General features: G+C 34.4%; 41 protein-coding genes, 2 long non-coding RNA genes, 2 other non-coding genes and 5 pseudogenes across 71 annotated transcripts in view; 27 read left to right on the plus strand and 23 right to left on the minus strand.

Moving 5' to 3' along the window:
* LOC103846165 (protein DOWN-REGULATED IN DIF1 11-like) overlaps positions 1-2,621 on the minus strand; it is a 3,415-nt gene extending 794 nt beyond the window's left edge. Inside the window, exon 1 of the mRNA XM_033292543.1 lies at positions 1-2,621. This exon is cut by the window's left edge and continues 794 nt beyond it. Within this exon, the coding sequence (XP_033148434.1) occupies positions 2,087-2,569 (483 nt within the window). The 5' untranslated portion in view covers positions 2,570-2,621 and the 3' untranslated portion in view covers positions 1-2,086.
* Positions 2,622-4,010: 1,389 nt separating this feature from the next.
* LOC103845566 lies at positions 4,011-8,678 on the plus strand. The gene is made up of 2 exons (XM_033292526.1): positions 4,011-4,240; positions 4,914-8,678. The coding sequence occupies exon 2, from the start codon at positions 7,794-7,796 to the stop codon at positions 8,466-8,468; it is 675 nt and encodes a 224-aa protein (XP_033148417.1). The 5' UTR covers positions 4,011-4,240; positions 4,914-7,793; the 3' UTR covers positions 8,469-8,678.
* Positions 8,679-8,928: 250 nt separating this feature from the next.
* Positions 8,929-10,346, minus strand: LOC103845577 (nascent polypeptide-associated complex subunit alpha-like protein 1). Its single transcript, XM_009122446.2, has 4 exons — positions 10,127-10,346; positions 9,847-9,922; positions 9,525-9,655; positions 8,929-9,450 (listed from the first exon to the last, which is right to left on the minus strand). Exons 1-4 carry the CDS (start codon positions 10,181-10,183, stop codon positions 9,106-9,108), a joined length of 609 nt encoding a protein of 202 aa, XP_009120694.1. The 5' UTR covers positions 10,184-10,346; the 3' UTR covers positions 8,929-9,105.
* Positions 10,347-10,585: 239 nt separating this feature from the next.
* LOC103845588 lies at positions 10,586-11,780 on the plus strand (annotated as a pseudogene).
* A 334-nt stretch (positions 11,781-12,114) lies between these two features.
* LOC103845597 (ankyrin repeat-containing protein ITN1) lies at positions 12,115-17,229 on the minus strand. Of its 2 annotated transcripts, XM_009122483.3 has the most exons (5): positions 15,537-17,227; positions 14,894-14,933; positions 14,010-14,513; positions 13,534-13,943; positions 12,115-13,090 (listed from the first exon to the last, which is right to left on the minus strand). In XM_009122483.3, the coding sequence occupies exons 2-5, from the start codon at positions 14,916-14,918 to the stop codon at positions 12,260-12,262; spliced, it is 1,770 nt and encodes a 589-aa protein (XP_009120731.1). In that variant the 5' UTR covers positions 14,919-14,933; positions 15,537-17,227; the 3' UTR covers positions 12,115-12,259. The 2 variants fall into 2 exon arrangements, with proteins under 2 accessions (XP_009120731.1, XP_009120714.1); XM_009122466.3 differs by lacking the exon at positions 14,894-14,933 and having other exon boundaries at positions 15,537-17,229.
* Positions 17,230-34,686: 17,457 nt separating this feature from the next.
* LOC103249150 (retinoblastoma-related protein 1) lies at positions 34,687-40,284 on the plus strand. Of its 5 annotated transcripts, none has more exons than XM_033272114.1 (18): positions 34,687-34,969; positions 35,439-35,539; positions 35,639-35,743; positions 35,827-35,969; positions 36,042-36,138; positions 36,223-36,269; positions 36,442-36,634; positions 36,716-36,782; positions 36,874-37,053; positions 37,134-38,180; positions 38,261-38,423; positions 38,542-38,614; positions 38,708-38,884; positions 38,972-39,091; positions 39,222-39,354; positions 39,431-39,543; positions 39,625-39,740; positions 39,838-40,284. In XM_033272114.1, exons 2-18 carry the CDS (start codon positions 35,456-35,458, stop codon positions 40,025-40,027), a joined length of 3,048 nt encoding a protein of 1,015 aa, XP_033128005.1. In that variant the 5' UTR covers positions 34,687-34,969; positions 35,439-35,455; the 3' UTR covers positions 40,028-40,284.
* An 805-nt stretch (positions 40,285-41,089) lies between these two features.
* On the plus strand, positions 41,090-42,345 carry LOC103845648 (NADH dehydrogenase [ubiquinone] 1 alpha subcomplex subunit 6). The gene is made up of 2 exons (XM_009122531.3): positions 41,090-41,375; positions 41,940-42,345. The coding sequence occupies exons 1-2, from the start codon at positions 41,157-41,159 to the stop codon at positions 42,120-42,122; spliced, it is 402 nt and encodes a 133-aa protein (XP_009120779.1). The 5' UTR covers positions 41,090-41,156; the 3' UTR covers positions 42,123-42,345.
* Positions 42,324-45,228, minus strand: LOC103845632 (transcription factor TGA6). Of its 2 annotated transcripts, none has more exons than XM_009122519.3 (8): positions 45,045-45,228; positions 44,494-44,656; positions 44,339-44,410; positions 44,181-44,240; positions 44,007-44,084; positions 43,701-43,752; positions 43,150-43,421; positions 42,324-43,076 (listed from the first exon to the last, which is right to left on the minus strand). In XM_009122519.3, exons 3-8 carry the CDS (start codon positions 44,390-44,392, stop codon positions 42,684-42,686), a joined length of 909 nt encoding a protein of 302 aa, XP_009120767.1. In that variant the 5' UTR covers positions 44,393-44,410; positions 44,494-44,656; positions 45,045-45,228; the 3' UTR covers positions 42,324-42,683. The 2 variants fall into 2 exon arrangements, with proteins under 2 accessions (XP_009120767.1, XP_009120759.1); XM_009122511.3 differs by having other exon boundaries at positions 44,502-44,656; positions 45,045-45,227.
* A 485-nt stretch (positions 45,229-45,713) lies between these two features.
* LOC117125623 (serine carboxypeptidase-like 15) lies at positions 45,714-48,876 on the plus strand. Its single transcript, XM_009122543.2, has 13 exons — positions 45,714-46,263; positions 46,351-46,496; positions 46,573-46,649; positions 46,716-46,838; positions 47,168-47,270; positions 47,343-47,380; positions 47,491-47,592; positions 47,668-47,754; positions 47,843-47,911; positions 47,989-48,069; positions 48,156-48,274; positions 48,349-48,508; positions 48,596-48,876. Exons 1-13 carry the CDS (start codon positions 46,130-46,132, stop codon positions 48,674-48,676), a joined length of 1,320 nt encoding a protein of 439 aa, XP_009120791.1. The 5' UTR covers positions 45,714-46,129; the 3' UTR covers positions 48,677-48,876.
* A 185-nt stretch (positions 48,877-49,061) lies between these two features.
* On the plus strand, positions 49,062-51,816 carry LOC103845655 (serine carboxypeptidase-like 15). The gene is made up of 13 exons (XM_009122592.3): positions 49,062-49,212; positions 49,284-49,429; positions 49,516-49,592; positions 49,677-49,799; positions 49,878-49,980; positions 50,061-50,098; positions 50,208-50,309; positions 50,386-50,472; positions 50,553-50,621; positions 50,698-50,769; positions 50,853-50,971; positions 51,030-51,189; positions 51,272-51,816. Exons 1-13 carry the CDS (start codon positions 49,079-49,081, stop codon positions 51,350-51,352), a joined length of 1,311 nt encoding a protein of 436 aa, XP_009120840.1. The 5' UTR covers positions 49,062-49,078; the 3' UTR covers positions 51,353-51,816.
* On the plus strand, positions 51,568-58,632 carry LOC103845689 (serine carboxypeptidase-like 15). Of its 6 annotated transcripts, none has more exons than XM_009122574.3 (13): positions 51,568-51,949; positions 52,041-52,186; positions 52,260-52,336; positions 52,423-52,545; positions 52,645-52,747; positions 52,841-52,878; positions 52,949-53,050; positions 53,180-53,266; positions 53,369-53,524; positions 53,614-53,732; positions 53,830-53,943; positions 54,043-54,088; positions 54,183-54,768. In XM_009122574.3, exons 1-13 carry the CDS (start codon positions 51,816-51,818, stop codon positions 54,261-54,263), a joined length of 1,326 nt encoding a protein of 441 aa, XP_009120822.1. In that variant the 5' UTR covers positions 51,568-51,815; the 3' UTR covers positions 54,264-54,768. The 6 variants fall into 6 exon arrangements, 5 of the variants coding, with proteins under 5 accessions (XP_009120822.1, XP_009120828.1, XP_018515016.1 ...); XR_004451446.1 differs by lacking the exons at positions 53,830-53,943; positions 54,043-54,088; positions 54,183-54,768 and adding exons at positions 57,462-57,578; positions 57,675-57,714; positions 57,801-58,632 and having other exon boundaries at positions 51,719-51,949; XM_009122580.3 differs by having other exon boundaries at positions 51,719-51,949; positions 53,471-53,524.
* Positions 58,633-63,947: 5,315 nt separating this feature from the next.
* Positions 63,948-67,284, plus strand: LOC103845712 (serine/threonine-protein kinase Nek7). The gene is made up of 13 exons (XM_009122603.3): positions 63,948-64,302; positions 64,513-64,579; positions 64,773-64,838; positions 64,938-64,984; positions 65,091-65,136; positions 65,223-65,303; positions 65,385-65,427; positions 65,505-65,554; positions 65,659-65,740; positions 65,830-65,879; positions 65,968-66,041; positions 66,122-66,173; positions 66,242-67,284. Exons 1-13 carry the CDS (start codon positions 64,172-64,174, stop codon positions 67,103-67,105), a joined length of 1,653 nt encoding a protein of 550 aa, XP_009120851.1. The 5' UTR covers positions 63,948-64,171; the 3' UTR covers positions 67,106-67,284.
* Positions 67,285-67,401: 117 nt separating this feature from the next.
* On the minus strand, positions 67,402-68,922 carry LOC103845723 (protein cornichon homolog 1). Its single transcript, XM_009122612.3, has 4 exons — positions 68,626-68,922; positions 67,979-68,160; positions 67,771-67,893; positions 67,402-67,678 (listed from the first exon to the last, which is right to left on the minus strand). The coding sequence occupies exons 1-4, from the start codon at positions 68,698-68,700 to the stop codon at positions 67,618-67,620; spliced, it is 441 nt and encodes a 146-aa protein (XP_009120860.1). The 5' UTR covers positions 68,701-68,922; the 3' UTR covers positions 67,402-67,617.
* A 47-nt stretch (positions 68,923-68,969) lies between these two features.
* On the minus strand, positions 68,970-70,943 carry LOC103845735 (chaperone protein dnaJ 6). Its single transcript, XM_009122623.3, has 8 exons — positions 70,724-70,943; positions 70,415-70,513; positions 70,215-70,316; positions 69,937-69,996; positions 69,753-69,859; positions 69,589-69,671; positions 69,410-69,500; positions 68,970-69,335 (listed from the first exon to the last, which is right to left on the minus strand). Exons 1-8 carry the CDS (start codon positions 70,766-70,768, stop codon positions 69,128-69,130), a joined length of 795 nt encoding a protein of 264 aa, XP_009120871.1. The 5' UTR covers positions 70,769-70,943; the 3' UTR covers positions 68,970-69,127.
* Positions 70,944-71,600: 657 nt separating this feature from the next.
* LOC103845744 (ras-related protein RABA4d) lies at positions 71,601-74,235 on the plus strand. Its single transcript, XM_009122633.3, has 2 exons — positions 71,601-71,886; positions 72,615-74,235. The coding sequence occupies exons 1-2, from the start codon at positions 71,660-71,662 to the stop codon at positions 73,054-73,056; spliced, it is 669 nt and encodes a 222-aa protein (XP_009120881.1). The 5' UTR covers positions 71,601-71,659; the 3' UTR covers positions 73,057-74,235.
* Positions 74,236-74,466: 231 nt separating this feature from the next.
* LOC103845755 (leucine-rich repeat protein FLOR 1) lies at positions 74,467-75,791 on the plus strand. The gene is made up of 2 exons (XM_009122644.2): positions 74,467-75,115; positions 75,274-75,791. The coding sequence occupies exons 1-2, from the start codon at positions 74,512-74,514 to the stop codon at positions 75,645-75,647; spliced, it is 978 nt and encodes a 325-aa protein (XP_009120892.1). The 5' UTR covers positions 74,467-74,511; the 3' UTR covers positions 75,648-75,791.
* Positions 75,792-75,939: 148 nt separating this feature from the next.
* Positions 75,940-81,110, minus strand: LOC103846195 (protein DOWN-REGULATED IN DIF1 11-like). Its single transcript, XM_033280237.1, has one exon. It carries the CDS (start codon positions 77,721-77,723, stop codon positions 77,235-77,237), a length of 489 nt encoding a protein of 162 aa, XP_033136128.1. The 5' UTR covers positions 77,724-81,110; the 3' UTR covers positions 75,940-77,234.
* A 4,561-nt stretch (positions 81,111-85,671) lies between these two features.
* On the plus strand, positions 85,672-88,849 carry LOC103845777 (protein EMSY-LIKE 1). Of its 4 annotated transcripts, none has more exons than XM_033280186.1 (10): positions 85,672-85,839; positions 86,526-86,679; positions 86,783-86,892; positions 86,978-87,098; positions 87,204-87,374; positions 87,512-87,580; positions 87,706-87,954; positions 88,030-88,098; positions 88,175-88,238; positions 88,507-88,842. In XM_033280186.1, exons 2-10 carry the CDS (start codon positions 86,593-86,595, stop codon positions 88,551-88,553), a joined length of 987 nt encoding a protein of 328 aa, XP_033136077.1. In that variant the 5' UTR covers positions 85,672-85,839; positions 86,526-86,592; the 3' UTR covers positions 88,554-88,842. The 4 variants fall into 4 exon arrangements, with proteins under 4 accessions (XP_033136077.1, XP_033136084.1, XP_033136080.1 ...); XM_033280193.1 differs by having other exon boundaries at positions 85,697-85,840; positions 88,175-88,229; positions 88,507-88,849; XM_033280189.1 differs by lacking the exon at positions 85,672-85,839 and adding an exon at positions 85,943-85,963 and having other exon boundaries at positions 88,507-88,849.
* LOC103845764 lies at positions 88,247-90,678 on the minus strand. Of its 5 annotated transcripts, none has more exons than XR_004451486.1 (3): positions 89,291-90,678; positions 89,006-89,163; positions 88,247-88,918 (listed from the first exon to the last, which is right to left on the minus strand). It is a non-coding gene; the product is annotated as an uncharacterized LOC103845764 (long non-coding RNA). The 5 variants fall into 5 exon arrangements; XR_004451485.1 differs by having other exon boundaries at positions 89,006-89,207; XR_004451484.1 differs by having other exon boundaries at positions 89,006-89,213.
* Positions 90,679-90,909: 231 nt separating this feature from the next.
* On the plus strand, positions 90,910-93,280 carry LOC103845792 (zinc finger CCCH domain-containing protein 36). The gene is made up of 4 exons (XM_009122690.3): positions 90,910-91,012; positions 91,097-91,212; positions 91,851-91,911; positions 92,392-93,280. The coding sequence occupies exons 2-4, from the start codon at positions 91,140-91,142 to the stop codon at positions 93,011-93,013; spliced, it is 756 nt and encodes a 251-aa protein (XP_009120938.1). The 5' UTR covers positions 90,910-91,012; positions 91,097-91,139; the 3' UTR covers positions 93,014-93,280.
* Positions 93,281-95,078: 1,798 nt separating this feature from the next.
* Positions 95,079-96,404, plus strand: LOC103845809 (annotated as a pseudogene).
* On the minus strand, positions 96,338-102,961 carry LOC103846202 (annotated as a pseudogene).
* Positions 102,962-103,130: 169 nt separating this feature from the next.
* On the plus strand, positions 103,131-105,867 carry LOC103845830 (annotated as a pseudogene).
* An 8,602-nt stretch (positions 105,868-114,469) lies between these two features.
* LOC103845838 (protein trichome birefringence-like 1) lies at positions 114,470-117,730 on the minus strand. The gene is made up of 4 exons (XM_009122733.3): positions 116,026-117,730; positions 115,392-115,585; positions 115,148-115,306; positions 114,470-115,068 (listed from the first exon to the last, which is right to left on the minus strand). Exons 1-4 carry the CDS (start codon positions 116,890-116,892, stop codon positions 114,699-114,701), a joined length of 1,590 nt encoding a protein of 529 aa, XP_009120981.1. The 5' UTR covers positions 116,893-117,730; the 3' UTR covers positions 114,470-114,698.
* Positions 117,731-117,740: 10 nt separating this feature from the next.
* Positions 117,741-120,611, plus strand: LOC117128238. The gene is made up of 2 exons (XR_004451489.1): positions 117,741-119,417; positions 119,506-120,611. It is a non-coding gene; the product is annotated as an uncharacterized LOC117128238 (long non-coding RNA).
* A 2,607-nt stretch (positions 120,612-123,218) lies between these two features.
* LOC103845847 (calcium load-activated calcium channel) lies at positions 123,219-124,052 on the plus strand. The gene has a single exon (XM_009122744.3). It carries the CDS (start codon positions 123,297-123,299, stop codon positions 123,882-123,884), a length of 588 nt encoding a protein of 195 aa, XP_009120992.1. The 5' UTR covers positions 123,219-123,296; the 3' UTR covers positions 123,885-124,052.
* Positions 123,922-129,059, minus strand: LOC103846216 (annotated as a pseudogene).
* An 873-nt stretch (positions 129,060-129,932) lies between these two features.
* On the minus strand, positions 129,933-133,836 carry LOC117126250. The gene has a single exon (XM_033274043.1). It carries the CDS (start codon positions 133,393-133,395, stop codon positions 132,487-132,489), a length of 909 nt encoding a protein of 302 aa, XP_033129934.1. The 5' UTR covers positions 133,396-133,836; the 3' UTR covers positions 129,933-132,486.
* A 1,542-nt stretch (positions 133,837-135,378) lies between these two features.
* On the minus strand, positions 135,379-138,397 carry LOC117128967 (protein DOWN-REGULATED IN DIF1 11-like). Its single transcript, XM_033282110.1, has one exon. The coding sequence runs from the start codon at positions 138,198-138,200 to the stop codon at positions 137,673-137,675; it is 528 nt and encodes a 175-aa protein (XP_033138001.1). The 5' UTR covers positions 138,201-138,397; the 3' UTR covers positions 135,379-137,672.
* Positions 138,398-138,744: 347 nt separating this feature from the next.
* LOC103846247 lies at positions 138,745-142,057 on the minus strand. The gene is made up of 2 exons (XM_009123142.2): positions 141,689-142,057; positions 138,745-141,317 (listed from the first exon to the last, which is right to left on the minus strand). Exon 2 carries the CDS (start codon positions 141,305-141,307, stop codon positions 139,727-139,729), a length of 1,581 nt encoding a protein of 526 aa, XP_009121390.2. The 5' UTR covers positions 141,308-141,317; positions 141,689-142,057; the 3' UTR covers positions 138,745-139,726.
* MIR9563A (microRNA MIR9563a) lies at positions 141,969-142,135 on the minus strand. Its single transcript, NR_128623.1, is given in 1 exon segment — positions 141,969-142,135. It is a non-coding gene; the product is annotated as a microRNA MIR9563a (primary transcript).
* A 171-nt stretch (positions 142,136-142,306) lies between these two features.
* Positions 142,307-145,262, minus strand: LOC103845856 (fatty acyl-CoA reductase 2). Its single transcript, XM_009122756.3, has 9 exons — positions 145,154-145,262; positions 144,572-145,010; positions 144,235-144,338; positions 143,942-144,141; positions 143,751-143,851; positions 143,474-143,675; positions 143,238-143,399; positions 142,667-143,158; positions 142,307-142,580 (listed from the first exon to the last, which is right to left on the minus strand). Exons 2-9 carry the CDS (start codon positions 145,002-145,004, stop codon positions 142,424-142,426), a joined length of 1,851 nt encoding a protein of 616 aa, XP_009121004.1. The 5' UTR covers positions 145,005-145,010; positions 145,154-145,262; the 3' UTR covers positions 142,307-142,423.
* A 738-nt stretch (positions 145,263-146,000) lies between these two features.
* LOC103845866 (rRNA biogenesis protein RRP5) lies at positions 146,001-158,810 on the plus strand. The gene is made up of 40 exons (XM_033282073.1): positions 146,001-146,285; positions 146,368-146,579; positions 147,218-147,355; positions 147,465-147,638; positions 147,946-148,042; positions 148,302-148,414; positions 148,495-148,617; positions 148,734-148,805; positions 149,369-149,461; positions 149,788-149,898; positions 149,980-150,102; positions 150,350-150,535; positions 150,614-150,688; positions 151,125-151,261; positions 151,424-151,558; positions 151,662-151,807; positions 151,890-151,955; positions 152,190-152,296; positions 152,380-152,460; positions 152,550-152,624; positions 152,709-152,810; positions 152,993-153,161; positions 153,243-153,388; positions 153,527-153,610; positions 153,679-153,779; positions 153,960-154,110; positions 154,320-154,394; positions 154,495-154,642; positions 155,016-155,661; positions 155,801-155,855; positions 155,938-156,083; positions 156,146-156,329; positions 156,459-156,557; positions 156,720-157,087; positions 157,174-157,350; positions 157,520-157,616; positions 157,698-157,853; positions 157,945-158,175; positions 158,263-158,346; positions 158,447-158,810. Exons 1-40 carry the CDS (start codon positions 146,123-146,125, stop codon positions 158,552-158,554), a joined length of 5,754 nt encoding a protein of 1,917 aa, XP_033137964.1. The 5' UTR covers positions 146,001-146,122; the 3' UTR covers positions 158,555-158,810.
* Positions 158,811-159,120: 310 nt separating this feature from the next.
* On the plus strand, positions 159,121-161,054 carry LOC103845892 (40S ribosomal protein S5-1). Its single transcript, XM_009122798.3, has 5 exons — positions 159,121-159,230; positions 159,307-159,401; positions 160,177-160,448; positions 160,533-160,736; positions 160,813-161,054. Exons 2-5 carry the CDS (start codon positions 159,309-159,311, stop codon positions 160,865-160,867), a joined length of 624 nt encoding a protein of 207 aa, XP_009121046.1. The 5' UTR covers positions 159,121-159,230; positions 159,307-159,308; the 3' UTR covers positions 160,868-161,054.
* Positions 161,044-162,502, minus strand: LOC103845875 (universal stress protein YxiE). Of its 2 annotated transcripts, none has more exons than XM_009122787.3 (4): positions 162,148-162,502; positions 161,802-161,902; positions 161,503-161,621; positions 161,044-161,387 (listed from the first exon to the last, which is right to left on the minus strand). In XM_009122787.3, the coding sequence occupies exons 1-4, from the start codon at positions 162,434-162,436 to the stop codon at positions 161,297-161,299; spliced, it is 600 nt and encodes a 199-aa protein (XP_009121035.1). In that variant the 5' UTR covers positions 162,437-162,502; the 3' UTR covers positions 161,044-161,296. The 2 variants fall into 2 exon arrangements, with proteins under 2 accessions (XP_009121035.1, XP_009121027.1); XM_009122779.3 differs by having other exon boundaries at positions 161,114-161,387; positions 161,802-161,905; positions 162,148-162,490.
* Positions 162,503-166,831: 4,329 nt separating this feature from the next.
* LOC103845912 lies at positions 166,832-174,495 on the minus strand. 2 transcript variants are annotated; one of them, XM_009122829.3, is made up of 12 exons: positions 173,816-174,495; positions 172,315-173,162; positions 171,128-171,183; positions 170,789-171,019; positions 170,239-170,533; positions 169,940-170,136; positions 168,499-169,863; positions 168,029-168,309; positions 167,723-167,932; positions 167,462-167,622; positions 167,300-167,374; positions 166,832-167,219 (listed from the first exon to the last, which is right to left on the minus strand). In XM_009122829.3, exons 2-7 carry the CDS (start codon positions 173,098-173,100, stop codon positions 169,704-169,706), a joined length of 1,725 nt encoding a protein of 574 aa, XP_009121077.1. In that variant the 5' UTR covers positions 173,101-173,162; positions 173,816-174,495; the 3' UTR covers positions 166,832-167,219; positions 167,300-167,374; positions 167,462-167,622; positions 167,723-167,932; positions 168,029-168,309; positions 168,499-169,703. The 2 variants fall into 2 exon arrangements, with proteins under 2 accessions (XP_009121077.1, XP_018513906.1); XM_018658390.2 differs by having other exon boundaries at positions 173,730-174,495.
* A 240-nt stretch (positions 174,496-174,735) lies between these two features.
* Positions 174,736-183,155, plus strand: LOC103845922 (ubiquitin carboxyl-terminal hydrolase 13). 4 transcript variants are annotated; one of them, XM_009122846.3, is made up of 32 exons: positions 174,736-174,957; positions 175,185-175,251; positions 175,340-175,493; positions 175,564-175,721; positions 175,798-176,063; positions 176,150-176,368; positions 176,439-176,547; positions 176,651-176,766; positions 177,028-177,126; positions 177,207-177,316; positions 177,545-177,619; positions 177,994-178,072; positions 178,159-178,305; positions 178,380-178,460; positions 178,570-178,689; positions 178,878-179,000; positions 179,389-179,466; positions 179,549-179,637; positions 179,852-179,960; positions 180,050-180,118; positions 180,204-180,311; positions 180,559-180,614; positions 180,686-180,860; positions 180,942-181,043; positions 181,131-181,202; positions 181,334-181,399; positions 181,552-181,617; positions 182,046-182,129; positions 182,233-182,349; positions 182,470-182,544; positions 182,645-182,737; positions 182,815-183,155. In XM_009122846.3, exons 1-32 carry the CDS (start codon positions 174,928-174,930, stop codon positions 182,854-182,856), a joined length of 3,354 nt encoding a protein of 1,117 aa, XP_009121094.2. In that variant the 5' UTR covers positions 174,736-174,927; the 3' UTR covers positions 182,857-183,155. The 4 variants fall into 4 exon arrangements, with proteins under 4 accessions (XP_009121094.2, XP_009121086.2, XP_009121102.2 ...); XM_009122838.3 differs by having other exon boundaries at positions 174,744-174,957; positions 175,182-175,251; XM_009122854.3 differs by having other exon boundaries at positions 174,928-174,957; positions 175,182-175,251; positions 182,651-182,737; positions 182,815-183,119.
* Positions 183,156-183,317: 162 nt separating this feature from the next.
* On the plus strand, positions 183,318-183,390 carry TRNAR-CCU. The gene has a single exon. It is a non-coding gene; the product is annotated as a tRNA-Arg (tRNA).
* A 2-nt stretch (positions 183,391-183,392) lies between these two features.
* On the plus strand, positions 183,393-186,040 carry LOC103845951 (myosin-binding protein 7). Its single transcript, XM_009122869.3, has 5 exons — positions 183,393-183,564; positions 183,815-183,872; positions 183,976-185,257; positions 185,371-185,417; positions 185,602-186,040. The coding sequence occupies exons 3-5, from the start codon at positions 184,160-184,162 to the stop codon at positions 185,702-185,704; spliced, it is 1,248 nt and encodes a 415-aa protein (XP_009121117.1). The 5' UTR covers positions 183,393-183,564; positions 183,815-183,872; positions 183,976-184,159; the 3' UTR covers positions 185,705-186,040.
* A 1,840-nt stretch (positions 186,041-187,880) lies between these two features.
* Positions 187,881-191,675, plus strand: LOC103845959 (E3 ubiquitin-protein ligase PUB24). Its single transcript, XM_009122878.2, has 2 exons — positions 187,881-190,227; positions 190,579-191,675. The coding sequence occupies exons 1-2, from the start codon at positions 189,888-189,890 to the stop codon at positions 191,580-191,582; spliced, it is 1,344 nt and encodes a 447-aa protein (XP_009121126.1). The 5' UTR covers positions 187,881-189,887; the 3' UTR covers positions 191,583-191,675.
* Positions 191,651-195,903, minus strand: LOC103845970 (T-complex protein 1 subunit eta). 2 transcript variants are annotated; one of them, XM_018655767.2, is made up of 14 exons: positions 195,734-195,903; positions 195,393-195,653; positions 195,146-195,271; positions 194,858-195,061; positions 194,237-194,406; positions 194,020-194,155; positions 193,630-193,746; positions 193,401-193,520; positions 193,224-193,322; positions 193,043-193,132; positions 192,854-192,941; positions 192,667-192,755; positions 192,498-192,572; positions 191,651-191,883 (listed from the first exon to the last, which is right to left on the minus strand). In XM_018655767.2, exons 1-14 carry the CDS (start codon positions 195,746-195,748, stop codon positions 191,803-191,805), a joined length of 1,671 nt encoding a protein of 556 aa, XP_018511283.2. In that variant the 5' UTR covers positions 195,749-195,903; the 3' UTR covers positions 191,651-191,802. The 2 variants fall into 2 exon arrangements, with proteins under 2 accessions (XP_018511283.2, XP_009121137.2); XM_009122889.3 differs by lacking the exon at positions 191,651-191,883 and adding an exon at positions 192,084-192,417.
* A 1,126-nt stretch (positions 195,904-197,029) lies between these two features.
* Positions 197,030-198,536, plus strand: LOC103845979 (putative phosphatidylglycerol/phosphatidylinositol transfer protein DDB_G0282179). Its single transcript, XM_009122899.3, has 4 exons — positions 197,030-197,330; positions 197,562-197,663; positions 197,950-198,110; positions 198,318-198,536. The coding sequence occupies exons 1-4, from the start codon at positions 197,252-197,254 to the stop codon at positions 198,426-198,428; spliced, it is 453 nt and encodes a 150-aa protein (XP_009121147.1). The 5' UTR covers positions 197,030-197,251; the 3' UTR covers positions 198,429-198,536.
* Positions 198,537-198,598: 62 nt separating this feature from the next.
* On the plus strand, positions 198,599-199,800 carry LOC103845999 (protein RISC-INTERACTING CLEARING 3'-5' EXORIBONUCLEASE 1). The gene is made up of 2 exons (XM_009122922.3): positions 198,599-198,846; positions 199,065-199,800. Exon 2 carries the CDS (start codon positions 199,071-199,073, stop codon positions 199,671-199,673), a length of 603 nt encoding a protein of 200 aa, XP_009121170.1. The 5' UTR covers positions 198,599-198,846; positions 199,065-199,070; the 3' UTR covers positions 199,674-199,800.
* Positions 199,758-205,974, minus strand: LOC103845990. Its single transcript, XM_009122911.2, has 4 exons — positions 202,954-205,974; positions 202,201-202,359; positions 201,474-202,136; positions 199,758-200,812 (listed from the first exon to the last, which is right to left on the minus strand). Exons 1-4 carry the CDS (start codon positions 203,290-203,292, stop codon positions 199,883-199,885), a joined length of 2,091 nt encoding a protein of 696 aa, XP_009121159.2. The 5' UTR covers positions 203,293-205,974; the 3' UTR covers positions 199,758-199,882.
* Positions 205,975-206,210: 236 nt separating this feature from the next.
* Positions 206,211-207,505, plus strand: LOC103846016 (dihydroneopterin aldolase 1). Its single transcript, XM_009122944.3, has 3 exons — positions 206,211-206,385; positions 206,872-207,088; positions 207,170-207,505. The coding sequence occupies exons 1-3, from the start codon at positions 206,337-206,339 to the stop codon at positions 207,363-207,365; spliced, it is 462 nt and encodes a 153-aa protein (XP_009121192.1). The 5' UTR covers positions 206,211-206,336; the 3' UTR covers positions 207,366-207,505.
* On the minus strand, positions 207,427-209,012 carry LOC103846007 (protein LURP-one-related 10). The gene is made up of 3 exons (XM_009122934.3): positions 208,721-209,012; positions 207,806-208,036; positions 207,427-207,700 (listed from the first exon to the last, which is right to left on the minus strand). The coding sequence occupies exons 1-3, from the start codon at positions 208,928-208,930 to the stop codon at positions 207,557-207,559; spliced, it is 585 nt and encodes a 194-aa protein (XP_009121182.1). The 5' UTR covers positions 208,931-209,012; the 3' UTR covers positions 207,427-207,556.
* A 217-nt stretch (positions 209,013-209,229) lies between these two features.
* LOC103846024 (ras-related protein RABD1) lies at positions 209,230-213,151 on the plus strand. 2 transcript variants are annotated; one of them, XM_033273363.1, is made up of 9 exons: positions 209,230-210,956; positions 210,993-211,006; positions 211,097-211,169; positions 211,240-211,287; positions 211,560-211,607; positions 211,706-211,777; positions 211,917-212,072; positions 212,381-212,484; positions 212,852-213,151. In XM_033273363.1, exons 2-9 carry the CDS (start codon positions 210,993-210,995, stop codon positions 212,955-212,957), a joined length of 621 nt encoding a protein of 206 aa, XP_033129254.1. In that variant the 5' UTR covers positions 209,230-210,956; the 3' UTR covers positions 212,958-213,151. The 2 variants fall into 2 exon arrangements, with proteins under 2 accessions (XP_033129254.1, XP_009121203.1); XM_009122955.3 differs by having other exon boundaries at positions 209,230-211,006.
* Positions 213,152-213,578: 427 nt separating this feature from the next.
* LOC103846034 (lysine--tRNA ligase, cytoplasmic) lies at positions 213,579-216,987 on the plus strand. Its single transcript, XM_009122965.2, has 15 exons — positions 213,579-213,824; positions 213,912-213,987; positions 214,060-214,119; positions 214,192-214,357; positions 214,430-214,523; positions 214,620-214,705; positions 214,795-214,898; positions 214,982-215,044; positions 215,175-215,300; positions 215,410-215,789; positions 215,875-216,031; positions 216,120-216,263; positions 216,334-216,546; positions 216,626-216,680; positions 216,755-216,987. Exons 1-15 carry the CDS (start codon positions 213,724-213,726, stop codon positions 216,784-216,786), a joined length of 1,857 nt encoding a protein of 618 aa, XP_009121213.1. The 5' UTR covers positions 213,579-213,723; the 3' UTR covers positions 216,787-216,987.
* A 2,550-nt stretch (positions 216,988-219,537) lies between these two features.
* On the minus strand, positions 219,538-222,114 carry LOC103846045 (fasciclin-like arabinogalactan protein 18). 2 transcript variants are annotated; one of them, XM_033273259.1, is made up of 3 exons: positions 220,509-222,114; positions 219,910-220,051; positions 219,538-219,810 (listed from the first exon to the last, which is right to left on the minus strand). In XM_033273259.1, the coding sequence occupies exons 1-2, from the start codon at positions 221,830-221,832 to the stop codon at positions 219,981-219,983; spliced, it is 1,395 nt and encodes a 464-aa protein (XP_033129150.1). In that variant the 5' UTR covers positions 221,833-222,114; the 3' UTR covers positions 219,538-219,810; positions 219,910-219,980. The 2 variants fall into 2 exon arrangements, with proteins under 2 accessions (XP_033129150.1, XP_033129115.1); XM_033273224.1 differs by having other exon boundaries at positions 219,538-219,813.
* A 2,209-nt stretch (positions 222,115-224,323) lies between these two features.
* Positions 224,324-228,374, minus strand: LOC103846060. Its single transcript, XM_009122984.3, has one exon. The coding sequence runs from the start codon at positions 225,262-225,264 to the stop codon at positions 224,542-224,544; it is 723 nt and encodes a 240-aa protein (XP_009121232.1). The 5' UTR covers positions 225,265-228,374; the 3' UTR covers positions 224,324-224,541.
* Positions 228,375-244,010: the final 15,636 nt, after the last annotated feature.

Genomic DNA, 244,010 nt, shown 5'->3' on the forward strand with positions numbered 1-244,010 from the left:
TTTGTCTCTTGGTTCGTTGATCCCTCTGAGTTTATGTTTATCTGATTTCTTACTGGTTATAGTTGAATGAAAGATTCTAAACTGTTGAAATATGATGCTTTTTCCCATATAGAGTATTGTCCCATCAAGCATAAGCATATTATTCCTTTGATCAAGTAAATATCCCACTGATCAGTCTCCTCATGAGAATCTATATTTTGATCTTATGAAGACAAAGATTATTTCATTCTGTAGTGGATTATTACAAAAGAAGAGATGATATAAACCTTGAAAAACAGAGAAGTTATATATTTGGTGAAAACATTGTAAAAGAGTTTTAGATAATTAACTCACAACCCGTGATCAGGAATTTTCATATTAGGTCCTTAATAGGATGATAAAAATGAGATGAACGTTTTTATTTCATGAGAAATTAAAGTTACCTATTGGTTTTCCCAATATCATTCTCTCTCTTTTTATTTGTTTTCATAAATTTAATTGAATTTCAAATCACTTAATTTATTTGAGTTATAAAGAAAGAAATATACGATTTTTTTAGCAAGATTCATGTGAAATTATGTTTTATATTTGATAAAATAAAAAACTATGCTAAGCAAATACTAGTTAGAAAAACCAATACATCGCACTAAAGTTTTCTTCTACCACATTAGAGATAGAAAAACGAATAAGCTGATGAATGTTTTATTTTAATTTTATATAGTTAGAATAATATAACAAACCATTATTTGATAATACATCATATAATATAACAAAAAGATTCAATCAAGATAACTAAATCGCGTAGTCGTGAGATGATGAAAGACTTTCAACTTCAGCAGAACATCTGTTCCAAACCTCATTAGTTTTGAAAGAAACTTGAGAAGCAAAGCGTTTGAGTTGATACAATCGAAACATGAACTTTCTAATCTCCATGTAGCATTCTTTTCCAGCTCTTACTACCATCAAACAACACTCTCTTGAAACAGGTTTGTTCGTAAGAATCTCTCTAAGAACATCTTCATTACATTCCGAAATACCACTGGGCCCCATCTTATCAGCGCAGGTTCCGAGATACGTTTTATATTTTGGTGGGAGGTTCTCTAACATATAAATATTATACTCCTGCGAAGCCGGTGATAATGCATCCAATGTATCAAACTCACCGGGATTGACCAGAGCTTTATCGTCAATATCTTCTTGGCCCAAACATGGATACGCACATGACACTAAAGTGTTGATTATGAAAAATGCCATAAAAATTGACTTAGTGTCCATTTTGTAAGATTAATTTTTTATTTATTCTTTGATTTTTTTCTCCACTTACCATGATATATAAATGTATATATATAGTAATCAAATGGTTTTGAATGTTATTGATTGTGAATGTATTAATTAATAAAATAACATTTTTAGTTGTTTTGAAATAACATAATTTCTTTATTACTTTAGTTAGCTCTAAGAATAACATTTTTAAATTGATTTCTATGTTTCAGGCATTGATAGTTAATTAAATACTCACTATGTTTCATGTGTCTTTAAATTCTTTGTATAAGAGCTTTGTCTTGTCTTATCTAATAGATCTTTATGATTAAGTACTACATAAATTTTTAACAAGCAAGCAAGAAGAAGAAGAAGCAAAAACATGAACAAGGATGACTGTGGATATATAACTTTAAACGCCGTTTGAGATAAATACCAAGAACATAGACAATCATGAATTTTTTCTCTTGGTTCGTTGATCCCTCTAAGTTTATGTTAATCTGAGTTCTTACTGGTTATACTTGAATAAAAGTTTCTGAACTGTTGAAATATGATGCTTTTTTTCATATAGAGTATTGGCGCATCAAGCATAAGCATATTGTTCATTTGATCAAGTAAATTTTCCTCTGATCAGTCTCCTAATGAGAATCTATATTTTGATCCTATGAAGACAAAGATTATTTCATTCTGTAAGTGGATTATTACAAAAGAAGAGAGGATATAAACCTTGAAAAACAAAGAAGTTATATGTTTTGTGGAAAACATTGTAAAAGAGTTTTAGATAATTAACGAACAACCCGTTAAGAATTTTCATATTCGGCCCTAACAAAAGATTCAATCAAGATAACTAAATCATGTGGTCGTGAGAAGATGAAGGACTTTCAACTTCAGCAGAACATCTATTCCAAACCTCATTAGTTTTGAAAGAAACTTGAGAAGCAAAGCGTTTTAGTTGATACAATTGAAACATGAACTTTCTAATCTTCATGTAGCATTCTTTTCCAGCTCTTACTACCATCAAACAACAATCTCTTGAAACAGGTTTGTTTGTAAGAATCTCTCTAAGAACATCTTCATTACATTCCGAAATGCCACTGGGCCCCATCTTATCAGCGCAGGTTCCGAGATACGTTTTGTATTTTGGTGGGAGGTTCTCTAACATATAGATATTGTACTCTTGCGAAGCCGGCGATAACACATCCAATGTATCAAACTCACCGGGATTGATCAGTGGTTTATCGTCAACATCTTCTTGGCCTAAACATGGATACACACATGACACTAAAGTGTTGATTATGAAAAATGCCATAAAAATTGTCTTAGTGTCCATTCTGTATAATTAATTTTTTACTTATTCTTTGATTTTTTTTCTCCTCTTACCATGATATCTAAATGTATATATATAGTAATCAAATGGTTTTGAAAGTTATTGATGGTGAGTGTATTAATTAATAAAATAACATTTTTAGTTGTTTTGAAATAACATATTTCTTTTATTACTTTAGTTAGCTCTGTGTTTCAGGCATTGATAGTTAGTTAAATACTCACTATGTTTCATGCGTTTAAATTTTTTGCATAACGACATTTATAATTACTAGGGGGGGGGGTGTTTTAGGTAATTTATGTCAAAATGACAAATCTACTCTCATTGAAACATGAATTTTAAAAACTCATTTAAAATCTAGTGTTATTGAACTTGACATTTTATAAAGTACTATGAACTCTACTGTTATTGAAAATATTTTAAGTTGTGGAGTTTAAAGTTTTTCAAGTGATTTTAGAGTGTTTGGGTGAAGTTTATAAGTTAAAAAAAAAATAAAAGTCAAATCCCATGGTTTATGTGATATTCTATAGTGGTTTAACAAAAATTATTTTATTCTCTACAATTCCTTAAAATCATCTAAAACCTCATTAAAAATCAAATCACCTCAAATTTTACATTGAATACACCCTCTAAATATTTTTTAAAAATAAAATGACACCAATATAAAACGTATAGAGTAGTGTTTCATGACTTAAGTATGATTATTGTGATTGAGTGAATCATGTGATTAATACTCTTTCCTTGATATTAGGCGTTGTTCATTTGAGGTGATTGTCGAGAATTGTACGGGGTTTCATGGAGTTTGGCTAGATAAGAAGATAAGCAAGAGTAATTGGTGTGTCGGTTACCTTAGCAAAGAACAGATAATTCAGGTGTCAGTAGATGCTTAGGATGCTTAAATATCTTATTTAAGAGCCGGTTCTTATATTTTTTAGTTAAAAATTAAAAGATGGGATCTTATATTACGCTAAGAACCTCATCCTAAGAACCTACCATTAAAATGTTTCCTTATGCTCGTCTATGGCAAGTTTGAAGACATATTTATCAAGAGGAATCAAATGTTCCGTATCTTTCTTTCTTTGGTAAGTTTTTTTGAAAACAAAAATTTATAGGCAAAATTGCCAAAACAGAACAAAAATTCAACATAGTTGTCTTTTGGTATAATAACATCAATAAGTTTTCCCTTTAGTATAATTTTTTTCATAATCCCAAAACTAACCCTTGATTAATTAAATGAAGTAAATATATACAAAAGTATTTAAATATTAAAAATTGAATAAAAATAAAAATTTAAGTTAAAAAAAATTATATAATTTTAATTCATCATTTTAGAATGTATTAATAAAAATAATATATTTAACAAAATTGATATACACAATTGAATTCAAAAAAAAAATATATATATATATATATATAAATACATTAATAAAAAGAAATTAATATATTAATAAAAATTTAATTAACATAAAGAGCACAAAAAATTAATATTTACATTTTTTATAAATTGTACATTTAAATTTACAATGAGATATTTCCAAAATATCGACTAGAAGTTTTTAGTCGATATTTAACAATTTTTAGTGCATGTTAACTATTTCATAAATTAGTTAGATATCTTAAACTTTTATTAAATAAATGTGTTAATCATATGTGATAAGTAATTTTATACTTTAAACAGTTATAATCTATGTTACATGGAAACGGAAGCGAGTACGTGGAAGCGGAAGCGTAAGGAAGCGCAGAAGCGAGATTTTTTAAAATATTAGGAAGCGGGTACGTATTAGAAGCGTATATCCATATATAAATATATATATATATATATGTAAATTTTTTTAATAATTAGGACTAAAATTATATGATTTAAATTTGAAATAAAACATTTATTCATTTATAATAATTTTGAAATGATTTTATATTAAAACTGTAAAAATACACATAAATTATGTTTACAAAAAATATTATATTAATTATTTTTAATACTTCATAAATAATTGACACAATATGTTTCAATATGTGCTATATCTTTAATAAAACTCTCAATGCATAAAGATAATTTATAGTATTATTTTTGATATTTATATATATTTATAATTCAATATTCATTACTATTATTTTTTTTATTTTATATAGATTAAAACTATGGTTTTATATTTTATTGATATACATTGTATTTTTAGAGAAAATGGAAGCGTGATTCCAAAACGGAATCATAAGCTTCCAACAGGTTTTTAAAGAGAATATTTTAGAAACGTTTTGGAAGCGAGATTCCGCAAATTTCCACAAGGTTCCGATTCCGATTCCGGTTCCGAAGTGGGAAGCGGACGTCCGATGAAGCTTCCGTGCAACGTAGGTTATAATAAGCAACAGTTATATACTAACATTTTTACGATGCTTATATACTTCAATTTAATTATTACTTTTAATATATAATGTTAATTAAAAATAAAATATAATCATGCATAGCATGGACAATAAAATTTATATATTCTCTGTGATATACACAATTGAATTTCAAATAATTCTATAAATAAATATTAATAAAAATAAAAATAAATATACATATATAATTTTTAGTCTATATATGTTTGCAAATATATCAAAAAAACGTTGAATATATATATATATATATATATATATATATATATATATATATATATATATATATATATATATATATATATGTTTGTAAACATATAAAAAAATCAAAATATATGTTTGTAACGTTTTAGGCAAGCACATAGACTATAAATATTTGTAGAATATTTTTGTGACCAAATATACATGTTTTACGAAGTTAGAGTATTTTAAATATTTTTTAACTGAAATTTCCTAAATTTTCGCAAAAATCAAGTTTTCTTATCGGTAGAAACTAGAAAGCACTTTTTACACTGCGTAGAACGATGAAAAAAATCTAATAAGCAAATTCTACCTCATGTAACATCAAATTAATGTCTAGATTTCAATACGTAATAAAAGTAGAAGTTGCATTCGACAAAAATGTAGTTATCTTTACAATTAGTATAATTCACATTCTCCCTATTTAGAATTTTAAGTAATAGTAGATTATTCGTTCTAAAAAAAATAGACGAACTTGTTTAATCTGGAATTCACTTTCAATTTATAATTTTATATAGTTTAAGAATTTTGAAATCTTTCCTCAAATAGTATAAATATGAAAAATTATAATTATATTTTACTATTTTTAAAATGTTAAATTTCCAAAAGTGATTATTTCAATATAAAATAGAATTCAGCATCAAATAAGGCAAACTAATAAATAAATCATTAAAACGAAAATGACTCAATATATATATATATATATACTAAATACTTGGAAATTTAACAAAAAAGTAACTTAAATAAAATAAAATATACAGAATACAGGATTTTTAACTTGCAAAAACACAAAATAAAATATACTATTCAAAATAAAATTTCAAAAAGTGTATTTTCAAAATAAATTAGAAATTAAAATCAAATGTATATTCTTTTATAATATCCAAATCAAAGAAATATAGGGTTAGAAGTGAATGAAGAATAACAATGAATGAAAACGAAAAACATCCGCGATGGAAATTAAATCATACAAGTTGAAGACAAAATCCGATAGAAAAAAAATGTATCACACCAGAAAATACCAAATATACTAGAAAATAATTCCAAACTACATGATCAGTTATTCTAATCATTAGTCTGATTCACCTAATATAACATATAAAATTTAAGAAGTTCTTTGTTGAGTTTTGTCGAAGAAAATATTTAGAGAACAATGTTTATAACATAAATTAAAAATAAAGAGCCTAAGAAAGCATGTCATATAAGTTAGTTAAGATTTTAAATAAAATTTATAACAAAGACTAACAATAATTAGCATGAAAGATAACATAAAAGAATAATAGAAGAAACAATCAATATGAATTATCAATATAAATATACTATCTAAGTATTATAATCAACAAACTAAAAACATAAAAAATTACAAATTTTGAACATTTAGAAAAAAGTCTCATGATTACAATTAATACGCTATCTAACACTTTTGTTATCTTATCGTCAGCATTTAGCAACTAGAAAAAAATTATCAAAATTATGTAATAGATTTCAAAAGATCTTAAAAATATTCATGTAAACTCCAAAACAAATAAATATTAACTATTATGCCAAAAAATAAATTATAATATCATGTAATACATTATAAAATCATACAATTTTAACTACAATACAAATAATTTACTGAATCAAGTAGAAGATAAATCTAATGCTTTAGATTCTCAATATTATTAATTCAATAAATAAAAATGTTATATAACATTATTTAAATTCATTATATTTACTTTACTTTTTATATTATCTTAGAAATTCTATTTAATATTAACTAAAGTTCATCAAAATATTTATAGTGATTAAATTTTAAATCTAAATATTATATTATCACACATATATATAACAATTACACATTAATTGTAAAGTTTTTCTGATTATAAAGCAAAATTAGATACTATGCAGAGGGGGTCCTTATGCAGATAACTCAATCGTTTATGTTATTCAAATTAAATATATGTAAAAAATGTATGATAAAATATTATAATGTATTAACAGTTTACATGCATCAAGCAATTTATATAATATTTAAAAAAAAAACAAGTTAGTTTAAAAAAATTAGGAATATGTTTATAAACATAATTATTACATTTATAAATACAAATAACTAAATAGTTGATAAGATGGTATAGTTATACATAAACATAAATAATAAAATCCGCAAATCATATTTCAAAAAAAAGAAATTATATAAATAAATTAAATAATTAGTTTAAAAGTTATTATAAAACTAGTCGCGGATAAAATCCAGTAATTACCAAAACTGGACTGGATTTAACTACTTTCCAAATCATGTAAGGGCTTAGTTGAGTTTTTAAATCTAAGCTCTATTTAGGAAAGTATCGATCCTAACAAATTAATACATTAACAAATGTAATCTAGTAAAATATACGAAAATATTCATCTATTTCTTATATTTTGAAATATTTCCTGAAATCGTATAATAAAGGCCTGATGACGTGACAGCACACGCATCTAGATTATTAACCGTCCGATTATAAATATACGATCGATACATCCAAAGCTCAAACAGTGAAAGCGTTTAGGGCACGACGGGTACATGATATAAACATACACACTCGAGGACGATAACAAGAAAAAGATTCTCTCTCTCGCAACAAGAAGCTCAATGGCTCCGACGATAAGAACCGTCGCAACTTACAACACTCACCAAGAACACACCGTTGATTTCTTCGGAAACGAGTTCACCGTCACCGTAACTCGCTCTTCCTCCGTCATCACCCGATGGATCAACAACGTCCAATACTACAACCGCTACTCCTCTCACCCTCTCGTCATCGGAGTCGGCGTTCAGTGGACACCGATTTATCTATGTGATAACTGTTACTACGCCGATCCTTACTACAACGCAGACCCGGAGGCAGACACTCTCCAGCTATGCGTGGGCACACGGTGCCTCGTCATCCAGCTGTCTCACTGCGACGATGTCCCCGACGAGCTACGCAGTTTTCTCACGGATCCGCGAACGTTTTACGTCGGTTTCTGGAACGGTCAAGACGCGGGGAAGCTGGCGAGGTCGAGACATGGGCTTGAGATCGAGGAGCTTCTTGATTTGAGGAACTATGTTCAAGATTCGGTAGGGTTTGGGATGAGTCGGTGTTCGTTTGAGGAGATGGTTGAGGAGTGTATGGGGTATCGAGGGGTGAGGCTTGATCGTGGGATTAGCATGAGTGATTGGAGTGCGTATGAGCTTGACCATGAGCAGATTCTTCAGGCTTCGGTGGATGCTTATGTTTGCTTTAAGCTTGGTGTCTTGGTTCGTCTATGGGAGTACTATGACTAGATGTTTATGTTTTCTTTCAGCTTGGTGTTGTTTTGGTTTTGTCTATGGTTTCATATAACAATGTTTGCAATGATCCTTGTGGATGCTAAATTGCTAACGCAATGTGATTTATTAGAGATTGTTTTAAAAATGGTTTTGTCAACTAACTTCAAATATAATATGGTAGATAGAATGTGTTAATATTATTAACGAAGAAATCGTTTTTGAGTATTATAATCTCGTTTTAGTTTTGTACAACTCAAATGTTCTTCTTATGTTCGTGCTGATTACCTAACCAAACAGACTTGAGCATAAGGAATTTTCTTTTCTTATGTAAATCCTGTTATACGATTACTAACAGCTTCTCAAAATAACTGATTTATTTATAAATATTAATTTAAAGCTGGAAAAAATTTCGGTGTATTCATTCGTGAGTATATTTAGTTGTCATATATCAGCTTTCAACTCAGTTAGGTAGCGGTAAGTGTAAATAGTCGATAATACTCAATATCAAACCAAACTGTATACTTGAATCACTGATACAACACTGAAAACACTTCAAGAACACATGGAAAACAAAAACTTGCGAAACCTTTTGAAAATCTCAGGGGACATATAACTCCAAGTTAAACCACATCTAAGTTGAAAAGATTTTGGTTTAGGTGGTAAGCTCCATGATAGCAGTGACAATATCTCCATCAGCAGACTTGAGAGCCTTCACAGCCTTTGGCCTAGTCACTCCTGCTTGCGTCATCACCAACTCAATGTCCTTTGGCTCAACACCATCCTCGTCAACATCCTCATCATCATCCTGCACCACTGCGGCAGCGCTCGACGACGATTCACCCTTGATCACGTTGCTGAGATCCGGAGCCTTGAACTGCTCTGCGGCCTGCGACTGCATCTGCGAGCTCAAATCCTCTATCTTGGCCTCTCCAAAGATGACGTAGGTGTCTGATGCTGGGCTCTTGAAAACATCGGGTTTAGAGATGACGAACATTATCTGTATCACATATCAAAGTCCATCGTCAATACAGTATAAGGATTGAATGGGCAAAAAAGAAGAAAAAGACTAACGTTCTTGCTCTTTTTGACGGTGACTCGGCTGACACCAGTGATGGGCTTCATCCCGAGCTTGAGCATGGCTTTACGACTCTTCTTCTCACTTCTGCTTTGCTTCGACTTGCCTCCTGCCTCTCCTTCTTGTCCTGTTTTCACCAATCACAACTCAATATAATGAATCAACTAGAACACGAAGCTTCGCCAACAAGAAGTCTCGATGCATATGATTCTTCACACACTACAGTTAGCTTTTTTTTTTTTTTTACCAATTATAAATCAATCTTCCCCAAATCTAAAAACTAACATAGGAGCTGTATTTTGTTAACATAGAGCTTACCCTCCGCATCATCATCGTCATCATCGGAGTCATCCTCATCGTTGTCATCAGCGTCCTCAACTTCAGGCTTATCAAGCTACACCACATCAGTCCAAAAAATCAAACAAATCAGACATTTGCAATGCTAAAGTGATTTGAAAACCGATTATTTAACAAATAGGATTCAGATCTAAAGCTGCATAGCTCTAATATTTACATATACGAAGCAAAACACTTAAGATCTGAGGTGAGTCTAGTTACAGATAGTAGAAAGAGAGAGTGAGAAGATAAGAAAAATTACATCGATCTTCTGTTCTTCCAATTTGGCGGCGAGGATCTCTTTCTCTTCGGTAGTCATGGTGATCTGTGTATCGAAGTTTAGAGAGAGAGAGAGATGAAGATTCGTGAAACTGTGCCGAAACCTTAAAACCCTAGAAGAAGAAGAGACCACGTCCAACTTTTAATTTGAATTTGGGCTTTGGGCTTTGGGCTTTGGGCCTAATTGTATCTTCTTCTCTCCTCACCAGGATTGATAGATTCCATTGCTCTATGTTCGTTACATTATGTTAGGCATGGGCATAAAATCCATGATCCGAAATCCGAACCGAACCGAAAAATCCGATCTATACCCAGTTCGAAATATAAAAAATATCTGAATAGATCCCGTAAAGTAGTACAAAGTATATCCAAACCTGAAGTGTTATTAACCGAACTTGAATGGGTAATTCGAAAAAACCAAAAAATCCAAAAAAATATCCGAAAAAAACGTTTTGAATGTTCAAACTAATATACAATATAATTATATAAAACATGAATATATACTTCAAATATTCAATTTCATATTTATATCAAGTATCTAACAATAAGTATTTAAAATTTAAATAACTACTTTAAATACTTAATTATATATACATAAGTATATATTTCTTATGTTTTGCTTTTAAATTTTAGATTTTATTTCAGGAATATCGGAACTCATCCGATATAACCCGAATCCGAATGATATATGGTTATTTTATGGGTTCTATGATGTGATACAAAACCGATCCGAACCCGATCCGTACTTACAAATTTACTAGAATGGAACCTACGAAGTGTTATAAAAAAGAACTGAAATCCGAAAATCCGACCTGAAGATCCATTCTGTTATCTTTTCGGATTTAAATTTACATTCTGTTATGCTCTTCATAGATTGGTTTTACAATGACTAAACCAAAGATTTAAATTTACATTCTAAACCACGATTAAACCGATACGACCACTGGGTAAAACCTCTTAGAGAAGGAACCCTATAGCTGAATCTCATTTCGAATCTCGATCGCAACCTTTCTAGCAATGTCCAGCCTTCGAAGAGCTCTCCTCGTGGCGGGGAAAACGAAGATCAACCTCCAGAACTGCCATTTCATCACCGGAATCAACTACAACGGCCTCACCGTGAAGCAGCTACAAGAGCTCCGAGGGATCCTCCGCGAAAACAGCAACACGAAGCTCCTCGTCGCGAAGAACACTCTCGTCTTCAAGGCCCTGGAAGGAACCAAGTGGGAGTCTCTGAAGCCGTGTATGAAAGGTATGAACGCGTGGATCTTCGTGCAGACCGAAGACGTCCCCCCGGCTTACGTTCGTCCGTTTCCAGAAGGAGAAGAAGTTGTTCGATAATAACTTGGGAGGTGCTGTGTTCGAGGAGAAGCTGTATGGTCCGAAGGATTATAAGGTTATTGAAACGATGTCGTTTCGGGAAGATGTGTATGGTGTGATGTTTGGTGCGTTGCATTGGCCGGGGTTGGATCTCGTTAACACGTTGCAAGCACCATCTGCGTTGGAGAATGAGAGTGCCGCTGCATAGAGTAGTTTTCTCAATTTGTTATATCGAAATGTTTTAAATTTATCGTTTGTGTTTGTTCTTCCGGATTAAAGATATGATATTTTTATGAAAATAAATTCAAACTTCAGTTTCAGACCATGTTTTGTTACAATTGGATTGAGTTTTTTTAGACCATCTCCAATGGCTTACTCTATTTTTTTACTCTAAAATAGAGTAACTTTATAGTAGAATTTGAGTTTGTTCAAATGGTTTTTTATTTTAGAGTAGAAAATAGAGTGATGAACAAAAAAAACAAATTACTCTATATTAATATTGAGTAAACCTATTTTTCACTCTATTATAGAGTGAGAAATAAAATACCATTAGAGCATTTTTTACTTTTAACTCTATTTTAGAGTAAAAAATAGTCTGGGGGTTGGAGATGCTCTTACGAGTAATAAAAGTACACCAATGCTGATGCTCCTCAGTTTCTAAATAATACAATGGTTAACTTAGTTTTTGAATATAATGAGTTGACCAGTGTTACAGAGTTGTGACAGTTGTGTTTGCCTATTGTCACAAGATTCTCTAGTCTAGCTCTCTTCACCAAATATATTTACATGATTATTGATCTTAGATTGCGAAAATTGGATCGACTTCAGAGTTTGAGTGATCTGAATGATGCCAAGAGTTGGAACCGCTCCTACGCGCACTCTTGATCCTCTTCCTCATTGACCTCACCCTCTTCGACTTCACCACATAATAAGTCATGGTCCCAAGAACACCAGCCATTATCACACCACCAACCACAGTCACAAGCTCTGCCGCCCACTCGTTCTTACGCCCAACCACTATATAAGACGATGCAAGAAACGCCACAGATGTACACATAGATGCCAACCACATCAGTTTGTTGATCACCTCCACTACCCTCTTCTCAGCTTTTGTCTCCCCCCTCACCAACGTGATCTGTACCACCACGACGGCCAGAGAAGTAAACAAGGCTATTGCGTTGAAGATAAAGAAGATCTTGAACGATGCTCGTCCCACCACCACTGCTGACCCGTCGTTGTTGTCTCCTCCCGGCACTGTGAAGATAGCGGCAAAAGCTACGGTTGCAAAGAGCACAGCCACAACGGTTACTGAGTTGGTTGCATTGTTGATCCCTTCTCTGTGGAGTTTCCTGAGCTCTTTTGAAATGTTGTGAACGTTTTTGTTAGTCCTTTTGGTCTGTTCCAGCTGGATATGAACATCGTTCTTGATTTGTGTGACGGTGCTTCTCAGCTCGTCTCTTGGCTGGTTCAGCTCATTTGCCCTGAGAGCTCCACAGCGAGCAAGAGACTCTTTTATGTATGAAGATTCTTCTGAGAGTGGAAGCCCCTCTGCAATGTCAAGTGCTGTCTTGCGTTCTCGGGTTAAAGCATTGGCGTTGGTATCAGGGAGTGACAATAACAGTTCCACAATCTGCAAGAATATGCCAATACGTGAAACATTCAAAGAAAGATATTGAAATGAAATCACACTCTCTAGATTTTGAACCGAACCAAAATTTTTAGTTTGGCTAGTTTGTTTAGGAGTTCGGTTCGATTCAGTAGGTTTTTATAACAAGTTTGGTTTTCAGTTCGCCAATCGGTTATCTCGGTTTTCGTTTAAAAATAAATTATAACCAAACCAACCGTACCAAAATCCCAAACCGAAATAACCAAACTAACCGAATTCACCTAAAACTAACTGAACTTATCCAAAATTTTAACAAAATAAAACCAAAATCTAACTGAAATTAAAAATTTTGGTAGAATTTTCAAAAACCGAACTAACAGAATACCGAACTGAACTATATTTCGGGTTGATTTAGTAAGAGTTATGTTGAACCGAATAACCTGAACTAACCGAACCCACATGCATACCTCTGCTCGTTTTTTCCTTGTGGCAACATGTAACGCCGTGTTACAAGACTTGTCTGGAAGCATAACAATGGCAGGATCTGCATCCAACAGCAGTTTCACCACCTCTGAGCTCTGTCCTTTTACAGCCATGTGAAGCGCAGTTTGTCCTTTTTTATCAACCCTTCTCGCTAGGTGAGAATCTTTAGCTAGCAAAGCTTTTATAACATCAACATGCCCTTGCCTTGCAGCTAGATGCAACGCATTCTTATGGTTAGACCGAGAAATTTCAAGCAAGTTCCCAGCTTTTGATAAAAGCTGGTTCACAACTTCCGTATGTCCTCTCATAGCCGCAGACACAAGCGGAGTTGCATTCGACGGACCAAACGTATGGCTAAGCGTCGAATCATGATCTAGTAAAACCTCAACAATAGCTGCAAGAAACAAACCATACATCAATCACAAGAAGAAACAAAGAGTAAAGCTTTGTGATGCCTTACCATGATGACCTTGTATGGCAGCAATGTGAAGAGGATCATAACCAGAACGGTTCTTCTTAGCAATACTCTCTCTACTCGAATACTTCAACAGCTCTTTCACAACATCAAGATGTCCTTTATCAGCAGCAGTGAAGAGCGCGGTCTCGCCTAACTCATTCACCTCATTCACAATCGAAGCCCTGATCTCAGCAACTTCAGCGTCGAACTCTTCCCCGCTCAGAGTCCCTTCCATCTGAGAGTTAATATCCTTGAGAATCTGCTGCACAGCCGACAAATCGCCACGCTGAGCAGCTAAGTGAAGCTCAGTGTCGTTGTGGCGACCTGTGACTTGCTTCACGTACTTTTTCTTCCCAGCTTGGTCCATCCTCTTGCCTGAGTTAGACAGAACCAAAGCTGGTGCAGTTGCTGTTGCGGACGGTGAAGGTGTTGGTGAAGGATCTAACATAGCGGTTTGAGACTCACTAGACTGTAGAATCATTCCACCTTTCACCATATCTTTTTCTCCTGAAAAATTCAAACATCAATTCAACTACATAGATCTGGAATATTACACACATGTGTATGTAACTATGTGAATTTATGATATAATCATTTTGGATTAAATAAAAATAGTACGAATTTTGATAAGTGAAGAAGCATATGGGTGGTTCGGTAATTAACAGACAAGACAAGGGACCATGAAGATCAACATGTCTAAAAAACGGTTGTGTTATTCTTTTCCGACAATCACGCAAAATAATCAATCAACTACTAAAGTTGTAGGAGAATAATCTTTGATGCTGCCTAAAACTCTTTCGAGCTAAAAAAAAATCAAATGCAATAACAAAAAATCTAGATCGTATTGGAAAAGTCGTCCAGAGATGTGTAAAGTCAAAGTTGGTTACCATCTGCAAAGGATGAGGCAGCCATGGGTGAAGCTCAGAGCTACAAGAGAGACAAGAGAGGAAGATGATTTATGTTAGCTGGTGTTTTGTGTTGAGATGGGTAATTGGGGAGAGAAAGAGAAAGAGAAAGAGAGAGAGAGAGCCTAAAATATTTAGATGGTAAAGTGAGACTCATCCCCCATTTACTAAAATATTTGCTTCTTTTTTAATAGTAAACATGTTTTATTTTATAGTATTTAATTTTCATATTTGTGTTTTTTAATTCTATAACATAATCATGACTATTGATCTATTCTAACATGTCCTTTCAAAGGATGGGATTAAAATTTGATTAAAAATTAAAATTTGGTTTAATTGAGTGGACGGACCTGATCATTGACTTATTTACAATGCTAAATCAATGTTCGGTACAATTTTCAAAACATTGATTATTTATTTTATTAATAGATCATGAAAAGTAACCGACAAATCACCTTCTCTAATCTGGAATAAATCTTTACAAATATTTGGATCTGAGTTTTAATATGATGTTAGTGTTTTTAAAATGTTTGAATTCGAATTGATCATTCGACATAAAATTTAAATTCTCAAAAACTTTTGAAATTCTAAAAAAAGGAACTTAAAAAAAATGAAGAGAATGTACCCTCAAGACGAAATATAACGCAAGAATCCATTAATGTAGATCGGAAGTAAACAAAGAATAAAAGCTTAAAGGGAGAAGCTTTCCGGCATCTGATAAACTCCTTCGGTGGTGCTGTATTGCTCGACCTTCAAGTCAGCAAGGAGTCGTAGGAGTTTGCCATTATGATATTTGGATTAATATGAGTGCAAGGAAATGATATGATATAATGAAATATATGGATACAAACTCACCTCTTTATAGATGCAAAGTCAGAGAACGGAAGATAGTGAATGAAGGATGCATTGAATGAAGAATCATGGAAAAAGGAGTTAAGAAGGCTGTTAATGACACCGATTGAATGGAGTCCGTAACGGTTCCAATTTCCCTTTGACGGCGAGAAGAAAGCCAAACGAATCGAAGCGAACGGCAGCTCGCACCAGAGATTGGATGTGAATATTCATCTCCCATAACTCTTTCGAAACTTCGTGGTCGGTGAAAAAATTCAGAAACTGAAGAACATCATGAACCCTAAAAATCGATTATAGAAGATGAAGACGTTTCGAGCACACTTAGTTATTTTCGTGATGGGCTTTATAAATTAAAACACAGATACATAATATAAAAGAGAAGCCCAAACGAATTGCAAACCAAAGTTAATGAAACGATGAGTTTCATATACGGGACACGTGTTACATAGGTATAAACAGACTTATCTAGGTGGCATCCTATGTGGAGGAAGGAGAAGAGAGTAAACTGTGTTTTATAGTAATAGATTTTCTAATTTTTTTTTAATTTATTAGAATGGAAACTTGTGGTTAATTAAGTTAGAGATGGGCTTTTAGTAAATTTGCTTCTATCCCATTTTAGTCTAGTAATTAAAATTTATTATGAGTCATTCTAGTCATTCTTAGATCAATTAGAGTCATTCCAAGTAATTTTTCTTTATGATATTTGCTTCTTTTCGGTAATTAACTAAAATATTTGTTTCTTTTCTTAACTTTTCTATTTTATTATATTACACAAATCTCAAGCTTTGTATATTTTCATGGAATTGCCCTTTACCATTAGACAATGAGAGTATACTTGCTCAACCGCCATCATGCTATGATTATAGTATGATAAGTTTTTGCAAACTTTCCATGTATTTTATTCTATTAGAAAAATAGAAAACTGATTTACAACTTGTTTGTATTTATAATTGCCATGATCCATGATCATAGCGTTCCACTTTTATTTCTTATATTTTTTTTTGAACATTTGATGTACTAAAGTTACCAACTGATTAGTAGTCAACTGATTAAAATATCCCCTCTTAAGTTTTTGAGCTAATTTGATAAAAAAACAAAGGAAGAATGTGAAATTAAATAAATGCCAAGAACAGTAAAACTTAAAAAAAAATAGTGGTTAGTCTAAAGAAAATTGACCTTACTATCCATTTTGTCATGAACATCCCCTAAACTATATTTGCGAAGTGATTTTGTCACATGTCTTTTCTACAATCAATTTCAGAAAATAAATATGACATGGTTACTGAAATTGATGATATGTCTTATAGCTTAATATGACATGGACAATTGCATTTAATGTTAATTTATATTTTTGGTACTTTTAAAAATATGGTAATAACTCATATATTACATTTAATGTCAATTTATATTTTTGGAATTTTTTTTAGAATATGGGAATAACTCATAAATCATCATTAAAATAAATATATTCAAATATGTTATTATAAATTTCGAAATATAATTTAATTATATATTTTAAATTACAGAATTTTATTACTAAAATTTTCAAAAATGTATACAATTGTTTTAGAAAATTATAAAAATTTAATCATAAAATCATTATTTTCTTATATATCTACAAATTTTATAAAAATTGTTTAATTTTAATTTTGGGTAATTATGCAACTTTTACAAATTTATTTAATATATTTAATTAAAATAAATAGATAGAAAAATCTATCTAAGATTATAATTTCAAATATATACATGCATATTCTTAAATATAACTTTTATGTTTAATTAAATCAAATTTATATTAAAATATTGATACGAAAAAGAAAATTTACAATATTAATAAAATTTATTTTAAAATATAATTTATATTTATCTGTTAAAAAATATTTTAAATTTTTTTACTGCACATGGTGCAGGAAGACACCTAGTGTGTCTAATGCTACGAGTAGGTTTGCAGCAGTAGGATTTTGTAAATATATTTAAGATTTGGCAGGTTATATATTTACAATATTTAGAACATTATGTAGACATTTTGATTAAAAAAAAATTATGTAGACGTACATAAAAACATAAAACTAAATAAAAATTCTATTTTTTCTTTCATCATTGTCGTCTTATTCATTTTCTTTTTTCTTCCTCTGCCCTTTTTACAATTCTTGTAATGAATTCAAACAAATTAACCAAATATGAGTGGTCTTCACATGCTAAATCTTTTCAATGTGTGATTTGTCTGTTTTGGCCAAACTGTTCCAAATTTAAAACATTCAAAAGTTGAATCAGATATTGTACAGATTTTGATTCATGGGGTTGTTCACTTCACTAGCCCTTGCATGATTCTTCCTAAGTTCGAAGAGTGCATAGCCCAACGATCATTTGTAGCCAAAAAGTAATTATTTTGTTATTTAGATATGTGAATATGTTACAAAAAAAAGATATGTAAATATAATATTAGCCAGCCAACAATTTTGTTATCCACACTACAATATATATTAGCCGTGTATGTGATTGTTATTTATTTAGCTAGCTATGCAAAATGTCACATTTTTCAGTCGCATGTGCATCAAGAAGCTTGTGAAAAGCAATATCGCCAATGCAGACTTTAAATTTAGGTTGTGGTAATTTTGAAGAAATGCGAAATACTTTCACTGCCGAAGAAGATGAGTGATGGTGATGTTCGTCATGAGAGATAGTGATGATGTCATTTCTCCACGAATATCATGGATCTCTTTTTAAAGAATACACATGTATTCACTTGATTTTGTTGACGATGTTTAATCTTAGAACTGAGCTTTCTCTTCGTAACATTGTCAACTCTAATATTTATTTGGGCTTATTGTCAAGTTATGACAAAACCATAAAATATTAGCCGCCAATATTCATAAAATATTAGCCGCCAATATTTTTTTTTGTTCTAGGTACAATATATATTAACCGGATATACTATTTAGTATACTAGTCTTGAATATGTGTAAAACATTCAGAAATTTAATGAGATAGATAGATTGTCATAAGTTATTAAATATGCTAGCCATTTGAAAATGAATCTCAAAACCTAATTAAATGATACATGCAAACATATATATGATCAAGTTGTTATATGTTTTAAATACATTAGAAGGCTAACACTAAGTTGTTATATGGTATTAAATATGTTAGCGGGCTAACATCGGATATCACAAACTAATTCATAGATATATCCCACGGGAAATTGACCAATTCCTACATCAACAAGGACCAACGGTCCCGATCAATATATAAACATGTTATATGTGCAAAAACATACATCAACTAGTACAAAATTTAATTTTCATATATGAACTTTCAAAATTTGGTATTATCATACATTGAACTAATTTCTGTTAGTCAAACGTTGAGTTGTCGTTAACCAATAATAGAAAATCAGCTAATTCATACATCAACATGGACCAGTAGTTCAGATCAATACATAAACATTTCACCTGTATAAAAACATACATCAACTAATGTAAAATTTAAATTCAATACATGAATTTTTGAAATCTAGTTTTAATATACAATAAAACTTGACATTTACCTATTTCCACTAGTCAAACAATATAGAAGATAAATTGTCTGTCACGTGTTGATTAAGTAAGGTTTTTATTATATTATGTGGTAATTAAACTGTATTACGTGGTAACTAAACTGAATTACGTGGTAATTGAATGAGAAAAATAAATCATGTAGGTCAAATGATTTCTTTCTTGTGTAATTCCTTAGTTAGTTTTTCACTTTAATTTTTTTCTTCAACTTTTTCGACAAGAAAAAACACTAACACCGAGAAAACAAAAGAAGACAAAATTGAACAAAGAGAAAAGAGAATGTATTCGATAAGCTAAACATTCTCGTTTCTCTCTGTCAATTCCTACCTACTACGGTTTAATTATTACATAATACAATAAAAACTTCACTTAATCAACACGTGACAAACAATTTATTTTCGGTATTATTTGACTAGTGAAATTAGGTAAATCTATTTTATTAAATTTAAGTACAAAATAAAACTAACATTATTTTTAACAGATTTATTAAATCATTTCTTTCCTTATTTTCACTCAACTTAAATACTTTATTAATTGCATTTTTTCCAAATAATTTGACAGCATGTCTTATAGAAATATAAAACATAACTTACCCATATTTAAGTGTGTTATTATATTTTTTATATTCTTTTTTCATACTTCTTAAATACTTCATTAATTATATTTATCATAATTATTTGACAACTTTTATTTTACGTGTTAACCAAAATAATTCGATATGTTTGAATGAATTTTCTCCATCCGCGACAAGAATTCAAACCAGTTAACAAAAAAAACTTTTTATTTCTTAACATAATCAGTTATATATGGATATCAGGTATACAGTTGGGTATGGATTGGTTCTTTTGGATATCGATTTTTTTGGGTTTTGACATTATGCTTTGTTCGGATATTATAAATTTTCGGGTGTGATTTGAATATGATCTTTCCAGATCCGGGTGGGTTCGGTTTTAATGTGTAGGAACAAAACAATGAACAAAAAATTATATATTTAAAAATGTCATTAACAATTTTATAAAAAAGTAACAACAAATATCCACATGGACGCGCATGTCAAGCTTTAGTGTATGTTCAAACCATATTTCGAAAGTTCATGTATTGAATTTAAATTTTGTATTAGTTGATGTGTGTTTTTATAAAAGTGAAATGTTTATGTATTGATCCGAACCATTGGTCCCTGTTGATGTATGAATTAGACATTTTCTGTTATTGACTAACGACAACTCAACGTTTGACTAATGAAAATTAGGTCTGTGTATGATAAAACCAAATTTTGAACGTTCAAGTTTGAAAATTAAATTTTGTATTAGTTGATGTATGTTTTTGCACAGGTAACATGTTATGTACTGATCAGGACCGCTGGCCCTTGTTGATGTAGGATCTTAAAAATGAGATTAACATTTTTGTTTCACCAAAAAATGAAAGTTCCATATTGTATTTTTTCCTTATAGCGTTCTCTCACTATTTATTTGTTTTTATAAATTTACTTGATTTTCAAACAACATAAGTTGTTCGATTTACAAAGAAAAAAATATACGATTTTGTTTAACAAGATTCATGTGCAATTAAATTTTATGTTAAATAGACTAAAAACTATGCTTGACAAACACTAGTTAGAACAACCCAAGATATCACATTAGATTTTTTTATATACAATATTAGAGTTAGGAAAACGAATAAGTAATGAAAAGTTGATTTTATTTATATAGTTAGAATATTATAACAAACCATTTTTTTCATATTACATCATATAATAAAACAAAATATTCAATCAAGATAACTAAATCGTGAAATCATCAGATGATGAAGGACTTTCAACTTCTGCAGAACATCTGTTCCAAACCTCATTAATTTTAAACGAAACTTGAGAAGCAAAGCGTTTGAGTTGATAAAATTGAAACATCAATTTATTAGTCTCGATGAAGCATTGTTTTCCAGCTCTTACTACCTTCAGACAACACTCTCTTGAAACAGGTTCATTTGTAAGAATCTCTTTAATAACATAAAGACCACATTTCCCGATGGGTTCCATCTTGTCCATGCAGGTTTCGACATACATTTTGTATTTTGGTGGGATGATCTCTAGCATATAAATATTGTAATCTTGCGAAGCCGGTGATATCACATCCAATGTATCAAACTCGCGACCTTGATTGACCAGTGGTTCAACGTCAACATCTTCTTGACCAGAACTTGGGTACGCATATGATACTAAAATGGTCATTATGAAAAATGCCATGAAAATTTTCTTACTCTCCATTCTTTATAATTACTTTTTAACTTCTTCTTTGAATTGTTTTGTTTTTCCAACTACCATGATTTATAAGTGTATATATATAGTAGTCAGGTGGTTTTGAATGTTATTGATGATGTTTTGTATTAATTAATAAAATAACATTTTTAGTTGTTTTGCAAAACTATAATTTCTTTATTAATTTAGTTAGCTCTGAGAGTAACATTTTTAAATTTATTTTTATGTTTCAGGCATTGATTGTTAATTAAATACTCACTACGTTTGTCATTAAAGTTTTTTCATACAAATTAAGAAAATGAATAATTTTGGTTTTATCCTTATTAAATACTCCTATAATATTTTGTTTGAATTTATTAACTAATGAACTAAAAATAAGAGCAAAATGAAAATTATGTTTAAATATGTATGAAAATCGTATAAAGACATATAAAAAAAAATTACATTTAATATGAAACATAGGAAGTAATTTTCACTTAAGTAAAAAACTGAACCTAATTGAAATTTGGATCTATGTTTCTTGAAATAATTACATGGTCTAAATATAGTGATGACTTTGCTAAACCAAAAAAGATTTATAGATGAAGTATATATGCTTTTTGCAAGGAATTATAAAGAGCTATATCTAGTCTTGTCACATATACATTTATGATTAAGTATAAAATCTTTTGAATTGTTCAAACATGATGCTCTTTTCATATAGAATATTAGGGCATTAAGCATAAGCGTATTGTCCCTTTGATCAAGTAATTGTTCCTCTGATCAGTCTTCTCATGAGAATCTATATTTTTATCCTGTGAACACAAAGATGATTTCATTCTATATGTGGATTATTACAAAATAAGAGATGATATATACCTTGAAAAATCAAAGAATTTATATATTTTGTGGAAATCATTGTAAAAGTGATATAGATAATTAATTCACAAATCTCTATAAAGAATTTTCATATTAGGTCATTGCTAGGATCTCATTTTTGTTTCACGAAAAATGAAAGTTACATATTGTATTTTTTTCCTTATAGCGTTCTCTCACTATTTATTTGTTTTTATAAATTTACTTGATATTCAAACAACATAATTTATTCAATTTACAAAGAAAGATATATACGATTTTGTTTAACAAGATTCATGTGCAATTATTATGTTAAATAGACTAAAAACTATGCTTGACAAACACTAGTTAGAACAACCCAAGATATCACATTAGATTTTTTTATATACAATATTAGAGTTAGGAAAATGAATAAGTAATGAAAAGTTGATTTTATTTATATAGTTAGAATATTATAACAAACCATTATTTCATATTACATCATATAATAAAACAAAATATTCAATCAAGATAACTAAATCGTGAAATCATCAGATGATGAAGGACTTTCAACTTTTGCAGAACATCTGTTCCAAACCTCATTAATTTTGAAAGAAACTTGAGAAGCAAAGCGTTTGAGTTGATAAAATTGAAACATCAACTTATTAGTCTCGATGAAGCATTGTTTTCCAGCTCTTACTACCTTCAGACAACACTCTCTTGAAACATGTTCATTTGTAAGAATCTCTTTAATAACATAGAGACCACATTTTCCAATGGGTTCCATCTTGTCCATGCAGGTTTCGACATACATTTTGTATTTTGGTGGGATGATCTCTAGCATATAAATATTGTAATCTTGCGAAGCCGGTGATATCACATCCAATGTATCAAACTCGCGACCTGGATTGACCAGTGGTTCAACGGCAACATCTTCTTGACCAGAACTTGGGTACGCATATGATACTAAAGTGGTCATTATGAAAAATGCCATGAAAATTGTCTTAATCTCCATTCTTTATAATTACTTTGTAACTTCTTCTTTGAATTGTTCTGTTTTTCCAACTACCATGATTTATAAGTGTATATATATAGTAGTCAGGTGGTTTTGAATGTCATTGATGATGTTTTGTATTAATTAATAAAATAACATTTTTAGTTGTTTTGCAAAACCATAATTTCTTTATTAATTTAGTTAGCTCTAAGAGTAACATATTTAAATTGATTTCTATGTTTCAAGCATTGATTGTTAATTAAATACTCACTACTTTTGTCATTAAAGTTTTTGCATACAAATTAAGAAAATTGGTCATTTTGGTTTTATCCTTATTAAATACTCCTATAATATTTTGTTTGAATTTATTAACTAATGAACTAAAAATAAGAGCAAAATGAAAATTATGTTTAAATATGTATGAAAATCGTATAAAGACATATAAAAAAACAAAATTACATTAAATATGAAACATAGGAAGTAATTTTCACTTAAGTAAAAAACTGAACCTAATTGAAATTTGGATCTATGTTTCTTCAAATAATTACATGGTCTAAATATAGTGATGACTTTGCTAAACCAAAGAAGATTTATAGATGAAGTATATATGCTTTTTGCAAGGAATTGTAAAGAGCTATATCTAGTCTTGTCACATATACCTTTATGATTAAGTATAAAAGCTTTTGAATTGTTCAAACATGATGCTCTTTTCATATAGAATATTAGGCTATTAAGCATAAGCGTATTGTCCCTTTGATCAAGTAATTGTCCCTCTGATCAGTCTTCTCATGAGAATCTATATTTTGATCCCGTGAACACAAAGATGATTTCATTCTATATGTGGATTATTACAAAATAAGAGATGATATATACCTTTAAAAATCAAAGAATTTATATATTTTGTGGAAATCATTGTAAAAGTGATATTGATAATTAATTCACAAATCTCTATAAAGAATTTTCATATTAGGTCATAGCTAGGATCTTAAAAATGAGATTTAACATTTTTGTTTCACGTAAAATGAAAGTTACATATTGTATTTTTTCCTTATAGCGTTCTCTCACTATTTATTTATTTTTATAAATTTACTTGATTTTCAAACAACATAATTTGTTCGATTTACAAAGAAAGAAATATACGATTTTGTTTAACAAGATTCATGTGCAATTAAATTTTATGTTAAATAGACTAAAAACTATGTTTGACAAACACTAGTTAGAACAACCCAAGATATCGCATTAGATTTTTTTATATACAATATTAGAGTTCGGAAAATGAATAAATAATAAAAGGTTATTTTATTTATATAGTTAGAATATTATAACAAACCATTATTTCATAATACATCATATAATAAAACAAAATATTAAATCAAGATAACTAAATCGTCAAATCATCAGATGATGAAGGACTTTCAACTTCTGCAGAACATCTGTTCCAAACCTCATTAATTTTGAAAAAAACTTGAGAAGCAAAGCGTTTGAGTTGATAAAATTGAAACATCAACTTATTAGTCTCGATGAAGCATTGTTTTCCAGCTCTTACTACCTTCAGACAACACTCTCTTGAAACATGTTCATTTGTAAGAATCTCTTTAATAACGTAGAGACCACATTTTCCAATGGGTTCCATCTTGTCCATGCAGGTTTCGACATACATTTTGTATTTTGGTGGGATGATCTCTAGCATATAAATATTGTAATCTTGTGAAGCTGGTGATATCACATCCAATGTATCAAACTCATGACCTGGATTGACCAGTGGTTCAACGTCAACATCTTCTTGACCAGAACTTGGATACGCAGATGATACTAAAGTGGTCATTATGAAAAATGCCATGAAAATTGTCTTAGTCTCCATTCTTTATAATTACTCTTTAACTTCTTCTTTGAATTGTTTTGTTTTTCCAACTACCATGATTTATAAGTGTATATATATAGTAGTCAGGTGGTTTTGAATGTTATTGATGATTTTTTGTATTAATAAATAAAATAAAATTTTTAGTTGTTTTGCAAAACCATAATTTCTTTATTAATTTAGTTAGCTCTAAAAGTAACATTTTTAAATTGATTTCTATGTTTCAAGCATTGATTGTTAATTAAATACTCACTACGTTTGTCATTAAAGTTCTTGCATACAAATTAAGAAAATTAGTCATTTTGGTTTTATCCTTATTAAATACTCCTATAATATTTTGTTTAAATTTATTAAGTAATGAACTAAAAATAAGAGCAAAATGAAAATTATTTTTAAATATGTATGAAAATTGTATAAATACATTTAAAAAAAAATTACATTTAATATGAAACCTGGGAAGTAATATTTCACTTAAGTAAAAAGTTGTAACTAATTGAAAGTTGAATCTATGTTTTTTGAAATAATTTCATGGTCTAAATATTGTGTTCGCTAAACCAAAGAAGAGTTGTAGATGAAGTATATATGCGTTTTTGCAAAGAATTGTAAAGAGCTATATCTAGTGAAGAAGAAAGATGACTCTGGATATATAACTTAAAACGTTGTTTGAGATAAATATCAAGAACATAGACAATCATGATTTTTTTTCTCTTGGTTCGTTGATCCCTCTCAAGTGTATGTTTATCTGATTTTTTACTGGTTATAGTTGAATAAAAGCTTTTGAATTGTTCAAACATGATGCTTTTTTTCATATAGAGTATTAGGCCATTAAGCATAAGCATATTGTCCCTTTGATCAAGTAATTGTCTCTCTGATCAGTCTCTTCATGATAATCTATATTTCGATCCTGTGAACACAAAGATGATTTCATATTACAAAATAAGAGATGATATATACCTTGAAAAACTAAAGACGTTATATTTTTTGTGGAAAACATTGTAAAAGTTAAATAAATAATTAATTCACAAATCTCTATAACGAATTTTCATATTAGGTCATAGCTAGTATCATAAAAATGAGATTAGCGTTTTTTTTTCACAAAAATGAAAGTTACATATATTTTTTTCCTTATAGCGTTTCTCACTATTTATTTGTTTTTATAAATTTACTTGATTTTCAAACAACATAATTTGTTCAAGTTACAAAGAAAGAAATATATGATTTTGTTTAACAAGATTTGTGTGCAATTGTGTTTTATATTTGATAAATTAAAAAACTATGCTAAACAAACACTAGTTAGAACAAACCAAGATATTGCATTAGAGTTTTTTCTATACAATATTAGATTTAGGAAAACGAATAAGTAATGAATATTTGATTTGATATATATATTTAGAATATTATAACGAACCATTATTTCATAATATATCATATAATATAACAAAAGAATCAGTCAAGATAACTAAATCGCAAAATCAGCAGATGATGAAGGACTTTCAACTTCTGCAGAACATCTATTCCAAACCTCATTAATTTCTAAAGAAACTTGAGAAGCAAAGCGTTTGAGTTGATACAATCGAAACATCAACTTACTAATCTCCAAGTAGCATTCTTTTCCAGCGCTTACTACCTTCATACAACACTCTCTTGAAACAGGCTCATTCGTAAGGATCTCTTTAATAACATCTTCAAAACCACATTTCCCAATGGGCTTCATCTTGTCCATGCAGGTTTCAAGATACATTTTGTACTTTGGTGGGAGGTTCTCTAGCATATAAATATTGTAATCTTGCGAAGCCGGTGATATCGTATCCAATGAATCAAACTCGCGACCCGGATGGACCAGTGGTTCATCGTCAACGTCTTCTTGACCAGAACTTGGATACACATATGATACTAAAGTGGTCATTACGAAAAATACCATGAAAATTGTCTTAGTATCCATTCTTTATGATTAATTTTTAATTTCTTCTTTGAATTGTTTTGTTTTTTTTTTCACAATTACCATGATTTATAAGTGTATATATATAGTAGTCAAGTGGTTTTGAATGTTATTGATGGTATTTTGTATTAATTAATGAAATAACATTTTTAGTTGTTTTGCGAAAACATAATTTCTTTATTAATTTAGTTAGCTCTAAGAGTAACATTTTTAAAGTGATTTCTATGTTTCAGGAATTGATTGTTAATTAAATACTCACTATGTTTCATGTGTGTTTAAATTTTTTTGCATACAAACTAAGAAAATTAGTAATTTTTGGTTTTATTCTTACAAAATAGCATACTTTGTTTGAATTTATTGACTAATGAACCAAAAATGAGAGCAAATTAAAATTTTATTTTAAATATGTATGAAAATGTATAACGACATTTATAATGAAAAAAAAAAACAAAATTACATTATATCTGATAACATAGGGAGTAATATTTCACTAAATTAAAAAAAAATTAACTAATGGAAACTTGGATATATGTTTATTGAAATAATTACATGGTCAAATAGTTTTCACAAAATCGAGTTTTTCCGCCAAAACTGTAAAAACGAGTATTTCCCCAAAATTCACAGAACCAATTTTTTCTACCAAAACTGCAAAACCGAGTTTTTCCTCCAAAACCGCAAAATCGAGTTTTCCGCCAAAACCGCAAAACTTGACTTTCGGTTTTAACGGAAAACTCAATTTTTTTGCGATTTTAGCTGAAAAACTCAATTTACGGTTTTGACAAAAAAAACTCGATTTTGCAATTTTTGTGAAAAAACTAGATTTTTGCATTTTTGGCAAAAAAACTCTATTTTTTTAGTTTTGGCGAAAAAACTTTTTTTTTCTTTTGAGGGAAAACTCAATTTTCTTGATTTGGACAATAAACTCAAATTTGTGATTTTTTGCGAAAAAAACAATTTTCAGGTTTTGAAAAAAAAACTTAGTTTTGATGATCAACGAATTGGAGAACATACGATGGCATCAAAATAGTGATCATCTCATCTAAGATGACCTAAAAATACAAAGAGGTTATATGTTTTGTGGAAAAACATTGTAAAAGATCTTACATAATTAGTTCACAAATCGTTATCAAGACTTTTCAAATTAGATCCTAGCTAGGATCATAAAAATGAGATTAGCTTTTGTTTTGAAGAAAAATGAGAGTTACCTATTGGTTTTTTTTCTATATCGTTCTCTCACTTATTATTTGTTCTTATAAATCTACTTGATTCTCAAACAACATAATTTATTTGAGGAACAAAGAAAGAAATATATATTCTTGTTTAACAAGATTCATGTGCAATTAGATTTTATATTTGATAAACTCAAAACTATGCTAAACAAACACTTGCTAGGATGACCCATGATTAAAATTAGGAGAACGAATATTCTGATGAAACTTTGATTTCAATTTATATAGATAAAACAGTATAACAAACCATTATTTCAAAATACATCATATAATATAACAAATGTTCAATCAAGATAACTCATTCGTGTCATCATGAGATGATGGAGGACTTTCAACTTCAGCAGAACATCTATTCCAAACCTTGTTGATTTTGAAAGAAACTTTAGAAGCAAAGTGTTTGAGTTGATACAATCGAAACATAAGCTTTCTAATCTCCATGTAGCATTCTTTTCCAGCTTTTACTACCTTTTGGCAACATTCTCTGGAAATGGGTTTATTCGTAAGAATCTCTTTAAGAACATCTACATTACATTTCACAGTACCACTAGGCCCCATATTTTTCCCGCAAGTTTCGAGATACGTTATGTATTTTGATGGGAGGTTCTCTAGCATATAATTATTGTAATCTTGTGAAGCCGGCGATATCGCATCTAATGTATCAAACTCGCGACCGGGATTGACCAGTGGTTCATTGTCAATATCTTCTTGGCCTAAATTTGGATACGCAGATGATACCAAAGTGATGATAAAGAAAAATGCCATGAAAATTGTCTTAGTCTCCATTCTGTATGATTACTTTTTAACTTCTTCTTTGAATTGTTTTGTTTTTTTTTCCTATTACCATGATTTATAAGTGTATCTATAATTCTATATATAGCAATCAAGTGGTTTTGAATGTTATTGATTTGTATTAATTAAAAATAACATTTTTAGTTGTTTTGCAACAACATAATGTTTTTTATCAATTTAGATAGCTCTAAGAGTAACATTTTTAAATTGATTTTTATGTTTCAGGCATTGATTGTTAATTAAATAATCACTATGTTTCATGTGTGTTTAAAATTTTTGCATACAAATTAAGAAACTTAGTAATTTTTGGTTTTGCTCTTACAAAATAGTATACTTTGTTTGAATTTATTGACTAATGAACCAAAAATGAGAGCAAATTAAAAATTTATTTTAAATATGTATGAAAATGTATAACGACATTTATAATGGAAACATTAAAAAAAACAAAATTACATTTAATATGAAACATATGGAGTAATATTTCACTAAATAAAAAAATTGTAACTAATAGAAACTTGGATCTATGTTTATTGAAATAATTATATGGTCAAATAGTTTTCATAAAATCGAGTTTTTCCGCCAAAACTGTAAAACGAGTTTTTCCCCAAAAACCACAAAACCGCAAAACCGAGTTTTTCCGCCAAAATTGTAAAATCGAATTTTCCACCAGAACCGCAAAACTTGACTTTCGGTTTTAGCGGAAAACTTGATTTTGTGGTTTTCGCGGGAAAACACTAATTTTGCGGTTTTTGTGGAAAATTTTGATTTTGCTTTTTTGGCGGAAAACTCAATATTTTTTTTTGCGATTTTGGCGGGAAAACTCAATTTATTGTTTTGGCAAAAAAAAACTCGATTTTGCAATTTTTGTGGAAAAACTAGATTTTTGCATTGTGGCAAAAAAACTCTATTTTTTAGTTTTGGCTAAAAACTCAATTTTTTTTTTATTTTTGAGGGAAAACTCAATTTTCTTGATTTTGAAAATAAATCAAATTTGTGATTTTTTGCGAAAAAATCAATTTTCGGTTTTTGAGAAAAAACTTGATTTTGATGATCAACGAATTGAAGAAGATAATCATATCACATCTTCGATTTGCTAATTTGATGCTTAGAACTTAAAAGACAAAAATGAATAAAATAATTTTTTTATTTAAATGAGATAACCATGGTACAAGCTCTAACCTTTAATTAAAATAGGATTAAAATAGGGATGGCTTAAAATAAGACTGGGCTTATATTTAACAAATGAGGATTTAACATCCCTACAGAAAAAAATGGCATCTGATATCTTAATGGGCTTAGGTCTTAGTATTCTCTCAACTCAAAGGGTAACACATGTGTTAATGGGCCGAGGCCCAAGACTTAAAACGATCAATTCAGTAGCACCGTCTCTAATAGCGCATTAAGAGCATCTCCAAGGGAATTCTATTTTCTCCTCTATAATTTACACTAAAATAGAGTAAGACCACCTCCAATAGTTTACACTATTTTTTACTCTAAAATAGAGTGACTCTATAATAGAGTTTAAGTTTTCTCCAATGGTACTCTATTTTATAGTAGAAAATAGAGTGATGAACAAAAAAAAAATAAGTTACTTTATATTTGGAGTAAACCTATTTTTCACTCTATTATAGAGTGAGAAATAGAGTACCATTGGAGCAATTTTACTCTAAAACTCTATTTTAGAGTGAAAAATAGAGTGGGGTTGGAGATGCCCTAACTCTATTAGAGCATCTCCAACCCCACTCTATTTTTCACTCTAAAATAGAGTTTAGAGTAAAAATACTCCAATGGTACTCTATTTTCCACTCTATAATAGAGTAAAAAATGGGTTTACTCTATATATAGAGTAAGTTGTTTTTTGTTTGTTCATCACTCTATTTTCCACTCTAAAATAGAGTACCATTGGAGTATATCACAACTCTATTATAGAGTTACTCTATTTTAGAGTAAAAAATAGAGTGAACCATTGGAGATGGTCTTATAGAGTTGGATTTGCTCCAATGGTGCACTCTATAATAGAGTTACTCTATATTATATAGAGTAACTCTATTATAGAGTGAACCATCAGAGCAAATTTAACTCTATAATAGAGTTACTCTGTTTTAGAGTGAAATATAGAGAAAATTATAGTGTAGCATTGGAGATGGTCTAAGAATTCTATTTCAACGATGCTTCTTCTTTCTGGGAATTGAAGCAGGAAGAGATGTTCAAGAACACGTTTCAGTCTGGGTTTCTCTCTATTCTGTACAGTCTAAGGTGCGTTTTAGTGTGATTCATTATTTGGTTGATAAATAATTTAGTTAACCAAAAGTATAATTTATGTATATAATTATTTATTTCAAATATATATAACTATGTTTAATATAACACATAGTATCAAAACTATTTTCAAAATAATATTATGTTTTAAAATAAGTAGATTTTGTTCTAAAACACAATTCTTGTTTTAAAGTATCGATATAATGTTAATAAATAACAAAGTGTTTTCAAAGTTTTAGAAGTTATCACTAACTGATTTATAATTGGTTAGACTAAATATCTAACAGAACCGAAGATAAATAGTCATTTTCTGAAAATATAGCAGAAGGAAAGATTGAACCGGTTTTATGTAGACCATAATTATATCTATGAATTTTTATAGGAACTGGTTTGGTATTAAAATAATACAACCAACTTGGAATATTAAGTTGTGACAAACATAGTTTAGTTTATGAATGATAATTTTGAAGTGTTCATATATATAACATGGTTAATGAAATCAGTTTAGTTAATAAGGTTAGTATAAAATAATGATTCATCTCTGTAAAAAATGTATTTTTTACAATGGATATTATGTTTTGTTTATAGTCTTTGAAGCTATTATCTATTAAATAAATCACAAGTAACCATATACTATATAAATATAGGGTGGACATTATTTAATATTAGCTCAAAATATTTATGATGGAATAATGCGTATATAGTAAACGTATAAGTAGATAATTAGGTTAGTACTATTTTTTATGACTAATTTGCTTTTAATGAAGAATAATTAAGTTAGTAGTATGAGAAATAATAGGAATTCTAGTTAAATGAAATGGTTCAACTATGACTTGTTTTAAGTAGATTTTTTAGGACTCCTTCCCTTTTAATAGTATTGATTTAGATTGTTTTTATTTCTTCTATTCCCATTATTTATCAGTGTGTACATATAGTAATCGATTGGTTTAACTGATATTACTGGTGTTTGTATTAATAAAGTAACGGTTTCTAGTAGTTTTGCAACAACATAGTTCTTTATTACTTCAATTACCTCTAAATGTAACATTTTTAAATTGACCTATGTTTCATGCATTGTTTGTTAAATAAATATTAATAATGTTTCATGTGTATTGCACCCAAATTAAAAACATTAGTAGTTTTTTTTTTGTTTTATCCTTGTTATTTATATTATTTTGTTTAAAATTATTATTTAATAAACTAAAAATTAGAGTAAAAACTGAAAGTTTATTTAATATGTATCAAAAATTTAAAATCCATCTATAATATTAAAACAGAAAGCCATTTGTGAAGTCCCCTTCTATTTTGTGGAAATTACCGAGTTTTTAAATAATATATTTTTTCTAAAATCCAAACTGAATTATATACCGGGTCTACTGGTTCGACCGTGGATCTAGGTAGGGTTTCAAAACAGTGGTTTTGACATTCAATAGGTTGGTTAGAAAGTTTTATAAACTACGTTTAGTTTACTTTTATAATACTAGCAAATTCTAGATTTCTAGCATTTTAATAAAATAATTAAATTCCACCTGTACTATACAGTTGTTGTTATTAGTATTGATGTCTTGTGTTGAACTATTATCTTCTTTTTTGTGGTAGTCTGTGACTAGAGTGAAGCCATATATATGCACAATGCCATTGAAGATGGATGAGGGGTGGAATCAGATCCAGCTGAACTTACCTGATCTTACTAGCAGAGCTTATGGGACTAATTACGCTGAGACTTTGCGAGTTCAGGTTCATGCTAACTGCCGTCTTAGAAGGATATACTTTGCTCACCGTCTTTACTCAGATGAAGAGCTCCCTCCGGAGTTCAAGCTCTATCTCTCTGTGCAGGTTTGAATCTCAGAGTTTACTTACTACTATTGTTTTCTTGCATGATTCGTTATACTTACCTATACTCTTTTTGTTCAACTGCAGAAAGCATGAAAAGTTATTCCGAGTGTTTATGTCTTGTCAGATAGACCTAGAGCATTTACATTAGGTGAGAGTTTCAAGATGGCTTGTAGCATCCATGCCATGGTATGTGGAATTTGTCATACCTTGAGCAGCTTGTGACTTGATAACTTAAGTTTTGTTAAGTCTTTATGAAAAAGGATCATGTATGCTTTAAGATTTTCAATGTATGATTAAAATGATGTGAATACCTCATGTTGTGTACAACTTTGCGGGAATTAAACATTCAAAGGGAGTGCTAATTTCAATTTATTAAACATTAAACATTCAAAGGGATTGCTAATTTCATGGTACTTTCCATTGATAACCAGATGTTGTAACTGAGACATACAAAATCAACCATTATTTACAACAAAAGCTAATTAACCATGGACATCAGGGTCTGAAGTGAGTTTCATGAACCTTGCTTATAAGATGAGCTTCACGACACAAACATCTACTGGTAGGTCCACATCAGATGACCTTCCTCTTCATATTCACATAGGTCTGTGAATCTTTCCGTACCCCCCCCCCCCCCAACTATAACTACCGCTAGTCCTGCGACCTGCTCCAAGGTAAAATCAGACTCGAACATCAAAGCATAAGAACAAAACAAATTCGACCGTCTGTTACATTCTCTCTTCCTTTCTACTTTGTTTACAGTAATCAACTTATCACACCATCAGTTTGATACTCAAGACAGATAGTATGCTACTTGATGTAATGCAGGGTGGTCATGATCCAGCAAACAAAGATAATACTAGAGAACAGATTCAACATAAACGTAACGTTTTAATGAGCCTAAACTGAAATGGAACTTTACATTTCAGCTTTTTCAGCTATTTTCAACAGAAGAAATGTGATCATCTTATGATAATTACAAGAGAACGGAGAATTACACAGATGCACATATCAATATCAAGACACTGAGCTTTTAAGAACACAAGATGGTTTCTTTGTGTCCGAAACAGAAACTGACTGTAACTGTAACAATGCCCTCGGCGAACACAATATCCTCGCCGCGTGATCAGATGGTGACTTCATAAGCTTGTCGGAAAAATATCTGATTATCTGTCTACTAGGACATTTGCGAATAGGACATTCCTACCCCTGCAACCAAACGACAAATTATTAAAACGGTGTCGCATAATGTGGGCCCCGTCGTAACTTACACGAGGCTTTGTCGCGGTCACGGAAACCCAGACGCCGTTTATGACAAATTCCGTTAGTTTTTAACACCGCCGTAACGTAGAATCTTTTTCCCTCTCAACGTTTCACGCAACAGTAAGAACGTTTTGGCGGTAAATTAAGGTCATAAAGGGGTACGTGTCGAGACATGAATGGTCGATAGTGATCGTATATAATTTGTATACGCAAGTGTATGTACACTCGATGCTGTTTTTCCCGCGCTAGATAGATTCCTTTTTTAGGGTTTGCCGCTTAATCAGACTCCCCCAAATCTAGAGAGAGAGAGTGAGTCACTGCTTCTTCGTTTAATTCGTCGATTTTTTTTTAAGAGGAGTTCTTAAAGTTTGGATCTTTCTGTTCAGCTCGAACCGGCGACGTTTCGATTTTGGGAACAAATGTAAGATCTTTACCCTTTTGCATATCTATGGATTTTGAATTTTATTTTTAGGGATTTTTTTGTGTTTAATTTGATGTTTCGCTATTCAATTGCAACTTGTAGAAATTTCTCCTGAAAAAAAAAATTCAATTTTTATCGATAGGGTTTGGGTAATTTTTGCTAGAATTTAAGACAAGAAGTGTTGTGTTGGAATCGTTTGGTCGGTGTTTTCGTTCCCCTATATGTCTTTTCATATTGCCCTGAAAAAAGTACTGTTTTTTTTTTGGGAAGAACAATTAATCAGCTTGATTCTCCTGAAAAAAAAAATTCAATTTTTATCGATAGGGTTTGGGTAATTTTTGCTAGAATTTAAGACAGGAAGTGTTGTGTCGGAATCGTTCGGTCGGTGTCTGTTCATATTACCCTGAAAAGTACTGTTTTTTTTTTAATTGGGAAAAACAATTAATCAGTTTTTTTTTCATGTGTTCAGCTTTGTTGTTGGAGACGATGGAAGAAGTTCAGCCACCAGTGACTCCACCCATTGACCCTAATGGGAAAAGAAGTGAAGCAACTCTCTTAGACTTATGCGAGGTTTTTCACTCTTTATTCTTTACCAATCTCATTGCATGTATCATGGATTGATGCCACTGAGCTCTAATCCCTAGACTTTACTTTTTTTTTTAATTGCAGAAAGTTCTTTCTCTTGAAGGGAGCGTTTGCGATGAAGCTTTGAAGTTGTTTACTGAAACCAAACGGATCTTGTCTGCAAACATGGCCAACATTGGAAGTGGAACTGTGAGAATGCAATTTTTTTATTCTCCTTTGTCAGTTAAGAGTATGGTTCACTAAGACTGATTCTTTGTTATTCTGTTTGTTAGCGAGAGGAAGTAGAGAGGTTCTGGTTTGCGTTCATTCTCTATTCAGTGAAGATGCTTACTGTGAGAAAACAAGTGGACGGACAGTCAGTGTCTGGTGATAATGGGTTTAATCTATGTCAGATACTGAGGGCTCTAAAGCTGAAGTAAGTCATACCCAACTCGTCTTTCCTTCTAATGCATTTTTCTATAGATAACATTCTTTTATTCTTTTTCAGTATTGTGGATTTTTTTAAAGAGTTACCTCAGTTTGTGGTGAAGGCTGGTCCTGTGCTTTGTGAACTTTATGGTGCTGACTGGGAGAACAGACTTCAGGTTCTGCCTAAGCTCTTTTAATATAGTTTTGTCTTAGTGCATCACTGCTTCTTCTCTTAACCTGTGTTATCTTTTGCTTACTAGGCAAAGGAGCTGCAGGCTAACTTTGTGCATCTTAGCCTTCTTAGCAAGTGAGTTTAGCTTCCCCTCCTGTGTTTCACTCTTAACTCATTTTTATTGTTCTGTGGCATGATAGTGGGTGTCATATATACTGTTTTATTACCTGAATCTGAGATGCAAACTTTCTCACTATGCAATAATCAGAAAAAAGAGCTTGAATTTCCATATTATTTTTGGTAACAGATACTACAAACGTGGGTACCGTGAGTTCTTCTTGACATACGATGCAAACGCTGAAAAGACCTCAGCAAACTCTGCTAGTTACTTGCCGGATAGTTACCGTTTTGGATGGCTACTCTTCTTGGCACTCCGAAACCATGCTTTTAGTCGGTTTAAAGACCTTGTGACATGCACTAATGGCCTAGTTTCTGTATTGGTTAGTGACTAGCTTTGTACCACTCCCTAGTCTGTATTACTTGATAAGTTTAGACTTATTTTTTCTTCTTGGTATCATCAGGCTATTTTGATCGTACACGTTCCTTGCCGGTTTAGAAACTTCAGCATCCAAGACTCTTCACGCTTTGGTAAGTGTTTATTTATTTTTATTCTAGCCAGGTTAAGCATTGCTGCATTGAATATTTATTCACTAATTCTCGTTTCTATGATGAATTACAGTTAAGAAAGGTGACAAAGAGGTGGACTTGGTTGCATCACTTTGCAAGATATATGACGCCTCAGAAGATGAGTTGAGGAAAATAATGAACAAAGCAAATAGTTTGATAGAAACAATACTGAAGAAGAAGCCATCTGCAGCATCTGCATGCAAAACTGACACGCTAGATAATATTAACACAGGTTGGTCTAAATGAACATTTTCCTCTTCACAAAGTCATATAAGTTGATTAAACCGTTACCTGATTGTTCTTCATTTTCAGATGGATTGACCTACTTTGAGGATTTACTGGATGAATCATCCATCTCAACCAGCTTGACCACACTAGAAAAAGACTACGATGAAACAGTCTGTAACAAAGGCGAGCTTGATGAGAGGGTATTCATCAACGAAGAGGATAGCTTACTCGGATCCGGAAGCTTATCTGCAGGAGCTGTGAATCTCACCGGCGCTAAAAGGAAAATTGATTCTTTGAGCTCACCCGCGAGGACTTTTATAAGCCCACTCTCTCCTCATAAGTCACCTGCAGCTAAGACAACTGTTACAGCAACACCAGTGAGCACAGCGATGACAACTGCCAAATGGCTCAGAACCGTTATATGTCCGCTTCCGCCAAAGCCTTCTCCTGGTTTGGAGCTTTTCTTGAAATCTTGCGATAGGGATATAACAAACGATGTCACAAGAAGAGCGCATGTGATACTGGAAGCTATTTTTCCGAATAGCTCGCTTGGGGACCAATGCGCAGGCGGGAGCTTGCAGCCTGTGAACCTCATGGACGACATATGGGCGCAGCAGAGAAGATTAGAAGCTGTGAAGTTATACTACAGAGTCCTCGAGGCGATGTGTAAAGCAGAAGCTCAGATTCTGCACGTGAACAACTTGAACTCTTTGCTGACGAACGAGAGGTTCCACAGATGCATGCTGGCGTGTTCGGCTGAGCTGGTTCTGGCTACTCACAAGAGCATAACGATGTTGTTTCCTGCTGTTCTGGAGAGGACTGGGATCACGGCCTTTGATCTCAGCAAGGTGATTGAGAGTTTTATCAGGCATGAGGATTCTCTGCCGAGAGAGCTGAGACGGCATCTGAACTCGCTTGAGGAGCGGCTTCTGGAGAGTATGGTGTGGGAGAGAGGCTCCTCCATGTACAACTCTCTGATTGTCGCCAAGGCACCGCTTGCGTTGGAGATTAATAGGCTCGGATTGTTAGCTGAACCGATGCCGTCTCTTGATGCTATTGCAGCTCTTATTAACTTCTCTGAAGGATCATCAAATCATGCATCATCTGTCCAAAAGGCTGAAGCATGTCCAGGTAATTTAATTTACTATTTTGAGTCAAAGCCATTGAAACGCCTTTCTTACTGAAAACTTCAAATTTTACTGCCGTAACAGGACAAAATGGAGATATTAAATCGCCCAAAAGACTGTGTACTGACTACCGCAGCATTCTAGTTGAACGGAGCTCCTTTGCATCACCAGTGAAGGAGCGTCTGTTGGCATTAGGCAACGTTAAATCCAAGACGCTGCCACCTCCGTTGCAGTCTGCATTTGCTACGTACGTCCTGTGTAATTGTGTGTATAAATGGCGAATTAGTCAGCCAAGTTAGTTTGATTTTCCTGAATTTTATGTCTCTGTACTTGCTAAGTTTACCTTTTCGGATAATTGTGTACAGTCCCACACGGCCTAACCCAGGAGGCGGAGGAGAAACTTGTGCAGAAACTGGTATCAATATATTCTTCACCAAGGTAGGTCAATGCAATCATCATTGGTGCTAAACATCCTTTACAACTTATAACAAACGTGATACTGATTATATGTCTTACCTGTCATACCCACAGATCAATAAATTAGCTGCGGTTAGAATCAACGGAATGGTGGAAAGGCTACAACTTTCGCAGCAAATAAGAGAGAGTGTATACTGTCTCTTCCAACGTGTGCTTGCTCAGAGGACTTCTCTTTTGTTTAATCGCCATATTGACCAGATCATTCTCTGTTGCTTTTACGGTGTGGCCAAGGTGAGTTCAACGCTTATACTTAAAGTTGTCTTGTTTATATGTTCTTCTATTCGGCTAACATTTTTTTCATGAATCTTCTTCCTCTAGATATCCCAAATGAGCCTGACGTTCAGGGAAATCATATACAACTATAGGAAGCAACCACAGTGTAAACCACTAGTTTTCCGCAGCGTTTTTGTGGATTCGTCACAGGGTCGTCGTCAAGGGGTATTATATACATACACTCTCTTTTTTTTAATATATATATACATACACTCTTAACCTTTAAATAGTTGAACAAATCTAGTGACTCGATGAAGCAAGACTAAAAACTTCTGATAATGACTTTGTGTAACAGAGAGTAGGACCAGATCATGTTGACATCATCACATTCTACAACGATGTTTTTATCCCAGCGGTAAAGCCGTTGCTGGTGGAGATAGTTCCTGTGAAGAAGGGCCAGGCCGTGGAGGCCAATAATAATCCTGAAGGTAGTTAAGAAAATGCTAGGTTATTGTTAGACGTGAGCTTTATAGTTAATTGATTGTCTTGTATTGGATTCTGCAGGTCATTGTCCTGGATCGCCAAAGGTGTCGGTGTTTCCTAGTGTTCCAGACATGTCTCCTAAAAAAGTATCTGCTGTGCACAATGTGTACGTTTCTCCCCTAAGAGGATCCAAGGTAAAGAGATCCTAGTACTTGAACTCTTTTTATCATGATATTAGTTTTGGCTAACCGTTTATGTGTTTGGTGTGTTTGTAGATGGATGCTCTTATCTCACACAGCTCAAAGAGTTACTACGCTTGTGTTGGAGAGAGCACACATGCTTACCAGAGCCCTTCAAAAGACTTATCTGCCATCAACAACCGCTTGAACAAGTAAGTTTTTTTTGTAAACATCTCTCTCATCAGCTTCTTCTTCCCATATATGCATAAGACCAACAACCCATCTCATTTTTAGCAGCAACAACAGCAGCAACCGCAAGAGGACGCTTAAGTTTGACGTAGAAGCAGGACTGGTAAGCGATTCCATGGTGGGAAACAGTCTTTACCAACAAAACCAAAACCAAAACCAAAATGAGACCGATGCTTCAAATCAAAACCAAAATGGAAGCGATGCATCCTCTTCAGGTGGTGCTCCCTTTAAAACCGAGCCACAAGATTGATAAGAGTGTCAAACAAACGCCAGCTTCTCTTCACTTGATTGTACATTATTTTCATATAGAGTTTGCTTTTTCTACGTTTAGCTTTCTGGTGATCACCTCAGGGCCTCAGGCTATGAGCGGATGGATCTTTTTTTATATTGTTTTTCTCTTTCTCATTAATCAACATTAAGTCTGTTTTAATAAGCGTTAATAAATATGTTATCAACAGTGGACACTTTACATATTATTACTGCCAACGGCTAGTCTTATTAAGACAATTTCTAATGAATTACTTTTTTGAAAGTAGAATAATTTTATAATGAAGTTGATTTTTTATTCTAAAGGTATTTTATTTTAACTCCTAGAGTTAAATGGGGGTTATTGGTTGGTGTATTTTGATGGATTTGAAAATCTAAACTAAATTTAGTGTTATTGGTTCTATGATTTTAAAATATGTATAATGTATTGAAATCATGTGTTATTCGTTTAATGATTCATAAATTCTAATTCAAATCAAGTGTTATTCAATCGTATGGATTACTAATAGATTTGATTTTATAATGTATTTGAATGAATTTGCATGGATTTCTTTGTGAAAAATACAAATGCCCAAATCCGAAGGAAAACTTCCAGATTTGTAAATATTAATCCGAGAAAATTTGAAAATTTGTATATTTTACTTGGATTTATAAATATTATTTGAATTTTTAAATCAATAAAAATATATAAACCAATAACACCTCTTTACAAATAAAATGTTGAACAAAAAAATAAATGAATTAATATATGTATGACGCAAACCTATTTTTTATTGTATAATATAGTGAGAAAATAAATAGAATAAGAACATTTTTACTCCAAAAATATTTATGTTAGTGAAAGTAGAATGGAAAGAAATGCTCTAAACCGTCTAGTATTTTCTTGCTTTCGTTATCTGAGGAAGAGAATAATTACCGATTTAGCGATTAAACCGAAATCCATTTGGCTCAATCAAAATCTGACTTTAACCAGAGATTAAACCAAAAATTGAGATCATTACGAGTGGTTCAATGGGTGAAACGACGTCGTTACGTCGTCTACCATTTCAGATGTTTGTTTCCTCTGTTTCTCCTCTCATAATCGATTAAGCAGCAGCGAGTAGAGATCAGAGATGGCGGCACCATTCACGTTGAGGAAGATCGGAGTTCCGCCGAACTCAGCGAACCTGACGGAAGCTCGCCGCCGCGTGTTCGATTTCTTCAGAGCTGCGTGTAGATCCATCCCCACCATCATGGACATTTACAATCTCCAAGACGTCGTCGCGCCTTCTCAGCTCCGTTTCTCAATCTCTGCTCAGATTCGGAACAACGCTCACGTCACCGACCCTAAGGTACTTTCCCCTAATCTCACTCTGATCAATCCAATACCTTTTTTTTTTTAAATTGGAATCATTTCTTGTTAATTTGATTATTTATTTGGTGTTTAGGAGATTGACTTTGCCTTCTATTGCACTGTTGACTTTGTTTAATTGTCAGTTGTGTTTGAAAGTTGAAAGCTTTACATTAGAGACTTAAATCTTCTTGGGTAGTGGATAATGAAGTGTTGTGTGGATTGGTTGCTGGGTAGAGAGGTTTCTCTGAGCAAAAAGGTGGGAGCTTTACTCGTTACTCCCTGCTAAAAGCTTTGTTACTATTTGGTTGCTTCTGTATGTGAAGTCCATATGCAGTAGAACCTGCTATGACGATATAGTTACTTCGAAGCATAAATGTTTTCTTTCTATTTGGTCCCCTATGTTAAGATTTGCTTGTGTGGCGGTTTGTTTGAATTGTGAACCTTCAGTTGAAAGCATTATCTTTGTGTTTGGGTGCATTGATCTTGTGGCTCTCTTTGTTAAGTGCTTTTAGAATGCTATCTGTAGTATTTCCTGAAGAAAACGTGTTGATTGCTTGTGCAGGTGATTGATCTTCTTCTATTCAAGGGAATGGAAGAGCTGACTGACATAGTTGATCACGCAAAGCAGCGTCACCACATCATCGGTCAGTACGTGGTGGGCGAAGGGCTTGTGCAGAACACGGGAAGCAAGGATCAAGGGAAGTCTGATTTTCTCAAGAATTTCTACACCAGCAACTACTTTTGAACTGGTGATTGTTTTCTCTACTTGTTTTGTCATGCTACCAATGTCTATGGTTCCAGTATTGTGTTTCCAAACCTTAGGAAGAAGTCTTCTTCCTAAAAATAATAATTAGACCTTTTCATTTGTATGAATCTTCTGTGACAGTGTTTGCTGTGCAAATAGATACATAATCTTCTCTCTTCTTTTCTTGTAACTTGCAGTTTGAATTGAATTTGTCTGTTTGACTTATGATCATCATACAATCAAGTTCCTGAAAGTATCCCATCTTCTGTCATGTTGGTTACTACCACCTTACACTGATAAATCTATTGGCTCTCAATATTCAAACACTATGAACAATCACTCTCTCTAGAAACTACACAACCTTATTGACTAAAGATTACAACACACAACACAATCTCAGGAAACCATTTTTCAAACTCTGCAGTCTTCTTTCCCAAAATATTGCCCTTTGGTAAGAATCTGAGAAGAAGGCCTTTTGCTTTGTGATCTCTTGGAAGGAGTATCCTTTACCGAATTGAGTTTGCAAGATTATGTATAGAGCTGCGCAAAATGCTTGTGTGTTCACTCTCTTGGCCGGGCAAGCCACAAGGAGCTAAGAGCACGTAGTCGAGACGTATAATCATGTATAGCAAGAAGAGCACGAGCTGACTGGCGCGTTGTCAACACTCTAATCATCTGTTGCAGTGTTTGCAGCCTCAAGTTATCAGCCTGTCGGATGAATCCTTCCAATGTACCTAACTGCCCCATCGCCATTGCCATCTGACCCATATAGCTCGCAACATTATCAGATGAACTTGAACCAAGAGTTCCACTAGATAAAGTATCAGCTAACGACTGCTGTAAACTCTCCATCCCTTGAGACAACGCATCCTCAGCCTGCTGAGACGTCTGCTGCAAGCTATTTAAGCCCATTACCTGTCGCTCCGTCATTGGCTCCAGCTGATTCGCAAGAAGCTGCCGTCAAAAGTTTTGAAACCCATTATTAGAGTTTGTTTTATTGCATCAAAGATTCTCTGAGAGCTCAAACCTTGAGAAGTTCGGATGAACGAAACCCGCCAAGCCACAAGAAACATCTCTCGGCTGGTGTTTTCCACATTCCGGAGAGTAAGTGGAAGACATCATTCTTGGCTGCGTTGCTCTTGATCCTGAAAAGCTCCTCGTAGTGAGTCATCACTCCGTCCACAATTATCAGGAGCTCAGCATCGCCTGCGTGAGCGTTCAGAGCAGATCTCAGCTCGTTCATTTGCCTGTTCTTTTCTTCAAGCCATCTTGAATGTTCGGCGTCAAATGCCAAAGCCCCTGCAACAAAAGATAAGTGGACCTTTCAGACCTAAGCCTACACCAACTCTAACTATATGGAGAATCAGTAACTTTAGTTTCCCACTCAGATGTTCACTGACTCTTTAAACCTTTGAATCTAAATAAGCCTTAGAATGTTGCCTTTATATGACTTATGAAACCACCAATTCATAAAATCAAATCAAGACACTAGAGAATGGAGTATATGCAACTATCTTTCCTATAAATTACAAGCCAAAAGATTAATATTGAAACTAACTGAGGAAGAATAGAAAATACCATTTCCACCAGTAGAATGGGCTTGGTCTCCTGAGCTTGAGATGAAAACCCCCTAAGAACGTTAAACTCTTTCATCACTTGTGCATGCAAAAGTTACACATATAAAGTCATGACACAGAATCTTATAAGAAGCAGAAAAGCCTAGGGATTAGTACGAGAGACCTTTACCAACCAAAACTATCAGCTAAACCAAGACTCTACTAACTGATTAACCGTCTGTGTGGCATTAGGCCTTAGTCTCTTCTATATTCCTCATTAAGATTTACTTATCAGAGTCTAACTTCATCTAATCCAAGACTCTAATACCTGTTGCCTTGCTCGTTGCAGCTCCTGTTCAAGTTGAGTCAGCTTCAACCGGCTGTTCTCCAGCTGCTGAACATAAGCCTATAGAAGAAACAGTAACATGTTTCAAGGTAATGGCAAACAAGTATTTTTTCTAGAGAAGTTGCAAAAGGAAGTAGCAAAAGCAAAGATATATACCTTCTTCCTCAGTCTGCTTTTCCTTGCTGCCTCTCGATTTTGAGCAAGCCTACGCAGAGTCTATGGAACATAATAAGAAAAAGGAAACAAAATAGATTATGCATATATGCACAATATAGACAGACACATGTTGATTTACAGAGATGAATATATATCACCTTCTGATCTAACTTATCCTTTGATCCACTGGAATCAGAAGCAACCGCAAGCATCGTTTGCCCTCTATCAGACTGCATGTAATTAAACATCAGGAATTAGCATGACATTATAAAGAAAATAATAAAATAATGAAACGATTATAGAGCCAGATTACGAGCTAACCCCCAGATCTCTAGGATCTGTGTCGCCATCAGTTGAGACATCAGTCCTTGAACTTGTATCAGCCATCAGTTGAGACATCTGTCTTTGAACTTATACTTGATGCAGTTACTCTCCACTTGTGCAGGCACTACTCTTAGCTTGGGATTCAAAGTACACTAACAAGAGATCAAGATACCGGTTCAGTAAAACCGGTTTAACTCACACTGCAGTAGCTTAACTACAGACTTGAGTCTCTTAATTAGGAATCAAACCTTAATTAGGAAATAGATTGGGCGGTTTATGTACTTAAATCTATCACAAAAGCGAGAATTCAAAAAATCTATTCTTTTCTAACATAATTCAGCAGAGGCATGAAATTTCAAAAATCATATTTAAATTCAAAACAAAAGCTTGAAACTTTTTTTGATCTTCTCTGAAAAAGTCAACTTCGTCTCAAGTCCCAAGGCAAAGCAAAAGTGAAAAGGGTAAAGCTTTCTAATGACTAAAGCAAAGAAACGAAGAAACTCAAAGACGTGAGCTAAAGAGTTTGAGGAAGAAGCTGACCTTTAAAAAGTTGAAATCTTGTGTCGGAGTAAAAACAGGTTGTCTGAAATCGGATTTTGAAGGAAGAGAGCAGAGAGACACGATCTGTAATTTCAATCTCCGAGACGTCGTTTTGTCTACTAACCCACCACCATCGTCAAATGAACATCGATCACATTTTACAAAATAAACCCTGTACTATTCTCATTAGCCGCAAAAGAACTCTATGTTTTCAAATTACAAAACCACCCCCTAGAGCTGATAAAAACAAATTAATTTTGGCTTTAATCGCCGGCTTTTTTGCTCTCACGTGCAAACTGCAAAGGCACTTTACACGCGACTTTGTCCCTTCTACGTGCATCATCACGTGCCCAAGTAGAGATGAGCAACTGAAAGATAAGATTACCGTAAACCCCCTTACCAACTCGGTTTAATTTTCGGTACGATCGGTTTGTATTGTTAAACTGATACCAACTGGAAAAGATTCCATCTTTTCTTCTTTTGTCAACGCCTCTGTTTTAAAAAAACGGTTTGTAACACTCAAAAAAAAAACTCAACACAAAAAGGGATTCTTGTATACTAAGGTTCTTCCTGGTTTTGAAAGCTCTCTTCCTTGCTTTTGAGCTTGAAACCGGATCATGTTCTCTCTTCATCTTACTCTTTATATTTTGCATGCATCTTTGTTCGTAGTTTTGGAGTTTAGTCATTAGGGTTCATAGGAGTTGGTGAGGCTAGATGAAGATCAACTGTTCTAATACTACTTTATTAACAACAAGTTATTAAGTTATATATGCCCAACGTTACTAGTGGTTTTTTTTAAATAATACTATTGTATAAAAGAGTGAACCCCTGACACTGACATACTAAAGTCTAATGGTCATTGTTTAAAATTAAAACTCATGCACAGATGCTAACCTTTTCCACACAAAATATGTTTTAAACAGATAAGATCTTTATCTAGAGAAGGAAAGATTAAACCGGAGCCATAATCGGTTTAGAGACTGATCGAACTGAAAAGCTTCCACATCTTTGTATGGGTCAACGACCATGTTTTTTTTAATATATATAGATGTTTGTCTAACACTCAAAATGCTCAAAGAAAAAGAATGGGTTCTTGGATACTCAAGTCGCTGCTCCTGCAACTTCTATTTGTGTTGATTCAGCATCATGCTGATGCAAGTTCAATCATCAGATATCTTCCAGGTTTTGAAGGCCCTCTTCCTTTTGAGCTTGAAACTGGGTATATCCTTCTTCATCTTATTATTTATAATTATATTATAGTCTTATAGACTGTATGACTCTAGAGGTTGTGAGTTAAATGATTCAGGTACATAGGAGTTAGTGAAGCAGAGGAAGATCAGTTGTTCTACTACTTCATTAAATCCGAGAACAATCCAAAAACAGACCCTCTTCTTGTCTGGTTAACTGGAGGACCTGGCTGCTCTTCTTTCTCTGGACTTGTTTATGAGAATGGTAAAAATCTTTAAGTCTTCCTTCTTCTTTTGTCTCCACAGAATAAGTTATTGACTTGTTTGTAATGAAAAATCAGGACCGCTTGCTTTTAAGGTGGAGACATACAACGGAAGTGTCCCGTCTTTGGTCTCTACTACATATTCATGGACTAAGGTAACAACAGTAAGTTGTATTTCTATCTTCCATCTTCAAGTTTTAATATCATTTCTTGATTTTCAGGTGGCGAATATAATATATTTGGATCAACCTGTTGGAGCTGGCTTCTCCTACTCAAGAAACCCATATGCTGATATACCAAGTGACACTGGATCAGTTAAGCGGGTCGATGAGTTTGTCCGTAAGGTAAACAGTCTGTCTTTATGCTTAGACTTTTAGATATTTTTTTGTTATTTATTTATAATGATTCTTGTCAGTTCAAAAAAAATATTAACAGTACATTTAGAGAAATAATGATATAATTTAAAATTAGTAGTTATATATATATAGTTAATTTTTCTTCTGCAATTTAGATCTTAAATTCAGAAATATAATTATTTTTTAAGTTTTATACCATAATTTATATATTTCTCTATTTATTAAACAAAATTTAAGAATTTTTTTTTAAAATGGGGGTTCTGTTCAACTGGTCCACTTGAACATGCTAATTAATAGATGACCTTATTCTTTTGTAGTGGCTAGCCAAGCATCCTGAGTATTCCTCCAACTCTTTCTATGTCACCGGAAACTCTTATTCCGGTAAGGTGATTCCGGCCATCGTTCAAGAAATGTCAAAGGGTAAGTGTTTTGTTATTTCAATCCCCTATGCAAACCCTTTTGCTTTGACTCTTGTTTCTTGATCAATCACAGGAAATTGTTTATGCTGCAAACCTCAAATAAATCTTCAGGTTCATCACTATTTGCTTGCTTGCTGCCTACGTTATTTCCATCTATAACCTTATCAAGCACTAAGGATTTAAAGAGTTTTTGTTTTGTTTTTCTCCTCCAACAACAACAGGGCTATGTGCTCGGAAACCCGGTAACGGACTTTGATCTTGACAATAACACTCGCGTTCCATTTGCTCATGGAATGGCACTCATCTCTGATGAACTCTATGAGGTACCAATTACAAAATATTTTGTCTCTCTTTTTGCCACAAATAAAATAATTAACGAACCAAATCTTACTTTGTAGTCGATGAAGATAAGCTGTGGAGAAAAGTATGTTAATGTCGACCCTCTTAACACAGAATGCTTAAAACTCATTGAAGAGTTCAAGCAGGTATGCACATTTTGAATGAAGTTTTTGTGAAATTGCGTAATAACGGTAAACAAGTTCACTAACTTAGAAGTTACGGTTTTATCTACAGAGTGTTTCTAGAATATATGACGAGCTTGTCCTAGATACTAATTGTGACACTACATCTCCTGATTGCTATGTACGTAACTTCTAAATCAAATGCAAACCACAAGTAACCACTAGAGAAAAGAATATTGACAAAGTTGCTTGTTGCAGACGTATAGGTATTTATTATCAGAATATTGGGCTAATAACGAGAGCGTACGCAGAGCACTTGGAGTGGTGAAGGACCTGAAGGTATGTGACAAAGTTTATATTATCATACATCATTGGTACCACAATTTGATTATCAAACTCTAAAGATGATTTTTTAAAAAATTTAGGGGACTACAGAGAAATGGGAACGTTGTAATTATAACGTGCAGTGCAAGCAAGACATTAAAAGCAGCATACCACACCATCTTAGTAACAGCATTGCAGGCTATAGATCTCTCATATTCAGGTACACAACTCCTTTTTACAAGCATGTGATTCATTAAATATTTGATTTGTAACAATGGTGTTTCTGGTGAACAGCGGCGATCACGATATGTCAATCCCGTTCGTTTCAACTCGAGCATGGATAAAGTCTCTCAACTATTCCGTTATTGATAAATGGAGGCCATGGATGATACTCGATAAAGTCGCTGGATACACCACTACTTACGCTAATAAGATGACATTTGCTACTGTGAAGGTTACCACCTCTTTGTTACACATTTTTATTAACGTACATGCGGAGTTTTTTTTTCTTGATTTGGTTTGTGGGGTTTGGTTTAAATAGGGAGGTGGGCACACGTTAGAGTATAAACCAGAGGAAAATACAATCATGTTCAAGAGGTGGATAAGTGGTCAACCTCTCTAAACACACAGAAGCAATTATCTTGGAGACTCGGACTGATATGATTAACGTTTTAAGCAGAAAGTCTTTGGTTTTGGTTTGATGATTTATCATAAATAAAATGTTACATGTTACTTCTACGGACTCGTGGGTTTCCTTTACTACTTCCACTTTATTTGTTAGCCTTTCCTACCAACAAGTGATTAAGTATTTGCTTCTTATTATTACAAGTGTTGTTGGATCCAGCAACGCACTTCACACGCGACTTTGTCCCTTCTCACGTGGCCAACTTTTTCATTACAGAGTGACTCTTTCAAAGTCTACTCAACCGAAAAGCTATTTAGTCTTTCTTTATTTGAGTCAACTACTATGTTTTCTTTAGTTTAAAGATGTTTTGTCATAACACTCAAAAACTCAAGAAAAAGAATGGGTTCTTGGATACTCAAGTCTCTGCTGCTAAAACTTCTAGTAGTGTTGATTCAGAATCATGCTGATGGAGGTTCCATCGTCAGATATCTTCCTGGTTTCGAAGGCCCTCTTCCTTTTCAGCTTGAAACCGGGTCTGTCCCTCTTCATCTTCATATTAGCCTTATAAACCGTATGACTCTGAGTTTGGAGTTTGATCATTTAGGTACATAGGTGTTGGTGAGGGAGAGAAAGATCAGTTGTTCTACTACTTCATTAAATCAGAGAGGAACCCAGAAGAAGATCCTCTTCTTGTCTGGCTAGCTGGAGGACCTGGCTGCTCTTCTTTCTCTGGCCTTGTTTATGAGAATGGTAAAATCTTAAGTCTTGCTTCTTCTTTTGTCTCCACAGAACATAATAGTCAATGACTTGTTTGAATGGAACAAAAAAAAAATCAGGACCACTTGCTTTTAAGGTGGAGACATACAATGGAAGTGTCCCATCCTTGGTCTCTACTACATATTCATGGACTAAGGTAACATCAACTATTAATCATAACAAACCAAATTAAACTCTTCTTCATCTTCAAGTTTTAAAATCATCGCTTCTTTTGATTCAGGTGGCGAATATAATATATTTGGACCAGCCTGTTGGGACTGGCTTCTCATACTCAAGAAATCAACTATCTGATACACCAAGTGACACTGAAGTAGCTAAACGGGTTAATGAGTTTCTTCGTAAGGTAAAGTGCAAACTCACATCTACCTTTTGATGCATACACACATTTAAGAGTGTGTTTCTTTTTGTGTTTGTTGTGCAGTGGCTAGCCAAGCATCCTGAATATCTCTCCAATCCTCTCTATGTCGCCGGAAACTCTTATTCTGGTATAGTCATTCCAGCCATCGTTCAAGAAATCTCAAATGGTAACTTTTTTTTTATCTTGTATCACTCCAACCCTTATGCAAGTTGTTTCTTGATCAGTTGTTTCGCCATCTTATCACAGGAAATGACATATGCTGCGAACCTCAGATAAATCTCAAGGTTCATCAGTATTTGCTTGCTCCTTACTCTACTTCCATAGACCTTATCAAGCATTAAGAATTAAATATATCATTTGTGTTCTCCCCTTCTCTATGATCTCCAACAACAGGGCTACTTGCTTGGAAACCCGTTAACAGACGGTGTACTTGATAGGAACGCTCGCATTCCATTTGCTCATGGAAAGGCACTCATCTCTGATGAGCTCTATGATGTATAGTTACACAACCTAGGATCTTCTGTCTCCATAATGAAGTAGTTAACGACCATTTCAAAACTTTACCTTGTAGTCAATGAAGAGAAGCTGTGGAGGAAATTATTTCGACGTGTTTCCTCTTAACACAGAATGCTTGAAACTCGTTGAAGAGTTCAAGCAGGTGTGTACACATTCTGGAAACTAGTTGCAGCTTCAATGGTTAAGTCACTAACTTGGCATATGCATGTGGTTTATTTTCAGAGTGTTTTTAGAATATATGAAGAACTTATCCTAGCATCAAACTGTGATCCAATATCTCCTGATTGCTACGTGAGCTTCTTTGTATCTTTTGATCAATAGCTAGTCACTTAAAAATCCTCTAGAAAAAAAATGTTGCGTGTTGCAGACGTATCGGTATTCGTTATCAGAATATTGGGCTAATAACGAGAGTGTACGCAAAGCACTTAAAGTGGTGAAGGTATGTGACAAAGTTTATATTAGCATACATCATTGGTAATAACTGGTGATATGATTAAACTTTCTTGAGGGTTTTGAGTGCAGGGGACTACAGGGAAATGGAAACGATGTGACTATAATATGCGGTGCCCTCATGACATTATAAGCAGCATACCATACCATCTGAATAACAGCATCAAAGGCTATCGATCTCTCATCTTTAGGTACACAAATTTTAAACAACTTCTTTAATTACAAGCTTCTGCTTATTCAAATATTGTTTGTAAATTTTTCTTTGTCAATCCCTTATGTTGCAACGCAAGCATGGATAAGGTCACTCAACTATTCCATTACTGAGAAGTGGAGGCCATGGATGATACTTGATAAAGTCGCTGGATACACCAAGACTTATGCTAATAAGATGACATTTGCTACTGTGAAGGTTACCTCTTTGTTACACATCTTTACTTACGTAAATGCAGAGTTTTGTTTCTTGATTTGGTATGTGGGTTTGGTTTATATAGGGAGGTGGGCACACGTTGGAGTATAAACCAGAGGAAAATTCAATCATGTTCAAGAGGTGGATAAGTGGTCAACTTCTCTAACAGACTGAAACATTAACTGAATTGATCTAAACTAATGATTGGTTTATGGATTTACCATAAATAAATGTTACATGTTATTTGAAGAGTTTTCGTTTTCAGGAAAAGGGACAATTTTTTTTTTAGTTATAAATGTAAAACGTGACAACTTGAAGAAGTTATAGGTGGGGGACTATTACCATTACACCAAAAATAATTTCTGAGGATTTGTCTCATCTGTTTTAATTTAGAACGTAAAGCACATGTTTATTGGACTTTAGCTTGCTGAATTTTAGCCATGGCTGGCCCTGATTCCACCCTCTGAGATTGAATGGGGACTTGGATGGTCTGACAGAATAATTATTTCGTAATAATATTAAAACATTTAAAAATAAACAATTTCATTTCATAACTATTCTATGCGTAGCCTCTCGTCCTAAATGTGGCATTAACTCAGAAACTCAAAAAAAACAAAAAAAAAAAACAAATGGAGATCAAGTTGCTGCTGCTTCTTGTTCTTGAGCTTCTTCCTCTTGCGTTCATTAAGCATGCTTGTTCAAGATCTACCGTCAGATATCTCCCTGGTTTCCAAGGCCCTCTTCCTTTCGAGCTTGAAACCGGGTTATGTTCCTCTTCTCATCTCATTTCAAGATTAACAGTCTTTAAGAATGAATGACTATGTGATCTGAATTTCTGGAGTTAAGTCGTTTAGGTACATAGGTGTTGGTGAGGCAGAGGAAGACCAGTTGTTCTACTACTTCATCAAATCTGAGAGAAACCCAGAAGAGGACCCTCTTCTTATCTGGTTAAGTGGAGGACCTGGCTGCTCTTCTCTCTCTGGCCTTCTTTTTGAGAATGGTAACATCTAAAACTCTTTTCTTCTCTAGAGAAATTTTTGATGCTTTTGTTTTCAAATTTGAGATAAATGCAGGGCCTCTGTCTTTCAACATTGAGTCTGACAATGGAGATATCCCATCATTGGTCTCTACTACATATTCATGGACTAAGGTTAACACAAAATGCTTATTTAATAGGACATAGAAACTCTTTAACGTCATCTTCAAGTTTTTGGATGACTGCTTCTATTGATTCAGGTGGCCAATATAATCTATTTGGATCAGCCTGCTGGGACTGGCTTCTCTTACTCAAGAAACCCACTTGCTGATATACCAAGTGACTTAAGATCAGCAAAGCTGGTCAATGAGTTTGTTCATAATGTAAAGAGAAAACTCAAATTGTTTCAAGTATTTTTTTTTATGTTTTTGTGCATAGACCTTTGGAGATTTTTTTTGTCCTCATTGGTGGTTGTTGTGCAGTGGCTAGCTAAGCATCCTGAGTATTATTCAAATCCTTTCTATGTCACCGGAAACTCTTACTCCGGTATAGTGGTTCCGGCCATCGTTCAAGAAATCTCAAATGGTAAGTTTCTTATACCACACTTCAATCTCTATGCAAACCCCTTCCCTTTGACACTTGTTTCTTGATAGGTTATTTCTCTTACTTTTATTGCAGAATATGGTTTATGTTGTAAACCTCTAGTAAATCTTCAGGTTATCTTGCTCTTGTTTTTTATTACACATTACCTTGTCGAGATCATCTAGAATTAACAAAAAAAGACAGGGTTACGTGCTGGGAAATCCTGTAACAGATTTTGATAATAATGATAACTGGCGCATTCCATTTGCTCATGGAATGGCTCTGATCTCTGATGAAAACTACCAGGTACAAGCACTGTGTGTATGTTTTTCTTGTCACCACCATAATGAAGCTGCTGAGAAACTAACTCATGATTTTTTCTTGTCACCACCATAAGTTAGTTCAAAAAAACTAACTCATGATTTTTCTTTGCAGCTTCTGAGGAGAAGTTGTAGAGGAAACTATATTATAGTGGATCCTCTTAACACAGATTGCTTGAAATCAGTTAAAGAGTTTGAGAATGTAAATATACACACACTGAAATATTTAAACACTAAGTTTCAAAATAAATAAATAATATATATATGAAATATCACTAACTTCAGGCTTTGTGCTTATCTACAGTGTGTTTCTGGATTAGATGTAACATATATTCTAGGACTAAAGTATGTAAACGCATCTGATCCGTATGTAAGCAATCCCTCTGAGCATCGCATGTCTGTGCAGTCTAACTGTTGGGCCAATGATGAGAGTGTGCGCAGAGCTCTTCATGTGGAGAAGGTAATCTACCTATGATGAAAAAGTTTAATATTAGATGGCTTTTGTAAAGGCTTTGATTGATGGTTATTAATGAAACCGTGAGTTTGCAGGGGAGTATAGGAGAATGGTTAAGATGTTATCGTGAAATACCTTACAAATTTGACATTAGAAGCAGCGTACCATACCATAAAAACAACAGCATCCAAGGATACCGATCTCTCATCTTCAGGTCCACAACAACTCTTCTTTAATCTTCTGTTAAGATTTACAAGGTCATAATAAACTCTTTTTTTTTTTTCTTTGGCATGATCTTTCTGGTGAAACAGTGGTGATCACGATATGTACGTACCTTTTCTTGCAACTCAAGACTGGATAAGATCACTCAACTATTCCATTATTGACGACTGGAGGCCGTGGATGATTCACAATCAAGTCGCTGGGTACAATTCAAACAGTTTTTCTTTTATATATTTTGATTATTTCTCTAACAAAAGGACACACACACATCTTTAAGATCAAACAATTTTTTTTGGTTGCAGATACACAAGGACTTATGCTAATAATATGACATTTGTCACTGTGAAAGCAAGTCTTACATGTTCTTATTACGTTAATGAAAAAAATAATTTTTTTATACTTGAGAGTTTCTCAGTTTTTGTGGGTTTGGTTTGGTTTATAGGGAGGCGGGCACACGATGGTGTATAAACCTGAGGAGTGCTCTGTCATGTTCGAGAGATGGATCAATGGCCAGCCTCTGTAACATTCTCCTATCAGCGACTTGGTTGAGAACGCCAACTTTTCAATGCCCCCATATGCCATAAAGCAATTTCCTATGGGCCTTTTGAATCTCCTATGCTCCGATTGATTTAATGAACATGAATATTCGATTTTGCTTTTTTGTATTTTCGATTATTTAAAAAAAAAATTCGAATTTCAAAAATTTAAAATTTCAAATTTCGGATACTACATCATACAAGATATAGTTTTACTGAGTTATACCGAATTGTACTTCTGAATTGAATTATACGGGTTGTACTGAATTATACTGGTTATACTAAGTTATACTGCGTTATACTGAATTATATTGCGTACTACTAGTGAGTTAGCTATACCTAGTTATATTAGTTATACAACGTTATACTAGTTATATTGAGTAATGAGTACTATTGAATTCAGATCTGAAGATGAAAATGAATAGAGATACGAATTATACTCTGAAAAAAAGGAGAACAATAAGAACCATGAATCATACAAACAACTCGGATCTATAGAGAACAACAAGAACCCCAATCATACAAAACCCATAATCTTCTTTTACAACCTTAAATCAAAATCTCAAGACAAACACTCTATATAAAAAAACGCAGATCTAAAGCGCGAGAAAAAGGAGATCTGAAGCGCATAAGTTAAGCCGTCACCATTTTAAACAGTTCTAAAGCGCAAGAAGAAGAAGAATCACCATTGATGTTGTTTCCATCACCTTCAACAGCTGTTTTTCATCACTTATAACAGATCAAATTTGTTATTTTGCAGTAAAAAAGAGAAAGAATAAGAAGGGAGAGATGAAAAATGAGATAAATCTCAGAGAAAAAAGAGTGAGAAGAAGGAAGAAACGAGGAAAATAAGAAAATAAAAGAAAAACTGTCACGGTTGTATTTTATTAGATTATGTTAAAAATTATAAGGGTGTAGTGATAAATGTCTTAATTTACGAGTTAAAAATAAATGAATTATAAATAAAATTAGACTGGATTCAGTGTAGACATATAGGGGCTAGGCCTGGGCATTCGGGGTCCCAATCGGGTTTCGGTTTTATCCAATCGGGTTTTGGTTTTTCGGGTTTATCAAAATCAGCCCCATTCGGATTATATGAAAGTTCGGTTCGGGACCGGTTCGGGTTCTATCGGGTTCGGGTCGGGGTTAGTAAATTTTCAAAGAACCGGTACAACCTAATATACTTTCGGGTTCGGGTCCCAATCGGTTTTTCGGTTTAAAAGTACCTGATTTTTACCTATTTTATAACCAAAACATGAGTAAAATCGGTTCTTCGGTTTTAAAATACCTGATTTGTACCTATTTTGTAACCAAAACTTAAGTAAAATTGATTCAAAAATAAGGAACATCAACCGTGATCATTCAAAATCAAACGAAAAGTAAACATATTTACTGATAAAAAGAAAACCAAATAAATAAAAGCATAAAAAGAAAACCAAGTTCTCATGAAATGAGAAACATTGTTTAACGAGAACAAAATCTAAATCTAAATACTTCAAGATTCAACAGCCATCTTTAACCATCAACCTTCATGTAATAGAACCACCAACCTTCATGTAATAGATAAGTATTTTAGATGTTCAATATTTCTTAGTGTATTTTGGATATATATTAAGAATTGAGATCATGTTTGGTACAAGATCTTTTCGAGGGTTTGAATGTTTCGGGTTCTATTGGATATCCATTTAGATTCGGGTTCGGTTCGGATAATACCCATAACCCAAAATACCACAAAACAAGACCCATTCGGTATTTACGTCGGGTTCTGATCGGTTCGGATTCATTTTTATCGGATCGGATTCGGTTCGGATTTTCGGGTTCGGTTTATTTGCCCAGCCCTAATAGGGGCTATAGAGGAGATGTTTCTCAAAGATGAATGCATATTTGCATGAGGAACTATAAATACACCTATTCATCAATATCTCTGGTCTCTACTTACAGGGCCGGTCTCGAGCATAAGCGAGGTAACCGACCGCTTAGGGCATCATATTTTAAGCGAAAAATTTAGTTTTATATAGGGCATAATTTTTTTTATATATGAATAACAAAGGCATAAAATTTTAAACGAGCTTAGGGCATCAAGAAAAAAATGAAAATGTTGGACCGGCACTGTCTACTTATAATCACTTTCTAATGTCAAAAAAAAAAAAAATCACTTTCTAATGAATCGGTCATTTGAACAAGTCATACCTTTATTTTGAAGATTAGCTTTGTAACTAAAAAATAGAAATCAATATATGTATTCTCCCTTATCTTTAGGATTCAATTCCCACCTTCAATATTTCCACTTCATTCTCATTCCAGTTTGCTATTTAAAACCTCAAAACATAACATTTTTCCACAACTAAATTGTTTCAAATTTCTCAATAAATATTTATTCAAGGCTAAGTAATTATCAATACCTACTAATTAATCCAAAAATGAAGACCATTCCATTAACGTGCATGGCCTTCGTCATACTCTTGACATCATTCCCGGCTATGATCAAGAGTAACAAGTTCGCAGACGCTTGCTCTGCAAGTCTTGATTTCTGCTTGCGCGAAATTCCAAAAAATAACCACCACAAAGCCAGATGTTGTGAACAACATACAGGGAAACAATCACCGCCGTCAAGATCATGTAAATGTATATTTATAAAAGATACAGCTAAATTTATGCTTCTTGCCAAACTTTACAATTTATGTGGATCAGCTGTTTTGAATGAACACATCCCGTGTTAATGATGCGAGCGTAAGATAGCCAACCAACCAAACCCCAAGAATCGTCAAACCAAATTGGAGATATTTTATCGTCAGTTATTTCCTAATTTTGTTTAAAATAAGTTATTGTTTAATAGGAGAGATTATTGGTCTTGTTTATGTTCACGAACCATCTCTCTCCCATTTTTTCTTCCTCGTTTGAATGACAGTTCCATGTTCTCTATTTGTTTTTTTTAACGTATTTTCTTAAATAAAACTGAAAAGGTATAGTCTACTCTAAAATTACTACCATTAAGAAATATTTGTTCTTAATCTTGGTGCTTTGGAACTTCTAACACCAACTTTATTCATAATGTAAAGGGAAAAGGCGATAGTTCTAGGGATTCAGAGAGCGAAGCTTGCTTAGCGAAGGGACTCTTCTGTTTTTTGAATCAGAAAGTCTTAATAAACTTTTTTTTTCTTGGCATGATTTCTCTGGTGAAACAGTGGTGATCACGACATGTACGTACCTTTTCTTTCAACTCAAAGACTGGATAAGATCACTCAACTATTCTATCATTGATGGCTGGTGGCCGTGGATGATTCACACAACCAATTCTCTGGGTACAAATTAACCAGTTTTTGTTTTACATTTTTGGATTAATTTTCTAACAAATGGACACACACCTTTAAGATCAAACAATTTATTTTGTATTGCAGATACACAAGGAATTATAAGATGACATTTGCCACTGTGAAAGCAAGTCTTACATGTTCTTATTACATTAATGAAAAGAGCTTTTTTATATTTGAGAGTTTCTCAGTTTTTGTGGGTTTTGTTTATAGGGATGGTGTATAAACCAGAGGAGTGCTCTGTCATGTTCGAGAGATGGATTAATGGCCAGCCTCTGTAACATTCTATCTATCAGCGATTTGGTTGAAAACCTTTTGCAAAATCTTGATATGGTCATGTCTACATAGTTTATCTCTGGCTTAGATATAGCAACACTTACTGTTGTTCAATTAAAAAAACCTGGTTAATCTTAACATTGATAAGAATGTCAATCAGATAGAAAAAAAGTAACCAAGTGGTCTTGGCCTAGTGGTAAAGGAGTTCCAGCTGGAGCTTCCGCCATGGATTCGATTCCTCTTGGCCACCCATGAACGTCTTAAGTGGCAAGAAAACCTAAATTTTTGTGGGTTTCTTGGTGATTAGTCCTTGGACCTAGAAAGCTTTTGGGATCACCAAGATTATCAAAAAATATATAGAAAAAAGTTACCACGCTAGAGTGATAAATCTGGATAGTCTTGATTATGTAAGACCTACACAAATCATACAAAGGTGTGTTTAGTGTCTCACCTTACCGTTTTCTTTTCTTCCCCAAAGAGTTCTTCTCCGGCTGGCTGTGGCTTAGAACGCACAACAACTCCATAGAGCTCTCTCAGTATCTATGTCAAATATATACAAGAACAAAAAAAAAAACTAATGCATGTTATGAGTGTACACACATGACACATGCATCATGCAAAATCTACATGCACACATGCACGATTTAAACAATGATAATAAACATTATCTGATTCCTACGTAAACAAATCTCTTTGGGCATACTTGCTTTCTTGAGTTTTATCAGCGTGTACTATATAATTTCACCTTTGTGTTAGAGCCTAAATAAAAAAGGACAACTTATATGATGCATGCATATTTGTTGGAGGTGGCACTAAATACACCTATTCATCAAGAACTGATCTATTTATAATCACTTCCTATGTATTGAATCGGTCATTAATTAAAAAGTCATACTTTTATTTTGACTTTTTGGGAGAACAAGAGGAATAAATAAATAAAAAACATATAGGAATAAATGAAAATTTAATGCTTTGTAAATAAAAAATAGAAACCAGTGAACTATCCTCCCTTGTTTTAGGATTTGATTTCCCATCTTCAATATATCCACTTCTTTCTCGTTCCAGTTTGCTATTTAAAGACTTCAAGACATACAACTTTTTTCCATAACTAATTAAATTGTTTCAAATTTCTCAACAAATAAATATTAGAGGTTGCTTAATTATCAAGAGCTACTAATTAATCCAAAAAAATGAAGATCATTCCACTACTGTGCATCGCCTTTCGTCATACTCTTGACTTCATTCCCGGCTACGATCAAGAGTGATTGCAGTAAAGTTGATTCCTACCTGCGCGAGATGCCTAAATTTAGCCAGTGGAAGGCCAAATGTTGTACACCTTGGAGCGCGCCTGTAACACCGAAGTTAACAACATGTGCATGTAATTAATGAAACAAAGGTATAAGCCTCCAATTCCTGGTCCGGATGTCAGACCCTACGGTAGTGGTGGTCGTTCGAATCCTATTACCCAACTTTTAAGAGCTTGTGAAATAGCCCGTACGGATGTCACGCGTGAAGCCTCTGATGACGATTCAAGTATTAACGATGCGAGCATAAAATAGTCAAGCCACTGATGATCGTCAAACCAAACTGGAGATAATAAGATATAGCAACTAATTGATTATTTCCCAACTTCCTTTTTATCATGTTTTTTTTTCTGTTTCTATGTATTTTCTTATATTTTATGTAAATAAAACAGAAAAAGGTATAGTCTACTCTAGTCAGGCCTGGCTCTAGATTAGCCAAGATTTGTAATACAGAATTTTCATTCTATCTACTTATGCTCTTCTTCCTCAGATCCCTCTTGTTCCAAATCATTTCTTCCTCTTAATTATCAACTTTCATCTTCTAGAACTTTGAGAACAGATCCCAACGGGTTCATACAAACAAATATATCTTCTAGATTTAATATCTTCATTTCATCTAGAAACTGTTCATCAAACTATGTCAAAAAGAAGAAAAATATAAAATGACTGTTCAGGGTGAGAATGCAGAATTTGCCAAGGCTTAATTAAAGAAGATTAAAAAGATTACTTCTACAAGACTACAACCACAAATCTAAAACAGTCATGTGATTTATGTTCCTAACTAGTGTTTTCCTGCACTATGTGTAGCGAAATTTTTTAAATTTAAATTATATTTTTAAATATTTTTTTCTTAGTATTTTAGATTTTATTATTTTACATCAATATTTTAATATAAATATTCATTAATTTAAACAAGATTATGATAAAATGAATAATTTAATTTATTTAAAAGTTTATTTTAGATAGATTTTCATTTATTTTTTGGTTAAGATATATTAAATTAATTTGTATAAATTTTTAAAAAATTATCAAAAATAAAACTAAACAGAATTTCTAAAATTGGTAGATATGAAAAAAGAAAAAAATGATATTACGATTAAAAATTTAAATTTTTTAAAAAAGATTGTATAAAATTTGGAAAATCTTGTTTAATAATAAAAATTATATGAGTATAAAATATATTTAAATAATATTTCGAAATTTGTAAAATATTTATATTATATTAATATATTATTTAATGACATATTTGAATATATTTGTTTTAATAATGTTATTACCAGATTTTAAAAAATTTACCAAAAATATAAACCTAATTAAATATAATTGTCATGTCATATTATCATAAGTCATGTCATCAATTTTACCATTTTGTGTCATTTTTTATAGTGAAAATCATTATATAATATTATAAATGACATGTGTCTAATCAATTCTCAAATATTTTCTAGAGAATTTTTTTTTTTTTTTTGACAACAAGAATTTTTTTTTAATCACTTCATAATTAATCGGGTATTTCCTAAGATCGTGCTAAATTTATGCTTCTTGGCAAACTTTGAATCAACCTATCCCGTGTTAATGGTGCGAGCGTAAGATAGCCAACCAACGAAACCGCCAAGGATCGTCAAACCGAATTGGAGATGTTTTATCGTCAGTTATTTCCTAATTTCTTTTCTAATCATTTTAATTAAGTTATTACAATAAGGGATATAATTGGTCTTGTTTATGTTCATGAACCATCTCTCTCCCATTTTTATCTTGTTCGTTTGAATTACGATTCCATGTTCTTTTGTTTTTACATTTTATGTATTTTTTTGACCAGAGGCGGCCTTTGATGGAAGCCAAGGAAGCTTGTGCTTCCGGCCGCCAGAGAATATGTTGTTTAGCGGCCTTATATTGACAGAAGGTTCTCAGATAGCATTGTTGGTTTTGTTTTATATTACAAGGGTATAGGCTTACAAGTTCGATTCCCCTTAGCAGCACTGGCCACATTTTTAATTAGCTTCTAGCCATATATTTACTAGGACCGGCTCTGTTTTTGACCAATATGTATTTTTCCTCACACAGACTGATTTGTACATGATTTTTTTTTTTTTAATATGCGTGACTCATGATCCCAAATAAAGGGACAAGTTTTATGACTACTGAAAGTTAAACAACAGTTTATGCGACCTGCCGACGATTACGGTTGGTCATTAAAAAATGCATATATAAGGCGGGGTTAGGTACAAGCCTTGACTACACCTAATCAAATGATAATCCCTTAATAATAGTTGACTACCATCGAAGAAATATACACAAGATATTATAAATAAATTTTCTGTAAAGATATTATAAATAAACTAGGTGTCTTGCCCGATATGCGGGCTTAATCGTTTTACAAATATTTATTAAATTTATTTTTTATTAATTCAAAACCAGCATAATTACTTATTATTTATGTTTTCAAAAAAAATTAAATCAATCATATATATATGACAAAAATATAATTAAATTTATATGTTTAATTAAAATTTATTAAATATAACATTGACTTTAACCACTGAATTTATTATAATTTTTTTATATTTTATTTTTTCATTTTATAATTGAAAAATATGTTTTAAGATAAGGAAACTATTTATAAGAATTTTTTTAAGTTAATTTTATTAATAAAAATTCGTTTTTGATAATTAATTATAAATTTACTAAAGATAACATTGACATTAACCACTGAATTTATTATAACTGTTTTATATTTTATTTTAAAATTTTATAGTTGAAAATTATGTTTTAAGATAACAACACAATATATAAGAACTATCTTCTATTTTTTAAATTTAATTTTATTAATAAAAATTCATTTTTTGATAATTAATTATATATAACAATTATTAAAGGTATTATAGATATTAACCGCTCTAACTTTCAACGTAAGAGCTCGATTCCAAAAATTTACTTCGCAAATAATAGTATAGATTTTGGGAATATATGATAAACAATATTCTTATAAAGGTATTATAATAATTTTGGGAATTTAATTGAAAAGAAAAAATAAACTTTTTTATATATTATAGACAAGGAATCCTAAAATAATCACATACGAATCTAAACATTAAGGCCTACCGAAAAACAATTTTTATTATTTAAAAAATTAAAATGGTAACCATATAATTTAAATTTGACATTGGAAAGATAACTGTTATATAAAAGATTTAGTAAGGAAAGATTCTCTTCATTTCAATTTAGTTGTCTTGCAAAATATTTTTTTGTTTCAAAATAAATGTGGTTGTAGAGTTTTATTTACAAAATTTATAAACAATATTCTACAATTTATTTTTTATTGGTTGAAATATTGTTAAGTGTATGGATAATGATGTTTTTATTTTGAAAACATGTAAAATTAAGTATTTTCTTAATCAGTGTGCATAAACCTAAAACGATAACTAAAATGAAACGGATGAAGTAAGTTTTATTAGTTTACCATTTCTACCTTAATAGTATTACATTCACAAGTTAGTTAAGTTTAATCAAATATCTTTTTTTTTTTTTAAACTTAGGTGAAAACGCAGCTATTTTAATTAAAACCACTCAGATGTTATGATAGCATTTAAAAATAATAAATACTTGAGCATAATAAAACTTAAATCTCAATAGAATATAACTCACGGGACTTTTCATGTTGTCAATAAATAGAATACAGCTCTTTAATTCGTTAATAACCTTTATTTGAATTCAATTTAGCTCACGGAATAAATACATAAATAAAGAATGTTTTTGCATTTATAATTCTTTTCTGGAGTATGCGCGTTATCATTTTCAAATCGGATTGCCGACACTCCACTAAAAGAAAGAATAAAGAAATCGTCAAAACACTCACTCATTTGACAACAAATAATATTTTTAAAACAAAACGTATAATATTAAATATTAGGGAAAATTGTTTTTTTAGAGCAAAAAATGGTAACTATGTCCTTTTATACTAATCTATACTACTTTATGTCCCGTTAGAGTAATTTTTTTCAAAATGGCAGTAATGCCCTTAAAATTGTAATTTTTTATTTCTTTTTCGTTTTTTTTTTTATTTTTTTGTTCCTTTTTCGTTTTTTTATTTTTTTTTTTTAAAAATCGATTTTTTTTTTCAAAATATAAAAGTGAATATTCTCAAATATTTTGTTTCCATATTTTTAGGAACTGATTTCTTATCCGTAGAATACAACTAATATGTAGAAATCGGTTTCTACAGTTTTTTAGAATTATATTAATGTTTAGATTTTGATTTCTACATGTTTTAGATTTATAGTAAATCTGTAAAAATCGGTTTCTACGTGTTTTAGATTTATATTAATGTGTAGATTTTGATTTCTAAAGATTTTAGAATGATAGGTTGAGCGCGGAATGTGTATTCTGAATATTTTTAGAATACTCCTATTTACGTAGATCATGTATTCTACACATTGTAGATTCAATGAAAAAAGTGGATTTCGTTTTCTACTTCGTAGAATGTCATTTCTACTTTATTTAGAACATAATATGAAATTTATAATTTTAACTTTTTTATAACTGGAAAAAAATATCACTAAGTTCATATAGGTATTTTATCAAAAGTTACAATTTTTCCAAAAATTTTTTGTTTGTAAAACTATTTATTAAATTTATTTACAAAAATATTAAAAAGAATTATAGGAAAATATGACACAAAATATAGATTAGTGACATAGTTACCTTTTTTTTGCTCTAAAAAACAGTTTTTCCATATATTGAATAGTAAATAAAAGGTATATTAGGAAGAAGAAAAAAAAAACTGAAAAAGTAAATAATGGTAGACTACTACTATACAATGGAATGTCCAATGAGATTAGAGTCTTGAGAGAGAGAGAGAGAGAGAAAGTAAAGACGATTTCAACCTCCCTCCGTCGTCGCCGTCCTTGGACCGTACTTACCGCAACTTCCTCATCTCCTCGTGAAAGCCGAGAGCTTTTTCTCTTTACAACTCGTCGTCCTCGGGTGGGGTTGTTGTAAGATTTCATGCAAATGGACTTTGAAGAAGAAGAAGAAGCTCACAAGTTCACTCCCGACAACTATCTTGTCGTGGAGCAGGTTAGAAGAGGCAAGTCTACTTCCGATTTCGTGGTTCTTCACAGAATCGATGACAAAAAGTAAGTCCTTAACTTGGTTTCCTTTTTCAGACAAATGGGGTTTTGTAGTGATTTGAGTTTTGAACCCCAAAATTGCCGACAAAGGTTTTGTTTTTTCTTGTCTGAAATTTCCATGGAAATACAAAAAAAATTGGATTTTTTTTTTTTTTACAATTGTGTGTGTTGTGATAATGTTGGTCTAGCTACCTTAAGTTTCTTGTCTCCGTTTAGGTATGCAATGAAGAAGGTTTCCCTGGCTAAACACACTGAGAAGTTAAAGCAAATCGCTTGCCAAGAGGTAACTTTGAATCTATCACTGGCTATTTTGTTAACTATGGTTTCTAATTGACAAGGCATTTTACACATACGGTGATCATCAGATTTGTATAAGATTTGTTTATGGACCAAAGTTTGATTTATTGGGATATGATTTTCCACTTCTTATATTTATATTTTCCCCATAATATCTTCTTGATATGTTTGCGTTGCAGTTGAAATCTCTCTCAAAATTAAACAATCCTTATATTGTTGAATGTGAAGATTCTTGGATTGATGAGGTAAAGTATTTAAACGTTTGTTGTGTATTAACAAGTTTACTAAGATTATATCATCAATCAGCATTCACATGTTTTTTTTTAACTTTCTCTTTAAAACAGGAGAATAACGCCTGCATTTTTACTGCTTACTGTGAGGGAGGGAACATGTGAGTTATTCTTTCCTTCAACTCTCTGTTTGTGGGCTCAGCCTTAAATGAAATTTACATATGATATGAATATGATTACTGAATCAAAAATAAATTACCAAATCAGGGCTAATGCTATCAAGAAAGCCAGAGGAAAGTTATTTCCAGAGGAGGTAACTCTTCTACACTTCAGTTTCTTCTTTTGTTTCCCTTATACTTGTTACTTTTGGTCATAACATATTCACATGTGATTCTGCAGAGGATCTTTAAATGGTTGGCACAATTGTTACTGGCAGTTAACTATTTGCATTCAAACCGTGTACTCCACATGGACCTTACGGTACATCTTTCATCATTACTTTTTCTGGTATGTCTCTTTTTGGTAAAGAATAACACTCTGAATGAGGAATAATCTCTGCAGTGCTCAAACATCTTCCTTCCAAAACATGATCACGTCCAGCTTGGTATGATGATAAATGAGAAGAATAATTTTACTCTTTCCCACTATAAACTTAGCTTTAGATTACTACTCACGGTGCAGGCAACTATGGTTTGGCGAAACTCATCAATCCAGAAAAGCCTGCTTCCTTGGTATGTTTTCTAAACACCTTTCTGTATTTTTTTTGCTTTATGCAATCTCTCTGGACCACCCATTTGTATATTTACTATCTCAAAAACAAATCATTTCTTCTCAGGTTCCGGGAATTGCTAACAGCATGTGCCCTGAGGTTTTAGAAGATGAACCATATGGATATAAATCTGACATATGGTCGCTAGGTAAGTTAAGAGAATCAAAATCCCAATATGTTAAAGACTGTAAAGTTACTGATAAGAATCACACTTTTAATGCTTAATGCTTTCTTCAGGTTGCTGTATGTATGAAATAACATCACACCAGCCTGCTTTTAAAGCTCCGGTGAGCATGTCTTAGCTTTTATCTCTCTTAACTTAGTGTTCCCATGTGAGTATATGAAACTAAGTTGTGAGGGAAAAAAATTTTACAGGATAAGGCTGGACTCATCAACAAGATAAACAGATCTCTGATGTCTCCTCTTCCCATTGTCTACTCCTCTACCTTGTAAGTTTCTTCTTCTTCTTCCTCTTTCCATCCGCTTCATTCCAATGCCACAAACGTGTCACAACTATTTCATATTACAGGAAGCAGATGATAAAGCTTATGCTTAGGAAGAAGCCTGAACATCGGCCAACAGTAAGTTATCAACATATAGTGACTGTTTGATATAACAACACTAATACTATTAACTAACTATTCTGCAGGCCTGCGAGTTGCTAAGGAACCCTTGTCTACAACCATACCTCCTTAAATGCCAAAACCTGTCTCCTATGTATCTTCCTGTTTTCCCTATCAACAGCCCCAAGGACAAGGCAAGAAGAAGTTCACTGCCAGGCAAGTTTGTGAAGGAGAGAGAAGAGAGGGAGAAGAGCGAGGTGTCTCGCAGCTTGGAGAACCTATATCCCTTTTGGACTAAAGCTGAGACTGGTTCTAGCAGCTCATCACAACCAGCATCATCCACAAATGAAACAGATGACAAACCTGAGACAAAAAGAATCGATCCAAGCTGCGATGCATTGAAGGTTTCTGAGCCTACTACAGAGAAGCAGAAGGAAGAGAATGATGTGCCAAAAGAATGGGAAAATATGATCTCAGAGGAAGCTCAGTTACTTGATGTTGATGTGGAGATTGTGAGTGCACAAGAAGGTTTATGTTTCATTCAAGAAGCTGAGGCTATTCCGGAACCAAATGATCAGAGAAAGGTGGCTGAAGTTGTAGCAGAAAGTGAGTGTGTGGTGGAGGAAGCAAATGATCAGAGAAAGCTGTCTGAAGTTGTAGCAGAAAGTGAGCGTGTGGTGGATGAAGCAAAGACGGTGAAGCTAACAGCGAGTGAAATGTCTTCTGTACTGAGTAAGCTCACAAATTTAGGTCCACCACAGAGCAAAGAAAGAGCAGATGCATTGGAGTGTTTGCTGGAGAAATGTGCAGGGCTTGTGAAGCAGGAGAAGTATGAAGAACTTGCTGGTTTGCTTACACCGTTTGGAGAAGACGGTGTCTCGGCTAGGGACACTGCTATTTGGTTTGCAAAGACACTCTTGTCTTCTGATAAACTCAACCAGGGAACCTGATTTGAACTTTGAGTTTGAGAAAAACCCCATTTTCTTTATTTGTCAAATATGTAGAAATCTCTTCCTTTTTTTTTTGCCCACTGCTTTTTCCAATTTAGTTTGTGAACACTCTGCTCTTTTCGATGTAATATCTATTGCAACTAAGTTATATATTTGAATGTGAGCTAGTTTTCTCTTACTGTTAAATGTTTCCTCTCGTTGAGCTTCTTTCATCTCCACTGTCAACTGATTTTGCACTGTTCTAAAAATCGGTTTAGACGGCGTTTATGTATCTGACTAATCAGCAAAAAACAATATCGTTCAAAAAATCGGTTTAGACATTTGCCTAATTAATGATCTCATATAAAGCACCTAACAAGTATCCATCTCTTGAACAGTGGATTTTTCTGATTAATTGTCAATAATCATACAGTAAGACTACATCATATAAGACAATTAGAATCATATGAGTAAATCCCTAATTGACTAATTCTAAAGCAGCAGCGTCACAACTTTCTATAACAACACACTAATCAAAACAGATGAAGTAGATCATCGTCCTCCGTTAAGCTATAGACCACCGAGAGAGTAAGCCTGTAAGAAAAAAAATGTGTTGTGGACTCATTAACTTCATTGTAGAAGAACCAAACAGAGAGATGTAATTGTTTTTTTTTTCTTTAATTTACCTGAAGACAACCAGGATGAAGAGAGAGATGTAGAACCCAAGCTTGGTAAACCGGAGCTTCTTTTCAAAGTCAATACCACGGAACACTTCAGTGACATCAATAAGATGTCGTCTCTTATTGTATCTGTAAAGGTAAACCGTGTGATTAGATTCCATACATGTCAATCAACAAAACAATAATATGGATAGAGAGAGAAGGAGAGACTTACAACATAGCGTGGTAGCATGTAACAGGGAGAGACACGAGGAAAAAGAACCAATGCCAAGTGAGGAGGAAGAGAAGGCAGAGTGAGCCTTGGAGGATAAACTCAGGCAGCACCAATCGGTTGATACACATTGATGTTTCAAAAGGGTTCATGTGATCAGCTTCTAAATCCGTTAAACATATAACCTATACATTATCAGAAAACACTCAACACTTCAGCAAGAGGTGATAATAGTGTAGTGTGTGAATAAACAATATTGTTTTATCCCATTCCATCACTTTCTTCACCCTATAACTCTCAGCTCATCAACTTTACACTAAAGAAGAATCATCTAACAGACCAACAGGTGCTAAACTAGTCTTTAAGATTAACCAAAAGCAAAATAATCAACAGAGAAACCTCTTTAGAGATAGATTCTCTTGCAGAATTTCTCAATTGGTGAGAGGTTTATTAGTACAAAATTTTGAACACCAAAATTTCTGAACAAAAGCTATAAGAATCTAAGAATGTTTTTTTCACAGCTACAAAGGCGTATGCTAGCTAGGATTCAGGTAATAAATTGTGAACAGTTGTTACTACACACGCACGAATGGAACAGTAAAAAAATCCTTAGGACAGATCTCGAATTGAGAATTTGAGGGGGGATGGACCTGATAGAAGACGGAAGCGACGAGGGCTAAGCTGATAACGAAGGAGATAATCCATAATAATAAATCCCATGCCATTGTTGTTTCTTTGAGGAAGGATTCGAGACCAACAACTATATTACTACTACTAAATCTCTCTTGCTGCTTCCTTCTTCTTTTTTTAGGTTTAGGTCGTTGCTATTAAAAACTCGATTTTTTATAATAATAATATACCGAAATATGTATGTACTTTTAACTTATGACTCAGTGAGTTATGTCGGAAACTTTACTTTTTCTTGTCGGCATTTTTTTCTTTTTTTTTTTTTTGGCGTCTATTCCGTTTATACGTTTTGGCAAGGTTACAAGGAGAGAGTAGACATTAGCATTACAATAAGAGATTCACAAACACCGTCTGTCACAGAAATTATTTTAACCTTAGGAAACAAACGTTTGATATATAAATTCTACAGACTTTCTTGTCCATCACACACTAACATAGTGAGTGATACTACTCCCCCCAAAAGCTTTACTTTCTTCTTGACTTCTTGGATGAAACCCGGCGGCTTTCGACTTTTCTCTTGGCAGCTTCGAACTCTTCTTCGTTTGGCTCTGCGTCAGCACTGCTACCATACCTGGAGGCAAGTGAGGAGAACATTGTATCGAACTTCTCTTTCCTCGAATCTCTTCGCTGTGATATTAGAGCGTGGAGATCTGTCTCTGCGCCCTTTTTAGCCCTACAAGTATGGATATTTGAAACATGTTACAACAAAGTTATTGGAAAAGGAAGGAAGGACATGGAGAAGCTTACTTGTGTCTCATCTTTTGGGGACTAGTGGGAGGTTTTATCTCTGAGATTTCCTTTGCCCATTTCTTGTAAGCTTTTGTTGACTTCACTTCTCCTGCATACGCGAAACAATGGTTTTATAGCACACAAACAAATGCGTTTTTTTTTTACACAGAACTACTGCAACAGAGAGAGAAGCGTACCTGCTGCAATGGCTTCATCGATGATATCTTTGAAACGGTGTGAATCAAGCTTGGGGTCGGAGCAAAGCATTGAGCAGAAAAGCCTGGAAGAGATATAGTACCAACAATAAATGTTCATATAAATTTTAAAATAATGAATGAAAACAAGGAGGATAATAAGTTACCTGCTCATTTTACCCTTAAACTTGGTGTAGAGCTCAATCAAATCTTTCTTCTCAGACTCAGAACCTCTGTAGTTTGCCTCAAACTCTTCAATATCTTCCTCGGTGACCTATTTACACAAACGCCACAAGAATCAGTAAATGCAAGGAAACAGGAGAATCAATTGTCGAAGGTGGTGTTTGTTACCTTCTTGTACATTGCCTTGAAGAAGTCCCTCAAGTTGTCAACCACATCTCCCGAGAGATCCTAATGTGACAGGGAACAAACAAGTTTGTAAGAAAAGAAATCTTGTAGTTTTCTTACAGAGATGGCTTTCACCAATGCGTTTGAACAGAAACTGGAAACAGTAAAAGAGACTAATACACACATGTGCAGTGTGAATCTCAGGTAAAAGAATCTACAAATACACAGCATGGATAGTAACTAAGCAACTGAAAATAAAAATCATAAAGAATCCAACTTACAGCATCGTCGACGGAGCCAGTTTGATCATAGACAGCCCTTTTCTCTTCATCACCGAGAATCGAAATCACCTTTTGCAGCTGCTGAAATTTCTCTTTAGCTTCCTGTTTAAAACCAAAAAGAATAAAAAAAAACAAACATCCATGTAAATGCAAATGGACCAATAGAACAAAGGCACCCAAGAGCAGAGTGTTGATTGAACCTGGTCGTCCTTGTTTTTGTCAGGATGAAGCCTCAAAGCCAACTTATGGTAAGCTTTCCTTATCTCCTGCTGAGTTGCTGTTGCTCCCACTCCAAGTACCTTCAACCAAATTCGTTTCTATCGAATTAATCTTCTTAACCATACAATTAACCAACCAACAAAAACAATGGATCATAACAATGAAATTTTGACAAAACAATCCAAAACTAAACCGGATCCCAAAATCTAAAAGAATCTTTTAATCTCTAAACCCTAATGGCGGATCAATTCGCAGATTGATAAAAGACGAAAAGGAGAGATTAGAGATACCTCGTAAAGACTTCTCTCGCTACTACATCCCCCATCGTTCTCCATTCTCAACCTTCTCGTTTTACTCTTTCGTCGAAACAACAATACATCAGATCAGAGAAGCCGTACGAGTTAAAAAGAAGAAATGCTTCTTTGCCGCCAATTTTTTCCAACCTTTTTTTTGTGTTGCCGCCTATTTTATTTTGTGAAAGGTATCTGATCCTTTCTTAACGTTAGGGGTAGACACTTCACACGATATCCGAAGTGGTACTCGAACCCAATTCAAAAAACCCGAACCAAAATTTGAATCGATGTAGTAAAATATCCGAACCTGAACCGATAATATCCGAACCTGAATGGATATCCGAATATATGTATAATTAACCTTATATTTCTAATTTACATCTTTCATTTTACAATATTTCTAGTTTATATTGTAAACCTAGGGGGTTATTTTGTAAATTTCCTAAATTTAACCAAAATTGGTTTGATGTGACCAAATAAATAAACCGAGGTTGATTTGGTATTTGATTTCATGATGTGGAAACTAGTCTCTTTACAAATTAACGGTTCATTCATTGGTTTTGCTTTCGCTTTTTTTTTTTTTGGTTAATTTGAATTGAATACTTCTAATAATCGGTTCAGATAAAGACCACCGGTTAGGGGATTCAACGGTGACCAAGAGGCTATATGTAAAATAAACGGCCGAGATGAATGTAGTCTAGGGTAAGATCTGTGATCCACGGCACATAGGAACAAGAGTAACTGGGTCCCGCATGGGCCGTTAATCCTCTGTTTCTCTCATTCTCATATCTCTCTCTCTCTCGCGATTCCATTATTGATCTGAGTTTCTTCTCTGTTCATGCTACATTCCGTTGATTACACGAATCCGAGACTCTTTCAGACGATCGTGATCTGGAATATTATCTCGTGTCCGTTTTTTTTTTGGTTTTAAAGATGTCTAATTTGTATGGAGATTACAACCAAAAGATCGATTACGTGTTTAAAGTCGTCTTGATCGGTGACTCCGCGGTCGGAAAAACACAGCTGCTTGCTCGGTTCGCTAGGAATGAGTTTAGTGTCGATTCTAAAGCCACCATCGGTGTTGAGTTCCAGACTAAAACGCTCGTTATCGATAACAAAACCGTCAAAGCTCAGATTTGGGATACTGCTGGCCAAGAAAGGTTTGCTCATCTTCCACTTCACGCTACTTAATGTCTCAAATCTTCATTCGCTTAGACAGTGACATGCATGCATGGTTATTATTACGTGGTAATAACATGTGTTTTCATTCTCTCAAAATTAACAACGTACCCATCAGAAACATTCACAACTCATCCTTATTATTGATTAATGTTGGTAGAGACTGATGTTTTCGAATATTAGGCAAATAATTTAAGTAGATATATATATGGTTACAGGATCGATGTTCTAATGTAAATCGTTACTCTATTAAGAAAAGACTAGTATGTTACCACTAAAGGGTTGACATAGTGGCTAAAATTCTTGGATCACCTAGCAGGGGTATATAAGGAGTCGCATGTTTGATTCTCGTTAGGAAAGACGTCCTGTTAATTTAACATGATTTAAACCTCGGTCTTAGTACAAGCCTTCGGGGTCCAAAGCTTTTTAATCATTAAAAAAAAAAACTAGTATGTTACACATGAAGAAAGTGGCAACAATATTCAGAGAGTGAATTGTTTTGTAAGATACGTGATAGTACGAAAACTACCGAACAACACCACAGTGCCTTTCGTACTCTATGCTTCTTTGTCATAACTCATAACAATTCACGAGTACCCATTTCAGAAACTAAGTTTCCCATTGGCTTCTATAGTTTTGTACAATTAATTACCCTGTTTGTCATATATACATCTGGTTTTTACTGTTTTTTTTTTGTTTTTGTTTTCAGGTACCGGGCGGTGACAAGCGCATACTACCGTGGAGCTGTTGGGGCAATGTTGGTCTACGACATGACCAAACGTCAATCATTTGATCACATGGCTAAATGGCTAGAAGAGTTAAGAGGGCACGCGGACAAAAACATAGTGATTATGCTAATCGGAAACAAATGTGATCTCGGAAGCCTTAGAGCAGTGCCAACAGAAGACGCACAAGAGTTTGCACAAAGAGAAAATTTGTTCTTCATGGAAACCTCCGCTCTCGAAGCTACCAATGTTGAAACTGCGTTTTTGACCATCTTAACAGAGATTTATCGTATAATCAGCAAGAAATCACTGACGGCTGATGATGATGACGCCGATGGGAACTCGAGTCTCTTGAAGGGGACTAGGATTATTATTCCGAGCGAGGAAGAGAGTGGGAAGAGAGGTGGATGTTGCGGCAAAACGTAACAAAACGTAACTCCAAAAGCAAAGGACAAAAGATTGTATTCTTTTTTTGTTTGGTTTTTGTTGTGTCTTTTCGTTGTTTTTTGTTCATGTTAGGCCATTTGTTCTTGAAACGAAACAATAAGCCAAGGTTTACTAGAGAAAGAAGAGTTATGACTTATGAGGGTGAAACCAAGAGCCCCACTTTCTTACATACCACTATGATCAAGGAGACCAACATTTTGATATTGTGATTGTGTTTTAACTTTTAGAAAAAAATGAGACTATGTGAATATTTTCTTGTTTCATTATCTATGGGGTTGTTATTAGGCACAAACTAGTGAAACATTAGTTTTTATATAATTTTCAAAATTAATATACACTAGACGTTAAGTTAATGCCATCCAAGCCAACATTAGATATGGTACATTATGAGCCAACTTTTCATTTTTCAAGTGTTCGATCATAACTTTAGTTGTGCATCTAGGATGAATGCATTATTGTGACTCTGATTATTATACTGGGTATGTTACAAATTAGGTTGACGCAGTGGGCCAGTGCCCAATGTACGGGGTCAAACTATTAAATAGAGAATCAAAAGTAGTTCTGACATAGTTTCCTGTACAACCTCTCTTCTTCTTTTATTGCCCTCGAATTTGCAGCGCAGAATATTACAAATGACTCTTGATGAAGCCACAGAGCGGATGAGAACTGTTCTTTTCACCACATTTCTGCTGCACGATGATGAGTTTCACAGGAGTGGAAAGAGTTAAACGAGAACACAACTTCTTTGTAACATAAAGGGACGTGGTATTTGTGTAAATGATTTACTCGTGTTGTATCATTTGTTTTGATTTTAGGAATAAGATTCGTTTGGCTATCGAAAGTGGTGGGCTCTACTAATACTTATTTGTCTGCCCATTGTATTACTTGTATTATTGTTTTTGTCTCGATTCACAACAAAGACTGTCGCACACTCATTGGATTCCGTTGTCATGTCATAATCATTAGATGTTTAACACGTTTTTCTCGTTCTTTGCGAATAATGTCATGTAATTTGTATTAATCTTGGGGTAAAGATACATTCTTATAGGTTATATACTGTTTTTTGACCCAAAAAAAGAGAGGCTATATACTGTTTAAATACTTATCGTTTGCATTGCATGTACATGAAATGATTGCAGCATGGCAATTCACATGATTGTACTCACTATGCCACATATTGTGTTCGTGGAGTGACTGCAGCCACATGCAAACTTTCAAAATTTCAAATAAAAAATTGAATATGTATTTACCGCGCTTTATGAATTACAAAACTTTAAGAAAATAATATTGTACGTTGGGAGTTGTGTAAAACCCTAGTTTGTAGTTTGTACAAATGCAGTAACATAACACAGCTGTGTTCCACTGAAATTCTCTGTTATATATCAGAAGTAGTAGCATCCTCTCACTACTCAGAAGCAACCACTCAAAATCACAATGAAGCTCCTTCTTCACCTCTCTATCTTCTTCACCATACTCTTCATCTCTCTCCCATCTTCTCACAGCTCCTCCTCAAATGACAAGAATGCCCTCCTCCAAATCAAGAAAGCCTTAAACAACCCTCCACTCCTCTCCTCCTGGAACCCCCAAACCGACTTCTGCACCACCTGGACCGGCGTCGAGTGCACCAACGGCCGCGTCACCGCTCTCACCATCTCCTCCGGTGAAATATCCGGCCAGATCCCGGCCCAGGTCGGCGACCTTCTTGAGCTCCGTACGCTTGATTTCAGTTACCTGACTCACCTCACTGGGAACATTCCACACACCATCACCAAGCTCAAGTACCTGGACCTCCTCCGGTTAAAGCAGACCAATCTCTCCGGTTATATTCCTGATTTCATCAGCGAGCTCAAGAGCGTTACGTTTTTAGACCTTTCGTTTAACCAGTTCACCGGTCCAATTCCCGGTTCGCTTTCTCAGATGCCGAAGCTAGATGCCATTCAGATCAACGACAATAAGTTAACCGGTTCTATACCGAACTCTTTCGGTTCTTTTGTTGGCAAGGTTCCTAATCTCTACTTGTTTAACAATAAGCTCTCAGGTAAGCAACATCGGTTTAATTTTATTAGTTTATAAAATTCTAGTCATGTCGTATTATTGTATACTAGTCTCGTAGTTTAAATGTTTTGTGACCATTACATATTGTTATTTTCAAATTTAAAAACCGGTTTAAAGCGTTTTAATACAATTGTCCTGCAGGAAAAGTACCAGAATCGTTGTCAAAGTACGACTTTAACGCAGTGGATCTGTCGGGAAACAGTTTCACCGGAGATGGTTCGATGTTCTTCGGACGTAACAAAACAACAATACGTGTTGATCTGTCGAGAAACATGTTTGAGTTCGATCTCTCCAAGGTTAAGTTCGCTAGGAGCATAGTGTCGTTGGATCTGAGCCATAACAAAATCTTCGGGAAGTTTCCTAGAGAGCTAAACAAGCTGCGTCTCGAGCATTTCAACGTTAGTTACAATCATCTCTGCGGAAAAATCCCAAGTGGTGGTCTCCTTCAGACATTTGAACCATCTGCTTTCTCTCACAATCTCTGTCTCTGTGGGACCCCGCTTAAGGCTTGTTGATTTGGTTTAATGGCGTAAGAAGAAATAAGTAGTATGTCTTTATCTGTATGATGATGATGTGTTAATTATCACGCCGCGTATCAAGTGAATTGTTCTATTTAATAAAATTAATGCTAAGAGTTTGGTAAGAATGTTGTTGAGATATTCAAAGTGTACTCTCTAAACTATGCATCACGTGTTAATTACCGACATAAACAATGATAAATTATGTTCTAACCTGTGGCTGAAGTTGAGACCACCACACACGTGAAGAAGATGTTGTAAGTAGATTTGTAAACTATTTATCTTAAAAAAAACTGATTTATTAGGATATTACGATTACGATATCAGAAAAATTACATAGACGATTCGACGACCGACAATGCTACCTGGCTTATGAGAACTTACGCCTAACTGCATTACCTGAGCCGTCCTATGAAGATCTACGCCTGGCCAGATTTACTTGCACCATGTTGAAGATTTCTTGTAAGTCTTTCTTCTGTAATCGGCATAATTGTTTAATAATTCGTTTTCTCCGGGACTTGAAACTTGAATTTCTTATAATCCGCAAGAAATTGCATAGTCTAGGATTCGAACCTTAGATATGGATGTAAAAACCTTTAAACCTTAACCAGTAGGATACAATGCTTCTACAAACTATTTATCTTTAGTTTGGTATTAAATATCACTAATTGATCAAATAGCTGTGGTAATATAGCTATTCTTAGACCATCTCTAATAGTACTCAAATTTTTTTTCTATATTTCATTCTAAAATAAAGTAACTCTACTACAAAGTTGAATTTGTTTTAATGGTTTACTATATAATAGAATTACTCTAAAATAAAGTGAAATATAGAGAAATTTTTTGTGTACCATTAGAGATGTCTTTAGCTAATTATATCTCTTTTAGTAAGTTGAGAGAGAGAGAGAGAGAGAGAGAGAGAGAGAGAGAGAGAGAGAGAGAGAGAGAGAGAATTCTGGTAGTATTGTATCGTTGGATTCAAGTTGCTTTGTTACAAATTTATTTATTTATTTTCTAAAATTTTAGAGATCACAGGCCAATAATTCACTCATATTTATGTCCATTACCGGCCATGCTTGTTAGAAAGGTAAATGATGAGATTGGTGGCGTACAATTGTACGTCATAGAACAATATTGCTATTATAATCCCAGAGTTTTTTTTTTTTTTTTTTGGTAAAAATGTTAAGATAATCCCAGAGTTATACATATAATACACTGCCTAGATGTAAAAAGGGATACATACCAAAGAAAAAAAATGAGAGAGTTACCTATATTGTTTTCTTTTCTTATGCCGTTTTCTCACTTTTTATACTTGATTTCTAAACAACATAATTTATTCGAGTTACAAAGAAAAAATATACAAATATATTTTTAACAAGATTCATGTGCAATCAAATCTTATATTTGATAATCTAAAAACTGTACTAAACAAACACTTGATAAAACAACCCATGATTAAAATTAGGGGAACAAATATTCAGACGAAACTTTGATTTCATTTTATATAGATAGAATAGTATAATAAACCATTATTTTATAATACATCATATAATATAATGAAAGTTCAACCAATCAAGATAACATCTATGAAGGACTTTTCTGAGATGATGAAGGACTTTCAACTTCAATAGAACATCTATTCCAAACCTTATTGGTTTTGAAAGAAACTTGAGAAGCAAAACGTTTGAGTTGATACAATCGAAATATAAACTTTATAGTTTCCATGTAACATTTTTTACCGGCTTTTACTACTTTCAGACAACATTCTCTGGAAACGGGTTTATTCGTAAGAATCTCTTCAAGAACATCATCATTACATTTCGCACCACCACTGGGCCCCATCTTGTCATGACATGTTTTGACATATGTTATGTATTTTGGTGACATGTTCTTGAGCATATGAATATTATAATCTTCGGAAGCCGGCGATATCGTATCCAATGTATCAAATTCGAGACCGGAATTGACCAGTGGTTCATCGTCAACATCTTTTTGACCCAAACTTGGATACACATATGATACTAAAGTGGCAATAAAGAAAAATGCCATGAAAATTGTCTTCATCTCTATCATTTATGATTAATTTTTAACTTTCTTAGTTGAATTTTTTTTTCTTCTTTCATTCCCATGATCTATAAGTTTGTATATATATAGTAATCGACTCGCTTTGAATGTTATAGCTGGTGATTTGCATTAACTATAAAATAACGTTTTTAGTTGTTTTGCAACAACATAATTCTTGTGTACTTCAGTTAGCTATAGGGGTAACATTTTTATATTTACTTATATGTTTCAAGCATTTAATATTGTTAATTAAATATTCATTTTGTTTGATGTGGTTTTGCACGCAAATTAAAAACATTAATGATTTTGTGGTTTATCTCCATTATTTTTATTTTTTGTTTGAATTTATTAATTATTAAACTACAAATAAGAGTAAAATCAAAAATTTATTTAATATATGTATCGAAAATCTATAATAACACTTATTGTGAAAGAAATTTTAATTTAATATAAAACTTAAGGTGTAATATTTCATTTAAGACAAAGATTAAGGGAATCTTGGATCAATTCATTACGTGGTCTAAACATAGTGATGATTTCACAAAGCCGAAGAAGAATTACAAAAGAAGCATAAATGCTTTGTGCAAAGAATTGTAAAGAGTTTGTCTATTCCTGTCTAGTGATAAGGACTAGAGATAAATTTCAGGTTGTTTTTTGTTTGTATATGAAGTAAAATTTGGCTATATTAGCCGAAGTTGCTCTTCTTGTTGGACCCTAAAACTCATGAACTGTTTTCTGCTGATCGATTTTCCTATCCTACGGTTTCGTATCTGAATCAGTGGAGAACAGATACCTTATACATACAATGATAAATGCCTAGATGTAAGAGGGATACATACCAGAAAAAAATGAGTGTTATCTATTGTTTTTTTAGAAAATTGTCAAAACGGAACAAAAAATTCAAAGTTACCTATTGTTTATATGTCGTTCTCTCACTTTTTATTAACACTTGTAATCAAAGTATTCTTACAACCTCAGCCAAACCGGCCAGCAATAAAAACTCAAATAAAAAGACACCAATAGGCATCTATAATTAATCTCAAACAAATGTGCGAGCCATACATACAAGGCAAGAACAACATAGTTGCTTTTTTACTTCTCTCACGGTGAGTAATCGGCAGCTGATGCCCACAACAAGCCACATGATGCATCTTCCTCCTCCCAAATAATGAGAGACTACCTTCCCATCACCATGAATCTGTGGCTCATAATCCGGAAAGTTAAGACCTATTGATCTTCATCACACCTCTGAATGCGGCGAAGTCGGACAACAACAAATGACACGACCAGTAAACGCCTAGATAGAAACGACCATAAAATAGGGAACAAGGACTAATTCCTCTAACAAGAATCAAGGACAAACTGAATCCGAAGGACAAGCAAGCCACGAAGCGTAACCAGTGAACTCCAAACTTTAGAACCAAAAAACTAACCATAGACAGTTCCATTGCCAAAGAGAGAGCAAGAACAAAAACAGACGATCACCAACTACCTAGAAAATAACAAGACTCAAATCTTAGAACCAAGCAAGACTCCCACCCAAAATACTTCATTGATGGGAGTCGAATGATGCACCACTCACAACCGGGATAGAAAAACAAGATCTGGAAAAACCAGCCACAGATCTGGCCGGACAAACGCCACCACAGACGAACCAATTATCAAAATCTCCATGAGAACGAGATCAAAGGTTGAAACCACCAACTTGAGACTAGACCAATGAAGAGAACCAAAACACCTTCCTTTCTCTCAAAAAAACTTTCTTTCTCTAGCCTGAACGAAGAACACCAAAAAGTTGTATCGTCGAGACCATCAATGTCCTAATCCAAAGAAAAAACACCGTAGGACATAAAATACGAGAAAATGACGACACTGGAAAAGAGAGAATAAGTCACATGAGAGGAAATAGGACGAGGAGGAAGATGCTCCCTGGCTGTGACGAAGCCAAACCAGAGGGGAAGTTATTGATCTAAGAGCATCTCCAAAAAGGAACTGTTTCCAAAACTTTATATTTGAAGTTTAAAGGTGTTTTTATCCAAAATCAAAACTTCAAACTTAATTTCAGAACTATTTCTATTTTATAATATGGTCATTATATTTGTCATAACTAATTTGAATTCATAAAACTTTTGTAAATAACTAGCACATATATAAACATATTACAACAATATTAATTAATAAAATATTATATTAAAATATAAATATTATAAATATTAAAACAATATTAATTAATAAAATATTATATTAAAATATAAAATTTTAAACAAAATAACTTAATTAATATTAAACTTCAAGCAAAATACTATATTATTCTATAAATTGATTTTTGTAATGCATATATGATATACTAGTGCATTTCAAAGTAAAAATAGTTCTCCTCATTTTTAATTAGTAGATTAGAGATAAAAATTGTTGAAATTCGGGAGATATTAATACTTGTAAATACATTATATCAGAACAAAAAAATAAAAGAGAAACATAAAATATTGCTAAAAGACTAACTTTTATCGATGATAGTAATACTCGTGAATATATTCAATATGAACAAAAAAGAATTGTACGAAAAGACATCATCATCAACAACAACAACCATCTTCAATTACACAACAAAAATTGGACAATATTTGAAAATTTTGAAAGGTCCGGATCAAATTTACCTAACTATTAGTGTTGTTGTAATATTTAAATTTGTGTAATAGTTATGTCTTCATGTAATATATTTAAAGATTTTTGTTAAGTTTCTTTTGTATATTTTTTTTATCTAAATCTATTTTTAAATATTTTAAATCTTCTTTTAAAGTTTTATTTAATTTTATGTGTAAACTTAATTTTTTTAAATAAAACTTAAAATATTTATGAGATATAATTTTTATAAGGATTAAAATAATAAACAAGAAAATATTTATAAATTATAATTGTGATGTGTTATTGCAGGGACTAAAATACAAATAAAAATATAAAACTTCAAATTTGAAGATTTGAGAAGTGAAACTTCAAATATAGAGTTTCATTCCTCAAAACTTCAAATTCAAATTTGAAGTTTTGAAGTTCATTTTTGGAGAGCAAAAAACTTCATATTTGAAGTTATTGAGTGCCTTTTGGAGATGCTATAAAGACAAAGGTTTTGGCAGTTGGGGACACTTCGGGAGAAAAAGTAGGTTTTTTATTTGTCATTTTGATGACAAAATATACACATATTTTTAACAAGATCCATGTGCAATCAGATCTTATATTTGATAAACTAAAAACTGTACTAAACAAACACCTGGTAGAGCAACCCATGATTAAAATTAGGAGAACACATATTATGATGAAACTTTGATTTCATTTTATATAGATAGAATATATAACAAACCATTATTTTATAATATATCACACAATATAACAAAAGTTCAATTAAGATAACTCATTTTCATCATCATGAGATGATGAAGGACTTTCAACGTTAGCAGAACATCTATTCCAGACTTTATTGGTTTTGAAAGAAACTTGAGAAGCAAAACGTTTGAGTTGATACAATCGAAACACAAGCTTTACAGTTTCCATGTAGCATTTTTTACCGGCTTTTACTACCGTCAGACAACATTTTCTGGAAACGGGTTTGTTCGTAAGAATTTCTTCAAGAACATCATCATAACATTTCGCACCACCATTGGGCCCCATCCCCACCTTGTCCAGACATGTTTTGAGATATGTTACATATTTTGGTGACAGGTTCTTGAGCATATAACTATTATAATCTTCGGAAGCCGGTGATATCGTATCCAATGTATCAAACTCGCGACCGGAATTGACTAGTGGTTCATCGTCAACATCTTTTTGACCCAAACTTGGATGTGCATATGATACTAAAGTAGCAATAAGGAAAAATGCCATGAAAATTATCTTCATCTCCATCATCTATGATTAATTTTTAACTTTCTTATTTGATTTATTTTTTCTTCTTTCATTCCCATGATCTATACGGGTGTATATATAGTAATCGACTCGCTTTGAATGTTATAGCTGGTGATTTGCATTAACTAAAAAATAACGTTTTTTAGTTGTTTGCAACAAGATAATTTTTTGTCACTTCAGTTAGCTATAGGGGTAACATTTTTATATGCACTTATATGTTTCAAGCATTTATTGTTAATTAAATATTCATTCTGTTTGATGTGTTTTTGCACACAAATTAAAAACATTAGTGATTTTTTGGTTTATCTTCATTACTTATATTTTTTTGTTTTAATTTATTAACTATTGAACTACAAATAAGATTAAAATCAAAAATTTATTTAATATATGTATCGAAAATGTAAAATAACACTTATTGTGAAATAAATTTTAATTTAATATATAAAACTTAAGGAGTAATATTACAAAGAGTAATGGAATCTTGGATCAATTTATTACATGGTCTAAACATAGTGATGATTTCACAAAGCTAAAGAAGAATTATAGAAGAAGTATAAACGCTTTGTGCAAAGAATTCTAAAGAGTTTCTCTATTCTTGTTTAGTGATAAATTTCAGCTTGTTTTTTTGTTTGTATATGAAGTAATATTTGGATATATATTAGCCGGAGTTGCTCTTCTTGTTGGGCCTTATAAGTTGAACCTTAAACCTCATGAATTGTTTTTAGCGGATCGAGTTTCCTATCCTAGGGTTTCGTATCTGAATCAATGGAGAACAAATACGCTCTTTGTGGGTTTTCTATTGTTGATTCGAGCAGTGACTTAACTTTTTTTTAGTTTAAGAAAAATTCCTAGAGTGGAAAGCAAATCAAGTTTTTAATTAAGGAATATATAAATACGGGTTTGGTAGTTATAAGTTTTATTCATATAAAAACAAGTATATTCATACTAGTTTTAACCTTCTCCAAGTTTAAAGTTTATCAACAGGCTTTGAAAACATAGGTATGTATAATGTTTTAGCTTAAGGCGTTTGATGATGAACCTTCTCTTAGCTTAGCTAATCTGCTCGTACAAATAATTTAGTCTTTTTACATATTGTGTTATAGCTTACGTTAGAAATTCACTACTAAGAACTTGCAAGTTTGTGTTTCTTAGTACAATGGTTATTGGGAGTCTTGTATCTATATTATTAAAACGAAATATGTCTTAGTATTGTTTAGAAACTTGACTAACATTATAAACTATGTGTTTTGTCCGCACATGCGGGCATAATCATCTTACGATTACTTATTATTTTATGTCTTATTAATCCAAAAATCAGCATTATAAAACTCTAATTGGTGAACATATTGAAAGAAAAATTTTATGGTGAATTCTTTGTTCCTCAAAATTTATATCAGTTATGTCGAAATTTTAGTCAAATTATTGAAAGGTAGATCCCACTTTTTTCTTCTTAATTCTCCATGGAGAAATGAATTTATAAGAAAATTTTTTCCTATGCAATTTTGATAAGGAACAAATTGAACAAAAATTCATTTTTTTTTATTTTTTTCAGTTCCACAAATGAAATTTTATTTTTTATTTTGATCATCTTTTTTCATTCTTCTAGTGGTCACCAACTGAAGCTATAGTGTTTCACGGATTAAACGTAAACTGGTTTAAAGTAAAAGCAAGAAAATTTGTTTTGAACTCAGTCACAAGTTAAGTTATTATTTATGATTTTAAATAGTTAAATCAAACATCAAATTATTTATATATGTTAAAAAACGTTCATCAAACTATGTACTTATTATTGTGTTAAAAGTTTTAAAACACTTATATATTAGAAATAGTTCAGAAAATATCTTTATATAATTATTTTTGTTTGACTAATATTTAATTATAAACTGTTTCATATCTTAGTGTTTTAGCTTTATAATAAAAAATATTGTTTTGAGATAGCAACACAACATATATAAGAATTCTCTTAAATTTTAAATATATTTTCACAATTCTATTATATTAGTTTATAATTAATTATTTAATATAACATATAAATTTAGTATTATTAAAATAAAACACGTGTTTTATTTTATATAAAATTCATTACGGGTTTTTTGAAAATTAATAAATACTCAGTTAAAAACTAATAATAAATCATTGACCTATATAAAAGATTAAAAACCTAATAAAATATGACAAATAAGAAAATAAGAATTTAAATATAACATATAAATTTAAATATTATTAAACCAAAATTCATTTTTAATTATATATAAAATTTATTACAGATATTTTTAAATTAATAAATTAGTGATTTAGCTAAAAATTATTAATAAATCAATGACTAAGCTAAAATTTAATAAAAACATGAAAAATAGGAAAAATTGACTAAAATTATGGAAAACATGACAAAAAAAGCAAAAAAAAATAATTATATATCTAATTACATATTTTCTAGTTATATTATTTAAATTAATAAATTATGGACTCAACTAAAAACTATTAATAAATTAATGAGTCACCTTACACCTAATTAAAACATGACAAATAAGCAAAATTACCTAAAATCATGGAAATCATGACAAATAAGGTAAATCACTTCATAAATAATAGTATAGATGATAATCATTTGAAAACATGGATAGTACTATAAAAAAGTACAGTATCTTTTTACTAATTTCATTAATATAATTACATTAATTATTTTTCCATATTTTATTATGTTTAACAATTTTATTAATTATATTAGGTTAACAACACACCACATCATTAATTATATTACCATAATTATAATATTGCTAGTTAAACTGGTAGTACTAACTTTTCTTTATATCCACCATGTAGCACTAAAAGCTGGAGGTATACGTGTTGAACACATTACTGAATGGTATAAGGACTGCTGGTAGGTTGTGTTCTGTTGTATTTTTACGAGTCCATTATCATAGTCGTGAAAGAATTGTGATAGAATTATACCATTCTTTTAACCAACACAGTTTTCTAGCTTTCAATTAAGACCGTTAATGCCTTAGGTGATAAGTTAATAATTCTTGTCTCTGTAGATAACCTGGAGGCGCACAACTTCATCAACTTGAGAAAGAAGCAAATGCCGCTGTTTTAAGGGCTTTTAAAGCGCAGTCTGATGCAAATACTTGGGTACTCTTCATTCCCCCTTTGTATAATTGCACTGATTAGGTTATTACTAGTACTATGTAGCTCTGTCAGTCTCATGGTGACTACCTCTATAGGTTCTATTGGCTGTACCATTTTGACAACTTAGGAGAAAGAAGTCTTGGTATTAGACTTGAGTAAAGAGTTGAAAATATCCGACGACGAACATCGATAGCTTCTGAGCAAGTTCAATAATGACGATACTATCCAACTGAACATCGATAGATTTTTTGCAGTCGTTTTGTATTGCTGGTTATTTTAATTTATGTACTAGATTTTAATCCGTTCGGTTGATTTTCATTTTTATACATATAAAATATTTGTTTATATGATTAGTGGAATGTATTTCTAACATTTGTTGTATTACTAATTGTTTAATATGACATTTTACAACACAACAATTTTAAAAATTAAATTTAGTAATTTAATTTATTTAAAATTAAATTTTAGAAATAAATAAATAAATATATAAATAATCGTCTAACAATGATTTTTTGTAATTATATGTTTTTATTACTTTTGCTTTAAAATATTAGATAGATAGATAGATAACAATTTAAATTTTATAGTTTTCATATAGTACTGAATATTTTTTATTAATAAAACTTTGAATTCTTGATTTTATGAGTAATTTGTATATTCTTACAATTAAATAAAATTCCGAATAAAACTATTTAAGATATTTTGTTTATTTAATGAAATGAATGTACTTTACCAAAATCAAATGTTCAAATTTTTTTATTCTTTTCGTTAGAAAGTAACGAATGTTTACCATTTGACATTGATTTAAAACCTGACGATTTTGTAATTGGTTGAAGCTGAGTTGAGTTATCTAACTCTGACACCACCTTTAGCAAAATCTAAAATTAATAAAATAGTGGGCTACATGGGCCAGAGTTGGTCTCTTAAGTGGGCTTTATAAGTACATATTTACCAAAACGCGTCGTTTCGTCTTTAAAACGATTGCTCGGCGATTCCGACGCCATCGCATCCGAGTCCTCCCGGAGAAATCGATCGTAGCTCTCTCTCTCTGTGCCCTCTTCGCTTCCATAAGATCACATCCCTCGAGAAAGAATCCAAAGTTCGTTTCTTTTTTTTCAATTTCTCGTTTCAATTCCGTTATTTTACCGTTTCAATTTCTCCAAACCCTAAAATCCAAAGCTCGCTCCCTGTTCGAGCAATTATTAGCCTTAGGCCGTTCGATGATGAACCTCTCCCTGCTTAATTGAATACTGTTCCGGCTAGTTTTAGGCATGGAATTTTGCTTAGGGAATGGTTAACGGAGGATAGGGTTTAGGGTTTGGAGAAAAGTGTTCAGCTTTCGTGATTTTTTTTTGAATTAGGGGAAATTGTGATATCTTGTTTGTATTGCTGTATCCTTTTTTTCTTGTTAATTCAATTCTCTCTGATTGTTATTGAGTTGTTGGCTGATCAAAAACTGTATGTTAGTGCTCTTTCGTTGTTGGGAGTTATCTTGCCTATTGAGATGCCTTCCTGCTGTTACGTGTTCTCTAGGATCTTTCGTACCTTCTAGCTTGCGCTTGTTAGGACATGGGTTCTTTTGAGGCCTGTAATAAGGTGTTGTTTTTGGATCTGGTTGCTTATTTGTCTCAGCATCTTGGGACTAATGGTATGATGTGTTTAGTTGGATTATTATTATTATTCCATTATCATACTGGTGAAATAACTATGATAGGATACTATTCTTTTAAAACATTTAGCGAGTAGCGTTCTAGACTATTGATGCCTTGATGTTCTACATGACAGTAAAGCTTTTAAAAAGGACTGCTTTCATTTGGATGGGAAGTCTCTGTGGTTAAACTACATTAGTGATATGGAGGCACAAATTCATCTACTTGAGCAGGAAGCATACACCGCTGTTTTAAGGGCTTTTAAAGCGCAGTCTGATGCTATTTCTTGGGTACTCTCTCTCTTCCTTTTTTTGATTGATTGATTATAAGTTACTATGTGTTCTGTCAGTCTCAATGACTAAGTTTATGGACTCTATTTGCTCCACAATTTAGGACAAAGAAAGTCTGATAACAGATTTGCGTAGAGAACTAAGGGTATCTGATGACGAACATCGAGAGCTTCTGAGCAGGGTCAATAAGGATGATACCATTCAACGGATAAGGTCAGAATGTTTATTTGCACTGACAAATACAAATCACTAATTTATCTTCAATGAACGTTTGTATTAATATATTGTACGTTACCAGAGATTGGAGACAGGGAGGCGGAAGCCAAGTCCCTTCTAGACATGCAACTAATCAGGGTTTTGATGTTGTTCCTAGTCCAACTTTCTCAGCTTCCCGGAAGAAACAGAAGCCATTTCAATCTGTAAGTCTTTCTGTTTGAGTCACAAGTGTGCTTGCTTTCTTCTGTTTATCTCCACTCTGTTGTTTTATGTTTTTTCTTGATCAATTATTGGTGTTATGCATGTAGTATCCATCATTTGGTGCGGCTGGGAATAGGTCATTCAATAGTCGTGTTGTATCCGGTGGCATTTCAGCAAATGAATCTGCCGAAGCACTTATCGGAAGAAAAGTGTGGACAAAATGGCCTGAAGACAACAACTTTTATGAAGCAATTATAACCCAGTACAACGCAGCTGAGGTACTCTTGTTGATCATTTAGTTTAGAACGCCAATTGGGTAGAGAGATTGTTTGTTGGGACTTCCAATTGCATATCTTAGATGCTCAACAATGACTCAAGTTTTGTGCAGTTTATTGACTTGTTGTATTCTTCACAGGGTCGGCATGCTTTGGTGTATGATATACACGCAGCAAATGAGACGTGGGAATGGGTTGATCTCAAGGAGGTAGGCTTTACGTGAATATGTATACTCGTAGTCTTTTTTTATGCTCGCGTCTGTTTCAGTAAGCGATATGGTGTCTTTACATGATGATGGTCTTGATGAGACCCGGCATTGTTATTATTGTCTAGATTCCTCCGGAAGATATAAGGTGGGATGGAGAGGAGAGTGGGGTAGCTTTAAACGCTGGACTTGGAAGTGGATCAATCCGTGGCAACAGAAGGAACTACCAAAGCAATATTGGTAGAGGGAGAGGACCAAGAATTCATCAACCGAGAAGAGAATTTTTACCAACACAACAGAATGGTGGTGGTGGTGGTGACCGGATAACTTCATCTGATGATATTGAATTGTTCAACACTGATTCGCTTGTGAAGGAGGTTCGATATTTCTATCTGTTATGCCCTCTATTAAACTCAACGGCCGACCGTTGTAATATCACAGCTTTGTTTTAGGTGGAGAGAGTTTTCGATACTGCTCATCCTGATCCTTTTGAGCTTGACAAGGCCAAGAAAATGCTCAAGGTATGAGATTAATGTACTTTATTGGCTATTGTGTTGTGATTCTGAGGAAAATAACACAAGTTGTGTTGTGATGCAGGAACATGAACAGGCGCTTATTGCTGCCATTGCAAGGCTTGCGGATACTTCTGATGGTGAGCTCGGTAATAATAAGAAAACTATACTTCGTTTTGTTTGCAATCTCAGAATAATCTTTTATTTACCGTTCAATTCTGTGCTCTGATGATAATATGGAAGGCCATTACAAACATAAACCTACAATATCAGGAAAAAATGTTGACAAACACTTTGCTCAGAGTGTAGCTAGTCTCTTAACTTGTAAAATCATGAACAATGGTCTTCTATCTTGAACTTTTGGATTGTGTGCTTCTTTATTGCAACTATGAATTGAGTGTTTTTTCTGGTTAACAGATGGAGATCCACCAGATTCGCATGACCATCCAATGGCACAGGGATGATGGAAAAGCTGTCTGTAATATTAATGGTGTTTGGTTGTCATCTCTGGATTTAGAAATAAACAATGTTGGTAACCTGACAAAGAAGATGGGAGATTAGTCAAGTGTTGTTTCAAAGTGTGATGAGCAAAATGTAAGAAAGAATTGTTAGGAATGGGGGATTAAGTAGGATTGAGGCTGGTGTATGCACATGATTTGTCTGAAGGAAAAAATGTAACCTGTGAGACTACTATTGACCCATGTAAATTTCCCTGTAGACATGCCATAAAAAATGCACAGAGCTTTTTGTGTTCTAAAAAGCAAACCTTGGATCAAACATGCACAAGTAACAAAATCAAATCAAAGCAACATTCTTCAATGTTTAGCACCTGTGTTTATATTAAGGTAAGCTCTGCCTTTAGGAGTTTTCTTCGCTTTCTAATAAACGAAGGATGAGATTTTCAGAAAACACATACCTCATATGTTTTTTGCATTCAACTTCGATCTGGAATGGTGATAACGATCGGTGTTGTTGATTCCCTCCATGGTGCTTACTGAATGGAAATCATCTAAAAACTTGGGAATATGACCAGTTTGCTGTCGGAGATTTGAAGGTAATCCAGGTTCCGGAATACTTGACAATAATAACAAGTGGACACGAAATTGAAGTCCGGAAATCTAAAGCTAGAGGGCATGAAACATGGTAAACGGAACATATGTGATGAAGGTAATATAGATTAAACAATGGAATTTTATCATACCTGGAGAATGGAGAAGCAGCTTAGAGATTGAGGGGATTGGGAGAGAGGAGGATGGATGTCAAATATTAACCAAGGAAAGAAACATTCTTGAGATCATTGCTTTTTGACCCTTTTCTCTTCTTTTTTTCATTGCTGTGACAGACAACAATGGAAATAGTTTTCCATTCTCGTCGACATTCCATATTATTCTTAAAGCCCATTAATGTTATGGACCCCAAAATAAGAAAGATTTAATCAGAAAGCCCAATATTTTTAAATAGTTAAACCCATCACAGTTGGTGTGGGATAAGATCAGCGTTTTGAAAACCAGACCGGTCGATCAAACCGGTCAAAACCATAGCTCGTTGAAGAAACCGAATCTTATTTGGTTTAAAACCCGAATTTGAGAAAACCTAGTGAAGCTGGCTAAAAAGCGGTAAAAATGATGACCCAAATTAACTTCAAAACCCGGTTTTTAAAAAATCAATATATAATTAATGTTTTTCAGTTATTATTAAAATTTAATGTTTCATAATCAATGTTTAACTTTCAGCATTTAATTTATTTTCTTTTTAATTATATTTTGTTAAAGAAAAAAAATATTTTTAACTCTCATATTCTATTCTCATTTTGCAATATTCGTAAAATTTAAAATTTTTAGTTGTGAAAATAAATAAATACATAACGTAAACAGTCAATTATATATTGATTTTTTTAAAACTGGGTTTTGAAGTTAATTTGGGTCATCATTTTTAAAATTTAATGTTTCATAATCAATGTTTAACTTTCAGCATTTAATTTGTTTTCTTTTTAATTATATTTTGTTAAAGAAAAAAAATATGTTTAACTCTTATATTCTATTCTCATTTTGCCATATTCATAAAATTTAAAACTTTTAGTTGTGAAAGTAAATAAATACATAACGTAAACAGTCAATCATTTGTTTTTTTTTTTCAATTTCAGTTCATATAGTATTCATTGTTAACTGTATATATAACTAAACTTATGGTTATTGTTTATTATCTAATTGATAAAAGAGAACATATAACATATTATATGTAAATATACATTTTAAGTCTATATATTATAAATATATAATTATTTATAATTATTTATTTTCAAATAAAAAACTCAGTTTGACCGATTGAACCGGGCTAACCAATCAACCAATAGATATACCGAATCTGTATCCAGTCCGATTTTAAAAACATCGGATAAGATTGAAACTTGAAAGTTGAAACTTAAAAAGTTCTCTTGAACAATAAACGTTCATTGACGGCTAAATTATTCCATTTAGTAGCTCAATAACAGTTCTAACATTCTTTTTTTTTTGCTTATAAACTAATTCATACAATATCATCTTTAAAACTGAAGAACAAGTTTAAGGAAACACCAAAGCAAGTATTATGGCCAGCCAAATCATTTTTATTGATTTTTCTTAGTTCGGTTTATGGTTTTCTTTTCTTTTATTAAATCACTACTTACAAAACACTTACCGGAATCGGATATGAACATGTACTTTAACGTAAAGACGTGTGAATGTCCAAGAAAAATGTAAAAAGACAATTCATGTGTGTTGTGGGCTTCTTAGAAGCCGAACTTACTAGACCAATAGCCTCAACTTGCAATCCCGGTTTGTTATTGGCCTCTCCGGTTTAAGTTTCGAATTAAAAAAAAAAAGGAAACTTAAAAGAAAAATAGAAGGAAAAATCTCATCTTTCTCGACGACACAACCACCTCAGGGTTAGGTTTTTTTATTTTATCTTTTATTATTCTTTCTCCTCTTTTCCGATTCCGATCTGTCCTTTTCTCCAATCCGCTCTTCAGACACAACACAAAAGGGTTTCCAAATCGGATCTGTACTTTAGCCATGGATACTCGTAAGAGAGCTGGCTCATTCAACTCCAATGGCGGCGGCGGCGGATTCAAGAAGTCTAAGCAAGGTTACCTCTTTCACTCTTTCTCAATATCTTCCGTTTTGTTTGAGAAACTGTTTAGCTTATATTATAAACTCTGTTTTAATTATTATTATACCCAATCCTTACAGTTAAATTTGAGATCTTTATTTGGCTAGTGATGATTTGTTCAATTTGAGTTCCGTACTACTATTATTGAGCAAAAAAGTAGCTTTTTTTTTTTTTTGTAAAGCTAGTAATGAGATTTACTAAGACGCAAGTTTAAGTCTTTTTTTTCTTTTCCTTACTGCTTTGTCTTTTTCTTTGGTTCTCAGTTATGTGGCTAATTAGCTAGATTTTACATCTTAAACTGCTTGCCGTTTTTCTGTCTGATGCACAATTTAAATTTATTGTTCAGTTGAGTAACACCCCCCAAGCTTATGTTTTTTTCGAAGTTACTTTAGTTCCAGTTTTGCTTTTAGTAAACCATGTTCAGTTGAGTAAGACAGCCCATGTCTTTTCCTTTGTCGGATTGATGTGTCCTGAAAATTTACAGAATTTATCATACAGCTTTAATTTTTAAGTCTCAAGTTTCATATGGATGAAAAGTATGAATGGTGTCATATTATTGAACTTGAGAAAACTCTTAACTAAAGAATAAAAAAACACTTAAATGTTTGGAACAGAGATGGAATCATATTCAACTGGTTTAGGCAGCAAATCCAAGCCTTGCACTAAATTTTTCAGGTTATAAATTTATAATCCTTTTTTTTTCTTAACTGGATTAATATTTAAAATTGTTAATTGTCAAATTAACAAGTAAAACTGTATGCTAATGAAGTGGTTAATTGTTATTACAGGTACGTATAAATCATTCATCCTAAACAAGTTTATAAAAAAAGTTTCAATAAGAGATAAGTGCATCTGGATTATAATTTTAGAAACGTTCAACTCAATTTGGTGATCATAACGTTCAAAATCAAACTGTAACTTGTTTAGAAAATTGCTATAATTTTCTGTTTGGTGGTAAGGTGTTAGTGATGTTGTGTTTGTAACATGGTCATACATCGTCAGGTAAGTTTATTACATTACTGGTGGTGACTAATTGGTTCCTTGTGTATAACAATTGATACTTCCTCTGTATTTTAACCGTTTGTTCTCTTGTGTCATCTCAAGGTGATTGGTTTTTTAACTCTCTGATGTATATTTATTATGCCTTTATTGCAGCACTTCTGGCTGTCCTTTTGGAGATAACTGCCACTTCTTGCACTATGTACCTGGAGGATACAATGCTGTAGCACAACTGACAAACATGGCACTACCCATGCCTCAAGCTTCCAGAAACATGCAAGGACCTGGTGGTGGTGGAGGAGGGAGATTCTCAGGGAGAGGAGGAGAGTCTGGACCTGGCCATGTGTCTAGCTTTGGCGCCTCAGCCACTGCGAAGATCAGCGTGGATGCTTCGTTGGCCGGGGCCATCATTGGGAAAGGAGGAGTCAGTTCGAAGCAGATATGTCGTCAGACGGGGGCGAAGCTGTCGATTCAAGATCACGAGAGGGACCCGAACCTGAAGAACATTGAGCTTGAAGGGACGTTTGAACAGATAAACGAAGCGAGTGTGATGGTTAGGGAGCTTATTGGGAGGCTTAACTCTGCAGCTAGTAGGAGACCACCTGGTGGTGGTGGTGGTGGGATTGGTGGTGGGGTTGGTTCGGAAGGGAAACCGCATCCAGGGAGCAACTTCAAGACGAAGATGTGTGAGAGGTTTGCGAAAGGGAACTGTACGTTTGGGGATAGATGTCACTTTGCGCACGGGGAAGCAGAGCTGCGCAGGTCAGGAGTTGCCTAAGTTGCTGTTGGTGGAGTTTGATGTCTTTTCTTTTGTGTGTGGTGGTGATCTCTAATATCATCCATCTTCTTCATCTGTTTTGCTTTTGTTTTATGAAAATACAATGTTAGTTTCATTGTCTTTGTAAGTTTTCTTTCTCTCTGTATGGTGTGATTCTTAGAATATAGTTTTTTTTTTCTGTTAAATTGAGTTTGAATTGATGAGAGGCCTGGTGGATGATGATTGACAAACGGTGGTTAGGATTTGTACGGTGCCTTTATTTTTTTACAGTCATGCTTGCTCTGGTTTGTCTGTTGTGCGTGAGTCAGACACATCATCTTTGATACCGAAAAACATTTTATAAAACCCGTCACTGATAGTAACAACCAGCTGAATAAATATAACATTCCTAATGGTGGGTGTGTGATCTTAAATAAAAAAAATTTGAAAGAAAAGTGTGTTGTTGTTAGAGGTAATGCTTAGACAAATCAAACTCTAAGTCTAGTATAATACAAGAGATCTCAATCTAATCAATTACTAGTTTCTTTTCGTCTGCCAACAAATTTGATTATTATAGTATCAAAGATGATTACACATACATAACAAATTGTAATAAGAAAAAGAAAAGAGAGAGAAATCCTCACGTGAGCATCACCACAATTTGTCTGTTAGATATTTTTGTAAGTTCTTGTTTGTTCACATGGGCTAAAGGGAGAAGAAGCCAAACACGATACTCCATTTTCCACTTTCAGCAAACTTTTTTCTTTCCCGACACCAGTATTTTTGTGACTTGTGGAGTTGCCACGCCAAGGACGTTGCTTCATTAAATGAAAGGCATCATCAACTACCATCTACTTCTACTTCTTCTGCTTATTCTTGATTATTACGACCGACGAATTATTAATCAATATATGAATAGTTGGGCGTCTTAATTATGACCACTTTATCAAGTTGTTTCTAATCTCATATTAAGAAATTATACATGATTGACTTACGTAGAGAAAAACTGGTTCAAACAAGTACCGCATGTGTTTTTGCGTTCCAAAGTGAATAAGTAAATAACATGGTACGACCTTTTTTATTACATTACATAGGTAACCAAGATAACGTGGACGAGAAAAAGAGAGAATGTCGTAGTAATATCACCTTTTCATCACTCTTTTAACTTTTACATTTTGGTAAATTCTAAATTAATGGTCGTTCGTTGGCCCAGTTGAAAATAAGAGAAAAGAGGGGCCCAGTTGAAAAAAGAAGAGATGTCATTCAAATGCCTTCCTCTCTCATCAATTTAAAAACGGCCCTGCCTATTGCCACTCCCATCTGACCAGACAAACTACAACAGATTGAGAAAGTGCCGAGACAAGAGAGAGAAAGAGAAGAAAGATAGATTCTTTGGAGGAGCTTCATTGTAGGGTTCATCGTTATTAACGTAAAATCTCTCCCCCCACCCTACGTCAGCAGCTTTCAAGGTCCCCTTCTTCTTCTTCTCATTTTCCTCTTATTTTTATGAATTTCTGGTCTGTGTTTATCTCGTCGCGTCCATCTCTCTAGTATTTGGAATTTCAATCGATAAATCTACTAATCTTATTGCATTCAACTATAAATCTGCTTCTCTGTTTCCATTTGACAAATCTTATCATGTTCCTTTCATCTCACACATTAATAATGATTACTGTCTATCGTCTCGCATATGCACCCATGTTTCTTCTCAATTATGATTAGTGCCTTCTTCACTATCTATTTAGAACTCTCTTTATTCCATAGGTTGGTTAGAAAAATCACCTATTGTTGAATCTTTTGATTGACTTGACCGATTCCTATTGGTTCTTGGTACTGTATATAAATACTTAATAAATGGAAGAACGTTTCATTGACTTATAATAAGCTCATCAACTTTGTACAAATAAAACGGATGATTTAAATTAGGTAGGTACTTCAGGGTTCAGATGCTCTTTCATAGATTCAAATGCATAAAGAGTTTGCATGTACAAATTTGATTAAAGATAAAAAAAAAAAAAAAAAAGTCTCCCTGTCTCCATAACATTAACTTTCTTTTCCTTTTTTTTTTTTTTGGTTTTCTCTACAGAAACAAACATGGGCGCAGGTGGAAGAATGCAAGTCTCTCCTCCCTCCAGCTCCCCCGGAACCAACACCCTCAAACGCGTCCCCTGCGAGACACCACCATTCACTCTCGGAGACCTCAAGAAAGCAATCCCACCTCACTGCTTCAAACGCTCCATCCCACGCTCCTTCTCCTCTTCGACATCATCATCTCCTCCTCGGCTCCTCCCTCTACCACCTCTCCACAGCCTACTTCCCTCTCCCTTACCTCGCCTGACCCCTCTACTGGGCCTGCCAAGGCTGCGTCCTAACGGGCCTCTGGGTCATAGCCCACGAGTGCGGCCACCACGCCTTCAGCGACCACCAGTGGCTGGACGACGCCGTCGGCCTCGTCTTCCACTCCTTCCTCCTCGTCCCGTACTTCTCCTGGAAGTACATCCATGACGCCACCATTCCAACACCGGATCCCTCGATAGGGACGAAGTGTTCGTCCCCAAGAAGAAATCCGACATCAAGTGGTACGGCAAGTACCTCAACAACCCGCTAGGACGCACGGTGATGCTAACCGTCCAGTTCAAGCTCGGCTGGCCGTTGTACTTAGCCTTCAACGTCTCGGGAAGACCTTACAGCGACGGTTTCGCTTGCCATTTCCACCCGAACGCTCCCATCTACAACGACCGCGAGCGTCTCCAGATATACATCTCTGACGCTGGCGTCCTCTCCGTATGTTACGGTCTCTACCGTTACGCTGCTTCGCGAGGAGTAGCCTCTGTGGTCTGTGTCTACGGAGTTCCGCTTCTAATTGTCAACTGTTTCCTCGTCTTGATCACTTACTTGCAGCACACGCACCCTTCGCTGCCTCACTATGATTCTTCCGAGTGGGATTGGTTGAGAGGAGCTTTGGCTACTGTGGATAGAGACTATGGAATCTTGAACAAGGTGTTCCATAACATCACGGACACGCACGTGGCGCATCATCTGTTCTCGACGATGCCGCATTATAACGCGATGGAAGCGACCAAGGCGATAAAGCCGATACTTTGGAGAGTATTACCAGTTTGATGGAACGCCGGCGGTTAAGGCGATGTGGAGGGAGGCGAAGGAGTGTATCTATGTTGAACCGGATAGGCAAGGTGAGAAGAAAGGTGTGTTCTGGTACAACAATAAGTTATGAGGATGATGATGATGATGATGATAGTGGAAGGACAGAGTTAAAAGTTGTTGTCGACTTTTCTCTTGGTCTGGTTTAGTCTTTGTTCTAATTAGAAACTATGTATTTTTTTTGGTAGGCTGCAGGCCTACTTTTTATTCAAATCAAAAACAAAACAACTACAGGCAAATTTGTCGAGTTCTGGACACTCCGTTACAATCTTCTAACAAAACTGAAGCAACATGCTCTGGAGCCGACTCAAAATAATGTAAACCAAACGGTAAAGAAAACGCATAGTTAGCTAATCCATCTGCTAGACAATTAGCCTCCCTATACACGTGAGAAATTTTGACTATCCAGTCTCTTGAAATGAAGTCATAGCACAAACGTACTAGGAAGGATATGGGATGAGAATCATGAATCCCTGTCTGAAGAAAACCCGCCACACTCTCTGAATCAACTTCCACCTCTAGCCTCCGAATACCACAATCTCATGCTATGCACAGTCCATAGTAAACACCCCACAGTTCTGCCAACGGAGCCAAACAAATACCTATATTAATCGCAAAACCTCCTTTCCACATTCCAAATTCGTCTCGCACAGCTCCTCCCGCTGTGGCCAGTCCAGGGTTACCCCTAGATGCTCCATCAATGTTCAATTTAAGCCAGCCATTAACGGGTCGCTGCCATGCGATTTGCTTCTCCACCCGGCCCCTAGCACAAGAACGATCTCGCAAATGCTTATTTGCTTCCAACACTTCTCTGGACTTTTCTTTAACAAACTGCACTCTGTCTCGACATGTCCTTGTTTCACCAAATACATAGCCACATCACCATTTCCAGCACCACCACACAGTGAAGGCAAAAAGTGTTGGCCATTGGTCTCCATTACCCGGCTTGTCCCTCCCCAGATTCTCGTAGAGCCATTGCAATAGAGGTAAGCTAAAGAAATGCTGTTGTCTACTCGGAATCATGATTTTCACCCATATTCCAACTGCTGCCTGACAGTCTCGAAGAACATGGAGAATGGTTTCGTCTCCATCTCTACACAACGGGCACACAACATTATCACTCAAATGTCTACGCTTCCGTTCCATGTTCGTCATGATAACCTGATGTGTTACCAACCATAAGAAGACTCGGACTCGTTCTGGAGCAACTAGACACCACACCAGGCTGTATAGGGATTCCATGTTTGGTCTCAGTACTTCATCTCTAGTCAGTAAGGCATACGCATATTTAACAGAAAACAATCCATCTTTGCTCTCTTCCCACGACATTCTATCTCGGACTCCAGTAACATCATCAATCACTACTTCAGCTAGTCTTAACTGATTCTATACTGACATATACGGCTCAATAGCTTGAAGTAGCCAACTGGTTCCATTCTGCCATAAGTCTCGGGCCCTTGCTTCTAAGATCGGCTCTGGGATATGCACCATACTTGATTCGTATAGGGGCTCGTTCAACAACCAATTGTCTTTCCAGAAACGAACCCGGCGGCCGTCCCCCAAGATCCAACACGTTCCCAGAATAACAACTTCTCTGATACCCACCACTAGGCTTCTCCAAGTCGGTGACCAGGTCCCCTGGACTATCAACCATGTTGGGTCATATAGCTCCCCACTCGGAACTTTTTCCGCAGCACCTTGACCCATAGAGTATCATATGTATTCAGCAATCTCCATCTAAGTTTTGCTAATAAAGCAACATTCATTTCCTTTTCCAACCTTATACCAAGCCCCCCTTCTCTTTTAGGTTTGCAAATTTTATCCCAAGAAACCAAATGCTGCTTTCTGTTACCTTCGCTACTGCCCCAGATAAAAGCTCGAGCAATCTTATCCAGTTGGTTTAGAGTTGACGCCGGCAGAGCTATAGTACTCATCGTGTGGACTGGGATAGATGAGAGAACAGATTTGGTGAGAGTGATTCTTCCCGCCAAACTCAAGAATCTCTTCTTCCATCCAGCAAGTTTTGAGGAAACCTTCTCAATCACTTCTCCAAAAGTCTCCTTATTAATCCTCTTTTGCAGGATCGGCATACCCAGGTATTTTCCCAACTCCTTAGTTCCTTTAATGCCACTCTCATTGCTTATTAAGTTCACTAGGTCCCGATGAACATTCTCAGAGAAGAAGATAACAGATTTCTCCAGATTAACTTTCTGCCGAGAAGCTCCACAAAACCACTCAAGTACCCTGCGTATTACACGAATTTGCGATAGTGAGGCCTCAACAAACAAAATTAGATCATCCATGAAACAAACATGTGATAGAGCCGGTCCACCTCTAGATAATCTGATCGGCTTCCACTCCTTGTTTGCCACCGAAAATTCAATTTGGTGACATAGTCTCTCCATGCATAGCACAAATAGGTACGGGGACAGAGGATCACCCTGTCGAAGTCCACGTTGAGGCGTAAACGCCTATGTTCTCTCTCCATTCCAATAGACTCATTCCCGGATTTGTGACACATTCCATAATCCATTTAATCCAACTCCGTGGTAGCTTTGCTGCATAGAGTGTATCCTCTAAGAAGTCCCACCTGATTCTATCATAAGCTTTCTCGAGGTCTAGTTTAAGGAGCATCCGTCCTCTTCGTCCTTTCTTCCTTCTCATTGAGTGAACCGCTTCTTGAACAATAACAATATTATCAGAATTGAGTCGACCAAGGATAAAACTTGCTTGCGCTGGGCCTATGAGCTTCAGCATTAGTTTCTTCAGTCTCAACACCATGGCCTTTGTTATGATCTTGAAAAGAACATTACATAGACTTATAGGCCGGAACTGCATTATTCTTTCAGGTTTAAGAACCTTCGGTATGAGGACTAACATTGCATCATTCGTGCCTTCCGGTAGAACTCCCGATTCAAAGAACTCCAACCCGAACCTAGTTACCGACTCCCCCACCACATCCCATGAATCTTGATAGAAAACAGGTTGAAAGCCATCTGGCCCAGGGGACTTATATTTCCACATAGATCGAACAGAAGTCTCGATATCTAGTTTCGAGAAAGGTTCATTCAAAATCTCCAGCTCGGTAAAGCCTTGCGGGGGGAGCTTTTCCGTGTCTAGGTTGAGGTCCTCGGTTGAATACAGTCTCTTGTAATAGTTTATTGCTAGCTTCTCCAGCTCTTCCGACTGATCTATCCAACGGCCATCGTCGTCTTTCAGCATCTCAATCCTATTTCTCTTCCGCCTCACTATAGTACTCGTATGATAATAGTTCGTATTCCTGTCTCCAAGAACTATCCATTTTTCCCGAGACTTCTGATACCATAATACTTCCTCTTGTTCTAGGACCACATCAAGCTCCTTCTGAAGCACCCCCTCCCTCGACAGTAGATCATCATTCGGATTCCTTTCCAACTGCTCCTGAATACCCTTGATCTCACCGAGAAGTTTTTCTTTACGTTGAATCACATTTCCAAAAATCTCTTTATTCCATTTTTTAAGTTTCAGTTGTAGAGATACCAATGCATCAGGAGTACGCATTTGACCATTCCAGGAAGCCAATAACAGCTCTTTAAATCCTTCATGCTTCAGCCACGCTGCCTCAAATCTAAACGGTCTCCTCCTTGGGTTACTTCTCTGCTCAGGTTTTAGTTGCATATAGAGTGGTGCATGATCAGACGCTAGGAACGGAAGGTGGGACACCACCGCCTCCTGCCATCTAACCCGCGCCTGTGCATTACATAAAACCCTGTCCAAATGCTTCGCCACAAAGTTCCGCGTCTCTTTTCCTCGTTTCCATGTAAATGTATTGCCTTTAAAACCCATATCCACCAAGGCAATCTCATTAATCCATTCCCCAAAGTCCAGAGAGTCTGATGAAAGCCTCCCATTCCCCCATGTCCTCTCATCCAACCTCAAGATAGTATTAAAGTCTCCACCAACCAGCACCGGTTCATCTATATACTCCAATATCCTTTTTAGCTGCCCCCAAAGTCTACTTCTACGACTAACTGTAGGTGCTGCGTATACGGCGATGAGATGGATAGTCTCTGTCCCATTAACCACCCTAGCATGAACAAACTGCTCTGACGATTCCAAAACCGTAATCACGCCCGCTTGGTCTCTCCACAAGAGCCAAATTCCACCACTTTGACCAACGGCATCTACCCGAAAGGAGTACTCAAACCCCAAATTCTGGCAAATCCTTCTCGTTTTTTCTCCACCCGCATGAGTCTCAAAAAGTGCAAGAACATCAGTATTAAACTTCTTCAATATGTATCGAATAGAGCGTCTGAAATTGAGTTTTTTTGCCCCCCGGCAATTCCAGAATAAGCAATTCATCATAATTAATCTGTTAAGGTCTATACGAATTACCGGGGCACGCTGTCATGCAAGGGGCACGATCCTACCATCTCCTTGTGAGCTCGTCTGTATATCAGCCACTCTCTGATCCACCTCGCTGATAGTACTCTCCATCAGGTTGTCCAACGCTTCATCTCGTAGTAGCAGAGGTTTAGACATACTTCTGACTTCCTCCACACCATCACTAAACACACCCCTGGATCTCCCTGCATCAATGTTATCCACTCTCAGTCTTTTACCGGACTGATTTCACCCTTCGTCGGACTAAACACCAAGCCCCTAATGGGCCTGTTATTTACCCTTTTGGGCTTTCCTCTACCTCCCTCCATTATTCTCTTGTTCGCAGCCCACTTCTCCTTAGTCATCCCTTTCAAGCTAGTCGACGTACTTGTTTTCCCACTAAAGATTAAAGCTTCTTTTCCTTGCGGGAGACCCTTTCCCTTACTGTTCTGGATATTCATATCATGATTCTCCTTATTCTCTTCACCAGCAACCACATCCTCCTTTGATCCATCCACATTCGTAGCCATCTCCAGACTTCCATACTTATTCGATAGTGCAATCTCATTAGCCTCTTTAAAATTAAGAATCTCTTGGAGCTTCCGATTAGTCACCCCATTTGATTCTCCGGTCACAACATTCACCGATCGCGGGGCTTGCGTTCCTCTTCTTGATCCCTTTGCTTGAGTAAAACCATCTTCCTGCCTTGGTGGGACTTGTTTAGGCACTGGATTGGTAAGTGTCGGCGTCTCCGTCTGTATTGCCAAGTTAGCCACCTTCTCCGCAATCGTTTTTGGGCATCCATGAACCAAATGCCCGTAAATTCTACACCTTGAACAGATTTCAGATAACCCTTCATAAGCTACGAAGTATCTCTCACCATTAATTAGCACTGTCCCTTTCAACGGCTTTGCTAGATTAACCTCCACACAGATTCTTGCAAACCTCGCTCTTTCAAACTTCAGTGTGGTCATGTCTACTCGAACTGGCTGCCCCAATCCCTTGGCGATTCCCATAAGGATCGATCGATGATAGAGATTCACTGGTATATTTGTTAATCTAACCCACCAAACCGGTGTTGTGACAATGTCATCTCTTAAAGGATCAAACTCCGGCGACCAAGCCCTCACCATGAGGTAACTGCCAAAGACTCTCCATGGGCCTCCTGTCAGTGCCCCTAAGTATTCATCCTCTTTCTCGAAACAGACCATGAAAAACTGCCTGGGCAGGTCCATCACATACATTGCTCCCTTCGGATCCCATAACTCTCGTAACTTCTTGCTCAAGGCAGAGATCGCAACACTCCTTCCCAACACCCTAACGATCATGCACTGCTTCCACATCCCGTTCATCGCTTCCAAAACCTCTGTCTCGATCGTGATACACGGTTCACCATCCTCTCCATTCGGGAACTCGACTCGGAGCCTTTCCGACACGAAAGCATCATCAATCAAGCTCTCTGGTACCGACATACCCCCTTCACTCGTACCCGCTACCTTGGCTACCCATGAAAGCCCTATGTCCGGAGGGTCTCCGGGTGGTCTCGCTCTCTCCCCCACATCCATCATGGTCACATCCTGATCTCCCGACTTTTGAACCCTATTCTCACCATTCGCCAAAACCTTAGAGTTGCCACTCATGTTTTTTTTATTTTGATTCGATCTAGCTTTCGGTATTAAAAACTATGTATTTGTTGCAGTAATGTTATTATTGTCTTATTTTGTTGTTTTATGACATTTTGGCTTAAATTAAGTATGTTTTAGCATTTTTCTTGCTTAAAAAATAGTGAATGTGGGAATCAAACATCATATTGTGCTCTACCTACAGAACCTAATATGCCAAGTTATGGGGCCAGTAAAAGCATCTTAAAAAGAAAATTCACCATCCGTCCTCTATATTATTCTTTGCTTACCTTTCATTGATCATTGTGAATTTATCTGATTCTATATACAATATAGTTTAATTTTATGTACATATTTTATTCAAGGCACTACTTGTGGTCTGGTTTAAACGACATAAGCGTATAAAATACTATTAAACAAGAAACAATTGTCCAAAAAGACGCTTTTATTTGAAAAAAAATACAATTTTAATGTTGTTGTTTAGTTGATTCAAATCAAGAAACGACCTCTTGACAAAAATAAAAATAAATCAAGAAACGACAAGAGAATATGAGCATGAATCATTAAACAATTAACTCTTAACTTTTTCCCTTAATTAAAACTAGGTGTCTTCCTGCACCATGTGCAGTAAAAAAAATTAAAATATTTTTTAACAGATAAATATAAATTATATTTTAAAATAAGTTTTTTTAATATTGTAAATTTTCTTTTTCGTATCAATATTTTAATATAAATTTGATTTAATTAAACATAAAAATTATATTTAAAAATATGCATGTTTATATTTGAAATTATAATCTTAGATAGATTTTTCTATCTATTTATTTTAATTAAATATATTAAATACATTTGTAAAAGTTGCATAATCACCAACAATTAAAATTAAACAATATTTATAAAATTTGTAGATATATAAGAAAATAATGATTTTACGATTAAATTTTTATAATTTTCTAAAAAAATTATATACATTTTTGAAAATTTTAGTAATAAAATTATATAATTTAAAAATATATAATTATATTATATTTCGAAATTTATAATGTCATATTTGAATATATTTATTTTAATGATGATTTATGAGTTATTTTCATATTCTAAAAAAATTTCTAAAATATAAATTGACATTAAATGTATTATATGAGTTATTACCATATTTTAAAAAGTTTACCAAAAATATAAATTAACATTAAATGCAATTGTCCATGTCATATTAAGCTATAAGACATATCATCAATTTCAGTAGCAATGTCATACTTGTTTTGTGAAATTGATTGTAGAAATGACTTGTGGCAAAATCACTTCGCAAATATAGTCCAGGGGATTCCTAATTGATAAGAGAGAATCTGATTAGAGAAGAGAAACACTGCAAAGTTCTCTGGTTTCTTCTTGATAACAATCCTACTATGTACAGGTTCAGCAACACAGTGATTGGGGTCATAAACCTTCTCAGCTTACTAGCTTCAATACCAATCAAAGGAACTGCTCTATGGAAGGCAAGAAGCAGTAAAACTTGCGAGAACTTCCTCCAGACACCGCTTCTCGTGATAGGATTCATCATACTGTTAGTATCCCTTGCTGGTTTCATAGGAGCTTGTTTCAACGTGGCATGGGCTCTGTGGGTGTACTTAGTTGTCATGATCTTCCTCATAGCGACTCTCATGGGTCTAACGCTCTTTGGTCTTGTGGTGACTAGCCAAGGAGGTGGTGTGGGTTTACAAAGAGTATAGACTTGGAGATTATCATCCGTGGCTGAGATCAAGAGTTAGAGATCAAGAGTATTGGAACTCCATTAGAAGCTGTATCTTGACTTCAAAGACTTGTTCTAAGATTGAATCTTGGACCACACTTGATTATTTCCAAAGGGATATGACTTCTGTTCAGGTATCATCATCCTTATCTTTCGATAATATCTAAATTACCTTAAATATGTAAAAGTTTAACAAATTTAGCTAATTTCAGATATTATTTCGGAATCCAAAAATATCTAATGATTTTAGGTCCGTTCGGGTATTTTTGTATAACTGTTCATATCGGATTTTGTTTTTTTTTTCCGGTTTGGTTATAAACTCCGCTTGTGTCCTATGATATGAACTAGCATCTTCATCAGTTTGTTTAGTAACTAACCTGTCTTTGATTGTAGTCGGGATGTTGTAAGCCACCAACGGCGTGCACGTACGAGACTGGAGTAATAGTCGGAGGAGAAGATTGCTATAGATGGAACAATGGTATTGAAACGTTATGCTACGAGTGTGATGCTTGTAAAGCTGGTGTTCTTGAAGAGATCCGTCTTGACTGGAGAAAGTTATCGGTTGTCAACATCCGTCTACGCTGCAGGTTGCTGCGCTTTCCACAACACTCACCACGCTGCTCATCCTTATCACCCATCTGATGATAACCGCATGACCAAAGTCCGTCCTCGTTGGGAATATTACTGGTACGTATACTACATTGACTTGATGATCTCAGAATGCAAGATTTGGCACAAAATTATATTAAAATTCATTTTTTAAAATAATTTTTTATATATTTTTTATATTATATAAAATTATATAAAAGTTCACTAATGTTTCTAGCAATTTTGTGTTTACAGGTGGAGATGGTGGCATGAAAAGAAAGAACAGCTTTACTGAGAGCCTCGTAGTAATTTGTTTTTCTTCTTCTTTTCATCATTTTTTTCTATTTACCAACTTGAGATTAAGAAAACACAAAGATAAGAAGTGTTGATGTACTTCTGTTTTTTTTAAATCATCAAAGAAACATACATGGAAGATGAATATAGACTATGAAATGTGCTTTTCATATATCTAAAACATCTTTGATGATCTCACGAGTAAACAAAAGAAAAAAAAAATTTAGTGTAAATACTATACCCAGCAACTTGATTGTGAATCATCCAGTCATCAACAATGAAATAGTTGATTTATTATATTCATGCGTGAGTTGCAAGGAAAGGTACTACCTGGCTACCTGCTCACCTTTGTTTCACTAAAAATGTATAAACGATTTGACGCTTGTAAGAAACAAAGATGTGCAATACATGTCTGAGACGCGCACAAGCAAAGATCAAAACAGAAGATCTGAGTTTTCCCTTTATATTACCAACAAAGTTACGGACCCGCTTAGCTGCTCTTGTGTCACTGAGCAAGTGGATTTCTTGAATAAGAGAAACTAGTCCAACAGGCTAATTCAAAATAGATTATACTCAACCACCTGATAAAAAGAAGCAGTCATCTAAAAACTTGCGAGGATGAGTAATGATTAGCTCACATGGAAGCTAACCATTCAGCAGTTGACTGGTACAAAGGGATTTGGTTTCCTTATCACACCCCAATGCTCCTTCACAGTATGGATGACTATCCAAAAAAGACTCCCAAGAGGCCATAGGATATGAACCCATTGAGGTCTGTTGTTGATAGTCAAGAGGAAGAAATTGTAATATTGGAAAAAGAGGGATTTGAGGAATTAAGAAGGGCCTAAGTAGGTAGAATTTTTTTTCTTTTTTTTTTTGTCAACTGTTTCTTTCCTTTAGAAAGGCCCAATGAATAGGGCTGGGCAAATAAACCGAACCCGAAAATCCGAACCGAACCCGATCCGATAAAAATGAATCCGAACCGATCCGAACCCGACATAAATACCGAATGGATCCTGTTTTTTGGTATTTTGGGTTATGGGTATTATCCGAACCGAACCCGGACCTAAATGGATATCCGATAGAACCCGAAACATTTAAAATCACAAAAAGAACTTCTACCAAATATGATCTTAATTCTTAATATGTATCCAAAATACTTTAAGATATTATTGAACTTCTAAAATAATTATCTGTTACATGAAGGTTGATGGTGGAATGTGGCGGTTGATGCCTGGAGTTTTTAGATTTTGGTTTTGTTTTTATTGAATAATGTTTCTCATTTCATGAGAACTTATATTTTGTTTTATGATTTCATTTATAAGGTTTTTTTTATATCACTAACTATGTTTATCTTTCGTTTGATTTTGAATGATCACGTTTGATGTTTTTTCTTATTTTTGAATCGATTTTACTTATGTTTTGGCTATTAAAATATGTACAAATCATGTATTTTAAATCCGAAGAACCGATTTTATTTATGTTTTAGTTACAAAATAGGTACAAATCATGTATTTTTAAACTGAAGAACCGATTGGGACCCGAACCCGAAAGTACAATGGGTTATACCGGTTCTTTGAAGATTTACTAACCCCGACCCGAACCCGATAGAACCCGAACCGGTCACGAACCGAACTTTTATATAACCCGAATGGGGTTGATTTTGATAAACCCGAAAAACCGAAACCCGAATGGATAAAATCGAAACCCGATTGGGACCCCGAATGTCCATGCCTACCAATGAACATTACAAGAGAAGCAACAAGCTTGAAACTCATCATCATAAAATAAATTTTATTAGGCCTAATTCGTGGTCCATTAGGCTCTTCGAGTTCCATGCACGGGAAAGACGTGACACGCGCCCTCATCCTCCTTTGCATGAGTCTTTAAACTTCTGGATCTGACATGGGATGAGACTGCGATCTGCTATCTTTCATCCGGCTGTCGCTTCAATGAGAGCCACCATCAACTTCATTGGGTAATAACTCTGGGATTACTCAATCAATCCAATAAAATTAAAGATCTTTATCGGACCATCTCCGAGAGGATGCCGATTCATCTAAATCTTCATCGAGATTACTCTAACATCACCTCCACCTAAGAGCCTATTCATCGGCTTCATCTTTTAAAGAGTGAAAATTGACTCCCTTAAGAAAAGAGTACATGCGAATCCAATAGAGAAGAAGAAAACTCCATTAAAGCGAACGGGATTTAAAGAGCAACTGTGAAAGAGGAGAAGCATACATAAAAGATCAATCTCAATCGAAGAATAACACAACACAATCATCAAGTTTTGCTTCAATTAAGATTTTGAATACACAACAAAAATTTGCCACGGTTTATCGCCACCGCGAAGAGAAGAAATATAATACAAAGCAAAAACAAAAACAAAAAGATTATGGGTGACCGGCAGCAAAGAGCCCACTGGCCACATGAGCAAATCTATTTGGTCGGAAGCTTTTTTAGAAAGAAGTTAGAGAAAATACTAGAGAGAGGCTTTTTTGGTAGAATGAAAATTATTATATTACAAAACTTGGTGAATAAGAAGAATTCTTCATTTGCTTCTTCTCCCCATGCTTATTACGCATAAAGTTGGTGTTACAAGTCCAAAGCACTAAGATTAAGAACAAATATTTATTTATGGTACTTAATCCAGACTAGATTATACCTTTTCATTTTTTTACTAAATATATAAGAAAATACATGGAAACAAAAAAACATGGAATCGTAATTCACACGAGCATGAACAAAAACAAACCATTTCTCTCTCCTTATTGAACAGTAACATTATTAAAATGATTAGAAAGAAATAAAGAAATACCCAATTGATTACTTTATCTTATTATCTCCAGTTTGGTTTTCACGATTCTGGTTAGTTAACTATTTTATGTTTCCACCTCCGAACATTTGAATTGTTCGATACCACCTAATTTACACTTAGCTAAAATAAGGGGAAGAACACCATTGCCAAATAAAGAATGTTTCAGTACATAACATGCACATTGTCTTGTTTCTGGAAGTACATTCCCGCTCCAAATTTTACAACATTCGGGTCTCCACCGCCGGCCCTTTACAGCAACTAGGGGGCCGCAGGTATCATGATTTTTAATGCAAGCAGGGTTGAACGTAATAGCCGTAGCCGGGAATGATGTCAAGAGTATGACAAAGGCGATGCACATCAATGAAATTAACTTCATTTTTGGAATTAATTTGTAGTTCTCGTGATAATTAGCTTCGAATTAAATATCTTTTGAGAAATTTGAAACAATCTAGTTTTGGATAATTGTTGTATGTTTTGAAACCCTTTAAATAACAAACTGAAATGAGAAAAAAGTGGAATGTTGAAGGTGGGAATCGAATCCTAAAGATAAGGGAGGATACTACGTACACTGATATCTGTTTTTATTTATGAAACATTTTTTTTTTTGCTAACCGAGTATCCTGGCTCCACCGAGGTGGTCCAGACTAGAGACCGAAGTGAGCATGGACGCTGCCAGGGCGTCACCATGTGGCTCACCGTGTAACGGTTTTCGGTCTCGGATGCTGCAGCCCATATGTTAAATTCCGCAGTGGCCAAGGCTCGAACCCAGGGGCGGGCACTCCAGCTGGAGCTCCTATACCACTAGACCAAAGCAACTTGGTTATGAAACATTAATCTCCAAAATAAAAGTATGACCGATTCATTAGGAAGTGATTTTTTTTTTGTTCAAATGACCGATTCATAAGGACGTGATTATAAATAGAGTTCTTGTTGAATGGGTGTCTTTGTATCTATTTTAAAAATAAAAGTATGACCGATTCATTAGGAAGTGTTTTTTTTTTTGTTCAAATGACCGATTCATTAGGACGTGATTATAAATAGAGTTCTTGTTGAATGGGTGTCTATGTAGTTCCCCACGCAAATATGCATGCATCTTTGATTTGTGAAGTAGCTTGAATTTCATGAAAAGAAAGAAGCTGAAATTAAACTAAAAACATCACTGAATCGTATAAAGCGGTCCCTTTTATTTACGCTCAACACACAAACGTGAATTATAAAACCCTTTAACAAAAAAAAAAAAACAAAGAATTACATTATTTCTCAAGAAATACATAACTAAACGAAACTTATATAGTCTCAGTTTATTATGCCCCCCCTTTGGTTGCAAGATTTCTCTCACGTGAAAGACTTGACATTGTTCCTTCACCAGCAACATTTTTTTTTCAATACAAACTAAGAATAATAGTTTTAGTGCTAAAAAACTATGTACCTCCTCCATTCTTGTCGATCTTTTAAGGGCTGAGCCAAAGAAGACGAATAGGAGTGTGAGAATATGAGCTTTTTTACTTGCTGGAAACTGAAGAATGTGAAGAACAAAAGAGAGAAGAAGAGAATAATTTCATATCACTTGGTTTAAATGCAACAGCTAATTCTCTTATCACTTGGTTTAATATGGCTGTACAAAGTCTTCTTGATCTCTCCTTTTGAACAGTCGCAGCAGCAACCACAATACTACATGTATAAATGTTCATATATAACATCAAATAGAATAAGTTAAAACAAAACTGTAAAGGTAAGGAAACGTACTTGTCAACGCCATGACCAGTTTATCGCAGATGAATAAACAATAGGTGTCCATTTGAGGGAACGGAGCTTCTCTCTACAAACACAAAACATTATTCCAATTGTTCTTACTATAAGATTTGTATTGTGGAAAGCTTAAGTTTATTGATGTCTGCAGCTCTCTATTTATACAAGTCGAGATCATGTGATAGAGTCAAGTTGATCTTATCACATGCTCATAGTTATCTATAAGATAAATACAACAGTTATCTTAAACTATGATTATCTCTATAATGATACGTCATTATCCTAACATCCCCCCTCAAGACGGAGCACGGTTAGTGAGGCCGATCTTGGTAAAGAGGAGTTGAAACCGGTTCCTTGGTAGCGGTTTGGTTAAACCATCAGCAAGCTGATCCTTTGATGAGACGTGTCTCCATTCTGCACTTGTTCACGTATGAAATGAAAGTCAAGTGCTAGATGTTTCATGCGTGAATGAAACACAGGGTTGGCACTAAGGTAGGTAGCTCCAACGTTGTCGCAGTAGATCGTCGGGGTGGAGATGATTGGAATGTGTAGTTCTCGCAGTAACGAGTAGAGCCAACGTACCTCAGCAGCAGCAGCTGAGACAGCTCGATATTCAGCCTCAGTTGACGATCGTGCTATTCCCGTTTGTTTCTTAGCAGACCATGATATAGGGTGTTGACCAAAGAAGACGACATACGCACCAGTGGAGGTATAATCATCCTTGTTGCCAGCCCAATCCGCATCAGAATAGGCATGGAGGGAGAGAGAACACTGACGAGAGAGGAAGATGCCAGAGGTATACGTGCCAGCCAAGTAACGTAGCACTCTCTTAGCCGCCATCCAATGAGTATCTGAGGGCTTGTGCATGAATTGTGAGAGTTTGTTGACAGCAAGTGCAATATCAGGTCGCGTGAGAAGAAGATATTGTAGGCTGCCGACAACATTTCTGTACTCTGAAGGATTATCCAAGGTAGTACCATCTCGTATAGAGAGCGACGTGGAGGCGCACATGGGAGTTGGTACTGGCTTGGCGTGTGTCATGTTGGTCCGATGAAGTAGGTCAGCAATGTACTTTCTCTGAGAGAGATCAATACCCTGAGACGAGCGCATGACCTCAATGCCTAAGAAGTATCCCAAGTCATCGAGGTCTTTAAGAGAGAATCGCCTAGACAAGTTGTTGATGATGTCACGGATCCGAGAAAGAGAGTTACCAGTAACCACAATGTCATCGACATAAATTAGCATGAAGATGACGATCCCTCGATCATGTAAAAAGAACAGAGATGCATCTGCAACAGAATTTTTGAATCCAAGGCTGAGAAGATATGTTTTTAACTCCGTGTACCAAGCACGTGGCGCCTGTTTCAAGCCATAGAGGGCTTTGTTGAGTTTGCACACATGATTTGGTTTGTCCTTGTCGATGAAGCCTGCTGGTTGGACCATGTAGACATCTTCATTGAGAGTCCCTTGGAGGAAGGCATTGTTGATGTCTAGTTGCTTAAGAGGCCAGTCATATTTTGCTGCGAGCCCAAGTAGAAGTCGGATTGTTGGAGACTTGATAACTGGACTGAATGTTTCATGATAATCTATTCCTGGACGTTGATGATATCCCTTTGCTACCAGTCTGGATTTCAGTGATTTCTCAGTCCCATCAGGGTTGTATTTGTACCGGAAGATCCACCTGTTGCCAACTAGGTTTGTCGCTTCTTCAGCTGGAACTAGATCCCATGTGTTGTTGACAACCTGAGCATTGAACTCTGCAGTTGCAGACTTCCGCCAGCGCTCATCAGCCAGAGCTTGTGTGATTGTATGTGGCTCAACGTACGGGGCAAGTGCTGTTGTCAAGCCATACTTTGGGTTGGGTTTGACAATGTTGTTGCGTGATCGTGTTGTCATGGCATGTTGTGTTGGCTGAGAGCTTGTAGCAGGAGGGGCAGCTGTGGACTGAGCAAGCGCTGTTGGTGAAGCAGGTGCTGTTGGTGAAGCAGGTGCTGTTGGTGTTGGAGATGCCGTTGTTGGTGCAGGTCCAGTTTCCGGTGAGGGCTCCTCCACGAGTACCTGTTGCTGACCTAAAGGTTCCACCGTAGGAACCCACGCTAGCTCCTCTGTTGCTGGAGTGGAAGAGACATTGGCACTTAAAGAAACAAAGGAAAACTTATGTTCAACAAAAGTTACATGTCGTGAGACAAAGACTCGAGAAGTGGAGGGATCAAAACAGAAATAAGCACTTTGAGTAAGAGAATAACCAAGAAAGACACATGGAGTGGAGCGTGGTTCCAACTTATTGGATGTGTACGGTCGCAGCCACGGGTAGCAGAGACACCCAAAGATCTTCAGTTTGGAGTAGTTGGGAGCAGTTCCAAAGAGCCGATTGTAAGGGGTGTCCATTGAAAGTACTTTCGTTGGCATCCTATTGATCAGGTATACAGCTGCAGCAAAGGCATATGTCCAATATTCAGTAGGGATGGAAGCGTGAGTGAGAAGCGAAAGACCTGTCTCTACAATGTGTCGATGTCGTCTCTCGGATAGGCCATTGTGTTCAGGTGTGTGTGGTGGTGTTGTGAGGTGAGAGATGCCGTGCTGCGCAAGGAATGGTCGGAGTGCAATGTATTCACCGCCAGTGTCGCTATAGAGTGTTGTGATCTTTGTTTGGAACTGTGTTTCGACGAGCTCCTTAAATCTGGTGAATGTGGCTGCGACCTGTGACTTTAGTTTCAAAGGAAAGAACCACATATATCTTGTATAGTGGTCAACTATGAGTAAATAGTATTTGTAACCATCAAAAGAAAAGATGGGAGAGGACCAAACATCTGAGAAAAGAATTTGTAACGGACGAGAGGAAGTAATAGATGTTTTATGGAATGGCAATTTGTGACTCTTATTAATAGAACAAGCATTGCAATGAAGAGAGTTTGGAGAACGACAAGAAAAACCAGGAGAAAAACAAGAAGAAATATGCTGTAAAATCGGAAAAGCCGGATGTCCTAGTCTGTGATGCCAGTCTAAGGACGATGATGATACAGCAGAGAAAGCAAGAGGAGTGCGTGAGTCATTGGTAGGCCATTCATAGAGGTTGCCATTAACTGGCGCGGTCAGCACCGGTGTCCCCGTTGGAAGATCCTTCACCTGAAACATAGTTGGAAAGAATTCCACAGAGGCATTGTTAGTTTTACAGAACCGGTTAACAGAGATCAAATTCTTTTGCATAGATGGAGCATAAAGAACATCATTAAGATTGAAACTTTTAGATGAAGTTGGAAGAGAAAGTGAACCGGTGTGTGTGATGGGAAGATTGGCTCCATTCCCAATCACTATGCCATCTGGTCCTGCATATGGCATGTGTGCAGCCATGTTGTTGAGATCACTCGTGACATGGTGAGAGGCTGCACTGTCCATAAGCCAAGCATCAGGGTGTTGGTTTGTCATGTACGTTGCATTGGCATGTGGTCGCCACTGAGCGTGTTGGGTGTTTTGCTGCATTGAGTTGGTTGCAATGACTTTGAATGATGGACACCGTTGGGCGCTATGTCCTTGAATTCCGCAGGCCTGACATCTTCCAAGGTAGGGACGAGATGGGCGAGGCGAGTTGTTGCCTTGTCGTGGGACAAAGGATGGACGCCAGTTGTTGTTGTTATTGCGGTTATTGTTGTTGGTGTTGCTTCTTGTGGTGTTGTTAGCTGTAACTGGAAACGTCGGTGTTGCTGGTTGATCGCAGACAATCATGGCTTCTCGGTTAAGAAGTTTCTCTGTAAGTTCAGAGAAGGAGATCAGATGATCTCGGCCGTTGATTGCATCAACTTCGGCTTTGTATTCCTCAGAGAGACCCGCTAGAATCTGCTCTATCAGATCTTCAGGGTCAATGGGCTTGCCAAGGAGTGCTAGTTCATCTGCTTTGGTCTTGATAAGACGCAGATACTCACTGATGGTTTTTGTTCCTTTGGTGCAGCTCTTGACTTGGAACTTCAATTGTTTGATGTGTCCGCGAGTTGGTGTGCCAAAGATGAGATTGAGTGTGCTCCAGACTTCATGAGTGGTTGTAGCACTTGCAACGAGTGGTTGAACTGGAAGGGATATAGCACCAATGATGGCACTGTATAGGAGCCTGTCCTGACGTCTCCACGGTAGATACGCCGGGTTAGGTTCTGCGAGGCCATTGTTGATGAGGACCGCCTCTGGAGTGGATTCTGTTTTCTCAAGAAAAGTGTGGAGTTCATGACCTTCAAGGAGGGCTTGAATTTTTCTGCTCCACATGAGGTAATTGGTGTTTGTCAAACGTGTAACGTTCGACATGTTAACCGCAAGAAGCGAGTTTGCAGGGTTTGCGGGATCATAGACTGCGGTGCGTGTAGCAGTGGCAGTTGTGAGAGAGCTGTTTTGATCAGACATGTTAACGATGTTTGTGTTTGCGTGAAGAGAAAAGAAAAATTTAAACGATTTGGATCGAGAATTGCTCTGATACCATATAAGATTTGTATTGTGGAAAGCTTAAGTTTATTGATGTCTGCAGCTCTCTATTTATACAAGTCGAGATCATGTGATAGAGTCAAGTTGATCTTATCACATGCTCATAGTTATCTATAAGATAAATACAACAGTTATCTTAAACTATGATTATCTCTATAATGATACGTCATTATCCTAACACTTACCACACTGATTGTTCTTGCTTAATTATCACCAGGTTTGCCACTCTTGGTGGGTTTTATCGAGTTTTATCATGACCAACAGAGTCCATTGGATTGACAAATCAAAGCTTGTAAAGTTCATCTTGGACTGTCAGGTTTTTCTCAAACATTGGTTGATAAAACTCACATCTCTTTAGAGCCTTCCCTGAGTTTCAGGTGTAATTTGAATAAGATATGGAGAATGGACCTGACGATGCTGTTGATATCTTTCACACTTACTTTGGAGTTGCAGGTGACTAAAATTTGCGTCTCATTAGTACATACTGTTAAGGTCTTCAAAGCTAAAGAGAACTTAATGATCCAAAACTGGTGCAGGGCTGGAGTATCCTGGAGTCAAACCAAATTGATCCTGCCTATGCTTTGCCAGTCGATGTCATCAACCGGATTCTTTTAACCAAATGATTGCTTCCATTTCCGGTTCAGTTATGATTTGACAAACCTTACTATTAAATTGAGTAAAATAAAAATTAACCATTTACAATCTCAAACCTCTCCCATGAACATAGTTTACAACCAAGAAAAGTGATGAGCAAGGCAGTAATATGATTCTCATCTCTTACTTTCTCTATGCCTTTGAAAACATATAATTGCTTCTAAGTGTTTCTTTTCTTTTCATCCATTGAAAATATATATTGTGTATTTCATCTAAAACAAGAATATGATTCAACTCCTCCTATAGTAGCCCTTCAGGTTTCCGCCGTCTGTTGCCACGGAGCTGGTCGAGCTTTACCAGCATCTCGGCATAGAGAATCTCGTTCCAAGAATCAGGTACACCTGGGAGGCACCAGTGACTGCAGTCTTGGTACAACAACGGTGATTTGCTTTCTTCTGCAGTAAATTTCTGTTTCCTATAAACAGACGGGTGAGCATCCTTCCTGTAATCTGTTAACCTCGTGATGTTGAGATACGTGACCGGTGTCTTCATTCCCCTTAGAACTCTTTCAAGAATCTCCATCTTGGAAGGGTAAGGCATTAGGTATGCCTCGTTCTTGATCGGTTCTGTTTCATCATCGCACGCCCCTCCCGCATTCCATCGCCCACCACTGCATGCAACCAGACCAAACCCATTTATTTATTTTTTTAAACAGAATCTTAAGACTACCATGAAAGAACTGTACATACCTGAAATGTGACAGGGAGAATCCGCGGAAGAAGACAAGAGACTTCTTTGGATTCACATACTTATCAACCCATCGACCCCAAGTAGTCAATGCTTTTCTAAAAGCTTCATCAACGTTGAGTTTCGGGTAAACAGTGCTTCTTTCTTGAAAATAGTCCTCACTAATCAAAACCATCCAAACACCAAAAAGCCAATGAGACAAATCCTCCATATAAAAAAAATAAAAAATAGCTGACAGAACTCTACCCTTTGGATGTTATGTCATCAGTCCACCAAGCTCCGGTATTGAACACAAGTACATCCGCTCCTATGTACTGCTTTGATGAGCTTCCCATCATATCTAGACGCAAAGTTTCCTTCTTCGTCCCGTTCTTGTCCGTAACTTCCCATTCTCGAACCAAGAAAGGAGACGCAAAGAACTCCACAGTGCAATTATATTCCTATCATATCAACCACACAAATCAAGTCTCCAATAACAACTAGGTAGTCAAACTAGGCCTCGTTGATAACCGAACCGAACGAAAATTTTTGGTTAGTTTGGTTCAATTCGGCAAGCTTATAAAATACTTCGGTTTTCACTTCAGTAATTGGTTAGCTCGGGTTTTCCAAAAAAAAGCTAACTAAACTAATCAAAAATTCGAATCAAAATAACCGACAAACCGAATTAACCAAATTACCCCGAATTTAAAGAAATTTTAAACCAACATATAATTGAAACCAAAAACTTTGATTAGTTTCGGTAAAAGAAGTTGAAAAACCGAACTACCTAAACCGAACCAAACTCTGTTCGGTTCAGTTGGGCGATATTTTGGTCGAACCGAACGACCCAGCCCAAACTAGCCAAACCCGCAGGCCTCACCGAAACAGATTGCAAACTTACTTTGAAGACCAAAGTGTACTCAGCTTCCCGACGAAACTGATGCCTTCCATGAGCTTCAAAGACTTGTCTCTCATCTTTAACTGATCCTTTAAGAATACAAACCAAAGACTCCCACATGTTTCTATTCAGCGAGTCTCCAACGAACACGAGCCTTCTTCCTCTAATCATCTCCAGCAACTTGCCTCCGTTCAGCCTTGGTAAAGTGCATTCTTTAGGTTTCCACTTCAGTTTGTAAAACTCAACGTCTGGTCTTCCGTTGGTTAAACAGCTAAACTGTTCGTCGATGAGATTACACGTGCCGGGTTTGTAAAGCGGGTAGGATTCGTCTTTGACCCATTCTCCTTGGAAAAAATCGCAGTCCTTCAGAGACTTGATCTCTCGTTTAGCCCCTGACTTCCTACTTTGTTTTCTCATCGGAGAAGAAGCACTTGAATTCACGGACAGAGGTGCTTGTTTGTCCGAATTTCGAGCAGTGTTGTTGTTAGGACATAAGTGTACACTTGCATGAGACCGTGAAGCGTTGTTTCTAGAATGTGGGTTTGTTTCATTACCTAGGGGAGGCTCAAAGGTTGTGTTTATAACAGCCGGAGTGAGACTTTCCGGCGTGGTTGCTTGTAATGTGATGTTACTGGACGCTGAAGTCACGGCACTGACATTAGGGAGGATATAGGAAGAAACTGAATTAGAGATAGTGATGAGGGAAGGGGCGAAGGCTAAGTAAACAGTGAAGGCAACAAAGGTTATGACGAAGGCGTAGACAAAAGTTATGATCGTTTTTCTTGGTTTCATGGCGGAGAAGAAGCTTTTCATTTCAGAGATGGCTGCGCCGCCGAATGTAGGCACGTGCTTGACGGAGTCCGTGGCCATGGGCGAGAGGAAGGTGCTCAGTTTTTTTTTTGTTTGGCACGTGAAGAGTCTCTCTGTTGTCAGAGAGAGAGAGAGAGAGAGAGAGAGACAGAGAGAGATTATGAAGATTGAACTTTAAGGAGTTAGGAGAGAAGGCAACGTGTGTGTTCGGTAAAGTGTTGAGTGTTTCTGTTGTTATATTACACCCTTTGTATTTGGAGTAAACTACGAGAAGGCAATTGTTTTTTGTTAGGTGGACGCAGGTTTAGAATGTTGAGATTGTGCCTTTTCTACATTTGGAATGTTGTGATTGTTATCTTTAAAAGCATTTTCTGGAATGGAATGGTGACCAAAAAACAGATAGGAACAAAGGGGGCTTATGATTTAAGAGAATTCTAGTTTTTGTTCAAATCTCCTCTTAGTATTTATAAAAGTTCTATCAAATCCACTCTTATTGAATTAATCATTTATTAAAACTCTTTCGAATCTCTCCTTACTGGAAAACAAAGATTTCACTCATAATCTACTAATAATAGCAATCCTCATTAATTCCAAAGGTTGTGAATCTCACTTATATTGAAAGGTTGTATCTTTTGAAAAAGATGTGTAAAGGGTTGTGTCTTTTCTAAAAGTTCTATGTTGTAAGGTTGTGTCTTTTCTAAAAATTGTTTAAAAGTTGTGACTATTCATAAGTATTTTTTAAAAAGTGAAAAGTTGTGAGTATTAGAAGAATGCAACTATTCAGATTGAAGGGATGTGACTATTCAAATAGATTTTAAAAATCTATAAATAGTCTCCGCCATGCATTTTTCAATTATAAGTCTCTTCCACTGATTTTAATGGTAGTAAACCGAGATCTAAATGTATTAAAAACAAAAGTAAATAAAAAGAGAAAACAACCAGTGCTAGGATCAATGTCAGCCGGAAATCAAAAAAATTGTTTAACAATTGGCTGAAAATAGCCAGTTGAGAGCGAAGAGATGCGTATTAGTGAGAGTGATATATGATGATTTGATGGTGCAAAAAGAATTGTGAAAAAACACAATTATAAAGAATTCAACACAATTATTATTTTCTTCAGATATACAGGATTTGTGGAAAGATGCTCGGTGAATTTTTTTGTTAAATTTTTGGTACAATTAATTTTCCTAGGATGGATTATATTCTCATAAGGCCTGGAAACAGTGGAGGGAGAATCATCGGAATTCTCTCGCTAAAGCTTTTCTCGCTAATTTGTAAGTTAAATTGATTATGATTGTCAGTTCCTTCTTGAAACATGAAATCATATTTCCCTTTTATAAATTTCAGTCTCTTGAATCTCCCGGTTAAAATATCATCAAATGGTTTCATGAGGACAACACATGTTCTAATATTTCAACGGTTATGAGTAAATTAATATAGTAGTGGGTTGGGGAGACAGAAAATGAGGATGGAGATTAACATAACAAACAGAAAAGAGGATGGCGGTGGTGGTGAAAACAGACATGAAAATTCTTAGAGAGAGACGGTTATTTCCAGAACAAAAGAAATCCATGGTAAGTGAAGGAGAAAAAAGAACAATGATGACGGGAAGTAGGGAAGTCATAAAGAATGAATATATAAATTTGTTAAGATTTAAGAACTATTATTTTGAGAGGGTCGTATCTTTTCAAAAATGCAACGTTTCAAAAATGCAACGTTTCAAAAACAAGACACCGTTAGATATAAGAATTATTATTTTGAGAGGGTCGTGTCTCTTCAGAAGCAATGTTTCAAAAATGCAACGTTTCAAAAAGAAAAAGACATCGTTTAGATATAATAACGGATGACATCATATACTAAATGAAACTTAAATAATATCCACTAGATTACATAACCGCAATAATCTCAACCGTCCGATTTCAATTTTATTTTGCTATAAAAAATGTTGATGTCATCAAACACAGAATGTGGAGTTTGCTATTATGTATAGATATCTTTTAAAAAGTGAAAAGTTGTGACTATTATTATAAGTATAATTTTAAAATAACTACTGTTATAAATTTTTAACCTTCTTTCTTTACCGTTAAACCATTCAGGAAACAAAGCATATATAAGGTTGCTTTTGCAGATTTATAGGTATTTGCTAGCTACCTACTGGGCAAATGACGAAAGCGAAAGCGTACGCAAAGCTCTTCAAATCAAGAAGGTATATAAGACTGTTCATTTCAAAGAGTTTAGTAAAGAAGCGCTGTCAAGTTTTTTAAGAAGATCTATAATTGTAGTAGAGCATAGGGAGATGGATACGATGTAATTTGGATATTCCTTACAGTAACGACATTATAAGTAATGTACCTTACCATATGGATAATAGCATCAATGGCTATCGTTCTCTCATCTTCAGGTCAGAGTTTTTTTCTCCCACCAAGATTCAAAATCTTTATGTAAATATTTGTGTGGTTTTGTGTGAACATTGGTGATCACGATATGACAGTACCTTACATTGGGACTCAAGCTTGGATAAGATCTCTCAACTATTCGGTTATTGATAACTGGAGACCATGGATGATCAATAATCAACTCGCTGGGTATTAAACTGATTTTTTGTTTTTGGTTCGTGTTTATTTGTTTTTATTAGAGAGTCACCTTGAAACCAACCTTGCTTCTTCTTGGCAGATATACAAGAAGTTATGCAAATAAAATGACATTTGCTACTATCAAAGCAAGTTTTTCTTACTTCTTTTTTAAATTTTCTATACATAATAGGAAACCTGTTTTTTTGTTAACTGATAATATCATCATTTTTTATAGGAAAAAAAAGATATATCTAACTGTTAGATTTGCTTTATTTTATAATAATCTAATGGTTAAAAATTAGATTTCCTTTAAATAGATGACATCATCATTTATTAAACCAAAGAACGCTTTTGCCTTTCTCGAATCAATGCATTCCTTCAAATCAAAACGGCTTAAACCTCTTCCAAAGACACCTCTTTGAAAACATTTATACATCGAAGATTCCAACTTTTACATCTGATATTTTATTTCTTCTAAATAGTCTATTAATTTATTTATTTTTGTGAAGAGAGATCTGTTAAGCTACTATTAATCATCGGTCATCCCATTTTACAAATACTTTTTCAAAGAATAATCTATCTACCATATTAGTAACTTTGACATCACATCTGATACAAGGTTTAATGATATGTCAAATTATATACGTACAACGCATATATGATCCTATTTTTTTATAAAAATATATGATCCATTTTGTTATCTATCAAATAAATAGACATTTATGATGTTTTTCGAATTGATGTTACGTACATTTTTATTCGTGCATGAGTTTGATACGAGTGATATTTATTTTGTGAATCTCTGATAATAATTAAATAAGAAATAATTGTTAGAGATTTAAGTGAATCTTTGAGACTGTTTAAGTGGAGTATGTTGTCTTAGTGAATAGTTACAATTGGTTAGATGATGCAACTGTTAGTGTTGAACCATTACATTCTTTGATGATAAAAAAATTACAATTATTAGTGATTATTGTTTTTAGTTGTGAACTGTTGCAACTTTTGGTGTTAACCAGTGTAACCCTTAGTTAAACCTTTGCAAAGGTTGATTGTCAACTATTGCAATCCTTAGTCATATATATAAATAGTTGTCGAAAATGACAAATAACAACCACAATAAACACCAAATAAAATTAGAAAATCACAACAATCACAAATAAACTAAAAAAGAAAGAGATTCATTATTTAGATCATCAAAGATCACTACATGAAATTGCCTTTGTTTTTAAATTTTTTATCAAAATATATGAAATTGGCTTTTCATTTATTTTCATATATATATATATACACTCTTATAAAGAATTTAAAAAAAATTATCTTCAAAAATTATTGTAATTTTATTTGTATTGTATTTTTTACAAAATGAGTTACCGTGCGATATCGCACGGGTTCTTTTCCTAGTATTTATCAAGAGTTATTGGAAATTATTAGATAATCTTCTATATATTAAAAGATAAGCATTACAACATTTTAACTATAACACGTGTCATCACTATAATGTTTCTTAAAGTCTCTAAAGAAATATTTTGGTCTATTAAACATGTATTATATACTTCTACTTAGAATAACCATGAAATTAATTAACAATATATAATTATTGTTTTTTTTTTCTTAAATAAAATTTACGGAATTACCAAACGTGACTAAAATATATATTTGACAATTAATAATTTTAATAATAAAGACTTGACAACAATTCACATATCTTCATTATTTTTTAATGTTATAGTATTAAAATAAATTAAACAATCATATTAACCATATAATAAAAAATAGATTTTTCGTATATATTATATTTTGAATGTTTAAAAACGACTATAAATAATGAAAATTGTTAAAACTCTCACACTGAAAATTTTATGATCTATAGTTTAAATTTTTTATTATAATAAAATATAAATGATCATAAAAACCATACGAGTAAACTAACATTTAATAGATATTCAAATTAATACATATATAGGCTTATGAATAATATAATTATGGTTATACGGACAAAGTTCATATTCAACAATTATTAGAATATATACATTTTACTCCACACATGTGAGTGGATAATCACCTAGTTGATTTTACATACAAAATCCACTAGAAACAAATACCATCTAATGAGATGGTACTTCAAAATAAATAAATCATCGAATTCGCTCTACTTGCATTATAATGAACTAACGCAAAACGAAGCCTCTAGAATTTTTTTTTTCTTCTTGAAACGCTTTGTCTGTTAAGTTTTTCCATTCCTTCTCATATTTCCATTTCTAAATTTTAGATTTGTCTGTTAAGTTTTTTTTTTAGTTGTAACTATGATAACACTATTGTTCTATTGGGTTGAATTCAATTATCAGGATTTCAATCCGGATTTAGGTTCATTGATTAAAAGAAGGAAAAAAATATTTGCTAACTACCTGAAGTATTAGTCATTCACATGGTTAACCATGCAAACTAAACTAATGTATACCTAGCTACGCGAATTATATATTATGCATGATAACATATCTCATTAACATCATAAGTTTAATTTCGTTCATCCAAAAATTGATGTAAATGTTAGAAACCGTTTAAATATCTCGTTTCATCAATTAAAATATGACCGACCCGGCCGTAATTTAACTAAATGAGATTTTGACCCACATTTTAAAAGTGTAAGAATATTTTTAACATAATTGATTTTACAAAATCAATATGTTTTAACATTTTTTTATAAGTAGTGTTTTAACATTTTTATTTTTGTGTATATGAAAATATATTATTATATTATTTTTATTTATATTAAATATGAAAATTCTATAAGATATTATGTAATTTTGTTTTTAAATTATTTTAATCCATTTTCTTATGAAATTTTAATAAAAAATATGTAATTCATTTGATTAATTGTCTGATATATACTTATTTGATACATTTTAAAATGTATGCAATTTTTTTTTATGAATATATAAATAAAATAATTCATTAGTTATTTAATTTTATATCAAACAAATAAAATGTTAGAGTCAGTAATTTGACATGAAATAAGTTTTATAATAAAAAAATGATCAAATAAGTATATTCCACACAATTAATCAAATAAATTACAAAAATTTTATTAAGAGTTAATAAGAAAACATATTAAAATAATTGAAAACCAAAATTAAATAATATCTTATGTAACTTTCATATTTAGTTAAATTACCGCCATGTACATCATATTTTAATTAATAAAAACATAAGATTTAAACGGTTTCTAAAATCTACATCAATTTTTAGATGAATGAAAATAAATTCGTGATGTTAACTATGTAGCATCATTAAGTTGAGGGATGAAATTAAAAAAAAAACACTCACATATTTATTTTGGGATTTATAAGTGAAACGAGTTTTATTCTAATTTTTTGTTCTCTTTTCATTTCAATTTCCAAAGTTTTCTCCATTTTCCACTTTATTATTTACTCTCTTTTACTCCACATTTTTCTAATCAAAACCCAAATAAACTCTGATTCAAATCAAACCTAGAAAAAATAATCTAGTACATAAAACCCATACAACTAATGAGTTTGGTACAAACTTACCAATCTTTTTTTCCCTTGCTTCTTCTTTTCTGTGAGTAAAAACATACATCTGCATGATTACAAGTTTACACTATTTGATGTGCACCACAGTGTTTATGCTAATGTTAAAAATTGTAATTTGGGTTTTGCATAGCAAGGAATAAAAAAAACAGCTGGGGTAAATTCTAATAATTCGAAAGGTATTGGTTACAAGTAAAATTAAAAAGTATTTCTAGAAGTCCCCCAAACTTTTCCTTATTTACTTATTGTACCCTCTATTGACTTTTATTTTACCCAATTCCTAATCAGATCTCCACAGTGAGAGAGAGAGAACAGAAGCGAAAGCAGAAGAAACTAAATCCCAATGGCGACGACGATCCCACTCTTCGCCTCCTTCAAGTACGCCGACAGCTTAACCGTCGTCGGCATCTCCTTCTGCACGGCGCTAGTCTGCGAAGCCATCTCGTGGATCCTAATCTACCGCACCACCTCCTACAAATCCCTAAAATACTCAATCGACAAAGCCGCCAAGAAGCTCGAGACGATGAAGACCGAGAACCCTTCCTCCAAGCTCACCGTCAAGAAATCGAAGACCAAGAAGATGGACCGCGTCGAGACGAGCCTCAAGGAGTCGAGCCGAGATCTGTCCCTCTTCAAGTTCAAATCCGGCGCCGTCGTGGCCCTCGTCCTCTTCGTCGTCTTCGGGCTGTTGAACTCGCTCTTCGAAGGTAAGGTCGTCGCGAAGCTCCCGTTCCATCCGATCGCGATCGTGAAGAAGATGAGTCACAGGGGGTTGAAGGGAGATGATGCGACGGATTGTTCCATGGCGTTTTTGTATTTGTTGTGTTCGATTAGTATAAGGACGAATCTTCAGAAGTTTCTAGGGTTTTCTCCGCCGCGTGGCGCTGCTGGTGCTGGTTTGTTCCCCATGCCTGATCCCAAGACTAACTGACTGATCTGTTAGTATTGATCATTGTTCTATCCTTTTGTTTTTTTTTAATTCTTCGGAATAAGAAACAATTTAAAGTTGTGATGATTATGTATTTGTTTGGATTCGTCTTTGTTAAATTTGTGGCGTCGTCTGTCTCTGATACAGTAACAGAATGAGCTTCTTGTGATCTTCTCAGCTTAGAAACAAGAATACACATGCTAGCGAGCTCGTTCTCTAGATATGTTTCTCTATGTTTTGAGTCTTTTTCAAGCTCGGCTTCTCTTTGATCTTTATCAACGAATGCGGCTTCGTATGTTAGTTCACGGTCTTTGCTCATTCTTAGTTCTCTCTTCAGCTCCGTCGTTGACGAGTTGTCTTGTTCTTGTTTCTTTAGAAGGCTCTATCTTCTTCCGTTGTTCCTGTTTTATTATTAGGTTGGGGGATTGGGTACTGTGGGTTGATAGCTCAGCTGATAGTTTCCTGTTGTGATTCATTAGCTTTGCAACTTCTTCGGATAATGCCTTGAGCTCGACTGCGGCTGCTGATGCAAGGCTTTTTGCGTATGAGCTCTCTTCTGCGAGTTTCCTGTTACGGTGTTCTAGTTGCTCCTTAGATTCGTTTAGTTCCTTAGTTTTCAGTTTCAGCTCTTCGATTTTCGTTTCCTTTCAAGTCGGAATGCACAGAGACTTTAGTTTGAGAATCGTGTAGCTATTAAGCTTGAAAATTGGTGAAAGACGTGAAATAAAATGTATATAGAGAGACCTGTGCTAGTTCCAGGGAATTAGAGAGGTGCTGCTTTAGGTTCGCAACTTCTTCTTGCAGTACTTGACAGTCACTTGTCTGCAGAAAATACTTAACCAGCTAATCAATTCTACTGCACATTACAAAGCTAGTTTGAAGCTTTCCCAAAGACATACAAAACAGAGGAGATAGATTAAGACAAAGCCTATGACCTTTTGATTGAGTTGTTCATGAATGATGCGACTATCTGCAGTTTCAACCTGCAATCAAGATGAATGGATGAGACAAAACGTAGAGCATATGATTTGGCTTCATCGTTGATATAGTTTGGCCTTTGACCACTCTAATATTTGCAGATAAACAAACTTCATAGGGTGTGAACAGAGATTATATTGAGCTAAGAGGAATTATATCATCCAATCAATAGCACAACTATCTCTAGGCATAAACATAAACAATTCGATCACCTCGAGTTCAAAAGATTCCTCATTAAGTTGATCCCTCAGCTCAGCAACTGCCTGAAGAGACGATAATAATCACTTGAGAAATGAACAAAAAAGAAAAAGAAGCCATTGCATGATACATGGCAGAGGGAAGCCTACCTGCAGGATGTCAGATTTATCCAATGCCTCATGTGATGTCATAACATAATCCAAGATTTGTTTCTCCAAGGTGGCAATCTGGTCATTCTTTGCCTTGATGTCATCATGTAGGGCATTAATCTCCTCCTAAAGTAACAAGAGAACCAAGAAGGTGAATACTTGGTAGATTTAAAACACAGGTAGATAAATATCATCAACAGAGTGATTATATTACTTTAGTCTCTTCATTTTGAGGGGACTTCGCAACTTCATCTGACAACCTTTTCAACGAACTTGACTGCAACGCCGCCTCCTCCAATAAAATCTTTTTATGTTCCCTCATAAGATCCAACTCATCGATATTGCTAGTCTGGGAACAAGAGCACATAGGAATGATTTAGTTACTTTGGCGCCATTACAGCTGTGAAAGTATCTCTTATGTACCTCCAGAGTCTCCATGTCTTCAGGAGCTTCTCTGTCTTCTCTAGACTCTGAGAGTTGTTCCTTCCATCAAAGGCCATCCTTCTGAAAGTCTTGATTCTGTATAAAGATAACTTCCTCCCCCTTGAGGAGTCGATGGCGTGCTGTTGGATTTTACCACACTCGACTGCTCGCTAGCACTTGAACTGTTATCCCTTTTCTGATAGGTAAAAGTAAGTTCGGATCAACAAAGGGGACCAGAGAATAATCAAAAGAAGAAACTGCACCTAAGAGGAGACAAGGCTGTGTGCTGATTTCTACTATTACTCATACCATTATTCTTTAAACAAAAAGTCAGACATTTGTATACCTTTAACAACCCATGCTTCCGAGTCTTCTTTTCTTCTCTACATGGAACATCTCTAATCTCAGCACTTCCCTCCACAGGAACATATATATCAATGTCCTCATCGTCCATTAAGTCCTTCCTCTTGTATGGTAGGTAAGCAAGCTACACACAAACATTATCAACAAAGATTAACCAAAAAAAACTAGAAATTTCGTGTACTTGCTCCAGGGAACCATCCTAAGAGGAGACCGTGTAAACAATTTATACTATTCAAGCTATATCAGTGATTCTACCTCTTCTTCCTCAAATGAATGTCTCCTCCGAGGATTAAAGCGATGAGCTAAGCGATATGTTTAGTAGACACCAAAATAAATTTTGTCAACTGTTGGATTCGACTCAAGAGAGCTGCTTTAGCTTCTTCTTCCTCTTCTTCGAGCTGGATTGCGGCTTGACCTGACCATCTTCTAGCTTCTATTATCACGTTATATAGCCAAAAAAAGGAAACAACAAAATTACTACAGATTCTCTCAAATGCGTGATTGTAACTAAAACACAATGACACAAAATGTCCCCCTACTTGTCTAATCCAACGTATAAGTGAGTTTTCAACAATTATCAGTTCATATTAAACTTTTATCACTGACAGGAAAATGCATGAATGACAATTAAAAAGAAGATTTTAAGTTTTCAAGATTGGAACTCTATTCAGAAAAAAAAAACATCCCTTAATCACTACAAAAGTATAAATGGGGATGGAAGGTATCTTTCGAGCATACCTTCTGGTTCAGGAGAATAGTATCATGTGCACCCATATCCTTCAGTGGGGGAACTGGTACAATGTCCTGTTTAAGCTGTTCCAACTCCTCCCTCAGTCGCCGAATCTCATGTTGGTACTTCTTGATTAGTGATTTCTCATCAGTTATCTGCAGTTTTGTAGTGTTAGTACCAAAAAAATAAAGGCAGGTAGAAGATATGCGAGTAAAGCCTTGTTTTGTTCGGGTTGAATCTCAATATGCTTTGCACGATGAGCAAATTTCAATGTGTTGTGTGTTTCTTCCGAACTTCTTGATGCAGGAGTTACTGTACAAATGAGCTACCATATCCACAAAGGGACAACTAATCAGTAAAGTACATAACTAGCAAAGTATGTGCTTAAGGTTATCAAGATGTTTTTAATCATGTTGTGGATTTCATAAGAAAGGGGATTGAGAACAGATCTAAAAGGACTTACAGATACTCGGCCATGACCACTCAGTGAGGAGTGAAGGATCCTAGTTAGCTTAGAGTCTCTGTATGGTACATGCGAAGCCTTCACATCCCTGAGCTTTCATATCACCTACAACATCACAAAAGTACTATCTGAATTGACTCCAAAACCTATTGTTGACTAAGAGAAAAATGTGTGGTAAGAAAAAACTCACAGTTTCTAAAGTCAGCAAACTTTTATTTATATATGATCCTTCCTTGCGTCTTAAGCCACTAGTTTCAACCTTTGAACTCTCGGAACCTGCCAGATCAACGAGGTTCTGCAAATATGAGAGAAATTATGGGTAGTTAGTTCTCCAGCTGCTATAAGTGAAAGCGCATGAGCAGGGGATAAAATAACTTCCTCTTTAATCCCTTCTACAAAAGTTCCCTGGAATCAACAAAAATGGGTTCCATTAAAAAAAAATTGAATAAAAAGCCATGAGAAGCTCATTATACAATTCTCATTTCAAATGATAATTAGGAGGACGAGGATCAACCTCAAATGTGCTTGAAAGCAATGTGACATAGAGCATTGCAATGAAACAAAGGGCCACATATGAACATTCTAATAGCAGAGTCCTCATAATGGAACCAATATATATTTTCAGGTACCAAATAGCCTAACCATGGTTCCCAATAAAAAATTCTATGATAAGCGATGTAATCACAACAAATATATTACGAGTCAACAAGAGAAGTAGTTGCATGTATCAAAAGGTGATCTGAAAGTGAGTCACATACCTGTTTGTCTTCTCTGATCCTCAAATTGTGTCCTGCTGGATTCAATAAATCATTGACAACCTGAAATAAGGTGGACCTTAAAGATAGTAATCTCAAAGGAAAATTATTTCTATCACTCTCTGCTACTATTGAAAATGAATATAAAGCAGACAAGACAATAGGTAAATAACAGCAACTCATTTTAAAGTTCCAAGTAGGAGATACGCAGGAGAAACTCTCGATTTGGTGTCTGTAAAAGATTAATATGTCAGGCTGCTAGTACTTAAGCCAAGGAATCTGGACGAACCAATATCCTACAAAAGTACCTCTTGGATAATGCTGAAAGCATCTTTCACTGCTAACGGTATAATACCAGGAGATCTCTGGTCACCCTGACATTTGAACCCAAAAATCAACCAAAACTATCAGATAATATTAATCGTAAGTCATGGACATTCTAAAGTTAAATGCAAACATGGTTTCAAGTTTTCAACAGTAGGGTGTGTTGTAATCAAACGGTATTAGGGAATCTTACATGCATCGTGTGAGTCTTTCCACTGCTTGTCACTCCATATGCAAAAATTGTCCCTGTAGTGGATTAACATTGATGTCATTATATTCAAATCAACTGTTCTGAAGAATAACACACTAAGAACAGTCTTTCAACAAATAATCTGTGACAAAAAAAAATACAAAATAGACTTATCATTAAAACTGGTCACTTCATACCGTTAATCCCCTCCATAGCTCCATTAACAACTTGGTGTGCATTAACATCGTAGACATTGCGTGTTGTGGTCGTAGGTCCAAAGAAACGATCTGCCAGAAAGAGAATCAATCATTAACAGATTGAAAGACAACTTCAAGAAAACAACATGGGAAATCCAAATATCAAAAAAAAAAAAAGAATATCCAATTTAATCTTAGTCCTCCTATTTTAAGACATGATTACAAGTGAAAATGAATATCACATAAGAACAATACTATTTGTGCTTAGTTTTGTTGTTTTTGAGTGATGTGTTCACCATGCCACTAATTAAATTGTTAAAGACTAACCATAGGCATAAGCTATTGTCGGAATATTCTCATTTCTTACGATTGTTTCCCCATCTGCATACCATGCAACCTCCTCCCCATTGCGGATTTCCCTTGGACTACGTCAAGGAAAAAATATATGTCAAATTCACAGAACAAACATCAACCTTATATTTGCAAGCATATACAAGTATTTCACTCTTCAAAGGTCTTGCCATTACTGAATGAATTCCCGGATTGGAAGACTCAATTCCACTCTTATCATAACATTAAAGGAGCAAAACTTATTGCAAAAAGTGTGATCCAGGAGGATTTTTTTCAATCTTATATTGCTAGAGGATATCCATGTTGGCTTAGTTACCTATTTTGTTAGGTCAATATTTCTACCTCTCTTTGTCTCTTTTGATTGAAGATGATCCTTGTAGAACCTTTGTTCTGTTATCCTTCTATAAAATTCTAGCGTTTAAAAAAAAATTATTTTCTAACATCGACTTTGGCAGTTGATGGCAAGGATTTTGTTTTATTTTATTGCAACCAATCAAGATTCACGAGAATGCGAATATTCATGAAGTGAAAATTGTATTACAAAGATAGCTAAAACTTGGTTGATTACAAAATTTTAAAGAGATATATAAGTACAGATTTGAAGTGTCTCGGTCACATCTTGGACCAACAAAAAATGAAAAGTTAACAACCAGTTTTGTAAATGATTAGTGTTTAAGAAATTGTATTGTAAAGATCCATATCAAAACAAACAAATTAATCGAAAAACATTTGGATTCTAAACTTTGAGTCTCTCACATTACATGTGGTAGTTCTTATATTGCGGTTTAACTCTGTAGTAAAAAAGTTGATCTACATTTTCTCAATGTGACTATTGTTCTCCAAATCAGGACATAGTGACATTAATTTACGTAAAACAAATTTATAAATTATGAAATATCATCACTGTAATTATCAAAAAAATTCACGGAATCAACGATAATAAAATAGTTTAGCTTTAACATTATTGTATAATACATCAAGGATGCAAGATAAATACATTATATTCAAGAGTTGCATTTCCAGATTTCACATCTAATGAATAAGTCTTTCCCTCAGCATATCCTCTAGCGAATCGAAACAGGCCACTGCCTCCAACAACAGGCATCTCCCTAACATTCTCAAACACAAGGTTACGTCCAAGAATGCTAATCGTGCTTCCATTATATTCTCTTTCCGTAAACACAAAATGGAGAATCATCAACAATCCCAATTCGGTTTGAGATGCAGATGCTGTCATACCCTGTGCATACCCTATTATATTGGAGCTTATATTAGGAAGTGTAGTTAGAGGACAATCCATTACGAACATGGAACCAAAATATGTTTTAGATGTGTTTGTTTGTGCGGCTTTTGCTACTTTCACTGATGTTGGGTTGTGACCATACATGTCGTGGAAGTAAAAGTGAAGATGTGTTAGTTTCTCTTGGTTTAGACCTAAGGTAGATGGATATGAGACTTTTGAGAAGGCTTGATTTTTCACAAAGTATAACGACAAGAAGCAAAATGTAGTAAGCAATAAGATTGAAACTGGTTTTTGTTTAGTGTTGGCCATTGAAAGATGAAACATAATGTAGCACAAAGTTTTGGAAAGCCGACTGTAAATGTGAGTGGGACTAAGTATGATTATATATACTAATATATGAATATTGATTTGAAAGTTATTGTATTTTAATTTTTGTTAAGGTTATTTTAGGTTAATATCTATATGTCATCTATGTATGAAACGTGTTCATTGTAAATATCAATATTCAATGAACCACATACTTTTGAATAAATTTTCTATACACACTCGAAGGAAAACAATCTAAACAACTTAAATATAAATTGGTAAAATTAGCCATTTGTAGGAAACAAAATCGTGCATATCTGATTTGTTTCCTCATAAACAGTCACCTTTAAAATTTATGTACATTATCCAATAACATGATTATATTAACTTATTGGAGTTTTCTTTCACAAAATTCAAAGTTTCATCGTACGAGTTATATGGATATCTATATGTAACTTAAAATCTACGGTTAAAAATGTATTATGGTTTTTTATTATTTTAAAATCTAAACTTTAACGTTGCATATGCTGGTGTGCACCGTTGTGCTTTGTATTCTATCTACATATAATTTATGAAAACATATATCAAATAAATAGTGTTGTTCTTTATTGACTTATTGTTGGGTTCACCCTGAACTTTTAGGTTCACCAATCTATTAACTTCTAGGTTCACCAACTAATAGGATTGTGTTATTTTAAATTTGATATCTTTTATAAAAAGAAACAAAATATTGTCAAGTTATATTATGTTTTTAAAATAAAAAAATAAAAATAATAATAATTACAAAAAAAATATTATAAATAATACTTAGTCCCACTCAGAGAACCATACAGAAAAGAAAAGTACAGCAACTTCAAGGTTTTGATTCTTCCGCGAGAGATCGCATTGCAATTTGAAGATTTAGGTTCATCATCTTTTTGTTTTTATGTGATGAGCTCTATATTCGCCAAAGATATGCAGAAGCATATAGCAGTGTCTCGTGTACCTGTAGGGACCTTCAGTGAAGAGACTATTGGGAGATATTTCTGAATGGGCTTATTAAGACCAGTAAGAAAAAAATTAAAACTGTTGTTTCTTTTACTGTAAGCATCCTAGGAGGTGATAATATCATTAGAATTCATAATGTTAGAGATAACTCAGAAGCAACAATGGTGTTGTTTAAATGTATTTTCAAACCTTCACCAAAATCGTTCAAACAACTTCCAAATTCTACCCAAATTAAAAAAAACTCCAATTTTTAATCTCTCTTAAAAATCAGCACTAAAATTGTGATTGTTTTTGTGAGATCAATTATATAAATAAAATATAATTTACATGTAGTTTTTGCTGTAATTGTAAGATATTATAGTCAGCTAAAGATTATGAAAAAACATTTCAATAATAATAATTATAAACTATTTTTAGTCAATTACAAATATATTTATGTAATCATCTAAGAAAATAGATAGATAAAAAGAAAATATTTCTATTACTTTGAAAATATATTTATTTTATATTAAGAGATATAAAGAATGTATTTTTATTACTTTGAATGTATATTTTTGTTATGTAAAATATGTTTTAAACGAAATATTACTATTTTGTGAACTTTCTTTTTTAATGAAACCATATTAAATGTACAAATATTTTCGTTTTTAAGCTTTATATTTTTTTTCCTTTTTACTATATGTGTTATTTAGAAAAAGGAAAAATAAAACTAAAAAAATGAATAATAGTATTTAAATTCAATCTTTTTAGTTCATTAAGGATTTTGAAACTGACTTTTCAAATAATATTTATATATATATATATATATATTTGCATGGGCATGCCATATATATTTAAGAGTACATCAAACATATAATGTATTTTCCAGTAGAGGGATAATTGTTTAATATAATAAAACAATCATAAAATTTTAAAACGCATATAATATCTGATGAAATATTAGTTTAGTTATTCCAAAGAGATCGGAGCACCAATATGGCTCTCAACTCTGCGGACACAATCCTTCCATGTATATTTGCTTTTTGGGACTGCGTTAGATGCACTAGGATCAAAATAAGCAAACTGGGGTATAGTTTCGTATTTAGCTACTACTAGATGACAATCTCTGCCAATCTTTAATAGATAACGACAACATTCAATCGGCAACGGCGTCGTAGTCTCATCCAACATGTCCGTCAAAATTTTAGCTCCACAATATCCTGTCTCCACCTTATCAAGGCAACCCTGAAGAATACTAAACTCTTTGTCCGTGTAATAACTCAACCTTCGGTGGTCCAATGACGGTGAATCGGCGGATGGAGGATCATGAGCATCATGGATATCAAAATCCGGCGTAGGAGATATGTTCACATCTTCTGGTACCTCTGGTACCTCTGGTGAATATCGATCAAATTCTTGGGATTGCTCGGGAGCACCAATGTAGCTCTCAATTCTGCGGACACAATCCTTCCATGTATATTTGCTTTTTGCGACTGCATTAGCTGCACTAGGATCTATAAAAGCATTCTGGGGTACAGATTCGAATTTAGCTACTACTAGATGACAATCTCTGCCAATCTTTAATAGATTACGACAACATCCAATCGTCAACGGCGTCGTAGTCTCATCCAACATGTCCTTAAAAATTTTAGCTGCACAATAATCCGTCTCCACCTTTTTAAGGCAATCCTGAAGAAAAGCAAACTCTTCGTTCGTGTAATAACTCACTTGTGGTTGTGATGGAGCTTCGATATAATCTGGTATAGGAGGTATGCTCACATCTTCTAGTGAATAATCATATTCTTGGGAAAATATTGTGGGAGACATGAAAGATACTACTGTGAATACAAACATTAACATGGAAAGAGACTTTGCCATATTTTCCTTTGGTTTAGGATGTTAGATTGGTGAAAATGAATTAGAGATGTTATAGGGAAGTGCGTACGTTTTATTTGTGGAAGACTAATTAATTGATGATAAATTTATTCGTTGATAGTTTTATGTTATTCATTATTTAACAGTTTTTGGGTAAAATCATCATTTAATATTTTTGTTTCAAAATAACGTACGTTTTATTTGGAAGAGTAATCAATTGATGATAAATTTATTCATGGGCAATTGTCAATAATAGCACCTTTTGAAGTTTATGTCTCAAAAAAAGCACTAGAAGGAGAAAGTCACAAAAATGACATTCATTAAAAGGTAAAATGTCCCTAATATCCTTGGTTTAAATTAAATAAACAAACAAAAATAAATAAAAAAATAAAAAAAAATAAAAAAAAATAAAAAAAAATAAAAAAAAATAAAAAAATAAAAAAAAATAAATTTTTTTTTTTTATAGTTTCAGATTATATGTTTTCAGATTCGAAATTTTTATAATTTTTTTTAAAAAAAAAATTTGAATTTTTTTATTTTTTTTAAATTTTCTTTTTATAGTTTAAAAATAATTTTTGAAACTGTTTTATAAATTTTTATTTTTTATTTTAGTATTTATTTTTTATAAAATTTTAAACCCTAATTCCAAAACCCCACCCCCCTTAACTCTAAACCCTAAGGTTTGGATTAATTAACCCAAGGGGTATAAGTGTATATTTACCTCTTTAATGAAACCTATTTTTGTGACTTTGAACCTTGAGTGCTACTTTGGGAACAAAAACTTGGTTTGGTGCTATACTAGTCTTTTTCTCTTTATTCATTGATAGTTTTATGTTATTCATTATTTAACAGTTTTTGGGTAAAATCATCATTTAATATTTTTGTTTCAAAATAACGTTTACACTAAACTAAGACTAAGGTCCATACGTTTGAAATGAAACACACCAGAGTTCAAGAAAAAAATGTTTTAGCCGGTGACAATGAGGATCTCACAGCTATGCGGAATTGCGGACCTAGGTTGCCGGAGGTTAAGATTTTTATGTCAGACTCAAACTAGCAGCTGCTAGCTTTTTTATCTAATCGAATATTCCATAATTTCATGTAATCCTAATTTTTTTATATTTTTATTCACTAAAAGTATTACAAATTTATTCACCAAAAGTTTTAAAAAGAAGTAGCATGAAATTTGGACTATTAGTATTCATATTGAATATGTAGATAGTTGGGGCATGAGTGTCTTAAGTTTTATTTTAGATGAATGTATCAAATTATTTTTCAATGACATATATTTTACTGCCTCATGCATTAACATACTTTTGAAAATGATTTAATACTTGTAAAAATTGAAAATTGTGTCAAACGTATGTATTTCATGTATCATTAATATTTCACACATTTGAAACAAAAAAAAATTGTTTATTCCAGAGTAGCATATATCTGTTTTTCCATGCATTTTTAGTATGTTTTTCTTTTTCTGAGAAAGGATCATTCTTGGTAATCCAACACTATATTAAGATACCAACATAATTATTTTATGGTTTGAGTTTCTTGATTACCAAAAGTGTAATGATAATTGATTAATATTCTCTCTTTTAAAAAAAATATTTAACACTTCAAAAAGTTTGTCTTACTTCAAATTTTTATAATATTTTCAAAATTAAATATAAAATTATGTAAATTCTTATATAATATGGCTCGTTATATTCTGTAATTTATTTTTTGATTAGTTGAACTATAGTTATATAGATATTTAATGAGTTTGCTGACAAAAAAAATATTAATGACTTTTTGTTTAGAAAATAAAAGTATTTTTTTCAATTAAAAAACGAGGGAGTATGAATATCTATACTATTATTTGAGAAGTGAATTTGCTTATGCGTCATGTTTTCCATGATTTTAGACAATTTTACTTATTTTTATAAGTTTTATCTAAGTCATTGATTTATTATTAGTTTTTAGCTGAATCACTAATTTATTAATTTAAAAAATAGAATTTTATATATAATTAAAAATGAATTTTTATTTAATAATATTAAATTTATATGTTATATTAAATATTAAATATGTAGTTAATTTTCTTATTTTTCATATTTTATTAGGTTTTAAGTTTTAAATAGGTAGATTTATTATTATTTTTTAACCGAATATTTACTAATTTACACAAAACCCGTAATGAATTTATAATGAAACACAAATTTTATTTTATTTTAAATAATTAATAATTAATTATAAACTAATATAATAAAATTGTGAAAATATATTTTAAAAATTAAGAGAATTCTTATATATATATATTTATTTGTCATATTTTATTAGGTTTTAAGTCTTAAATAGGTAATTGATTTATTATTATTTTTTAACCGAGTATTTATTAATTTGCACAAAACCCGTAATGAATTTATAATGAAACACGAGTTTTATTTTATTTTATTTTAAATAATTAATAATTAATTATAAACTAATATAATAAAATAGTGAAAATATATTTTAAAAATTAAGAGAATTATTATATATATATATATATATTTATATATTATGTTACTATCTGAAAACAATATTTTTTATTATAAATTTAAAAAATTAAGATATAAAACAATTTATAATTAAATATTAGTCAAAGAACAATATTCATATAAAGATATTTTCTAACTATTTTTAATATATGAGTGTTTTAAAACCTTTTAACACAATAATAAATATATACTTTGATAAACATTTTTTGACATATATTAATAATTGGATGTTTGATTTAACTATTTGAAATCATAATTAAAAACTAAGTTTAAAACAAATTTTCTTTTAATTGCTTTTACTTAAAACTAGTTTAAGTTTAATATGGGAAACACTATGGCTTCAGTTGGTGATCACTAGAATAATGGAAAAAATGAAAAATAAATTTTCATTTGACAAATTGAAAAACCAAAATAAAATATGAATTTTGTTCAATTTGTTCCTTATCAAAATTGCATAGGGGAAATTTTTCCTTATAAATTCATTCCTCCATAGGGAATTTAGAGGAAAAAAATGGAATCCACCTTTCAATAATTTGACTAAAATTCAATATAACTGGATAAATTTTGAGGGACAAAGAATTCACCATAATTTTTTTCCTTCAACATGGTCACCAATTAGAGTTTTATTATGCCATTTTTGAATTAATAAAACATAAATTAATAAGTATTTATAAGATGATTATGACCGTATGTGCAGACAAAACACTTGGTATAATGGTAACAATCATAACACTGAAAACACATATAACATCATAATGAGGTGCTATTGTTTAAATCATCCGAAGAGACAGGAGCACCAATTTGGCTCCGGGCTCCCAACTTCCCAAACACAATTGTTTCATCTCTGTTGATTTTCGAAATTGTGTTAGAAGCAATATCTTTATACTCATAAATCGGAATAATAATTTGGGTCAGTCCTAAATGTCCGTCTTTAATAAATACAACAACATTCATCTGTCAATATTTGTGTCGTCATCTCATCCAACATGTTCTTAAAAATGTCGTTTCCACATTTCGAATTCTAATTTTGTAGGCAAACATGAAGAAAATCGAGAATGTTCATGCGAGTAATGATGCATAAGCTCCATCTCATATTTAATTTCTAGTAAATTGGCGGGAGCTTCAATAGGAGACATGTTCACATTTTCTTATACCTTTTGTGACTATTGATCAATTTCTCGAAAAAAGTTGGCTGAGACGTCGAACCTACTACTATGGATACAAGTATCACCATGAGAAGAGACTTTGGCTTATTTGTTTTTGATTTTGGATTTTAGATTGGTGACAACAGACGATATAACTTATAGGGAAATGAGTATTTGTTGAAAAGTTATATGGGTCATAATATAACTTAAGATCTACAATTGCGTTTGGCGGTATGCGCTGTTGTGATTCGCATTCTTTCTACATATAACTTATGAAAACATATATCAAATATATTTTACATTGTTTTGCCGTTAAGTAAATGATTTTTTGACAGTATTTTGCAAACCAACCCAAGTTGGAACAGTTTATTCTCTATCAAACGAGAACGATACCATCATTGAGTATTTTTCATTGGATCCGAGAACCTTGATTAGAAAATATGTATATTTGCATGGGCATGGCCATATAATCTTAATAGTACATCAAACGTATAATGCATTTTTCAGTGGTGTGATAGGAATCATAAAATTCAAAACGCATATAATATCAAGATGATGAAATATTAGTTTAGTTTTTCCAAAAAAAATCTCAAAATGCATATAATATCAAGACGATGAAATATTAGTTTAGTTCTTCTAAAAAAATTGGAGAACCAATATGGCTCCCAACTCTGCGGACACAATCTTTCCATGTATGTTTGCTTTTTGGAATAGCCTTAGAAGCAATATTATTATATTCAGTGTTTGAAGAAATGATATGTGCCACTCCTAGTTGACAATCTTTGCCAATCTTTAATAGAATAAGACAACATTCATTCGTCAATTGCGTCGTAGTTTTATCCAACATGTTCTTGACAATGTTATCTCCACAATCCGAATTCAGCTTTTGAAGGCAAATCTGAAGAAAATTGAATTGTTTGTCCGAGTACTGTCTCCCAAGTTTCATGTTATATTCCATTGTCGGTGAATCAGCTTCGAATGGAGATTCATCGGGAGTTTCGACGTAGATATCAAAATCTGGCATGGGAGATATGTTCACATCTTCTGGTACCTCTAGTGAATATCGATCAAATTGTTGGGAAAAAGTTGTGTGAGCCATGATAAATACTACGGTGAATACAAGAGTTAACATGGAAAGAGACATTGCCATATTTACTTTTGGTTTAGGATGTTAGATTGGTGACAAGGAACTACAGATGTTATAGGGCAATGCGTAGACGTTTTATTTGTGAAAGAGTAATTAATTGATACGTTTATGTTAATTCATTATTTAACAGTTCTTTGGGAAAATCACCATTTAACGGTTTGGTTTCAAAATAACGTTTACACTAAACTACAAATATGTTTTAGTACCATTGATGATAACGTTGGATTGAATACTAGCTGAAAAGTCTCATCCTTGTGCTATATGAATTATACCTTTGTGTTACTACTGGATCTTTTTTGTTCTCCCATCTACGTTGATGGGTTTCATGTTGCCTACTCTAATTAGAGCATGATTAATGAGAGATTCTTAGAGCACTTGCAATGGTCATCCCCACATTGGGATCCTTGGGAATTGTTTATTATATAATTTTTTGCTTTTTTTTTTGTTTGAACAGTGAAGGATTCGAGTCCTAAAAGCTCGTCCAATGGTGATCCCGAAAACGGAGTCCTTAACATTAAAATATTATTTTTTTTAACAAAAAAAATTAAAATTGAAAATTTATTAATTGCATAATTAAAATAAAAGGTACAAAGATTCAATTTAAAGATACAAGGATTAAAAGATACAAGGATTAAAATATACAAGGTTTAAATATAAAGATACTAATTATTAATCTTCATCGCCAAATTTATTCCAAATGTTTTCGATCAAATCATTCTTCAATCGTTCATGAGTTTGCCTATCACGAAGATCATTTCTTATTTTTTTCTTATAAGTTAAAAATATTTTGATTTTTTCTACTTTTAAATCTTTTCTATTTTTTTCTTATAAGTTAAAAATATTTTGATTTTTTCTACTTTTAAATCTTTTCTTATTTTTTGGTAGTTTGGGATTCTAGTTTTTATAAATGAAGAAAATTCTAGAAACAAAGTGAGAATAAATATAGCCGTTCTTATAACTGATACAACTAGTTAAAAGTTAAAACATATATTAACAAGCATGTAAAACTGAAACAAAATGCATGTAAGCCATATTAACAAGCATGTAAAACCTAAGATGCCAAAGACGATAGCGACCAAAATGCATGTAAAACTGAAACAAAATGCATGTAAGCCATATGAAACAACAACCGAAACCTGATTATGGTTATGGTACAGAGAAGCAAGTTGATGAGATGGATACAAAGGATTGAGAGAAGCAAGTAGCAGACAAATATTACAATGGTTTTGGTTCCAAAATATTACAAAGGTTTTGATGATAAGGTTTTTGATGTTGAGGAGAAAGAGATACATATCCGAGTACTTATACTACAAGAAGGGAAAACCCGTGACTTATGAGCAGGAGCTACATGCCAAAATGCTCTCAGTACTCTAAATCCACCCGTGACAACTCCCGTGACCTCAAAGAACTACCTGCAACAACACGTTTAAAAAATGGTTAGTATAGCTGTAACAACTAAGCAAGTACACACATCACACAACAAGTACTAACTTTTCCTACAAGTGACCTCAAAGAACACACAGTACACATCATAACACTTCAGACATAAGCTTCATTTTTAGTGTTGTTTCGATCTCAGACAATGGCTCTTTCTTGGCCAGCAAGCGATCAAGGACTTTATTTCTAGACAGTTTTTCCTTAAGTTCCAAAACGCCTTGTAGCTTAGACAACTCCTCATTTCGACCACTCTTCTTCTTCTTACTGGCACCTTTCGCAGCCTTTACCCCGACGGGTCTATCCTCATCTTCTCCAACAACATTTTCTTCTGGTCCGTCAAGATCCACCACCGGCCTCCGCTTTTCCTTTCCACCATCCTTAGCCATATATGTGGAGGCCCATTTCTGCTCATGCCTGAGCTCTCTCCAGCAGTGATCGAGTGTGAACTTGGTATCGTACTTGGTGAAGAATATGTCGTAAGCAGCTTTGATCACATCATCATCATTTTGGCCGCTTCTCTGCTCCCTCAGCGCCTGGTTGTAGCAACCAGTGAATCTGGATACTTCATGATTGATCCTAGACCACCTCTGCTTACAAGAAGTAACCTCCCGCGGTACTTCCCCAACGAGCTGAGGGCTGGCGTTGTAGTAGTCTACAATACGCTTCCAGAAAGCAACAGCTCTCTGCTCGTTGCCTACGAGAGGGTCCTTACTGGTGTTAAGCCAAGCACCAATAAGGATCCTATCCTCTTTGGGTGTATATTTCCTTCTATCTGGAAAGGTCTTAACATACTCCTCAGGGACTTGCCTACGAGACTGACCAGGGACTTGACTAGGACACTCAGGAGGGATTTGGCTAGGACATTCAGGAGAGATTTCGCTAGGAGAATCATCAGGAGCTTGAGACCCGAGCCAAAAAGGCTCGGGTGATTCAAGATCTACTGGGATTTGACTGTACAGAAGGTGTCTATAACCCGACAATTGGAATTTTTTTTTTACGGAATATACATTGTCAAGTGATAGAAAAGAAAAGCAGAGTACCTTTACTTTTTTCGCCATTGGACAGGTGATAGAACACTCCCCATTGAAGCCTTTGAAGCTACTCCTGCAAACAAGTAACATTAGGCAGTCAAATGTTTTAATACAAACGCATAAACTGAAAATGAAATCCAAATAAGTCGAGAACTTACCATGTAGAACCAAGATTACCAAACCTATGACCACTAGCAGGCACACCATTAGCTTAACTCGTGTGGTATCCTTTCCTGCGTCGTACACAGTCTTCTCTAGCAGCAGCAGCTTCTGCTCTCTCTCTGCAACTGCTTCCTTAAGCCGTCTTATCTCCGTCTGAAAGTCCCTCATCTCCTCCATGACCGCGTCATCCCACCACTTCCAGATGTGAGTGGCTCCATCAACGACATTGTTGCAGCTGAAATACCTACGGCCTGGATCTTTTTCCGTGTAGGCTGTAGCAACAACCGGCTCACTCCCACAGTAGCAGATCGTCGGGATGCCATCATCCCCCTCAGGTTGAGGTTGGTTCTGAAACGGCTCTCCATTATCGAAGCTACTCTGAGCTTCATCGGCGTAACCCTGAGCTTCAGCTTCGAGAAGTGAGGTGATGTCGACAGACGCTGATGATGAGGACGGCTGGCTATAGCTATACCTTCCCATTTTCGTTAACCTGCAAAGAAAGAGACAAGCAAAACACAAAAATTAGCATTAATTTTGAAAAACAATAAGAAAGACGAACATATCAACACTAAATAGAGTCGCAACCCTAAATCGAATGGAAAAATGCACAATTTTTAAATCCCTAAATCGATCGAGACCCGAAAAGGGTTTTCAAATCCCTAAATCGATCGAGACCCAAAAGGGTTTTCAAATCCCAAAAGCGATCGAGACCCAAAAGGGTTTTCAAACCCTAATATAAAAAATCCTCAAATCGCAGATTTTTTTCGAACCCTAATTTTGATACGAAACGATCCCAAATCTATTGAATATGAATGGAAACAACCACAGGAGATCGATATAGAAGAAAACGCTTCTACTTACCTTGAGGATCAGACGAAGTTGAATCGCGACGGTGGGATCCGACAAATCGCCCTGGAGAGTTGAGAGGTTTTTTTTTTCTTTGCTTTCGTCGAAAGGAGGTTTTTTTTTCGCCAATACCAAACACAAACGCTCCTCCGTCCAATCTCTTTCCGCCACGTCGCCCACGGACCGGGTCCGTCAAGATGCTATTTACGGATCAATCCGTCAAATGGGCTGGGTTTATATTAATTAAAAAATCCAAAATCTGCAACGGACCGGGCTTAAGGACTCTATGTCATCCCCCGTTGCAAGTGCTCTTAAGATGAGGCACTTAAGAAATATAATAACTTGTCTCTTAACTTTTAACTAAAAAAAAGTTAAGAATCCGGTTCTTAATTTTTTTAGTTAAAAATTAAGAGACGGGTTCTTATATTCCGCTAAGAACTTCCCATTAATCTTGCTAACTTCTGTACTATGTTTACTGGGAATTCTGAGTTTTCCCTCTCATACTTCTGAAATATTATATAGACTTTTCATAAAAGTCTTGCATGTAACAGTTTTGTTTATAAAATAACGTTTACACTAAACTTAGAAGACACGTTTTAGGTTCGTTTTGGATCCCTTCGAGTTCGATCGTGATTAGACTTTGGTAAACTTGAGATAAATTATTACTTTCAAATTATTACAATTTAAAATCATATATTAGATAACATAACACGATTAGACATAGAAAAACGATCAAAGAAAAGATTTGACCTAAGCCCTTCCTTTCAAAACATGTCTTCTTAAACCGGGAATGTGAACATTTGTAATGTAGTCATTCCAGTTAATGCTTCCAACATCAAACCCAAACTCAAGCTTCTCTTCTTCAGACATATTCTCCATTAATCTATGTGTATTGCTGTTATCAAATCTTCAGCAAAAAAAAAAAGAAAACAAACAAAAAGATTCAAAGTTTTTCGTTTTGGTCATATAATCATTAAAGTTCTTAGTTCTTACCTTCCACCATAGAAAGTGTATGGCTCATAAATAGTGGCAAGGTGTTTGGCTTGCTCAATAGATTTCTTGCAAATGAATTTAAGCTTCTGTAGTATCTTACTATCCGATGAGTCCATACCATTCATTAATCCACTCCGTTCTTGAGCATCTCTCCACAAATGATCCGAGAAATCATCAACGGAGTCGAAAAGCTTCATCAAAGGCACCCTAATAGGAACACCTTTCGAGTCCATGCACGGGGTAGATTTGTAATGGTTATAAAGAAGCTCAGCTAAGTCCTCGAAAACAAGAGGATTTATCGCTGAAGAAGCGATCTGATACACGTTTATCTCAGGTTCTGTATCTGCCTTAGCCATTCCATGCTTTGCTATAGCAGCTAATGTCGCATTAACGACCATATCAGCCGGAACCACATCAAGAACTCCTTTTGGATCAACCAAGAACCCTGTGAGCTGTCCTTTTCCATAACACAGCACTATAGGATCCATCATCCTGTTTTGTAGATTAAGAATTAGTTATGTTATGTATACATTCACATCTATACATCATGTGACATATAAATACAAGTTACCTGTTTCCTTCCATCCATCCAGGGAAAGGGTCTTTGTAAGTGCTTTCGATGACGCTAGGCCTTATAATAACCACAGGTACGTCCCCTCTAGTGCTATTGATCATCATTTCTCCCATTGCTTTGGTGAAAACATAAGTGTCTTGCCATCCATATGATCTTGCCCTGTTTCATTTTTTTTTGTGTGTTTAAGAGTGTAGCAATAGTCAAAGGTGAATATTTATTATTTAGATTACTACCTCTCTAGACCGAGATCCTTCATCTTCTGCGCCTCATCTTGATCTTGAGTCCCTTTTCTTGCAGCATCAAGAGCTAGCTTCATCTCTTTATCGATATCTAATGCTTTCCTGTTACCTTCCATGAAGTTCTCTGTAGCTATACAATCTCCCATCGAGAAGGGCTTCTCCATGATCCTTCCTTGTCTTTGTCCGTTCACATAAGCTGCATAATAATTTTTTTAAATAAAAAAAAAACCCAAAACATTACAAAACATTTATGTGTTTGGCATTCACGTACCTGTAGATACTTGCAAGAAAAGCTTGAGTTTCTTGCACTTCTTGGCGAATCCCATGAGATTACCAGGCCCTCGTGTGTTTATGTCCAAAGCAACATCATATCTGCAATCTCCTCCAAAATTAGTAAGATAAGATGCATAGATATTATCTAGATAACAAAACAAGAGAACTAGAAACACATAATCTAATAACCTTTCATTGAAGGTTGTATTGGCAGCTGAGTTGATAATCACATCAACTTCTTTTGCAATCTCCTCTGCTGAATCTGTTTGCAACCCAATGTTTGAATCGCAAATGTTTCCTGTCACAGGGACAAGCTTGTCCAACATGAAAGACTGGTAAGATGCTCCATGAGTCTCTCTTAGATTTTTAAAAAGCTCTGCATCTAACACCTGAAAAAAGCAGCAACCCCATGGACTATCATCATGCACATAACCTGAAACAAAAATTAGACTAAGCAAGAATCAAAAAGAAGATGAACTTACCTCGTTCTTTAACCGCTGGATCGCTGCTTCTTTGTTTTTAGCTTTAATCAAGAGATATATTTTCCCAACATCAGGAGCCATTCTCAAAACCTTCTCAATCAGTACTGGACATATCACATGGGTAATGGAATATTATAAATTTTGTATGTAAGTTCAGGGCCGGTCTTGAACATATGCTGGTGAAACATGTCTCTTATGATCCCCAAAATTTTAGAAAAAAAAACATATATATATATGGACCTCAAAATTATAATAAAAGAAGTATATAAACCTTTATTAAATTGTTTGTAGTCTCCCCAAAATCTAAAAACCGGCCATGTATAAGTTTGTTACGTACCTTTAGCTAAGAAGCCAGTGGAGCCAGTGATTAGAAACGTCTTCCCTTGGAGATAACTAACGATGCCAAGTCCTTGTTTGATCCCCACCATAGCAGCACCATTGAAAGGCATCAGAGTTTTCACTCCATTCATCTCAATGGCTGTTCCATTCACATTAGGTGACAGAACCAATGTCTCAGCGTCCATAGCAGGCGAACTCTGTTCCCTAATCAATACTTGACCTCTGTCTTTCAAAAGCGAAGAGACCCTAATAGGCCTCTCTGGTTTGATGTTTCTCCCATCACCTCCACCACCACCTACGCGGCACCAGGTGGGTCCTACCCTTTTCTTGTCCCTTAACAAAGTGCACCAGTCACGACGGTCGTGTAATCTTGAAAGTTTGATTGACGCAGCAATGGAGGAGGAAGAAGAACTCAAGAAGAGAGCTTCCATCACAAACTAAGAAATAAGAAATAGAGAAAGGTTCATTTTTAGACTAAGACAGTAAACTGTCCGTTCCATTACTATGTTCTTTTGAGAAAACAGAAACTTGTTGGGTAAGAAACTGGTGACTTGTAATGTACTTAACCTAGAAAACATACCTTTGGTAATGAGCAACAAGAATATACTTAAATAGAAAGAGATTAAGTAAACGAAGAAAGATTTTTATATTTGCTTATTAGTTTATCGTTAGGAGACAAGTATGTGAGTTTTGTTTTTATAAGAGGAATGAAAGATTGGTTAGTTTTAAGGACAAAAGATGATGATAGATTTTTCTGTTTTGTAGGGGAATATATAACTAAAAAATTAAGTAAAACAAAAGATTACCTTATACGATCTTTCTCCTCCAACATTTGATCAGTTTCCTACACGTGATGTAGATTTCAGATTATAGAAACGAAATGAAATGAAATAAGATAATGCATCAGTTGATTCAGTTCTTAATACATCTTTGCAAACTCAAAGCAAAACAACACATAAGGAATATGAATTTTAGCTGAACTGAAAATTCATATAAAATTTGCAAATCTTTATAAAATTTAAAATTTCTCAATCTAACAACTGTAGTTTTATTATTTCAGTTTCTTTATAAAACTTGTTTGGAATTCATATTTTTAACAAAAAAATCTATATGAATCAAATTCACTAGAAAATCAAAATCCATAAGTAAATCCGTAAAACTAAATAACATCAGATTTTTATAAATGTTTTAAAATTATTAATATAATAATATATGATTTTTTTTGGACATGAATTCACTAAAATATAACAACCAGACTAACCCCCACTAAATTTCTGATTCAAATTTACTAAAATTTTCCTTCTGAAATCAACTCACATGACAAAAGGAAACGTTCAGAATATTCTACAATGGGCCTTCATTAATTTATCTAAAACAAGGCCCATATAGGCCCATACTTCTCATTACAAATCAACTTTTTTTTTTAAGTTCTGGTTAAAACTCCCGACCCGGCGGTACTCGAAAAACCCTAAAAACTTCTTCTCCTTAGCTTAACACTAAACCCCTTACAGCAAAACTCCCCAAATCTTTCGCCTCCGCCATTAGAGATATGGTGGCTCCATCGAGAAAAGTTCCAAGCGGAAAACGCAACGATTCAACAAAGGCATTCAAATCATCGAGGAAACCGTTCAAAAGGACGAAGAAGGACGATGTCGCCGCAAGGCCTGAAGCCATGGCTCTGCAGCTCGAAGAGGTTCCCGACTTCCCTCGAGGTATTTTTTCTTTCTATAGTATTGAATCCGTTTCTTCAATTTGTTTCTCGTGAAATCACATTTCGTTGAATCGATTGGTCAGGTGGAGGCTCTTCTCTGAGCAAGAAAGAGCGTGAGAAGATTCACGAAGAAGTCGACGCTGAGTTTGACGCTGGTGATGAGCGTGTTGCTAAGAGGAGTAAAGGAGGGAAACCTAAGAAGAGAAACACTAGCGATGTAGATGAATTGGGATCTCTTTTTGACGGTGGTTTAACTGGGAAACGGCCAAGATATGCTAATAAGATTACCATTAAGGTATTGAACTATGAACCTGTAAAGATCTTTAGTTAGAGTTGGAGAATATAAGGGCTGTTCGTTTGGTTGCTGCAGCTTCCTGCGGCTGCTTCAATAGATTAAGTTTTTTTTTTGTAAATAATGAATTAAGTTAAGGGTAAAATTGTAAATAGTCTAAGTAGACGCGTAACGTACGTGGCAACCGCATGATTTTATGGTGTCAGACGCGGACGCAGCATCCGGGCGCGGCGTCAAACGCAACAAAACGAACATGATTTTTTTAAAAAGTTGCCGCAGCTGCAGACGCAGGTAGCTGCGGCAACCAAACGAACAGCACTATAGCTACTCTTGTAACATTTACATTGTAATCAAGTCGGATTCATTAGTTCTCTGTATCATGGAATTTCATATAACAGATTGTTCGTGTACATTGTACTAAACCTCAGAGTTTGATCACGATGCTGTTCAGTTGATGTACCATCAGATTACAGTGATCAGTTTCTGAGTCAATGTTCTCTGAAGTTGTAGCTAGGTAGATAGTTCTTAAGTTTGTTTCTTTTATACCATTGGTTACATGATGCTACTTTCCTAGAAGATTTTCTTAAGCAGATTACCTCTCTACCTTTTCTGTTCTGACGTTTAATTGGGTTTATGTTCAGAATATTTCCGCCGGAATGAAGCTTTTGGGGGTTGTTACTGAAGTCAACCAGAAAGATATTGTAATTAGTCTTCCAGGGGGCTTACGTGGTTTAGTTCGCGCAAGCGAGGCGTTGGATTTTACAGATTTCGGAACTGAGGTATTAGCTGTGGTTTATAAATGGTTGTCTATACTCCCTTTCATTTGGTCATTTTGACTTTTTTTACGTTTTGTTTTCTGCAATCTGAATTGAGTTTTTTGTCAACCAGGACGATGAAAATGAACTTCTTCGAGACATCTTTTCTGTGGGTCAGCTTGTTCCTTGCATTGTGTTGCAGTTAGATGATGATAAGAAGGAGGCGGGCAAAAGAAAAATATGGCTTTCATTGCGACTTTCCTTATTGCACAAGGGATTCAGTTTGGATTCCTTTCAACCTGGGATGGTATGTCAATGCCTGCTTCATTTTCCTTTTATTTTGTAATGTTTACTTCTTGGGAGCTCTGCCTTGCTGTAAGACTCTCAAATGTATTTGTGGATACTGGTATTCAAGTATGTTTGCGTAGCCAAAGCTATCCAAAGATCCGAAACGAGCTGTACGAGTTCATGGCTAATAGAGCAAAGAGGTTATTTATTACGCTAGCAGAGGCTAGCAGTTTTCAGATGAAAATTAAGCTATAGTGATCCAACTCAGTTTTTATTGCTGTTGAAAAATAATCGTCCTTTATTTCTTTTCCATAATGCTTATTCAGGTAGTAACTGCAAATGTGAAAAGCGTGGAAGATCATGGTTATATCCTTCAATTTGGAATGCCTTCTATCACAGGATTTATCAAGAAAAGCCATGAAGGTACTATATCTCATTGACCTACTGGTCTGTTTGCTTTCTTATTCACACAGAACTTTTTCTTTTGATTTCATCTGGCGAATGATATTCAATGTACCCTCTAACGTACATCATGAATTGTCTATGTCCAACTAAAATAAATACATCTCCGAAAAAAACTTTGTCGACGCCTTTGATTTTTCTTTGCAACTTCCTGGCTCTCTGGTTATTCTGATTCGGGTCATCTTAAAAATCTTTATGTACCATTTTCTGAATTTTCCAGGAACTCGGGAGTTAAAGACTGGGCAGCTTATTCAGGGCGTGGTTACAAATATTGATAAAGAACGTAAAATTGTTAGTCTTAGTTCTGACCCAGATTCAGTGGCAAAGTGTGTGGTACGCCTCGTACTTCCTAAATTATGCAGTTATATTTCCTTGATTTAAACAAACTTAACCTCGTGATTACCATTTTGCAGACCAAGGATTTGAGTGGGATGTCGTTCGATCTTCTCATCCCAGGCATGATGGTTAATGCCCGTGTTCAATCTGCCCTTGAGAATGGATTACTATTAGGATTTCTTATGTACTTTACTGGAACGGTGAGTTACCAATGATTTTGGTAGTGTGCGTTATTGATTAAGCTGGAACTATGTTTGTCGTAGTTAACATAAAGTCTTTGTGACGTTTCTGAGGAACATTTCTCACTTATGTGCAGGTTGATCTTTTTCATCTACAAAATCCATTATGTAACAAGAGCTGGAAGGATGAATATAATCCGTCTAAGATGGTATTTATTTCTTTTTGTTGTGCTTTTATTATGAATCTCATTGTAGTTTGCTGATCTTGTAGTCCCACTGTCGTGTTAGTTTGGGCCACCCCTAAATCTGTGACTTCCCTACCTTGATCGAATTTAGTAATGGCATACAGAAACATATGATTACATTTCTGTGAAGTCTCAGGTTTGCGTCTTTGTCTAAAAATGAATAGGAAAAATCTTGGTTGTCAGAGCATGTACAGAGCAGTTGTCTAAGAACAAACTATGTTCTGTATTTTTAAGCTGGAAACTCCCTTTCAATCTTTAAAACTTGTGGGTACAAAGTTACTTCAGAATGATATCTCGTTGCTCAGAATCGTAGGTGTTTGTATCTAATGGTTACGTTTCTTTTTATCTTATTTTTAAGTCAACTTGAATTCTTTGATTAACGTAGTTTTGGAAGTGTTTAATTTCTATTTCTTGGCAGTTATTTATTTGTTTGATTGTTTTGACTTTCTGGTCTATTTTCTTTGGTGAAAGATATTTTTTCTCTTTTCGGTCTATAACTTGCACCAAATGCTCCTACTGTTTTTCAGGTTAATGCTAGAATATTGTTTATCGATCCATCAACTAGAGCTGTTGGTTTGACGTTAAACCCACATCTTGTTGGCAACAAGGCTCCTCCTCTGGTAAGCATCTACTGTCCCTTCGCTTCCACTAAAATATAATGGTGACATGATAGTAACAGACCTTGATTGTCGCCTACTTTTTTGGTTTAAATTAGGTTCATTTATTTTAACACCAGTATTTCTTACACCTGCTGATTTCAAACTTATATTTGTATGCTTAAACTTGACCCGAATGCTGAATCACTATCTCACAATTTTGGTTCGTCACTTTGATACCTTAATACAGCATTGTTCTCTGTGTGTGGTCTTCGTGGACCTACCTGCATTTGCTTATCTTTGTTCTTGTATAAAATTATTTTGTAAAACTTGTGTTTGGTTCTTTCCAGCATGTCTCCAGCGGAGACATATTCGACGAAGCAAACGTTGTCCGTGTTGATAAATCAGGCCTTCTTCTTGAGCTCCCTTCTAAGCCTGTTTCAACGCCAGCATATGTTAGCGTATGTCCAATTGGCCCTTGTTCTTTTAAATGATTTAATGTTCTCATATCCTTCTTAACTATAGATATACCGTAATTGCAGACATATGACGCTGCTGAAGATGAAGTTAAGAAACTTGAAAAGAAGTTTAAGGAAGGAAGCCGCATCCGTGTTCGAGTCCTCGGCCTTAAGCAGATAGAGGGGTTGGCCATAGGGACTTTAAAGGTAGTGTACTGCCAGACGTGCTAACAGATTTCATTTTCTTTAACAATCGTTGGCATGAGAAGCATCTTCCTTTCTTTTATTACTGATTCTTTGCATCGTACGAGCATCTTAATCTAAATGCCAATTAAGTGATAGTTTGATGTACAATCATATATTTGTTTCCCTTTCTAGGACATGTATGTTTCTTTTAGCTTTGTGGATTTTCGGTGTAACTTTTTCTTTCTTTTTGTGTTCTTTGTTTGAGCAGGAAAGCGCCTTTGAAGGTCCAGCGTTCACCCACTCAGATGTCAAGCCTGGCATGGTGACGAAGGGTAAAGTCATATCTGTTGATACATTCGGTGCCATTGTGCAATTTCCGGGTGGTCTGAAAGCAATGTGCCCACTTCAGCATATGTCTGAGTTTGAAGTTAGGAAGCCCAGGAAGAAGTTCAAGGTCGGCTCCTTAGATTGACCCTACACCATTTGGTTTGCAATGTTGCTGGGCATGCATAAATTGTGATTCTTCTTTCAGGTTGGAGCTGAATTAATATTTCGTGTGCTGGGCTGCAAATCAAAGAGAATAACTGTTACCTGCAAGAAAACACTTGTAAGTTTTTTTCTGATAGTGGAGCTGACTTTGTTTCATTGTTTGCATATTCCTTGATCTTGATGTGTTTAGTTACTGAATTCGCTTTGTTTGTTAATATCTAATCATTTCCCTCTTGTAAAATAGGTGATGAATGCATCTTGTTTCTATTATCATTACTTGTTTTATTTCCTTCTGCTTATTTTAGATATCATTTGCTACACTTCAGTTTTAAATAGAAACTAAGTTCCTTCTTTATTTAGCCTTTCAAGTTAGCTATAAAATCATTTGTAGGAACTTTTATTCCGAACTTGTATCTTATTTGGAGGTTAGGAGTGGAGAATTGCTATTTAACTAGTCAATTCGTACAAAACATATTAGTTAATATTACGTCTCTGGTTGTTACCGATTCGAGCCTCTTCTCACTTAGTGGAGGTAATATGTATATTCTTTGCAGGTTAAGTCTAAACTTCCGATTTTGTGTTCTTACGCTGATGCAACTGAAGGACTAGTGACACATGGCTGGATAACAAAGATTGAAAAGAATGGATGCTTTGTTCGCTTCTATAATGGAGTGCAAGGATTTGTTGCCAGGTAATTGCTGCATTCGTTGTTGCATTTCATGTGCCGTTGCCTTACTGTTCTGGTTTCTTTTTTTAGTGATGATTTTTTCTTTCTCCATCATAAAGGCATTGGTTTATCTTCTATATTTTGATGATCTTAGTCTAATATGTTATACGTACTTTGATTAAGCAGATTTGAACTTGGTTTAGAGCCTGGAAGTGATCCCGCTTCAGTGTTTCATATTGGGGAGGTTGTGAAATGTAGAGTTACCAGTGCGGTTCATGGTACTCGAAGGATCAACCTCAGTTTTATGATGAAGCCAACAAGGTTTTTCCCTTTTAATCTGTTATGTGATAATCGTGTTGCGTTCAAGGCTGCTGTGATATCATTAAATGCTGTATCTTACATTTGTGCACATAATTTCTGACAGCGTTTCTGAAGACGATTCAATCAAGTTAGGTAGTATTGTATCTGGGGTAATTGATAGTATAACTCCTCAGGCAGTCACTGTCCATGTTAAATCCAAAGGTCTTCTGAAGGGTACAATTTTTGCAGAACATTTAGCTGATCATCATGGTATGTGTTTTCTCCTAAATGAGCGTATCTTTTGAGTTTTAGTTTTATTCATTTGTCTCTGAGTTTTCTTTTTGTGATGTAGACCAAGCAAAATTAATGATATCACTTTTAAGACCTGGATTTGAGCTTGATAAGCTGCTGGTAATAGGTACGTTTTCCATAATCCTTGCTAAATTTTAGACTTGTTTTCTTTGCCTATATCCTTAACACATCTAAAGGACGTCTATGGTTTAAGGCTTTCTTAGTGCCGATGGTCGTTGAATGAGAAACGTTTTTATGATCCATCTAGTTACAGGATAGCAGTGCTAGTGTTACAGTTTTAACTATTTTAGTGGTTGAAGAAACGTAATAGTGACAGGGAATAATTTTTGTTTATCTTAAGACATTGAAGGCAATAACCTGGCTCTCTCCTCAAAATATTCTCTCATCAAGTTTGCTGAAGAGCTCCCTTCGGATTTAAGTCAGCTCCAGCCAAACTCAGTGGTTCATGTGAGTAGTTGTGTCTTTGAAATGTACAGTCGAATTTTATTTGTTTGTTCAGTCACATTTATTTTTATGAATTTTGTACACAGGGTTATGTTTGTAACCTGATTGAGAATGGCTGTTTCGTCCGTTTCCTGGGTCGGTTGACTGGTTTCGCCCCGAGAAGCAAGGTGGAGTGTTTTTTACTATGCGTTTTCTTTATCAAATTTTTGTTCGCATACTGTGTTTCTTGAAGTTTTTTCCATTTTATTTTTTAAAGGCAATTGACGAACCCAGGGCAGATCTCTCAGAATCCTTCTTTGTTGGACAATCGGTTCGGGCTAATATAGTTGATGTATGTGAACTCTGGACTCAGGGCCCTACATTTATTTTGTTGAAGATATAATGAAATCTTGATCATTTGCAATATTTTTTGTAGGTCAATCAAGAAAAAAGCAGGGTGACTCTTTCATTGAAACAGTCATCTTGTGCTTCTGTAGATGCTTCTTTTGTTCAAGAGTATTTCCTTACAGATGAGAAGGTAGTGATCTTGGGACATACTTTCTCTTCTTATTGGGACTTTATGTAACCCGTTGTGTATTGCACTGTAAATTGAGCTTGGTTAGGAATTTTTGGATCTGTCTGCATAACTCTGAGTAGCACTGTACATCAAGTGTTCTAAAGAAGGATTGATTTCTAACTTACTTTGTTTCATGTGTCTAGATCTCGAACCTGCAATCATCTGATATTACTGAAAGCGAGTGTAGCTGGGTTGAGAAATTCTCTATTGGGAGTTTGATCATGGGAACCGTACAGGATAAAAATGACCTTGGTTTGGTGGTGAATTTTGACAATATTAATAATGTCCTTGGTTTTATACCTAAGTATCATTGTAAGTCATTATGGGTTGCATTACATTATTAACACATCTGTACCTTGCCTCTGTCTTACACATTGTGTTTCTTATTTGTAGTGGGTGGAACTAGTTTGGAAAACGGCTCTGTTGTCCAAGCAGTTGTTCTTGATATTTCTAGGGCAGAGAGACTAGTTGATTTGTCTTTGAGGCCTGAGCTCATAAACAGCTCAGCCAAAGAGGTGTCCAACCGTCAGTCAAAAAAGGTTTCTTTCAATAAGATTTATTCTGGCCAAGTTTTGCTTTATTCGTGTTTTCTTTCAGCCCATCTTTGTTAGCTTGAGTTCAAATTGAGCTAATGTGGATGGATCTTATGACACATTGTATCTTTTCTTTTGTTTCAGAAACGTAAAAGAGGTATTTCCAAGGAACTTGAAGTCCACCAGAGGGTCAGCGCTGTTGTAGAGATTGTGAAGGAGCAATACTTGGTAAGCGCTTTATTGCATAAGTTAATGATTATTGCATGTTACTCACTCAGAGTTGGCACTTTTTCCAGATTTTGTCGATTCCAGAACATAATTACACTATTGGATATGCGGCAGTATCAGACTATAACACACAGAAGTTACCAGTGAAACAGTTTACCACTGGACAAAGGTGATCATTCATCCATTTGTTATATAATCTTTTATTTGTTATTTTTGCTCCTCTTTTTCATGAATTTTATACCCCATGCTTTCTTGAAAAATGTGGAGTTGATTAGCAATATTCGTACTGTCCTTATTGGTGTAGCTACTAGATCATAGCTAAGTTCTTTTATTGATTTTCTCCGTGCAGTGTTGTTGCGTCTGTTGAGGCTCTGCAAAACCCTTTGACGTCCGGGAGGTTGCTTTTACTTCTTGACTCTGTTTCCGGTAGTTCTGAGACATCGTCTAAGAGGGCAAAGAAGAAAGCCAATTGTGAAGTTGGTTCTGTTGTCCAAGCCGAGGTACTAATGTCCTACTTTCATATGTCTTTCTATACGTAATGTATTTAAAGGTGTAAACAAAACAATCCGGGAATCAAAGGGGAATAATCATGAACTTGAAAGCGAACAAAGAAAGAATAGGAATAGAAAATGTAGGTTGACGGGACTTTTCAAGTACCTATGCCACCATAACTTCTACTGTGTCAGACTAACATCTTTTGCTTTCTCAGATTACTGAAATTAAGCCTTTTGAAGTAAGAGTAAACTTTGGCCAAAGTTTCCGAGGAAGAATCCACATAACGGAGGTGATTTTTCTTACATTACATCATTTTAGATATTAATGTTCATTCTTCAATGTTGGGTGGACGAAAATTTACGTATACGACTCAACTCTTGGTTGGATAGGTGAATGATGTTGGTACAAATGAAGAACCTTTTGCCAAATTCAGAGTTGGGCAATCAGTGTCTGCAAGGGTTGTTGCAAAGCCCTGTCATACGGATAATAAAAAGAGTCAACTCTGGGAGCTTTCTGTAAAGCCTGCAATACTTAGAGGTAATCCAAGAGAATTGATTTTTTTTCATCAACCTATGGCCTATTGACTCACATTTGGAATATATATATATCACAGAACAGTCACATGCTTATAGGTTTTAAACTTTAAAGAGTTCTTTCCCCCTAGTCTAAATCTTCCAGGAAATTTTGAGAAAGTGTAATTCGTGTAAATGTTTAGATCCATCTATTAATAATGTTATTTGATGCCCTCATCTAGCTGTTATGTTTGCAAAATTATTTTCAATTAGTTCAATAATTATAGACTAAGATCAAAAGTGATGAAATCCGTATGCTTTTGTGTGTATGTGTCAGAAGTATGCTTGTGTGTATCTTACATAGTCTCCATATCTTTTTATGTTGCAATATCAATTAGACTCTGGTGAGCTGACTGAAGTGAGGGAACAACTTGAGTTTGTTTCTGGAGAGCCTGTCTGCGGATATGTCTACAAAGTGGATAAAGAATGGGTTTGGTTGGCAATATCTCGCAATGTGACTGCACGCATATTCATTTTAGACACTGCATGCGAAGCTCGTGAACTTGAGGAGTTCGAGGGGCGTTTTCCCATTGGTAAAGCTGTATCAGGCTATGTTTTGACGTACAATAAAGAGAAGAAAACTGTACGGTTGGTTCAGCGTCCACTACTGAATATCCAGAAAAGCATTGGCAATGATGGAGGGCCTAAAAAGGATAAACTAGACAGTAGCATTCCCGGTGATGATGCTACTCTATTCATTCATGAAGGAGACATTTTGGGTGGAAGAATTTCTAAGATACTTCCTGGTGTTGGTGGACTTCGTGTGCAAATAGGTCCTTATGTGTTTGGGAGAGTTCACTTTACTGAAATCAATGATTCATGGCTCTCCAATCCATTAGATGGTCTTCATGAAGGCCAATTTGTCAAATGCAAGGTCTTAGAAATCAGCAATTCTAGTAAAGGGACTTTGCAAATTGAACTGTCATTACGGACATCACTAGATGGCATGAGTTCGGACCATATCTCAGAAGCTTCCAGTAATAAGTAAGTTTTTCTTCTGCCTATAACAAGCATTACTGTCTGCGTTGCTTTTAAGAGTTAAATCAAATGCTAGTAAGCTCATCATCAGCCTTTCTCTCAGCCTTGACTCTGGTATTAACCTGATGATGATTTGCCGTGTCAGTGTTTTCAAGCGTTTTGAAAGGATTGAAGATCTTTCTCCTGATATGGGAATCGAGGTACTTTTGCCTTACTAATCATGATTCAGCAACTCAATTGCTTTCCTTATGGTAGAACTTATGTTAATTCAAACTTTTACAGGGTTATGTCAAGAATACGATGTCAAAAGGTTGTTTTATCATGCTTTCAAGAACACTCGACGCAAAAGTTCTACTGTCAAATTTATCTGACACTTTTGTCAAGGATCCCGAAAATGAATTTCCAGTAGGAAAACTTGTCACTGGCAGGTAACGCAGATTTCCTGTCAAACAGATATTAGTATATTCTGCTCTAACAAATTTGAATTTAGGGTGTTAAATGTGGAGCCGTTATCGAAGCGGGTAGAAGTCACTTTGAAGAAAGTAAATGCTGGTGGGCCATCAAAATCTGAATCTTATGACCTGAAGCAGTTCCATGTTGGAGACATGATTTCTGGGAGAATCAAACGTGTGGAGCCCTATGGCTTGTTCATTGAAATAGACCAAACGGGCATGGTAAAGATTTTGTTTTGTGTTATGTTAAAATTTGTTAATATTTCAAACAGTATGCTGCTTGCCAAATCGTTCTTAGGGAGTAACTGGACTTGCCAGATTTTAATTGTTATCTTTCTTATTTTGTGGTAGGTTGGATTATGTCATAAATCACAACTTTCTGATAATCATATCGAGGATATACATGCCAGATATGAAGCTGGGGAAAGCGTCACCGCAAAGATTTTAAAGGTATGTGATGCAGCTTAACTTGTGATCACCAAGGATCACAACTTCCTTTTCGTATAAGGAATTTCCCTTTTCTTTGTTTTGGCTTCTTTTTTTCCTTTTAAAAGCTATTATGTTATCCATGGAATATAACTGTTGTTCTTTTCATTTTTGTGTTTGCCTTAGCTGGACGAGGAAAGGCGACGTATATCGCTTGGGATGAAGAGTTCGTATTTTGTGAACGGCGATGATGACACGGCACAGCCACGTTCTGAAGAAAACGCTGATGAAGCCAGCATGGAGTGTGATCCAATCAATGATTCGAAGTCGGGAGTTCTTGCAGCAGTTGGTGATTTTGGGTTCCAGGAAACAAACAGTGGCACTTCTCTGGCTATTGCCCAAGTAGAGTCAAGGGCTTCTATCCTTCCGCTTGAAGTTGACCTTGACGACATTGAGGAGGCGGACCTTGACAAGAATCAAAATCAGAAACTACAGGGAGCCGATAAAGATGAAAAGAGCAAGAGAAAGGAAAAACAAAAAGACAAGGAGGAAAGGTTGGCTATTTCTTTAGTTCCTGATTCGAAAGCTATGATGCTATGTATTTGTTTTCAACCTGTGCTGAAAACATTTTCTTTTGTAGAGAGAAAAAGATACAAGCTGCTGAAGGAAGATTGCTGGAGAATCACGCTCCTGAGAGTGCTGATGAATTTGAGAAAATGGTTAGAAGCTCTCCAAATAGCAGCTTTGTCTGGATTAAGTATATGGCGTTCATGCTCAGCTTGGCTGATATTGAGAAAGCCAGGTCCATTGCTGAGAGGTAACTTTCCCATACTTCTATGTGCATCATTCAAGAAAAAGGGAAACGCAATGCAAGAGAGGGACACTACCGATTATATTTGCTGGGATCTATATTATATTAAATGATACAACACCTAGATCAATATCTGCTTAGTAATTCATTTTGTTTATCCTGTCTAATCGTGAAGGGCTTTGAGAACTATAAATATTCGTGAAGAAGAAGAGAAGCTAAACATATGGGTTGCATACTTCAATTTGGAAAATGAACATGGAAGTCCTCCAGAGGTCAGCGAAAGCTTTTTGATCTTACCGATAACAGGCTATACATACTCTTATCTTACTCTGGTGTTTGTTTGTCGAATCCAGGAAGCTGTAAAGAAAGTTTTTGAAAGAGCGCGTCAATACTGTGACCCGAAGAAAGTTTACAATGCCCTCTTGGGCGTGTACGAGAGAACAGAGCAATATAAATTGGCTGATAAGCTGCTTGATGAGATGATCAAGAAGTTCAAGCAATCCTGCAAGGTACATGCTGTTTTGATCTTTTATTTTCTTTAAGTGAGGGCTCGTTCTTCACTCTTTTAACGACCTTTTATCCGGATGTGTGCTTTGTTAGGTTTGGTTACGGAAGATACAAAGTTATCTAAAGCAAGACGAGGAAAACATTCAGTCGGTGGTGAACCGTGCCTTGTTATGTCTTCCGCGCCATAAGCACATTAAATTCATATCGCAAACGGCTATTCTTGAGTTTAAATGCGGAGTTGCAGACAGAGGGAGATCACTGTTTGAAGGCGTTCTTAGGGAGTACCCGAAAAGAACAGACTTGTGGAGTGTTTATCTTGACCAGGTTAGTTATATTCCACTTCTTCATAACTTCTGTTTCATTTGCCATCTTTTAGTGTTTTTTAACGCAAGTTTTGTTTGGTTGTTACAGGAGATCCGGTTGGGAGAAGTTGATGTGATTAGGTCTTTGTTCGAGAGAGCCATTAGCTTGAGTTTGCCTCCTAAGAAGATGAAGGTGCGTGCCATACATAGACTCCGATTACCTCTCGAGAGAGCCATTAGCTTGGGATTACTGAAGATTTTTTTTAACCCTGTTGTGCTTTTTGTGTTCACAGTTTTTATTTAAGAAGTTTTTGGAATATGAGAAGGCTGCTGGTGACGAAGAGAGAGTCGAGTACGTGAAGCAAAGAGCAATGGAGTATGCAGACAGTACCTTGGCCTGAGATATTTGTTTGTAACGGACGCACCAAGTGTTGTAAAATACTATAATTTTGATAATCAGCATGTACGAGGGTGCAAGAGATCGACATGTTGAGATCCTGTTAAGTTTTCTTTTTTCTTTTTAATACGATAAGATAAGAAACAAAGTTTTTTTTTTTGAACACCAGAAACGAAATGATTTCAAAAGAAGGTGATGCTGTAAATGATCAATGGAGTGTGTATACAATGGACAATATAAACTTTGCAGTTTTCTTCGTAGCTTGGGAGTAAAAATCAAGAAATATTGTACCGATTCCAATGCAATCACAAGCTTGTTTAGTTTGTAGTCGCTGATTAATTTTCATGAACCGGAAAGAAATAATAAACCTTAAATCAAAATCAAAATAAACCTTAGTCCACTCTACAAATTTTCATGAACTTTTTTTTTCTGTTTAACATTTTAATATTACTACATCGAATTTTTTTAGGCACCATTTTTTTAAATTTTAAAAGAATAGTCCTGCAAGTTAACCAGCTAACCAGAAACAAACCGTGGAAGACATTAATTAAACCGGTCCATTACTGGATAAACAAAACCCTAATTTCCAGCTATATATAAACCGCTGCTAAAGATTTTTGTTCTCATTCTCCGCCGGCTCTCTCTCTCTCCCTCTCCCGCGCGACGCTTAACGATCTCAGGTGACCTCTTATTGACCAACTTCTCTCTCTCTTTCTCGTATATGTTGATTCGCCTCACACTCTGTTTCTCTCACAGCTATGGCCGCCGCCGTGGAAATCGACGCTGAGATTCAGCAGCAGCTTACCAACGAGGTCAAGCTCTTCAACCGCTGGACCTACGACGACGTCTCGGTAACTTCCGATTCACTCTCCTCTTTGATTGCTCGCCTCTGTTAGATTCAGTCATTGCTTCCTTCATGCTAATGTATCAGTGGAATCTAGCCTTTTGAAATGCAACTCTCTCTTTAGGTTAGTGTGAAATCACAATCACATTAGCTTAGGTTATGACCATATCAAACTAATCACATTAGCATGAACAGTTGCAGCAGGATCATAATACTATCTTCATACCTTAGAGTTCTATCTTTAGTGGAATCGCTCTGGTTTTAGTGGAATCGCTTTGGTTTGGGTGAAGAGACTCTTCTCATTGAGCCCAGTGACTTAGTTCGAGTTTCATTAATTTCTGATTGGTTCATTTTGTTTTTTGTTTTTTTTCTTTGTATTCAAAAGAGAAGGTTCAATTTTGCTGATAAAACAACACATGACATTATACTTGATTTATAACTCTTTAATGGATACGTAACGTGAATCACCTATAATGCTATGATATCAAATTAGGTATGGAATCTAAGTAGTATGCAGAATTAAATGTGTGTATGTTTTTTTTTTAATCACGGTGCTAGTTTTGTCTAGGTGATTATGCAACCACGATCGTTAATTAAGTGGCTAAGACAATCGGTTACATGAATTAACTGATCGATCAGACATGTATATTCTGATAAAACAACACATGACATCATTTTTTGTTTTAATGTGTTGTTCTTTATATGCAGTGAGAGGTCATTTTGAGTCATGAAGTCTTAAGTGTTGTGAAGTAACGATTTTTGTAATTTTTAATATTTTATAGGTCACAGATATCAGTCTTGTTGACTACATTGGAGTACAGGCAGCTAAACACGCTACCTTCGTCCCCCACACAGCCGGAAGATACTCTGTGAAGAGATTCAGGAAGGCTCAGTGCCCCATTGTTGAGAGGCTCACAAACTCTCTCATGATGCACGGGAGAAACAACGGAAAGAAGTTGATGGCGGTGAGGATCATCAAGCACGCCATGGAAATCATCCACCTCTTGACTGACGCCAACCCGATCCAGGTCATCATTGACGCCATTGTTAACAGGTACCAAAGTCTTTGTGATTGATTACAAAGCTTAACGTTTTTATTCATTTCCTCATGATTGTTTTGTTTTGTTGCTTGAGACAGTGGTCCTCGTGAAGATGCTACCAGAATTGGGTCTGCTGGTGTTGTTAGGAGACAAGCCGTTGATATCTCGCCTCTAAGACGTGTCAACCAAGCTATCTTCTTGCTTACAACCGGTGCTCGTGAGGCTGCTTTCAGAAACATTAAGACTATTGCTGAGTGCCTTGCTGATGAATTGATCAACGCAGCTAAGGGCTCTTCCAACAGGTAAAGACAATTTCTTTGAAATGGTTTGTTATGTTTGTATCTGTGAAGCTCTAATAATCATTTCAAACTCTTGCAGCTATGCCATCAAAAAGAAGGATGAGATTGAGAGAGTCGCCAAGGCTAATCGTTAAGGAGTTTCCTTTTGCGCTGAGGGTTATAATTTTATCAAATCAATTTTATGCTCTGTTTTGAACTAGATTGGAATGTGTTTCAGTTCAGATGTTTTGTTCTTTGAAGTTGCTTTGTCTGAACTACTTTGAATAGATACATTTTATTGATTTCCATATGATTACAAGGAAGAGAACGATACTTTGGTAATCACAAAGCTTTTCAATATGATTACAAGGAATAATACAATAACAGGTGAACACCGAACATATTACAAGTTACATAGCTGCATTTCTTTGACCTGATTCATGTCACTGACGTCACTCTTCGACACATTCACTCTATCATGATATCACATTTGACATCCATTCATGTTAAAACATTATTAAGCACACACGTACTTCACACAACTCACAAAGATATGATCACACCAAACATGTAGAACTTGTTACTTAAGTAGTTATCTCCTTTGGTGGCTTCACAATAAGGATGGGACAGTTGGCGTGATGAGCACAGTAGTCGCTAACGCTCCCAATAAACGCTCTGCCAAAACGCATAAAAGCAAACAAATTGAAAAATGGGTTTCAAATTTAAATTTTGTTAGCGGTTTTGAAATAAAGTGACAGAAAAAAAAGAAGTCAAAATATAGGTATCGTACCTTTTGATCTTGCCAAGGCCACGACTACCCACAACGAGAAGATCAACGTGCATTTGCTCCACCGCCTGGCAAATCATGTCCTTTGCCTCGCCTTCAAGTACCAGAGTTTCAGTACGTATCTGAATACATGACACAAGTTTTGTATGTGAAATCCTTTAGCTATACTCATGATGTTTCACATATCGATATGGATAACACAGAGACCCGTTTGAATCTCTACCATAGTTATATAGGCTTTAGCATTATAAGATACAAGCATATTAATAGAATTATATGTGTGAAAAAGTGATGTGTGTAACCTGCTTGGCTCGGCACATTTGGAGTGCACGCGAGAGAAGGGCTGCAGAGGCCTCCTGTTGTGCTTTTTTCACTGACTCTATCATCGACGAAGATGCGTAGACTGCTGCTTTAACATCCGTTCACAGAACCAAGTTGTTCATCATAACATAAAAAATAAAATGTGAAATAATGTTGTTTTCTCTATACGAAATTATTTTATTCAATTTTTCGACTAACGTAAGAAATTAAAATCGAATAGGCTATTCATTTACGTGTAGATATATACTTATATCAGCATAACTTAATTAATTTAATGTTGGTGGAGCAATTTTTAATTGTTAGATGATAGAGATCAATGGACCGGACCTGTTGCGCCGCCGGGTCCAGCTGGAAAAGCAGCAAAGTGATGGGACGGAGACTGCACATGAACCACCGTGAGCAAGCCACCTTCCGCTTCAGCCGCCTCAGTGGTCATTAAAAGGTTAGAGAAATGGTCAATGACCCATTGCAGAGCATAGAAGCTCGAATCACTCTCGTCGATAGCAACCATCATCCTTTTTGTTATTGTCACTGTCGGTGCTTCAGCTCCTGTCGTCTCCGGCTGCTTCTCCACGGCCGATGTTTCCTTCACCGCCGCTGCTTGATCCTCCGACATTGGTCTCGAGTTTTTTTTTGTATCTAATTCAATAATGATGTGAGCAAGCTCTGTTTCATTTGCGATGCTTTATATATTGCATGTAAAGAATGATACGTCGTAGCACGCAACTGACTCGTGGCATGCATGGTTGAGACTGTAACGTGCAATAAGATATACATATATACCTTTCTTTTTTTTTGTTTATTTGCTCAAAGGAAGGTTACGTTAGTAAAAAGGAATAGAAAAGTTGCAATGCTAAATGTTTTAGTGGTTTGTAATTGTTTGTTTGCGTATGATTTTCCTTTTATTGTGGCTATCTTTATCTTCATCCGTTTTTTCACTTTTATTTTAGAGGCCACTCAACGTAAAGAAGAAGAAAAATGAAAAGAGAAGCAGAAAGAAAGAAAGAAAATTCAAGTTTAATTTGAAGAGATCGAAAAGAAACGTTAGCTTTTCGTAAGCTAATTTATTGTTTAATCAAAATAAATATTGTTTGATCATAATTTATTTACTTTTATGAAAACGTCACATAATTGAATTAGAACTCACCCTGATAAATTCATTCACATGATACTTGATTCATAACTAAAATATATATATTATTTTTGTTAAATGGATATGCAACTGAATCACTTACAATGCTTTGATATCAAATTAGATATGAAATCTAAGTAGTATGCAGTATAAAATATATTTATGTTTTCCTTTCTACCAGGGTACTAGTTTTGTCTAGGTGGTTATGCAATCACGATCGTTAATTAAATGGCTAACACAATCGGTTACATGAATTAACTGACCGATTAGACATGTATAATTTATAGTTGAGATTATGTTTTATAATAAAAAGGGCATGATTAAAAATGATTATGATAGAAATTAGTAATGTATTTTTTTATAATTTAGATTATTTTGTTTAATAAATTGAAGTGGTAGGGGAATATATTATGGAACACTTAGAAAGTACACATGAGGATCGTGTTCCAAGTTAGATAGTTTCGTAACTCTATTTGTGACGGTTAAACATCAAGTCCTAGTGGAAACATGTGAGCTCAAATCATGTTTCTCAATAATTATCCGATTAATATTTACTAATTGCATCTTTTTTTTTTTTTTTTTTTGAATGAGAACATGATATCTTAACCACTAGACCAAATTACTTTCTCTTAATTGCATCTAAAACCCTCTTCACCGCTTATTTATAAAACTTGAGTAAAAATAATAATTAGAATCACACTGTTTATTTTAATTGTTTAAAAAGTTGATTTAACAGCCTCAATTCTCGACCTAGCTTAAAGGGAATACTTTAATACCAAAGATAGTAAAAGGTGAGCAAATGCAAGAAAAGATAGAGGATGTTGATATGATAAGAAAGCCTCTAGACATTTTTCTAATTCAGAAAAAGAAGCTGCTTTTACTCCAGCCATATAAAAAGTGGCAAATTATTCCATAGGTGATGACCGATGATAATTGATATATAGGACGTTATCAACGTATCATCTACTTAATATAATATTTGATCGTGAAAGTCTAAAGAGCTAAAGTGATTTGAACAAAATTGTGTACATTGTGAAATGAACTGAATGATGATGACGACGATGATGATGGTCCTCATGAAGATGTACTTGTTCAGATCTTTGACTTGGAAGATGGATATTGGAAGTTTGTTGTGATGCTGATTCTATTACGAACTGGACCGTGTATGTAGATTGCAGGGATGGTGTAGCTGCCGATGAAAACATGCATTAGGTTGCATTTCACAGTGTCAAGAAACTCATCTTCTTACATAGTTTCAATTTCTTCATGGAAAAGTTCAGACCCCTATGCGATCTTTCCTAAGAGACTAACTATATGCATGTCAGTTTCTAATTGATACACCTATCTCTTTAAAGATTAAATTTTAATTACAAAACTAAATTACTAGAAATACGATATAATAATATCTAAATATTATTTGTGAGAGACTAATCACTAATGATATGCTCTAAGACCATCTCCAATGTTAATTATATTTTTTACTCTAAAATAGAGTAACTCTATTTTAGAGTTGTGATATACTCCAATGGTGTTCTATTTTAAAGTGGAAAATAGAATGATAAACAAAAAAAACAACTTACTCTATATATAGAGTAATAGAGTACTATTGAAACATTTTTACTCTAAATTTTATTTTAAAGTGAAAAATAAAGTGGGATTAGAAATGCCTTAAACAATTTGCAAGTATTAGTAGCAGTAGAGATACTTTCGTAATGCCTAGCTAACATAAGGCGAATGGTTTTACTTTGGAGATTTTTGTGGGTTTTCAATACTGAATTACACGATGCTTTAACATAATAATAATAACACAGTACCGAGGATAAAGTACTTTATTACAAAAACATTTCCAAACAGTTAACCACTAGGACACGTCTTGCGTAGAATGAAATTATATGAAAATTATTAAAAAAATATCGTATAGAAAATAAAATATTTTTGATCTAATTAATATTTTTATCCTTTAAACAATTTTTTTTTAAAAAATTTGATAATTACATAATTTGTTTACTGATGAGTTGATCCCATTTTTAAAAATATTTTAAGTCAAAAAATCACTTATCGCATAAAAACCTAACGTTTAGGCCGAATAATCCGAGGCATACTATTTGGTTATAATGAAACTATGTAAACTCGGTTTTATATCATGGTTTAACAATTTAAAAGTTAATTATGGTTCTGAGAAGTTTACGTTTACGTGTCAATCCTATCTATCTTCAATATTTTTGTTTTGACCTGAGATTTAGAAATGTTTAATATTTAAAATTATTAATGAGATACATACTTAGGTTAAGATCTGCGTCTTGTGCATAAATATTTTATATCTATAACTTATTTTATGTTTTTCTACATATTATGAAATAATAAAATAATAATTATATATTAAATAACTAAGAAATTAGTTACTATTATGTAATAAATTGACGTGCAAATATGAATCAAACGAGCGCTCTTGTTTATTCACAATCATTTTAGGGTAAATAAATCAAAACAATCAATCTTATCTATTGTATATGATATAATTAAATTTAAAAGATATTAACATAGATATATAGTATACATTTAATATGGATATTTATTAAATGAGGTTTCTGCTCATATAATTTTATGATTATTTGCATATTTGTGTAACAAAATTTTACACCAACGATTTTTTTTAATGTGGAATGTTTAGTGGTTTCAATCATTTAAAAACAATGAAGATTCCAAAATTAAAATATTAACTTTTCAATATATGTTCAACGCAGATATCAAAATATAAGTATGTATTTTCATATGATGTATAGTTTAATTTAAACGATATGATATATATATATATATATGTATATTTATATATTTATTTATATATATACTAGCATAAACACCTATTAAAATAAAATTATTTATTTATATAATTTTATAATCATTGTATCTGGTTATAAAAAAATTAAACCTTGATCCCAAAAGTTTATGTAAGACTTTTAACAATTTTAATTTATACTTGTTTTGAAAAATTCAAAATACAACATATACAAAAAAAATCTAAATTTTTATTATATGATTAATGTAATTGTGTAATGTATTTTAATAATAAATAATTAAACAAAAATGATAGAAAATATACAGATTGTTAGCAAATCTTTATTATTTAAAATCATTAATTATCATATACTCCCTCTGTTTTATAATACTTGATGTTTTGCCTTAGTGCACAAAGATTAAGAAAACCACATTTTTCTGAAAAAATATTTGAAAGATATAATTTTAAAATCAGTTAACCAATTATAAAAAAGACTGTAAAATCTAATTGGTTGAATAGTTTCCAATAAAATTAAAATTATCCTTAAACTCTCAAAACTTCATGTAAATTGAAACAAAATAATCCTTCTAAAACATTTTCTATACTGAAACGGGGGAGTATATCTTAATCATATTAGGTAATTTTGTAGGTTTTATTTAAGGAAAATATATATAATAATTTCAATTTGATAAATGAATGGTCCATAATGGACATACTATATAATATAACATTCTCTAGCAATTTAATTTTGGACTAATATAATTCTCAATTGATTTTCAAGCCGTCACGTAAGCAAAATTAACATTTTAATTATGTGACAACATGACATTTTTTTAATTAATACAAACTACAGATTATAACTTTTTAAATGTTTCTCAATTAATATATATGAGATATGAAATCGTCTCTTTTTTTTTTTTTTTTTGGTAAAAAAATCGTCCATTCTTCTCCAGCTTGGCTTGTACTGACTCCTCCTCGTGAGAGTACGGTTAGAATTGTTTCTCTAATACTAGCTAGGCTGTTCTGTTTTTATAGTTTTTTTTTTATTTCTCTGCCTCACTGCGTCTACAAGTCAGCTTGTATTTAGTGTATATCACAAAGAACTTGAGATATTTCTCTCCATTTTAAAGAAAAAGTTTGATTTATTTCTCTGCATCTGGCTATTGCAAAGTTCTTTTAATTTAATTTTACCATGCATATATAAGACCATATATATCTTTTTTTTATTACATAAATATTTAATAAGGTAGATTTTTTTTGAATTTTTTTAATAAGATAGATAACCATATGAAATGGCTTCCTATGGGCCCTCTTCTCCTATTCTCCAGCTTCTTCTTCTTCTTCAGAATTTGAATTGAAGAATTTGAATGGTTACTTAAATGTTGTAGCATCAACCCACATCTTTGATCTCTTTGGAGGAGCAAAAGCGCCACGCAGCTTTCGAATTGCAGAACGATACAACATACTTTCTTTAGCCAGCAAGTCCCACTCCTGCAAAGAAATCAGTCTTAGAGGCATAAAAAAAAGCAACTTCTTGTTATGACTAGATGAGATAGCTGATCTAAACATACCGGTGAGCGACCAAGCTGCAAGTTAGCAGGGTTAGTACGATCCACGTTGTTCTTACTAGCATACCTGTCCCACTCCTGCTTGACAACCAGAGTGGTAAAATATAAAGACAATGAAAAATGTATTGATAAAAGCAGCAGAGAGAGAGAGAGAGAGATGCTTACAAAATATGCATGTGTTTCGCACTTGAGATGCTTGGTGAAATCTTCAAAGGTTGGGGCATCATAATGGCATACTGAGCAAGACCAGGGTAATTCGCCCGTTCCATGATCCAACCTGTAAGGAAAAACAAGTCTTGTTGTTGTCTCCAGATTATTATCGGTATCTGCGAAAAAAGAGTTTTAAAGTAATTCAGAAATTTTTTTGGTGGTTATTAAAAAACAAAGAAAATCAAAAAATTTGGTGGTTATTGAGAGAGAGAACACCTGACAGTAAAGTTTCCCAGAAACAGTGTTTAGGCAGAGAGGCTAAAACTGGGTCTCGCTGAGGATATGTAAGAAGAATTCTGTATCCTTTATTTTTAAGACCAGAAAATGTAGAAGCTAAACATTCCAGTTCAACATGACCGGATATGACCATGATAGTAGCCGGAGGAGGATTCCTACGGGCCCACTGATACATATCCGTACTAACTCCTGCTTCAGAAAATGGAAAGCAATGCTGAATCCAAACCCTAATCTCAAAAAATCTTAAAAAGTAAAATAGAGAGAGAGAGAAGAAAGAAGATTAACCGTGAGCATGTTTAAGAGAGATTCCAGCGGAAGAAAGCTTCCTCATGACGTCTTCGCCAGGGATCTCTGTTAGGTTGTTGCTGATGGCAGTGATGGAGAGAGGACCATAGGGGCGGCCGCGTCTTGACTTTTCCAGCGCCGTTTGTATTCTCGGAACCACAAGACAAGGATCAAGGCCATCGGGTATCGGACAGTTGATGATGCTCCATATCACCAACGCTTTCTCCTCATCCTCTTGCTGCGTAGCCATGTTCTCGTATTTGTTTGTTTCTTCTTCAACCCTACAAAATCAAATCTTATTATTTAACTAGAGTCTTCTCTTTTCACTTAGGAAGAGAATCACTTAAAAGTTTAAAACAACTAAAAACACTAACATTATATTTGTTATAAACAAGAAGAGAAAAAAGAACGAATTAGTGTGTCTTATTCCATGAATAATGAATCATTTATATAAGAATACAATTACTTACATGTTAAGTCTAACTTAGATATTAAGTAAAACTTGGGGAACAATATCTAGGATTTTCTATAACTGACATCACAATATTAATAACAAAATTTGTTTAAAACAATTATCTAATACATGGATATATATATATATATATACTATTACATTGAACAAATATGGGATAATATAATTATAATAAAATACAAAATCTTTAAAAAATAAAGATAACAATAGTAAAGCTTTGGAGAGAAAAACTTACAGCATGTTGTAATTTTATTCATTAATAATATTGAGCAATAACATCAAGTAATTTATTGGTAACAGTCAAATCCTTAGTTTTCAACCAAAATGGTAGATGAAAATGGCTAATTAAAATGTTAATTATTTATAGAACACATGGAAAGTACACAGGAAAATGTTTATAACGGGAAGTCCATAGTTGTCGAAACATGTGAGCTACAAATCTTGTTTTGTCTGATTGTCACTTATAAACAATTTAACATTTAAATTTTTTTTTTTGAACATTAACATTTAAATATATGTGGTAACACGAGAATCATCAAGTGGTAACAATCAAACATTTGGTTCATCAACATTTGTGACAGTTAGAAACTAATTGTCTGATTAATATTTTACTAATTGCATCTACAACCCTCTTCACCGTTTATTTATAAAATTTGAGTAAAACCACGCCGGTGAAGAGAAATAATAATCAGAAGCACACTATTTATTTGATTATTTCAATTTGTTTCTTTTAAAACTGATTATAACATTCTCATCAGTTCTCAAACTAGCTTTAAGGGAAGACTTTTATTACTAAAGAGAGTAAAAGGTGAGCAAAGGCAAGAAAAGGAGAAAGGCAAGAGGAACCTCTACTCATTTTCTGGTTCAGAAAAAGAAGCTGCTTCAAGTCTACTCCAACCACAAAAAAAAAAGTTGCCAAGTAGTCCATTGGTGATGATAATTCACAAGACGTTATCTGAATGGTTTTTTCTTTTAAATATAGAATTCCCTGTGATTGTTGTAGCATCAATGCATCATCTATATAGTGTTGGATCGTCAAAGTCTAATATTCGTCAAAGTCTAATAAACTAAACTGATTTGTACATAATATTCAAATAGTACATTGCTAGTGAACCATGCATGAACAGAGTCAAAACAGATTTAATACAAAGTATCAAGGGATCCCAAGTATCAATGATATAGATCATTAGTTAGATACTAGTTTCAACTGTTGATAGACCAATCATAGTCTTGGTAGACGATGTGAACAGAACCTCCTCCATCCTCACCGAGAAGATGGGTTAAAAGACCTGCTTTGTTTGCATCTACATAACTCATTATCCACTTCAACAATTTCTTCTCTTCACTGAAATCCTCCTTATACCTATACATTTACGACAACAAAGCATGTTAAATAGACAATCATTTTAAAAAAATTGTGTTGACAGTTAATTAGTTACCACTTGATGATTCTTGATAGATGAACGACTCTCTTGTCCAAGACAACGTCAATTCCACCGTTTCGGAAAAAATCTCTGGCTGCTTGTTTGAGCTCAGCTTCAACTCCTTGCGGTGTGAAAAACCTCACTACTGGAGTGGATTTGGTCCCATCACAAAGCCCAAAATGTACTAGTGGATTAAGTTTTGGATGACCAAGCTGCCATTATATAAAGACGAGATAATATCAAGCCAAAAACAAACTATATATATATATATACAATCACATAATCATACAACTCGAAGCATGGACCACCATTACCTTATGATGTGTGTTACCGCCTCTCATAAACGGTTTGATAAATGCATAAGACTGTCTATGACCGCCTCGAATGATGTTGTTTCTTATGGAGTTAAGGGAATAAGAGTAGCCTCCTACGACGTACTGAAAGTCCGTGAAGAAGGATCTTCTTGCAATCATTCCATCGGAACGTCCGATTCTGATCAAAGCATGGATCACCATTGCGTTGTACAAATTCAAGAAAAATGCCAATTTCTCGTTTGTTGAGAGTTCAAGAAGATTCAACCGTTGAAGATCTTGAGCCAAATTCAAGTACCTTCACCCATTTAGAAGTCATTAACCAAAAGAATCAGTTAATACAAACTATATTGTATAATCAAACCATACTTTTTAATACATAATGTTAGTTTTGTTTTTAATCCGAAATACCAACAAAAAATCAAAAATAACAAACTAGAGAAGTTGTGCTACAAAAAACATGGATAGAAGAACTATAATTTATTCCTGGAAAAGCAAGAATATATTTTGATAGAAAAAATGAAATTTGAAATAACAAAATAAAGTTATGTACCTTCGAAATTCTTCACTTTGACTGATTCTCATGTAATCAACACGAGAATGGTCATCAGACGAATAAGACTCGAGAATAGCAGTCATGATTTTGAATAGCTTCTGACCAACCATTACTGCATCTTGGGGCTCCATGTCATTTGTAGAGCCTCTAAAATTGTAACAGTTTGAAATAAATGGCTCGTGCTCAAGGAGACGGTAGTAATGGGTTCCGTCTTCAAAGTCATTTTCTCTAGATTTAAAAAAAAAAAACAAAGAAAAGTTCAATAAATGAAGCAGAATAATATTAATGTGAAATCCTTTTCAAATGAGAAAATGAAGCAAATTCATTTATATGTACCCAAAGACATGGTGGATAAAGTGTTTCTTGGCTAGTTTCTTGCCAATTTCGACGGCCTGCATAAGAAATCAAACAATCAAGCTTTGAGAAAACAAAATCATAAATAACTATGCAGACGTGCAATATATTATTACTTAAGTAAAACAATCAAAGTTTTATACAAGGATACCACCATTTTAGGTAGTATTATCACAGTCTCTATTAGTTTATTTATATGATCAGGAATCAATATTCTGGGTAATTGTAGGTATGGTTTATTAAGATAATTTTAACAGTCTTTAGGTGATTTGGATAATTCATATCAGATTAGGACAAACCCAAATACTTGTTCCAGAATAAACATCCCTGGTTAAACATTTGTCTAAAAATAATACTTAATAATACTAATATTTTTCAGTCGTAACTAATAATGAAAACCCTTTAACAAAAAAAAAGAAGTCCTAACTAATATTTAAGCAAAAAAAAAAGTCGTAACTAATAATACCACTCTAATACCAATAAGTAATCTACCTATCTTGTGTTCAAAGTTTATGTGACTATTTTATTATCTCGTAAATACAATGCATGGTATAACTCGCAATGTTATACTTCACGAGTTCACATGTTTGTACTGATGCACAAGCAGTGTATGACCACGGGTTACATACGTGGTAATAAATTTTCTCGCGTTAAAAAAAAAAAAAAACGAATTCAATCGTTCTAATTAAAAACGTACAATCTATTCTATTAAAACAGTAACATGACCTATTGATATAAGTGTGGTTCAATGATTTTAATACAATTATTAAAATATTTTATTAATTATTTAAAAAAATATTAAACAAAAATACAAATACGACTAAAAGACACAAATATAAAAATTAAATTTAAAAAAGAAATGTAAAACAAAAAATATAGCCGGACAGGTCAAAATCTAGCGAAAAATTAATTGACATGTTGATTAGATTCGGTTTTCATAATGTGACATATTGTCATGTTGTTTGAATTTTAGTGCCGAAATAGAATATCTAAGCTTACCTAAAACTAAATAAATCATATATATTAATATTTGGTTGACCTTTTCTAAATTTTGAGATTATTAATTTGAATTGACCCTAATGTTGATCTCAACCGAAAGTAACTGGTAGTGTCTACGTAAAGATACGATACGTGCGTAACACACGATTATAATTTGAAAATCATCGTACCTGCTTCCTCCCGCAATCCAAGTGATGAATCAATATCTCCACCACCTCGGCGCCGGAGAAACAGTTTTTGACGATCTTCATCTTCATCAACCGATCCTTAATCGGCAGCTTCTGCCTCAAAACCCTAACGAAGCTCATCATCTCATCCACCCCACCGCCCTCTCCCTCCTCGTCGAAACCGTACATCACCGGCGCCGGCGCATCGCCGCAGCACTTCTCCGCCAGCAACTCCTTGATCCTCCGATCGAACTCTCCGCTGTTTCTCAGCCAATTCAACGCCATCAATCCGCCGAAGTGTTTCTCGTTGAAGAAGATCTGAGGGACCTGAGAGCTCCCTGTTCTCTCGACAAGCTCGCGCTCTCTGTGCGCGTAGACGTCGATGTTGATCTCCGAGAAATCGAAGCCTCGTTCCCGGAGAAACGATCGGACGGCGGTGGAGTCTCGGCAGTTAGATCTCGAGAAGAAGGCGACTCGGCCTCTGATCTCCTCTTCGCTTTTCAGCTTCACGAGGACCTTGACTCCGGAGATTTCGAACTCCGCCACGTCGGATTCGTTGAGATCCTTCTTCGAAACGGCGCCGTTTTCGTGCAGAATCGAGATGCGTTTGGAGATCGCGTTCCCGCTTTGGCGGATGAGTTTCATCATATCGACGGTGAATGATGACTGATGCGTCGCTTCTTCTGACGAGACGCGAGTGCCACGTGGCGGCTCGAGTTTCGGTAGGTGAGGATGAGGCGGGAGAGTCTTCTCGAGACTATATTGACCGTTGTTCGAGGTTTCCTTCATTGGAAGAGATGGCGGTGCAACTTTTGAATTCTTTGTTTCCGAGAAAATCTACTTTTCCAAATCTGAAAAATGAAGAAGTATAAATAGATTCCAAGAATTAAAAGTTAGTTTCATGCATATCTCCATAGTCAACAAGTGCATTAACTCACTTCATGAACTAGTCAAGGTTTTATGTTTACTTAGTCCAAAATCATAATGTAATTACTTAATTATGATGATGGTTTTACTATAGAATAAACCAAAACCAAATGAAATCATCCAAGCCAAGAGTGAGTTATTATAAATGGAGAAAACTCAGAACCAAACAAATTAACCACATAAAGGAGAAAACTCTAGCAATTAAATTCAACACTACATCAAAAGATTTTTTTTAACAATTTTGTTTGCAACACACAAGTTATACCAAGATTTTTGTTTTGGCTGTTTTTTTCTTGGTCAAGTTATAAACATAAATTATATCATATCCGTTTCATATTAAATGTCGTTGTAGAAAAAAACTTGTTGCAAAATAAGTGTTGTTTTAGCATTTCAATGCAAAATTAAATATTTTTTTTAATCTGTGTATACAAATTTAAAATGACATGTAATATGAAACAGAGAGAATATAACATTTGTATATCCATGATCACGTGTGTAAGTGGTTGTGTTTAAAAGGGAATGTTCAGGAAGAGCCATAATAAATATGTTGGAGGAATCTGCTTATCAAGCTGTATACCTTCGGCTTCCTTCCTTTATATAGTACCCATCACCTTGAAATAACAGGCTTGTCTTTCTCAGACACGATCATGAAATAAAACACACACGATATGTTGATCAGTCGATGAAGTAAAAAATAATTACGGAGACGTTTGTGCTCCATGTACATTGGAATCATCGATGGAGTTAAAGTAGTACTCTATGCCAATAATAGTTCAATTCAAAACAACGGACTGGAAACAAAAGTCCATCATCCATGACCAGCATAATTGTCGAATATTTCATCATAATCATCACACCATTTTTAAGAAAATGAAATATCAAAGGATGATTGAAGGACATGAAAAATAAGATAAATAATAACAATCTTGTAGATCAACTAGAGAAAGACGAGTGCAAAGAACATTTTGAGATGCTCTTGGTGCGTAGAAACCATAGAGAGAGACAGAGCAACATTGATGACATCTTCAAAATTTTATTTACATGCATGGGCTCATGTGACATAATATTGGGATCATCATGTGTAATGTACCTTAATAAATCCAAATGAAAATTTTAACTAGCAGTTTTAGATTCAGTTCAAATTTAGCTTTTTAGTATAATGAAATTCAATTTGAAAATCTTAAGCAATGGATACTATATTACTTTTCAGCAAATGTAATATTGTGACAAATAAAATTTGGATATTTTGTAAAAAATGTACAAACCTAATAAATGAAGGTATATTTGTGACATGAATATATACAAAATCTAAATTATTAAATATTGTATTTATTCACCTAATTTTAACCCTTTCGAATAATGTTAATCAAAATTCAAAACAATGCTTGGACACTTTCAAGCAGTGTCACGTGACGGATACGGTGACAGTCAAGACACGTGGAGAGTTCTTATTAGCCTGTCACGTAAGACAGAGGAATATATAAATCTGAACAAAGAGAGGATTTCAAAATTACAAAACTAATCCTCAACTCTGTGAAAATATCGTAATCACCCCTCGTAAAAGCGAGAAACAGTAAGAAAATAGAGATTGATCTCCTCCCTCACTCCTTCCTCTTCTCCCTCTGATTATTTCTCTAGTCTGCGCTCGTTTTCACTTCTCGATCCCACCGTCAAATCGCCCTCAGAGGAATGACTCTGATGACTACGCCGCCGATAGATGTAATCTCCGATTAACCCTGTATTCGTCTTCGCGTATTTCACCTTAACCTGCTTAGCTTTCGTCGTTCTCTTCGCTTAGATGATCAATTAGGGTTTCGTTTTGCCTTCTGTGTTTGTTTTACGAAGCGGTGGAATCATATCGTTCTGATCACGGAGTCGTGAGATTAGGGTTTATACGAGTTTAGAAGTCTGATTTTTCATTATCGCAATTTTTTTTTTGACAGCAGCAAGAGGACGAGGAGATGCTCGTTCCGCACTCTGATTTGGTCGAAGAAGGACCTCAGCCTATGGAAGGTAAGGTCTCGGGTTCGATCTGCTTCTCGTAATCTCGCCGCGTTTCTGATCTGTCATTTTTTTTTTTTGGTTTGTGGCTTTCTTGTAGTTGCTCAGCCTGAGGCGGCTGCTGCTACCACTGTGGAGAATCCACCAGCCGAGGAGATTCCCACTCTGAAATTCACGTGGAGCACCCAGGGTTTCACCAGGCTTAACGTTAGGAAGCTTTACTCTGATGTATTTGTTGTTGGAGGTTATAAATGGTAAATAGCTTATACACTTGTTTGATTTCCTGATGTGCGTTTTGTGTAAACTGATGTTTTCTCTTTTCAGGAGAATATTGATTTTTCCGAAAGGAAACAATGTTGACCATTTGTCCATGTACTTGGACGTTGCTGACGCTGCGAGTTTGCCTTACGGGTGGAGCAGATACTCTCAGTTCAGCCTGGCTGTAGTGAATCAAATGAACAGCAAATATTCCATCAGAAAAGGTATTTTAATTGATTAATTTTGTTCTTATGTGTAGCTCTCTTACTGTATGCGTTAAATGAGCACGTATGGCTGCAGAGACCCAACATCAATTCAATGCAAGAGAAAGCGATTGGGGGTTTACATCATTCATGCCTCTCAGCGAGCTCTATGATCCAACTCGTGGATATTTGGTGAATGATACTCTTCAGATTGAAGCTGAAGTTGCTGTGCGGAAGGTTCTTGATTACTGGTCATATGACTCCAAAAAAGAGACTGGTTTTGTTGGACTTAAGAACCAAGGTGCTACCTGTTACATGAATTCTCTCCTGCAGACGTTATACCACATTCCTTACTTCAGAAAGGTGGGTGGATGCATGTTTTGCTATGCTAAATCACGATTTCACCAAATTCTGGAGTAAGACATCTGAATAATGCATTGTTCTTGCAGGCTGTTTACCACATGCCAACAACTGAGAATGATGCACCCACGGCTAGTATCCCATTGGCGCTCCAGAGCTTGTTTTACAAGCTTCAGTATAATGACACCCGTGTAGGGACAAAGGAGCTGACAAAGTCTTTTGGTTGGGATACAAATGATTCATTCATGCAACATGATGTTCAAGAACTCAACCGAATTCTCTCTGAAAAGCTCGAGGACAAAATGAAGGTAAGCCTTCTTCTGCGTGGCCTTTGTTTCATTTTCAGTTACTGATTTGTGTGTGTTTTGCTTTTTGAAGGGAACTGTTGTGGAGGGAACAATACAGAAGCTATTTGAGGGCCACCACATGAATTACATTGAGTGCATTAATGTAGATTACAAATCTACACGTAAAGAATCATTCTATGGTATGTAGTTTTGAACAGTAACCTATATCCTAGCTTATTATTTATCAGAAGCTACTCTTATTTATCAAACTAACTTTACAGCGTGTGATTTGTCTTTTGGCAGACCTCCAGCTTGATGTTAAAGGCTGCAAAGATGTATATGCTTCTTTTGACAAGTATGTTGAAGTTGAACGCCTTGAAGGAGACAACAAATACCAGGCAGAAGGACATGGTTTGCAGGTTGGCTGCCTTATTTCCTTTTATTTATATGTTGCCATAGCTGTATGTTGTGTAGTTGTCAAAGTTCTTATTTGGGTAACCATTGTTGTCTGTATATTATATGTTATAGTATCTGTAACGTGTCTGAATGCTATCAAGCAGTATATTAGGAATTTACAGAGAGCAGTATAAACTAGTATTGTTCGAACTTATTAAAATTTATTTGATTCATAGTTACTTAGTCGCTTATAATCATATATCTGAATAATGTTATGTTTTCAGGATGCGAAAAAAGGTGTTCTATTCATTGACTTTCCACCCGTACTTCAACTTCAGCTCAAGAGGTTTGAATATGATTTTATGCGAGACACAATGGTGAAGGTTAGTATTTTAAATTCCACTGACCCGACAAAGTCAGCACTAATATCAGCCTGTGAGTGCTGACGAAGCTTTATTTGTAGATAAACGATCGATATGAGTTTCCTCTTCAACTGGACCTCGACAGAGAGAATGGAAAATACCTATCTCCTGATGCTGACAAGAGTGTTCGTAATCTCTACACACTCCATAGGTATATATTTCCTTTGTATCTTGCGGTTTGTAACTTGAGTTATAGAAATTCAAACCAGACTATTCATAAACATGGTTGGCTGCTTTCAAGTATCAAATTCGTTCTGCTAGGTTCCCTTTCTCATGGTATCTGGTTGCTGTAGCTTAGATTTCCTTAATATGTGGACAGTTAAATATCCTTTTCTGTTGCCTGATGTGCTTGCTTGATCTGTTTTCTCATTCCGTGCAGTGTCTTAGTCCATAGTGGAGGAGTGCATGGAGGGCACTATTATGCCTTTATTAGGCCAACACTCTCAGATCAATGGTATGTCTCTGCTTTTCCGTCTCTATTATGCTTAATTAAGTGTTGTACATTGTAACCTATGAAGTAATTTTATGGAAAACTAGTTTGCTCATCCTTTAAGCTAGCAAGATTGAAGTCATGTCTTGTGATATTTGATATGTTATTGGATTTCTTTTAATCTTTTATCCACATCTCTAATGCATGTAGTGATAATTGTTTTTACTTGGGATTCACTGTATAAATAATCTTTTTAGTTTCTTCGTGTCCCTTTTCTCCCACTTTATCGTTGAAATAACTAAATGTTGCGTTTTTCTGTGGTTTCCAGTGTGAGTTTTTTATCAACATATTTGCTTCAAGCTTTACTTGCATGTTACCTAAACTTCTAATTCTTGTAGGTATAAATTTGATGATGAACGAGTAACGAAGGAAGTTGTGAACAGGGCACTGGAAGAGCAATATGGGGGTGAAGAAGAGGTACTGCTCTTTTTCTAGGTTTTTAATGTTTGCTATGTGTCTTATTTTTCTCAGTTCATGTACTGTCAAATTTGGTGTCTCTGCAGTTGCCGCAAAATAATCCTGGTGTCAATAATCCACCTATTAAATTCACAAAGTATTCCAACGCATACATGCTTGTTTATATCCGTGAATGCGACAAGGATAAAATAATATGCAACGTTGATGAAAAAGACATTGCAGAACATTTACAGGTAAGAAATTCAGTTACACGCTTTTTTCTTTCTCTGCATCTGTGTCCTGAATGTGTTTAACATGCTCTTGACAGGTGAGGCTGAAAAAAGAACAAGAAGAAAAGGAAGATAAAAAAAATTATAAGGCTCAAGCTCACCTTTTCACGACAATCAAGGTTTTCTACTTTTCATAAATTGGGTCTAAAAATGTATTCTTATCATCTAGCTCTGGTATATATTTAATACTGATGTTAATAATGCAATTTATGCTTTTTTTTGTAAAAGGTCGCAAGAGATGAAGACATCACCGAGCAAATTGGAAAGAGTATGTATTTTGATCTTGTTGATCATGAAAAAGTTCGGAGTTTTCGAATCCAGAAACAGACTCCCTTCCAACAATTTAAGGTAGATGCCTCTATCTTTCTATCCGAAATTTCTTTTTGATACCTTGAATCTACCTTGGAAGAGGATAGTGATCCAGTTTTGTATAAGTTTTTATAAGATGCTGTCTTTGAGTGGAGGTTTCCAGTGTTGCTGGTTCTCTAGTTTCTTATGGACATATAGCCTAGCTTTAAAAATTTGTCCTCATGTAGGAAGAGATGGCCAAAGAATTTGGTGTCCCGGTTCAGCTTCAGCGGTACTGGATTTGGGCAAAGCGGCAAAACCATACTTATCGTCCCAACCGTCCCTTATTACCTCATGAAGAACAACAGACGGTAGTTATCCTTTTTATATAAATATTTCTTTTCATGCATTCAGGAGTTGCCTCTTTCATATGGGATTATTTACGTACTGGACATTTTGGGTATACCACACATTAAAACCGTCACTGCTCTAGGACATAACTAGTTGTGATTATTCTTGTATTAGGTGTGGGCCCTTTTGGGTTTCTTCTTAAACTCCCATGCCTAGGTACTCTTTTACTTCTCACGAACTGAAAGTGTCTTGTTCCTCATGGGCTCATATGTTTTACTAGTTTCATAGCCATCATTAGTGGACTAAGCCAAATTCCCTTCCCAGTAACTGTATTACGTTTAAGGCAGCTTGTATTTTGTAACAGTGTCTTTGTTTTTAAAAATCTTAATTCTGAAGCCATTATTGTAGGTTGGACAAATAAGAGAGGCATCTAACAAGGCAAACAATGCTGAACTAAAGCTGTTTTTGGAAATAGAGCGTGGATCGGTAATACTTCCATGTTGCCTAGTTTATTTGTTAAGTCTAATTCCTTGAATGAAATTCTGAAAATAATTCGTGAACTATTTAGGATGAGCGTCCGATTCCTCCCCCAGACAAGTCACCTGAAGACATTCTCCTTTTCTTTAAGCTCTATGACCCTGAGAATGAAGAACTAAGGTAATTCTCGTATCCACCAATTTTCACGTTGATATCTGTTCAAACAAAGGTGGTAGACTACTCCTATAATATTTACTCTAAAAGTACTCTCTTCCTTTCGTTTTCCTCTTGAATGAAGAGGCTGTCATCCTTAGCCTATTGTTTTCAATGGTTTTTTTTAATCCGTGGAATTAGCATCTTCCATCGTTGTTACAAATTTGTCCATATGGTGCAGATATGTTGGAAGGCTCATGGTGAAAAGTTCCAGTAAGCCCATGGATATAGTAGGGCAACTGAATCAAATGGCTGGCTTTGCTCCTGACGAGGAAATAGAACTTTATGAGGTAGGGGCTGGTGCCTTTTAATTCTACATTTTCATCACGTTAAAGGCCATGCAACATTCCACTGAATTACTTTTCGTGCCCATTTTCAGGAAATAAAGTTTGAACCTTGTGTACTGTGCGAACATCTAGATAAGAAGACTTCTTTCAGACTATCTCAGGTAATGTTGCTCTCGTTGTATGAACTGTAATGATTTTTATGGTTTGGTGTCTTTTTTCTTTCTGAAATGGCTTTCTCGTGTTCAGATTGAAAATGGAGATATCATTTGCTATCAGAAACCTATTTCTATCCAGGAGAATGAATGTCCATACCCGGATGTGCCATCGTTTTTGGAGTACGTACATAATCGAGAGGTATAATTATACTGCTCACTTTTGGAAATAGTGAACTGGGCTAGAGTGTCTTGTTAGAGCTGTACTAACTACTAACGGTTGAGCACGAGTGTTATAGTTTTGTCAAGTTGCGAATAAGCTTTTTTTTTTGTTATAGTATTATTTTCTGTGTACAGCTGGAAAATATTCCAGTATTACCCTGCAAGGTGTGATGATCTGTGTCTTAATGTGGCGGTAAATTACTTATGTTGTTTGTTGTTTCTTGTAGGTGGTGCGTTTTCGTGCTCTGGAAAAACCAAAAGAAGATGAGTTTACTATGGAGTTGTAAGGAGGCTCTATGTACAACATTGAATCTTTGATTCCAGTTTTGTAATTCATAATGCTTCTACTTTCAGGTCAAAGCTGCATACGTATGATGATGTTGTGGAAAGATTGGCTGAGAAACTTGGCCTTTCTGATTCATCGAAAATTAGGCTTACTTCTCACAATTGCTACTCCCAGCAACCCAAGCCTCAGCCTATCAAATACCGTGGCGCAGACCTTTCAGATATGTTAGCTCATTATAATCAGGTGATTTACTTGGGTTTGATTTAGCTTATATATTCTTATTGTCTATCTCAATGCGGATTTGCTTTTCGTTTTTTTTTTCAGGCGTCTGACATTTTGTATTATGAAGTTCTGGACATTCCTCTTCCAGAACTTCAACGTCTTAAGATTCTAAAAGTTGCTTTCCATCATGCCACAAAGGACGAAGTACGTGTTGAACTTATACTTGTGCAACTTAGCTCTCTTCAGTACACGTTATTAATCTTTCAAGCCTTATAACTATTTAATTTGCAGGTGGTAATCCACAATATCAGACTGCCTAAGCAGAGTACTGTCGGAGATGTTATTAACGAACTTAAAACAAAGGTGGTTCAAGATACGTGGAATCTTGTTTGTTCTATTATTGCATGCATTTGTGTTAGCCACATAAAGGGCTTTTCTCTTACGGATTCTGTTCCGTATGATTGCTTGCTTAAAGCTCTGCACGTGTGCATCAGGTGGAGCTTTCACATCCAGATGCAGAACTGAGGTTGCTCGAGGTGTTTTACCACAAGATCTACAAGGTAACAGGCTTTATTCTTGTCTTTTAAGTAGTTAATTATCTTTATTTACCACTGTAACATGATGTCTTGTAAACTGTTCCACGTTTCGTGGGCTGAGCAATCTTCTGAAACTTGGCAAATTTTGATCCAATGTGCTTGGATACGCTTTGCAGATCTTTCCACCTACCGAAAGAATTGAGAATATCAATGACCAGTACTGGACTTTACGAGCAGAGGAGGTATGTCACCAGGCCTCGCCTTCTTTTATCTCTAGTTCTGTCACTGTCCACACTTTCTCTGTATTTTCTGTCTCTTGTTTTGGCCTTTTGGGTTTGATTTTTTACTTGTTTCCCTGTGGATGTGTTTATTCGAATTTGACAAAGTTAAAATGAGGTGATAGTCTTGCTATGGTTCAAATATATTTGTAATTGAAGGATATCACTACTTTGCTGTTGGCCATGTAGTGGATCCTTTTCTGAGGTGTAGATCACATAGATTGATTTAGAAAAGCAGATACCGCACCATACATAGTTCTCTACGCTCTATGAATGCTTGAGATGAATCGTTGTGTTTGATCTACACTAAATAATATGGTTGCAAGTTTTTACGCAGGGTGATGACTTCAAACCTACTGACTTTCTTCTTTTACTATCTTGTGGAATCACAGATACCTGAGGAAGAGAAGAATATCGGCCCCAATGATCGACTAATTCACGTGTACCATTTTACGAAAGAGGCCGCACAGAATCAGGTGGCAGTCCCGGTCAAGCTTACTTTTACTTCTAAAGTTATTTGAGGGTCCAGTGTCTTGGATGTGTTGAATACCACCTATGAACCATTGTTTCTTTTTGCAGCAAGTGCAAAATTTCGGAGATCCATTCTTTTTGGTAATACACGAAGGTGAAACTTTAGAAGAAATCAAGACCCGTATCCAAAAGAAACTCCGTGTCCCTGATGAGGACTTTGCCAAGGTATGCATATGTCTTTGTCTGATTTTGATAATAGCTACTGAAATGTTAATAATTTTGTTGTTATTATTGGTGGCTGAATTGGATTATTGTTAAATAGCTTTTATTACTTGTGATATCCAGTGGAAGTTTGCTTCATTTTCGATGGGACGACCTGACTACTTGCAGGACACAGATGTTGTTTATGATCGCTTTCAGGTAAAAATCGACTACCTGCAATCCTTTGCTAATCCCCCCCTCCCAAAAAAAATCTGAGATGTAATCCTCTTTTATTATTTTGGAAAACTAAAATGTAAAGAAACAGAGAAAGGATGTATATGGTGCATGGGAGCAGTATCTTGGGTTGGAGCACGTTGATAATACTCCTAAAAGGGCTTATGCTGCAAATCAGGTAAAAAGAAGCTATTCACTCTCTCTCTCTCTCTCTTGGAAGTTTGTCAATAATATGTTTGAATGCTCTGGTTGTAGAATCGGCACGCATATGAGAAGCCGATGAAAATATACAATTAGGAGGAGCAAGAGAGGAGACGTTGCTATCCTTTGGTGTGTGAGGGAGGGAGTAGAGGATGTAGAGAGTCGCAATTTAGATTTTCATGATAACCAGAAATGGAATATATAATATCTTTCAGGAAAAAAAAACTAAGGGTTTTGATTATGGTCCCTGACGTTAGTATAAGTGTGGTGGGTCTATTTTGGTTCCAAAACCTCTACTCACTTGGTGTTAATATTTGGTATCGTCTGAGGCTCTCTAATTTTATCCTCTGCCAACAGAATTATCATTTTGAAAATTGAAACCTCGTCTGGCTTTTCTCTTGGGTTCCCAATTAAGATTTGTATTTTCATTGTTTTTAAAATATTTATGAAATTTTGGGCGCTTGTCTTGGTTGATTTCTGGCTATTGCATATCTTCTTGGTTTTTTAATGGAATATCAAATATGAGAATGATATGACTACAACATTAGTCATTAATAGCGCCTGTAGCTCAGTGGATAGAGCGTCTGTTTCCTAAGCAGAAGGCCGTAGGTTCGACCCCTACCTGGCGCGTAGTTACTTGTGCATCACTTTCTTTTTTAACGACTTTTCACTTAAATCTGAAGCGAAAAGGAGCCTCGTCGAGTAAGCAAAACGAATCATGCCGCCATGTAACTGAGAGGGGTATATATATTCCTTTGTAAAATCCAGATCATGCCGCCATGTACTCTCTCTTTCTTTTTCCAGGTAAATTACACCTCACATAACTAAATCTTTAGCCGTTCATGTCAACGCAATCACTACCATCTCCTCAAAAAAAAAAAACAAACAAAACTCAAAACTTCCTGCGCCAAAAAATCAAAAACAATATTCTGAAGAAGAACAAAAAAAGAAAGAGATTTCTTAGGGTTCTTTCAAAAACCAGAATATTTTATTTTATCTTTACCTATTTTGTTAATTTCAAACCTTCTAATTACGACATTTTCTCCATTTTTAGTTTAATTGATTTTGGCTTTCTGGAGGAAAAAAAAAAACGTTTTCTGGGTCGTCGAGAGGTAAAGGCTTCAACCTCCGTTCTCATATTCCTCTGAATCTCTCTATTACGATTAGAGAATTGAGATTCTAGTTAATCTAATTGAAGTTTCGTGTTTCCCGCAGAATCGGCTTCACCTGGAAACTATTTTCCCGAGAAAAAAATCATCATTCCCGGAAAACAACTGCAGCATCAATCATTTTCGATTTTCTTCTAATCATGTCTCGCATTCGGTTCAGGTCTTCTCCTACTCTGTAATTTCGATTAGTTCGTGATAATCCTCGGATTAGCTTTTAGATTGAATCGAGAATGGAATCGAGAGATCTAATCCAATGCTGCGACTGTGGATGCCACCATTCCTCTCCACGCTCTAACAACAACCAATTCTCTAACAATCCCAAAGTCCACATCGAGAACGAATGCGAATTGCTTCGCCAAACAGTCACATCTCAACAACAATCGATCCAAGACCTCTACGACGAGCTCGAAAAGGAGCGCAACGCCGCCTCCTCGGCCGCGGACGAGTCCATGAACGTGATGCAGAGGCTGCAGCACGACAAGGCCGAGCTCCAGATGGAGCTCAGGCAGTACAAGGTTTACGCCGGGGAGAAGATGGAGCACGATCTCCAAGAGATTTTGGCCTTGGAGGAGGTGGTTAGTCAAAGAGAGCAGACGATCTTGGCTCTTGAGTGCGAAGCTCAGGGCTATAAGCATAGGATGATGAGTTATGGGATCACTGAGGGAGAAGCTAATGGTGACATGAGCTTGGTTGATGCTTATGATTATGATTATGAGTATCCTTCTTTGAAGTGTAATATAAATGAGAATCAAGATTCTTTAGGTGCTGATGTTTATGTTGCTGATGATGAGAACTATCCACCGGCGGATTCGCCACGTGGGAGAGTTCATTTGAGGAGTTTGGATCAAAGAATCAGCCAGATCGAGACGAATCCTAGCCTGGATGGTGGTTTCAGGGTTGCTTCAGAGAAGGATGATGTTTTTGTTGAATCTGAAAACTACAAACATGTCTCGTATACAGAGAATGATGATAATGCTAAAGGAGGTGGTGACTCGTTGGATATAGGAGATGAGATGAGTGATAGAGTTTATACTATTGACTCTGGCCATCACGGCGGCGTAACTGAGCAGAAGGTAGAGGTTGGGAATGTGGAACAAGTGGAGCACGGTGATCCTGATATAACGAAACTCTACATGAGGCTTCAGGCGCTGGAGGCTGACAGGGAGTCTATGAAAGAAGCGCTTCTTTCTATGAGGACTGAGAAGGCTCAGATGGTGCTGTTGAAAGAACTCGCTCAGCATTTGTCGAAGGAAGTTGTGCCTCAACGGAGGTTGCCTTTAAGGAAAACATCCGCTGATGGGACATTGGCTTTTACGCCTGTCTTTAAGGTGGTTCTTGAGTTGTCCTGTTTTCGTTATTTAAGCATCCACTGATAGGAAGCTTCTTCAAAATCTGTGTCTCACATTCTTAACTTGATCTTTTGATTGTTATTGGTATGCAGTGGATCACATCGTTTGTTTCCTGGAGAAGAAAGGCTCGTCAAAGCAAGTAAGTAGTCCTGTAAACAAACCTTTGGATAGTTTCTGTTTAGCATATATTATTGCTACATGAAGTTTTGTTTGTGAAAAATACTTGAAAAACATTTAGTTTGATAGTTAGAAGTTACTGTTGTTTTATAAGGAGGTGATTTTGAAACTTGCATTCGTCTCTGTTCCAAATGAAAATGGTGTAGGTACATGTATGGGATGTCAACAAACAGCATGGGTCTGCAAATGGTTCTAGAAAAGGTCCCTCGATCACGGAATTGGCGATGTCTCAGGAGCACACAAGTGTGAAACATATCTAATCCATTCAAGCAAACAAAACCACTCTCCTGACTTCTAGAACGCCAAGTCAATTACTGTTGAACTTAATTTCGAAAAGTGTTACGGAGAGGTAAAATTTGTGTCTTTCTCCTGCTCGAACTGCGAATCTTGTTCCCAGGTTGTGGAGAAAATGTTTGTCCTGTGCGGTTTGTTTTATTTTTTCATTCTGGTCCCCAACATTTTAACTGTTTGTATAAAGAATGGGGTTGAAGAGAAGAGTGATTTATTACTGAGAGGCTATACAATCTTTGTATGGTTTTGTTTTCTTGTTCTATTCACGAACACATGCTGCATGTGTTAAGACCTTCCAGACTGACAACTCATTGTTCAAACCAACGTATTGCATATTACTGACAAAGAAATTTTCTTATTAGATATTTACAATCAAAATTCTATATCTGTAAAACTTAAATTTTGAGTATTTGTAATGGACTGATCTTAGGAACTGCTAGACTTTGGATGGGTCTTTCTACCACAAGGTTCTCGACCTTTACACGCACGCTTTATAGCCCAAGTTCGACTAAAAGTCCCATGTAAATGTGGAATAAATATATCCCTAGGTGCGCCAGTGAAGACTCCTAAGTCTCGGTATCTGTCGTGAAGCTAGAAGAAAAAGTGATTCAATTGCATGCATCTTCAGAATGTTCTACTTGTACATTATACAAGTCAGTCATATATGATGCGTGCGTATACCAGACAACCGATTATTCTAATGGACACATGTTTCTTGTCACGACTCACGAGTCTTCGTAGGATACGGTTCAACACCACGTGATTTCTTGATGTGACTGACATTTTGATGTAAGTTGTAAAAATATACATATCACATGATTCTTCCGTTCTCGTGCATATAAATAAAAATATTATATTAGTTAAACATCTAATTTTTGATATATAATATCTTGTCGGTTTGATTATTATTTAGACTAGAGATTTTTTCCGTGTTTCGCGCGGATTGTGTCTTATAAATTTATTTTATAATATTATTTGTCGGTTTATTTCTTTTACATTAATTTTTTTTTCCAATGTTAGTTTTTCTTAATTTAAATTTATATGTTTATAATTTTTCATTTTTCTGGTTGTAGATGGAGAATTATATTTTTTATTGATGGTTTTTGTATGTGACATAAATTTTTTGAAATTTTAAAATAATGTTATATATAGTAGGATTAACACATTAAAGAAGAGAAACATATTTAGGCACATTTTACACAGGTTTTATATACATAATTTTAAACATTATATATGTATATATTATAAGTTTGAAACATGTAAATGCTTTCTAAAGTTAAATACTTGTTCTGAGTTTACAAAACTTATCGAAAGTTTTATCTTTTTTTTTTAATTTAAATCACAAAAAAAGTCAACACTGAAAATTTACATGAATCAGATAACAACAGTTTTATAAACAACTCGATAAAATTTGACCGAGCCAAAGATTTTCACACAATATGTTCTTTCTTCTTCAAATTGCGAAGAGCCTATAGGCACAAGAAAAAAAAACATAATTTTTGTTTTCACTTATATAACACTTTTTCCCTTTACACACGGAATTTATTACACTGCTATAAGCAATTGAGAACTCTATTCATATAAGATTCACATCTATGCATTTTGACAAAGAAGAATTTTAGCCATCTTTAGTTTCATAATGGATCAACTTCAGTCATATACACTATATTTTCTCTATGATTCAAATCTTACAATTTTAATATATGTGCAGATTTCCATGTAAAAAAACACGTACGCCATCTATCGTTCAACCTATTACTTTTTCCAAAGTAAACACTATAATCCTCGTTTGGTTAGCTCCACAAACTAATCTCATTGGATCAGTGTAACCTTTCAGAAAATGATAATCTTAACATCTTACCAAAAAAAAACAACAAATATTGACTTATTTATATGAATATATATTATTTTAAATCATTATAGTGGACGAAGAAAGCACCATAATTTGTACAACAAATTTTCTTAGATTCACCTCATCATACTCACCATTTTACCATTTTAATTACATAATTTTATATGAGTTTCTTCACCTTTCCCGGTTATTCTCTTTATTTATAACTACAATATAAAGTTATAAACTAAATATATTATAAATTAATAATTTATTTACTCTTAAAGTCTAACGATTACAAATAGAACATAATTCAATATAGATATATGATTCTATTAATAAATTAACAGTTACAAATTTGAAATTTCTAGAAATATCAAAAGTTTTATGTTAGTTAATTATCTTCTAAATGATATTTATTTTTAATTTTTTTTGGATGAGAATATTTTAGTTGAGGTGGATAGTCTCAAAAGCCTTGAATTTAGTCCCTTTTATATAGTAGGATATATATGTTATAAATTGATCATCAATACGAAGTTGTATAAACGAACAAAGTCGATATAATTTTGAAAGTTTATGAACGGATATTAATATTTACAAAATAATTAAAATATTTTGTATATTCTAAGTAATTTAATCTTTTCATGTATAAAACATAAACTAAAAAGCTTAATAATCTTCAAAATAAGAATTCAGATTAATTTTGATATTCTTATTATGGATATATTATGTGGTACATATATAAAGAAAATAAATTAAAATCAAATTAAAGAGATTAAGAATTTATTTTGTAATTATTAGATAAAAATAGAATTATAGTAAACATTATTTTTGATTTCCTTTTCTATTATATGTTATCTTGATTAAGATAATTTTTAAAAAAATTATTCAATATTAAAATTAATACCAGAAAAATATTGTTATGATATATACTTTTATATAATAAAAATAATTTAAAAATTAGAATATCAAAAACAAATATACTTACAAATTTTCTTGGGGAAATTTTCTTGTGAATTGTTGTTGAGAAATCATGTTTTATAAGTAAAATAGTAAGCTACTTTAGAAAATTATAGATATTTTTAGTTATGTACAGTAGTTTGATAAAAATATATAAAATTTAATATTTTTATTTCATTAAAAGTATTTGTGTAATTAACTTAGTAAGAATTAATGTGAGATCAATCCATACTTATTTTTGTGAATATTATTTTATGAAACCATATTATATTATGTATAATATATATTTTCATTTTCATTTTCCTTATTAAATTTTATAATTGTTTCTTTAATTAAAAATTTCATTTTATTATATATGTTATTTGGAAGAAATATTAAAAACTAAAATTAAGAGAAAAATATTAATCACTACAATTAATTGAAATATTTTTAATTAACTGTCTTAAAAAATAACGTAAGAATGGAACTTAGAAAAAACTTTTTTGAACAAAAAAGGTATAGAGATGTGACTCAGTATAGTACCCTATGCAAAAACGGTCGATTTATTGGTGTGTTATATTGAAGCCAATCTCATTTATCTTGGCCCTAATCTTTGTTTTTAACACTTTAGAATCAATTTTTAATCAAAGCCAACATCATATTTTATCAGTTAATTACTGGATTTATAAGATTCAACAAAATAGTTTGTAGAACTACAGAGTTTAAAAATTATTATTAGGAAAGTTGATTCTAAAAATATAAAAGGAATTTATTAAAAGCAAAAATTTAATAAAATGTTTTTTCGAATGTAGAAATCAGAAGAATTGGCTTCTGTCTACATAAAAGAATTTTCTTTTGTAAAACATAAAAACTAATTAATTAATTTTATAATATAATTGATTCTAAATAATTAAGATGATATGAAAAATATCAAAAATCTCAAAGAATATGACATGCGGAGGTAGTGATATAACTCATCTTTTCAACTGTTAAATTTTTTTATTCAACACATATTGTAGCTAATTGTAATATAAAATAAACATAAAATCTTTGGAACGCAATATGTGGCGCTAATTAATGGTTCCAACTCACACTTATTTAACATGTTAAACTTTTTATACTATGAAATAATAGCAACCAAATCTAATTTAATTTAACTTAAACCATAAGATGCATGATCATTGACTTGATTGAAATACAAAATTGAACATGTGTCTGTGTTTTATATTGGAATTCAACGCGAAGACCATTCGACAAAGTCCTCCCAAGTAATTGCAGTTGCCACCACTTACCTGGTCGGCTGGTCCCTCCACCACTTATTATATATCACACAACTTTACTACAAAACCATACGTATTTTTTCTTTTTCAAATGGATCGTGTAGATGAAGAGATCGAGATCCCTAACTACTTTCTCTGCCCTATTTCACTAGAGATTATGAAAGATCCAGTCACGGCCGTTTCTGGCATCACATACGACCGTCAAAGTATCGTCCAATGGCTAGAGAAGGTCCCATCTTGTCCCGTGACGAAGCAGCATCTTCCTTTAGACTCTGATCTTACGCCTAACCATACGCTTCGCCGTCTGATACAACACTGGTGCGTCGAGAACGCTACACGTGGCGTTGCTAGAATCCCTACGCCTAGAGCTCCTCCAGGGAAGCTTAACATCGTCGAGGAGATCAAGAATCTCAAAAAGTTTGTAGTAGAAGGTAATGTGTCAAGTTTGCGGACAAGTCAGTTCGGTCCGGTTTAATGTGGCAAACTTTTAGCTTTTGGATTAAAATCACTAAAAATATTTATAAATAGAAATGTTACCTTTGTTTCTAATATAAATTGCTTAATAAATATTCTTTGTTTCAAAATGTATTTTTCATATTTTAAGCAACTTTTGCATTGATTTTTTTTTATGTTTAACTAAAACAATTTATATTATCAAACGGCTGGAGTAATTGTTTAAATAAACCGGTTGGGTTGGACCAAATTTGAGTTTGATTCGGTTTGCTGAGCTTGAATTTTCTTATAGGGATCGTTTACTATTAACATTTATTCAAATTGAACAGCCTCAGGAAGAGAAGAAACGTTGAAGAAGCTTGAAGTTTTGGCTATGGAGGGAGAGACAAATAGGAGAATGATGTGTGAAGCAGGCGTACATAGGTCTTTGATCTTGTTCGTAGTCAAGTGTACTCGTGAAGAAGAAGAGGAGGGACAACATCTCAAAGGACACCTAGATGAATCTCTACGTCTTCTTCACTTGATCGGTGTTCCATTAAACGACGCAAGAGCACTCTTGATCGAAAACGATCAAATGTTGGAATCATTGACTCTGATCTTACACCAACAAGACTTCATCAACAAGGCTTACACAATCGTTCTCTTGAGGAATCTAACGGGAAATGCTTCCTCTCATATCGTCGAGAGGTTCGGTGCCGAGATTTTGAAAGGGATCATAGGCTTTCTCAAGGATGTAGTAATAAGTAGTTTCAATCTCACTAGCCCTAGCGTGAGTGCTACGTTACAACCATCAAGTTCTAGCGTGAGGTCAAAACTTGATCGTAGCCTTGTTATCAAACGTGGTGTGACTGCAGCGCTAATGATTCTTCTAGAGACCTCTTCTTGGAGCCGGAACCGAACCATCCTTGTGGATCTCGGCGCGGTTTCTGAACTCATCGAACTCGAAATAAGCTACAGCGGCGAGAAGAGAACCACTGAACTTGTGTTGGGAATTTTGTCTCATTTATGTTGCTACGCAGATGGTAGAGCTGAGATTCTTGCTCATGGAGGCGGAATCGCGATTGTGACAAAACGGGTATTGTGGGTTTCGACTGCAGCAGACGATAGAGCTCTCTCTATCCTAAGCACGTTGTCCAAATTCTCGCCGGAGAACGAAGTGGTGGAAGAGATGGTTTGTGTCGGGACGGTTGAGAAGCTTTGTTCGGTCCTGAGAGTGGACTGTGGTTTGAGCTTGAAGGAGAAAGCGAAAGAGATACTTAGAGATCATTTTGATGAGTGGAAGAGGTTCCCATGCATCAATGTACATCTGCATACTAAGCTCTTAGAGCAATAATTATAGGTAGAGATACATTCCGATCCTAACTGAATTTGATACAATGATTCATCCTTGTCTTGAATTAATTAAGCAAATATTGTTTCTCGAGTATCATATTGTATAAACATAAGTCAAACAAACACAAACACCATACTAGCTTTTTGTTTTGAAGATCAAAATTCAATAAAACTAAAATCAGGGAAGACAGCAAGTTTTGCCATAAGATAGATAAAACTTATCACCTTCTCATGCCACGGCCACGACCACCACCGCGTCCTCTCCTCATAGCACCTGCTGCATCTCCCTGTGCGCTCTCAGACTGTAATTTTGTTATACTTGATCGTAGCTTGGTTATCAAACGTGGTGTGGCTGCACTGATGATTCTTCTAGAGCTCTCTCTATCCTAAGCACGTTGTCCAAATTCTCGCCAGAGAAGGCAGTGGTGGAAGAGATGGTGCTACTTAGAGAACATTTTGATGATTGGAAGAAATTTCCATGCATTGATGTACCTCGACTTACTAAGCTTCTAAGCTCTTAGAGCAATAATTAATAGGTAGAGAGATACATCACTAACTGAATTTAATACAATGATTCATCCTTGTCTTGGTCTAATTAAGCAAATATAGTTTCCAGTGTCAATAATTGTATGAACATACGTCAAATAAACACAAACACCATACTAGCTTTTTGATTTCAAGATCAAAATTCAACAAAATTAAAGTTCAGAGAAGAAGACCCCCAAGTTTTGCCATAAGATAGAGAAAACTTATCGTCTCCTCATACCACGGCCACGACCTCCACCGCGTCCTCTTCCCATAGCACCTGCGGCAGCATCTCCCTGTGCGCTCTCAGACTGCATTATGTTATCAAATTATCAACACAGTAGATACACACATTCTCAAAACATACAAAAGAAGAAAATGAGAGCATTACTTTAGGGTTCTTCACAGTTTCGTCCACACTAAGGATAAGGCAAGCTGCTTCAGTCGCAGCGTTTATAGCATTAATCTGCCACAACCAAAGGGAAACAACCGATCATTAATCTGCCCAAGTATACATTTTCATAACTGCCCAAGTAGACGTTTATAGAATACTGCAATACCTTCACAACTGCTGGTTCCCAGACGAAGTTAGCAAATGAATCAGCTATTCCACCAGTGTTAATGTCCACTCCATATGAAGCTCCTTCACCTGTTATAACACAGATATGATAGCATCATCAAATGAGATTACACTGCCTATCAAAATAATTTATACATCAAAGCTTGTGACCGTGAAAGAATTCTCACCGCTTTGCATGGCGTGTTTTTGTCTTAATTTATTCAGCACATCAGTTGCATCAAATCCAGCATTGTCACATAATTGTCGTGGAATAACCTGTGATTATATACCAGAGTTTCGATATGAGCATAGCAGTTATGGATTTTCAGAAATAAAAAGGGACAAAGCAAAAACATCCAAGTCAACCAGAAGTGTACCTCCAGGGCCTTTGCATACGAGTTAATGAAAAGCTGAGACTTCCCGGCAATAGTTCGTGAATGCTGCCTCAGGTACTTGCTTATCTCCATCTACAACAAGTTGAAGTCTCTTTCGTTGTCAATGTTATTAACCTATGTGCAAAATTTTAAAATCAAACCATGGTAGATGAAGGACACTCACATCTATAGCTCCACCTCCAGGAACAACAGTTGAGTTCTTCACAGCTCTCCTCACAATCATAATAGCATCATGTAAACTCCGCTCAGCTTCTTCGATGAACTGCAATTAACGTTACGAAGGAAGTCATATTAATGCTGTTTTTTTGTTTCATTAAGCCTTTTTCAATATTATGTATACCTGATCAGCTCCACCACGAAGGACAATAGTTGCTGTACGTCCTGAAGGGCAACCACTGAATATGTTAAACCTCTCCCCACCAACTTGTTTTTCCTCAAATATCTCACAAGTTCCGAGAACCTGCACAAAATTAAAACCAATCTCTGATTCAAAGGAACATAATCAACAAGTCGCTGAAAACTTGTAAGCATATCTAGATAGCAAGCAATGAAATTCATTTTCCACTGACCTCGGGTATTATATTGTTAACACTCGTCTGAACTGTTCCTCCAGCGGCGGCAGCCACGCGGTTAAGATCTTCTTCTGCTACACGGCCAGCGCAGAAAATATCACGATCTGCAAAATACTGCCAAAAATGCCAACCGTTTTCAGTTAAATGAGTAAAACGGTAAAGAACTCTCTTGATTAATACGAAAATGAAACTTAAGATGCAACGTCTTGCTCTGAGCAAACTGACTGACAGGAGTAACGAATATGATAGTTTCTGACAAGAAACATCTACAGATGCTAGAACATGGTACCTATAACAACCATTGTAACTGTGCCTCAAAGATGCCCATCTCTCAAAAAATAAAGAAAGACTGTCAACAGCCAATCGAGAGATTAGAAAGCGGCAAACCTGAGTAGCTAGATCACCAATAGCCAATCGAGAAAGAACAACTTTTGCTCCACTTTCGACACATTTGTCTAGCTTGTCATAAATGATATTCCATTCTGCATCGACTATTGACTGGTACTGTGATGGATCCGATAGCCTGGAGAACAAATGACAGGAATTGAGTCAAAATATGCTCAACTGAAGGAAACATTTAACAAAAGAGTCAGATATATCCAACCTAATCTCAGCGTTTTCCTTCTCAGATTTCAACTCCAGCTCGATGTTAAGAAGAAGGATTTTCGGATTAAGAAACTTCTTTGGCTGTTGTTCAAAACCCGCATATGAGAATGTCTTTTTGAAAGCCACACCGTCAACTAGGAAAGAGTCTCTCATGTTACCACCAGGAACCTGCAGAACAAACCATAACACTTTCGAAGCATCACTAACCTGGCTTGAAAAGCATAAGCACAAATGCAAGTTTCATTTATAAGACTTGGATCTTGAAAATTCCCAAGTTAAGACAAGCCGTTATAAATGTCAATAATTTGTACCATATAGCAAGCACTATGCCCATTCCCACTTCGCAAAATCTAACTGAAACTTGGAAATGAATACAAGGGGAATGAAGCAGATATGCTAGTTGTTGTCCATGGGTACAAATAGAAAACTGATAGAAATAAAATAATGTACGTGCTACCCTATTGGAATTTGACAAAGCCACGTAAGAATCATTAACAGAAGATAACACAAGTTCGGGCGTAGATACATAGTGAATAAAAAAAAATCTAGTAACATAAACTTAACTCCCAATGCAAAGCCAAATTAAAAAGCTTCAAAAAGAAAAAAAAAAGTCTTTTACCTTTTTGATCCCAATCAAATTAAGCCTGTCGTCATCCCCAATAGCCATAACAGCATCAACAACCATAGTAGCAAAAAACTCCTTCTCTCCACCAATAAGCTTCGACGAAAGAGTAGTAGCAGCACACTTAGCCAACAGACCTTTCTTCTCCTCCACACTCTTCCCCTCAATGCTAACAGCGAGTTCTTTCACCTTCTCAATCGCCTATATGGTTTAAACTTATTATTAAGGTAGTAACAAAAGATCTAATAATTGCAAAATGTGACTTAAAGAGAAGTAAACACAAACCAAAGTGCTCGCAGTGCGATAACTCCTAATGAGATTCTGAGAGTGAACACCATCCTCAACAAACGGCTTAGCCTCCTTCAAAAACTCAGCTGCAAGAAGCACAACTGTAGTCGTCCCATCACCTACCTAAACCAGCAACACAATAATCACAGATCATTAAAACTCAATCACCATTCTAAGATCTGCATAACTGAATCACACACAATCCATAGATCCAGGATCCAGCTAATCCAAGGCAAATCCTCACCTCTGAGTCTTGAGATTTGGCGATGTCGACGAGGATCTTAGCGGCGGGGTGAACGATGTCGAGGAGCTTCATGATGGTGGCGCCGTCGTTGGAAATGGTGACGGATCCCTTATCGTCGTGGATGAGCTTGTCCATCCCACGCGGCCCGAGCGTGGTTCGAACCACGTCGCCGACCGCCGTAACGGAGTTGATGTTGCTGAGCAGCTGCGCTTTCCCCTGAGAAGTGTCTGTGCCTTCCTTCAGCAGAATGATTTGCGGTTGCTGCTCACAACAAAGTAGATTCACATCAGTCAGTATCCGAAGATATATGTGTATTCACAGAGAGTGTGGATGAAACTTACCATCATCGACGCCATTGTAGATGCGTGATTGAGCTACGGAGAAACGAGAGAGAGAGAGAGAGAGAGAGAGAGAGAGAGAGAGAGAGAGAGAGAGATTTAGGGTTTATTTTGGGTCTTGTGTTTTGTATACGAATAAATGACCAATGATTTTAGATCTAAACCGGCCGGTCGAACCGATAAATCTGGAACTTAGCGGATTATCTGATTCGGAAACATTTCTCTTTTTGAACCCAGCAAAATTTGACCCGGTCAAACCTAATTTAGCCTATATTTGGGCCCAACTATGACAATTGATTTCTTTGATCTGGATATTTATTGGGCAGTTCTCGTCTCTATTGAGGTTCTTTATTTTAAGTCCGATTAAATTGGTTGGATAAGAGTCATAAGACTATCTCCTATAGTTTTCATTTTGAAGAAAAACATTAAAAAAGAAGAGAGAGAAATCACTTTTTAATATTTTGAGGGAAAAAATGAGTTTGTGAATACTATCATTTTGATTTTAGAGTTTTTTATTTATAAATTGACCCTACTTTTATATAGTTTTGTTTTGTAGATTCAATCTTTGTGTTTTATGTTGTAACAAAACTATTAATATTATCATAATATAAAATTATAAGTTTATATAAATAATTTATATTCTTTTAGAAAATAAATTTATGTATATAATAAAGATATAGTTGAAATAAAATTCTTTTTTGTGTAATTTTGTAAGTTTTTAAAATAAAATAGATTTTAAATATTTTTTGAAGAAAAAGATGAAAATAAAATACAAACTTAGAGGCGGAGTGCAGATGACGCATCTTATGAAACAATAAATGGGATAAAGAAAATTGTGAGAAATATTTTTAAATTGATTTCTATAAAATTAAGTTTATACTCTTTCAGAAGATCCACAAAAAAATTGTTTAGAAATATATTATTATATTTTTAATACATTATTTAATAGTAATTTTTTTTAAAAAAATAAAATTTGTGTTAACTGGAATTATATTGGTTAAAAGCTGTAGAACTAGTTAATCCAAAAGAACGTATTAACAATTAATATTTAACATACTTTTAATATGTGTAAAATTCTAAAATTTATCTTCTGAAACAGATGGCTATTAAGAAAAAAAATATCTTTGTGGTAGAATGTGGGAACAGAGAACATAAAATAATTATTTCATTTGTTTCCAAAATATTAATTATTAGTTGTGTGCTGTAATATTTTTAAAAGGGTCAAATCTGAGCTGGCAATTTCCAACTATTTTTGGAGCCAAGTGGTAACCAAAATAAAAATCCTACGTAAAGGTTTATTCACTGCTAAATCCTAAAGATTTACTAGAAAATCTAAGCCGTTTGCTTGCAGGAATCAAGGAACCAACACAAAATGAACGGTTAAAGATCTATCCGACATTCCTCGTGAAATGATTCCGCATTTCTGTTCTGTCTCTTTTGCTTGTTCCTCTCCTCGTCCTTCAATCATCATCATCTGAAACTCCAGAGTTCCCTTCTTTTTACTTGGAGAATCTATCGATCATGTCGAGATTTTCTCTAGTTATCTTTTGCTTTCTCTTTGTCTCAACGATTGTCAGAGCCACCGATGTCGAGTACTGCGGTATGTCTGGTCTCTTAAAAGCCTAAATGTGTTCTTCGTTGGTTCTTGATTACCAAACATTTGCTTACAGTGTGTTTTGATCGAGTTTTCTATAACGGTTTTGATATAATTGAGATACTGGGTAGCCAAGGATCGAATTCTTGAAAAAAACTTGATGACTTTTGATTTTGAAATAATCTTATTAAAGATGATTTTGATTCTTGATCTGATTTGTTATGTGTTTGATTGCAGATGATAACAAAGAGTATGAAGTAAAGGTCCAAGTAGTTAATATATTGCCTTATCCTATAGTTAGAGGCGAGCCAGCCACTTTCAGCATTTCTGCTAACACAGGTACACTCTTTTATAATGATTTCTAATTCTAACATTTCGTTGAAGATTTGTTTGCTCAATTTTTTTAATGTTTTGATTATATAAGGGTGTATATAACTATTTTCAATGTTACAACTTGAACTTGTTATGTTGTCAGAATCATATTTTCTTTCATTGTAGTTGTTCTTGTGCTTTCAAGTTTTTTCAAGAAAAATAGATTTTCGTTGTTTTGTTATGTTTTTCTTGTTTTGATAGTTTTTTATTTGTTTGTTTCTATAATTTGAGTTTGCTTTTCGTATATATGAAGACAATGTGATCTCAAGAGGAAAGCTGGTGATCGAAGTCTCATACTTTGGATGGCATATTCATTCTGAGACACATGATCTTTGTGATGAAACAAAATGTCCAGTGGCAGTTGGAGATTTCTTGGTAGCGCACTCGCAAGTTCTACCCGGTTATACTCCTCATGTAAGTTTCTTGATCTTTTTTATTGCTTCGATCTCTTGATAAGTTTGTGGATATAACGACCTGCTGATTCATTAGGCTCATTTGAATTCTAGGTCATCCTTATAGCAAACAGAACAAACATGGTCTTATATTTGTCAATATAGCTTAATTATGATCACCAGTTTATAATTATATTTCTCATATCAATCTAATCCTTCATTTTCATAGGGTTCATACTCACTTAAAATGAAGATGGTTGATGGGCACAAGAAGGAGTTAACATGCATCAAATTCTCATTTGAGATTGGACTTGTTTCATCCTTGGCCGCCTACATTTAGAGCTACAATCTTGCTTGCTGGAATCACTCCATTTTTACTTTGTATAAAAAAAAAAACATTCTCTCTTCTTCAAAATTGTTTATCAAAAAAAAAAAACATTTGAAAATTCTCAATCTTGTTCTCACGGTGGACCATTTAGAAAAAATCAAAGTTAAATAAGTTCCTGACATCATTCAATCAAATTAAATGTTCACCAAATTGCTAGACTGTGGAGTAGGTATTTTGAAGCATAAAGAAAAAATTGTTCCTAAGATGAATTTTAAAACTTCCGCACGCGCGAGCTACTCTTGACACGTGTACTCTGCTGGACAGGCCTTTATTTTCAGTCGCGCAGTAATGTCCTAATACTTTTTCTTCTCTCTTTCCCGACAGAAACACAAAAGCAGTTTCTCTCCTTCTCGCAGCGAATCTCTCAAAGGTTTGGTCTTCCTCTTCTCTCTCTTTTGTGTGCTTAACACAATCTTCTATGTTTGTTCTCTCTCTGATTAATACTTTTGTAAAGTTCTTACCTTTTTTTTTTCTTATCCACATAATAAACAATTAGTTCAAACATCAGAACAGAACCATGATCTGTTTCTCGAACCTAACGGATCCATAATGCTGTCTTAATATGCACTTTTGATCATATCTTTTCAGAACCACATGGCCAACTTCGATGGACCAGGATTCTCAATGGTTGACAAATCTTGGATCCAGACCAAAGCCATCGACATAGAACCCTCAACCGACATCTCTCCTTACCTCTCCCGTATCCTAGAAGACTGCGTCTGGAACGGGAACAGAGCCATCGTCTTCGACGTCTACTGGGACGTTGAATCAGTGAACACAAAGTCCGAGCAGCGTCTCTCCTCAGTGAAGCTAAGCACCAAGAACCTCTGTCTCTTCCTCCGTCTACCAAACCAGTTCACCGACAACCTCAAGGACCTCTACCGCTTCTTTGCTTCCAAGTTCGTCACGTTCGTCGGCGTCCAGATCGGTGAGGATCTTGTTCTGCTTAAAGAGAATCACGGGATTGTGATCAGAAGCTCTCTGGAGATTGGGAAGTTGGCTGCTGTGGCTAGAGGAACTCCTATTGTGGAGTTTCTTGGAGCTAGAGAGTTGGCTCATAAGATACTTTCGTGTGATATGAGTAGACTTGATTCGATTCAGTCTAAGTGGGATGAAGCTGGGGGCGATGATCGTCTAGAAGCTGCAGCTATTGAAGGTTGGCTTATTTACAATGTATATGATCAGTTGCAGCAGTGAGGAGATGTTGTGATATGTCACAACCTAACATTTTATTTCTTGATCAAATGGATGTGTGACATTGTGCATTTTGATCTTGCTATGAGTGAACAAGATCATGTCTGAATAAAAGATATACTAAAGTCAACTCTTACATTCACAAGTTAGTTAAAAGCTTACAAAACTAACAAGAGCCCTCAAAAACGTTAGCATACTCTCTGCCGAACTGTTCAGACAGCGACGACATCTGTGCTTGTACTCATCTTCGTGTAATGAAACTCGATCTGTAAGCGTTGATGAACAGGAGCAGTCGAAGCTAGTCCTTTCTTGATATCCTCTTGCAACTCTCTTATCGGTATCGCCGCCAAGAAGCTCTTAATATACTCTTTACATGACTCCTTCCCACTGCACACAACCTCAGGTTCAGACACAGACTCTGATTCCTCTTCTTGAAGATTCTTGTGGATGACTGTCTTATCATCGAACTTCAAAATGTAAGCTTGATCACAACCCTCGTATAGCCTCTCTCCAAGCGTGTCAATGATGTAGTAAGCTTCGTTTTCAACTTTGAGTACAAAGAAGTGATCGTTCCAGCTCACAATGTACACACGCGGAGGCGAGTCATTACCACCATCATCATCATCAATCTCGTCCCATATACTATCGAAAGACATTGCACCTTGCAGAAACTCGAAGCTTCCCTCGTTTACCATCCCTTCTGGATGGAAAAAACCGACAAAAGACTTCCCTGGGACAACAGTTAACGACCTGATCTTTGCTTGTAACACAGTGTCGAGATCAAAATGCTTGTCGGGGAACTGCTGCATGTAGGTCTCGTTCTCGCAGAGGTTTCTCCACTCTAACGAGCCTTCTCTGATCAAACTATCGAACTGAGACTTGATAGGCATGAGGTTACCGTTCTTCTGGAACCAGTCTGCGATAACAGCTACGAGAGCGGTGCATGCACTCTCGCCAGCAGCACGCTCGCTTCTCTGGTCGATGGAAGCAAGAAAGACGCTTGTCTGAAGCTTCATGTGTCCGTCTCTGCTCACCACTTCTTTCTCTTCCCAGCTTCCAATAGCGAAACTGTCGTCTCCAAACTCCAAGAAAGAGGACTGTTGAGGATTAGCTGATGAAGAATCTTCATCTGTTTTGCTCCTCTGAAAATATAACACATGCCACAAGTTGAGAGACACAAACACTAACAAGAACCAATGTTCTAAAACTCTATCTAGGTGGCAAATCAATTATAGCCTTTAAAGTTTAAAATATTCTAAACCGGTTAAAATAGATTTAAATTTATCTAAATTAGTCGACATATGCTAAATCAAGCAATAATGTTGTATAAATTCACAAAAAAAAAATTTGTCTCTAATATTTTTTAATTAAACCTACAAATTAATATATATAACTAAATATAAATATATAAAAACAAATTATTAATCTATTAACGCCTAGTAGCCAATCTTATATAAAACGACTTCCTTAAAATCCAATTTATGCACTTCATATCGGTTTTAAACTATTTTAAACCAGTTAAAATTGATTTAAATCGATCTAAATTGGTCTAAATATATCAAATTAAGCAATAATGTTAGTGTAAATTCACAAATTTATCTAATTTCTTTTTTTTTTTGTATGTCTAATTGTATAATTTATCAAAATAACTTTATAGCTTAACCCAAAATTAAAATATCTAATATCAATATAAAATATATAAAAATAAATCAATAATTCATTAACACTATACAAATCGCCTAGTACCATTTTTTTTTAAACTCACAAGAACTATATAGCATAGGAGTTGATGAGAGATCTTACCACAAGAGCTTCATCTGAGCTAAGTTGCCTCCGGTCATAATCAATGTCATCTCCACCTTCTTCACCGTTATCTTTCTTCAACAAAGGCTCTCCTTTGGCCTTCGGAGACCTAAAGCTCAGCTTCCTCTTCCTCCACGGCAATATGCTACGACGCTGAAGAAGCGATGATGATGATGTCTCATACACCAAACCAGCAGACGCATCTTCAACGTCCGAGCAGCAACCTCCTCCTCCTCCTCCTCCTCCCACGTCAGACTTCCTGTGGCTGTAATAAACCCAATCTTCGTCTTCTTCGCTCACTTTCTTGCCGCGGTTAAACGAGCTTCCAACACCGTTTGCGTAAGACAATGGTCCGTATGAGAAAGACTTTCTCACACTCATCAGATCCTCTTTGCATTCATCGGAAGCTTCCTCGGAGAGGTCAAGGGATTCGGAGGATTCGAAGCTCGAGAATCTGCCTTCTTCTGCCTCCTCGCGGTGGCAAGCCTTCTTGGCTTTCCTTGTGGAAACGAAGATCTTGACTTTTCTTAGACCGGCTTTGATTGCGGACACGTCTTCCTTCTCGGTTTGGTGAGGTGGAGGTGGAGATGGGACAGGGACAACAGCTGTTTGTGAGTCTGAGGTTTCTGGTGTGGTTCTGAGCTCAAACAGGCTCAGTGATACCTAAAGAACAAAGAGAGTTTCAAGAACTAGCTGATGAAGTAATGTAAGAGAGAAGGGAACGTACACAGAGTAAAGGATGCGGCTCGGAGGCTATACAAGCAGAGAGGGTGAGAGGGATGTTTATTTCAAACTCTCTTTGATCGGTTACACGTGCGTATTCAGAAAGATTCAGAGATGCAGTTCCAACGAGAGGAGCTTTGTTCTTTTGCCCTTGCTTCATTCCCTGAGAATCAAATTCAACTCTTACATACAGAACCAACAATGAAGAATCTATAGCAACTAATGTAAACCATTTGAATTTAAGCAAAAAAAAAAAAACTAATAAACCATTTGAATGTAAAACATCACTAGGTAATAATATCTAAGACCATTGTGTACCAAATCAAAATATATCACAAAATCAAATTCAATCAGACATGTCTCTCTTACATACAGAACCAACAATGAAGAATCTAGCAACTAATAAACCATTTGAATTTAAGCAAAAAAATAATTAAAAAAACTAATAAACCATTTGGTCTAAGACCATTGTGTACCAAATCAAAATATATATCACAAAGTCTCTAGCTTTGAATCTAAGACCAATCAAATTCAATCAGACATGTCTCTCTTACATACATAACCAACAATGAAGAATCTATAGCAACTAATAAACCATTTGAATTGAAGCAAAAAAACAATTAAAAAAAAACTAATAAACCATTTGATCTAAGACCATTGTGTACCAAATCAAAATATATCAGCTTTGAATCTAAGACCAATCAAAAACTCTAATAACCGTTTTTGGGAGATTCTGTTATTATTTGAAAGTACTTACATTGGTGAAGAGAGAGAAAGCAATCTCCCAAGGATAAAACAGAGTGTCGTCCTCCTTGTAAGAAGTGAGAGAGCACACGCTCTGAAACTCTCCCTCTTCCCACGAAACGACGTCGCTTTCTGCCGCAGCTTCCTTTGTGAAGTCCCTTTTCACAGACGGCCTCCTCAGAGACCCCAACGTCGCCTTGGGCCCTTTCCACCGAATCTCCACCGTCAATCTCTCATTCTCCGGCTCCCTCGCCAGATCCCACCCTTCCAATCTCTTCACGGATAGCTTCACCTCGTATTTCCTCGTCACCAGCGGCGGCCATGGCCGCCACTTCATCATCTTCACCACCATTGAAACGTAAACAAAACTGTTTCTCGAGTAGTTGAGAAAAAAACAGGGGAAATGAAAAAAAAAAAGGTTTGTTTTTTTATTTAGCTTGTTGATGATTTAGATCAATGCCCAGAAATAGAAAGCAAGTTTTAGACACGGGAAGCTTTTAGGATGTGGTTTCTATCTTGGAAGTTTTAGCTTCTTCTCTGGTAAAGATGAAAAAGGTTATGGTGCGAAGAGAGAGAGAGGGAGAGAAAGTGGGCACACAGAACACAGCACAAGCGTGTAGACATAGAGAGACAACGAAGAAAAGTGAAAAGAAAGATCTCAACTTCACAGATCTGTCCCTCTCTCTCTCTAACGAACGATAGAATTGGAATAAACCAGCGAACCGGAGTTAAAATGTGTAAAATTAGTTAACCGTGGTTAAGTCGAACGTTAGCGTATGAACCGGGTTTTAGGATCTATTATCTAACCGAATCTCACGGAGGGAAGCGACTGCTTAACGGTGTTAAATATATTTCGTTTTTTTTTTGTAAAATTTAAATCCGCCGGATTTAAATGTGTAAAATTAGTTAACCGTGAGCGTTAGCGTCTGAACCGGGTTTTAGAATCCATTTATCTAACCGAATCTGACGGAGGGAAGGGGCTGCTTAACGGTGTTAATATATTCCGTTTTGTTTTTTTAGTAAAATCAAATCCTTACAACAAGAAAGTAATTCACCATTTTTTATTATTAAACTTAGTCAATTTAGTAGTAGCTCAAATTAAATTGGTTTCATGACTTCAATTTTGGATTTCATGTGTTGAGAATTATTTGTAGACCATGTGTTTTTGTCTCATTATACTTTAGTTAAAAAGTACTAATCTTAGTTGTCTATTATTATTCCTTCCAAAATTATCGTCTTTCTATTAAATAAAAAGAATATTATAAGACTATAAAAAGCTGGTAGTTCACCGTTCTTGGTGTCCAAACAAAAACAACACAAATGATCGCTAAATTTCAACAATATTTTTTTTTAAAAACTATAATCATGATAAACTCCAAGAAAGATTGATCAAGTTGTTTAAGATCTTAATTAGGGTTTATATCATCCATTTCACGTGTTAATCTAATACTCTTTATCAGTTAGAAACCTAATTATTAATAGTAACATGTATTGGTTAGAGGCCCATGCCATTCTTTATTCTATGTCCATTACTTTAAGACATCCTCCAAACATTTGACACGATCGATCCTATTGTTACCAAGATCATGCATAATTGCATATAGGTTCACGCATACAATTGAGTTTGAATTTCACTTTATGATGGTTTTATGCGACAACGTTTGACAACTAATGTGCTTCATGCCACTGGAGTGCGGTGGTCACTGGCCCTATCTATGCTTCACACTAAAGGAACAAGCAGTATCTAATGCATCATGATTCATTCATGATCATTCTTTCTATCGCATTATAATTTAGCCAACCCACTTTATATATATCATGAATTCTTAAATTGTAATTAGCATGACTAGAGATTCATTGACTTGTTTCACACATCACAGCCACATGCCTATTATTTAATTTGCTCATGAGTTATGATCCTATCTCTGCTTTATTTAAACAATACGAATACCATCGCGATTGCTTTATTAAAAATAACTACGATTAATGGATAGTTTTTTTTTTTGGTCAAAAAATAACTTCGATTAATGGATATTGGATAGTTTAACGATATATATTGAAAGGTTAAAACGAGCCATTAACTCTTGAAAACGGATGTTATGCATTATCATTCTAAGTTTAAAACTAACGATACATTTAAACGAAGAACTATCTCCTAAATTTCATCTTTAACTATCTACTTCGCTTAACATTTAGACCAAAAAAGTAAAAAAAAAATATCTATTTCGTTGAGTCGTATCAACTGGTGAACGTATAAAGTATTCAACTATCCAAATATATGACGACGAGATAAAATAATAAAACCCGTAATTCAAGTTTGAATTAAATCATAAAAGAACCGGATATTTAGTCAGCGATATTATCGGCATATGAGATGGTGGAACTTCAGCGTTGTCGTCACGCTAGTCATTGACTGCACAATTATAATAACTTCAGTTAACAAACAAAATAGTGAAAATAGAAAACACAATTGTCTTAGAATCATTTGAGCGTTGAAGATGATGGGGTTTTTGTCTCAACCACAATTTTTAGTGCTACTTTCTCGAGAGCTTTTGCTTTTCTCTGGATCTTTCCAAGGCCAAGAGTTCGTGTGACACTTTTCTCCAGTCCTGTTTACCCTTTGGAATACACTACAGCCCTTTGATCCAGACATTTGATCCTTTTGGACAGCTATACGTGGATCATTGTAAAATCCTAATTCTGCAGCTGCTGATCTATATATATTGCTATAAAATAATTAATTTTAGTTGTTTGGATTTTGGATTGTGATTAGTCTTTATGAACCATTAGTTTTGGTCGAGACATGTTACTAGGATAGTACAAGTATCGATCATGATAGCTAGTAACTTATCAGTGACGTCATTATTATATAATATTAGCACAACGAATTGGTTATTTTGATTATGATATTTAGTTTAAACAATCTCAAGAGAAGTAAGAATAATAATTCACGAAGCACTAAGAAAAGAATGTAGTTTATTTTACATAAGAATATATGTAAAAAAAAAGAATATATGTAAAAGATATAATCTGGATGAGCATGATGATGGTTGAGTGGTGTAGTAGAAATTTCATAAAGCTCTTTTACCGATTATATTCTTAAGGTAGTTAGGATATGGACAAAGTCGTGTTGGCTTTTGTTTTGTTATTTTTCTGAGCTTTTGAGACACTAATGTAAAGTTGCACGAAGAAAATAATAAGATATTAGATGGACCAGCAAAAAGAAAGACTAAAATGACTCTCGATATTGGGCCTACAGAATTATATTTCATCGGCCCACCATCATACCATCCATTTAACTTCCTTCTTAAATAAGAAAAACTGATTTCCTCCTATCGCTCTCTGTCTCTCTCACTCATCTAATCTTTTCATTCTGTTGCCGAGAACGGTGGAGAGATGTACAGCTCACTTGAAACGACGGCTCTGGCGACGTTGTCACCGCGAGGTATGTCCTAAGTTTCGTAATTGGATAACAGAGATCGAGAGATGTATATTAAAATCTGATTTTACTTCTTTAGTTTTCAGTTAATATTCGGAATTAATTTTATCTCTTGACATGATTTAATGTTCAGACAACACCACTCATTGAATCTCATTAGTTAGTTAATGTGTCGTAATTTTTCAAACTCTGGTTTCTGATAATTTTCTCTGTTGGGTAATAAAACTTTTTCAAGGAGAATGAAAAAAGACATAACACTCTGTACAATTGATGACATCAAAAGTTAAAAGTTGTTTAGTTGCTATGTTTATCTCTAATCTTGTGCGTAATGTGGATTTATTATAGTAAATGTTACTGCGTAAATAAGTAACCAAAGATAGATACTCCTGCTTATTTGTTGCAAAAGCTTGTGTGTATAAATTGTGACATAACTCTTGTTTTGTAAAGCTTTTTTTCTTAAGCCTTAAGCTTACATGCAGTTTTATTATATAGTTCTTGGAAGAGAATCATCGGAGAAAGACATGTCAATGTCTGGAGGAGACAAACTGATACTCAAAGGGTTAAAGTTTTACGGTTACCATGGAGCTATACCAGAAGAGAAAACTTTGGGGCAGATGTTTCTTGTTGACATTGATGCGTGGGTGAGTCTTAAAAAGGCTGGTGAATCAGACAACTTAGATGACACAATCAGCTACGTTGACATTTTCAGGTTCTTTGCTCGTACCAATACAACTTATCCATGGCCATCACTACATATATAGTTTATATGGTTTGATTATTGGTTTTGCAGCATAGCTAAAGAAATTGTAGAAGGGCCATCAAGAAACCTTCTGGAGACAGTCGCGGAACTCATCGCGTCCAAAACGCTTGAAACGTTTCCTCGGATAACCGCTGTTCGGGTGAAGGTATCGAAGCCAAATGTTGCACTTATCAAGACTACTATTGATTACTTAGGGGTCGAGATTTTCCGACAGCAAAAGTATTGATTCAAGGAACTGAATAAACTTTGTGTTCAATAATCCTTTTGTCGAGGCAAAGAGAATTGTATCCATGAAATTATTTTTATCATATTCATTATCAAACGCAATTTATAAAACTTTTACAAATATCAAGAATTAAATATGCTGTCTTTCATATAATAATAGTATAAATCAAGAACCATTTATCAGAAAATTGTTTAGTCTTCGGAATCTTCTCGGTTAATGTCATCGAGGATTACAATGAGAGAGACTATAAACGCATAATCAACGTTCGGATAAACCGTAACCGAGAAATTACTCTTCCCTATCAATATGCTCTGTGCGGTATGTTTCTTGTGCATCTGATATAACCACCATAAAAAATTAATCGATCATACTATATAACTAGAGCTACCACGGTTGGTTTAGATTTTTGAGACAAATAATCGGAAAAAAATGATGATTACCTGAGCAACAATGACGTCAGATTTTCCAGCATAGATGACAGATGACCGGTCGATCCAACTCCCTTTGACATGGAAGTCGCATTCCTTCATTTCCTTATTATGAGCCAAGAAAACATCTAGCTTTGGCTTAATCAGCTGAAACATCGACGATCGTTTCAATGTGAATACCAAATCATTTTGGTCTGTGCTCTTTCCTCTGAACACTTGCCACCTATCGTGAAGGCTCACCTTCTACAAATTCATATTTCAATGAGAAAAAATGTTAAATCATGGCCATTAGACCAACCTCAACAGCGGATTTTATGCCAAAATTTTTAGCAAAATAATATTAAGATATTTAGTGGATCCCCTATTTTATTAAGGATTGTGCCACAATTGACTCTTCCAGTCCTTATTTACGGACCTCATTTCTGATAATCTATTCACTGTGCGCGGACTCCACTGCCGCGTGGAAGTCCACGATTGGCTAATCTTTTTTTTTAAAAAAAAATTCGGACAAAAAAAAGAAAAAATAATAAAATATTCTAAAAAGTGTTGTTAAGGATTTTCTGTTAAGGATTTATGGTTGTGGGTGCTCTTAGGGCATCCACAATGGGAGCTCTTGAGAGAATCCTTAGGAAGTGTGGACCCCATTTTCTTAGAGTTTGTGCAAAAAAAAATATTTAAAATCTTTTGGTAAGGATCCTTACACTGTTCACGGGCACCATTGACTACGTGGCGATCCGTGAATGATCATTTTTTTGTTTTTTTTTTTAAAAAAAAATCCAGGATTAATCCAAAATGCCCTTGTGCTAAGGACTCCAATGAGTCTCACCATTGCAAATGGTCTTTAGGGAAATGTTTTAAAGAATGATCAAGGATGATATTAACATATATTTACTCTATATTTACCACAATAGAAGTGTGTGTTCTTACATTTTCTTTCAAAGTCAAAATGGGAGTGTCTGATGCGTCGAGTAAGATCCTTTTGTCCGAAAGACTAAACAATGGTTCCTTGACTTTGAAAAGGAGATTGCCGTTAACGTCTGTGACGGCGAAGTTACCATCTGTTATCGTCATCACCTTTCGTACGATTCCCAACTCTACCGGATACGGTGCACAAAAGTTAGGGCCCACGATCGCCATATTAAATCTTTTTTTTCTTTCTCTTCTGATTCTTGTATAAGATGATTAAGAATGAGATTGTGTACGTTTCTTCGTCATGTAAGTTTATTTATAACTAGGATATTCCGTGTTAACGCGTGATGCATTTGTGTTTTGCTTAATACGTTACCAAAGCTACAAACGCGTTGAATAAAAAATAGATTTGATGGAGAACAATAAATGATAGATTTAGGGAATCTATTTGTGAATTAAAAATTTACTTAGGGTATGAATGATGACCAGGGAACGGCGAGGAATAATGCATTTCCTAACGTTCCTGGAAAAAATCACTATTCACAAGGAATAATAATTCTCTCTCATTCCCTTTCATTCCTTTTTTTGTAGAGAATTAAAGAACAAAAGTATTCCTTGTTAAAAGTGATAAGGAACGACCATTCCTTTTCATTCCTGCTATTTTATTCCCGAACATTCCTTTTTAATCTGTTCCTCTTGTTTCCCGAATGGTCACCAGTCAGACCCTTAGTTAAATTAGAGGCGTAGAATTAATAGAATTGTGATATGGTAATCTTTATACTACTATTATTTGGAAATTGATTTTGTTTATTTGTCATAATTTCTATTATTTTATGTTATTTTGCTTATTTGGTACGTTTTAAATAATTTTAGCTAATTCATTAATATATTTGTCATGTTTTTACTAATTTTAGCTAATTCATTAATTTTAGCTAATTCATTTATATATTACTCTTATTCTTATTTAAGATATTGATCCGACTAGAATAAAGTTAGAAATATATCCTAGGATATCACTAAAATTTTTTTTGTCACAAATATAGACTCTAAGTATCAAAATGACCAAAATATTTAATTAAAAAGATAAATATACATTTATACTCTTTGAGATAACTAATCCAAATTTTAGGGTTTAGAATTAAGAAGTGGAAATTTGAGATTGGAGTTTAAAATTTTATAAAATAAAAAATAAATACTAAAAGTTTGAAAATAAAATTTTAAAAATAGTTTCAAAAATATATATTCGAATTACAAAATAAAATTTGAAAAAATAAATAAAAATAAATAAAAAAGTTCGAATTTGAAAACATATAATTTAAAACTATAATTCCTTGATTTTTTTATTTTTCTTATTTTTATTTTTATTTTTATTTTAATATATCTAGGTATTAGAGTTCTTTTACCTATTAAATGAAACATTTTGATCATTTTCCTTCTTGTGGTCTATTTTGTGATCAAAATTTGAAAATGGTCTATTTAGAAAAAATACCCTTAAGTTAAGAAGCTAAAATTTTGGTAAACAAAAATATGATGTAAACGTTAGCAGGATGGGTTAGACAGAATCCACAACATTCGACGGCAAAGATTTGTAACTAGCATACACTGTCAATCAATATATCAAAGTTTTTATGATAAGAATCCACACCAGATTTGAAAGTAAAATCGATTTTCATGTTGTGTGTTTTGAAGTTTTTTTTGGCAGTTTCATGCATGATGGTGATTTATAGAGGTAGATAAAATTTAAAGAGATCAAGATTCACCTTATTATTTTACTTTATTACATAGAATGTTTGATATATCGTTATGTTCTCAAAGTTGTCTTAAAAATCGAAAATTATACGCAAGATCAGAAATGATTTTAGACTATAAAAATAATTTTAGACTATTTTAGACTAAGAAATATTGGTAAGATGAAACACCTAGTTTGATGATAATTCTTTTATACCATATTTTATTCTCATCTCATCCCTCTCTTTGAACACGTGGGACATTAGATAGCTTCGTCTAACTCAAAGATTTGAGCCCGGCCCACTATCTATAAAAAGCCCATATAAGAAGACAAAAAAAAGTCTGAAGTTTCAACAATGTAAAAGAAATTAGTGCGACGAGGTCAAAGCTTTTTTATTGTCACTGGGACGTATCTCAATCTACAAGTCGTGGGGTCCCTTCAATATTGTTGATATCACTCTAATTGACACGACGACTCACCGAAGAAGCTATCCTTTTTGTAGTTTACCTGGGAAAAAAATTAATCAAATCGAAAAACGCACTAACAAGCTTGAGGAAAATAATGAGCACCGAGTAGTAAGTGTTTGTTCTCTTCTTTTACGCATTGTATTCTCCACTTTCACGGCACTAATCACAGCGTTTATCGTTTTTTTGTTTAATTTCTAGCGATTATCTGTTTAAGCTTTTGTTGATCGGTGACTCGTCTGTTGGAAAATCATGCCTCCTTCTTCGATTCGCCGTGAGTTTTTGAGATTCTCCTTTTTAATTTATCGATTATAGAATCTCAACTTGGTGGTTTTTGTTTACAGGATGATGCTTACATTGACAGTTACATTAGTACCATTGGTGTTGACTTCGTGAGTTCATTTTACCCTATATGATATACGAGCATATACTATATGTGAATTGATCAAAAGTTACTTAGACCATGATTAACCCGGGTTTTTAGGATGGGGTTGGGGTTGGTTAAGAACCGTTTCTTAGCTTTTAACCAAAAAAAAAACTAAGAACCGGCTCTTAAATAAGAGATATAAGAATAAAAAAACAAAAAAACATCAAATCATGAGTTAAGAAACTCAAATTAAGAACCCGGGTTAATCATGCTTTTATAATTTCGTTCAAATGCCAGAAAATTAGGACGATTGAGCTGGATGGGAAGACCGTTAAGCTGCAAATCGTGAGTTTAATTTAATACTCTATTTGATACTAATATGTTTTTAGATAACTATATATGTTATAAACTTATAATTAATTACTGTTGGCTCTTCTGTTCAGTGGGATACTGCTGGGCAAGAACGTTTCAGGACCATCACTAGCAGCTACTACAGAGGAGCTCATGGAATCATTGTGAGAAAGCTTACCTTTTTTTTTGTTTATCTAGACTTTGTGTACTCTTTTTAGTAAAAAGAAGAATTTTTAAATGTTATTTTGATTTTGATGCTCTAAAATCCCCAGCTGATGGGACTTAGTGATGATGTTGCAACAGATTGTGTACGACTGTACTGAGATGGAGAGCTTCAACAACGTGAAGCAGTGGTTGAGTGAGATCGATAGGTATGCTAATGACAGTGTTTGCAAGCTTCTTATCGGTAACAAGAATGATATGGTTGAGAGTAAAGTTGTTTCCACCGAAACTGGAAAGGTTAGCTCTCATCCACTATTAGTAGTTTCCTCTTGCAATTTTGTATTCCAGTTATGATTGTGTTTCTTTCCTATTTGCATTAAGAAGATGAGATGCATTTGATCATATCATCGTAGCACTAATCATAACCGTGTGATGATATTACGAGTGTTGAGATTGTTGCAATTAAAGGGATACTGAATGTATATATATGATCATTGACCAAAGTCCAAAACTTAGAGTTTGCTTATGTTCAGTAGCCGTTTCTCTTGATACAACTGTGACATTGCTTATCTTACATTTCATCTATTAAAAAACACACACTACAGGCCTTAGCGGATGAGCTTGGAATTCCATTTCTTGAGACCAGTGCTAAGGATTCTATCAATGTCGAACAAGCATTCTTAACTATTGCTGGCGAGATTAAGAAGAGGTATTGCTCACTGTCTTTTAGTTTTCCTCATAGTTTATCCAATATGTTACTCTATGTTCCCTAGTGAAGCTGGTCTAAACTATTCTCCTTAATCGCCATTTTTCATCAAAGCATTCCCTGGTTTTTTTTTGTTCTGCTGCAATTCATGAAATGAACCATTCATGTAAAGTTTTAAAATCCGAAATGCTGTTTTGGAGACTTGATTGCTAATTGAAAGCAAATGTACAAACTTACTTCTGTTCTGTGTCAATCTGTTGTACCCTCCTCCTCAATCTTGTGAAATTGAGTTTTTCATGTGTTTGTTCTCATTGTATCTACATTTGCTGGTTCGGTTGAGTGTGATCATATTATTACTCTTTAATTTCAGAATGGGAAGCCAGCCTAATGCAAACAATACATCTGGAAGTGGAACTGTTCAGATGAAAGGTCAGCCAATTCTACAGAACAATGGCGGTTGCTGCAGTAGTAGTTAAGCATACTGTTATCAAAAACTATGTGAGACTTAGTTTTTCTGTTCTTACTATGTGTTGTGAAAACCAATGGCTGTCTAAAACAACTGGAAACTTTATTTCACGTCACTGTGACATTGTGCCCGAATAATCTATATGGTGTTAGTTGCTCTATTCCTGTCTCTAGTATAGTACATCTTGAGATTTTACTTATATAATTGTATGATCCTCTTATGCTATGTTGTTTAGGAACATTGATCTGTTTCAATTATGCACATATTTATCTGATTTCTTTAAAAAAATTGAAAGTGATTATATGGTTTGTTGTTTAATTGATTTCATAGAAGCAGATATAGATTAATCTTTGATTCTGCAGTTGATCTGTGAACTTTAACCACGTGTAATCTAAAGTGAAGTCATAAATCAAATATGATTTCACCAAATATTTTTTTCTTTTCCGGATTTTAGTGCAGCTTAACTTTCAAAGTTACCATCGACTTAAACACAGCTCTAGCCGAACAAAAAAAAAAGAAAAAGGAAGAAACCGAGTTAAATCTAAAGTCAAAATCGTTAATTTTGAGCGAACCGGTTCGGTTAGTGCATAAACCGATCGAGAGAAGCGAAGAAGCCCTAATGAGTGACTCGTCACTAATGGGCTGGTGGGCCCGCTTAAAAAAATAAAGAAAGAGAAGAATAAACCCTAAAGAAGAAGACTCATCTCTTACTTCCTCCTCTACCTCACCTTCTTCGCCGTCTTCTCCTTCTCCTTAATCGACGGTTACTGATCTCTATGGAAGGTTCAGCTGATCAAACCACCCAAGCAATTTCGAAACTCTCCATGGACTCTACCACCTCCTCGACCGCTGATGGAGCTGGAGCTCCGAGTAAAAAGTAACGTCTCACTTCTCTCCCTTGATTTTACTTTTTCCGAATCTTCGTATGGAATCTGAGTATAGTGCTCTCGTGAAATCGTCGCAGTGCTCTGAAGAAGGAACTGAAGATGAAGCAGAGAGAGGAAGAGCGGAGACGCAAGGAAGAAGAAAAGGCCAAACAAGTAATCACTCCTTTCATCTCACTCGTATCGCACATTTGATTGTTTACGAGAGTTTTCGTTTGATTGATGCAGGCTCCCAAGGCAACCTCGCAGAAGGCAGTGGCTGCAGATGATGAGGATATGGATCCAACGGTATATACAATCATCTTATGCAATGCAGATAGATATGTATGTATGTATGAATCATCAATCGTTCTTTTGCAGCAATACTTTGAGAACAGATTGAAGTATCTTGCGGCTGAGAAGGCTAAGGGGGAGAATCCATACCCTCACAAGTTTGCTGTGACAATGTCTATTCCTGAGTATATTGAGAAGTATGGTGGTTTGAGCAATGGTGATCATGTTGAAGACGCTCAAGTTTCTCTAGCTGGTATGTTAAGAACCGCTTAATGCATTGCCACTTAAGCTTAGTATGTTGATTTGTTGTTTAAAATTTTGATAGGGAGGATAATGAGCAAGAGATCTTCCTCTTCCAAGCTCTTCTTCTATGATCTGCACGGTGAGGACTACAAGGTCCAAGTCATGGCTGATGCAAGGTGAAATGCTTTGTTTACTTGACTCTCCTCGTTACAGACTTGTTGCTGTTGGATAGATTTACTTAGGTGTGGTGCTTTTTTTTTTGCTTGTCTCAGTAAGTCAGGATTGGATGAAGCTGAGTTTTCGAAGCTCCATGCGAATACTAAGCGTGGTGATATTGTTGGTGTCACTGGGTTTCCAGGTTTGTGCAGCCTCTGTTCTTTTTTTATTGCTCATTCTTTTGGCTTACCCTATCATCCTTTTACACTGGTTACATTACTCTAATTTCAGGGAAGACTAAGAGAGGAGAGTTGAGTATTTTTCCCCTATCGTTTATTCTTCTGTCTCATTGCCTCCACATGATGCCGAGGAAAGCTGAGAATGTTAGTGCAAAGGTAAAGCAACGTCACTTTGGCTGCTCTATTTACTTAGTCGGCTTACTTTGCACTAACCTGTTTCACTTTTTTCCATTATGTAGAAACCTGAAAACTGGATTCCAGGTGAACCAAGAAATCCTGATGCATATGTTCTGAAAGATCAGGTAACTTCAGTTTTCCAAAGGGCTATAAAGATTTGGTGTAGCCTCTTACATTATTTAACATCAGTGACTTAGTTTCTAGTGTCTCTAACTGGCCAAGAATTTGATGTTTGTTTGTTTTTTTTGCTGTCAGGAATCTCGATATCGCCAGCGTTATCTTGATCTGATGTTGAACGTGGAGGTTCGCCAGATATTCAAAACCAGAGCTAATATCATTTCCTACGTCCGCAGATTCCTTGACAATCAAAGATTCTTGGAGGTTTCTATGTTTCTAACTTTCTTACAAAACATATATTCCTTCTTCTCATTCCGTCTCTGATTTCAATTTTACTCATCCCTGCGTTTGATATTCTTAAAATTTTCTGTAGGTTGAGACGCCTATGATGAACATGATTGCTGGTGGAGCAGCTGCAAGACCATTCGTGACACACCACAACGATCTAGACATGAGGCTGTACATGCGTATCGCACCCGAACTCTTTCTGAAGCAACTTATCGTCGGTGGCTTGGAGCGTGTGTATGAGATTGGAAAGCAGTTCAGAAACGAGGGTATTGACCTGACCCACAACCCGGAGTTCACCACGTGCGAGTTCTATATGGCTTTCGCAGACTACAACGACCTGATGAAAATGACTGAGGATATGCTGAGTGGCATGGTCAAAGAGTTGACAGGTGGTTACAAGATCAAGTATCATGCTAATGGGTATGACAAGGAGCCAATCGAAATCGACTTCACCCCTCCGTTCAGGTTTGAGTCAAATCTATATTTCCATTGATTTAAACAAATCAAGCTTATATATGGTAATGATATACATGATTTTTGGATTTTGTAGGAGGATTGAGATGATTGGAGAGTTGGAGAAGGTGGCTAACCTTAATATACCAAAGGATTTGGCTAGTGAAGAAGCCAACAAGTATCTGATTGAGGCATGTGCCAAGTTCGACGTGAAATGCCCACCTCCTCAGACAACAGCTCGTCTGCTAGATAAAGTAAGTAACATCTTTCTCTCTCACTCTTCAATGTCTTGAGATCTAGCATAGGAAAATTAAAATGTGATATGATGTCTCTTTTTGGCAGCTTGTTGGAGAATTTCTGGAAGTGTCATGTGTGAACCCGACTTTCATCATCAACCATCCCGAGATCATGTCTCCCTTGGCAAAATGGCATAGATCAAACAATGTTCTCACCGAGAGATTCGAGCTCTTTATCAACAAACATGAAGTAAGCACTAGCTAACTATGAGTTTTGTTTAGTGTTGTTTTATACTAACATATACTAAACTTGACCGCAGCTCTGCAACGCCTACACCGAGTTGAACGACCCTGTGGTCCAGCGTCAAAGGTTTGCTGATCAGCTCAAAGATAGGCAGTCTGGAGACGATGAGGCGATGGCTTTAGACGAGACTTTCTGCGGTGCTTTGGAATATGGATTAGCTCCTACGGGTGGTTGGGGGTTGGGTATTGACAGGCTTGCCATGCTATTCACCGACTCGCAGAACATCAAGGTCAGTCTCTTATCTCATTCTCTCTTACTGATTTGATCTTATCGACCAGACTCATGAATTGAACTTGTAAATGTATCAGGAAGTTATTCTCTTCCCGGCAATGAGGCCACAAGATGATCCAGCAGCCGCTAAAGGTACGATCTAACTGATAGTTTAGTAATAATAATCTGTGTTTGGATTGCAACTTGATACTTTTTTTTTTTTGCAGCTTCTTTGCAAGCAGAGAACAAAGGAGAGTAGGGCACAGTTTTCATCTCTTTTTTGCCTCTAAAGCTTTTAAAGTTTGGTAGTCAAATTGCTATGATGCAACAAACTTTTCTCAAATTACTTTTAATTGCGATGTATGAACGACCATATTCTCACAAACCTAGTTACTAGCAAAAACCTTTGTATTGCATTTTGGAAAATCGTTTACCGTTCGTTTCTAATCGTGGTTTTAAAATTTTGTTTCTTTCACCCACTGTGATGCCGGAATCAGATCAGTGGCTGGTGAACCGCAACCTCATCAAATTGGCAGCACAAGCTTTTTAGGAGTTAGATACAGCTTGTTGTGACGTAGATGTACTCTAGAAAAGCCTATCTTACCAGCTATGAAGCTAACTCATCATGGAATCATGCAGAATTGGATTTTATTGGAAAAGCTTTGTAGACCATGAAGACATGGGTTTTACAGGTCAGAAGACCTTTATACGATATCTTACATATTCAAGTCTATGGAAATTCAAACAAGAATAGCCTTCGACCAAATCAACTTGGCCTCTCATAGTAAGTCTTTTAGTTTTAGGAGTTCAGAACAAGAAGATCCAGGTCCAGAATCTGATCCAACAAGAAGATCCATTCGATTTACTAACATGGATCAAATAGACATTACTTAAGGAAAGTCTTTTAACTCCTTCAAATTTGATGGACCCAAACTTATTTATAGAAAAGTCTAAATATCACCCATGTCTTAGACGTCCTACTATGTGCCAGCATCCAGAACATCAAAAGACTTCTCCTGCATTCCAACATTCCATTTTCGATCCAAGGAGCATTAAACTTCAATGGTTCCTTCCTAAGCTGTTTATGCACTAGATCACCTTATTCCCTAAAACCTAAGGAAGCTTATTTATTCCCTAAAACCGTCTAAGTTCAAGAAGACTCAACCATTCTTTGTATACTGATCCAAGAAAATCATCACCAACGGTCATATACTGATCATGATCAGTCCATTAAGTCTCGTGTCTTTATTTTGTAATTACTACCTTCCTTTTCCAGTATATGACTGTTTGGTTTGCCTATGGTCGAGCCTTTTATAGCTGACTTCATTTGCAACATTCAGAAAAGAGCGAGTTATCCGGTTCACAAAACCGAGAATTTGTGTTATGTTTTCTTTAGTTCTTCTTGAGTGATTCATCAAATGCTAAAGAGGCCACAACTAGAGTGTTTATGAATTATTCAAACCATATATTCGTCCATATTGACTGAGCTACTCGATTTTATCCAACCTCTTGACCTTCTCAAAGAATGTCGTACGGCCAATTGAGATTGTCTCATCCATCGACCATTTCCGCTTTACCTATTTTTGTATCATCTTTTTATTATTTTAATCCTCATCTTATGAAGCCTCATTTTTTTCTTTGCAACGGTCGTCCATGGGGAGGTCTCGACAATCGGCTATCTAGCACCTCGACAGCTCGTGAGCCTAGTTCCCGACCAGCCAAGACCCACCTGCCGTTCCGGTATCACACTATTTTTATAATAACATGAGCTAATCAGTCTGAAAATACAGAATCGAGTAGAGGGGCATGTCGTTTCTTCAAGTGTTACTGTGGGCTCTTTTTCTTTGTCATCATTCAACATTTTATTATCAAATGACATCTGCGGTGTGTTTTTAGTTAGAAAGGAAAATATAATAATACATAAAATCAAATAGAAGAAAAATTATTGTCTGCTCCATGATTGTTAGCATATATAAGTGCGCATTGTTTTATTTCTTAAGATAATTTGTATAAGGTTGCACAAATATTATTGGCCATACTTATAAAAAAAATTATTGGTCATTCTACCTAAAAACAAAACTTGTTTCGGCCGAATATGAAGCTTTGATATGGGCGATGTAGTGTATGAAGACCCTACAAGTTACAAAAATGGTGTTTGCAACTGACTGCGTTCACTACAAATATGGAGGAGTTTCTGCGATGTAAAGAATTCTTCCTCAATTTCTCTATCCAACATATTTCAAGGACACAAAATACTCTGGCAGACAAGTTAACACGAGGTGGTAGGACTTTGCCATCTGCTATGGTTTATGTTGATTCAGTTCCCCCGAGGTGGCTTTCGGATCAAAAATCCTCTTAGTTTCTTAGCCTTTTGTTGTAAAAAAAAAAAATTATAACATCATTCAACTTTCTTTTGTTCAGTCCCATACCATTTGTTCCGTCGATCCCCATTTATTGTGTTTGTTTACATAAGCCACATTTATATCGCTTGATCCGCATCATTTTTTATCAAACATTCAGACCTTAAGCCTATGATTTTATATCATGTCATTGTTGAAGTGGTTGAAATGGTATACTATTGATAACCTTGTTTAAAGAGTTACAGCTATTTAATACTAAGATTGAAGGGAAACAAAAAGTCATGGATTGAGAAACAAAATGTATTTAGATGAATCATGATCACATAGAAAAAGTCAGACTGCTTTAAGCTTGTATTGTAATTGGGTCTCAAATCAATATCATATCTCACGAGACAGCCATAAGCCAACTCATCTCCTCTCTCCAACACATGTTTTATTATCTCTCCAACCAAATACCTTTCATATTTATTTTGTTTATGATTAAAAAGTCATACCTTTCACTTAATAATATAATGATAAATACTATTATAAAATTCTTAAAAATATAAATTTATGCATATTTGTTACTACATTTTTCGTTGGCACACCACCATTCCTATATATGATGATGGTAATGATTTCATTTAAATGGAGATTTACCCACTAACAAATAATCCACGAATACGACACGAAGTAAAAGATAAGAAGAGATAACGCTGTGGGTGGGTTCTCACGTCTTTTCCTTTTGTTTCCCACTTTATAATTCACTTTTTTCATACACCAAATCAATTAAAAAATTGAGTTTCTAATTACAATTTTTATAACCCAAAAATCAAACCGCCCAAAAATAATTTCTTTTTATATAGAAAACCCAAGTAATCTTCTTTCATGTTCCACTCTCTTTCTTCTTTTCTCTTCCAAATCTTCATTCTTCTCATAAAAACCTGCTAAAAACATAACAAATATGTTTACACTTATCAGTATTGATCATTCTGAGATTATTATTTAATATTGAGCGATAGACAGTAACCTGGAATCCTAACCTTTTGTACGTGTTTACAGATAACATTTCAGAGTTTTGGCTTTAATAATCTCTTGGGGTTTGTGAATACATTCAGCATTTGCTTATATATGAGTCTTTGCCAATTGCTCCAAGCATTCTACATGCTACTTCCAGCAACTTCCCTGTTGATTAATGAAACAAAGAACTTTAATTATTAGGTCATGATCACAATCAATTAATTCCAGTCACAATCTCATGTCACTTAATTAAACACTATTTCTGGAAATTAGAGTTTAGAAAAAGCTAAAAAGGAAATAATTTAACCAAATATTATAAGTGAAATTTTGTAAACGTGAGAAGATGCTTTAGGTAATGTTGAAGAAGCTTCTAATGATTCTTTCTAGTTTCTTCTGTTTGATATCTTCCTATATCCCTCACCAATCTTTACCTTTAGTACATGGATTAAAACCTTGAGTAATTAAGCGTTAATCATGTACTAAAATTTATGATTCACAAGTAACCACAAACTCCTATCCTCAAAAACGATCTTAATCATGTCACTTATCATATGAAACCTAATTAGTCCCGACGCTAATGATTCAATCATAGACACACAAACACATATTCAATCAAACGTACCTCTTCTTGTCTGAACAACTTTCTTAACCGAACCACTCGGTTTCTTAACCGTCTCCTCTTCCTCCTCAGGGAACAAAACACCATCAATCCCCTGAACCGAAATCCGACCGTCCGTATAAATATCCGGATCAAACAAGTAAGCAGACCGGTCACCCGAACCGAACTTAACCGAACCATCAGCTTCCTTCGCCGCAACTTTATGAGGAAAACGCAGCGTTTCATACTTCACCTTCCCAAACCTCCTAACCGAATTATACATACTCTCCTCCGTCTGATACTCCGGTATAATGTGGTAATACATTATCTGCTCCGGAGCTCCGGGCTCGCTCAACTGATCCGTCGTCAGCTTCGCCATAGCCTCGTCGTTGGGAGCTAACACGGTGAGGACGTAGCCTTCCGACACCAACCGTCCCATCTCCGTCGCGAGCGACGTCAGGTTCACGAGAATATCCGCCATCTCGTTGTATCCGCCGTAGTGCAGCAACGTGTGGATGAAATCTTTGACCTGAGCCTCGCCGTTGAAATGGTGACGCGGACCTCCGGGTCCCGGCGCCGGCGCCGGAGCTAGCGACGGACCTGGAGCCATGGCGGATTGGATCGGGAGAACCGGAGGGGCTCCGGCGGGAACCGCGGCGGCGGCGGCGGCGGATTTCTTGAGACGGTTTGTTCTCGGGTCGATTTCCGGAGCTCCTTCGGGTAAGACGGCGGAGATTGATCGGAGGTTTCTCCGCCGGTTGAAATCTTCTTGGACGGAGCGAGGGATTAAAAGCCGTTCGATCCCGTGGATCAACCCGTCGGGTCGGGTCAAATCATCGGGTCGGGTTATCACGGCGGAGTTCACTACTAGTCTATTCACGTTGCCTTTGGTTTTGCTCAAATGCAGCACTTGGCCGTGTCCCAACGTGACGTGTTTGACACGTTTCGAACTCTCTTCGGGCCATTGGGTTGACCCGACCCGAGTGGGGATAATGTGGGACAAGAGCAGCGTCTGGAGGGATTTGAGGTTACCCGGTTGGAGCAAGAACCGTTTGAAACCCGGGTCAAGGTCACGCTCTAAGGCTTCGTTGCGAGGGGCGAAAATTGTAATATTGTGACGACCGACGGCGTCTTCGAGTGTTTGGAGGAGGAGAGCTTTCTCGACGAGCTCCGCGAGCTCGGTGTAGCGAGAGTCGAGGAGAGCTACGAGGACTGAGTTTGAGTTTATTTGACCGGACCCGGTTATGTTGTGGTGACCCGGTTCGAGAGTCTGTGGCAAAGCCGATGCAGTGAGAATGAATAAGAAGAAGAAAGATACGGCGGAGCAACCATAGATGCAGCGATCCATGGTGCTCAGATTGGGAGTAAAGAAAAATGCCTTTTCTTGGAGAATATGCTTCGTTTATTCTGATACTTGAAACGTCGGCGACCGATAGTGGGTGTGGGAGACGGGTAAGAAGAAGGAAGATAGAGAGAGATATGTGTGAGTTTGGCTGGTCTCTGGTCTATGTTTGTGTATCAAAACAAGTTTGGGTTTTCGGACAGGCTGGTGGTGGGAACCACACGGTGTCTGAAAATTTTAATTATTTTAGCTGACTTTGGCTTTATTTAGGTCTCGAATCGGCTCAGCTCGGCTTCCATTACGTTTCAATGAACCTTTTGTATTATTTTCCGGCTAAATCTTTTGTATAATCATTGAATAAACACCACTTTTGTCTTTATTAAACTAGTATTAATAAACAAAAACAGTACTTCCTTTGTTTCATTTTTCTTGTTTCACAAAAAATGTCATTCTATAATTTCAATGCAATTTATAAACCTTTTCAGCTCAAAATTAATTGCAAAATGCATTGATTTTATAAATAAATTGATTTATCTAAAATACTATTGATTAGATATGTGATTAATATTGGTTAGATATGTGATGTTAATGAAAACATAAATACATTTTAATAAACTCTTTAATATGTGTGAAGAGTGTATAAGTGATACTCTTTGTGAAACGGAAGATGTATTATTTCAGAACAAACATAGTATGCTTGTATTATAAAAGTTCACATAATAATCTACTTAAGAAATTGAATAACTACTATTAATTTTCATCCTTAATCAAATGCTTATGCATAGCAAATGAATGGTCACTAATTCAATATATAATAAAACATCAAAGAATTTAGCAGTCAGTATTAAATGGTTGCAACTGTATTTGCAAGTCATAGAGTTATGGATCTAGTCATGTACGTAAGAATACATTGGCAAATTGAATAAAGCAAATGTAAAGTCTACGATTTAAAAGTCATACTAGTAAAATAGAGTAATTATGCCTTGAGCTAAACAACTAGAGAACTACTACACATGTTGCAAACATTATATTTTATTGATTATTTTAAATAGTAAAACGTATAATCTGGTGGAGAGTGAAAGTGATGGTCTTTGAATTTTTCCTTAGGTCATGAATCTTTATTACAATAAGACAATCGGTGAACTCATTAAAGATGATAATAATATAGAGTTAGTAAGTCGTCTTCTATAAGTTAATGATAGTTAAATTGAAAGTAAGATTAAGAAATCCAACCAAACATTAGAAAAAAAAGACATGTGAAGCTAAGAAGAAGCCGAGGAAAATGGAAACACACGTGGCTTGAGTTGGAGCTGTCGGTGTGTGAACTAAAACAACCATCATTTATTTTATATTTATTACACCTTTTTGGTTGATACGTCAAAGTTCGTGAATCGTGTAATGTCCCACCTCAGTTCTACTTACCTGTTTTCACCACGCGCTTCAACCAGGAGCGTGCATTCTCGCGTTTCGAATCAGTGGTTTCAAACGAATTTCGTTATTCCCGCGCTTATAGAAAAGATAGGCTTTTAAGGCCCAATTGAGTAAAATGATATACTATTGAAATTTAGATTATATACCTGTCCCGAGTTATTGCATTGGTTCTCGGCTATATAATTGGGCCTAACTCATTGCTTTCTGTTTTCTTTTTATCTCATTGGATGATATATTCTTACCACTTATGTAGCGTTTTGTTTCTGGAAAATTTATCATCACTAAAAGTTCAATGATGATATGAACAAGACTAGAGTTTTATCTTATATAATATCTTACATAAATAATATTATTTTGTTCAGTGATCACCATGTCAGAATGTATTCTATATTTAGTTTCAGCTCATCCCTAAAACGAATCTCAAATGTACCTAAGCCCACATATATGATCCAAACAAAAATCGTTGGTCATAGTTAGTCGTGCAGACGGTTTTGTTGTTCAGTACATGTTCCATATGTTTTGTTACTATTCTGGATTCAGAAGAGCCAGTTACTTGAACTTTAAAAACATCTGAAAATAAAAATTACATGAGATTTACCAGATAATAATGGGGTAGAGAGGGGGGGGGGGACAGTACATATCAAAGCTGAATTAGTGGATTCTAGTAAGTAGTAAAGGACAATTGAAACACAAACATAGCAGAGATAATGAGAGATGCAGAAGAAGATAGTCGTGATAGCAACACCTGAATTTAATGCCAAACACTTATGAGTTAAAGCGATGTTTGTGGTCCTCACATCAGCCTCTACAACACCTACCAAAATAATAAGAAAACCCTTTAGGAAAAGGACAGTTTCCATGAGAGGCTTCCCACTTTGTTAAACCCTAATCTATTTCTCACCCTTTAGCTGCTGTTCAAGCTTAACTCACTAATTGTACTTTTAGGATTAAAACATTACAAATCAAACCTTTCTACTAGATCAATGCTAGTTGGCAAGATATTTTTCATCTGCCAAATGATTATCATGAATTGCATAATTCAATACATCTTCTCATGTCATGTCACTTAATCGACAAAACACATCATCAAATTCCATTCAATTTTAGAATACTGAAAATTTCTCTCTAATAATCACAAAATCCCATAACATTTGAAATCAATCTCACCACCAAAATATCAATCAATCAATCATTTATGGCAAGACTCAGGACTCACACTTTGCTTTGCACACACATACCACACACAAACACAATCAAGAAGAAGAAAATAATATTTACAAGATGTCATTGCCAAACGGCTCTCGGTGTCACCGTAGCTCCTCCTCTAATCGCTGTGTTCCGAAACACTTCAGTAAACGACGGCCTCGGCGACGCCGAAAGAGACTTCGAAACTCTCGGAGAAGACACCGACTCTCTCTGCGACGGACTCCTCCAGAATCCAGCACCGTAAAACCTGTTCCACATCTCTTTCTCCAACGCCAACACCGCCTCGTCCTCTTCATCGGTCTCCTCGTCCGTCGTCAGCTCAGCCGCAACCGCTGCGCCCTTCCCGAAGTACTTGGGATCAAAGAAACCGTCATCCTCCTCCTCCGAGACATCATTACTATCCAACGGAAAGATCGCGAACTCCGAGTTCTGGAACACTCTCTGCACCCTCTCGCCTGACGGAAGCGGCGGGAGGATACCGTTCTTGACGAGCTGTTTACGGCGGTGACTGCGGATAGCGCGGCGGCAGATCCCGCGCGGGACTTTGTAGACCGCGAGGACGACGAGGTTGACTATTCCGCAAGGACAGCAGCACCACACGGCGGCGCAACTCGCCGTCGTGCCGCCGCAGAACTCGGCGGGTGTTGATCCGCCGCAAGTGGCGTTCGGAGACGGGGAGGAGAGGCTTCTTTGGAGGAGAGGGTGTCTCCGGTGACTACGAGAGGGAGAAGACGAGGGAGTGTCTGACGGTTTCGTCTGCCTCGACATGTGTTTCGGATCGTAACGTGACGTCATGTTCATATATACTTCGGTTTGGTTACAAAGCTCAGGCCAAACGCAACACCACGGAATCTCTCCGGTGATGGCGAACGGCGAAGGTCGTGGAGGCTGATACGAGAATAAAGCCCAAAGAAAAAAAAAGGAGAAAGTCGAAAGACTTGTAAAAAAAAAGACACAGGAACCAAACCGATAATTTAGGCGCGAGAAGTTTTGGAACCAATCGTTTTTGACTTCTGAACGATAGATTTTCCCGGAGGGGAAAAATAATGCTTTTCTCGGGAAAATGTTCGGTTAGAGGTTAGTCCGAAATGGAAGGAGAGATGGAAAATGAAGAGAGAGATTGTTGTATTTATGTATAGCAAAGAAAGTGCAACAAGTTATTTATTTGTTATCTTCAGGTTGGTGCTTTCTCTGTTGGTGTTGTCACAATAACTATACAGTTGTCTTTTTATTTACCATTTATCATGTTTTCTGATTAGCTGTAAATTATAGTTGACCATAAAAATAGTTGTAAGAACATTTGACCACATAAAATATCTCTTTTTGGGACTCTCGGAGTTGTACGTTTCCTGTTTTAGAAATATAATATAGGCTGTTTTTTTTAAAAAATATATCAATTAGAAAATATAGATTGTTAAATGAGTTTTTTTGTTGATATATCAGAAAAATAGAGAGAAAGCATATCCTTGCTATGTTAAAATTAAAAATCAAATGAAAATGACATTTTGTTTGACAAATCATGATTAGCTTTAAATATCATACATGCGTATTTCTGTATTATCTGACAGTATCTGGATTAGACGCCATCTTCCCGCGCCGTTGTTAGATGTTGATTGGTTTGTTTTTGTTTTGTGTATACTGTATATGTATCTTTGTTTTCGTCAACCAATTGATTTATTGTACGAATGTTTAAATCACAAACTAAAAAAATAAATGTGTGGAATGCCACTATTAGTTGAAGAATCATAAAAAGTCTCTGTTCCAAAAATACATGAAATTTTAGATTAGTGTAGAACAATTAAAAAACTTACTTTTTACCCAAAAAAGTATTTTAAAATATAAATTAAAAATTATCAACCAGTTACAAAATAAACTAGAAAATATCATTTGTTACACTTAAAAATTATACTCTATCTGTTTTATTATATATGTAATTTTAGTTAAAAGTACAAAAGTTAAGAAAGTTATTATCTATTAGCTATCTATTAGCTATCAAAGCGTTTGGGATTATCAGAGATGGCTAAAGGAAGTCATGTGTTGACGTGTTGACAAATCTGGGTTTACATTCTTATGTTATAGAACAGAAACTCAAATCCAACCCGACAAAAAAAAAGAAGAAGAAAAAGATGCTTTTAAAATAAAACACAGCAATAAGCTTTAATAGCATAAATAGATTTTGAGAGTGAGACACACTAGCTATTTTAGTTTTTTGAAATATAGTAAGGTAAGGAGCAAGCGAAAGGTTCACTACAATACTTGTGGTTACTATTGATACTGACAATGGCAAACTCGTGCTCAGTCAACATATAGATGCAGTTTTTGGCTCTGCGGTTCAGTTTAGACGGGATACATATAGGTTCAGCCTCGGAAAGTAAAATGCAGAAACCGCCAATGGTAGTTTAGAGTAGGACTACCTTTTCTGGTTATATTTTACTTAAAAATATAAGAATATAAAAAGAAACAAAAATACATGGAATCGTAATTCACACGAACATGAACATAAACAACACCAATTATCTTCCTTTATTGAACAATACCCTACAAAAAAAGAGTTGTTTAACATCATTTATTTTGTATTTTTGCATTAGTTATAAATGCCGTAATTTTTTTTGTATCACTTAAATAAACGATTCTGAAAGTAGTGATGCAAATAAATTGTATCATTTTATTAATAAATGATGTTAAAATTCTAAATATTTACATCAATAATTGTAAATGATGCCAATGTATATCAATTGTAAAGTGATATTAACAGTTACATCGGTTTTTAAAATGATATTAATATTGATATCAATTAAAAAATTGATTTAATTATTTATTTATTTAATTTAATCTTTATTTGTAATTATAACTTAATCAAAATATTTTTTTTCAAAAATAGGAAATTACCCAATTTAAGTACTATATCTCCAATTTGTTTGACGATCTTTGGTTCTTTGGTTGGTTGACTATTTTATGTCGCACACTTGAATTGTCTGGAATCAACTAGATTACAAGATCTTAAAACAATGTTAAGATGCATAGCTGTATACCAACCCGTCAATAAATAACATGCACATCGTTTTGCTTTTGCATGTACAGGCACTCTCCAAGGTCGACAACATTTAGCCCTCCACTGGTTATTATTTGTGAGGAGTTCTGCGCGAGCAGGATACAACAGTCTCATTGCAATTTTGACTCTTGATCGTAGCCGGGAATGATGTCAAAATTATGATAAAGGCAATACACATCAAGGAAATTAACTTCATTTTTGAGATTAATTAGTCGCACTCGTTATAATTAGCCTTGAATAGAATATCTACTGAGAAATTTGAAATAATTTAGTTTTGGAAAATGTTGTATTTTTAGGTCTTTAAATAGCAAACTGGAATGAGCAATAATTGGGAATATTTAAGGTGGGAATTAAATCCTATGTAGACAAGGGAATGTATAAAGGATTAATCTTCAAAATAGAGTATGACTTATTCAAATGACCGATTCAATAGGAAGTGATTATAAATAGAATTTTGGATGAACAGAGTGAAAATATGCATGCATCTTTATTTGTGAAGCAGCTTGATTTGCTGACCGTCACTACAAGAAAAAAAAAGATCATATTACATCACAAAAATGGTATCAAAATAATAAATGATATTAGTTTAAATTACTTATTAATAAATGATACAAATAATGTAAGTTTAACATCAGTTATAATAATTGACTAGATCTTTATCCGCACTTTTAAAGCGCGAGATTATTTCTGTATTTTTAAGTTTTGTATATATATTTGATTTATGTGTATGATCTATTTTACTTAGCTTTAAATGTTTTATATTTTAGGTTTTGAGAAGAATTTTGACCAATGTTATGTCTAATATCTTTCAATTATTTAATTTCAAAACATTTTTTATTAAAGATGTTTCTCTTTGTATTATTCACATATATATATATATATATGTATAATTTTATCTAAATTTTTTAAATATTAATATTATTTTAAGGTACCAAATATATTAAGTATTTGGACTTATGAAAAATAATTTTAATAAAAAATAATATATATATATATATATATATATATATATATATATATATATATATATATAATCTTGCTATGTTATGTTTAAATCCGTGTTACAATTAACATATTAAAAAAAGTCCACTAATTAAATATAATTTGGGCTGGATTATGTTGAGTTATTCTGTTATGTTTTAAGAAAATGTGACTATCTATACTATTATTTATGAAGTGATTTAGCTTATTTGTCATGATTTTCATGATTTCCATGATTTTAGGTAATTTTGTTTGTTTGTCAAGTTTTAATTAGGTTTAAACTGAATCATTACTTTATTAATAATTTTAGTTGAGTCAATAATTTATTAATTTAAATAATATAACTATAAAATATGTAATTAGATATATAATTATTTTGATTTTGATTATTTGTCATGTTTTTCATGATTTTAGTCAATTTTGCTTGTTTGTCATGCTTTTATTATGTTTTAGCTTAGTCATTGATTTATTAATAATTTTTAGTTGAAACACTAATTTATTAATTAAAAAAATATATGTAATGAATTTTATATATAATTAAAAACGAATTTTTATTTAATAATATTTAAATCTATATGTTATATTAAAATTCTTTTTTCTTATTTGTCATATTTATTAGGTTTTAAGCTTTTATATATGCCATTGATTTATTATTAGTTTTTAACAGAGTATTTATTAATTTTCACAAAACCCGTAATAAATTTTATATATAATAAAATACGAATTTTATTTTAATAATATTAAATTTATATGTTATATTAAATAATTAATTATAAACTCAATAATAAAATTGTGAAAATATATTTAAAAGTTAAGAGAATTCTTATATATATTGTGTTGCTATCTGAAATAATATTTTTTTTATAAAGTTAAAAATTTAAGATATAAAACAATTTATAATTAAATATTAGTCAAACAAAAATATTTATATAAAGATATTTTCTAAACTATTTCTAAAATATGAGTGTTTTAAAACTCTTAACACAATAATAAGTACATAGTTTGATGAACATTTTTTTGACATATATAAATAATTTTATGTTTGATTTAACTATTTAAAATCATAAATAATAACTTAACTTGTGACTGAGTTCAAAACAATTTTTCTTGCTTTTACTTTAAACAAGTTTAAGTTTAATCCGTGAAACATTATATCTTCAGTTGGTGACCACTAGAAAAATGAAAAAATGAACAAAATAAAAAATAAAATTTCTTTTGAGGATTTGAAACAATAAAAAAATATGAATTTTTGTTCAATTTGTTTCTTACCAAAATTGCATAGGAAAACTTTTTCTTATAAATTTATTCCTCTATGGGGAATTTAGAAGAAAAAAGTGGGATCTACTTTTCAATAATTTGACTAAAATTTCAACATAAATGGTATAAATTTTGAGGAACAAAGAATTTACTATAGGTTCAATTGGTGACTATGGAATAAATGAAATGAATGAAAAAAAGTCTGAACAAATTTTCATTTAATGAATTGAATTGGAAAAGAAAAGTTGAACAAAGAGGAAAAATATAACAAAGAGAATTGAACGAATATTAAACATGAATGGTAGATAAAAAGATGAACTTATGTTTTCATATTTTAATAGATATAATAAGCATTAAAGTACACGCACAATGAGACCATGAAGTTTTAAACTTCTTATACAATTTAACTTTCTAACCTAAGTATGTCAAAACACCACACAAATGATCTATATTTAACAAGTGTCCTAGAAAAGTCAATAAATCAATTTAACAAGTGTCCTAGAAAACTCATACGAATATTAAAAACAGTAACGAGATTGTTATGGGTACATGGTGGAGTTAAATTGATATTGGGCATGTTGCGTCTGTTTAAGAATTATCTTCATTTTTTATTTTATTTTTTATGTTTTTAAAACATTTCCACTTGTTCCTCATCAAATTTAGAGGAGGAAATATTTCTTCATGAGTTCCCAAATATATGAGGAAAATAGAGAAAAATAGTGGGACCGATGTATTAACAGTTTGACAAAAATTTCAACTGAATTGGTAACATTTTTAAGGAACAACCAATTCATCATATTTTTTTCCTAAAGAATGGGTTACCAATTGAAGCCTATAATTTTTTTCCTTCAATGTGTTCACCAACTAGAGTTTTATTATGTCAATTTTTAGATTAATAAGATATAAAATAATAACTATTCGTAAGATGATTATGCCCGCATGTACGGGCAAAACACCTAGTTAGAAGTAAACGTGATTTTTCTAAATATAATTAGATAATATAAATTTTAAAAACACATTACTTAATGTAAAACCAAGCATGCAATCCGGTTTTTTATTAAAGTGGTTTGAACCATAACTATATCTTGTTATGAACATGTTAGTCTTGTTTAATTAAAGAAGTAAATATTATTTTTACTAACGAAATCGGAAATTAAATCTAGACATGATCACAACATAATTAAATAACATGCCAAAACTAAACAGGAAAATAATTCGAAGATCTTTTCTGTTTAGTTAATTAGTTTAAATTATAATTAAACTGTTAACCATAAATAGAAATAACTTGATTGTAAATATCAAAACAAATCAAGGGTAGAATTTTACTTGTACTTCCGTTTTAATAGATTTGATGTTGTAACTAAATTATTAACATCACTTCGAATAAATTGATGTAAATCTATACTTACATCACTTTAGTTACAGAAATGATACAAAGTTAACAAATGATATTAACTTAGTTTCAGTTAAAGTTAATGTGTTGTTCGTGTTGGTTACCCCGTAAGGCCGTAACTATATGGATATTTCCCTTATTTTGTTTCAAAATATAACGAATAATAACTTTTTAATCACCCAATATCCTTTAATCACGCCTCCAGAGTCATCTTCTTCCACTCCACACCTTAAAAAAAAAAAAGTCTTAACACAGTTTTTAAGTATATTTTTTTGAAATCAGATGATGGTATATATTTCGTACTCGTCTTCTAAAACCATCTTCTCTCATATCCATAGCATATTAAGTTTTTGATTTTTTCATATACAATTTTTCTAAATTTTTTGGAGTACGTAGTTCTCTTACATAGTCTTTTTTTTTAATGAATGTAAAATTTATTCAATAAAAAAGTATTGTTTACATCGAATACACCTATTTTAAACCTTTGTATAAAAAAAAAAAGAATCACTTCAATAACCCATAAAATTTAGATTTTCTGAGGGCATCTTCAATTTCGATCCATATTTTATTCTAAAATGGAGTGGGGTGTGGTTACCGGCTTCGCGAGCCCATTAAAATGGAATGGAGAATAGAATGATGAAAAACAGTAACTATTTATGGAATAATACTTTTATTTTTTGTTTATTATTCCATTTTCACTTTATTATGGAGTAAAATATAGAACTGAGTTTAGAGATGATCTAAAATGTGTTGTTTATATACCAAACCAATATCTCAGTCCCTCCTTGTATCGTAGATCTCTTGTCATTCTAATAGAGCTTAGACGATTCCTTATAATAGTGTCAATGAATTGTATGACCTGTGCAGGCTGTGAGGATTGTTCACCATGCCGTCCTCTGTTTGTTTCTTTCTTATGTATTCGTAATAATTTGTAATGGATTCAGAAAAATGTGAGGATATGGTGACGTTCAAGATCATGGAGAGATTCTAACATGTGGTTATTGGGAAGAGTATATTTTCACTTGATTCATTGTTCTCTATTATTGATCACCAGATAAGAAACAAAATTCAGAGTTTCAGAGAAACTAATCCGAGGTGTTCTTCACAAATGATGCAGCGGTGGTTTGGGTAAAGAGGGATTGAACCATTAACTGGCTTCACGTCTTTTTCGGGTTCGGGGTCGGGAGCATTCCATTGTCGTCTGAAATCATCGTGTTTCATCACCACTACTCCTCTCATTAACAGGGCTTAGGACAAATGTGGGCTAAGGTCAAATTGTATGGGTTTGGGTTCTACTATATGAGTTTTTATATGGGCTTCGGCTCTAACACTAGAGTCATTGGGCTTTTGTAACATTTTGTTTTGTTTTGTTTTAATATAAGTAAGCCAGTTACAAAAAAAAGAAACAGAAAGCAAAGGTATTCCAAATTCTATAATTATCTACACTTTTTATTTGGTTATTATAACTCAAACAAAAAAAATTCAAAATTTTCTGATGAAATTTAATTTAACAATTTTACTTCCAATTTTGGTAGGATGTAAGTGTCTTCAAGCGTGATGATATTCAAGTGATATTTTATCATGGAAGCTTAAAATCCTTATACTATAAATGTCAAATGGGAGAGATAAAACGCGCAGAACTAACGGTGCGTTGGACTAGTGGTTTAGTGTCTGGAGTTGGTTGCATTGCATTCCTAATTCGATTTTCTGTTGGGAGGAATGTTTTACGCTATTTTATCGATATTTGGGTCTTCGGCTCGGACATCTTTTGGCTTACAAAAAACAGATAAAACACGCAGAAAAAACTGATATTTGTAAGAAAGAAATCATAAAAACATGAAACAATATGTGAACATGGATGAAAGTTTATACTGGTTGGATTTAATTTGTTAATTTTAATTTTTTTTTTGTAAATGATAATTAGTTTTTTTTTTGTATCTTGGTATTAATATTTTAATTGTATTTTTGTTATCTAAATCTTAATATATATCAAAAATCTTTTTCTGGAAAATAATTAATCAGTGAAAATTTATTATTTAACTAAAATAGGATTATTAAAAATAATTTTGTCATTATATCAAAACATTACAGTTACGAATCATTTACAAAAAAAATAATATTAACTGTAACATCAATTATATGAAAGTGATACTTATATTCAACATCAGTTATATCAAATGTTGCAGATAATTACATCATGTATACTAAAATATGTACACATTAACATCATTTTTTTTCCGAATGACACAAATTCTCATCACTTGAAATAAATGGTGCAAATATAAGAAATATTGGCATCATTTAATTAAAAATAATATAAATTATTTGTATCATCACTTTTAGAATCATTTTTATAAATGATGTAAAAGTTATTTATATCATTTATAGTTAATGTAAATACTAAAAATAAGTTATTCAATTCACCTTTTTGTAGTGGGTCATGTAAAAAAGAAGTTGAAATTGAACTAAAAATATCATTGATTGTTTGGTTGTTTGGCTGATCAAAGCGTATAAGCGGTCCCTTTTATTTACGCTCAACACACGAAGTTGAATTATATATATAAACCTCGATACATCAGATAGTACGTACATGCTGATGATAAGACTGCGCAAAGAAAGTTCACATCGTGTATGTGTGTATATTACTCACTTTTTTTTGAGCAACAAATTCATTCATTTAAAACTTAAGAAGACAAGTGAAATGAGTTTAGGCCCAAAAAAATATGGGCTGAAGGCCTGGGGCTCTGGGTGTTCGGATACCCGTTAGCGTTCGGGTCGAGGTTTTCGGATTTCGGTTTTTTTTATAACACCTCCTAGGTCCCATTCTAGTAAATTTGCAACTGCGGGTCGGGTTCGGATATAGCACATCGGGTTCAGGTCGGTTTTGTATCACATCATATAACCCATAAAGTAATCATATATCATTCGGATTCGGGTTATATTGGATCGGTTTGGATATACCCGAAATAAAATCTAAAATTTAAAAGTAAAACATAAGAAATGTATATTTATTTATAAATAAATAAATATACATTTCAGATATTTTTTCTTATATGTTTATAAATGAAGAGCAGAGAAGATATATGCATGGAGGGTTTTTTTTTCTTGTAGGGTTCGGAACCCATCTCTTCTCTGTTGCGGAGAGTATAAGAAATGTATCTGTTGCGGAGAGTATTTCACTACCATATCTCATTTTAATGAATGGAGCAAATTTCTCGGATTCTTTTTCGAGATTTAATTTCAGTTTATTCACCGGTTTGTTACCTTGTGGAGTGGTCTGTACGGGGACTGAAGGTGCAATCAAGACTACTTCGGTTTTTCTTGTTGGTGAGAACTGTCTCTCAACGTCACTTGTGACTATCTCTAAGCTGTCCGACTTTGTCGTGAAAGCTTCCCCGACGCATTCAAGCATCGTCTCGAATTCGCTGTCATCTTCGGTTGAAGACTTATGTTGTTTAGCTTATTTATTTGTTGCATTTTATGCTTATGGACAAAGAGGATGGATGATTCCCTCTTTTTGTTGTATGGAAGAAGATTGAGGTTTTAATGAAAGTAAGTGTGTTTCAAAAAAAAAAATTAAGTATTTAAGGTAGTTATTTATATTTTAAATACTTATTGTTAGATAACATATCAAATAAATATGAAATTGAATATTTGAAGTATATATTCATGTTTCATATAATTATATTGTATATTATTTTGGACATTCGGATCGGTTTCCTCGGATATCTTTTCGGATTTTTTGTTGTTTTCGATTTTTTGGGTTACCCGTTCGGGTTCGGTTAATAACACTTCGGGTTCAGATATGTTTTGTACCACCTTACAAGATTCATTCAGATATTTTTTACATTTCGGACCGGATACGGATCGAGTTTTTTGGTTCAGGTTCGGTTCGGATTTCGGGTTACGGATATTATGTCCAGGCCTAGGGTTGAAAGACAAGTTTTCGTAAGCCCATCCGCTGGTCCATTATTGGCTTTTGGGATGAAAATGAAACGACAACATGCAAAGGGAAAGAAAACAGAAAACGATAGATCGTCAATATCGTCTAAGACCCCGTAGAGTTCTGTCGTGTGTCGGTGTCTCGGTGAGAAGGGATTGCTTGAACAAGCACTTGAGAATTTGTTCGAATACAGATATGAGAGTAGTATTGATAGGCTGCATGGAGTAAAGCTTCTCTGACTGCAAGGGCTTCCCTCATACAAGGTGAGGATACTGAACTTTGTGTCTTAGATCCACGATTCAGCTCCTTTGAAGCGTGGTCCGTAAAAATCCATGCTAATCCTGCATTTCTTGTTGTAGGGTTCCTTGAGGCGTTGGTATTGTAGAAGATCACATCGTGTATATTACTCACTTACATGCTGATGATAAGACTGCATAAAGCAAGTTCACATCGTGTATGTGTGTATATTATACTTCATGTGTATATATATATTAACTGAATCAAAGAACTAGTAGATTGTAGAGCAACAGTAAACTTCTAGACGTCTCCTTCAGCTGATATGCTACTATCACACACCAAGAACTCTCTCTAAAGTGATAACACAACGACACACACTTCTGAAACAGAGCAAGAACAGAACTTTAAACAAGAGAAAGACTCAAGATTATTAACCCAGTTACACCCGTTAACAAGGGTCTGGACCGGGAACTGTCTCCTGGAATCCACTAGATCAGAGGTTACAAGAGAGTATTCAGACAACCCCCACAAGCCCCTTACAAAGCTCCTCACGGTTTCACTCTCTACCCCTTTCCAAGAACAAAGATACAAGTTTATGCTGTGTAGTTTTGTTCTTACTTCGGCTATCTATCTCTCTGAACAATGTATCTATTTATATGCAAAGCCAGCGTGACCTAGATGCCTCTGTGATGCCGTTTTAATTCCATCACAAGCACGCTTCATGTACGGACTTCATCAATGAACTTTATCTTATTTTCTTGTTCATTACACGACAAACAGCCGTGTTCTTTTGCCTTTATGAGCTGTGGCAAACGGTTAGTCTTTGTTGTCCTGCATAGAAAAAGTCACGTGGTCTTGTCTATGATACAAAGTTGCTTCCTCTCCACGTCTGAGTCTTCTTCATTCTTCATGATCTTCTTCAATAAAGCTCAACATAGATATTATGGTAGATCCTGAATCAATTAGCTGGAAGATCCTGAAATAATTTCAACAAAATTCACATAAAATTATATCTCATAAACATTATTTCAGGATTTACCTGGACCCGAACCAGGTGATTCCAAGTTCCTCGAGCTAAACTGATTCGGGCCTCAAGCCCAGAACTCTTCTGCACTCTTCTGATAATTTTCCCACGCAAGACCCATTAGTCAGCCCATTACTCTAAACGGCACCGCTTCACAACCAAGTCTTTTCTTTTTGTAAAATTCATGTTCACCAAGTATGTATATGATGATCACTAATTACAATTTGGTCTGATTTTATACTTCGGTTATTAAGTATGAAAAATTATAGCTGATTTTCTTGGGAAATGTGTTGCTAAATCTTTCAAGAATTTATTTGTGCAAATAGATTTCATTTTGATTTTTTTTTTTGTCTTTATATAGAGCCAGTTCAGTTCACCTAGTTAAATTTATCAGAAACGAGGTTGCGTAATATATAAAAATCAAGCTTAGCTAAGATTTGATGTTTTTTTTTGTCAAAAAGCTATTTTATTACTCAAACAAAGATTTTATGTTGCTTTATTAGTCATGAATAGGCTATCTATAGTACTACATGTTAATCGTTTGAAATAAATCATTAAAACACTTGAGGAAATTACACATAATTTTGTACAAATATATATGTCACGCTATGTAAACCGGGCTGCAAAGAAAGAAAGAAAATTCAATATCAGCTTTTCAGTTTTAATGTCACAACCTGTATACTAATCAAAACAGTAACTTTTATGAGACTTTACTTAGCGCATAGATTTTGAAAACAATTCAAAAATATGAAAATTCTGTTTTACTGCATAATTGCATCATTCACTAACATATGATGAAGATCAAAGAGGTTTGAAACTTTTGTTGTCTCCATTTCCCTAGAAAATAGCGATTTTATAGTGGTTAATCCACCAATTTAGGGAGTATTATGAAGTTTTACTAAATTAATTGACAAAAAATTAAAACGATGTCCATGTACCATGAAAATGATTTTAATATACATTAATACAAATGTAAAATGTGTTCAGAAATTTTAAAACAACCCAAAAGATCATATGCTTCATTATTAGAGCATTTACCGAAAAAATCAGTATTTTCGTAGAGGTTAGCCCATAGATTTTGAGAAAAATTCAAAAATATAAAAAATCTGTTTTAATGCATATTTGCATCCTTCACTAACATATTATGAAGGTCAAAGAGGTTTGGAACCTTTTTTGTCTCCGTGTTTCTAGAGAATAGCTATTTTATAGTGGTTAGTCTACCAATTTAAGGAGTATTATGAAGTTTTACTAAATTAATTGACAAAAAATTAAAACGATGTCTATGTACCATGAAAGAGAGTTTAATATACATTAATACAAATGTAGAATGTGTTTAGAAATTTTAAAACACCCCAAGGATCATATGCTTCATTATTAGAGCATTTACCAAAAAATTCAGTATTTTCGTAGGGGGTTAGGTTAGCCCATAGATTTTGAGAAAAATTCAAAAATAGGAAAAATATGTTTTAATACATAGTTGCATCCTTCACTAACATATGATGAAGTTCAAAAAGGTTTGGAACCTTTTTTGTCTCCGTTTTTCTAGAGAATAGCGATTTTATAGTGGTTAGTCCACCAATTTTGGGAGTATTATGAAGTTTACTAAATTAATTGAAAACAAATTAAAACGATGCCCATGTACCATGAAAATAAGTTTAATATACATTAATAAAAATGTAGAATGTGTTTAGAAATTTTAAAACAACTCCAAAGATCATATGCTTCATTATTAGAGCATTTACCGAAAAATTTAGTATTTTCGTAGGGGTTAGCCCATAGATTTTGAGAAAAATTCAAAAATATGAAAATTCCTTTTTAATGCATAGTTGCATCCTTCAGCAACATATGATGAAGGTCAAAGAGGTTTGGAACCTTTTTTGTCTCCGTTTTTCTAGAGAATAGCGATTTTATAGTGGTCAGTCCACCAATTTAGGGAGTATTATGAAGTTTTATTAAATTAAGTGACAAAAAATTAAAACGATGTCCATGTACCATGAAAATGAGTTTAATATACGTTAATACAAATGTCGAATGTGTTTAGAAATTTTAAAACAACCCCAAAGATCATATGCTTCATTATTAGAGCATTTACCGAAAAATTCTGTATTTTCGTAGGGAGCCCATAGATTTTGAAAAAAAATCAAAAATATGAAAATTTTGTTTTAATGCATAGTTGCATCCTTAAATAACATATGATGAAGGTCAAAGAGGTTTAAAACTTTTGTTATCTCCCTTTGTCTAGAGAATAACGATTTTATAGTGGTTATTCCACCAATTTAGGGAGTATTATGAAGTTTTACTAAATTAATTGATAAAAAATTAAAACGATGCCCATGTACCATGAAAATGAGATTAATATACATTAATACAAATGTAGAATGTGTTTAAAAATTTTAAAACAACCCCAAAGATCATATGCTTCATTATTAGAACATTTACCGAAAACTTCAGTATTTTCGTAGGGCTGTTAGCCCATAGATTTTGAGAAAAAATCAAAAATATGAAAATTCTGGTTTAATGCATAGTTGCATCTTTCACTAACATATGATGAATGTCAAAGAGGTTTCGAACTTTTGTTGTTTGCATTTCCCTAGAAAATAGCAATTTTATAGTGGTTAGTCCACCAATTTTGAGAGTATTATGAAGTTTTACTAAATTAATTGACAAAAAATTAAAACGATGCCCATGTAACATGAAAATAATTTTAATATACATCAATACAAATGTAAAATGTGTTTAGAAATTTTAAAACAACCCCAAAGATCATATGCTTCATTATTAAAGCATTTACCGAAAAAATCATTATTTTCGTAAGGGTTAGCCCATAGATTTTGAGAAAAATTCAAAAATATGAAAATTCTGGTTTAATGCATAGTTGCATCCTTCACTAACATATGATGAAGGTCAAAGAGGTTTCGAACTTTTGTTGTCTCCATTTCCCAAAAAATAGCGATTTTATAGTGGTTAGTCCACCAATTGAAGGAGTATTATGAAGTTTTACTAAATTAATTGACAAAAATTAAAACGATGCCCATGTACCATGAAAATGAGTTTAATATACATTAATACAAATGTAGAATGTGTTTAGAAATTTTAAAACAACCCCAAAGATCATATGCTTCATTATTAGAACATTTACCGAAAAATTCAGCATTTTCGTAGGGGTTAGCCCATAGATTTTGAGAAAAATTCAAAAATATAAAAAATCTGTTTGAATGCATAGTTGCATCCTTCACTAACATATGATGAAGGTCAAAGAGGTTTGGAACTTTTGTTGTCTCCATTTCCCTAGAAAATAGCTATTTTATAGTGGTTAGTCCACCAATTTATGGAGTATTATGAAGTTTTACTAAATTAATTGACAAAAAATTTAAACGATGCCCATGTACCATGAAAGAGAGTTTAATATACATTAATACAAATGTAGAATGTTTTTAGAAATTTTAAAACAACCCCAAAGATCATATGCTTCATTATTAGAGCATTTACCAAAAAAATCAATATTTTCGTAGGGGGTGGTTAGCCCATAGATTTTGAGAAAAATTCAAAAATATGAAAAATCTGTTTTAATGCATAGTTGCATCCTTCACTAAATGATGAAGGTCAAAGAGGTTTGGAACCTTTTTTGTCTCTGTTTTTCTAGAGAATAGCAATTTTATAGTGGTTAGTCCACCAATTTAGGGAGTATTATGAAGTTTTACTAAATTAAGTGACAAAAAATTAAAACGAAGCCCTTGTACCATGAAAATGAGTTTAATATACATTAATACAAATTTCGAATGTGTTTATAAATTTTAAAACAACCCTAAAGATCATATGCTTCATTATTAGAGCATTTACCGAAAATTTCAGTATTTTCGTAGGGCTGTTAGCCCATAGATTTTGAGCAAAATTCAAAAGTATAAAAATTCTGTTTTATTGCATAATTTCATCTTTCACTAACATATGATAAAGGTCAAAGAGGTTTCGAACTTTTGTTGTCTACATTTCCCTAGAAAATATTAATTTTATACTGGTTAGTCCACCAATTTATGGAGTATTATGAAGTTTTACTAAATTAATTGACAAAAAATTAAAACGATGCCCATGTAACATGAAAATAATTTTAATATACATTAATACAAATGTAAAATGTGTTTAGAAATTTTAAAACAACCCCAAAGATCATATGCTTCATTATTAAAGCATTTACCGAAAAAATCATTATTTTCGTAAGGGTTAGCCCATAGATTTTGAGAAAAATTCAAAAATATGAAAATTCTGGTTTAATGCATAGTTGCATCCTTCACTAACATATGATGAAGGTCAAAGAGGTTTCGAACTTTTGTTGTCTCCATTTCCCAAAAAATAGCGATTTTATAGTGGTTAGTCCACCAATTGAAGGAGTATTATGAAGTTTTACTAAATTAATTGACAAAAATTAAAACGATGCCCATGTACCATGAAAATGAGTTTAATATACATTAATACAAATGTAGAATGTGTTTAGAAATTTTAAAACAACCCCAAAGATCATATGCTTCATTATTAGAGCATTTACCGAAAAATTCAGTATTTTCGTAGGGGTTAGCCCATAGATTTTGAGAAAAATTCAAAAATATGAAAAATCTGTTTTAATGCATAGTTGCATCCTTCACTAACATATGATGAAGGTCAAAGAGGTTTGGAACTTTTGTTGTCTCCCTTTCCCTAGAAAATAGCTATTTTATAGTGGTTAGTCCACCAATTTAGGGAGTATTATGAAGTTTTACTAAATTAAGTGACAAAAAATTAAAACGATGCCCTTGTACCATGAAAATGAGTTTAATATACATTAATAAAAATGTCGAATGTGTTTAGAAATTTTAAAACAACACCAAAGATCATATTCTTCATTATTAGAGCATTTACCACGAAAATTCAGTATTTTGTGGTGGTTAGCCCATAGATTTTGAGAAAAATTCAAAAATATGAAAAATCTGTTTTAATACATAGTTGCATCCTTCACTAAATGATGAAGGTCAAAGAGGTTTGGAACCTTTTTTGTCTCTGTTTTTCTAGAGAATAGCGATTTTATAGTGGTTAGTCCACCAATTTAGGGAGTATTATGAAGTTTTACTAAATTAAGTGACAAAAAATTAAAACGAAGCCCTTGTACCATGAAAATGAGTTTAATATACATTAATACAAATTTCGAATGTGTTTAGAAATTTTAAAACAACCCTAAAGATCATATGCTTCATTATTAGAGCATTTACCGAAAACTTCAGTATTTTCGTAGGGGTGTTAGCCCATAGATTTTGAGAAAAATTCAAAAATATAAAAATTCTGTTTTAATGCATAATTTCATCTTTCACTAACATATGATAAAAGTCAAAGAGGTTTGGAACTTTTGTTGTCTCCATTTCCCTAGAAAATATTAATTTTATAGTGGTTAGTCCACCAATTTATGGAGTATTATGAAGTTTTACTAAATTAATTGACAAAAAAATTAAAACGATGCCCATTTAACATGAAAATACTTTTAATATACATTAATACAAATGTAAAATGTGTTTAGAAATTTTAAAATAACCCCAAAGATCATATGCTTCATTATTATTAGAGCATTTACCGAAAAAATCAGTATTTTCGTAGGGTTAGCCCATAGATTTTGAGAAAATTCAAAAATATGAAAATTCTGTTTTAATGCATAGTTGCATCCTTCACTAACATATGATGAAGGTCAAAGAGGTTTGGAACTTTTGTCTCCATTTCCTCTAGAAAATAGCGATTTTATAGTGGTTAGTCCACCAATTTAGGAGTATTATGAAGTTTTACTAAATTAATTGACAAAAAATTAAAACGATGCCCATGTACCATGAAAATGAGTTTAATATACATTAATACAAATGTAGAATGTGTTTAGAAAGTTTAAAAACAACCCCAAAGATCATATGCTTCATTATTATAGCATTTACCAAAAAATTCAGTATTTTCGTAGGGGTTAGCCCATAGATTTTGACAAAAATTCAAAAATATGAAAAATCTGTTTTAATGCATAGTTGCATCCTTCACTAACATATGATGAAGTTCAAAGAGGTTTGGAACGTTTTTTGTCTCCGTTTTTCTAGAGAATAGCGATTTTATAGTGCTTAGTCCACCAATTTAGGGAGTATTATGAAGTTTTACTAAATTAAGTGACAAAAAATTAAAACGATGCCCATGTACCATGAAAATGAGTTTAATATACATTAATAAAAATGTCGAATGTGTTTAGAAATTTTAAAACAACACCAAAGATCATATTCTTCATTATTAGAGCATTTACCGAAAATTCAGTATTTTTGTAGGGGTTAGCCCATAGATTTTGAGAAAAATTCAAAAATATGAAAAATCTGTTTTAATACATAGTTGCATCCTTCACCAACATATGATGAAGGTCAAAGAGGTTTGGAACCATTTTTGTCTCTTTTTTTCTAGAGAATAGCGATTCTATAGTGGTTAGTCCACCAATTTAGGGTGTATTATGAAGTTTTACTAAATTAAGTGACAAAAAATTAAAAAGATGCCCATGTACCATGAAAATGAGTTTAATATAAATTAATACAAATGTAGAATGTGTTTATAAATTGAAAAAACAACCCTAAAGATCATATGCTTCATTATTAGAGCATTTACAGAAAAATTTAGTATTTTCGTAGGGGTTAGCCCATAGATTTTGAGACAAATTCAAAAATATAAAAATTCTGTTTTAATGCATAATTGCATCCTTCACTAATATATGATGAAGGTCAAAGAGGTTTGGAATTTTTGTTGTCTCCATTTCCGTAGATAATAGCGATTTTATAATGGTTAGTCCACCAATTTAGGGAGTATTATGAAGTCTTACTAAATTAATTGACAAAAAATTAAAACGATGCCCATGTACCATGAAAATAAGTTTAATATACATTAATGCAAATTTAGAATGTGTTTAGAAATTTTAAAACAACCCCAAAAATCATATGCTTCATTATTATAGTATTTATCGAAAAATTCATTATTTTCGTAGGGGGGGTTAGCCCATAGATTTTGAGAAAAATTCAAAAATTTGAAAAATCTGTTTTAATGCATAGTTGCATCCATCCCCAACATATGATGAAGGTCAAAGAGGTTTTAAATTTTTTTTGTCTCCGTTTTTGTAGAGAATAGCGATTTTATAGTGGTTAGTCCACCAATTTAGGGAGTATTATGAAGTTTTACTAAATTAAGTGACAAAAAATTAAAACGATGCCCATGTACCATGAAAATGAGTTTAATATACATTAATACAAATGTAGAATGTGTTTAGAAATTTTAAAACAACCCCAAAGATCATATGCTTCATTATTAGAGCATTTACCGAAAAATTCAGTATTTTCGTAGGGGTTAGCCCATAGATTTTGAGAAAAATTCCAAAAATATAAAAATTCTGTTTTAATGCATAGTTGCATCCTTCACTAACATATGATGAAGGTCAAAGAGGTTTGGAACTTTGTTGTCTCCATTTCCCTAGAAAATATAATTTTATAGTGGTTAGTCCACCAATTTAGGAGTATTATGAAGTTTTACTAAATTAATTGACAAAAAATTAAAACGATGCCCATGTACCATGAAAAAGTTTAATATACATTAATACAAATGTAGAATGTGTTTAGAAATTTTAAAACAACCCCAAAGA

This window comes from Brassica rapa, chromosome A01 (assembly GCF_000309985.2).
Source record: "Brassica rapa cultivar Chiifu-401-42 chromosome A01, CAAS_Brap_v3.01, whole genome shotgun sequence".
In the NCBI taxonomy this organism is placed as follows: domain Eukaryota; kingdom Viridiplantae; phylum Streptophyta; class Magnoliopsida; order Brassicales; family Brassicaceae; genus Brassica; species Brassica rapa.

Excerpts from the sequence above, each read along its gene's own strand:
- LOC103845566 (XM_033292526.1), top strand. The coding sequence starts at position 7,794 with ATGGCTCCGACGATAAGAACCGTCGCAACTTACAACACTCACCAAGAA.
- LOC103845577 (XM_009122446.2), bottom strand. The coding sequence starts at position 10,183 with ATGACTACCGAAGAGAAAGAGATCCTCGCCGCCAAATTGGAAGAACAG. Across the intron at positions 9,656-9,846 it reads TGACGATGATGATGCGGAGG|GACAAGAAGGAGAGGCAGGA; the intron begins GTAAGCTCTATG and ends TGGTGAAAACAG. Across the intron at positions 9,451-9,524 it reads CCGTCAAAAAGAGCAAGAAC|ATAATGTTCGTCATCTCTAA; the intron begins GTTAGTCTTTTT and ends TATGTGATACAG.
- LOC103845597 (XM_009122466.3), bottom strand. The coding sequence starts at position 15,567 with ATGGATTCTTGCGTTATATTTCGTCTTGAGG. Across the intron at positions 14,514-15,536 it reads CGTTATATTTCGTCTTGAGG|GAGAAAAAGATATGGTGAAA; the intron begins GTACATTCTCTT and ends TGAATTTTTCAG. Across the intron at positions 13,091-13,533 it reads CAAGGAAAAAACGAGCAGAG|ATTGTGGAACTGTTATTGTC; the intron begins GTATGCATGTGG and ends ATATTCTTGCAG.
- LOC103249150 (XM_009122493.3), top strand. The coding sequence starts at position 35,456 with ATGGAAGAAGTTCAGCCACCAGTGACTCCACCCATTGACCCTAATGGG. Across the intron at positions 35,540-35,638 it reads CTCTCTTAGACTTATGCGAG|AAAGTTCTTTCTCTTGAAGG; the intron begins GTTTTTCACTCT and ends TTTTAATTGCAG. Across the intron at positions 38,424-38,541 it reads TTGCAGTCTGCATTTGCTAC|TCCCACACGGCCTAACCCAG; the intron begins GTACGTCCTGTG and ends AATTGTGTACAG.
- LOC103845648 (XM_009122531.3), top strand. The coding sequence starts at position 41,157 with ATGGCGGCACCATTCACGTTGAGGAAGATCGGAGTTCCGCCGAACTCA. Across the intron at positions 41,376-41,939 it reads CTCACGTCACCGACCCTAAG|GTGATTGATCTTCTTCTATT; the intron begins GTACTTTCCCCT and ends TTGCTTGTGCAG.
- LOC103845632 (XM_009122511.3), bottom strand. The coding sequence starts at position 44,579 with ATGTCTCAACTGATGGCTGATACAAGTTCAAGGACTGATGTCTCAACT. Across the intron at positions 44,085-44,180 it reads AAAGCAGACTGAGGAAGAAG|GCTTATGTTCAGCAGCTGGA; the intron begins GTATATATCTTT and ends TTTCTTCTATAG. Across the intron at positions 43,077-43,149 it reads GTTCATCCGAACTTCTCAAG|CTTCTTGCGAATCAGCTGGA; the intron begins GTTTGAGCTCTC and ends TTTTGACGGCAG.
- LOC117125623 (XM_009122543.2), top strand. The coding sequence starts at position 46,130 with ATGGGTTCTTGGATACTCAAGTCGCTGCTCCTGCAACTTCTATTTGTG. Across the intron at positions 46,839-47,167 it reads TCGATGAGTTTGTCCGTAAG|TGGCTAGCCAAGCATCCTGA; the intron begins GTAAACAGTCTG and ends ATTCTTTTGTAG. Across the intron at positions 47,381-47,490 it reads AACCTCAAATAAATCTTCAG|GGCTATGTGCTCGGAAACCC; the intron begins GTTCATCACTAT and ends CAACAACAACAG.
- LOC103845655 (XM_009122592.3), top strand. The coding sequence starts at position 49,079 with ATGGGTTCTTGGATACTCAAGTCTCTGCTGCTAAAACTTCTAGTAGTG. Across the intron at positions 49,593-49,676 it reads CTACATATTCATGGACTAAG|GTGGCGAATATAATATATTT; the intron begins GTAACATCAACT and ends CTTTTGATTCAG. Across the intron at positions 51,190-51,271 it reads TGACATTTGCTACTGTGAAG|GGAGGTGGGCACACGTTGGA; the intron begins GTTACCTCTTTG and ends TGGTTTATATAG.
- LOC103845689 (XM_009122574.3), top strand. The coding sequence starts at position 51,816 with ATGGAGATCAAGTTGCTGCTGCTTCTTGTTCTTGAGCTTCTTCCTCTT. Across the intron at positions 52,748-52,840 it reads CGTTCAAGAAATCTCAAATG|AATATGGTTTATGTTGTAAA; the intron begins GTAAGTTTCTTA and ends CTTTTATTGCAG. Across the intron at positions 54,089-54,182 it reads TGACATTTGTCACTGTGAAA|GGAGGCGGGCACACGATGGT; the intron begins GCAAGTCTTACA and ends TTTGGTTTATAG.
- LOC103845712 (XM_009122603.3), top strand. The coding sequence starts at position 64,172 with ATGCAAATGGACTTTGAAGAAGAAGAAGAAGCTCACAAGTTCACTCCC. Across the intron at positions 65,428-65,504 it reads ACATGATCACGTCCAGCTTG|GCAACTATGGTTTGGCGAAA; the intron begins GTATGATGATAA and ends CTCACGGTGCAG. Across the intron at positions 65,555-65,658 it reads CAGAAAAGCCTGCTTCCTTG|GTTCCGGGAATTGCTAACAG; the intron begins GTATGTTTTCTA and ends ATTTCTTCTCAG.
- LOC103845723 (XM_009122612.3), bottom strand. The coding sequence starts at position 68,700 with ATGGCATGGGATTTATTATTATGGATTATCTCCTTCGTTATCAGCTTA. Across the intron at positions 68,161-68,625 it reads TCGCTTCCGTCTTCTATCAG|GTTATATGTTTAACGGATTT; the intron begins GTCCATCCCCCC and ends GATAATGTATAG. Across the intron at positions 67,679-67,770 it reads TTCATCCTGGTTGTCTTCAG|GCTTACTCTCTCGGTGGTCT; the intron begins GTAAATTAAAGA and ends TTTTTCTTACAG.
- LOC103845735 (XM_009122623.3), bottom strand. The coding sequence starts at position 70,768 with ATGGAGAACGATGGGGGATGTAGTAGCGAGAGAAGTCTTTACGAG. Across the intron at positions 70,514-70,723 it reads GCGAGAGAAGTCTTTACGAG|GTACTTGGAGTGGGAGCAAC; the intron begins GTATCTCTAATC and ends ATTTGGTTGAAG. Across the intron at positions 69,501-69,588 it reads CGATGAAGCCATTGCAGCAG|GAGAAGTGAAGTCAACAAAA; the intron begins GTACGCTTCTCT and ends TCGCGTATGCAG.
- LOC103845744 (XM_009122633.3), top strand. The coding sequence starts at position 71,660 with ATGTCTAATTTGTATGGAGATTACAACCAAAAGATCGATTACGTGTTT. Across the intron at positions 71,887-72,614 it reads GATACTGCTGGCCAAGAAAG|GTACCGGGCGGTGACAAGCG; the intron begins GTTTGCTCATCT and ends TTTTGTTTTCAG.
- LOC103845755 (XM_009122644.2), top strand. The coding sequence starts at position 74,512 with ATGAAGCTCCTTCTTCACCTCTCTATCTTCTTCACCATACTCTTCATC. Across the intron at positions 75,116-75,273 it reads GTTTAACAATAAGCTCTCAG|GAAAAGTACCAGAATCGTTG; the intron begins GTAAGCAACATC and ends ATTGTCCTGCAG.
- LOC103846195 (XM_033280237.1), bottom strand. The coding sequence starts at position 77,723 with ATGATAGAGATGAAGACAATTTTCATGGCATTTTTCTTTATTGCCACT.
- LOC103845777 (XM_033280186.1), top strand. The coding sequence starts at position 86,593 with ATGGAGGCACAAATTCATCTACTTGAGCAGGAAGCATACACCGCTGTT. Across the intron at positions 87,955-88,029 it reads CTGATTCGCTTGTGAAGGAG|GTGGAGAGAGTTTTCGATAC; the intron begins GTTCGATATTTC and ends GCTTTGTTTTAG. Across the intron at positions 88,099-88,174 it reads AGGCCAAGAAAATGCTCAAG|GAACATGAACAGGCGCTTAT; the intron begins GTATGAGATTAA and ends GTTGTGATGCAG.
- LOC103845792 (XM_009122690.3), top strand. The coding sequence starts at position 91,140 with ATGGATACTCGTAAGAGAGCTGGCTCATTCAACTCCAATGGCGGCGGC. Across the intron at positions 91,213-91,850 it reads ATTCAAGAAGTCTAAGCAAG|AGATGGAATCATATTCAACT; the intron begins GTTACCTCTTTC and ends TGTTTGGAACAG. Across the intron at positions 91,912-92,391 it reads CCTTGCACTAAATTTTTCAG|CACTTCTGGCTGTCCTTTTG; the intron begins GTTATAAATTTA and ends CCTTTATTGCAG.
- LOC103845838 (XM_009122733.3), bottom strand. The coding sequence starts at position 116,892 with ATGGCCACGGACTCCGTCAAGCACGTGCCTACATTCGGCGGCGCAGCC. Across the intron at positions 115,307-115,391 it reads GATGACATAACATCCAAAGG|TGAGGACTATTTTCAAGAAA; the intron begins GTAGAGTTCTGT and ends GGTTTTGATTAG. Across the intron at positions 115,069-115,147 it reads TTCTCCCTGTCACATTTCAG|TGGTGGGCGATGGAATGCGG; the intron begins GTATGTACAGTT and ends GGTTGCATGCAG.
- LOC103845847 (XM_009122744.3), top strand. The coding sequence starts at position 123,297 with ATGGCGACGACGATCCCACTCTTCGCCTCCTTCAAGTACGCCGACAGC.
- LOC117126250 (XM_033274043.1), bottom strand. The coding sequence starts at position 133,395 with ATGGCAAAGTCTCTTTCCATGTTAATGTTTGTATTCACAGTAGTATCT.
- LOC117128967 (XM_033282110.1), bottom strand. The coding sequence starts at position 138,200 with ATGGCAATGTCTCTTTCCATGTTAACTCTTGTATTCACCGTAGTATTT.
- LOC103846247 (XM_009123142.2), bottom strand. The coding sequence starts at position 141,307 with ATGGGAAGGTATAGCTATAGCCAGCCGTCCTCATCATCAGCGTCTGTC.
- LOC103845856 (XM_009122756.3), bottom strand. The coding sequence starts at position 145,004 with ATGGAAGCTCTCTTCTTGAGTTCTTCTTCCTCCTCCATTGCTGCGTCA. Across the intron at positions 143,852-143,941 it reads AATACAACCTTCAATGAAAG|ATATGATGTTGCTTTGGACA; the intron begins GTTATTAGATTA and ends AGGAGATTGCAG. Across the intron at positions 143,400-143,473 it reads AAGGATCTCGGTCTAGAGAG|GGCAAGATCATATGGATGGC; the intron begins GTAGTAATCTAA and ends AAAATGAAACAG.
- LOC103845866 (XM_033282073.1), top strand. The coding sequence starts at position 146,123 with ATGGTGGCTCCATCGAGAAAAGTTCCAAGCGGAAAACGCAACGATTCA. Across the intron at positions 151,559-151,661 it reads TTTATGATGAAGCCAACAAG|CGTTTCTGAAGACGATTCAA; the intron begins GTTTTTCCCTTT and ends AATTTCTGACAG. Across the intron at positions 153,162-153,242 it reads TTTTATACCTAAGTATCATT|TGGGTGGAACTAGTTTGGAA; the intron begins GTAAGTCATTAT and ends TCTTATTTGTAG.
- LOC103845892 (XM_009122798.3), top strand. The coding sequence starts at position 159,309 with ATGGCCGCCGCCGTGGAAATCGACGCTGAGATTCAGCAGCAGCTTACC. Across the intron at positions 159,402-160,176 it reads GGACCTACGACGACGTCTCG|GTCACAGATATCAGTCTTGT; the intron begins GTAACTTCCGAT and ends AATATTTTATAG. Across the intron at positions 160,449-160,532 it reads ATTGACGCCATTGTTAACAG|TGGTCCTCGTGAAGATGCTA; the intron begins GTACCAAAGTCT and ends TGCTTGAGACAG.
- LOC103845875 (XM_009122779.3), bottom strand. The coding sequence starts at position 162,436 with ATGTCGGAGGATCAAGCAGCGGCGGTGAAGGAAACATCGGCCGTGGAG. Across the intron at positions 161,906-162,147 it reads TGGACCCGGCGGCGCAACAG|CAGTCTACGCATCTTCGTCG; the intron begins GTCCGGTCCATT and ends ATGTTAAAGCAG. Across the intron at positions 161,622-161,801 it reads AAATGTGCCGAGCCAAGCAG|ATACGTACTGAAACTCTGGT; the intron begins GTTACACACATC and ends TCATGTATTCAG.
- LOC103845912 (XM_009122829.3), bottom strand. The coding sequence starts at position 173,100 with ATGAAGGAAACCTCGAACAACGGTCAATATAGTCTCGAGAAGACTCTC. Across the intron at positions 171,184-172,314 it reads TGGATTGCGGGAGGAAGCAG|GCCGTCGAAATTGGCAAGAA; the intron begins GTACGATGATTT and ends TTTCTTATGCAG. Across the intron at positions 169,864-169,939 it reads CTATCAAGAATCATCAAGTG|GTATAAGGAGGATTTCAGTG; the intron begins GTAACTAATTAA and ends GTAAATGTATAG.
- LOC103845922 (XM_009122838.3), top strand. The coding sequence starts at position 174,928 with ATGACTCTGATGACTACGCCGCCGATAGAT. Across the intron at positions 181,203-181,333 it reads TTAACGAACTTAAAACAAAG|GTGGAGCTTTCACATCCAGA; the intron begins GTGGTTCAAGAT and ends CGTGTGCATCAG. Across the intron at positions 182,545-182,644 it reads TTGTTTATGATCGCTTTCAG|AAACAGAGAAAGGATGTATA; the intron begins GTAAAAATCGAC and ends TAAAATGTAAAG.
- LOC103845951 (XM_009122869.3), top strand. The coding sequence starts at position 184,160 with ATGGAATCGAGAGATCTAATCCAATGCTGCGACTGTGGATGCCACCAT. Across the intron at positions 185,258-185,370 it reads CTTTTACGCCTGTCTTTAAG|TGGATCACATCGTTTGTTTC; the intron begins GTGGTTCTTGAG and ends ATTGGTATGCAG. Across the intron at positions 185,418-185,601 it reads AGAAAGGCTCGTCAAAGCAA|GTACATGTATGGGATGTCAA; the intron begins GTAAGTAGTCCT and ends AAAATGGTGTAG.
- LOC103845959 (XM_009122878.2), top strand. The coding sequence starts at position 189,888 with ATGGATCGTGTAGATGAAGAGATCGAGATCCCTAACTACTTTCTCTGC. Across the intron at positions 190,228-190,578 it reads CAAAAAGTTTGTAGTAGAAG|CCTCAGGAAGAGAAGAAACG; the intron begins GTAATGTGTCAA and ends CAAATTGAACAG.
- LOC103845970 (XM_009122889.3), bottom strand. Across the intron at positions 194,407-194,857 it reads ATTTGATTGGGATCAAAAAG|GTTCCTGGTGGTAACATGAG; the intron begins GTAAAAGACTTT and ends TTTGTTCTGCAG. Across the intron at positions 193,747-194,019 it reads TTGGTGATCTAGCTACTCAG|TATTTTGCAGATCGTGATAT; the intron begins GTTTGCCGCTTT and ends CATTTTTGGCAG.
- LOC103845979 (XM_009122899.3), top strand. The coding sequence starts at position 197,252 with ATGTCGAGATTTTCTCTAGTTATCTTTTGCTTTCTCTTTGTCTCAACG. Across the intron at positions 197,664-197,949 it reads CAGCATTTCTGCTAACACAG|ACAATGTGATCTCAAGAGGA; the intron begins GTACACTCTTTT and ends GTATATATGAAG. Across the intron at positions 198,111-198,317 it reads TACCCGGTTATACTCCTCAT|GGTTCATACTCACTTAAAAT; the intron begins GTAAGTTTCTTG and ends TCATTTTCATAG.
- LOC103845999 (XM_009122922.3), top strand. The coding sequence starts at position 199,071 with ATGGCCAACTTCGATGGACCAGGATTCTCAATGGTTGACAAATCTTGG.
- LOC103845990 (XM_009122911.2), bottom strand. The coding sequence starts at position 203,292 with ATGGTGGTGAAGATGATGAAGTGGCGGCCATGGCCGCCGCTGGTGACG. Across the intron at positions 202,360-202,953 it reads CTTTCTCTCTCTTCACCAAT|GGAATGAAGCAAGGGCAAAA; the intron begins GTAAGTACTTTC and ends TTTGATTCTCAG. Across the intron at positions 200,813-201,473 it reads GCTCAGATGAAGCTCTTGTG|AGGAGCAAAACAGATGAAGA; the intron begins GTAAGATCTCTC and ends TTATATTTTCAG.
- LOC103846016 (XM_009122944.3), top strand. The coding sequence starts at position 206,337 with ATGTACAGCTCACTTGAAACGACGGCTCTGGCGACGTTGTCACCGCGA. Across the intron at positions 206,386-206,871 it reads GGCGACGTTGTCACCGCGAG|TTCTTGGAAGAGAATCATCG; the intron begins GTATGTCCTAAG and ends TTTATTATATAG. Across the intron at positions 207,089-207,169 it reads AGCTACGTTGACATTTTCAG|CATAGCTAAAGAAATTGTAG; the intron begins GTTCTTTGCTCG and ends TTGGTTTTGCAG.
- LOC103846007 (XM_009122934.3), bottom strand. The coding sequence starts at position 208,930 with ATGGCGATCGTGGGCCCTAACTTTTGTGCACCGTATCCGGTAGAGTTG. Across the intron at positions 208,037-208,720 it reads TTTTGACTTTGAAAGAAAAT|AAGGTGAGCCTTCACGATAG; the intron begins GTAAGAACACAC and ends ATGAATTTGTAG. Across the intron at positions 207,701-207,805 it reads CTGACGTCATTGTTGCTCAG|ATGCACAAGAAACATACCGC; the intron begins GTAATCATCATT and ends TGGTTATATCAG.
- LOC103846024 (XM_009122955.3), top strand. Across the intron at positions 211,170-211,239 it reads GCCTCCTTCTTCGATTCGCC|GATGATGCTTACATTGACAG; the intron begins GTGAGTTTTTGA and ends TTTTGTTTACAG. Across the intron at positions 212,073-212,380 it reads TTTCCACCGAAACTGGAAAG|GCCTTAGCGGATGAGCTTGG; the intron begins GTTAGCTCTCAT and ends CACACACTACAG.
- LOC103846034 (XM_009122965.2), top strand. The coding sequence starts at position 213,724 with ATGGAAGGTTCAGCTGATCAAACCACCCAAGCAATTTCGAAACTCTCC. Across the intron at positions 214,358-214,429 it reads CGCTCAAGTTTCTCTAGCTG|GGAGGATAATGAGCAAGAGA; the intron begins GTATGTTAAGAA and ends AAATTTTGATAG. Across the intron at positions 214,706-214,794 it reads TGGTGTCACTGGGTTTCCAG|GGAAGACTAAGAGAGGAGAG; the intron begins GTTTGTGCAGCC and ends CTCTAATTTCAG.
- LOC103846045 (XM_033273259.1), bottom strand. The coding sequence starts at position 221,832 with ATGGATCGCTGCATCTATGGTTGCTCCGCCGTATCTTTCTTCTTCTTA. Across the intron at positions 220,052-220,508 it reads AGTTGTTCAGACAAGAAGAG|GGAAGTTGCTGGAAGTAGCA; the intron begins GTACGTTTGATT and ends ATTAATCAACAG.
- LOC103846060 (XM_009122984.3), bottom strand. The coding sequence starts at position 225,264 with ATGAACATGACGTCACGTTACGATCCGAAACACATGTCGAGGCAGACG.